The 260,428-nt window shown below is 40.5% G+C and overlaps 2 protein-coding genes across 3 annotated transcripts; both read left to right on the forward strand.

Moving 5' to 3' along the window:
* The first annotated feature begins 101,883 nt into the window (after window positions 1-101,883).
* On the forward strand, window positions 101,884-227,002 carry FREM1 (FRAS1 related extracellular matrix 1). 2 transcript variants are annotated; one of them, XM_054727281.1, is made up of 36 exons: window positions 101,884-102,114; window positions 106,354-106,448; window positions 107,450-107,751; window positions 109,408-109,604; window positions 116,213-116,536; window positions 119,073-119,181; window positions 121,358-121,489; window positions 123,535-123,879; window positions 124,460-124,602; window positions 131,539-131,735; window positions 132,398-132,488; window positions 133,792-133,959; window positions 137,111-137,319; window positions 140,528-140,621; window positions 143,522-143,774; window positions 148,208-148,402; window positions 149,499-149,684; window positions 151,333-151,529; window positions 155,587-155,809; window positions 161,427-161,571; window positions 165,723-165,864; window positions 168,477-168,672; window positions 172,082-172,346; window positions 181,057-181,471; window positions 190,339-190,540; window positions 191,307-191,451; window positions 201,782-201,911; window positions 204,539-204,611; window positions 210,867-211,016; window positions 212,517-212,755; window positions 213,478-213,525; window positions 213,749-213,913; window positions 214,098-214,226; window positions 214,983-215,098; window positions 224,225-224,310; window positions 226,803-227,002. In XM_054727281.1, exons 1-36 carry the CDS (start codon window positions 101,884-101,886, stop codon window positions 227,000-227,002), a joined length of 6,537 nt encoding a protein of 2,178 aa, XP_054583256.1. The 2 variants fall into 2 exon arrangements, with proteins under 2 accessions (XP_054583256.1, XP_054583257.1); XM_054727282.1 differs by lacking the exons at window positions 101,884-102,114; window positions 106,354-106,448; window positions 107,450-107,751; ... (20 more) ...; window positions 210,867-211,016; window positions 214,983-215,098 and having other exon boundaries at window positions 181,007-181,471; window positions 226,803-226,812.
* Window positions 227,003-243,378: 16,376 nt separating this feature from the next.
* On the forward strand, window positions 243,379-246,181 carry CER1 (cerberus 1, DAN family BMP antagonist). The gene is made up of 2 exons (XM_008145064.3): window positions 243,379-243,888; window positions 245,864-246,181. The coding sequence occupies exons 1-2, from the start codon at window positions 243,379-243,381 to the stop codon at window positions 246,179-246,181; spliced, it is 828 nt and encodes a 275-aa protein (XP_008143286.3).
* Window positions 246,182-260,428: the final 14,247 nt, after the last annotated feature.

Consider the following 260,428-nt stretch of genomic DNA (forward strand, 5'->3'; position numbering starts at 1 on the left):
AAGAAATATTAAAAATAGGAAACCACTCAGCCGGCTTGGCTCAGTGGTTGACCGCCAACCTATGAACCAGCAGGTCACGATTCAATTTCTGGTCAGGGCACACGCCTGAGTTGCGGGCTCAATCCCCAGTGAGCGGAGTGCAGGAGGCAGCCAATCAATGATTCTCTCTCATCATTGATGTTTCTATCTCTCTCTCCCTCTCCCTTCCTCTCTGAAATCAATAAAAATATAAAAATATATTTTAAAAAAGGAAACTAACCAGTTTTTATACATTTCCTCCGACCTTTTCTTTAGATGCATAGTTTTTCTCTCATGCGTTTGTAAGCCATTCTGAGCAGAGTTGAAACATTTTAATATCCCAGACTTCAGTTTAGATAGAACATTCACTTAAGTTTATTTTAAAAAATCAAGCTAGATATCTGCCTGAATTACCTAAATATTCAAACTGGCAGGGTCACCTGAAGCTCTCCCAATTGCTTGTTTTTTTGTAATAGCATAGGCTGGTCCTGTGGACATATCAAAAGGCATAGAGGAGAAAAAGGTCCCACTAAGTTGGGGGAGGCACTTTAATGGGATGTAGGAAAGGAAACTAATTAAAAGGCTTTTGCCCCCAGTGTTTTTACACATCACTGGGTGAGTCATGTGATTTCCACAGCTGTTTCCAGATGTGATGAGGGTGTGCACCCTTCCCAGGTAGAGGAGCTAACAGCTATTGAGAGGCATTACCCATGTTTCAGCTGCTTTCCATTATATTAAAAGCATTGCTCTTGCTCATAGAGTACTTCCATGTGAAAGAATTGATAGTTACCAATTTATAGAGGCATTGTGTTTACAAGGATTTTTTAGTTAATTCGATTTGGATTAGAATACATTCTCCTAGATAAATATTAAACACTAGAGGCCCGGTGCATGAAATTTGTGCACCATTAGGGTCCCTGGGCCTGGCCAGCGATCAGGGCTGATAGGGGTCTTCTGGCTGCCAGCCGGGGCCTCCCTTCCCAGGCTGCTGGCTGGGGCTTTCCTTCATTCCATGCTGCCCCCTGGTGTTCAGCGCTTGTCATAGTGAACAATAGAACTCCTGGTCTCCTGGTTGAACTCCTGTAGGGGCAATTTGCATGTTAGCCTTTTATATATATATAGATAATGGTTCAATTTCCAGCTAGATAGCTAAGAGAGAGTTTTAATAGTATTATTAGTTTATATTTGCTTCTATATCATAATGAATCCTATAATCTCTCTGGAAACTAAGTTAATACCATGTTACATATATGTGCAGACAGCAATTCCAGTCTTGAAATGCAAATCTTCTCTTTTCCTCTCCTTCCTTACTGTTCATACCCCAGCATAAAAGCGAGAGGATTTGTAATATCAAAAATATCTGCTAACAGTTACTGTAGGTATACTATGTTCTAGTCATTGTGCTAAGCCCATCCTATGGAGTTTATCATTTAATTCCCACAATTTTCCCCATTTTATACCTGAGCAAACTGAGACTAAGAATTAAAGTGACTTGTCCAGAAAAATAGAGCTGTTAAAAGGTGGAATGTGGTCTGAGGTCTACAAACCCTGTGCTCCTGTCTGCCCCCTTGAAGCCACAAATCAGTCTATATTGGTCAAATATGGTTTCCTCAGTAAGAGTCTCTTTATATATTCCCTCCACCTTCAGACTAACTCTTGTCCCTATTTAGGTTCTCACAGCCTTGAATTTAGAGTACTCGTCACTGTATACTAGCATTGTGTAGTTATTCTAGCTTCGCTAGACTGTAAGTACCATGAGAGAAGGGACCATATCTTTCTACCTTTGTTACCCTAATGCTAATGCCAGGAACATGGCTGGGGCTCAGTTAATGTATTTAGAACAAATGAGTAAAGTAGAAAGTAAAGTAAAGTGGGTGAATTGCTCTTATGGGGGCACAGGTGTATGCTTGGAGAATGTGGGCTTCAGTGTGTTGGGGGCAGGTTTTGGCTTTGATATTGACAGATATCAGGGGAGGGGGTAGCCACAGGTGCTGTGGCTCTTCGTGCTTGGTGGAGGAAGGTGGTCCAGGATGGCGTTGGGATCATTATTTTACCTGTCATATCATTATGTCCATGCTTAATCTGAATAGTTTCCTTTGAGGCAATTTCCAAAAAGTGATTTCTAATGGAACTATTTCCACAATCCATTGGTTCTTTAAAAAAAGTTTTATATAATCGAGGTATAATTGACAAATAAGATTTTGTAAATTTAAGTTGTACAACATGATGATTCATATTATGAAGTGATTACCACAGTGTTTTTAATTGAGGGTCATTTGCTGAGGTATTGATAAATCTTTAAGGGTTTCTTTTTGATTTTGGGGAAAAATCCTACCCCACCAACTCAAGGCCCTCAGGATCTATTCTTATTTCCTACGAGTTACCAGGGCAAACACTCTTCTACATCCAGTCTCATCTCCTCATGGGGCTCTCTTCTTATTCATGGTTTTTCTTTCTGTGTCTGTCTGCAAACTACTCCTTCACTTCACATACTCCCCTCACCCCCTTGCCTACCCTGAATGAGGCCTTAAGGCCCAGTAATTACCTTCTCCACAGAGCTTTCCAGCCTGACCCCTGCTGTACCCACGGCAGCATCCTGCCAAGTCAGTGCAGGACCCCTCTGCCTTCTCTTTGGGCACAGAAATCCCACCCCGTCCCAGGAGTATGAACTGCTTTTTCCTTACTCCCCCATCATTTCCCCTGCTTGAAGCCGGCTGCAGTACTGCGTGTTCTTCGGTAGGTGGCGACCGTCACAAACAGAATTCAGGCAATTTGGTTGCTTTGCTCAATGGGACAGTAACCCTAATGCGAGGCACAGATGCCTCAAGCAGCTACCTCAGCTCATCTTGCCATTAATTAGAAACATTTGCTTCCTTGGAGTAAAAAAATGTTCCCACTATTATTCTGTTTCGTGAAACGATCTGAGTCGTTATTTAGTGATTCCATTTTGCCGCCCTCACATGCTTAGGGGATCAGAAGATATCAAAACAAAGCTCTTTATTATTATTATTACTATTGTTTGTTTTTCAGAGAATGAGGGGGATGAGGGAGAAATCATGGTTCTGCTTTCAATGTTGTGTGGAAGTTTTCTCATTGTAAGATGATGGTGTTAAAATGTTGAAGAGTGATCTTTATCATGAAAAACATTGAGAAGGAGAATGTTTTAAAAAACAGGATAGATTGCTAATTGAAAAAACAAAGACATAAAAAAACAGCATATTGTTCAGAATTCATTCTCTTTGACAAGAATATGAGAGTTGATTGCTTTATGAAATGGAGACGTTGGTCCATAACACTGGTACATTTGGTGCCTGCACTTCTCTGGAATAATGGCACAGGTGTACTTACCGAAAGGGTATGACCTCTTTCTCATACCTTGACTAACTGTTGTCACTTACCAAGGCCCTTTGCTTAGAAAATAAATGCACTCCCTTTTCTTGTTGAGTCCTTTCAGAACTTTGGCCCACCAGTGTGATTGTTACTTCCCATGGGAAGTTTTCTTTGGATCATCCAACCCCTAATGTCACCTTTCCCTTAAACTCTCTTTCCTTGTGTGTACAAAACAAACATAGTATAAGGAAATGAGATTGAATTTCAGCACCAAATCCAAATGCATGCTTCTAAACATCACTGTGCTCTTCAGAGAAGCCACTGTGGAGAGCCATGCATTTAATGGTGATTTGGTGACTTCAAACATTTAAAAACTCCTTTTTTGGTCTTATTTCAGAGCCTGTTACAATGGGATAGGAACAGTCTGAGGTCCTTCCCATGACCTTCAGTTCTTAGTCCTTACTTCTGCCACGCCTTTTGCATTCTTTGGCTGTTCAGAAGGCATTTATCTCATGAGCTCTGTATTGCCCCAGGAGTAACAAAATCACTATTAGCCCCTTCCCTCATCTCTCAGGACAGGTCTCTAGTATTCTCTCATTTGTATCTTCCATACAGAAGACTGTACTCCTTAGAGTTTTGGTGTCTGACCTGAAAAAATGACTAATTCCCATAGTCTCTACCCCATTAGTGTGTGGAGTGGATGGTTCTTCAATTTCTGTTGGACTTACTCATCTCTGAGGTCAGACATCTTCAGGACGGGAAACACATTTACTAATTTACATAAGAATATATTGCATCCTTGTAATCTCTGCCATTTTTAATTTTATCATTTATATTGGCCTGTCACATTTTATTAGAGAGTATTTTGACTCTAGTATCATTTATCATATAGTTTTAAGGTTAATCCCAATATTTTCATAACTTACCATATCCTGAAACTATTGTAGTTATTTTAGTCATATATATATATATATATACATATATATATATATTTTTAAATATATATATTTTTTATTGATTTCAGAGAGGAAGGGAGAGAGAGAGATAGAAACATCAATGATGAGAGAGAATCATTGATTGGCTGCCTCCTGCACGGCCCCCACTGGAGATCGAGCCTGCAACCCGGGCATGTGCCCCTGACTAGAATTGAACCTGGGACCTTTCGGTCTTCAGGTGGACACTCTAACCACTGAGACAAACTAACTAGGGCTCACTCTTATATTAATTCAACTTCATCTATACCTATAGCTTAAAGCAGATGAATTCAATCAACTGTTTGAATATTGGTTTGTAAGAAACGGTGTAACCTCTCAGAAATATATCATTTACAAATACATCTACTCTCTTATTAATTAATACTCGGTTGACAGATTCATTCATTCATTCATACAACCACTGTTGATGGGCACATACTTAGTGCAGTCATTTGTTTACTGTTCTGGTGAAAACAACAGGAAACAAGGGACGCAGTCTGATTTAGTCCCAGTGGAGCTGATTGTCCAGGGGGTTTCCACTTTCTAAGGGAATCAAAAGTAAAATACTGTCCAAGGAACACCTGCTATTGTCAGCTACTTTCACTGATGGAAGTTTATTTAATCCTCACAACAATTTTTCACAAGGTTGATGTAACTTAGAGTAATTTCTATTCTATTCCAAGCGCAAAGATGGGGGAGTTGGGACTTGAATTAGGTGTGCAGCCTACCCGGTCACCCCAATGTTCATGTGACTGTCTTGGCCTCAGAGTTTGGCCACCAGATTCAGTTCCCTTGCATTGATAATCCTGCTGATAACAAATCCTTTACCATAACAAATTCTGTGCACTGAGAACAGTAGCAGTAACCACCCTTTACGTAGCACTTCTTCTTTGTCTGGCACTGTTCTAAGGGCTATCTAGTTATTTATTCAGTAGAGGCCCGGTGCATGAAATCGTGAACAGGTGGGGTCCTTAGGCCTGGCCAGTGATCAAGGCTGATCAGGTTCCCGCCTCCCCATCTCCTCCTTCCCTCATAGCCTGCATCTGCCGCCACCCATCCCTGCTTCCCTGTCCCAGCTCAGGGCCCAGCCCCGATAGGGACCTGCTGGCCAGGGGAAGGGGCCAATCGCCACTGCAGCAGATGGGCGGTGGGCTGATTGGGGCCTGCCAGCTAGTGGGAGGAGGGACTGGGAGGTTGGCTGGCAGGGCCTGATCAGCAATTGGGGCCTGTAGGCCGGGGGCAGCTCCTACATTGAGCATCTGCCCCCTGGTGGTCAGTGCACGTCATAACAGTTGCTTAGGCTTTTATATATATAGATTTGATCTTCACAAAATCCCACAAAGGAGGTATCATTCCATTCTTATTTTGTAGACGAGGAAACAGAAGCACAGAGTGGTCACGTAGGTAGCTGAACTGGGATATAAACCCATGTAGACTGAGGGCCAGGGCGTGGATCAGTGTCACACTGACACTAAGGAATGGGACTCATACAGTGTATCCCACCACATAATAGCGACCTCACTCCACAACTCTTAACCAGACACAGGCTAAGGAAGTCACATCAGTGTGCCCATATACATGTGTGTACCTGTGAAGAGCTGCACACAAGCTACAGGCTTCCTCAGGGTTGCTCTGGAGTTATTTGCCAGGACCTCTGTGAAAAGCTACGGACCAGAAGTCACTGATTGGCTTAGCCGGGCCACAGCCGTATCGACGTCTTGGGCTCTGCTTCACGGTGCCTTGTTAAAGCCTCTTGCCAAATGCTCTTTCTTTGTAACTATGGGAGGAAGGCCTTTAGAGCCTCCTTGGTTTTAGAATAACAAATGTTTAGAAGTCCCTGATTTTACTTAGAAATACCTCTGTCTGTGTCTAAAAGCTTATCACGTATTTTCTTTCTCTCTAGGGTTTGCTGGAGACTTAGTGTGAGCTCACATGCTGGGTTTGCCATTTAATTCTTTAATTCCCACTCCCTCTGGGTTACACAAGCAATATCTTTGAACATAATTTGATTTTTTTTTAAAAAGTACCTGTGCGTTATTTTGAAACAAAGTGTTATTTTTAAAGTCAAAGTTTATTTTATGGCCTGCTAGGATGGCAGACCCTTAAACCCTGTGGGGCTGTTTCAACAGTGAATATGTGACTATGAAGCGGTAGCTTTGTAGCAATAACATATGCAGCCTTAGCATTAAGAAGTCTCTCCAAATGCAGCAAGATCATGTTAAATTAGAGCAATTTTGGGGTGTGGTTAATTGCTTTTGTAGTCAGCTTCGGCAGCATCATATTTTGTTGCTACAAGTCATGCTATGGGCTAGAATATTCTGTGCCTTTTGCTCAGCTCACACAATTTAATTTACACTTCATTATTCTAGTTGAGGTGAAAGTGGACATTCAATTAGACAGGGAGGGAGAGAGGAACAGTAAATGCTGAGTAAATGAAGCCAGAAGACAATTGTTAAAAAGAAAACCCCTCCCAAGAACACACTGTGGGGTGTGTGTGTATAGAAGGTGGTGTGGTTGTAGTGATGGTGTTTGAATGATTAAAACGAAGAGTCAATTTATATTAGCATTCTGTGATAGAAAAAACTCTTTCCTTGGACTTACCTCTTGGTCCTGGCCAGCGCAGATTTCTATCTAATGACAGTCCTGAAGGCCTCTTAACTGTAGGGTGATGAGCACAGTTATTGAGAATGAGTGTACTCATACCATGGAAGATAACTGTACACACATTTCTATATGGTAAAACATTGATATGCAAAAAGCTAAAATCAATATATAATTTTACTAGAGACCTGGTGCATGAAATTTGTGTGCAGGTATGATCCTTACGTCTGGCCTGCGATCAGGGCCATCTTCCCCAGCTGTCTGCAGCTGGCCCTGCTCCCCCATCACCACCCACCCCCGTTTGCCATTGGGTGATAGGTGCCTGATGGCTGGGGGAAGGGACCAAAAGGTCGGCTATTCCCCCCACTTGCCCTCCCACCCTCTCCATGGGTGGCCATGAGGCAATCAGAGCCTGCTGGCCAGGAAAACGAACCAAGAGGTGGTCAGTGCGCCTCATAGTGACTGGTCCAGCAGTTGATCTGGTCGTTCTGCCATTAGGGTCAATTTGCATATTACCCTTTTATTATATAGGACTAGAAGCCCAATGCACGAAGATTTGTGCTAGAATGGGCTTTCCTTTCCCTGGCTGCTGGCAACGCCTTTCCACTCCTGCCCAGCCCCTTTCCACTCAGGCCCCAGAGCTGCCTCTTTCTGCTCCGGGAGCTGCCTCTTTCTGCTCAAGCCTCGCCTTCCCACACTGCCCAGAGGCCCTGAGAGACCGGGGTGGGGCAGAATGCCTGCATTGTCACCATGGCGATGATGCAAGTGTCCTGCCCACCCTTGTCACTCAGCACTTGTGTATGCAAATTAACCACCATCTTTGTTGGGTTAATTTGCATATCACTCCTGATTGGCTGGTGGTATAGCGGAGGTATGGTCAATTTACATGTTTGTCTATTATTAGGTAAGATAGAGGCCTGGTGCACGGGTGGGGGCTGGCTGGCCTGCCCTAAAGGGAGCCCTGGATTGGGGTAGAGGTCCCTGCTGGGGGTCAGGGCCAGCCTGGGTGAGAGGCATTAGGCAGTTTGCAGGCTGGCCACGCCCCCAGCTTTGTCAGGAAGGACGTCTGGAATGACATCTGGAAGATGTCCAGTCTATCCAGTCTAATTAGCATATTACCTTTTATTAGTATACATTACTTTCCAATTTCCTTCTCATAAAGGGACTGATAAACACTCAGAGCCGGGTGTGTCTAGAAAGTGGTCTCTCTTCTGTCATGTCTGTGTTCTCTTGCTCTCCTTATTCTCCTGGTTCTGCTCCAGGTGACTGAGGGAGGTAAGAAGGGAGGGAGAGAGAGAGGAACATTGATGTAAGAGTGAGACATCAATCGGCTGCCTCCTGTATGTTCCCTACTGGGGATAGAGCTAGCAACCTGGGCATGTAACCCTTCTGGGAATCATACAAGCAACCTTTCTGTGCATGGGATGACTGATATTCAACCAACTGAGCCACACTGGCCATGGCTCTTTTTCTTTTTCAATTAGAGTTGACATTTAAAATTATACTAGGGGCCCAGTGCATGAATTCTTGCACCTTGAAAGGAACTGTGGGCTGCGAGGCTGTGGTGAGCACAGGGGCGGGTTTTGGCCCATCCTCCGTGCCCCTGCCTGGTCCCCCGTCTGCTGGCAGCCCTGCTCCTGCTGCTGCCGCTCCCATGTGCTGATGGTGTCGGCCCCACTCACACTCGCTGATGGTGCAGAGCGATTGGGGCTGGCACCAGCAGCGGGTACGAGCAGCAGCTGCTGCCCCGATCGCCCCTCAGGATCAGGGGGAGGTGGAGAAGCCCTGAGGGGCGATCAGGGCCAGTAGCCACTGATCGCACCCACTGACAGTGCCAAGCATTGAGGCTGGTGCCAGGTGCCATCAGTGGGTGCAAGTGGTGGCTCCAGCACCAGCAGCAGGTGCAAGCACCCAGCGGGACTGCAGCGCGTGGGAGCAAAGAATTTTCAGTAACCACTAGAGGCTTGCCCTGATGACAGCAACCGGCACCCTGCCTTGGTCTGGTGCCCCCACTTACCTGCTCCACCATCCTGCTGTGGCCAATGCCTGCCATGTTCTGCGCTCTGCTGCTTGCTGCCAATGCCTGCCCCTTGGTGGTCAGCGCACGTTATAGTGACTGGTTGTTCAGTTGTTCTGCTGTTTGGACTATTTGCATATTAGGGTTTTATATATATAGATTAGTTCTAGGTGTACAGCATAGTGGTTAGACAATGATATACTTTACAAAGTGTTCCCCCTGTATTTCCAGTACCCAACTGCACTATATATAATTATTACAAAATTTGTACTGAATTTGTCACCTTTTCCACCCAGAACTCCAACTGCACTCCCATCTGGTAACCTTCAGTTTGTTCTCTGTATCTATGAATCTGTTTCTTTTCTTTTTTTTTTAATTTGCACATATAAGTGAAACCAGATGGCATTGTCTTTCTGTCTGACTTAGTTCACTTGGCATACCCTATAGGACCACCCATGTTGTTGCAAAAGGTAAGATTTTCTTTTTTATGGCCTAGTAATATTCCATTGTATATTATACATACCACATCTTTACCCAATTGTCTACTGATGGACACTTAGGTAGCTTGCATATCTTGGATATTGTAAATAATGTTGCAGTGAAGATAGGGGTGCATATATCTTTTTGAATTAGTGTTTTGGATTTCTTGGATAAATACCCAGAATGCTGGGTCATATGATAGTTCTATTTTTAACTTTTTGAGGAGCCTCCATACTGTTTTCCACAGTGGCTGCACCAATTGACATTCCCACAACAGTGCATGAGAGTTCCCTTTTCTTCACATCCTCGCCAACACTTGTCTGTTGATTTATTGATGCTAGCCATTCTGACAGGTGTGAGGTCATATCTCATTGTGGTTTTAATTTGCATCTCTCTCATGATTAGTGACACTGAGCATCTCTTCATGTGTCTATTGGCCATCTGTATATCTTCTTTGGAGAAGTGTCTATTCAGTTCCACTGCCTAATTTTTCCTTGGGTTCTTTGCTTTTTGGTGTTAAGTTGTATGAGTTCTTTATAAAATATGGATATTAATTGTCTGTGGAAAGTATTATTGGCAAATATATTCTCCCATTCAGTAGGTTGCCTTGTCATTTTGTTGATGGCTTCTTTGCTGTGCATAACCTTTTTAGTTTGATGTAGTCCCTTTTGTTTAATTTTGTTTGTTTTTTCTTGCCTAAGGAGACATATTAAAAATATGACTAAGAGCAATATCAAAGAATTTACTGCCTGCTTTCTTCTAGGACAGTGGTCGGCAAACTCATTAGTCAACAGAGGCAAATATCAACAGTACAACAATTGAAATTTCTTTTGAGAGCCAAATTTTTTAAACTTCTTCTAACACCACTTCTTCAAAATAGACTCGCCCAGGCCGTGGTATTTTGTGGAAGAGCCACACTCAAGGGGCCAAAGAGCCGCATGTGGCTCGCGAGCCGCAGTTTGCCGACCACGGTTCTAGGAGTTTTATGGTTGCAGGCCTTACATTTAAGTCTTGAATCCATTTTGAGTTTATTCTTGGTGTAAGAGGTGGTCATGTCATTTTTTTTTTGCATGTATCTGTCCAGTTTTCCTAACACCATTTATTGAAGAGACTGTGTTTACTCTATTGTATGTTCTTGCCTCCTTTGTTATAGATAAATTGGCCATATAGGGGTGTGTGGAGATTCTCTTTCTTTATATCTATAATTGCTTGAGCCTCTCATTTAATCTTATTAGTTTTTACTTTAGCAATAATTATTGTATCAAAGTAATACATGTACATATATTAACATAATGAAGTAGGACTAAAAACCTATAAAGAAAATAGCAGTCCTCTGCCCCATTCCTCCCACCCGCTGTCCCAGTCCTCCCTGAAAATGATTACATTAAACTCTTTTTAGCTGTTTCTTTTAGTATTTATTATACTCTCTAATATGCTTATACTGATATTATATATTCCCCTCCCACCCAATTTTAGACATTTTTCTTTTTCTGCCAATAAGGTTTCAGCTATCTTTTTTCTTGTCCCCACTGCTTTCTCTGCTCCTGGCCCCTTTCTCTTAATCTAGTTATATCACATTTTTAAAAAATATATATTTTATTGATTTTTTTACAGAGAGGAAGGGAGAAGGAGAGGGAGAGGAATAGAGAGTTAAAAACATTGATGAGAGAGAAACATCGATTAGCTGCCTCCTGCATACCCCCTACTAGGGATGTGCCCGCAACCAAGGTACATGCCCTTGACTGGAATTGAACCTGGGACCCTTCAGTCCGCAGGCCGATGCTCTATCCACTAGCCAACCTGGTGAGGGCTATATCAAATTTTTTATTAAATCAATACCCAGCATCCTATATAATAAAAGGTTAATATGCAAATTGTCCCCTCGGGAGTTCGACTGACTGGGAGTTCGACTACTTGCTATGATGTGTGCTGACCACCAGGGGGTAGCATGGAATGAAGGAAGGCCCCAACCAGCAGCTGGGGGGAGGAAGGCCCCAGCTGGCAGCCAGAAGGCCCCCATTGGCCCTGATCGCCTGCCAGGCCAAGGAACCCTACCTGTGCATGAATTTTGTGTACTGGGCCTCTAGTTTACATTATAATAACCATATAAGTTGCTCACTGTAGAATCAAGTCATGTTTGACAATTGCATTTTCTTTCTTATTTTACCTTTTTAATCTTGATGTTAAAATTACCTTATTTTTTTTACATTTGTTTAGTTTTCTATGTATACATTAATAATTTGTTTTTTAATTGTCCCAACAGATTTGTCAAACATCTGTCAATATTTTTTTAAACACTCAAACCAGTTTAAACACTCAAAATGGCTGTGGCTTCCATTTTCCCCCTCTGACTCCTACTCCATCTCAGAGCACTTGCTCCATGGCCTGCAGCACGGGGATCATTGTGGGACGTCTCTGGTCTTGTCCTGTTTCTTAGATCCCTGCCCTTTCCATCCCTTGATTTTTCTGAAGCACAGCCTTGTTTGAGAACCATGTGTTTTGAGTTTTGGGGCAGTCTGAAAATGTCTTCATTCTAATCACACCTTGATTAGTTAATAGTGTTACCTACTATAGAGTTCTGTTCCCATCCACCAGGATTCTGAAGGCCTTGTTCACTGTCTTTGATAATCTAGGTTTTTCTTTTTCCCCCAGCTTTATGGATGTATAATTGACCCAATTGTGAGATATTTTAAATGTACAATGTAGCAATTTAATATTTGTATACATTGTGAATAAATTCTCTTCATTGAGTTAATACACTTTCACTTGACATATTTACCTTTTCTTTTTTATGAGAAAAATCCTACTCTTTTATCAAGCTAATCTAGTTTTGTTGTTAAGAAAATGAGAATGATTCCAATTCCCACTTTCTTTGTAAGTAGATTATTATTGTTGTTGTTAAATTTGTACAACCCTTTAGAATTTTCTGTTTATTCTAAAATTTCATGGTAACGTTCCTTTAGAATCCACTTTTATGTGCAAATGAAGACCCATGTCCTTCTGTTTTGGAAAATTCGTAGGCAGTTTTTTCTCCTCTCTTTTCTCTGTTCTCTCTGTCTAGAACTTCTGTTAATTGGACCACGGGTCTCAATATTAATTTTGGATTAGAATTAGGCATCTATCCTAATTTTCTTATTTTCTACCATCTTCTGCTTTTTCCTTCTTTTCTTCCAACCTTTATATTGAATTTTAAAAATATTTCAGCCAAAACATTTTTTATTTCAAAGCCTTTTTGTGTGATTATAAAATTTCAATTTTTTATTTTTGATATTTAATACTATATTTATTCATTAATTTTCATGGGTGTAATATCTAACTTTAACTTTAGGATATTAAGAATAGTTTTATATTGATATTACTAGAGGCCTGGTGCACGAATTCGAGCATGGGTGGGGTCCCTCTGGGTGGCTCGTGGGGATTGGGCTGAAACCCACAGTCCAACACCACCTACAGCTCCTACCTGTCACTCCCACTAATCCCGGCCCCACTGCGCCTGCTGGGGGCTTGTGCCCAATCAGTCCCTATTAGGAGAGGCTTGCGCCACCAGAGCAGCGCTCACCAGCCGTGAGCCCTGCGTCTGGCACCCTCCCGAGGGGAGTGGTCTGTAGGATCAGGCCGAAACCAGCTCTCCGACATCCCTGAGGGGTCCCAGATTGTGAGAGGGTGCAGGCCAGGCCGAGGGGACCCCACTGGTGCATGATCAGGGCTGGGGAGGGACTGTGGGAGGGCTCCAGGGTGTGTCTGGCCCATCTTGCTCAGTCCCAATCAGCCGGACCCCAGCAGCAAACTAACCTATCAGTCGGAGCATCTATCCCCTGGTGGTCAGTGCACATCATAGCGACTGGTCAACTGGCTGACTGTTTGCCCCCTGGTGGTCAGTGCACATCATAGTGAGCAGTTGAGCAACCTTAGCATATCATTAGCATATTACGCTTTGACTGGTTGAACAGTCGACCCGTCACCAGACGACCGGACACTTAGGCTTTTACTATATAGAATAATCTATATTTATTCAATTATTTATTCAACAGGTGGTTTTCATTTTTTTTGAAAGGTAGTTTTTAAATACCTACATTATTTTATACTTAGAGATACACTAGTGCATAACATTGTCCCTGCTCTCGAATATATATTCAAGGTTTATTAGGTCTGAGCCATTTCCTGAGAATGAGAATGATGTGAGGGTTTGGAGGAGAGAGTCTGGAAGTTCGCTTTAGGACATTGTATTAGTTCCTTATTGCTGCTAGAACACATTACCACACGCTTTATGACTTAAAACAACAGGAATCTATTCTCTTACGGTTCTGGAGGTCAGATGTCTGAAACCACTTTTATTGGGCTGAAATCGAGGTGGGTACGGAGGGGCATGTGCCCCTTCCAGAGGCTCTCAGGGAGAACTTGTTCCCACGACTTTACCAGTCTCTAGAACTGCATCCCTTACAATCTGTGGCTTGTGGCCTTGCCCTCCATCTTCAAAGTCAGCAGCCTTGCTTCTTCGTTTGGTCGTCGTTAGTCTGTATGTCATTGCCTTCTTTTGTAACCGAGTCTCCTTATAGTTTCCTCTTAAAAGGACCTTTGTGATTACATTTAGGGCCAATTTGGGAAATCCATGTTACTCTCCCCATCTGAAGATCCTTAACATCTCTGCCAAATTCCTTTTGTCATACAAACATTTACTGGTGCCAGGAATTAGAACCTGGGTTATCCTTGCCGGCCATTATTCAGCCTACTACAGGTGTTGTGAGTTGGAGATACCTCTAAGACATCCAGGTAGAGTGTCAATGGCAGTTGGCATGTGAGTCTGGGCTCAGGAAGAGGTCTGGGATAAAGATACAGCTTTGGAATCGTTAGTTAATACGTAATATTTAAAGCAAGGGGCTGAATGAGATCACCTAGCAAAGGAGTGCAGAGAGAAAACAGAGGTTTACTAAGCATGGGAAAATTCCAAGTAGAGGTTGGAAAGATGCGAACAAACCAGTAGAGAAGACTGAGAAATAGCTAGTGAGGTGGGAGAACCAAAAAAGAAAAAAGGTTGTCTCCAAGTATATCAAGAAGACGGAAATGAGAAATTTTAGGAAATTGATACTCAAGTTAGGAATTTGAGGTCATTGGTGATCTAACAACAACAGCTTTGGTGCTGTGGTGTGGTCATAAGCCTGCTCAAAAAACGGAGGAGAGGAAATAGTTAACAATTATAGACAACCCTCTCTGAGAGGGGCTGTAAGGGAGCAGAGAATAGAATAGTACGTGGTGTCAAAGAGATCTAAAAAATCAACTTCATTAAGGTGTAATTTCCATACAATTAAATGTACCTATTGTGAAATGTACAGTTTGATGAGTTTTGACAAATATATACACCTCAGTAACCACTGCTACAGCCCCGGTTTATAAAATTTCCTCAGCTCCAAATTCGTTCTTATTCTTTTGCAGTCAGTCTGCCCCTCCCATGTCAGGCAACCACTGGTTTTCTTTGTCACTATGGATTAGCTTTGCCTTTTCTAAAATTTCCTATAAATGGAATCATTAGCATAAGGTTTTTGAGATTCATCCATGTTGTACTTATCCCTATTCCTTCTGATTGCTGAGTAGTATATAAATATACCACCTGTGCTTATCCATTTATTGACGGACATTTGAGTAATTAGGACAGTCTAGCTTGGAGCTATTAGGCCACAGAGCTATAACAGAATTCACATACAAGGTTTTGTATGGATGTATGTTTTTTATCTTGAAAAAACACTTAGGGAGCAATTGCTGGGTTCTATGGTAAGTGTATGGATTACCTTTGAGAAGTGCATGGCTAACTGACATGTGGTTGTGTCATTTTACAAACCCTGCAGCAATGTAGGAAAGTTCCAGTTTCTCGACAGCCTTGTCAGCCCTTGGTATTGTTACTTTTTAAAATTCCAGCCACTCTCAAGGGTATGTAGCAGTATAAAAATTGAAATTTTAATTGGAAATGTCCTGATAACCTATGATATTCAAAGTATTTTCATGGCCTTATTTGTCATTTGTATATCTTCCTTTTAGAATTCCCTATTATAATATTTTGCTACTTCAAAAAAATTGGACCCTTTTATATGGCTTAACTGAGGCATTAGTTTTTCTGTTACCTGCCTATTACATGGCATTTTATACCTCTTGGCACTGACATACTTACACATCTGTGGTTTATCAGTTACCATCTAGCTCACCCTTTTGCCAATTAACCACACTCTCTGGCATGTCTCTTGAACAATGGAATTTTTAAGTATGTGTCTTTTTCCTTCAGTGAGACTACAGGCTCTTTTCTTTGTTCCCCAACTCAGAGTCACATCAAGGGTGGGTAGGTTGTTTTGTTTTGTTTTATTTTATTTTATTTTATTTTATTTTATTTTATTTTATTTTATTTTAGTACTTCTAACCATTTTGTCAAATTTTGTCTAGTAACAGTGGTACAAAGGAATTTGATTTTTTATTGTTATTATTTTAAAATATATTTTTATTGATTTCAGAGAGGAAGGGAGAGGGAGAGAGAGATAGAAACATCAATGATAAGAGAGGATCATTGATCGGCTGCCTCCTGCATGCCCCCAACTGGGGATCAAGCCTGCAACCCAGGCATGTGCCCTGACCAGGAATCAAACCGTGACCTCCTGGTTCATAGGTGGATGCTCAACCACTGAGCCACACCAGCCTGGCAAGAAATATGATTTTTTTAAAGGCACAGGAGAAAAACTTTGCACATCCTCCAAGGCAGCCGTATGGTATACATCAAGTGTCCAGCTTACCAACTCTAATATAGAACACGTTTGAAAAAACTCCCCACTAACCCATTCTGGGAATATCTAGGTGCTTTTGGGGGGTCTGGCATGGGTGTTTCTTTTCCGGAACAGGTGGTGAAGCTACATTTGTTTGGTGAGCTTGACAGAGCTGGAGCCTGATATTGAAAGACCTCAGTGGCTGTAATAAACAGTTCTTCCCTCTGTTTACAGGGAATTGAGACTTTCCCTGGGCTGTTGGATTTCTGTTTTGCCCGCGGGCAGGCTGGAAACCATCCTCGCTCTCCCTTCGTCCGCAGGGACAAACAGCTGGGCCGATTTAGTTTAGAAGCCTTGTTGCTTGGCTGTGACATGTGGCCCTACGCTCTGACATTTGGGTCACAACTGATTTTAGTGATTCCTTCAGGTCCACAGAATAAAAGGAACCCATACAGTTTCTTCCAACTCCTCATATTGAGGTGCTTCCTCAGTAGACACTCACGGGGTGGTGGGTTGGAGGGTGAATGAGGGCTTGGGGAGGAGGGGGAAGGTGTGGGCAGGGCAGAGATATATGAACATGGGAAGAGGATCTAGTGGCTGGATCTGAAAATCTTTCGGGTCTAAAGCAGATTGTCCCATTTGTTTGTTTGTTGGTTTTGGCTAAACCAGCCTGTCATGGAAAGTGAGGCTTTCCTGCCCAGGAGGGGTGTTGCTGGCTTAGGTCCTGGAAGTGGGCCAGCCCCGATCTTTCCCCGTGTAGATTCTGGACTGACTATGCTCCAATGTCAGGCCCCGGGTGCTACTGGGAAAGGGGCTGGAGGAATGTCTTTGGTGAGCAGGGTGGAAGGCGGCCACAACCAAAGGACCGTGGTGCTGCCACACGAGACTTGAGCTGGGAAATGTCACTGACATGGTGTTATCTCCATAGGCCGCTGACAGGGGTTGCTTCTCACAGCAGCCTGGATCCGGCCCTCATCTGCAACGGTCAGGCTGTGCTCGCCCGCTCGAGGTTTGTGGAATGCCCCTTGTTCCTTCCAGCTGTTTATCGGTATTTTCATTCAAGATCGGGAGGCCTGTGCTTCCAGTGCATGTGGCGCAGGCTTGTTTCGGGCATTGAAGAGCTAAAGGTAGTTTTCATTAGTACCTTCTCTGGATGCCAGCCTGCCCTCCTTCTGGTATACCTTCTCCTTTTGGATTTTGCAGGCAGCACTCTATGGTCAGTAAGAAACTGGGCTTTAGAGTCACACAGACTTGGGCTTAAGTATTTATCGGTGATGTGACCCGGGTAATGAATTAGTTACGATACAGATTCAGCTGTTGTAGCACAGGACAAAGTGAAGTGGCCTCAGTAGGACAGAAAGAAGCACGTACCCCTCACACCTAACGGAGTTCACGCTTTAGAGTTGAAGTGACAATTCCTGGTCTCTAATTTCTGGTTGCTCTACCATCTTCAACATATAGCTTCTGTTTTGTGGTCTGAGATGGTTGTTCCAGCTCCCGCTGCCAAATATACATCCCAGCAGGTGGAAAGGGAAGAAGAGAACTGGGGATATGTCCCCCTAAGGGAACAACCTAGAAGTCACACATGTCACTTTAACTCAGAGTCCATCGCCCACGACTTAATTGCATGGCTGATATGGACTGAATGCTTGTATCTCCTGCCTCCCTCAATTCATATGTTGAGGCCCAGCTCCCAATGTGATGGTATTAGGAGGTGGGCCTTTGGGAGTTAATTAGGTTTAGATGAGGTTATGAGGGTGAGACCCTCATGATTGAATTAGTGCCTTTTTAAGAAGAGGCAGAGAGCTTACTCTCTCTCTGCACTCTGTGAGGATATAATAAAAAGACAACCATCTATAAACCAGAAGGAGAGTTTTTACCAGGAACTGAGTTGGTGATCAACTTGATCTTGGACTTCCCAGTCTCTAAAACTGTGAGAAATAAATTTCTGTTGTTTAAGCCACTCAGTCCATGGTATGTTGTTATAGCAGCCTGAGCTAAGACAGTGGCCAAACAAAGAAACTGGAAAGTGTGTTTTTAAAGTCAAGTGGCTATGTGCCCAGCTAAACTCAGATGTTTATTACTGAAAGAAGAGGATAATGGGTACAAGGGCACAGTTGCTCTCTTCCACAGACGAATTATTTATAACTAGAGGCCCAGTGAACGAAATTTCAGCACTTGGGGGTGGGGGTGGGGGTCCTTCAGCCCAGCCTGCACCCTCTCGCAGTCCAGGAGCCCTGGGGGGATGTCTGACTGATGGCTTAGGCCCGCTCCCCCTGGGCCTAAGCCAGCAGTGGGACATCCTTAGCGCTGCCTCTGAGGTGGGAGAGGCTCCTGCCACCACTGCTGCACTCACCAGTCGTGAGCCGGGCTTCTGGCTGAGCTGCGCTCCTCCTGTGGGAGTGTACTGACCACCAGGGGGCAACTCCTGCGTTAAGCGTCTGCCCCCTGGTGGTCAGTGCTCTTCATAGTGACCAGTCGTTCTGCCATTCAGTTGATTTGCATATTAGCCTTTTTATTATATAGGATTATTTTGTCTCATTTCTTTCATCTGGAAAATGAGATGGATCTCATAAAATTATGAGACTTAAATGAGATAATGCTTATAAAGCTTTTTTAAAAAGTATATTTTTATTGATTTCAGAGAGAGGACGGGAGAGAGAAAGAGAGAGAGAGAGACATCGATGAGAGACAAACATTGATTAGCTGCCTCCTGCACACCTCTTACTGGGAGCAAGCCTGCAACCCAGGATGTGCCCTGACAAGGAATAAAACCATTGACCTCTTGGTGCCTGGGTCGATGCTCAACCACTGAGCAATACCAGCTGGGCCCTTATAAAGCTTTTGATATGGCATCTGGGATATAACTATTCAACTAGCTGTGAATAACAGAAAACATGTAGGTTTACTTGGATCCTTGCCTTTTGCTGGGTAGTTTTTACTAAAAAGCTTGTATATTTATTTTAAAGCTCTATCCCCAGGAGATTTACTGTTTCACAATGGCCAAGTGATGTCTTCATCTTTTGTGTCCATTTGGAGCTTTACCTGGTGGCACGAAGAGTTAGACTTGAGGTGTTTGTGAAGGATGTTGAATGTCTTGCATCCTTATGCATCTTTGCCATTTTCCCCTTCATCCCATTGAGAATTGCCTCCTTTGTAGTCTTTATCAGAAATGTCATGATTTGGAACTCTGGTTTCTGAAAATGAAAGTGGGGTTAACCTGACTGCTTATGAATCTCAGAATCGGAAAATGGTTGCTAGAGCTTCTACGAAGTTCTGGAACCTGTGAGGAGTAGTGTGGCCTTCAACAATCTGCAATGGAAGCTGGCATTGGGATCTGACAGAGCTGGAGTCTCAGACTTCTGAGGAGCTCTGATTTCTACAGAAAACTGATTAGTTGAATCTGAGGGCTTGATGGGAAATCTATGCCTCTTTCCTAAGGGTTTTCAACTTTTCCATTCATTGTAAGTTGTCATCCATTCTCATTATACAAGTTTTACATTTAATTATTAAATAACTAGAGGCCTGATGCATGAAGATTCGTGCAAGAATGGGCCTTTCTTCCCCTGGCTGCCAGCACCGCCTTTGCTCTGGCTGGAGCCACCTTTTCGCTCTGGCCCAGAGCCGCCTTTCCACCTTCCCACACTGCCCAGAGGCCTCGAGCTGCTGGGGCGGTGCGGAACACCTGCATTGTTGCCATGGCAGAAGCAAGTGTCCTGCCCCACCCCCGGCCGCTCAGCAACTGTGTATGCAAATTAACCCCCAGCTTTGTTGGGTTAATTTGCATACTCCATCCTGATTGGCTGGTGGGCGTCGTGAAGGTACAGTCAATTTGTATCTTACTCTTTTATTATTGTAGATTGTCCTCTTGACTGTTTTGAATTAGCTGCCAGACTGCTGAGGTAGTATAGGTTACCTACTGTAGCCTGGATCTGTGGTCCAGAGAAACAGGGCACACCAGGAGACCACCTCAGGTGGAGGTGGTCTGCAGACTTGCTCCTGGGTGAAGGGGGAGTAGGGAGTCCAGGAAGGTCTCCCCAACCCCAGAGAAGTATGGAGCTGATGACGGCCTCTGAGGCTGCCATGCAAATGGTAGCTAATTCTGATCTTACTCTACCGAATTGTTTTCTGAACCATATATTGTGAAATAATTTGCTGAGTTGTGATGAACATTCTGTAAAAATTGAAATGAAATCGAAAACGGCAGAGTGCATCACAGGTAATAAAAGAGTAATGAAATGTTTATTTTAATCATCTCTCTCTCTATGTCTGTGCTCAGTCATGGTGTAAATGTTTTTCTTACTGTGGGCCATGGTAAAAAAAATTTAAAAGCTATTGTTCCAGCATAAAATGTGCCAGTGTTGTTGCTGTACAGCTGTTTTTAAAAAATATTAAAACTTTTTTTTCTATCATCATTTATACCCTCCATGTCCTCTCCCCCCTTCACCACCACCACTGAACTGTTTTTCTGTGGTTTGCTTTTTATTTTCCTCTGATCCAAATAAGATTATGGCGATGGGCAGGTAGGCATTTCTGGGTTTTGTAATCTATGTCTCCCTCTTTCCCAGTATGGGCTGAAATCCTCATAAAGGCTTGATAGCACAATCAGTTCCATTCCACAAATAATTGTTCAGCATGGAGTGCACACAGACACTGTTAGATGGTGTGGGAGGTACATAAACCCCTTTGTTGCCCTCGGAAGTTCATAAACTGGTGGCTGTGGCAACAGGTAAAGGAATACACAAATAACTCAACCTCAAGACTGATCATGAGAGAGAATATAATTAAGTTTGATCCAACTGTCATGAATTAACTTTCTAATTTTAATTTAGATAACTAAAATTTTATTTTAGATAATTAAAATATTCTTATTGCCAAGATATCAATTATTTTGTATCAAGTACTCTTTGAATTTTAGAAGTTTTGACATTGGGTGTGGGCAAAGTGTTGGTAAGGTGGGCACTTACATTTTCATTGCTGATGGAAATGTAAGTTGGTATCTTTTTGGAAAGCAATTGATGGGCAATAATTGGCTTAAAGTACAATCTTTGCAGTAATTTCTAGGTATCCTTTAAAAAAACAGAGATTTGGACAAAGATTAATGTGCAAAGATGCTTATTGCAACTTCATTTTTAGAGTAAAATGTTAGAAACAACTAATGACTCATAGGATGAATCTATGTAAACGGATAGTCCATGTTGTTAAAAAATCACATTTTCAAAAAATAGGTAAAGACACGGGAAAGTGTTTATAGGAATTATTAAATGAAAAAAGCAGGGTCAAATACTAAGTAGACAGTATGATGACCATTCTGGAAAAAAAAAAAAAAAAACAACACCCCACAAAAAACAATGCTACTTTTGCATAGAAAAAACTAGAGGAAAACCCATCCATATATTAAGTGTTCAAATTGTAGGATTTGGGTAATTTTTGTTATTGTCTTCAAAAGTTTAATGTATTTTCTGCAATAGGCAACTTTTGTGTTATAATCATAAACAACAAATACAATATTATAAAAACGATGACAATTTAATGCTAGCATGCCAAGTTGAGTATTATTTTTAGAAGAGTCTTTCAAAGGCTCTGACAACATCTTTTTAGATTTAGTGGGGAGTCCTAAGTATTTGCCTCATTCCTTCACTTTGCCAGTGGGGGAGACACTATGGCAACAGAAATGATTAGAACAGTCACGTATTTCCTTTTATAAATTTAGCTTTTAAGAAGACAAGAGTGTGAAATGTCTCCCGAGCAGTTGGCCCCATCTGTATTCCATTTACATTTCCTGGAGAACCCTGCACTTACCCTGATAGATCAGGGCTAACCAGAGACCTTCACACTCCGTCTTGGGACAAAAACGAGCACATGGATGGACTATGGATGTATTTCATTCATTCACGTTATCCTCGGTTACCCTCTATCAAGGGCAGCTTTGACCCAAGAGGGGCTACATTGAAAGAAGAATTTTTATTTTTGTAAACACTCAAAAGATAAGAGATAATAATTACTAATGATCATTGAGTGCTTCTTTAGTGTTGTGCCCTAATAATTCAATGTACTTTACTTGCATTATCTCATTTAATTCTCACAATAACCCCATTATGTCATTCCCATTATCATCCTTATTTTATATACAAGCACCTGATATCTAAAGAGGTTAACTAACTTGCCCAGAGTCATAACTCTAGTAAGTACCAGAGGTAGACTCAGGCCCACGGGAGGCCAGAGTACAATTTCTTACACGCTGTACTATTCAGCATTCCTGTGTTCCCTCTTATGTCCATGGAGACCTACTGTGAGATTTGTGTATAGACGAGGTAATTTAAGTATTCCAATGTTAGAAGAGACTTTCTGTCCCGAGACTATTGCTATAATGACTAAATGATTCTGAATTGATTAGGAACGCCAGATGCCTTCAGGTTCATTCTATTAAAATTAGCTTTGCATATTTTTGCCTATACTTGGTGAAGCTCATTTTTTAATCTCCTTGCAAATCCAGAAAGAAAGAAAAAAAAAAGCAAAATCATTTTATTGCCAGTAAAAGTCTTCTAGGTTTAGTCAAAGCAAGTTATAATTTCTCGTGCTCCTTGGCTCATTAGTTCTTCCAGATGGTGCATGTAAACATGGCAAGAGCTGCCAATTGTGTGAAGGCCGAAATGTAAATCAAGAAATAAGTATTCATTATGATTTGTATGACAAATGCAAAGGCTATAAAGCGAAACAGTGTACTGCTCGATCAATTTCATCCCATTACCTTTGGGATGCCCCAGAGACTATTTCCAGAAATGGACTTCCCTGATTTTGTCAAGGTCAATTGTCTTGACAATGTTTGGAGGAGTCCTCGGGCTAGCTCGGGTATGTTTGGGGCATTGTAGCTGCATTTTTCTGCTCTTGAGAATCTGTGGGCAGATTTCAGTTCTTGAAGAGAAGAAAATGTTACCTTAGAATTTTGAAGGTTATTTGAAAAGAAATAGGAGGCTGGTTACAAGAGCTCCTATAACCACTGTGGTGGACACTACGGTGCCCTGCCCGGATTCCCCTCTCTGTGGGACAGAGGCCTCACTCCACTCTACTGCTGGGGTACTGCTGACGGTGACTCTCAGCTGGAAGAGATCTTCCTGGCCCGAGGTCATGTGTCTTCTGAGCAGCCCACATCTATTGACTGGTTGATGTGGGAATGTGTGGGCCCCGGCTTTTCCTGTCACCCTCCACCCCTCCTCAACTCAGGACAGCCTCACTCCAGAATTCCTCATAGGGTTGGCTGAAGCCTTTGTTGCAACTGAATTGCAGTTCCGAATTCTGCCCAATTAAAAAAATAACTTAGCCTCCAACATACGAAGCAGCAACGTGAGATGGTAGAATGGGCACCAAACCAGGAAGCAGGAGACCCAGCAGGCTTTGCCACTACGAAGCTCTAAGATCTTAGACACGTGCTTTGTCTCCTCTGTTGCTTACTTTTCTTATATTTTAAGTGTAAAGCTTGGCCTGGACCAGCAGTTTTTACCTGTGGTTTTGCCCCAGTGACTCTCCTTTGACTGTCTAAAATTACATGCAAGGTCTATACATGATTTTTAAACTTTAAAAAAATTGATTTCAGAGAAAGGAAGGAAGAGGGAGGGAGAGGAGAGAGAGAGAGAGAGAGAGGAGAGAGAGAGAGAGAGAACGAACATCAATGATGAGAAAGAATCATTGATCAGCTGCCTCCTGCACACTCCCTACTGGGGATTGAGCCTGCAACCCAGGCATGTGCCCTGACTGGGAATGGAACCACAACCTCCTGGTTCATGGGTTGACACTCAATCACTGAACTACAGAGGCCGGGAAGGTCTATGCATTTTTCTGGCAAGAAGGGCCATAACTTTCACCAGGTTCTCAAAGGCTCCACAGAAGTTGAAGAACCAAAGCCTCAGGTGATTATCAAGTCATCCCCGACTCCAGCTAAAACCCCTCCCTCATGAATACCAGGAGAATGAAGGTGAGAAGGACTGAGTGTCAGTGTTTCTGTGTAGAATTTATAGTGAAGAGGCACCTCAACTGACTCTGGGTCCTAGACTGTGGGGCTAAGCAGGTAGGAAGTAAATTTCAGTCTAGGGAGAGCGGGGGAAGCTACAGAAATGGGCAGTTTTTCCTAGCAGTTCAGGGGGAATTTCTAGAGAAAACTGCAAGGAACAGTGGTTCCTTTGGTAAGTGGGGACTCTGAGGGGTCTGCTTTAGCAGTTTGAGAGTATCTGGCTACATATTTCAAATTATACCTGTGACAGGAGCAAGCCGGCCTCTGTGCGGGGGGCGGGGGGGCGGGGGGGATTTGAAGAGCACCCCTTTACTTGGCAGCCTACTGGGGAGGATGAATGTTTTCTACAAAGTATCTAAGGGGACAGAGTTTGTTCCACAAAAGGCAAAATGTCAACGTAAGCATCAGAACATAGTGTAAGTAGGAAAGTGTCCCCTCTTTGGACATGTTTAAGCTGAGGTGGAGAAATCGCTTGATAGACCCGTGGGTGGGATTCTTACCCTAGGAGAAAGGGCTGTCTTATAATTGTCTGGGTTGGGGTTTCTATGAACCTGGTAAAGGATTCTGATTCATGATCATTGCATGTGGAAACTAAAAATTAATTGAAGGACTGCAACATTTAGAATGCCATGCAATGATAAAAAAGAGATTTTCTTTTTTAATAAAAGCAATAAAAAAATTATTCAACTTCCCCAGCTGGAATTACCTGTTGCATAACACAAACCTGATGGGATGGATCAGGTTAGCTAAAACTCAGAGGGTGTTTTGTTTGCTTGTTTTGTAATACATTAATACATTGTGAAAAAAATTTTCATTTTATGAGACCATTGTTCATATTCAGAAAGTGGCTGAATTACAATATGTTACTGAATTACAGAGGAAGCATGGAACAAAATAGATGAGAAGAGTAGCTTCTCTTGGATTTTCCCCCAACCATCACATTGAGTGCTCTACACTGATGATCAAGAACCATGGTGGAGATGCTTGGCTTATGTCGAAGAAACATTTCCTGCCAATATGAACCATTTTGCAGTGTTTTATCATTCCTGTCAGCCTTCTTCCTTCTTGAACAAGACAGTGAGCCCATGAGGTCATAGGAAGTTACTGACAATTGGAGAGTTGGTTGTCAGGGCTCCAATACTGGTGTTATCTCCTTGGTGCACGGTCTTAGATCTCTCAGGACCTCTCTGAGTCATTGTGTTAGGCTTTCTACACTGAGTGGCCAGATTATTATGATCTCTGAACACATAATAATCTGGCCACTCAGTGTATATCCTATATAATAAAAGACTAATATGCAAATTGTCCCCTTGACCAGGAGTTCAACCATCAGGCAGGCCAGCCAAACGCCCATGTCTCCTCCCCCTGGCCAGGCTGGCTGGACCCCACCCATGCACAAATTCATGCACCGGGCCTCTAATATATACATACACACACACACACACACACACACACACACACACACACACACACACACACACTGAGTGGCCAGATTATTATGCGTTCATAGATCATAATAATCTGGCCACTCAGTGTAATTGTGTCAAGCAAGGTTGCTGTGTTTCACTGAAATAGACTTCCCTGAACACCTCAAAAATTTAAATAGCCTATTCCTATATCAAGCTGGCATTTTTATAAATTTCCAATACTGCTGTCATTTAGTTTTCTGTTAGTAAATATATCTAAGGACAGGCATGAATAGTCTTTCCCTTTATATTTTTGAAATGAGATCTACAGGCATCTTGATTCTGTTATTTTTGGGCATTACTGTTAAAGTAGCTTAAGTTAATAAAACTCCCCTCTCCCCCCATCCTCCCTCCTTCTCTCTTTCTACCTCCTCACCATCCCCGCCTAGGTCAGCTCCTCATTATGTCTCACCTGAGTTGCTATAGTAACCTCTGTAATGTTATGGAATTCTCCATTTTGTAGCTAGCTTGGTTTTTCTAAAATACAATAGTGCTCCTGTATTAGTTAGGTTCTTTTGTTTGCAAGTGAGTGAAACCTGACTCAAACTATATTAAGCAAATCTGGGAATTTATTGGCCCACATCACTTGGAAACCCAAGAGATGGGTCTGATTAAAGGCCCAGCTTGACAAAGAGTTTCAAATATACCCACCGATGGGTATGCTGGTCACTGGCAGCACAGGATTCTGACTCTAGCAGGTGTACAAGCAAGCAAAATAAGAACATCTTCCCACATGGTTTTGGCAGAATGGTCCCAAGGAGGGCCCTAGATCTATTCAATCACTGATGCTTGAGTCACAGAGCCTCTGTTTGGGCAGACCTGGGTTATCCATCCATCCCCTATGACCTGGAGGACAGTCAACCCCACCTAAACCCCATGCATGGGGCAAAGGGAGCCTTGGCAGGCAAACACAACAGATGCACGTGGCATTCCATGTTTAAAGTCTTGCAATCATTCCCAAATGTGTTTGGATAATTGCCAGGTTCCTTAGCAAGCTATATGTGTCTTGCCTACCTGTACAGTTGTATTTCTGCCTCTTTTCTTTGACTGACAACTTATCTAAGGTTCAATTTAAGCAGCATGTCATGAACTCCTTCTGGCCTGTCAAATTGGGTTAGAGATTTCTTGTTTGTGATTCCATAGCAACCTAAACCTCTGGTATCCTAGCTCTGAACACACTTTGTGTGTGTGTGTGTGTGTGTAATAAGTGTTTATCAGCCCTGACACAACTAGAGCATCCTCTGCTGGAGAACTGAAAATATATCCATGTCCTCCTAGCTCTGCCTGAGCTCAAGTCTCAAGTTCCTCAGAGACTTGGGGAATGAGTTCTGTCTATCTATCTATCTATCTATCTATCTATCTATCTATCTATCTGTCTGTCTGTCTGTCTATCTATCTATCTATCTATCTATCTATCTATCTGTCATCTATCTATCTATATCTGTCATCTATCTATCTGTCATCTATCTATCTATCTGTCATCTATCTGTCATCTATCTATCTATCTATCATCTATCTATCTATCTATCTATCTATCTATCTATCTATCTATCTATCTATCATCTATCTGTCATCTATCTATCATCTATCTATCTATCTATCTATCTATCTATCTATCTATCTAATCACTCATCTTTTCTTAAGCTCCCCAGGTGATTCTGAGGTGTAACTGGGCTTAAGAACCACTGGGTTACAACATTTATGTTCCATCCAGAACTAAAATTCTGTGATTCTAACCCAGTTAGAATCTTCTTGACTGCTCTCCTCCTCTTTCCTCTATTCCCCTTTCTCCCTTTTATTTTCAGCTATTGCATTGGAGATGTCAAAGCCATAGTTCTACTAAAAATACATATAAAGTAGTATATTCTCTCCATTTTAATTTTATTTGCTCTTAGGCACTTTGAAACTATCGCAGTGACATTGAGATGATCTTGGCTCTTTATACCAGCTCAGCCCAGGCTCTCCTGCTAGGGGGCCCGGCGCTGGAGCTGTGCCTGTGGGTCCTTTATGATTACATGCATCTCAACAGCACGGCCAGTTAGGCCTACAGTGAACAGAGTCATTTGAGGAACTTCCTGTAATGTTTCAAACTGTTGTGCAGTTGACATTCCGTGCATGTGTTTGTCATTGACTCACAGGCTTCCATTCCAGCTGGAAAGGCTTGCCTTTCATGTAGAAGCTGTTTAAAGGAAACACTCCTACTTATCTTAAAGCCAGACAAAGTGGATGGGAGGGAGGAGTTTGTTTGCCCTTGTCTTCAGACGCACCCACAGCATTCTGGGGACGCCAAGGGGACTGTTTTACTCTGCTCCACGCAGAGACAGACTTCTGCTGCTTTTCCTGAGATCCTGGCAGAAGAGTGTTTGTCTTTAATGTCAGGAGATGAGATAGTGCAGCTGTGTTTATGGTGGGAGTTACCTGTAATTTATGTTTTCACTTAAACATTTAGGAAGATTAGCTGTTTCCTCTCATTTAAAGACCCGAATTCATTCTCCTCTCCTCTCCTCTCCTCTCCTCTCCTCTCCTCTCCTCTCCTCTCCTCTCCTCTCCTCTCCTCTCCTCTCCTCTCCTCTCCTCTCCTCTCCTCTCCTCTCCTCTCCTCTCCTCTCCTCTCCTCTCCTCTCCTCTCCCCTCCCCTCCCCTCCCCTCCCCTCTCCCCCCTCCCCTCCCCTCCCCTCCTCTCTTCTTTTCTTTCTTTCCTCCCTCCTTTCTCTCACATCCATCCTCCTTCCATCTCTCCCTCTCCCTCCATCCCTCCTTCCCTTTCACCTCAACTCCTATAAAATTTTTATTTTATTTTTTAAAGCAGTGTTATTTTTATAGTTATCATTTTAATTAATTAATTTTTTGTTAATCCTCACCCAAGGATATTTTTCCATTGATTTTTTAGGGAGAGTGGAAGAGAGAGGGACAGATAGAGAGAGACATTGATGTAAGAGAAACACATCAATTGCTTGCCTCCTGCTCGCCCCCAACCAGGGCCTGGATCTGGGCCAGGGAGGAGCCTGTAAAAAAGGTACATACCCTTGACCAGAATCGAACCCAGAACCCTTGAGTCCATAGGCTGATGCTCTATCTACTGAGCCAAACTGGCTAGGGCTCCTATAAAATTTTTAAACAGCAGGAAGGCAGTTGGAAAACCAGGATTCCTGTGTTCTGGTACAGAGTTGAAATTACTGAAATGAAAGCATTTCAGAAGGTGAACATATACTTAATTTAATTCCAGAAAAGAATAAGCAAATGAGGAAAAACTAACTAAGCTGTTATTCACACGAGAACAAGACATTTCTTCAGGTTTGTAAAATCCAAGCTGATCATATCATGTGCCTTCCTTCTCACTGTTCAGCTCTCTTACTATTGGTTACAATTCAGATCATGCTAGATTTTATTATCCTGAAATGTTGACTTCCAAGGATATTAGGGAAAGTGAGCTGAGTCAGCACCACTCAGCTTTTAGGATTTGGGACAGGGGTACGGGGCATAGGAATTGTGGACTGATTGAATGTAACAGAACCACAAGTGTTTGTTTTATAAGCACCAACAGATGGGTTCAGCTCACCTGACCCAGTGAAATATGGTTTATTCTCATCTAGGAATTTGAGAAGGAAAATTTATTTGCCCTTTTTCTGCTAAAGGAAATTAAGCCTTTGTTTACATTTACCTTTAGAACCTTTTCTCTAAAACCTAACTTTCCATGGGAAAGTTTACTGGGATCTGCAAAGAAAATGTAGCATCATTTATTCATCAATTCAGCAAACACTTATTTAGTGCCTGCAATATGCAGGCATTGTGGAAGTGATAAAAAGATGAGAGTGGATGCTGTATCCACACAAACATTTAATAAACTGTGATTTAAAAAAAAAAAAAGCCAAAGGACAAAATTGTGACTGGTCACAGATATCAAAAAGGACAAAATATTTTATGAGATCTAGATTTAGTCTATCTAGGATATTTTCCTGTTCTATGACTCCTGGGACCTGACTCATTTGTGTGAGCCTATATTGTGCCATAGTGATGCTACTTTCTTCACTAACTTTTCTCCCAAATTCTGAGTAGCAGTCAATTCTAGAATTTTCCTGGGTATTGCTTATTAATTCCATTGGGTTATACTTTCAAAAATCTCTATCTGAACATTGGTTGATCACTTTCCTCTATAGGCGGCACCATTCACAGGGGGTGGAGAATCAGTACTGCTTTTTTTTTTTTAATTACTTTATTGATTAAGGTATCACATATTTGTCATCAACCCCCGCCCCCCGTTCCCTTCCCAATCCCCCCCACACGCAAGCTCCCCTCCCCCTGTTGTCTGTGATCACTGGTTAGGCTCATATGCAAGCACACAAGTCCTTTGGTTGATCTATCTCCCTTGTCCCCACCCTCCCCTACTTTCCCTCTGAGGTCTGACAGTCTGATCAATGCTGTTCTTGTTCTTCAGTCTATGTTGTTCATCTTTTCCTCTAGATGAGTGAGCTCGTGTGATACTAGGAATACACTTATAGGAACCGAAAATGAGACAAGCAATAATGGTTATGCTGAGAGGCAAATGAATCAGTCTATAGTGAGTTTCTTTCTGGGCCAACAGTTCTTTTGAGTCCCGATTTCTATGTCCAAGAGTTGTTAATGTGTTCATAATAGCAATGATATTTCAGTTCTGGATGGTGGACAAATGGTGGTATTGCAGGTCCAACCCTCTCTGGTTTGGTCCTGGGCAATCTGCAGTGACGCATATCTGTTGACTGCTAGTATGGCAAGGCATTGTCAGCGTCTTCCATCTCTGGACTGTTTCTCTTCTGACTTCATGGCTGGAGCACTCCTGTCAATTCCTCTCTGATGCAGGACTCCACATGTCTCGGAGTTGTTTTCTGAAAATATACAAACATATTCTCGACCAAAAGTTAATAAAGGAATATTTTCTATAAATTTGACTTGCGATCCTTTTTCATTTTTTTTTTGCCCAAATGATTTTCCTTTGGCTTGTTTTGACACCATGTATGTTTTACATGGGTGACTTGCTGTTAGCATTACAAATGAAAGTTAATTTTCTAAAGTAAAAATTTTCTAGATGTAATTTATTTGCAGGATATTTTTCCTTACATGATATTCTTCTACTATCCCCCCTTTTTTGGTTTAAATATTGGGAGGCTTTGGGAAATTTTATGCTGTAATCTTGATAGCTTTTAAATTTTACTTTTTTGCACTAAAATGTGACTGCTTTAGGTTCATTATATGTTATGCAATTTTACCATGAGATGAACTACCAATAAAAATTTTAGTTAACACTTTAGTAACAGGTTTTTTGTCCAATACAATTGATTTTTCTAGAGTATTTGCTTATTTTGATTGGCCAATTTAAATTAGTCTGAAAACTTGACTACTATTTTACTGTCAAATTTAATACTCTAACAACCATCTTGTTTTATGCTTTTTTATAACTAAGCCATAACAGAATGGGGGCTCACAGCCCGACGTTAGCCTCGTGAAAGTCAATATGACTGTTGGGTTTCTGAGCTTGCACCATACATCCACACCCTTCTTTTTTTTTTTTTTAATATATTTTATTGATTTTTTACAGAGAGGAAGGGAGAGGGACAGAAAGCTAGAAACATCGATGAGAGAGAAACATCGACCAGCCGCCTCCTGCACACCCCCCACTGGGGACGTGCCCGCAACCAATGCACATGTCCTTGACCGGAATCGAACCTGGGACCCCTCAGTCTGCAGACCAACGCTCTATCCACTGAGCCAAACCGGTCTCAGCTCCACACCCTTCTTAAAAAAAAAAAAAAAAGCCCAGCCTGGCTGGTGTGGCTCAATGGTTGAGCATCGACCCATGAGCCAGGAGGTCATGGTTCGATTCCCTGTCAGGGCACATTTTCATTTATCTTAGTGATTTGTATCAGATCTTTAATGTAGTTCCAATTCTTGTTCTTATGATAGATTCTCTCTCAGCTGACAACTTAGGAAATTTTTGTGCCTAATTTGTTAAGAGAGTAAGAAAATTGTATTTGTTTTCTTAAAAATAAACATCTGCTCTCCAAGAATTGGAAGAATAACAATATATGAGCAGCAGCATCCAAGTATCATCTAAAACTGACTTTCTCCACTGACAATCAGACTTCATCCTTAGATTTAAGCTGAAGCACTCCAGCTCTTTCGTATCAGAAGAATGTTCCTATTCACTGTTAGGACTTAAGCTAAAGGGTCACCTATAAGCATGATGAGAAGTGATTTGATCGCCAGGGGAACGCACAGATAAGATCCTGGTAAGTTTTAAGTCTCTTATAAACGGAAGTGTGGCTTATAGCTCACAATGTATGCAGATGATTTCATTGCTTCTGACATTTCTATCATGTTGTGGTAAGTACTTAATTAGCATTGTTGATAGGTTCTGCAACCTTAAGTGCAACGACTTGTAACGAAACCAATTTTACCACAGGCTAATTGATATAAACAAGAGTTAAGTTCCTACAACATCTCATCAGTGTTCTAATGAAACAACGTAGTTATAATTGACTTCCTCCTCTGAGAAGTTGGAAGACAGTTTCTCATCCCCTTCAGTGTGAAGTCTTCTCTTGCTTCCCAGTCTCTACTGGGCTATATAATATGGTGCATGTGTCTTTAAGAATATTCCCTTATCTCTACAGGTCTCCCTTCACACTTTTTTTTGTGCCTATTATACTGTAAGCTCTGTCAGAGCTTGCTCCATGTCTTATTCATTTTCATGTTTTCTTCACCCACAATGGTGTCTGATATATAGAATGTGCTTGATAAAAGTTTAGCATTTTTAGTCACCTCTCTAGAGAAATTATAATATTTGTAGCATGCAACAATTGAGAAATGTAAATTTTATATCTAATTGTTTGTTAATCACACAATACATATATATTATAGAAAAAGTGGGAAATACTGTTAAATAAGAACAATAAAAGTCTTCTGTAGTGATATTAACTCTAAACTCTGACCCGAGCTGTAATGAGGATAAAATGAAATAACTTATATGAAGTACTTAAAACAGTGCCAACCTATAGTAAAATCTGAATAATTATTAGCTCTTACCTTACTATATATATTACATAAAAATTTTCACACTGTAATCCTCTTTGTTACTTGTTTTCTTTATTTACTATAGTGTGAACATCATTTTAGTTAATGAATATGTTTGTACAACATCATTTTTAGGACCAAACAGTATTCCTCTCTTTAAATACACCGTAATTTGCACAACACAATTTCTGGTTCTCAAGGATCTGAACATCATGAGGTGGGGATGTTCCATGTACTGTGGTTTTCTTGTGCCTAGAACAAGGCTAGCACAGGGTGGGTGCTCAATAAATCCTTATTGACTGAATAAGTGAATGAATATTATTAAAGTTATTCCCAATTTTTCACTATTAATCATATTTTTAAAAAATTCCTTTACAACTAAGAGGTTTGAAGTTTTAAAATTTCCCTGTGTGGTAATAGTAAACCTTCTAGTCATTGCTTAAGAAACAAGATGAATTCCTACAGTGATGTAAAAACATGTTGTGTCTAAGGATACTCATTTAGTTCAAGAGAAGACATACCACAGCTAAAGTAAAGATGCATGGTTATGCTTAAAATAATAACCTTAAACCTCCCTTTCATGAAATTCTTTTCAAAGAGTGTTCTACCATGTGGGTAAATTTTAACAAAAATTGCTCAAATTAACTCCAAGTACAATGCTTTGATTACACATATGAAATTCATTTAGTCAAAGGAGACTTTGAGCAGGAAAAATGCAACTTTGTAAGGGAAAAAAAATCCCTATTACTATAATGATAGAGTAGTTCCCCCAGATTTAATCACTTGCACGTTTAGAAGAAAGCATTTTATATTCTCTGTAACAGCCACATCTGGTGACCGACTATTCCCTAGCAGCTTCATTCTGCTTTCGAAGTTCCATTTTGTGTTATACAAATCTGTAAGTTGCCTGCAGAGACTTAGGGAACTGGAACATTTTCAACTTCACTTGAAAAATGTGCTACTATTCCTCACTCCCTGGAGCTAGGGTGGAAGAGCGTAATGATGGAAAGCCAAGACGAGTGAGGCTAGGAGAGCCCCTTCACCTATTGTGATGATGCAGTGAACACCTCAGAGAATTTCTTTAAGGGTGTGAGGAGCCCGGCCAGCAGAACTTATTGACTAGAAGGAAGATAAATAGACTATGACGAGCTGGAGAAACAGATGTAGCAAAGGATTGCCCGAGAGGGAGGAAATCTAGAGTCCAGCCAAGGACATACTTTTTCACTTGAGAATGCTTCTAGTGAGATATTATTTAATTTAATTTAACTTTTTTTGGGCATGGAACTGAAGTATAAATTGTACAATCCAGTCTGCTGCCTCAGGTGATATTAAAATTGCTTTGGACTTGAGGGTCAATTTGTCTTTTATTTCGATGTTGTTCAGTGTGGAAGCAGTAAGTCTCTGGATACCTGCAGAGTGGCCTGAACAATAATTTTGCCAGATAGGTACTGCAGTTAACATCAGTTGGAGCCAAGACTCAGAAAACTTAATATTGGCGATCTGTGAACAGTGGTTAAACAGTTAACTAGACATTGCAAAAGAAAATAATTCATTGATATCTTGGCCTAAATGCACTCAGAATCTAACTGAATAGCAGTGTGATATAAGAGTAATCTTACTAGGGTTTCGTTTCCTTTATCTTCTCTTTTTATTTGCTTCTCAGTTTTTTCTTCTATTCTTTCCTTCTGATTCTTTCTCTTATTTTCTCCTCTTCCCCCACACTTAAATATTTATCTTTTCCCCTATATTCTCTTTACTCCCTCCTCCCCACTGCTGCCCCCTTTGCCTCTCTTGCTTACTATTTCCCCCATTTTCTCCACCTACTCCACCAATTTTTAAACTGTCGGTTGAGCTGAAGTATTATTTTGATGGTTATTGTGAAATAGAGTTTTATTATTTGTAATTTTAAAGATAGTTTGAGGAGAATGTCTATTTTTCCAAGGGAAAAAAAAGTGTTTTCTTATCTATAATATTAAAAGTGTAATATGCTAATTAGACTGGACGTCCTTCCGGACGACTTTCCGGATGAAGCCAGGGCTGCGAGGGAAGCCTGGGTCCCAGGTGCTGGAGGGAAGCCGGAGCTGGCAGCTGGGGGAAGGAAGGCCTACTCTTGCACGAATTTCATGCATTGGGCCTCTAGTCAAATATGAAGCATTTGAAAAAGGTCTGGCACAGAAAAGACACTGCATTAAACCTTAGCAATTAGTATTCCCCAATTCAGTTTTCCCCTTTACATAGGCTGACCATGAAAGAAGAAAGACTTCTTAGGTTTTCCCTAAACAACCCAAGATGGGATTGCCGTGGCTCTTTTAGGCGCGCTTGAGGATGGAGCGTCTACGCTTCTCCTAGCCTCCTGTTTCAGTGGGTTATTATCCACGTGTCTACCAAACTTTCTGTGTAATTTAAGCTCATATTTTGTTTGTTTGTTTGAGCTTTAGCAGAAAGAACAGATGGAAAATTACCTCCTTGAGGTTCAAGCTCTGGAAAATAGCTCTTAGGACACCACTGACCCTTTTATAGCATAGCCATGGCCAGAGCATGGGCTCTGGAGGTTGACACTCAGGTCCGTGGGCAAGCACTCAGAGGACTGCTGTTAAAGGAGCAGTAAAGGAATCCGAGCTGACAGACACTGGGCAGAGTGTCCATGTGTGGTGAGATCCTGATAAACGGCAGCATAAACTCCTGGAGCCCTCACGGTAGAGATTCTTCTCATGCGTGGGAATGCTAGTGAGTCTGCCTCTTCTTCCTACATGGCCCATAAGGAATGAGTGTGATGTGGGAATATTAAAATCAGAGATCAAAGAACATTAGATATGAGAGAGGGAGAAACGGAGACAGTCAGCTGGTTGTATAGCTTGTGCTCCTGGGCACAGAGACCGCCTTTTTGGTGGCTGAGTGACTAAGCTTAGGAGCTTCCCAATATACAGCAAGGAGAAATAGTGGTCCTATTATTTGCTGAATTAACTTATTTCAAAAACATTGTGTAAGAGGGCCAGCCTCTCTTCTGCCTCCCACAGGCATTGCACAAGCATCTGCTTGTTAGCGAAGCCGAGCAAATGTGATAAACTCTTTCAGTTGTAAGGGTTACATAAGACAATATTGTGTGTGTGTGTGTGTGTGTGTGTGTGTGTGTGTGTGTGTGTGTGTGTGTGTAATAAGCTAATAGAATCAAACCCTTCTCTTAGAAAGGATCCCAAAACTTAAAAAAAATATCAGTTAGTTCCTAGGTACTTTCTCCAAATTAACTTAAAAATGCACTGTTGGAGGGCAAGTGGAACAGATGCAAGCATGCTAAAGATCAGACTGCTTGCTGTGCCGTGAGTAAAGTCCTTTGTCTCTAACCCAGAGGTCTTATTGCTTCTGCCAGCATCCAAGAAACAGCAATAGGCTAATCAATGAGTTTGTAGATAAGTTTAAATCAGATCTCAGGAAAGGAATACCAAAGTTTAAGAAATGTTTGGAAAGAAGTTGAGCCTTCACCAAAGCGCTTTCTTTTCCTTTCCTCTGTCCTCTATCCTTAAACACTATTAATAAAGTCCAAGGTTCTTGGCAATGCTGTAGAATTCTTAGACTTGTTAACTTTGACCTCTGAAATTATTGAACTTCCTGAATTCTTCCTGGGCACGTGAAAGACCCTGTAAAATACCAGACTGCTGGGGTTTTGCAGAAGCCATGAAAACCAACGGTTGGTTTGCATCCAGCCATTTCTGCCTTCAGGCTATACTTAAATCAGTCCAGTTTTTAAACATCTCCAGAATGATGGAGTTTAGCCACATTCCCTCTGTAGCCTGTTTCACCTTTTCCCTTTTAGGACAGTTCTCTGCTTTATAATTTAAATAGAACAACAACAGCAAAGAATGAAATGGCTTTTGTTAGTTAAAATTTTTCCTTTTGTGGTCTTCCCGGAGGATTTAGAAAACCGATCCCACCCTGAAGTGGGTTGGGGGAAATCTTGAAGTTCACTGTGACTGTCTTTTTTCAAGGCTGAATGCTGTCCCATTTTTCTTTAAAAATCTTTCACTGAGAATCTCATTTCTCTATTCTCTGCTGGTTTCCTCAGAGCTCTACTTTCTCTATCTTGAGATCGTTTCATACATACCTTTTCTTCCTGCCACAGACTTCTAGGAGTATCATTTTCTACGGGTTGTAATAAGTGGAGTCCTCAGCTGAGCCATTGGGACGATTAAGTTCTAAGACTACTTCTAACATAAGGTTTATGTGTGTAAGTTACTTGGGGATCATGGATGCCCGATTTGTGTACACCTGTGTTGAGTATCATCCCCCTCTATCCACTCTACCCTGAATGAATTTCTAGAGCATGAACAGTTTGTTAGGATTCATTCAACAGAATATGTGTTTTCTCAGTGAAGACACCACTATTTCCATAAGCCTCCCTTACAGATACGCCTTGTCTTGTGCTTCAATTTTTAGTAGACTCATTACTATTGATAGTAATAGTTTATCTTGCAATTAACAAGAATCAACCTTCATTTTGAAGGTCAAAACAGAGTCCATACATATAGTCTCCCATGTACTAACTTTCTACCATACTCAGAGAAATACTGAAACTGTATTCTTTAGTCTCCTTTTCCCTTGATTATTTCAAGCTGTGCAGCCACAGCAGGTCATGGTTCTCTTTCTTGACTTCCTTAGCTATTCGCTTATCAGTCACCAAATGTTTATTTAGGGATTTAGCTTGTACAAGCAGCTGAGACTTAATGATCTGATTGAGTATAGAACTTAGCATGTTGTAATTTGCTATAAATTCTTTTAAAAAGTTTAATTCTTTAGTGATACTTCTCTGGTATAGGAGTTCCTGGGTTAGGATGGAATAAATGTAAATAAGGGAAATTGTGCAAAGAGGGCCTTTGAGAAGGCCCCGAGAGCTCACTAAAACTGCTTAATTAGGTCCTTAGCAGTAAAGGTTTTTTAAAATTTATTTTTATTGTTGAGAGTATTACAGATGTCCCCCATTTTCCATTCCTTTGCCCCACTCTGCTTGGCTCCCGCCCCACCCCAGGCCTTCACTATACTATTACCTGTGTCCATGGGCTATGCATATATGCATATAAAGTATTGGTTAATAGCTTCCTGCCTACACCCGCCCCCACCCTTCCTTCTGAGATCTGTCAGTCTGTTCCATGCTTCCACGTCTCTGGACCTATTTATTTGTCAGTTTATTTTGTTCATTAGATTCCACATGTAAGTGAGAGCATGTGATATTTGTCTCTCTCTGCCTGACTTATTTCACTTAGCATAATAATCTCCAGGTCCCTCCATGCTATCTCAAAGGGTAAGAGATCCTTCTTTTTTACAGCTGCATAGTCTTCCATGGTGTAAATGTACCACAGCTTTTTTATCCACTCATCTACTGGAAGGCACTTGAGCTGTTTCCAGGTCTTAGCTATTGTCAGTTGTGCTGCAATGAACAGAGGGGTGCATACATTCTTTCTGATTGGTGTTTCAGGATTCTTAGGATATACTCCCAGAAGTGGGATTGCTGGCTGAAATGGCAATTCCATTTTTTATTTTTTGAGGGATCTCCATACTGTTTTCCACAGTGGCTTCATCAGTCTGCATTCCCACCGGCAGTGTACTAGGGTTCCCTTTTCTCCACATCCTCACCAAAACTTGTTCGTTGATTTATTGATGGTAGCCATTCTGACAGGTGTGAGATGGTACCTCATTGTGTTTTTAATTTGCATATCTCTGATGATTAGTGACTTTGGAGCATTTTTTCATATGTCTCTTGGCCATCTGTATGTCCTCTTTGGAGAAATGTCTATTCAGGTCTTTTGCCCATTTTTAAATTGAATTGTTTGCCTTCCTTTGGTTGATTTGTATGTGTTCTTTATATACTTTTGGAAATTAACCCTTACCAGATGTATCAGTAGTGAATATGCTCTCCCATACAGTTGGTTCCCTTTTCATTTGTGGATGGTTTCTTTTGCTGTGCAGAAGCTTTTTAGTTTGACGTAGTCCCATTTATTTATTTTTCCCTTTGTTTCTCTTGCCCTAGGAGATGTATCAGCCAGTAAAGTTTTTTTTTCCCCCTATAAATTTTATTTCTGCATTTAGAAGCATTACTTTGGCTGTTACTGTAATCAACAAATTGAAATATTGTAGCTATCAATTTACTGACTACTATAACATTATATTCTGCCTGTGAATCATATTTAGCCAAACTTTAATAACTTAAATGGAGATAGAAAAAACTGTGTTTTAGAATGACTTTTATTGATATTAAAAGATATCCCAGTGATAATTTTCATTTTCTTTCTTTTGTTCATGCCCATTTTCTAATTTTTCTATTATTAGAGTATATGAAAAAACTTACCATTTAGAATTTGAGGAGTAATAAATTCATGACTTTTTGTTATTGTATGGCTATACTTATACTTTGAAAACCCATTTAAATATTTTTACATGATCTCTGAAACAATCCCCAGTACTTCTGCTCAATGGCATAGAGACTGTTTGGTCATCATAATCTCAGGCCTGTCCCCTAATTTGAACATTCTATATTATAAAAGGCTAATATGCAAATCAACCCAACGGTGGAAGAACCAGTTGCTATGACACGCACTGACCACCAGGGAGCAGACGCTCAATGCAGGAGCTGCCCCCTGGTGGTCAGTGCACTCCCACAGGGGGAGCACCACTCAGCCAGAAGCTGGGCTCATGGCTGGTGAGCACAGTGGCAGTGGCGGAAGCCTCTCCCACCTCTGTGGCAGCGCTAAGGAGGGCTCCTGGACTGTGAGAGGGCACAGGCTGGGTTGAGGGACCCCCATGAGTGCATGGTTTTTGTGCACTAGGCCTCTAGTCTTATACAATCATGAGGTAGTTATAGAAACTAGGAAATTAACTTTGGAATAATGCTACTAGCCAAATTACGGACTTTATTTGGATGCCCCCAGTCATTCCACAAATAATATTCTTTTGCTCTTCCAGGATACTACATTGCATTTAGTGGTCCTGTCTTCTTAGTTTCCTCCAAGCTATAAGAGTTTCTTAGGTTTTTTTTTTTTTTTTTTTTTTTAATTTATGATCTTGACCATTTTGAATAGTACTGATCAGGTATTTTATAGAATGTCCCTCAATTTGGGCTTGTTTGGTGATTAGACTGGAGTTATGGATTTTTTGAAAAGATGCCTCATTGCATTATGTCAGAGTCCATGCTATCAACATGGCTTGTTTCCTGTTGATGTTAACGTTGGTCACTTGGTTAAGGTGGTGACTGCCAGGTTTCTCCGCTGTCAGATTGTTATATTACCCTCTCCATTCTCCATTCTTTAGAAGTCACTAAGTGCAGCTTCTTCGCAAACAGCACTTACCCATCTTCCCTGGAGGGCAGATTCTCAGAGAACTTCTGGGCATATGTTAGAATCACCACAGAAATTAACAAATATTTGGGCAAGATACTTTGAGGCTATGTAAATATCCCATTCCCCTATAAGGTTGTTCTGAGAATTTTCTCATTCATCAGTGAATCTTATTGTAACAATTATTCCTGTGGTGTTCTAAGATGGTTTACTTTGCCCTTCATCCCTATACTTACTACTTGGCATTCTGTGTAAGGAAGAGCTGTCCCTTCTCCCTCATTTATTTATTTATGCAATCATTTATTTGCATCGTCATGGGCTCAGAGATATTTATTTCATCCTTTGGGTTTCTAGCTAAAACGTCTTGCTGACATATATGTCTTCCAGTGACATCTTCTCCCAGCAAGCAAATCCTGGAGTCCTATTTCTCCCACCTGGCGCCTTTCACTCCCACATTTCACATTACCTGTTTGCTCTGTGATCTCAGTGGTCCAATGAGGTCAAGAAAAGTCAATAATTTGCAATTCTGCTTTTTTCTTGTTCTAAGGGTGTGGGTGATGCCTTTTCCGGCTCTCTACATCTCTAAGCTAGATCCAGAAGTTTATATAATGTATTTTAATATAAGATGTAATATATTTCAATGTAGTATAATACAATATAGTAAACCATAGTGAAAAGGTATTTGGGACATCGGTAAAGGAAAATTTAAGATGAACTAGGTATTAGATGATATTAAGAAATTATTGCCAGGCCACCGTGGCTCAATGGTTGAGCATTGGCCTATGAACCAGGAGGTTACACAGTTCAATTCCCAGTTGCAGGCTCGATCCCCAGTAGGGGGTATGCAGGAAACAGCTGATCAATGATTCTCTGTCATCATGATGTTTCTATCTCTATCCCTCTCACTTTCTCTCTCTCTCAAATAAAACCAATAAAAAAAACGTATTAAAAATTTTATTGTTAATTTTTTTAGATGTGATAATGAATGGTATTGTAAGACAATGTCCTTTGTTTTTAGAATGACTCAAGGATAAAAATATCATGATCTTTTTTCTTATTTTGTTTGGTTTTCACAGGGGTGAAAACCAAACGGGTTTTTTAATGTGGCTATTTGATCACAGAGTCCTAAACATTTCAATTTAAAGTTAGTCCACGAAGATCTGCTTGCTATAATTGAAAAAATTTGGGCCCAGTTTACTCCAGAACTTTGCCTGACTTGAGCCAGTGATACAGTAGACCATGACTGTCCCTTTAATTTTTAGAATGAGTCACTTCATAGTCTCAGAGCTCTTTGAAAAGGAGGTTGGGACACTTGAGGAAGAAACTTGCAATAATGTCCCAAATACAGGGTGTGGCAGAAGTAGGCCTACAGTTGTGAGTAAGTTATGAAACAGTTATTCTTGTATTGTTATTTATTAATTGTATTATTTTCCAAATGAACAACTGTGAACCTACTTTTGCCCCACATTGTGTATATGGGGGCTACTGTTCTTACCCTTCCCCAGAGGGACCTGCAGCATTTCCCATAGGCTCTGCACACTGAGAAGAGGCAAATACCTCAAACTGTAAAAATGATTGAACACTGACTTTGAAACAGTACTGGTGCCTGGGACACAGAATGCCAGTGGGGGTTTGTGAAACCCAGACTCAGGAGATGAATGCATTTTAAACCAAGATATTCCCACTGGACTCAGTGGAACCCGCATATATCTCTGCGTTAATTTTCTAGTTTCCCTGTGGTAGTTTAAGTGGTAAATAGCAGACTCCTTAGCAAATAGCGGAATCCTCACTTTGGCTCCCAGATTCTTATGATAAAGGCTATTATGGTCTAAAAGACCAAAAGGAGGAAGCATGTGATATTTCACTTCCCTAAAAAAACAAATGAAAAGCAATACTACAGCCCTTGGGGAACCACAGGTATCAGAACCACCACCAAGGATGTGAAAGAGGTGGGGTGGTCTTACCATATCCCCAATTTGAATCTCCTGGTTAGACATTGCAGAAGACAGAAGGATGTGAGAGACTAAGAATGGATTTTCATATATATATTATTTGATTTCAGAGAGGAAGAAAGTGGGAGGGAGAGAGAGATAAAAACATCAATGATGAGGAAGAGTCATTGATTGGCCACTTCCTGCACACACTACACTGAGGATCAAGCCTGCAACCCTGGCATGAGCTCTGATTGGGATTCAAATGATGACTTCCTGGATCATAGGTCAATGCTTAACCACTGAGCCACATGGGCCAGGCAAGAATGGATTTTCTTAATCTTGATTAGGAGGTGACTTCAACTGTATCTGAAGTTCCAAATATAGTATCCTTACCTGGAACAAATTTATTCCACCTTGGCCCCTGGATTTAACAATTGATCCGGCATTTCTCCCCAATATTCCATTAGCAGAAAATATTAGGAAACACTTGCTTTCACCTGGAAGGAATAGCAATAAAATTTGCTAAGTTGCCTCAGGTGATACCAACATCATGACTTTATGCCACTTTGTAGTGAATGGCATTGGGACCTTGGCCATTTTCACTCTTTTTTTTTAAAGTTCTTTATTGATTAAGGTGTTACATATGTGTCCTTGTTCCTCCATTACCTCCCCATCCCCCCCCCACTCATGCCCTCACCCCCTGTTGTCTGTGTCCATTGGTTAGGCTTATATGCATGCATACAAGTTCTTTGGTTGATCTCTCCCCCTTACCCCCACCCCCATTTTCACTCTTCAGTGGCACATTATATTGGTCCATTACATTGATGACATCATACTGGTAAGACCCAAGGAGGCGGGTAGTGGGTGCCCTAGATGTTCTGCTAAGACACTTATGTGCCAGTAGTGAGACACGTGTGTCAAAAGGGAATCAAAATCCTAAAGAAATACAGGGTCTTTGTGCTCACACTTTAGATCCTCTTGGCCTCATGGGCCGTTGTTAGAATAACATGTGTGAACTTTGACCAGCTTCATGCAGGTACAACCTGTGTCACATGCCTCTTGCTCCCCACCCCTAAGACTCTCTGACAAGGCAACCTGGGACCCCTGCAGGGACACCCCTAGTCATTCATGCATATGTAACCTGTCAGAGTGAGGAGTTACTGCTTTATAGAAATGTGACCACGGATTGATCCAGTTGGGCACTCCTGCCTGGGACTTTGACTCTTGAAGGCATGGCTCAGAGATGCAGGAAAAGCCAGTGACTCTTCATGTGGTAGTGGAGGTCAGGGTCGGGGTGTAATGATGAGTGTCCAGTGTTGGGGCCCCAGTGGTAAAATCCAAAACAGTTCCTGTGGAATGATGTTGGCGGTGTCTCAATTTGGCTACCTCCCTTGGTTCCTGCCTTTTTTTTTTTCATCTCTGCTGTTCAATCTTCACAGTGATTCTAGGGGCTAGCCAATCGCTTCCCTACAAATACCTTTTCTACTTAAGTAGCTTTTACTGTTTGCTACCATGAACTCTGACTTTGTAAAATGAGAACATTAGGCTAAAGGACCACTCCATGATTACTTCATCTTTTCTTCATTCTATTACTAAGCTGCTTCTGTTTCATCAATGTGTGTGTTTTGTGAATTTTTTCCCCTTTAAAAAATAAGAGCAATGATTTAATAGGCTTATGGTTGTTGTTTTTCTAGGGGTTGTCTTTTGAGAAAATGAGTGTGAAGAACAGGAAATTGAGTAAATATCAATATGCTGTTTAACAGCTGTGAGGCTTTTAAAAAATTAATATTTGTATTGATTGTTTTTTTTGAGAAAGGGAGAGAGAGAGAGAGAGAGAGAGAGAGAGAGAGAGAGAGAGAGAGAACTTTGTTGTTCCACTTATTTATGCATTCATTGGTTGCTTCTTGTATATGTCCTGACCGGAGATTGAACCTACAACCTTGGTGTATCAGGGATTGTTCTAACCAACTGTGCCACCCAGCCAGGGCCCTGTGAGGCTATTTTAATTTGATGTTTTGAAAGTAATTTTATTAAGTAAAACCCAACTGGTTGATTTGTTATAAAATTGATGGTGTGACTTTTTTATGTCCCTTTCTGTTGGGTAGATTAGTTCTGGGTGTCAGAATATAAACAATTTCACATGTGGACAAGAAAAAAAATAGGTATTATTTTTATTGTTTTACACTATTAACTCAATTGGACACATGGTGATGGAAGGATCTGATGTTTGCTGGTCTTTTTCATCCTTGAAGCTAGTATGAAGGATCTGGCATGGACCTAAATTGCTCTGGTTAAAACAGGAGAGAGACAGAGGCCCAGAGGGAGGTCCATGCACCAGTGCTGCAGCTTAAGAGATTTGATGTCTCCATACGGAAGGATAGAAAGAGGTGACTCTTTGGATGGTGGCTGGGAGAACTTTTGGAGCAATGGAGATGTATTATGGCGATGTTTGGAGAGAAATACTTCGTGTGTGATATAAATTATCTCCATCTCCACTGAAAAATCATAAGTGGAAGTCTCTTCATTGTAGAAGGGGTGAAGTGTCGGGTGAAGACAGAGACAACATGTAAAGTCAGTCAACACTTGGATTACAGAAAGCAGTTTTGTAACATCCCATAAATGTCACTGTCTCAACTGGGGCTCAATTGAACTCCAGTAGGATCCATGCTCAAAGACTCTTTTCTTACATTAGAACTATTTTTCACACAGATTTGCCCCCATTTTCACCTAAAACAAAACTAGCATTTCCTGAGGACCTACTGTGCACCAGTCACTAAGCCAACTGCATACCAAGGTATAGCGGAAATTGCCTGCTCCGGTGGGAAAAGTATCTAATTACTAAGTTTGCTTAAAAATTTTCATGTATTGTAATAGTAAAAAGCGGGTTAACTTTTACCCAGTTTTATTATTGTTTTAAAATTCTCTGCAGACAGTGCACCCTCATTTTACCTGCACATAGGTGTGAGTCTCATCTCAGTACCTGCCTTGGTAGGTACTATTCTAATCTTTACATATATTATCTGTTGTATAATTTAGAATAACTTTATAAGGTGTTGTTGTCCTCATAGATGAACCTTAAATAGATTAAGAATTTCCCTCAAGGCCACCAGCAGACAGGAGTAGTGCAAACCTATGCTGTCTCCACTACTTCGCCCTGCCTCTCCATGGCAGCCTGGAAAATATAACAGGATGCAGCGTTTCCTCCTCTTCTAGGACTCAGCAGATTAGTGCTGCTCTCTCTTTAGCTTCTAAAATGTCATGGACAGTAGAGTGCCACTTGGGCCAGTGGGCCAGTACCCATTCTCTCCCTAGTGATAAAAATACTTCGGTTGTCTTTGGACTGTTAAGCTCTTATGATATCATCTTTGTCTGTGAAAATAACTATATAAAAGCAATGACTAAATTCAGACCTACAGGAAAGTACAGCTGGTCTAGTTTCCTAATGTATTTGGCTTATTCTCAAGAAATAAACATAAATAGCCTCGTGGCTTGTTTGTGGTTAGAGGCAAGTCTCTTGCATAAAAAAAAGTTTATTTTAAAAAATAGTTGAAAGCAATACAACTATTATGATGACATATCAAAACTAATTCACTCTTGGTTAAATGTGCCCTTTTTATATATCTGTAGTGGAAGTATGGATGTGAGAGAGCAGTAAATTAAGAGTTCAAAGCAATGGAGAATGTTTGCTTTGAACTGAATTAAACATTAAGTAGCAATAGAAAAGTCCTTCTTACTTGCTTTTGAATTGCGGCTGCTTCTTTCTTCTTTCTCCCAGTTTTAATCCCCATTCTTCAATTATGAGTATTTATTGTCAAAATATGCTTACCAAAGGTAGATTAATTCTTCTTTGTTGTTTTCATGGAAAAGGGTTTCTCTTGTTTATAAATTGAAACTAAAAACATTTTGGACACTAAGGAAGAAAACAACAAAAAATATTTTGGACTCAAGTCTAAACAAGACAAACATATGGATTAGATTTATTTTGAAATAAACATGGCTTTAAGACTGGTGTGTGGTAGTGGTTGCACAGGGAGAGGGAGAGAAAATGCATTTGGAGCTTTTTAAACATCAAAACACATAGAAATGATTTTAGGTCAGTCATAGCCCCAGCAGCACAGATGTCTTTATTCTTGGAGCAATCTTAACATTTGACTAGATGGGGGGCTGATGCAAACTTTCCTGCTTGCTTTCCATTTACCTCTCCTACGCTGCCCTCCTTATTTTAGGGTGGAAGTTGACTTGGAGCTACCAACCTCTAATCTAATTTTTTGCAGATTAAATTATGCTGCTGTCCTTAGTTCCATAGATCACCTGCATCAAAATGGCGAAAGTACATGTTAGAAATGCAGAATCTCAGGTTCCATGCCAGTCCTATGAATTTGCATCTTCATGGTGAGCTCAGAGATCTGCATTGAAGAATATGCTCAAGCACACTGAAGTTTGAGATCTTTTGTCAGTATTTTTTATTGTTTAAAGTATTACAAATAGTAGTACATATGTCTCCTATTTCCCCCATTGACCTCCCCCCAGTCTCCCCTATCCCTGGGCACATGCCCTCACCACCCCCCCCCCCCCCCAGTGTCTGTGTCCATTGGTTATCCTTATATGTATGCCTACAACTCCTTTGGTTGATCTCTTATCCCCCACCCCCAATCCTCCCCAGCCTTCCCGCTGTAGTTTGACAGTCTGTTCAATGCTTCTTTGTCTCTGTATCTATTTTTGTTCATCAGTTTATGATGTTAATTATATTCCAAAAATGAGTGATATCATGTGATATTTATATTTCTCTTACTGGCTTATTTCGCTTAGCATAATGCTCTCCAGTTCCATCCATGCTGTTGCAAATGGTAAGAATTGCTTCTTTTTTACAGCAGCGTAGTAGTATTCCATTGTGTGGATGTACCACAGTTTTCTAATCTACTCATCTGCTGATGGGCATTTAGGGTGTTTCCAAATCTTAGCTATTGTAAATTGTGCTACTATGAACATAGGGGTGCATATATCCTTTCTGATTGGTGTTTCTGTTTTCTAGGGATATAGTCCTAGAAGTGGGATTACTGGGTCAAATGGCAGTTCCATTTTTAATTTTTTGATGAAATACCATACTGTTCTCCACAGTGGCTGCACCAGTCTGCATTCCTACCAGCAGTGCAAGAGGATTCCTTTTTCTCCGCATCCTTTCCAGCACTTGTTGTTTGTTAATTTGTTGATGATAGCCATTCTGACAGGTGTGAGATGGTATTTTTATTTTTTAGAGAGAGTGGAAGGGAGGGGAGACACAGAGAGAGAACCATTGATGTGAGAGAGACACATGGATTGGTTGCCTCCCGCATGCGCCCAGGGTCAGGGATCAAGCCTGCAACTGAGGTACGTGCCCTTGACTAGAATTGAACCCAGGATCCTTCAGTGCACAAGTGGATACTCTATCCATTGAACCAAACTGGCCAGGGCTTGTCAGTTAGTATTAACTAGCCTTTTAGTCATGGTAAAATTTTCACCCACACCCTGGGGCTATATTTAAGTAATAGTAATTTTGGCACTGCTTAAGGTTTAGTTCCACTAGTGTTTATTGATCTCCTACAGGCATTTTCTATACATTATTTCACATAACAATAAATAACCCAGTGAAGTATTTTCTCCCACAGTCAAGATGAAGAAACAGAGGCTCCCAGATATTACTTGCTCATCCAAGTTTACACAACTAGTTCCTAGTGGCATTAGGATTTGGATCAGGTTTCTGACTGCATAGCCCAACCTCATATACCCTATGTCTGCCACAGCTGTTCTTTAGCTGAATTGCAGGTGCTTACTAAGCTTTTACAGCCCTGACCGGTTTGGCTCAGTGGAGAGAGTGTCAGCCTGCAGACTGAAGGGTTCCGGGTTCATTTCCAGTCAAGGGCATGTACCTTGGTTGCGGGCACATCCCCAGTAGAGGGTGTGCAGGAGGCAGCTGATCAAGGTTTCTCTCTCATCTATGTTTCTAGCTCTCTATCCCTCTCCCTTCCTCTCTGTATAAAGTCAATAAAATATATTTTTTTAAAAAGCTTTTACTACGGTCCAGGCACTGTTCTAAGTGCAGAGAGAGAGTGACAGGAGACAAGACTCCTCCTCTCCTAGACCGCATTCCATTGCGAGAAGATAGACAATAAACAGTTCAAATGCATGTTAAGTACCCATGATAAAGAAAAGGCAATAAATGAAGATTCTAATTCTGAATAAACAATATCCTTATGATCTTTATTGTCACACGAAACTAAGACATTATTGGTGCTAAGGGCTAATACATTTCTTAGTTATTGTATCTAGCAGATGATGTCAGAATTGTCCATAAATATTCATTAATGAGGATTGTATGTAACCAAGGAAATTTATAGTTGTAAAAATTATGTCTATCTCTTAAATAATCTTAGCTATGATCAACTAGGCAGATTGGAAAGAATTTTTTTAAGCACTCAACCGTGTGACACATTAGGCAAACATTCTTCACCGATCACCCTGAGCATCTCAGCCCCAGATTAATGGAAATGGTTTTGAAAAAGAACAGAAGAAACTCTCTCTGCTCTTGCCTTAGGTCATGGGGCCACATGAGCCTAATGATCTCTATATTTTGAAACAAACTGGAACAAATGCCTTTCTGGCACTCACCAGAGAGCACTTTTATTTATTTATTTTCACTTGACAGTGGTTCTTCTTCTGAAAGGAAAATTACTAGTAAGATGAGTGATTAAAGGGAAAGAGAGAGTGGCTAGGGCTTTGAGCTTCCCCATGTCGTTTCTTGCGTTGGGTGAGGTTACCTGAAACCAATGCACTTAAATTGCCTTCCCCTTCTGCTCTGCTGTGGTCCTTTCTTTGAGTGTCATTTTTCTAGGCTTTTGAGTGAGTGAGTGGATAAAAGATATCCGGCCAGTGTGGCCCAGTGGTGGAGCATTGTCCGTGCACCAGGAAGGAGGTCGCCTGTTTGATTCCCGGTCAGGGTACATGCCCAGGTTGCAGGCCTGATCCTTAGTGGGGGACGTGCAGGGGTCGGTCAATTGATATTTCTCTCTCATTGCTGTTTCTCTTCCCTTGCTCTCTCTGAATCAATAAGAAAAATAACACATGAGGACTATTCCTGTATTCTCTGGAAATGGCTTCTGACACATTGCTCCTATCCCTCTGAGCTGTTCTGAGGCTCCATGTGAAGAGTTATTTGGACTTAATGCTCAGAGTGGTTTTGTTCTCCAGACCCACTCTGCCTGGAATGTCTTTCTCTGTGCGAATGCCTGGCTGACCTCTGCACACTCAGCACAGATGTTACGGCTTCCAGAGCTGGTCCTCTGACCCCTTTTGCCCTTTTAAGAAGCCACATATAAACATTTTAAAATTACATCCAAACTGGTGTAAGTTTGAGACTAGGAACTGGAGTAAAGTGAATAGGATTAAGCCTTAAAGACTGAAAAGATATTCTTATAAGTGAAGGTGATTAAGAAGGTAGAGAATCTGTCCTAGATTTCACTAAAGGATCCACAACTCAGTGGGGAAGGGGGCTCAACACAATCAGAGGGCATCTACTGAAAGAAATTAATCTCTTTCCTGTTAACACTGCCAACAAATTGCGTACAGTTGGGTTGAGTGTAAGGACCATCTTTGCAACTGTAATCCTGCATCCATTTCCCCTTCTCTGGTAGTGGGTTCCTGATTTTGCTTTGGAAAATTATCTCTCTATTCATATACCTCTTGTGGGACTGTCAGTTAATGCACTGACTCTCTATTAGCCAAGATGGGTCATGTGATGTGAGTAAGGCCAATATTTTGATCTCTCATGGGAAACTGAATCTTGAGAAGAGGGAACAAAACCTGAAAGAGACCGTTCTTAGTTTCTGTTCCAGATCCTGAGCAGTGTTTGTTTCTTTCTCCTCTGAAGCCTGATTCATTCATTCATTCATTCATTCATTCAATAGTTACTGGATATTATTTGCTGTCCCAAGGATTTCCTATTAAACAAGACAGGTCAGTTCCTGCTGTCTTGGAGCTGACATTCTGTGGTGGTTCTTTGGCTCTTTCTCAACCTTGGAGCTACCACATATCCATATCCTTCTAACAAATTCCTTTTTTGCTTATGTTAGCCACGCTGGTTTCTGTTGCTTGCAACCACACCCTGGCTGATCACCGATCATGCTCACCTTCTTTACCATGGCACACAGCCAGTTCCTGATCTCATCCAGTCCATGCTCACCTCTCCATACTGACAGGTGCATTCTACAGCCCACGTATACCAAACTGCAGTAGAACCTTGGCATCTGCTAATTGTTTTCAGATTTGACATTATGACAAGGACACATAGGACGCCAAGTCACAGGTATTTGCCCAGAGAACACCTCAGGGTACTTTCTTTTCTGTTTGTTTCTTCATATTAGAATGCTCTTCCCTTTCTACCATTGTATACCCAGTGAAATTCCTCCCTGTAAGATTTAGTTCAGATATCACTTTCTCCACCTCTGCCCTGGAAGCATGTTTGGAAACAGAGGCAAGAGCATGGGCTTTAGAACCAGTCAGATTCATTCACACATTCTTGGGCAAGCTACTTAAACTCATTGAGCCTCAGTTTTCTCATATATAAAATGGGGATAATAACACCTGCCTCACTGGTTTGTTAGGAAGATGGAATGAAATGATACATGTATAACACCTAGCTTAATGCTTGATACAGAGGTACGACTTAAAATAGTTTTGTTCCCTTTTGTAGTAATTGATGTCCCAGCAAGAAACAGATGATCTGCTGAAATTTGGATAATTTACAAAGTTGGGCAGAGTATAAGAGAACGACAAGGGGCTGTACAGGGGCTAATAAAAGTAGAGGAAGAACTTATGCCAAGCCTGAAGGGATAAGAGGAGAAAGTCTTGTAGGAAATGTGGCCTTGAGAAGACCAGTGACCTATAGTGAAGGGATAGAGCTAAGTGACCTTGCAGAAAGGGAAATGGGAATAAATACTGTTACCTCATTCTTCCATTTCCTGTCAGTGTTTCCAACAGGAAGCTGGAGGACAGGAGCCCGGGGACATAGCCCATACAGGTGAGTTTTCCAGGCTATGGAACAGATAAAGGGGAATGAAAGTGGATTGGGAGAAGTGGACCTTCCTTTCATATAGTAATTTTAATCATTTAATCTCACTATACACACATGCAAAGAAATGAAATGTAGTTTAACTAACCTCATCTTTATTGTGAACCCCCACTCTGTTTTTTTCCAGTAGAACCATGCAAGATTGCTTTAGGTCAAAAGTGATGATTATTGATACTTTCTTATGGCCAACCCAACAGTAAATCCAGCCTGCTATAATAATTTAAAGAGGCTTTTTATGCCTGGGTCTATAAGTTCCTACTGATACATCAACCAAGCCTCCCCCTTTTCCTACACTGTTAAATATTATGCTTCGCTCTCAAGGCTATGTTTCATTTCCGGGCCCATGCTCTCCCCAACACAATGCTTGAGTAGGATGGGCCACCACCCCCAGTGTTCTGGATGTTTCTCAAGTTAGCTCATCGTTGGGGTAGCTGGCAGAAGAGGAGAAGGCACCTGGAGCCTAACTTTCTCACTTTACCTTAGTTTTCCTCCATAGTCCCACCAGGCCTTGGTGTAGAAAGGACAGATTTTTTGTGCCTCTCCTCTCTGGCTAGCTGGGACTTTACTTCCCTGCCTCGTGGCTTATTAGGCTTCATGGTGAAAGGGGACCAGGAAGAAAAACTAGCTTCTCCATAAAGGAACAAAATTAGGAGGCAATTAAAAATATATAACTACTGTATTTGTCTCTGGTTGTGAGGCAGAAACCCCTAGAATAGGTAGCATATAGAGCCATAACATTAATTTTTACTTAATGGAAATGAATCAACAGCTATTCTTTTTTTTTTTTTTTTGAGAGTTCGTTTTGATAGAAGAAGGCGAAAAGAAATCTTGAAGTTCAAAGTAACTATGACCAGAAAAACTGCAAATGAGAGGTTAGGGAGATAAACTTTGCCCCCTTCCTATCGAAGATATCAAATGAGCCTGACTCTGCCGGTAAATTCTTGTCTTTCTCCTTAGATCTAGACAGAGCATGGGGCCAGCCTTTTGCAAGTATTTATTTATGACAGTGCTCCATCCTGAACTGTTTCAGGAATCTTTGTTGTTGTTGTTAAATATATTTTTATTGGTTTCAGAGAGGAAGCGAGAGAGAGAAAAAGAGAGAGAAACATCAATGATCAGAGAGAATCATTGATTGGCTGCCTTCTGCACACCCCCTACTGGGGATCGAGTCCACAAGCCAGGCATGTGCCCTTGATCGGAATCGAACCCGGGACCCTTTAGTCTGCAGGCCAATGCTTTATCCACTGAGCTAAACCAGCTAGGTTTTAGGATTCTATTGTGTTTTGTTTTCTGGTATTTTGAGCTAAGTCAGATTTTTTAAAGCCCTTAACACTTCAGTGATAAGAACACTTTATCTTTCTGACACAGGTTTTTACAGACATTTCCATTCTGTGTACTGCCTGGTCTGGCTTTTGTCTGGAAAATACAGCCCCTCCAGCCCTTGCCAAATGTGAGATTACCATGGCTGCCGTTCTTTATGCCCCTCGGGAGTAGCACTCTGAGAACTCATAGGGGAGGCATGATATACATGTGTGTATGCGAGGCCTTTGATTTCTCCATACTTGAAATCTCAGTTGAATATTTTAGTTGGGGACTTAAGATGGGAATGTCCTGCTTCATCCATAAGAAGGATAAGAAGCTGGGAAAGTAAAGAGTCTTCATGTGTTCAGGAATAAATAAAGTCCCAGCAGCTCTTCATGGAATTATGATGGGTTGTTTTTGTGTGTGACAGAGAACAGACAATTCCATTATTGGTGCAAATAAGACTGTAGCTAGAAGTCTGGCCTCCAGTGGGAATTCCTGCTACTCTAGTGAGTAAACGTAAAGGGAATAATAAATTGCTTTGAGAAATGTGTGGTCATGGCCATTACTTGGTGGGTAAGAAAGGCATGGTTTTTGGGTTCAGACCTACGTCTCCATCCAGGCTCTATTACACATTTGCTGAATGATGTTGGGCAAATTATTTACCTCCTCTGAACTTCACTTTCTTCATGAGTGCAAAGGCAAAAATAGTACCTACTTCCTAGGATTGTAAAAAAATAAATAAATAAATAAAGCTCATTACAGAGCCTGATCTATAGAGAGGGTCATCAAACCCCCTTTATACTGTGAATATTGATTTTCTTTTCAAAGGAAATTAGGCAAGACAAACTCACAAGAGCTGATTTGCTCTTAGCAGTCATTCGTGGTAAATGGCAGGCACCCATTTTCTTAAAGCACGGAGCTTAGTTATCTCTTCTGTTGCTAACTAGCTGTGTGACCTCAGAAGGATTGCCTAACTTCTCTGAGTCTCTGTTTTTCATCTGTGAAATGGAGATAATTATAGTACCTACTTCACCTGGCGATGATAAAGATCCAAGAGGTAATTTCTCCAAAATCTAGCACTGTGCTTGGCAAAGGGTAAGTGTTAAATAAATACTGGCTATATTATTTCAAGACATATTAGCTGTTTTTCCAGCATAGCAGCTGTTATTTTTATGATTAAGACATGATGTACTGAAGCAATACTGCAGAGATTGATCTAGTAATAAACTTGGATTCTTGTCACTTACAGTTTGGCCCCAAATTCACTACTTTTAGTGCCTTCACCATATCTGAGCAACCTTCCTACTGTAAGAAAGATCTTTTCACTTTTCAGTGTGAAAACACAGTGGCCAGGGGCCTCCGTGAAAGGGTCAGTCAAGACAGGAGACTTGCTGCTGTGGGGGCAGCTGGAGCTCTGAATCCCAGCCTTTGTGTTCGGCTGAGCTGCAAACAGGAAATGATGTGGCCACTCTCATAGGATTAAAACCAGGGACCCTTATTCATAGAGATAAGGATGTTGAAGTCATAGCCTGAGGAAGAAACCGGGAACCCTTACAACCCCTTTGAAAAGGATTGGTTCTATGCAGTTTACCGGTGGTTATAGCAGATAGCATCTAGGGGATGCCGAAAACATAAACCTCAGGTCTCACCCCTGTCACCCCGCCTCCTAATTATTACCATCTGTCCTCCTCACTTCACCGAGTTCCCTGTGACAGGGTCGTACCTGCTCTGTGAGGGCCTAACCAGGTCGGCCTGAACAACAGCAAGAACCATGACTGTTGTTCGTGGCACCCTGCCTAACAGTCCACTCATCAGAGAGTTGATTTCTTTCCAGAAACGGGACACAGGTCTGTTTGGTTTTTCTGGCCTAAGGTTTAAAAAGTTCTGAGTATGGAGCCAGGAGCTTTTGGCTCTGATTTGAATCATCTGTCTCGCAGAGTTTTTTCTGAAATACGTCAGTTTCTTGAAGCCCTTTGGACTTCCTGTCCATGGCTTTTTATTTTGGGGGGTATTACTAATCCATTGGTAAATAACCAAAACCTGTGTCCAAAGAACTCTAGAAAAAGGAGGCTCTAGTCTCTTCAAAGAGACACAGTCTGGTTGCACCCAATTAACTCCTATTCATCCTTACTTTCTGCCCCATTTAATTATGCCTCCGCTCTTGGTTTTATCTCATAATGGCATTTTTCCTTCTTAAAGGGCTAATAAAAAACTGCAACTATATGTGTATGTTTCCATGTTTGTGTATTTAATTCTGATCTGCCCCCATGGATGTATGAACTCCATGAAGGCCGACGTGGTGACTACATACACCCCATCATGCAGCCAGCACCCAGCAGTCTGCTTGACACACGGACGAGCTCTGTAAACGTATCCCAAACGAGGGACCCAATCATCTCAGGGCAAATGCAACAAAAATGGTTGAACATGTGAAGCACTGTGTCACCAACGAGTTCTCATATATGGAACCCAGGCCTGCTTTGGCATAAAACAGCCCAAAAATGAGTTTGGAAATTGATTTGTAAGCTTTCTTTATAATATTAAGTTATATGTTGATAGCATTCTACCACTTTCTGAGCCCCTTTACATCTGTTAATTTTTTTGTCCTTACAATAATTCAATAATCTTTTTAGCCCATTTTACAGAGAAAGGAGATCTGTCTCCAAGGTGTCTGCAACAGGCCCAATATCACACAGGTGGGAAGCAGGACATTTCATGAGTCACTGATTGGAAAGCCTGAATCCCATCCCTGGTTTTGCCACTTTCTTGCTCTGTGTCCCGGGTAAATTATTCAATCGCTCTGAGATGGTTTCCTCATCTGTGAGAAGGAAATAGTGCAATAGTGTTGGGAAGATGATATGTGTATCTGAAATGTACCCTGGGTAAATAGCAGGTCATTCTAATGTTATGGCTATCATCATCGTCTTCAGCATTATTAAATCACTCAGTTTTATTCAGCCAAGGGAGAATGGGGCTTTGATTTTAGACCACTGACACCTGAAAGTGCCTGTTAATCAAAGCTGCAGCATGAATTCCATCCTCCACTTTATTAAGAGTGAGATGTAATGTCCTATGTATTAGGCGCAGACACACAAGTCTAGCTTTCCTGTGAGCTTGCTCCATCTCTGCAACTAGACTGTGTCTCTTTGAAGAGACTAGAGCAGTGGTCGGCAAACTGCGGCTCACGAGCCACATGCGGCTCTTTGGCCTCTTGAGTGTGGCTCTTCCACAAAATACCACGTGCGGGCGCACACTTACAGTGCGATTGAAACTTCGTGGCCCATGCGCAGAAGTCGGTTTTCGGCTCTCAAAAGAAATTTCAATCGTTGTACTGTTGATATTTGGCTCTGTTGACTAATGAGTTTGCCGACCACTGGACTAGAGCCTCCTTTTTTCTAGGGTTCTTTGGAATAGGTTTTGATTATTTATCAATGGATTAGTGAAACCCCCCGCCCCAAATAAAAAGCTATGGACAGGAAGTCCAAAGAGCTTCAAGAAACCAACCTATTTAAAAAAAAAAAAAAAACTTCTGCAAGGCAGAGGATTGTCTGATTTATTAGTCAGTCTTATAAACTGCTTCTGCTATTTTGTTAGCAGTTGGCTTGTAACAGTAATTTAGCAATTATGGTAGGAAGACATCTCATCTAATGCTACCTTCTCTGGATAGTTGCATGGTTTTTTCCTCTCTCCGCTCCCTCACAACATTTGGCATCAACTGCTCTGCCCCTTTTCAGAAGATTTGTCATTGTTTTCTATGTGGATTAAAAAAAATTACTATATTTTCATTAGTGTTTTCTTCCTTCAGTCTTTTTCTCTAATTGTTGTCAGAAAATGGCATGGCTCACAGATCAACACTAACAGAACAAGGAGGCTTGGCCCAGAGATACCTGAGGTGGGAAGATGGCTGATGAGCAATGCTGAGGACCTGTTCACCGATGTCCTGAATTCTCCTAATAAGCCAATCTCTGGTCCCCAAATCATGGTATTTGGGATGATTCTAGAACCCCTACGACACTCAAGTAGATGGTCTGTGAGCTTTGGAAAGAAGCTCTGATTCCTATTCTCTCCCTTGCCCTGTCCTAATCTTTCCCTGAGATTTCATTCCTGATGTCTCTCTGTTTAGTTGATTTTTTTTTTTTTAATGTGAAGAAAGAAAAAAAAAATCAAAAGTCAGTCTTTTCTGTGAGCTGGACCTAGAGATGCCCTACCTGATGGGCAGCACAGTATTTTTTAAATGTTGAATTCTACTGAATGCAATCACAGGACAAAAAGAAGACACCAACCCCCCACAAAAAATAAAGATGGAACCAAATTCCCAAGACTTGCTGAAAAACGGAAGAAACCTGCCAACATTCTCCATCACCTGATGCACTGCTGTCTCAGAAGACGGGGCAAAGAGGATGATGCTCCAGTCTAAGGTTCCAGGCCCACACCCAGGATTAAGGGGCAGTCACGAAAGGCTCGAGAGAAGATGAGGGGACAAAAAAAGGACTGTGATCCCACGGCCCCTCTCCCACCATCCAGCGGGCAGATCCCACCACCAGCTCATGGCCATAGATCTCTCCACCCTGCCTTGGTCCTTCCTGTTTTCCTCAGTAGATCATACATATACTCCTTAGTGTATGTAATTTTCTCTAATTCCATTATAACCTGGATATTTGCTAGTTGTCCTTTACTCTTTAAAGATATAGGCTTGGAGATCACCACTTCCATAGTCTTTGGGGCTGAAGATCTCCGGGGAATTTTTACTAATTATTAGGGATTATTTTCTTTAAATCACCTCCTCCCGCCCTTCTTTTAGGAAGCATATGTAGACTCTACAATGTATTTTATTTGGAAATAGATTCTACATATTAAATTTGCAAGGGTCCTATATCCATTTGATAATGGCTCTTATTAATTTCCCAATTTCTTCAAAGATTTTTCTTCTCACCGTGGTAGCCAACATCTCCAACACTCCCCACCTCTTCAAAGTTTTCCATTCTTTGGCTGTCTTCATTTAGAAAGACAAAACATTTTCTCCCAAGAGAGTAAACTTCCAGAAGATTTGGATACTGCCACATTTCCCTTGGTTGGGGATAGAAGTAAATATTTGCAGTTTGTGGAAAGAACTTAGAATGAATTGTTTTGTACAGATGGAGAAATGTCAAGGATACTTTAAATTCTTTCTGGAAGAAGGTGGACATGCATATGTACATACATAAATACATTTTGAGTGAAGAAGTGGGGATTTCTGGCAAGTCTGCATTTTATTTTGCATATGTTTTCTAACTCAGTTTGTTCACAGACTGTTTTGTAATGAAAAGTACCCACCATATTCCATCCATGCTAGCAGTTCTGAGTGCCCCGAAACTCCAGTTATTATATGAAATTCTGCAGGATGGGAAAGAGTCTGGCTGTCCTTCATTCAGGTGTTCAGTTGATCTACCTTCATTAAGTTTTTTTTTTTTTTAATAATAGATTGTACCATTTTTCACTGAATGACAAAACAATTAGGAGAATACCAGCACCTACAAGCAAGGAAACCCTGTATGTCACCAAAAAGACTGTGAGCCAAGGTTATATCCATCATCATGTTTAAAAGGTCTTTGATACTGTCTATGTAACTACACACATGATGCAAGTTTATGATATGTAGAAATCAAATTATAATCCTTGGCTAGATGCTTAAGGGTTTTTGTTGTTTCCATCTGAAAGAGATTTTAAAGTCTGACTCAAGGACTACATATTTCACAAATTCTACTAGTGATCCTTTCAATTTGTGTTCAGAACCAACTCTGACTGAGCAGGTTATATTTGCTCTTTTTTTCTTTGTATTTGTTGAAATAGGCAGTTGTTACTAACTTAACTACAACAAAGGTAATTTTACATGTATAGCAGGAGAAATATTTACTGGTACTTAGTTTTATTGAAGTATGTTTTCCCATAAAAATAATTAAATCAGGTACATAAAACGTGCCAGAGCTACTAGTAATTCAGTAAGTAGAAAATGATTGTTATGCTTATCAGTTAGCTAGGCATCTCTTAGTTTAGTCAGCATATTTGGAGGCTGACATGCCCTCTATACCACCTCTATTATTCATATATTTTTATGGCTGAGTAATATTTTGTAGTATGGGTATGCCACATTTTGTTTATCCATCAGTTCTTAGACTCATCTTTTGTTATCTTACTACAGGTATTCTGTTTGGCTGAGCAGTCTTGTGTCTTTTTATTCTTTTTGTTTGCTTGTTTTGTTAATCCTCACCTGACGATATATTTCCATTGATTTTTTAGAGAGAATGAAAGGGAGGGGGAGAGACAGAGAGAGAGACACACATTGACTGGTTGCCTCCCGCACATGCCCCAACCAGGGTTGGGTGGAGCCTGCAACCAAAGTATGTGCCCTTGACTGAAATTGAACTTGGGACCCTTCAGTCCTCAGGCCGACTCTCTATCCACTGAGCTAAACTGGCTCTTTTTATTCTTTTGTTGACATTTTTGTATGATTTGGGAAAGAAGCAGAGCAAAATGTGTTCAATCTGCCATGTTTAAACAAGGATACACCATTGTTTTAAATCAATAATACAGAAATACTATGCTTCTCTTGACTAAAGCATAAACTCAAAAAAATTGAACTTGTATTAAACAAATTAGAATTGACCTTGTCCTCTAACTGTCCACAAATACAAGCAAAAAATAATAACTCATACTGCTTATTAAAAATATATATTCATATATAACATACTGGAACTGGCTCTTTGAATGGAACCTTTAAAATATTTGATTCTTCTTTCTTTTTACTTTTTAATTTCATATAATTGCATATTCTGTCATCATTAACTTTTACATTAGAGGTAATTGTCTCTAAAATTGGTACCATCTAAGAAACTTCAGGTACTGGAAGTATCAGGTATATTTCACAGCCCACTCATCCTCCAGCATAATTCTGGATAGTATAGTAGGGTGGTATCTTTTTTAGACAGGAGCTGTTGTTTCATTTCATTGGAAATATGACATAATAATTTTATAGAGTCCTTTATAATTCATTGTCAAGACAGTCTTGTTCCATGGAAATGGAACTTTAAAAAAAATCATCCACAATCCCTCAGTTATAACAAATTAGGAGTTTTTATAGTTTTTAAAAAAATTGATTTCAGAGAGAAGAAGAAGGAGGGAGAGATAGAAACATCATAATTGATAGAGAGAATCATTGATTGGCTGCCTTCTGCATGCACCCCACTGGGGATTGAACCTGCAACCCATGCATGTACCTTGACTGGCAATTGAACTGTGACCTCCTGGTTCACGGGTCAAAGTTAAACCACTGAACCACACTGGCTGGGCCAAATGTGGCTGAATTATATTTTACTAGAGGCCTGGTGCACGAATTCATGCACCAGTGGAGTCCCTTGGCCTGGGCTGCGGGATTGGCCTAAAACCAGCTCTCCAACATCCCCCGAGGGGTTCTGGATTGTGAGAGGGTGCAGGCCAGGCCGAGGGACCCCACCAGTGCACAATAGGGCTGGGGAGGGGTGCGGGAGGTTGGCCAGCCAGGGAGAGACCATGGGAGGGCTCCAGGGCATGTCCAGCCTGTCTCACTCAGTCCAGATCCGCAGACCCCAGTAGCAAGCTAACCTACCGGTTGCAGCATCTGCCCCCTGGTGGTCAGTGCATGTTATAGCAAGCAGTTGAGCAACCTTAGCATATCATTAGCATATTATGCTTTGATTGGTTGAACAGCCTACTGGTCAACTGGACACTTAACATATTAAGCTTTTATTATATAGGATTATGTGGGCATACCATACTGTTCATTTTCCTGTTTAAGCATTTGGGTTATTTTAGTTCTGTTGAGTAACTGTGTTACTTGAATAGGAACAACTAATACGTATTTAGGGGAATAATATGCCCAATTAATAGATCATAGGCTTTGTCTCAGACAAGCTTAAGTTCTGAATTTTGGCTCAGCCACTAGCTTTGTGGCCTTGGGTAAGCTTTTAAAAAATTAAAAAAATTACTGTGCTTGATGGAGTTCTCCTTTACATATAGTAAAATGCACAAATCTGAAATGTGTAACTCATTAATTTTTATATATGTATATACCTATGTGACCATATACCTGCCCCTCCCTGCCAGGTGTAATCACTATTCTAATTTAGCACTATGGATTAATTTTGTCTTTCAAAATGTATATAAATGGAATCATACAGTATGTGCTCTTTCATGTCTGTCTTCTTTGTTGAATGAAATGTTTTTTAAAATATATATATATTTTATTGATTTTTTACAGAGAGGAAGGGAGAAGGGATAGAGAGTTAGAAACATCCATCAGAGAGAAACATCGATCAGCTGCCTCCTGCACACCCCTTACTTGGGATCCATGTACTCAGGCTTACAAACAGAGTTGATGAGCTAAGTAAAATGGGAATGTGGAAAAATAGTGATTTTCCCCGTAGATGGAGAGAGTGACTTGCAGGTTGTTGCACAGCCACAATACTTGTACCTGTAACTGTTTTGAACTTTGCTGAAAAATTTTGCCTTAGGCTCAAGTCATTAAAATATGTTTAAACAATGATACATAAGTGGCTTTGTTGTTTCTGTCTTCCCATATTCCTTTCCGCTTCCTTAAGTAATAGCACCCCAATTTTCTCTTAAGAAACCACCCACCTTCTTTTCAGTTCATGTGGTTTGAATATTGTTGACCCTTTTTTTGCCAAGGTACATGCCCTTGACCAGAATCGAACCTGGGACCCTTCAGTCCGCAGGCCGACACTCTATCCACTGAGCAAAACTGGCTAGGGCCAATGAAATGTTTTTGAAATCCATTCATGTTGTTGTGTGTATTAGTTTGGAAGTTTGTTCTTTTTAATAGCTAAGTAGTATTGCTTGGTGTCGATATCCCACGATTTGTTTATTTTTTCTTTTGCTAATGAACATTTGTGTTGTTTCTACTTTGGGGCTATTATAAATGGAGGTGCCATTGTTACTAGGAATATTCTTGTAGAAATCTGTTTTTTAAATACAGGTGCTCAGTTCTCTTGGGTCTAGATCTAGAAATGGAATCACTGTATTATAGAATAAGTGTAGTTGGTGATATTGATAAATGTGAACAATGTGGTACAATCACAAAACTAACTGGGATGGGAAGTGTGCCAAGAGTAAACTTAGGTATATCTTTTAATGTTTCTGCACTTTAGTTTTATCAACTCTAAAATAAAAACAGTAATATCTATCCTGAAGAGCTGCTGTGAAGATGAGGGTATGTAAAGAGGATAAAGTACCTGGCATAGGACCTGGGACATAGTACAGTATTCCCTAGTTGGGATCCATGATGATGGTGGTGATGATGATGGTAATACAGTCTTTTTATATGTACTGATGGGTAGACCTCTTGAGTTAAATTATAGATCTGATCCCTTTCTCTTATCCTCTGAAGAAAATCTAAAAACTTCCAAAAAGGTACTTCTTGTACAGTGGCCACACCTGTGGTTCTTAACAAGCTTCCAGCCTCCTGCCTCTGAGATTCTGATTTCATTTCCAAAGTCGGGCCCAGGCATCCACTTGCTTTAAAAGTTCCTCTGGTGATATTAGTCTTTCTGCACTTCTGTCAGGGCTGAGAACCACTGCTTAGCAGAAAAGCCAATTTACAACTCACCTCTCCACAGACTTTGCCATTCTTCAGGTCTCCGAGGTACCAGATTGGTTGCATTACTTCTACATTCTTCTCGTGCTGAAAACCTCACCCTCGTAGTCACTTCTGAGGGCCTGAAACAGTCTCTGAGATTTGTCTTATGGGTGAGCTTCCTCTTCTCCTCCCATTTCTCTTACGAAGCTCAAATCACTGATTGATTTTAGGTGTTCCTATGGGTTCCCATTTGCTCCTTGGTTTCAGTGTGCAGTCTGAGTCTTCTGAAATGTCACCTTATCAATATTTTCTTCTTATTTCTCATTGTTTTCCCTTTTTCATTTAAAGTGAAAACAAATACGGTGAATTCCTACAGCCTCTGGCAGCTGGCAGCCTGGCCACTTGACTGCGCCCACCTCAAGGTACAGATTATGCTGGCAGACCTGAAAGTTGTGACTTAAGGAGCTGCTGGTTTTTCTTCTACTTGTTTCCATTCTTATTTTTTTAAAACTTACTTCATTTTCTCTCTTAATTATAAAAGTAATATATGTTTATTGTGACAGAAAATTTGGAGAGTTAAGTCCAAAGATCCAAAACAACAACAAAAATATACTTGAGTTATCTTAAATATTTTTTTAAATATCTGTAAACATTTATTCTCTTGAACTGAAAAAGGCTTGCATCAGCACACATTGTACAGCCTTTCAAATTACACAGAATTGAAAAAAAGGTTCCTGGTAATTAGTTCAGTGAATCTTTGGTGTCCAATGATCTGCTGCAAACAATGAAAATAAACTTTAAATTGCGTAAGAAGTTTCCAGCCCTCATCAAATGCATTTCCTTAGGTGACAAAAATCCCTGAGGAGGGGAATGCAAATAAGTGGCATTTAGTTATTGGAAGGATATTTTTAAAAAAAGTGTAAGTATTTTCCACCTTAGAATGCTTCCTATTCCCCCTTGAGTCTAAGTGGTTTGATTGAGAGGCCTTAAGAACATAATTTACATCACACTTAATGGTCCTACTACCTAAAAGAACAAGGAAACAACCCACTGAGGGAATTCTGTGTTTTCTGGAAATTGTTTCTGTGTTTAGAGGTACAGGGGACGAGTAATCTATTTGTGGGCTCTCCTTAGTCATCCTTCAGCCCCTCAGAGAGACAGCAAATGGCTCTGACTTGGTTATTCCACTCCTCTATTCTTTCCCCCAACTTCTATGGTGGACCACACTGCGCTGGCTTCGAAAAAGAAATACAGGTTGCAACTAATTGCATAATTTTGAAGAATAATTTGCTGTATAATAGAGCTTTGGATCAGAAATTCAGAAATAGAAAACAAAATAACTCTAAAAGTCAGGAGACATTTGAACAGCATTTCCTCAGAAAAAGCTGCTAACTGTATGACTCCGATGTGGATTCCGAGTCAGTGGGGTGCAGTGTGGCTTTCCCCGCTTTGCTGCAACACTGGCTTGTCTTCATAAAGCTGTTTTGCCATGGCCACCATCCTGGGAGAGTTATCGAAAAGTGTGTGTGTGTGTGTAGCTTTCTCCCTTATAGTCAATATCCAATTTCAGCTCCAGCAGTTCCTGCATATATGATGCTGGGTTAGTTCTCTTCCCTGAGTCTGTTATCTCATATGTTAAAGAGAAATGATAACAAAAACTTGATAGAAAAATGAGTGAAAGATCAAAAAATATAAAAGTGGCCATTAAACACATGGAAAAATATTCATTAGGCAGGAAGAATTCTCCTTACTTGGGGGGAGGGTCAGCATTTTTGTTCTATTTAAGCCTTCATGTGATTGGATGGGGCCTAACCACATTGTGGAGGGCAATCTGCTTTTATTGATGTAAATGCTAATCTCATTCAAAACACCCTTAGAGAAACTCCCAGAATAATGCTTGCCCAAATATGTGGGCAGCGCCTGGCCCAGTCAACTTACGGTTAATAAGGTGGATTTTTTTCAATAGATGGGGTTACACATATGTTGATATATATGCGATTTGATATGTATGCTATTTTGTTGTATTGACAACAAGCTTCAAAACTTCACATGTCAAGTTTGCTGAAGGTGTTAACATCATAGATATTTTTACACTTAGAAATGTCAAATTTCGTGCCAAAAAAAAGAGCATTTGCGGGAAGTTATAACTCATTACTTTATTTTGAAGAAAAGTGCTGCTGAATACTTCGGGAAGCTTCTGGTGAACATGCTCCATCTCAAGATACTTGTGAACGTTGGTTTAATTACTTTAAAAGTGATGATTTCGATGTGAAAGACAAAGAATGTCCAGGTCAACTGAAAAAGTTTGAAGATCAACAATTACAAGCATTATTGGATGAAGATGCGTGTCAATATAAGCAATGGGAAAGATTTTAAAGGAAGGAAAATGGGTGCCATATCAACTGAACGAAAGACAAATGGAAAACCGAAAAGTCATCAGTAAAATGTTGCTTCAATGGCACGAAAGAAAGTCTTTTTTGCATCGAATTGTGACTGATGATGAAAAGTGGATTTATTTTGAGAATCCCAAATGCACAAAATCATGGGTTGATCCAGGTCAGCCATCAACATCGACTGCAAGGCCAAATTGCTTCGGAAAGAAGACAATGCTCTGCGTTTGGTGGGATCAGGAAGGTGTGGTGTATTATGAGCTTCTAAAACCAGGTGAAACCATTAATACTGATCGCTACTGACAACAAATAATCAATTTGAACCATGCTTTGATTGTGAAACTGCCAGAATGTTCCAGAAGACACGGCAAAGTAATTTTGATTCTTGATGACACACCATCACACACTTCAAAACCTGCTAAAGACATGTTAAAAGATCTTGCCTGGGAAGTATTAATACACCCACTGTATTCACCAGACCTTGCTCCTTCAGATTACCACTTGTTCAGATCGATGGCACACGCACTTTCTGAGCAGCACTTCAAAACATATGAAGAAGTGGAAAATTGGGTCTCTGAATGGTTTGCCTCAAAACAAGACAAGTTCTATTGGGACGGTATCCACAAATTACCTGAAAATGGGGAAATGTGTAGCTAGTGATAGACATTACTTTGAATAAAGCACTTTTGATGTTTCTCTTGAAATTATCATGTTTTCTTTGATTACAAAATCCGCATTATTAACCAGTATACCTACTAATACCAAATTATCACAGGACCTCTGAAAAAAAGAAAATAATGATTTATATAGCTCATTGAATAAAGCATAAATTGTGAGTTCATAATAATAATAAGCAGAGAAACAACTAAGTAAATTTAAAAAAATGTTTCCTTAAAGGAGAAAGTCAGGAATGATAGCGGTAGATCACCATTTTGTGACCATTATAATAGTAACTATTTCATAATGCCCTTTAGGTCTATCCATGCTGAAGCAAATAGTATGATTTCTTTTTTTTTTTTATGGATGAGTAATATTTCATTGTATATATGTTTCACCACTTTTTTTATCCACTAATCCATTGGTGGGCACTTGTGTTGCTTTCATATCTATTGTAAATAACACTGTAATGAGCATGGGAGTGCATTAATTCTTTCAAATTACTGCTTTGATTTTCTCTGGATAAATCCCCACATGTGGAATTGCTGGGTCATAAGGCAGTTCTATTTTTAATTTTTTGTGTGCAAACTCCATACTGTTTCTTATACTGACTGCAGCAGTCGACATTCCCACCAGCAGTGAACTAGGGTTCCCTTTTCTCCACATACTTTCTAGCCCTTGTCATTTGTACATGTGTTGATGGTAGCCATTCTGACAGGTGTGAGGTGATAGCTCATTGTGGTTTTAATTTGTGTTTCTTGTGCTCCGTGAAATAAGTCAGTCAGAGAAAGATAAATACCATGTGCTTTTACTTATATGTAGAGTCTAAAGAACAAAATAAATGAATCAACAAAATTGAAATAGACTCAGACACAGAGAGTGAACTGGTGGTTGCCAGAGAGTAGGTAGGTTGGAGACTGGAGAAAGAGCTGAAGGGATTAAGAAGTACAAATTGACAGTTAAAAAATAGTCATGGTGTCCTGGGCTGGTGTGGCTCAGTTGGTTGGAGCATCATCGAGTACACCAAAAGGTCATGGGTTTGAATTTTGGTCAGGGCATATACCCAGGTTGTGGGTTCAATCCTTGTCAGGGTACATGCGGGAGGCAACCGATCAATGTTTCTTTCTCACATTGATGTTTCTCTCACTCTCTCTTCCTCTCCCTTCCTCTCTCTATAAAATCAATTTAAAAAAATAGCCACAGGAATGTAAAGTATAGCATAGTAAATACAGTTAGTAATATTGCAATAAGTATGTATGGTGCCAGTTGAATACTGGAAATATCAGGGGAATACCTTATAAAGCATATGATTGTCTAACCAATATTCTGTACACCTAAACTAAAACAAAATAATATTGAAAGTAAACTGCAATTGAAAAAAAATAATTCAGAGAAATTTTTATAAATATTATAACAGGTTTGATGAGGTGATGCATATACTCTCAAGAATAAAAAAAGAGAGATATCTTTGCAGTAGAAAAACTTGGCTGACACTACCTAATGTCTTCATATATATTTAACATCACCACTAATGTGATAAATGGACATCCGGTGCCTCCTGATGCAATGCACTGAGAAGGACACAATATCACATATATAGTGCTTTTGCCAAAAATAACGATAAACACAAAATGAGGGGAAGTCTAAAAAATGCATAGTCCACACACTTAAAAAATGTCGGTGTTATGAAAAGCAAGAGTTGACGAACTGTTTCAGATTAAAGGAGACTAAAGAGACATAACATCTGAATAGAATGAGTGGTCTTGGATTGGGTCTTGGATCTGAAAAAAACATTGTTATGAAGAATACTATTGGGGCAATGTAGTATATCAAATATTGTATAAGCATGAAAGTTTCTGATTTGATTTTACTGTGCTTATAAAACAAAATGCTCTTCTTATAAGAAAATGTAAATGAAGTACTTAGGAGTAAAGGGACACGATGTATGCGATTTACCCAAGCTGTTCAGAAAATGTATGTGTGTGTTTGGAGAGACAGAGACAGAGAGAAGATAAAGCAATGTGACAAAGTGTTATTTGGTAAATCCAAGTGAAGGGTATAAAAGAGTGCTTGTAGTATTCTTGAAAATTCTTTGGAAAAAGTTATTTTGAAATAGTTTTTAAAGTTAAAAAAAAGAAATAATAAGAGTACTTATTGTTATAAAGACTAAATGGAATAAATTACAAAAAGGTTTTAGCACATGGCCTGTCATAGAGGGAAAAACTCAATTTGTTAGATATTATAAAACCAATATAAATATATCAACATGTTAATATTTGATCAATATAGTAATAGCAACAGAAATATAATAACATATGCCTATAACATTTAATATACGTATTAATTGTTCAATATATTTACTATGTTGATAATATAATTGCTGTGGTAATATTTATTACTAATATTAATAGCAATAGCAATATACTAATATTCATTGTTATAGTAAGTAACTTTATTAAAAATAACACTATTGCATAATAATTATATTGTGGCTTGTTTTATTCCCTTAAATTATATTACAGGTAATTTGATTTTTAATGAAGTGTGAGTTTTATTGTTATATCTCATAATTTAAATTTTTGTCTAGTTTTGGGCATTTGTTGTTTTAACTTGTATTCTTTGTAAGTAATATTTATAAATTTATAAAAGAATTTATGAACATTATAAATTTTTGTCCCTTTCCCTGATTGTGTAGGACAGGGCCCTTGAAGAGCTATTGCTAAGTCAAAGGACGGACATTTAAAAACTCTTTAGTTCGCTGCTACATGGCTTTCCAGGAAGAGTCCCCATTTGTTCTTGCACTAGCATGATGTGAATGAACTGTCTGGCCTCTCCCTTACCAACATTGCATGGTATCAGATATTTTACTTTTTAGAAGGAGCTGATTTTTAAGAATTAAATTGTTTCTGGGTATTAGAACTTTGTTAGTTTCTAAAACTTTGCACTTTGTATTTTTCTCTAGTAGCTTGACATTTTCCTAAGGAGGCTTACAAAGGAAAACAATGAAATAGCTTGTTTTGTTTTTTTTTTTTAAAAAGATGAGCTTAGTAGTGGTCAAATTAATAAGGGAACCAATGTAGATTGTATGGTTTCCTTATTCACAAGGAAAATCATGCTGTTGACCAGAAAATTAGAGTCTCCTTGGGTACCTAGGCCTAAGACAGAATTCCCAGGAGGGTTTCATGTACTGGACAGCTGGCTTTTGGCATCAGGTAGACCTGGGTTCAAGTCTTGATTCTTTTATTTCCTAGCTCCTGAACTTGAGCAAGTCTTTGGGTCTTTCTAAGCCTTTGTTTTCTACAGGCAAAATGAGACTAAGTGTGTTTTCCTCACGGCATCGCCGGAATGTTTAAATGAGGGCATGTGGGAAAAGTGCTTGGTATCATACTGTTTGCTTTCTAAATATTAGTTTAAGGAGTTCATCATGCAATTAACGATGTTTTCAGCTACAATCTCAAATAAATAAAATAGTGAGTGTTGTATGCCTATACATAGTGTCCCTTACTGTACTCAGGAGAGTAATGTTGCCCAAGGGCAACCCACAAAAATAAATTAATCTTGGGAGGTTAAAAGTTACCCTAGGATTAGAATCCATGATTCCAGTGACTGTAGCTTAGTAATGAACTGAACCACAGGTCTACATACCAGATGACCGAGTCCTAAATGCTTGATTATATTCCTGTGCTTGCCCAGGAGACCACCAAAGAACAGCTTCCTGCTAATTAGATGCCGAGCTAAGACCATTTTAGGTAGGAGAATCTTGATTTGCTTTAATTCTGGAAGTAATAAAACCAACAGTTTCTTATAGTCCATAATAATGTGTAAAACAGTATTTAGATTTAGACTGAGGCATCAGATGTGTTAGAAAAGAGGTGGCCATTTCAAGTTTCCTTAAATAAATTTTACCTTGGGAGTAGACTGAAAAGCTGACCCACCACCAAAGATATTGGACCAGGCTAATTGTTTACTTTTAAGTGGTTGAGAAGAAAAAACATTTTCCCCAGTTCTAAGTTATCATTGTAAAACCGGACCATTAGTTGTAAATGTGCTGCTAATATAAGATTTAAAGGAATGGATGCTGAAAAATTAAGTTTTTTCCCCTATGTATCCCCCCAGGAAACAGTCATTGGAAAATGCTTTCCCTAGCCTCTTGATAGTAAGCAGATGCTACACTCCCACAAAACAGAGCTCAAGAAGATTTCGCCTATGCGGCAGAATCTGCCATAAATGTCTGAAGATATCTACTTGACCAAGATTTATGTTACACTGAAATTAAGTCTAATCTTAAAAGCAGTTGCCTATTTAATTAAAATGTATGCACACTAGTGAACAATTTGTAGACAGATGCTAAAAATCTCGAATGTAGAGTGCTGAGACAAGGTGCCCCAAATATGCACACGCATAGAAATAGAACTCGGTTTGAGGAAAGAAGGAATTCCACCCCTCTTAGGGTGGTGTCTCTTTTCTAAATTCCTGTTTCAATCTGTGGAATGGGGCACCCCTACTTCATCAATGATAACTTTGTCATAATGTAGAGGTAAACTCAGTGCTGCTGAAAAATACCAAGTTGAAGGGTTTTCTTTGGAAATAGATGGGGAATTCCATCAGTTACTTTGGTGAGTTGCATCCCTCCTCTAACTGTCTGATTTGTCATGGCAGTGGTTTGGGGAGTGCTGAAACATGGTTCATATTTTCAGAGCTCGCTTTACCTTCGAATTCTCTGGATCCTGCGGCCTAATGTGACTGCACTGTTGGCCTTTTTTTTTGGAAAGGACATTTCTTTTTGCTAAAGCTATCTTGCTGCTGAAATGTCACGCCTTGCTTACTGGAAAGCAAGCAAGCAAGCCTGGCTGTTGATTTGCCATCTCTGGCACTCTAACGGCACTTCATTTAGAGATTGACAGATTTCTCATTCCCTGTGCTCTTGTTTTATTTTTGGCAAGTAGAGTAGTCTATCATTATGTTATAAAAACAGCTCTAAAGCACCAACTATGGGAAATCTGTGATCTTCCATTTAAATTATGATGGGGATGGCTTAGAATTTTTTAGTCAAATTTAGGAAGATGTCTCCAAAGGAAAATTCTTACCTCACTCTCTATTCCAATCCTCAAACTGCTCCGTTTCTCTAATTCCACATAGTTTTCATTATAATGACAAAATGACTAAGACCATCTGATTTTTTTTTTCAAATAAAAAAGTTGGAAGTTCACACTTCAAATGCTTGACACTTATTTGGAGAAGTTGAAAAGTTCCTTGTTAGTCTGTCATTGACATTTTTAAAGAGATTGATTATTCATTAATAAATATTAAAGTGCTCTCATATTTAGGAATAGTTAAAACCTTACTAACAACCATGCTGTTTATCTATGTTAAAGAATCTCCTGGCTTTAATTACCTGGTTCAATCACTTCAAATGATTGGTATTCCTATGAATATAGTGATAACTCTCAAGCAGAAATGGATATCACTTAATCATCCATTTAAGAAATAAGTCAAAGTGTGGGGGGAACCCATCAAATTGTGCATCGATTTAGAGACAAAAATAAAATTATCAATAAATCACAAAATGATTCAACAACTGTTCTTAGGAAATAATTGCAAAACCTTTCTTTTTTTAATTTAAATACTCGGTTCTCATAAGGTATTTAACTGCTGTGTTAAGTACTGCTTCTGTTCTTTTTATGGACTGTGTAAGTTTAACTCTTAGATCTGTCTCAGGAGATATATTTGCTTCCAAGCCAAATGAGACCATGTACTTGCTTTTAGTGAATGCAAAGACAAAATGGATGTCTGACTGTTTCCTCTTGGAGGATAAAGACACTTCCTCAAATTAGCTTCTCTTAAGATACTTTCAGGTTTGGTGAAAGTAGGTTTTAGAGAAATGATGATGTTGCCTTTTTTGGAGGAAATATGTCGGGAAGATAATACTGATTAAGAACCATGGAGTTATAAAGTATTCAAAGTTTACTTAGAGAATATTTAGATACATGTCCTTCATTCTGCTCCATGGAAAGCACACCTAGATAGGGAATCACAGACACATACATTCCAAGCCCAGCCCAGGCAGATGGACTTGTAGCCATGGATCATTCATGTAGCTTCTCTATGTCAGTTTCCTCGTCCAGAAAATCACAAGGATAATGCTTTCCCTCTTTACCTCTGAGTTATGAGGATTAAATAAAATCATGAATGTAAATGTGGACTCATGAACTATTGCACTATCTGTGGAGAGGGAAAAAATATACATCTGATATTATTTGAGGAGAAAGGATAAGCCCTACATTCTTTAATTAATCATTGATTTCCATAAGCCCTATTTTCTTTTATTTCATTTTAGCTAATGTGACCATGGCTAAAGCTAGATTTTTGATCCAGGAGCTTGTTACATAAGGAGACTGAGAAATGTTTGCAAGACATTTGCTTAGATCAACAGCGCTCAAACTTTTTGTTCTCAGGGTTGCTTTATACTCTAAAAAAATTACTGAAGACCCTGAAGAGCTTTTGTTTAATTGATGTTTACTGTATTAGAAATTAAAATGGAAAAATGTTTAATTTATTTCAAAGGAACAATAAATTTATTACATGTTAACATAAATATTTTCACGAAAAATAGCTATAATTTAAAAAACAAAAATTACTGAAAAAGTGGTGTTGTTTTACTTTTTTTTTTCAAATCTCTTTAATGTTGACTTAATGGAAAACAGCTGGATTTTCACATCTGCTTCTGCATTCAATCTCTTGCAAATATCACATGTCACATAGCCTCCAGAAAACTACATTCTGAACTCATGAGAGAATGTGAATGAACAAGGAAAAGAATATCTTATTATTATAAAAATAATTGTGACTTCATGGAGCCCCTGAAATGGTCTTGGGGATTTCTAAGTGTTCCTGACTACTTTGAGGACTGCTGACTTACAAGATACTAAAGGCATACATTGCATCTTGTGATTAGGGTACATCCTGTCAGAGGGTACATCCTATGCAGATACCTAAATCTGATTTAGTCATCATAAAAATCTTCCTAGGCTGTTGTTTAAAGAACTTATGAATTAATGATAATCTCTGAACTTAACAATTGTCCTTTTTTTAAAAAAAAATATATTTTATTGATTTTTTTACAGAGAGGAAGGGAGAGGGATAGAGAGTTAGAAACATTGATGAGAGAGAAACATTGATCAGCTGCCTCCTGCACACTCCCCACTGGGCATGTGCCCGCAACCAAGGCACATGCCCTTGACCGGAATTGAACCTGGGACCCCTGAGTCCGCAGGCCGACACTTTATCCTCTGAGCCAAACCGGTCAGGGAACAATTGTCCTTTTTTTTTTTTATTGAGCTATAATTGAACTAAGATAGCTAACATTATTTTTATAGCTACACAGACTAATTGTTTCCAGAGGAACTGACTTTTTACTTCATTTCTACATAAAGGCATTATAGATATCTTTTTGTGGTCAGAAAAGCAGCAGGACTCTGACATTTCTCTCCTGGCTTGTTTATGTAATCGGTGATGGTTACAAACTCGTTTCTTCAAGTAACTTAAGGGGAACAATTTACTTTGATAAAAACATAAGACGGTATGATTACTGCAGGGGAGGCCCAGAAAGGTAAGAGATTTGCCTTAAGTCACACAGCTGCCTGACTGGAAAACTGCAAATGGAACCCAGTCTTCTGATTCTTTACTCAGAGCTTTTTATCCTGATTCATCCTTAACTCTATTGGAACAATTATGCTCTCATAGTGACCTGCACTTCCCCTTCGTGGCGAATTCATCACATTCACATTTATAGTTCAGTGTCTGTCTGCCGCATTTATTGCTATATTCCTAGTATATAGCAGATCCTAAAAAATATTTATTGAGTAAAAGATATTGTGATAAATGCACAGAATTAGAGTCAGGCTAGGTTTGACTGGACTTAGAAGTTAATATTATTTAAAATCATGCTTCTTTAAAACACTGTAGTTGAAACATATTCCTACTCTGAGATATAGCAATTTCTGAAATATACCCAAGAGAAACTAGTACATAGGTCCACCTAAAGACATATAGGAATGTTCACAGCAACTTTATTCATAATGGCCCTAGCCTGGAAACAACCCAAATGTCTATTAACAAAGAAATAGATAAATTGTTGAAAATTCATTTAATAGTATATTATATAGTAATAATAAAAATAAAAGTAAACTACTGGTATTCAAATAACATGGGAAAACCTCACAGAACTCACGTTGAGTGAAATAAACCAGATACAATATACACTGAATGATACCATGTATACAATGTTCAGTAATAGGCAAAACTCCTCTGTTGTGATTTCAGCTAGAATAGTGGTCACCTCTCAGTAGAGAAGGAGGTTATTGACTGGGCAGGGAAATGAGGGAACGTTTTGGGCTACTGAAAATATTCTATATCTTTATCTGGGTGGTAGTTATATGCGTGCGTAAGTTCATCAAACTCTATACTTAAGACTAATGTACTTTATGCACTTCATCTCAAATCATATGTTTTTATACCTCAAGTATGTGTTTATTTTGTTAATCCTCACCTGAAGATATTTTTCCATTGGTTTTTAGAGAGAGTGGAAGAGAGAGAGAGAGAGAGAGATAGAGAGAGAGAAAGATACATCAATGTGAGAGAGACACATCGATTGGTTGCCTCCCCCACGTGCCCCAACCAGGGCTGGGGTTTGAGCCTGCAACCGAGGTACGTGCTCTTGACTAGAATCAAACCCGGGACCCTTCAGCCCACAGGCCAGTGCTCTAACCACTGAGCCAAACTGACTAAAACTCAAAATATGTTTCTAAAAAACCCTAAAGCTAGAACTTTCTTTGGAAAAAATTTTAAATCTTCAATGTGGAGGATCAATTTTTCAAAAATGTCCTAATTTCTACATAAATGATATAATCCACACTAATTAAAGAGAAACATGCAAATTGACTGTCCCTCTGCTACACCCACCAGCCAATCAGAGCGAGTATGCAAATTAACCCAACAAAGATGGAAGTTCATTTGCATACGCAGGCACGGAGTGAAGACTGAAGACAGTGTAGAAGGAAACCAAGCACTGCAGAAGGGAGCGAAGCTGCAGAGAAGGGAGCGAGGCAGCGGAGAAGGGAGGGAGTCGAGATGGCGGCGGAGACAGGAGGGAAATCCGTCTTGGCAGGCTTCACTCCCTTCTCTGCTTCACTCTGGCCGCAGGAAGCCCTATTCTTTCAGGAATCTTCCTGCAACGGACCTCTAGTTAACTAATAGTAATAGTCAACATTTATGGCATGTTTCTTATGCTGCAGTAACCATGTGAGGGCTTTGTATACATCAGCTAATCTAATGACATTTGATCTTTACTTTGGAGGTGCCAGAAGACTTCTCAAGCATATTACTCCATTCAAAATTCATGCCAACTCCTGGAGATGTCTAAAGGAATAACACCCATTCTATACATCAGGTAATTGAGGTTCTGAAAGATGAGGGCACTTCTTCAAGGTCACATGACTTGTAAATGCCAAAGCTTTCCTGCCATCCATGACTCTCCCTATGGCTAAGCCACTCTGTTGTTCTTTTATAGATCTGGTGCACCATGAATCCGTGCACCAGGAGGTCGCTGCCACCCTCCTGTAGCTCTCCACCCACTGCCCTGCCCTCCTGTAGCTCCCCCCGCCCTTTCCCTCCTCCCTCCCCCTTATAGCTTGCTGCCCTGCCTCCTCCTGTAGCTCTCGGCCACCCGCTTGTAGTTCGATGCCCCTCCCTCCTACAGATCCATGATCTGGTTGTTACATGGTTGGTCGTTACACCTCAGGGTGTAATGGATAATTAGCATATTCCTCTCTTATTATATAGGATTACAAAGCATTAATCTGGTAAGTTCAAAATATCAACCTTCTTACAGGTTCTTCCACCGTGAACAAGTGACATTTGATGAAGATAGCCTTAAATGTGAGTGTCAGTACCAGGAGTGTTGCTAGACCAGGGCTGGGCAGTGCATAGCCCATTTTCCACCATGTTGGAACAGCAGTGACCTCTGGGCACACTAAAGACTCTTTGAAATCACTCCAGATAGAAATGCTGAGGTTGGCAGGCTGGTCCTGCTTGTCATACCGTAGGGGAATTAGAAACATGGGATATATTGCAAAGGCACAATGTGAACCCCTGGCTTGGAATCCAAGGACCCAAACTCATGTTCCCATTCCACCATTAGTTCTGGGAACTTGGACACATCTTTGGATTTTGAATTTCTCTTCTATAAAATGAAGACCCAGAGGCAGGTCATCTCTATTATTCCATGAATTCACTCTGTGAATACATTTAGTGGATACAAGACTGAGAGGCAGCCTCTTGCTATAAAAGTACAGCTAAAAGTCATTGATTCTTCTGAGACCAACAGAATAATGTAAAAGTCGTAGTGTTTTGTAATGATTAAATGAGTTAATGCCAATGAAATAGCTTTGGAAATTGAAAAAGACTCTATCCTACCTAATAAAAGGGTAATATGTAAATTACCATCACTCTGCTACACCCACAATTGGGCCAGCGGGAGGCACAGGGGGTGGGACTCGGGGTGGCCGGGGTGGCCGATTGGGCGAGCTCAGCGTCTGCGCCATGGCTGTGCTGCGGCACAGAAGGGGCCTCTGGGGCAGCAAGCCCACGTCCTGCTGCGGACCATCAAAAGCGGGGGAGCTGGGTGCCTGTCTGCTCTGGCACCAGGCCTTTCGAAAGCCTCTGCTGCGCTGGAGGCTTTCGAAAGGCCTGGTGTACCAGTGGACAGACAGCCAGCTCCCCCGCGATCGAAAGCAGGGAGCTGTGTGTTTGCCCCAGCACCAGCGGACCCCCTGCCATCAAAAGCAGGGAGCAGGCTGCTAGCAGTGTCCGCGGAGCATGCTAGGCTTTGCGGGGCAGTGGATATGGCCTGGATGGCAGGCTAGGCCTAGGGGACCCTACACAAGCATGATTTAATCATGCACTGGGCCTCTAGTAATATTATATTAGGAAGATTATTTGCAATATTCAATTAGAGTAATTAATATTTAACTGAAGTTGCCCATATTGGAGTAGGTTAGACCATTCACTTCTTTCTTCTCTTCATGCTCTAAGGGAAAAATGATGCCTATTGGATACTGCAATTTATGCATTTAAAAATCTTAGGAAGGGCTACTATTAGAACCCAAAGCTACAGTATACTTGATATTTCTATTAAAGTTGGTGAAGAAGAGTCAGTTTTAGAGAGTTTAAGAAGACAAAAACACAACACATATTCCTAATGCGCCTTTGCAGAAATTGAACAAGATAACCGATCAGTGAAAAAGCATGGACCAGACAGGTAAAACATTCCCACTCCACTTCCTATGGCAATGAGAGTTTGTTTTGCTGAAATGTAGCTGGTCAGAGGTTTCATGAGAAAAAGTTCCTTGCAGAATAAATTTTGGCTTTGAAATTTTTCTGGGATGGAGTTTCTGGGATCCATTCAGTCTTTTTGATCCCTGGTAATCATAGTTGTGACAGATCTAGGTGCTATCCTATCTAATAAAGAGGAAATATGCTAATTGACCCTCACACCACCACAAAGATGGCGGCACCCACAGCCAATAAGGAGGGAATATGCTAATTGACTGCCCCGCCCTCAAAGATGGCGGTGCCCACAGCCAATAAGGAGGGAATAGGCTAATTGATTGCCCCGCCCTCAAAGATGGTGGCACCCACAGCCAATAAGAAGGGAATATCCTAATTGACTGCCCTGCCCTCCACCACAAGATGGCAGCACCCAGTCCCCTCAGCCCTGCTGGGGCGGCAGGCACGTGGCAAGGCCAGGCTCACCCCTGCCGCACGCCTGCATCTGGAGTCCCCCAGTCCCCTCAGCCTCCCAGCTGCCCAGGGCCAGCCTGAGGTGCAGGCAAGCCTTGGATGTTGGCTGCCCAGCTGCCCAGGGCTGCCCAAGGTGCAGGTAACCAGGGCCGGCCGAGGCTTGTGCTGCTGGCAGTGGCAGCAGCAAAGGTGTGATGGGGCATCGCCTTCCCCTGATCACCGGGTTGCCTCCCACCCCTGAGGGCTCCCGGACCATGAGAGGGGGCAGGCTGGGCTGAGGGACACCCCTCCAGTGCATGAATTTTCATGCACCAGGCCTCTAGTTTATAATATTTATAGATGATAAAGTATCTACAGTTTATTTTAGGTCCAAACCACTACTGGTGATACGTAATTAATCTTTCCACTGGATTTAAGTCCAAGAATTTTAAAAGACTTACATTCCTATTCCTCAGAATAAATAATTAAAAAGGCCTCTCTTTTTTTCCCATCCACAACTGGAAACTGTAGAGTCAGCACCCTTCCCAGGCATCCAGTGCTCCCCCATTCAGAACACTTAAGTGGAAATGCTCAGGAGAGGCCACAATTAAGGGGAACAGGAGTCAGGAAATTCTCCATACTTTCTCAATGATAGCATTTGTCAGAAGAGGAAATTAGATGATAGGAAAATACTGAATTGGATACCATTATAATTGACTGTTAAAACCCAAGGAAATAGGCTAAAACTACTCTGAAGACAGTGGGGTTGATAAGTATGCTGCTGCAAGAAACTCAGGAGATTAAGGCTGAATGTGAGAATGAGAGCACATTTGTCAGGAGAGAGAAGAGCAAGCATTCCTGCAGGATTATCAAAGAAGCATACACAACAGTGGTTCATCACTTGTCCTAAAAGTACCACCTGGAGTTTATTGTCTGTTAAGGTTCACTCTTCATGTTTACGTTCTATGGATTTGAACACATTTATGAAGACTTATCCACCATTAAAATATTACACAGAGAGGCTTGGCCGGGTGGCTCAGTTGGTTGGAGCATAGTCTTGTACACCAAAAGGTTGCAGGTTCAATTCCTGTTCAGGGCACATACCTAGATTGCAGGATCGATCCCCAGGAAGCAACTGATCGATGTTTTTCTCTCACATTGATGTTTCTCTCTCTCTCCCTTCCTTTCTCTAAAAATCAATAAATATATCCTTGGGTGAGGATTAAAAGAACATTTTCATTCAGAGTTTTATTACCCTAAAAATTCTCTGTGCTCCATCTATTCATACCTCTTTCTCCCTCGATCTTTTTACTGTCTCCATAGTTTTGCCCTTTTCAAAATGTCAGGTAGTTGGAATCATAAAGTATGTAGAGTTTTCAGAATGGCTTCTTTCACTTAGTACCATGCATTTAATATATCGTTTCATGGCTAGATAGCTCTTTTTTTTTTTTTTTTACTCCTCACCCGAGGATATTTTTCCATTGATTTTAGAGAGAGTGGAAGAGAGAGGGAAAGACAGAGAGAAACATCGATGTGAGAGAAACACATTGATTGGTTGCCTCCTGCACATTCCCCGACCAGGGCCTGGGATGGGGAGGAGCCTGCAACCAAGGTACATGCTCTTGACCAGAAGAGAACCTAGGACCCTTCAGTCCACAGGCTGACGCGCTATCCACTGAGCAATCGGCTAGGGCATATAATTAACTTTATGAAAGTTATGTTTCCTGCAGACATTTCAGAATACATTGCAATCTAAGTTTGTTATTTTTTTGCTTAGAATGCTGAAAGCATTCCCACCCCCAAAGAAGTGGTATAGAAATGGTATTTCCATTTCTAGACTAATTAATAAACTTTATTTAGTCCAGATGTTAGAAGAAGCACATGATGCAACCACTTATTAGATTCCTTTATCAAATGGATTTTATTTCAACTATTAGCATCTAGAATCATCTGCATTTATTTTTTGCATTTGAGATATTCACAAAGTGGGTGATTTTTAAATTCAATGAGAACAAAATTGTCTCATTTTGTGTCTCAAGGCTTTATTTCTTGTCCTTTCAAGATTAGTATATGAATCATACATGGTAACTATATTTTGTTTACTAATAACTGTGCTTAATAAGCAGTGTTTGTTTACTTATAAAGAGCTTGGAAGTTTCAGACAGCAAATGGAATGACTCAAGAGACTCTTTTAAAAAAATATATATTTTATTGATTTTAGAGAGGAAGGGAGAGGGAGAGAGAGATAGAAACATCCATGAGAGGGAATCATTGATTGGCTGCCTCCTGTACGCCCTCTACTGGGGATCGAGCCCGCAACCTAGGCATGTGCCCTTGGCCGGAATCGAACCTGGGACCCTTCAGTCCGAAGGCTGATGGCTCCATCCACTGAGCCAAACCAGCTAGGGCTCAAGAGATTCTTGAAGACTTAAAACTTATGACTTCGAGTAAGATATGTAGCAGTCATTGCTGAAGTATCTATACAGCAAGTTTTTAAATAAAATATTTTTCTTTCTTCTTTTGCATTCTTATTCATTTTTCCCTTTCTTGTTTATATAATTTTCTCTCCTTTTTCATTCCCCTCTCTTTCCCTTATTTGTCTAAGGAAAAGGGTATGGTGTGATGACCTTGTTAGGGAAGCCACAGTCTAGATTGAATTGGATTTATAGTGCACTGTACTTTAAGGTTTAGAATAACCAGACATGTCTCAATGTAAGCATTTTCCCCAAAATAAGATAATACTCCTACTTTTCTATAAATGGTCAATCTAAAAGTTTGGCCAGATGGTATGCCATTATTTTTTATTTTTTGCCTGGTGGAGATGAAATACAAGAAAGTATTTTAGTATGCAGTTGTTAAGGAACAAAACCCTCACCCACTGAATCCTGATAAGTTGAAGCTCCATGAAGATATATTGAATCAGTGGGGTCAGAAACTATATGCAAATGAGATGAGATTAATGAAACTTTTGTGGGTTTATAAACTGAAGAACTAAGGACTTAAAAACAGAACCCTAGACTCTCCTAACTCTTCCTTTGACTGATGTGACAAAAGTTAGAGAGATCAGTTCCCCTTCCTCCTCCCTGCTGAATGAATGCTGGGCATCTTGTCTTAATTAAATAGCCTTTCTGAATGGGAATTTGTTTGAAGTAAAGAGGTTCAGGGAGGAAAGTGTGTTTGAAGAGTTTGAAGGGTCAGGAAACAACTATGTGGGTATGTATGTGGGTGGGCGGGAGCGTGTGTGTGTGTGTGTGTGTGTGTGTGTGTGTGTGTGTGTGTCTGTACCTGTGTGTGTGTTATATGTGTGAGTATGCACACACATGGGTGTGAAGGTGTGTGAATATGTGAGTGCATGCTTATAAATGTATTTGGGTGTGGGTGTGCCACCCGTGGGTGTCTATGTGTGTGCCCCATGTATGCACCTGTGTGTGGTGCATTTGAGAGACTGTGTATGTTGCATGTGTGTGTGGGTGTGAGATGCAACTGTGTGCTGAGAGCTGCCGGCGGGAGAGGCAGCTTCAGCTCAGCCAGTGGCAGAGCAGTGAGCACACAACTAATAGTGAGAAAAGAAGCTGGGGAGAGACAAGGAGAAGCCACCGGCCTCATTAACAAAAGCTCAGTTTTGTCCCTGCGGACCCAACCAGCAGAAGGGACTGAGGAGCTGTGGCTCTCCGCCAGGGAGGTTGGGGCTCCCTGCGAACAGTTGCAGGCATCCTCTATCATGCCCCACGCAGAGGGAGTCCTGGGGCTTGGCAGCCGGGAAGTTTTCAGAGCCGCGGCAGCCGCCTTGGAGAAGACCCGTGGAGAGAGTGAAGTGTGTATGTGACCTTCAGTTCTATCTTTTCTTGTTGGGAGGGTTAATGGACATTTAGTACAAAGAAAGCTCAAACTCAGCTGACCTGAAAGACTGGAATTTCAGCTCTCTTTCCTTCCCGGGGTTGTTTTTCCTCCCCCTTCCTCTCAAAGCTCTTTAAACCAGAGATTAACCGGTCAGTGACTCTGATTCCGCCAAAGGTTTCTAACTCTGGGGCTTGGAAAGGAAAAGCACTACCTGTAAGTATCTGCTTTCTGTCCTTCCTCTCATCCGAACTGTGCATGTTCTGTTTAGCAGAATGCCCCAGAGGTGGTGTGCGGTGGTAGCATTAACTCCAAGTAATGATGCAAGAAGTCTATGGAGTCTGCTTGCAAAAGTTTAATTCGCATGTAAACTCAGAAGGTGGTAACTTGCAGTGTTAAAAAACCATGTGCCCCAAATGGGATTCTCTCTATTATGTAACAAAAATGTATAACTCCCTTCTGAACCCATTTCCAATGGCATTACCAATGAAATCATCATTTCTTAATTTTGTGATTCCAGCCTCACCAAAATCAGAATGTTTGTTCTCAGCTAAAAGAAATGGCAAAGGAAAAGAGGCAAAAATTAACAAAACAGAAAATATCCTCATGGTACAAAGATTTGGACATTTGGAAATGATTTTTGGATACCTTTAGTTTAATTGCATGTGGATATATATTTTTAGAAGCATGATTTCTTTTTTATGGGGATGATAGTTGAAGAGGCAAAGGAATATTGTTCTGAAGTTTCGGACTGGTTTTTAAGCTCTTCCTGCTTATTACCCAGACTTGGTCTAGAGATTTCAATGCTGCAGTAAATGTTTTTGTTTGTTTGCTTGTTTATCTGATGCACAGAAATAGTTTTTAAGGCATTTAATTTTGATTTTCTGACTTTTTACTATTGCTCTCTGTCCTATTGCATGGCATGAATTACAAAGCTTAAAGGAGCATTTCCGGAGGCCAGTTGGAGTTTATGGCCTGAGACTCTTGCTGGAGAGATTAACCTCTTCAGGGCTGGTCCGCAGACCAGACCTAGTGATGCAAATGCTCTTCGGGCTTCTGTTCTGGAGAACTGATACTGCCAGTTACAGCTTGAAAAGTTACTTCTTCGTGCCCTGCCTTTCACTTGATCAAAGTGCTTTCAGCGGAACTCTAGGCAAATGTTAACTACCTTTGCTCTTTTACTCCATCAGGGACTCTTAAAATTCAGCATGCATGAGAACCTCCAGGATGCTTGGTGGTAGGCCACACCCCCAAAGAATCTGAGACCTGGGGTGGGGCCCTGAATCGATCCAGATGAATCTGATGCAGGTGAGCTTACTGCATCTATCTTGTTCTTGGCAGTTAAATTCTTTTCATGTACTTGGTTAATATTAAACTTCATATCTAATTAATGCACTTGAGTTTGAGCTGATGTTGAGCATAAATTGTGTGCAACATGGTTTTGCATACTTGGCCGACAAACCAGGGCTTTTTAACCAGCTTTCCTATCAACACCCTCTTTTTTTTTTCTTGCTCCCCTTTCCATTCCTATGTGTGAGAAAGGGAGTTGGGCAAAGGAACCTGGACACCAGATTCCCCTGCCTCCATCTTTTGGGCTGTAGGGTCTGACCTGCCTCCACGTGGCTAAGCAATGTTTGTCTTGTAAACCTTAAGCCCAGGGCTGTTCTTAATTCTTTATCAGCCTGTGGGGATGCTCTGCTCCCGGGACAGGCGAGGCTGTTTGGCTGAACTCTGCTAGATTTCTTGGGACTGTTCAGGAGCAGCCCAATTCTTAGAAACTGAGTTTAGATGGGGCCAGCCCACAGGGGCTGGGAGAAGTAGGAAGTGATTTCTCCATCATGTCAAGGTCCTCATTTGACAACATATGAAAGTAATGTTAACATAAGAAACATTCAAATCTGTCAAGAGTATTTTTGTGAGTTTATTTGAGCCAAACTGTCAATAACTGCCAGGAAGCAGACTCTCAAAGGATTGGGATAATGCTCTGAAGAATGGCAGTGTTGCCTCTTGTTTTATACATTACAATCAAAAGAGGGTTACATGAAATTCATTGGTGATAGATTAGGGGGGTGGGAGAAAGCAAACTGGGAAACCTCTGGGATTGGATAAAAGGTGAAATGATAGACACATACTCCTTTTACTTAGGTGGGTGCAGGATGGTTAACAGTCAACAATGAGCTCAGTAACAATGGGGGGATTTGTGGTCTCCACAGAGTGCTCTGAGGGGTCCGGGAAAAGGAAAATTACTTTGACATTCCAACGATCTTAGATGCAAAAAGACAAATAGGCTCAGTTAAGGTAAAGACTGACCTTTGTCAGGGAAGATCCAGGCCTAGAACATGAGTACCCACCGTAAACTGCTTTTTATTCTAAGAAGTTGTCATTGCAGACCCTCCTCTGTGGTTACTTTAGGTCTCTGAGTTTGCAGGGCTGCCATGCAGGCCTTCCCTAATCTAGACAGGTGGGCATGGGGCCCCTTTGGGTCCACAGTAAGAATTCAGCCCCCACCCCCATCCCCGACGGCATTTGATGGCACTGAGTATTTATGGCATTGGATATTTAGAATAAAACGAAAATAGGATGTGGCCATCAGTACTTCTTTCCTTTTCCTCTCTCCTCATTCCACTTAGTTGGGGTGCCTGTACATGCCAGGCTCAGTGCTAGTTTCCAAGGACTCCAATGTCAACAGCATGGGCAGGGTTTTTGTGCTCATGATGTTTCAAATCTTAGCTGCTGCTAACCAGTCTTGGGCGAGCCACCTAATCTCTCTAAGTGTCACTTCCACCACCGATAAAACAAACGGGTTGAATTAACTGAGTTTTGGTGTCTTTCCAGCTCTGATATTCTGACACTGATGGATATGGCTCAGTCTTCTAAACTCAGTTATTGGTGAATGGGAACCTTTTTATTTTTATTTTTAATTTTTTACTAAAGTATAGTTGGTATATAGTAGAATGGGAACTTTTTAGCGTTTGCTTTGAGATCAGACCCAAAGAATAGACTTACTGTTTTTTTCCCAAAAACTTTCAAAAAGATCTTTACATTTTTTTCTCTCTCACAAAGAACCAAGACCACCGGTCCAGTGAGTTAGACAAATGCCACCTTTACGGAGCACACTGCCCTTCGGCACAATGGGATCCTGCACCTCTCTAGAAAGGCTGTTTCCCTGGGCCAGGTTACATAGGACGGCAGCCTCTTATCTTGTCTGCATCTGGTGTTGCTACCCCTTTGGAGAGCTGGGTGGTCTGAGCAGGGCTTGCTGGCTCCCATACCTGCACGACTTGCAACCTGACCCTTTCATTCAAGTGATTTAATAGCGTTTGTGCTATCAGGTGAGCTCCAACAGAGACCTTTGAAGGGCTGGGGGGGAAAACACCCCCTAAGGAAATCTCACATTCTGTCTGTGCTGTAGCTTCTCTCACTGCGTGACTGGGGCAACATTTCAAAGTGTTCTGAAACTTGGCCATCAAGATAAGAAAATATAGCTGTGATCTCTGTGCTTTTCGGACAAATGTAGCCTCCAGCTGCCTGAAGGTATCATGTTTAGGTGGGAAACTACTCACGGGAGGAGAGAGTACAGGGATCTTGCAGAGTTGGGATATTTTTGACAGCATGTTTTGGCCTCTCTTTGTTAAGTTTAAAGGAAATGACACAGTAGTCTTTGGTTTCTCTCTTATCCCTCTCTATTTATGGGGTTGCTTCTATGATACCAGAATACTCCTGTTGTGCATCATGCAAAGACTGCCTATCACTCTTCACTCTCAACCTTATCCTTGAGATATCTGGCTTCCTTAGAAACAGGGGCAGATAAACACTCCAGGACTCACTAAGCCCCAAGTTCTTCCATAGGGATCCCATCTCTGCATTCCGTCATGTGTCATCAACTGCTCAGCACTCACAGGGGCTCTCTGCATTCTTCTCTTAAAATAAATGAGCCAGGACTTAGTCTCATGGGGTCACACTCAATGCCATGGTATTTTCACCCCAAGGTCTACATTTCTTGTTAGCATAAAAATTCTTTCTCCTGTAAATTATAAGCCAAAACCATTGTGAAGTTAGGAGAATGTCATAAAGGGTCGAAATTCCCACATGAAAACTCATCCACATGTTTGAAAGTTGTTGGCTGTTTCCTATCAAATCGCTCCCATGGCTCAGATTTGCTTCTCCTGTAAAAGGGATTCTCCTCTTTGGAGAGACAACACAGCATCAACACCACAGTGATAATTTTTGTTTTATGTAAATCTTTCCCTTTATTAGAACACGAGAGGCTTGGTGCACGAAAATCGTGCACTCAGGGGGGGAGAGGGGATCAGCCCGGATTGCAAGAGGGCACAGGCCAGGCCGAGGGACCCCACGGGTGCACGATCGGGGGGGTTGGGGCCAGGGAGGGATGTGGGAGGTTGGCCAGGCGGGGAGGGACTGTGGGAGGACCCCAGGGTGTGTCTGGCCCATCTTGCTCAGTCCCGATCTGCCAGACCACAGCAGCAAGCTAACCTACTGGTTGGAGCATCTGCCCCCTGGTGGTCAGTGCATGTCATAGCAAGCAGTTGAGAGGCCTTAGCATATCATTAGCATATTATGCTTTGATTGGTTGAATGGCCAACTGAATGACCGGACACTTAGCATATTAGGCTTTTATTATATAAGATGGTAGGATGATTTTATTTCATCCAGTAAGCATTAGTGATCATTTTAAAACCAAGAAGTTAGCATTGCTAGATCACGAAAATGAAATCAGAGTAGTATAGTAGCAAAAAGGAGTGGCCTTGGAATAAATTTCAACTGGGTTCCAATCCTGGGCTGCAATATGTTTTGGTTCTGTGATGTTTGGCAAGTTACGTAGCCAGTTTCCTGGGACGTAAACAAGGGTATCAATACTTACCAGGTATTGTAAGGACTACAGGGCATTTGGAAAGTGCCATGCATGGTGCATGACATATGGTAAGTGTTCAATAAATAATTCTTCTTTGGGAAAGGGTTAACACAGCTGTGAAGGTTGGAAAGAAGTAAACATGTGACAAACCATTCAATTTATAGGTAAAAATAAAAGAGAATGGGAAATAGAGCTTTCCTTTCCAGATCTCATTTACTGGGCAGGATAGATCTTAACCCTTTACTCCCTGGCCTTTAACTCTGATCAGCAGTCTAGTTCTCACTTGATTCTTTCTAACAGATTGAATAGAGCATGAAACAGATGCTGGAGCTCACAGGCCCAAGTGATTAGCATGGAGAGAGCCAGGGTGATGTGAAAATCTTTCTGTCCTTATTTCTTCCTGATCCTCCAGAACTGGAGCCTTTTACAGGCATTGCAGATAAATATGTAAGGAGATTAATTATTGTTTTTGTCAGGTTTTTGCTTCATTGTAGCAAAGAACCCAACCTTGTAGGGAATGTTTGAGAACTTGACACGCTGGGATTTGCCTGTGAACTATCACCAAATGGAAAGAAATAGTCACTCAAACATGTAGCTTTCTCTCTCTTTTTCTCTCCTCTCACTCACTCTGGCTCTTTCTCTTCCTTCCACCAGTTTTCTTATAGGTCCAATATTTGCATTGGGGTAAGTCAGCTGATATATATTGAGCTTCTCTGGGCCAGGCCCAATGACCAGGACTGTAGGTACTTGAATGAGCAGTACAATCATGGTCGTTATCTTCAAGGAGCTTACAGATACTGTAAAAGGCAGACTTTTAAATAAATGACTTCAAGTAAATAATTAAATGTCTGTAGGTGTGCAACGTGAGGTTAGGGGTATTACAGGATTCTATCCTATCAGGTAACACTGATCTGGGAGGTGGACACCTCAAAGATAGGTAGAGGTTACCCAGACAGTGGGGAAAGGGCATTCACGGTAGATGGACAGCACAAACAAACCATGTGATGGAGTGGTGAGCTTAAGGAAGACCTATGTGACACTAGCCAGTGGCAAAGAGGAAAGAAAGTGTGTGAGAAGAGTCTGCGGGACTAGGCAAAGGAAAACTAGACTCATAAAAGGGACCCTGGAACCCATACTCCTTCCCTAAAACAGGGGCCCATTCCTGTGTCTATACCTCAGCCCTGGCCACTATTGGACAACTCTGAAAACGTTTTTTCTAAAAGTAAGTTGAGATGCTACCCATTTACCAGGGAACCATAAAGTGAAGTCTCTCCTCCTTCAAATATTTGAAGACAAGCTATTCACAAATTGCTATCAAAGTAGGTTTGCTTTTTCCCATACATAGGCAGTTGATTTTTTGGAAATGTAGTTTTACATTTGTGCTCATTGAAAGCCAACTTACTGGCTTTAGTCCATCATTCCAACCTCCGCTTACTGAGGCTGTGGATCTTGACTATGTCCTCAGTGGTACTGTTAACCTTACTGGATTTGCACTGTCTGTGAATTAGATAAGCTTGTCATATATATATATATATATAATTTTTTTTTTTAATTTGGAAAGTTGTTTTACCAAAGGGGGCCAAAATGGGCACAACTCAAATATTTATTTTAAGAGAAATGGTGTCTCTAATATCTTTTTATTCTTTTTAACATTTTTTTGTTATTAATTTTTAGAGAGAAAGGGAGAGGGAGAGGGAGAGAGAGGGATAGAGAGAGAAACATTGATTGGCTGCCTCTTGCATGCCCCCTAACCACATTGAGCCTGCAACCTAGGCATGTGCCCTGGCTAGAAATGAACCCAGCAACTTTTTGGTACACAGGATGATGCCCAACCAACTGAGCCTCTCCAGCCAGGGCTCTTTTTAGTCTTCTTTAAAGAAGAAACTAGATACATTTTTTAAAGACTTTTTAAATGTTTTTTAAAATATATTTTTAATATTTTATTGATTTTTTTTTATAGAGAGGAAGGGAGAGGGATAGAGTTAGAAACATCGATGAGAGAATCGATCAGCTGCTTCCTGCACACCCCCTACTGGGGATGTGCCTGCAACCAAGGTACATGCCCTTGACCAGAATCGAACCTGGGACCTTTCCGTCCGCAGGCCGTCGCTCTATCCACTGAGCCAAACCAGTCAGGGCTATGTTTTGTTTGTTTGTTTTTTAATTTATTTATTTTTAATCTTCACCCAAGGATATTTTTCCCATTGATTTTTAGAGAGAGTGGAAGGGAGAGAAAGAGACAGAGAGAAACATCCTTGTGAGAGAGACACATCGATTGATTGCCTCCCGCATGCCCCCAACCAGGGCCACGAGGCTGCAACTGAGGCATGTGCCCTTGACCAGAACCGAACCTGGGACCCTTCAGTCTGCAGGCGGACACTCTGTCCACTGAGCCAAACTAGACACAACATTTCTATTATCCGGACTCACAGAATGTCTAAGTTTAAATAGGAAGAGCTCAAAGATGTCAATGTGTGTTGGTATTCTTTTTTAAAAAATATAATTTTATTGATTTTAGAGAGAGAGGAAGGGAGAGGGCTAGAAAGAGAGAAACCTTGATATGAGAGAGAAACATTGGCTGCAACCCAGGCATGTGCCCTGACTAGGAATTGAACCTACAACCTTTTAATACATGACCAAGGTCTCTGCCTGGTGTTAGTTAGCTAACCTTCCAAATTCTTAAGACATTACAGCATGTCTTCAAATAATTTTGTCTTGTTCAATGTTGATGAGATGCTGCATGAACTTAACTCTTGTTTCTATCAATTAGTCTACAGTAAAATTGCTTTTGTTATACCTCTCATTTCACTTAAGGTCACAGAACCTATTAACAGCATTAAGTGAGGACTTATGGTACTATAGCCAAAGGAAATAGAACAAAACTCAGAGACACACAAACCCATGTTAAAAAAAATCAGTTATAATACACTGTGGATTTGGAGTTTGGCTTCAGGATGGAGTGGTAGGGAAAATTCCTCAGAAAGGACTAGCTTTTTCACTTTCAGAAAAATCCCAGATGGAACTGATTTTTTCTTTCTCATTTGGCCATAAAGCCTGGGTGGTGCTGTTTTGACTTCTCCAGTTAGGAGGGAGCCGTGTGGCCTGTGCATCGTTTAGCAACACAGATGCTAGGTGGCCTCGCTCATGGTTGCTGAATTGCTTTACTGGGAACTATTGGCCTTCGTTTACTCCCCGATAAAGATACACTTCCTGTTCTATGGCTTTGCAACTTGCTTGGGTGCTAGGTCCCTTGTGCATGGACATCACAGGAGGACTCCCACATGTCTCTTCCCCCACGGTAGCGTTTGCCTACATTAAGCATGGCAAATGGTGATGACCCTGTGAGCTAATCGGGAAATGGTCAGAGATCACACAGTGCTGCACAGCAGGCTCGCAGTCACGGGCCTCATGACTGAATTGTTAGCTTTGTGGCCAGATAATTCTGAGATTGGGACTTTAAAACCCAAGACTTAAGACTTCAGACCTTTAAGACCTAGACTATTCAGACTTTTTAAGATGAAGGCTTAAGGCTTTAAGACAATGACATGCTAAGGAGCTAATATGCCCATGATATAAGGGAAGTTGATTTTTTTTCTGTTAATTAAAAACAACAATAAAAGCTATCTTTACAGTAACGTTCTGAAATCATTGTTATGAATCCCCACTGTACAGAGGATGAAAGCAAGGCTGAAAATGTTTAAGTAACATATGTATGCTGAATGTTGAGGTTCCTTTCTAAACACTAAAGTGTTCAAAAGTGAACAGTTTAGTCAAAGTGCTGTCGTTAGTTTAAAGGCTTAATTGGGGTCTGTCTACAAAGAGATGTGTGAGCTAAAGGGTCTATTATCTGGCTTTTTCTTTTCCTTTACAAAAGGAATTGACTTGTTTTTCCTTCAAAAGGTTGATCTTTATTCATTGTTATTGAGTAGAAAAAGCTAAATTGTTTATCCCAAGCAGAAGGTTGGAGATAGTGAGTTGGGTTCCGATGGACAAGACTGAGGTTCATGACCAGGTTAAGGAGTGTTGTAAGAGGTCTGAGATAATGGCCATGGTTTCATTGAAGAATCAACAAGAAGCAATTGGGGGTACATTAAGAATACAATGGGGAGCCCTGACCGGTTTGGCTCAGTGGATAGAGCATCAGCCTGCGGACTCAAGGGTCCCAGATTCGATTCCGGTCAAAGGCATGTACCTTGGTTGCAGGCACATCCTCAGTAGGGGGTGTGCAGGAAGCAGCTGATTGATGTTTCTCTCTCATCGATGTTTCTAACTCTCTATTCCTCTCTCTTCCTCTCTGTAAAAAAATCAATATTTTTTTTAAAAAGAATATAATAGGGAATTAGACTTTGGAGTAATCTGAGAGATTTTTAATTTTCAGATCAGAACATTTGAATGTTTCTGCTTTGCAGCAGGAGATTAAGCAGATAGCCTAAAATTTCCTTCTAATCTGAGCAATAATGATTTTGCAAGTAATGATTTTATAAAGAGAGCGATTACTTCTGCCTCAACCCAAATGACCCTTTCTGTCACCCCTTGAAATATACTATGAAAAAAAGGCACGGAAAAGTATTACCCTTTTGAGTAATACAATCTATTACTATATGTATTTAATTTTGTCTTTAAAGACTCACAGCAAGGGAAAAATTCGAATACAATGGAAACCAGTGGTCGCACAAAATTTTCCAGTTAAACTTCATGTTATTTTCTTTTATTTTTTAGACATTGTTTCCTTTCTAACAATTTTTCTGATTAGGTAGCCATTGCCTTGTATCTACAATTCACGTATGTGACAGGCTTCTGAGGAATGACCCTCCCAACTGGGCTGTCAGGAAAGGTTCCTTCTTTTCCTCTCTGTCTGGGGCCATCCTCTCTCCTTCGCCTCTTCCCCACCCCTCCCCTAGTCACCTTCAGGTTGGGTCTTTCTTTCAGCCTCTTCCTGGTACTAGTCTTACAGGCCAGCCCTACTACCTTTTTCCTCCTTGATGGTTTTTAGACACGCTGAAGAACCTAGCTCCAGCCTTTGGCCACTAAAGCTCCTCTGGCCTTTTCTTACACTTACAGGATGAGAAAACAAAGTGCGGCTGTTTGCAGCAGTGATTCCATCCTGATTGCTTATTAGAATCAATTCAGATGCCTGTCCCCCGCTCCCCCCACGCCCCCGCCAGACAAATAAAACCTGAAACACTGGAGTGGTGCTTGAGCGATCGTGATGTGAAGTCAGAGACGGGACCTGCTAGTTTAGGGGTGAACTAGAGGCATCTCCTTCACCATGGTGTGTTTTACTGTCATCAACAACACAGAGCATCATTAACTTGTAAGGGCTGTTTGCTTCTTTCTGGGGCGATGGAGTAGGGCTGAGGCCATGAGGATGAAGCCTCTTGCAGCCAGTACTCCTCAGGCCATGGGAAACCTTGGGTCAGCCCCCACAATGCATAACCCCAGGGCACCATTCTCTGTGCTCTGAGAAAACAGCATCCCTGGCACCCATGGAGCATGGTGAGGACACCAATGGTGCCCTGGGATTTGGTGTGCCGAACTGAGTGAAACCAAGTGAAGGAGCTTCAGCCAGTCCTATAGAAGACAGATATGTTAGTGTGGTTTTCCACAGCGAGACCCTCCACTAGGGTGCGTTTATGCAGCCAGTGCCCAGGGACGTCACAGTCTGAACTGCTTTTGTTAGCGGGGCTGGACGCTGTGCCTACGGTAAATATGTTCTAGACAAATGATTTGCAAACCAACTTTAAAAAAATAGCTTATTCATGTCTTGGAGACTAGGAAAAGTGTTTCACCAAGACTGCTTGTATGCTGTGTTTTTCTCTCTTTTAAAACATGTATCTCACTTACTGATGTTTGCAGTTGTAAGGTGCCATTCTTATACATTGCTGCATTCTCCCCCAGGGATTTATTCAACAGGTGAGCCATTTAGTGAGATATTCGGATAGGTTATCCTCAGCCTGTGATGTTTATGGAGATTTTGTTTTGGAGCCAGTGCTTGAAGCATTTTTAACTCCAACTGATAGAGCGCACCCTCCCATCTCCCACTCTCCACAGCCCTCCCCAAATTCTGCCAAAGTAAGCAGATCAAGTTTCTCTCTTCTTAATGCAATTAAGTTCAGCGGTCCACAAAGGCTCCAGGGCCTCCTGTGTGTGCAGAACCAACCCTGGTGCTGGGAGCACATTCACACAGGGGGACCTCAACACGGAAGAGTGTCCTGGGAGCCAGCAAGACCTGCAGATCCCCAGGAAGGACAGAGCCCCACAGCCTGGCTGAAATCACGCCCGGTCCCCAAACGCCGGGAGGTGTGATGAGCAAGAACTCACTGAGGTTTGCCTTGGTTCTTTCTGTCGCTGATGGTCCCGCACTGCTCTATAGAAAATGCTCTAGCTCCATCTGGATGTTGCTGCAGGGTCAATTCAACCTAACTCACTGGACGTGTCAAAGGATGGTTCAGCTAATAACAGTCTTCAAATGAATAAAAGTTAGTATTTGAGCAGACTTAGGTTTATAGAACAATTGAACAGAGAGTTCTCACAACCCCCTCTCCCTCCAGTTACCCAAGTTATTAACATCTTGTACTGATATGGTATATCTGTTACAATTGATGAGCCAATTATGATAATCTAAACCTACTTTTTACATTAAGGTTCACTCCTGGTGTTGTACAAATGTTTAATGACATGCATCTACCATTACAGGGGTAACTTTTTCAGTGAGTTACAGACAAAACTTTCTTTGATTGGCCTGGGGTTGAAAAGGGGAGGAAGGGGACTGACTTGGTTTGAGCCTTGTGTGCGTATGAGAGCTGGGGACTTTGGTTGAGCCATAGAATACACATTTAACAACCCTGAAAGGTGTAAGTTATTGTATAGATGCAGAAACAGAGCTCAAGAAAGGCTGAGGACCTTGTTCAAGGAAATGGTAGAACTAGGAGAGGTGCCCGGGTCTGATGGATCTGATTCCCACTCTGGCCTCTGGTTTGTCACTATTGCATTTAGCATTACGCTTTTCGTCATGTACCCCCATGTTTCTAAAGGTATCAAAAGCATTTTTATTACAGCATATCTTTTACAAGAATATTTGTGATGGTTGGTCTCTTTTCTACCCTAGACCTCTGTGAGTGTGAATTTTATCATTAGCTATGGCATGCAAGTAAGATGGTCAAGGTTATCATCGCTCATGGAGCAATGCTGGGTAGTTTTCTGAGGTTACACTGAGCGATCCTTTTCACAGGGAGATATCTCATCCTTAACAGAAGTTCTTTAAGTATGTACTGCTGAGTTTGATGAATTCATTAAAGCATTTTGCTCATATGTTATCGCAACAATACCATTTTGTATTGTAAAGTACTTGATTATAAATCTCCCTCAAGACCTCAATCTTTCAAAGATAGGGGTTATATTTTAGTTAATTTTTATGCATCCAGTGCCTCTACTCTTTCACACAAAACTCTGCCTCTGATATAACATCTTTGCGTTGATTCTTTGACTATGCTATATTCTTTCCATCTTCAAACATGCTCCCTTTAACCTTTCTAAATCCTATTTATTCTTTAATGTTAACTCTCTCCCCTTCTAGGAGGCCTTCCCCAGGTCCAGTCTGAGTCAAATGGCTGCCCTCTACTTATTCCTGTAGCACACAATACATTCCACCATTATAGCACTTAAACCCTTTTTGAATTGTTAGTTTATATGTCTGTCTTTCTGTATCCCACTATAAACTCTCTAAGAGCAAGAATTATTTTTGTCTTTGTAATCCTAGCACAGAGTATAGCCCTTATCACAAAGTGGGTACTCAACATTTGTTTGTACACTGAGTGAAAAAATGAATTTGTCATATGCAAACAGAGAACCAGGCTGTCTTCTAAAAATGGAATTGTTCTCAGAGGATGAAGCCCTGAACCTGATTTAACATGAATTTAAACAGAATTTCACTTTAGGACAATTTGGTATTTCATTGTGAATTAGAAGATGCAAAATTCAGTCAAGGAAAGGAAACCCAATTTTAATCAGGGTGGCTGTGGTTGGGAAGTTTCTAGGTATGAGTTTGGGTACAGACACGTGGTTAGTCCCAGGTGAAGAGCAGGTGTAGTCAACTATGAATGTATGCTTTTCATTCTGTTGAAGTTAGTCCATTAAAGCAAGATGTTATGAAAATTTGTATAATTCAACTCTCAGGCCTAAAGCAAAATGAATGTAAGTTATGGCCACTTCCTAATCTTCAAGGAAATGCCTTTGATGGTTTAAGGAACTCTACTAGTCATTAAAAACAGAACTGTAAGTTGAGGGCACTAAGCCTTTTCCCCCTGCAATCTGTTTTTTCTACCTTTGAAGGTAGTTTTAGTAGAAGGTCTCAGTAGAGAAAGGCCAGATGTCTGGTTTTCAAAGAATGGCCTGGAATTTAGCTTTCTGATGTAAAATCATTAAGTATATCTTTTATCAGGTATGACCAGAAATTGTATAGACACCATGTGGCCATCCTATATTTTCATAATTTTAATTCTCTAACCTTGTGTCTCTTGAATGATTTCTCAAAGAAAAAAAAAATTTTTTTATGGAAAAACTCGAGGCCCGATGCACAAAATTTGTGCAAGCGTAGGCCCCCCTTTCCCCGGCTGCCAACACCGGCTTCCCTCTGGCACCCGGGACCCAGGCTTCCCTCCGGCCGCCAGCAGGCACCCAGGACCCGGGCTTCCCTTGCAGCCCCGGCTTCGTCCGGAAGGTTGTCTGGAAGGATGTCTGGTCTAATTAGCATATTATGCTTTTATTATTATACGAGGTTTTCTATAAGTTTGCAAACTTTGGGCATAAGGTTTTTTTCTTAGAGCCTTTAATATTCTCATATTCCTTGTGAATCTTTAAAAGGAGATTTTAGCATTCTGTGCTTCAAATGTATTTGGATATAGAAGACTTTTTTTGTGTAGAAAACTTAGAACACCTATAAAATGTCCATTTAAAAACACACAATTTGTAATAGGTAGCCTGTATCAGCAAGGTAGATGTTCAACTGTTGAAAAAAATCTAAGAAAGGAAACCTTGTAATGAGCTTGTGCGGTATCAGAAGTCCACCTTTGCCACCCGGTTTCCATGGCAGAGCCGGGAGGAGGGCTTTCTCTCCACAGTTCAGTTCTCCTATCAGCGCTTCCCGAGACCTGGGAAGGAAGCCCTGGAAGCAATATTTCTGGACTGAGCATCTGTGATTTAAGTGAACTGCATGGGATAGTAGAGGTTGCACCGTCTGGATGTCAGAACTAAATTTCCAATCCAGGCTTGGTTTCCAGATAGTTACATAATCTTGGTGCTAGAAATGATTAAATAAGACAATTTAGGTGACACAAACAGACTTTATTTAACACTTCAGCCCAGTGGCATGGCTCAGTAGTGGAACATCAACCTATGAACTAGGAGGTTAGGGTTCGATTCCCAGTCAGGGTCCATTCCCAGGTTGCAGGGTCAATCCCCAGTATGGACGTGCAGGAGGCAGCCGATTAATGATTCTCTCTCATCATTGATGTTTTTTTCTCTCTCCTTCCCTTTCCCTTCCTCTATGAAATCAATAAAAAGAAAAAATATTTTAAAAAAACCCCACAAAATGTCATGAAATGGACAGTCTACTTTTGGAGAACTGCAAAATAGGGTAGAAGGAAAGAACCTTTTTTATAGGATAAAAAAAAAAAAAGAACAAAGAAAAAACAAATACAAATAAATGGGGTTGGAAGGCCCAGAATTGGCTTGGCATTTGGGGATTGGCTAACTAAATATGTTTGGCTTCAGGAGGAGCATTTAAAGGGACAGGAAAGTTATCTAAGTTTTGGTTTGCTGACATGCCATGCTGGGCTTCTGCTTAGACCTAGAAAATTATTTAAACACTAGAGGCTCTTAGGCCTAGCCTGCACCCTCTCGCAATCCAGGACCCCTCAGGGGATATCAGACTGCTGGTTTTGGCCTTATCCCTGAAGGCCAGGCCAAGGGACCCCACTGTGCCAAGGGACCCCACTGGTGTATGAATCCGTGCACCAGGCCTCTAGTATGCATATAAGATCTTTGGTTAATCTCTTCCTGCCCTCCCCCCACCCCCTTCCCTATGAGATTCATCAGTCTGTTCCATGTTTCCATGCCTGTGTGTTGAGCGTCTGCCCCTTGGTGGTCAGTGTGTGTCATACCAACCAGTCGAATGGTTGAACAGTTGCTTAGGCTTTAATATATAGAGATAAAAGAATGCTATGCAACTTTTTAAAATATGGTTCTAATTAAGTTCAAAATCCATATATACATATATGCACATACATAAGAAAACCTAAGAGTGTTCACTTTGAGTGTTTGGAAAGTGCTTTATGTTTCTATATTTTTATTCTTTAGTTAATGAGTATTCATTTCTTTTATACACATAAGTGGAAGTTATTTTTAGAAAATGTAAATAAATCGATAAATAAAATGAAAGGTAGTTGAATTCTAAAGTTTCTCCTAAACCATACATTCTGTGATTTAGGTTACATTTTAGAAAAGAATTGCAAAGTGGAGGTTACAGAATGTTATAAACAGAAGACTGGAATTTTTTTTTTAATTTAATCTTTATTGTTCAGATTATTACAATTGTTTCTCCTTTCCTCCCCCACCCATATCTCCCCTCTACCCAGTTCCCACCCTCCCTTCTGCCCTTACCTCCCCCCCCTGTCCTTATCCATAGGTGTAAGATTTTTGTCCAGTCTCTTCCTGTACCCCCCACACAGACACCCCTTTCCTCCTGAGAATTATCAGTCCACTCCGATTCTATGCCCCTGATTCTATTATGTTCACCAGTTTATTCTGTTCCTCAGATTTTTAATTCACTTGACTTGTAGATTCACTTGTTGATAGATATGTATTTGTTGTGCATAATTTTTATCTTTACTTTTTTTTCCTTTTTCCTCTTTTTAAAGAATACCTTTCAGCATTTCATATAATACTGGTTTGGTGGTGATGAACTCCTTTAGCTTTTTCTTATCTGTGAAGCTCTTTATCTGCCCTTCAATTCTGAATGATAACTTTGCTGGATAGAGTAATCTTGGTTGTAGGTTCTTGCTTTTCATCACTTTGAATATTTCTTGCCACTCCTGTCTGGCCTGCATAGTTTCTGTTGAGAAATCAGCTGATAATCATATGGGTGCTCCCTTGTAGGTAACTAACTGTTTTTCTCTTGCTGCTTATAAGATTCTCTCTTTGTCTTTTGCCCTTGGCATTTTAATTATGATGTGTCTTGGTGTGGTCCTCTTTGGTATCCTTTTATTTGGGGTTCTGTGCGCTTCCTGGACTTGTAAGTCTATTTCTTTCACCAGGTGGGGGAAGTTTTTGGTCATTATTTCTTCAAATAGGTTTTCAGCGTCTTGCTCTCTCTCTTCTTCTGGCACCCCCATAATTCTGATGTTAGTACGCTTGAAGTTGTCCCAGAGGCTTCTTACACTATCTTCAACTTTCTGAATTCTATTCTCTTCTTGCTTCTCTGGAGGAGTGTCCTTTGCCTCTTTGTATTCCAAATCTTTGAGTTGATTCTTGCGTTCCTCTAGTCTGCTGTTGGGTCTCTGTATAATATTTTTTATTTCATTCAGTGTATGTTTAATTTCTAGTTGGTCCTTTTTTATATCCTCGAGGGTCTCATTAAATTTATTGGCCTTTTCCACGAAATTCTTGAAAAACCTTATAACCGTGGTTTTGAACTCTATGTCCATTCGTTTGTTTTCCTCCATTTCTTTCATTTGTGATCTGTTTCCTTGCCTCCTCATTTTCGCTGCTTCCCTGAGTTGGTAGGGTAGCTTTGTGTACTAGGTGTCCTATTGGTTCAACGGGTCAGCCTCCCAGTTACCTGAGGTGGACACTCTTGGTGCACCCCTTTGTGGACTGTGTGTACAGCCTTGTTGTAGTTAAGTCTTGATTGTTGTTGGTGTCACTGGGAGGAATTGATCTCCAGGCCAATTGGCTGTGAGGACCTGCTGTGTCTATAACAGAAGAGTTGCTGTGCTGGAGACATGTTTATGGGGCAGGACTTGTTCCAGTGGGGCTTTGGTGCTCACTGAGTCTGCCTCTTGAATGTGTCCCTTATGAGAGTGGTTGAAGTCTGGTGTCGTCTCACACCGACCACTAGGTGCACTAGTTTCTGGATCTCCATTGGGGTGCAGTTCAGCTACTGTCTGAGGCCACCCAGCAGGAGCTATAGCAAGAACTACAGTTTTCTCCTCTTTGCTTGGGCTTTGGCGGTTTTGGAGCAGTCTGACTGGAGTTGCAGTTTATTTGGTTAAGCTTCCACAGAACAGACCATTTATATGCAAAAGCTGCTATGTGGAGCCTGGGTGGGTTTGTAGAATGTGCGGGGCGGGGTCTCAGGGCAGAGCGGGGTCTCAGGGCTGGGCGGGGTCTCAGGGCATCACTAGGCTAGGGCGTGGCAAACAGCCGTCAGCAAACATCCTGTAAACAGCAAAGCAAGTAAACAAAGAGCTACGACTGTAATGTCTGTGCTGGGCATAGGAGGAGGAAGGTGCGTCCCTGTGTTGTGTAGCTACCATTGCAAATTGCAAAGAGGAACAGTAGTAAATATGAATCTCATCAGGGCCCATCATTAACACTGACCATTAAGCATTTCCATTGCAGAGACAGCCTGGAAATACAGATGTGATCCATTTTTTTCTTGTGCATAGATTATCTCGGGTAAGTGACAGGACATCATGATCATGTCAACATGGAGAATGCATGCTCCCATGGTTAAGCTAAATGTGTCATTATGGAATAAATACTAGTTCACATTTCCCTTCCACCAGATGAAATGTCACTAAATTATTTTCTTCCATTCAAGAAATTTACCAAGAAAAAAAAGTTTGATTAAATAAACCATTTTGAATTTTTATAAGAACTAACTCGATGCAGGGTGGTTTTCTACTTTTTAGGACATGTTTTCACACACTTGTATTGGCTTGAACAGGTATACTTAGAATATATGATTTCCCCATGAAGAAAGGCAAGGGTGGGAAAATGGCCTGAAAGAGCAAAACCAATTTGTAGCCATGACATGAGGAGCAGCTGACCGCACAAGAAAGCAAGGACAGGATTTGTTTCTATTGCAGAAATAGATTTTCTTCTCTTTCTTTCTTGTCTCTTGCCAATAGATGGACATTAAAATCGTGGTATTTGCCCTTGTTTCCTAATTAAGGACTTACTATGAAATAGAGAATGAGCTATTGCCCCATATGCTGTTAGGTACAAAATTACAGTAGTTAGCTAAATAGTGACTAAACTAAATTAGTAGGAAAACTTGAAGAGTAAGGTGATTATTAAAAGCATAGCTAGAGTTCAGTGATGAATAACAAAGTAAACCTAAAATAACAGTGGGTTAAATATGGAGCAGGTTTACCGTACACTCTGTGATGTAACTTCTGGAAGAATGGGCTGTGATGGTGACTCTGCTTCGCAAATATCCCAGAAACCCAGGTTCCTTTTAGCTCACAGCTCTGCCTGCTGATGGTGTGCCCCGTTTTTGCACAAGGCAGCATCCTCAAACTGGGTAATGGGATTGATTTAGGGAATCCTAAAGATAAATCCCTGAATACAAAGGTAGAAATCCTCACCTTCATGAAGTAGATGGCCATGAACAATATAAATAAGCAACTGTATTATGTTAGATGGTTCTAAGGCCTAAGGTTTAAAACAAAGCAGAAAAGAATGCTGGGGATGAAAATGCCATAATTTTCATGGGCTGGTTAGGCGTGGCTACCTGCAAAGGTTGCATTTGATGGAAAACTTGAAAGTGGTGAGGTGCAAAGGAAGATATCTGGGGGAAGAATGTTTATGCCACCAGAAACAGCAAGTCAGAAGGTTTGGGAGGGAGGTGGGAAGAGGAAAGTTGATCTTGATTTGTTTGAGGAAAAGAATAGATGCTGGTGTGGCTGGAGCAGAGTGAGCAGAGGGAAGACACACAGGAGATGTGATAAGAGAGGTAAGTGGGGAGAAAGAATACATGGTGCGTTAAGGCTCGCTATAAAAGCTTCAGCTTTTACTCTAAGATGAGAAGCCATTGGAGGTTAGGGAAGAGAAGTGATTATATAATTAACATTGAATGGGAACCTCAGCTACCAAGCTGAGAAATGCCTATAGGGGCGGCAAGAGGACAAGCAGGGAGATCAAGTATGATGCTATGACAGTCCTCAGAGTTGGTTGGTGGTGGTTTGGACCAGGGTGATAACAGAAGTAGTAAGGAGTAGTTTTGATGGGTATGTTTTGAAGAAAGAGTGTGTTCAATTTACATTTCTGTGTAAACAATCTTCATGACTACAAATGCAGTGGCTTAAGATAACGCAAGTTTATTATCTCAGTGTTTTCACTGGTTAGGAGTCCAGTCATAGCTTACCTGGGTATCTACTTCAGGTCAACATCAGGCTGCAATCACGTTGTTGACTGGGCTTCATTCTTATCTGGAGACTTGATTTAGGAAGCATCTTCTCCCAAGCTCATTCGGGTTGTTGGCAGAATTCATTTCCTTGTGACAGTAGAACTTATGGAGGCTTGCTTCTTCAAGTTCAGTAGGAGAGCTCCTAGCTGCTGTCTGCCAGGAGAGTCATATGTGATGTAATGTAACCATGGGAATGACACCCCATCACCTTTGCCTTATTCTGTTGGTTGGAAAGGTCATTTGTTCTGCTGCCACTCAAGGGGAGAGAAATTCTGGATACTAGGAGGCTGGAATTATTGGAGGTTACCCTAAGGTTTGTCCATCACAGTGAACAAACAGAATTTTTTTTTTTGGTCTATTTGGATTAAAGTGTGAGATAAAGAGAGAACAACTGAAAAGATGGAGTTGCCATTAACTGAGAAAGGGAAGAATGAGGGAGGGAAGACCCAGAGCACAAATTTGGCTACATAAAATGTGAGTTGCCTGTTGCATACCCACACAAAAATGTCAAATAAGCAGTTTCATGTACAAATCTAGATTTCAGAGAGGAGGTTAGAGAGATAAATTTGGGGTTCATTAGCATATAAGTGGTACTTAAAGCCAAGGAATGAGATCACTAAGGAGTGAGGATAGACAAAAAACAGGTCCAAGGACTGGGCTATAGGTTCCTCAATATTAAAAAGTTGGGGAGTCTATGAAGAAGCAGTAAAGAAGTGAGAGAAGAATGAGATAAGAGGAATGCACAAGAGTCCAGAGCCCTTGAATCCTTTACATGTTGACTTAATTTGTTTAAGTCTCATTATGCAATTTTCACGCTTATCTTTCAGTTTTGGGAGACACCTACTTACCCTGCTGCCTCTCTTCTCTCTGAGATGCCAAGTGTGAATGAAAACAAGATTTGATTTTGTTGTGAGAGTTCAACACCCAAATTTACATTCTTGCCTGAATAAGCCAATGTAATTCATTCAGCCTGCGTGTGGGCAGTGTGGTCATGGGAGTGTGTGAACTGTTTTATTTGGGGATTGACACCGTCAAAACCAAGCTGCTTTAAAGCGCACACCCCTCAGGTGTCAGGTGACACATGCCATGCAGTACCTCAAAAGTGAAAGGGTTCAGACAGTGACAAGAGAATGAGCCTTCCTTTAATGTATTAGATGTAAATAATAGAGGCATTTTCTTTTTGTCAAAATTTATTTTAGTATCCATTGATTATGCACAGACATTTATTGTGATCATTTAAATGTAAAGCTTGTCTATGGGTATAATAAACTACCCTCAGTTCACCTAATCATACCTCAAATTTAAGGATATAGTTTATTGTTGAGATTTAATCATGTTTTCAAACAGTGTACAAATAATGCTATCAGCTCTCTTCCACACGTTAATTTATAATTTGTTAAACGAGGAAGCAGAAGCAAAGAGTTCAACAACTCTCTCTGAACCCAGGGGACCACACGCTGCACTTGGGCAGCTGGCTGGCTGGCTCCTGTTGGACCACACAGCTGACATCTCAACGGGGGCAGGTTGAGTCCGGAAGCAGGAGTTACAAGCAGTGTAATGAAATGACTGCATTGCCTTTCAGATGGACCTGGAGGTCAAGCCAGTTTATTTGTTTTTAATTTAACTAAAAAGATAGGCTGGTTGAAAGATTGCTTTGTTGGTAGGGACCTGTTGAATAGCCATACAAACCTTTTGGTCTCTCTTACTTTCCTCCAACCCCTATTCCCATTTGCAGGATTAGAAAAGCACATTAATCTTGCCAGCGTTGTCAGGAGTGATCAGCGAGTTTTATTAAAAGCGTTGGGATTGCCTGAAAGGCCTCCTTGTCTGAGTTTGCAATGAAAGAAGCATGTTAGGAACTTGGGGCACATTGTCGGGACCCCTTGCCCTGCCCCTTGGACTATGAGCTGACATCCCCGGAAGAAGCACAGAAGCCCTCCTTGTTGAAGGGATTTCACCGGTGGACGGAAGCGAGCTGGCCCTGTCGGCATGAGCTCCGTGAGCTGGGGTGGGCTGACAGCCCTGCTGCTGCTGCTCCTGGGCTGGGCCAGCCCCACCTTCATCAGCGTGAACCGTGGGGTCAGGGTGATGAAGGGCAGCTCTGCCTTCCTGTCGGGAGATGACCTGAAGTTTGCCATCCCCAAAGAGAAAGATGCTTGCAAAGTGGAAGTTGTGATGAATGAGCCAATAACCCAGAGGGTTGGGAAACTCATTCCACAGGTAGGTCACGCCTGAGATTTTCTCCTCTGTAGTGTGTATGAATGTGAGTGTGCGAGAGTGTGTGTGGGGGAGAGCACAAAACAGAGACAGTTTTCCAAGAGCTGGAGTAGGCAGTCTCCCGTGTGGTGAGAGATGGTCAGTCTTTATGGGTTATCCCTGCCCAAAATGATCTCACCCATTGCTCGTCAGGGCACCTTTGGATGAGATAGCAGGATTTCGAGGCATTTTTAGGACACACCTGTGGCCACAGAATAGCAAAGTAAAACAGGAAGACATTTTCCTTTGTTAACATCACTTGAATATTCCCTTGAGTAATGGAAGAGATGTGGGAAAGAGGTGAAGATAAATATTCACTGTTCTTCAAAAATGTCTGCATAAAGTTTTTTCCTTTATTCGAAACCTAGGAGATCTTGTCATTTAAGGGAATTCTGTGCCCAATCCTTTTCTAGGGTGAATAATTGCCTTCTACTTGCATACAAAATAGAAATATTGCTTCCGGTTTTATGACTTGTTTCTACTGTGGTTTAATTATCCTCCCAATGTAAACAATTTTGAGAATATTCAACATTGGCTGCTGCTTCTGGAAAAATATATCATTTCCACTTACTGAACTGTGAACATTAATTTTCTTCTTCATTTGAGTAAAGAACATATTCCTTCCATAAAGTTGTTCAAAAGTGGTAATGGAAGTTGTAGAGGTGGATTATAGAGGCTTAGATAGATGGTAGCTCAAATTGATATCTCTAGATATTCTATTTATGACACAAAGTTATGATCCAGTTCTGAAGCACATCAGAATTCTGTGGAGGGCTTTTATGTTGGGAGAATTCCTGATGTGCTAGTAAACAAATATTTCCCTCCAGTTTCCCACGAGCTTTGCTTTTGTCAGTCAAAGAGCTTCAGGTGGGCATCTAAAAAATGCTAGTATGCAGTAATGGCCCCAGGTCCCTAAGTGTTTGATCATTTCAGTATCTCCTCACTTTTTCTCAGTACACCTGCACTCTGAAAATGTGTTTGATTGACACCTATCACTCAAGGAGAAAGGAGAGTCCCAGATGGGCAGGTGACATAAATAAGCTCAGCTGCAAGCAATGGAGACCCAACTACAGGGACAGGGGTCATAAAAAAAAACCCCTTGGTGTTTTGGGAGCAGTAAGATAGGATCCTAATCCTTGGGGACTGGGGTCCCCGGATGGATATGTGTAGGTGCTTTATAAAGACGGATGAACTAATAATTTGGTACCCCTTCCAATCAATATATTTTAAAAATGTCCAACATTTATTTCGAAGTGAGGATGAATATTTTGTGGGGGAAGAAGAGAAGAAAAATTCCTCCTAGTAGCATGCTGGGGCCATCTTTGGTCTAGCTCCTTCCCAAGCATGCATCCCCCACTGAGCAAAACAAAAGCCCTGTTCTTCACCAGATTCTCTCTCCTTAGAAAGCACTTTGGGGAGGAGGTACTGTTACTTAAGTCAGCCTATGAGGGGTATCTTCTTCCCATCCCAAAGAGCCTATCACTTCTAAATATATATAGCACTTTTTTCTGAGAGTAATGGAATTGTCTCTATTGTATATTTTCAATGCTGTTTCAGTGGTCCTCACTATTTGGCTGGCTGTGAGGCCCTGGAGAGCAAAAAGGGATCTAAAATTAGGTTAAAAAAAAAAAGCTATTTGGTCACAAGGATGAAGGGTTGTAATAGATCTCCAAGTTATCTTCATCGCAAACTTTCCCTGGTTTTAAGGCAAAATTCCATATAGAAACACAATTTGGATCAGAAACAACAACATGCCTGGCTGACTTAGGAAAGCCCTGACTGCTAGGAAAGGGAGTGAGCCAAGACTGTCCCCATATGATCCCTTAGGATGCTGTTGCTCATTAAAAAAAAACACCACACAACAACAACAAAACAAAACAACAAACAAGTCCTGAATGTTCAGCGTATTTCCAGAGGTAAATTTGACATCTCGAATAGATTTATATCATTTAAAGTAGATGTGTGATTTGCACCTTCTAAAATGTATCCTATGGGAAGGGAATTCATTAAAATGTGAAGTTTCATCACATTTTTGGGGTCAAATATTAGAACTTTGTACCATAAAGAAATCTAGATATCCAGAAAGCTTTATTTCTCAAACTGCCAGGTCATCTTCCTATTTTTATTACAATAATTTTAACAAAAAACAAGATTGCCAAGTAAAGTCTACCTTTTTGAAAAGTGTGCTTGTTTTTAATCCAGGTTGATTTAGCTCGCTCCAGGGATTTATTTCTTATGGAGTTTTTGAAATGAAGCACAGCCAAGAACATACACACACACACACACACACACACACACACACACACACACACAGCCTACACATTATTCTTTAATAGATCTTAGTAGGATGTTGAAAGCAAGGCTTATGTGAACCCATTTCTAGCAAGATGACTGTATTAACAACACCCTGCTGGGTAATGAACAGTTTTATTTGATTTGCACAGGAAATGTTTTGTTTAACATCTGTTCAATTAGTGTTTTCATTTCATTACTGAAGTTTGTCCTAGGACCAACAGGTTCATTTTCCTATTGGCTATTTGGAAAGGGATTTCAATTGGTAAACATCAGTATCTTCTGTTTAGACAACCCTCCTGATATAGTCAATTAGATAAGGTCGATGGCTGTGTGGGTTTTTTTGTTTTGTTTTGTTTTATGTTTTAGGGCAAGACTTCCTCACACACAGCACTTCTCACACCTGTCCCAGAGCAAAAAATTTCCTGGGTAGGAAAACACCCAGGTTTGGTGCTGAGCTTGCTCTTTTGTGTAAGAAATACAGCAGTAAGAAAACATTTCTAGTTTGAACCAGTTTACTGTCATTAAAGTGAGTAATGAGTTAGGAATGTGTGACAATTTAATTATAAATTGTAATTGAAAAGCAGTTGAAGTGGAAAAAAACAAAGCTAGACAGTAATTAGAAAAGGATTTAGCTCTTTTTTGTTTTAGTTAGTAAATTTATGGACAATTATGGTTGTCGCCTTTTATAAAAGGAAAACATATTACGAAACATAAAACAGATGTTTCTTTTAACAAAACAGATTGTCTCTTTATTACCCTGACTATTTGTCAATGATATGGGGAAGGTCTTTCCTTTATTCCTTCTTTGTTGTAAATTAGAAAGAGGAACCAATGATGTCTGTGGGAAAAGATCATTGGTATTTGTGGTAAAGTCTTCTCAGAGAGGAGTATGTTGTCTGTAAATGTTCGAAGCTATAACGAGGTACAGGCTAAACATCATGAACTCAACAGTGATGATGTGTGAATACCTCAAGGGAGCAGTGAGTCCTCACTTAACATCATCAATAAGTTCTGCGACTTTACGCTAAACGACGTGTAACAAAACCAATTTTACCATAGGCTAATGGATACAAACAAGAGTTAAGGTCCTACTGCATCTCATCAGTGTTATAACAGAATGACGTTGAAAGAAACAACATTATCCGAGGACCTGCTGTGTTTCTTAGAACTCTGCCAAGTCAGAGTGGGCAGAATGAGGGTCATGGTATAGGTGGAAGAGAAAAGACATCTTTTAAAAACTAGAGTTCTCAGTTCTGAATGAGGTGATCCAGTTAATTATAATTTTATTTGAATAGAAGTAATTGCCTTTAGGTTGCTATTTGTCTTACCAACCATTTCTGTTATCACATAAAGAACAAAAGCGGTCTCTCTAAAGTAGATGAGAAACAACTGTGGGTCAGGTTTGGCTCTGATGAATTACATTAGTGTCCATAGTTAGTGCCTTTGTTTTTTTAATATAAAAATGCTATTTGGAAAAGGAATAAATAAAAGGAGAAGAAAAAATATATATACAGAACTCATCCAGTGTTTTCATGGGCTGGGTAATGCATGCTTTTTCATGCATACACATAGTAGACCTTCCTTACCCAACTGCTATGAACTATGAACTCCTGAGGAGTGTGGGTAAATAACATTTTGATTTATGGAACCATATTTCAAATGCACTGTAGACTGTAAAAAGATAATTATTTAAAGAATGATGAGTGGGCATGGGCGTGGGTATAGGTGGTGGTGATTAAAACACACACACACACACACACACACACACACACACACACGAAACAAAAAAACAAAACAAGATGTTAACAAACCGTAATTTCTCCAAGCAGTACTCCACTCACTGCTGGAAAAATTAACTCTTGTACCAATTTTCTCATAGATATTTATCCATTTCTTCATGTGAACTAGGTCTTTGACTGCCATTTCCTTCCCAATGAAGTAAAGTATATTCACAACGGGTGCCCAATTCTTGATGAAGACACAGTGAAGCTTAGACTTTACAGGTAAGCATCACAGGATCCTTGTGCATTCTTTGCTAGATGATTATTCTGGGCACTTCTTTTTCTGTGGATAGGTATTACCATGGAGGAGTTACTAGATTCCAAACAAGAAAGCAATCAGTAGAAACTGGAGACCTGAATGGGTGAGGTGAGAATTGTAGCCAGTGTTCAGTGTTCTTTATTTGTATCATCTTTCTTGGGGCTTTTCTGTGGCAAATGATTAGCCCTGTCCTGTTTCCCGTTAGGGTTCTTGTACAGGTATCTCTGGATCCAACTATCCCCTTATAATAGGAAATGGAAATTATACTAGTAAACTATAAATTCTTAATGAGAATTTGGAGGAATATATGTCCCAAAATTCAGTAAAAGTATTCTTTTTGATGAGCAGCTGCTTAGTTATAAGAAGTTTATCATCTGTTTTTTTAAAATGTATTAGATAATATCACTCAGCCATAAAAAAGAACAAAATCTTGCCATCTGCAACAACATGGAAAAGCCTAGAGAGTATTGTGCTGAGTGAAATAAGTCAGACAGAGGAAGACAAATACCATATGATTTAACTTATATGTGGAATCTAAAAAAAAAACCCCAAAATAAATGAATAAGCAGAACAGAAACAGACTCATAGATACAGAGAACATTTTGATGGTTGCCAGATGGCAGGGGGTTGGGAAGATGGGTGAAATAGGTGAAGAGATTAAGAAGTACAAACTGGTAGTTACAGAATAGTCACAGGGGTGTAAAGTACAGCATAGGGAATATAGTCAATAATATTGTAATAACTATGTATGGTGTCAGGTGGGCAACAGATTTATCGAGGTGATCACTTCATAACTTATATGAATGTCTAATCACTCTGTTGTATACCTGAAACTAATATAATGTATGGCAACTGTAATTGAAACATAAAAATTATTTAAAAAAATAAAAGGGGATATTGGGGATGAAAAAAAAAAGGTACCCGAGCACCAATAAATTTTGCCTTTGCTTTGTTCTCCCCACAGATTTACTGAGACAGACACTTTCACAGAAACCTTTACCCTGCGTGTCTATCTCCTGGAACCAGACTGTAACATCATCCGTATGAGTAACAATGTACTGGAGGTGTCTGAATTCTACGGCCTGTCCCGAGCCATTGATAAGAACCTGCTTAGATTTGATTATGATAGGACGCCTAGCCTGGAGTGTACAGTCAGGCTGGACCCTGCGGGCACTCGGCTGCCAGCCCATGGCCAGGTGGTTATGGTGGAGCCTGGGCCAGAAGAACCTCGTGGAGATCAGCCACACAGTTTTTTCCCGAAGTCTCGTACGAAATGTTTTAATAATTATCTGAGGGTTACTAAAACTGACAAAAGTATCTGTAAATGGTCATCTTCCACTATGAGAGAGTTTTGCTTAGTCTGATTTGTAGCTGGTTGAAAAAAAATGTAGGGTAGTGGTTAAGACTTTGGAGTCAAAGAGATCTGAGTTTCAAAACCGCCTCTGCTATTTATTTCCCGTGTGATTTTACTTAACCGGTGCAAGCCTCTATGAAATGGGCGAGGATCATAGCTGCTCCGTAGGATTGTATAAGGATGGAGTAAGTGAGCACACAGTACTTCACACAGTATGGGTCATAGTAAGTGCTCAAGAAACGTCAGCTGTTATTCACAGCCGCAAAGGTGGTGGTAGTAAGAGTAGTTGGTGTATTCATTAATTATTATTAGATTACTAGCTTTCCCGTTGCAGGAAAAATCCTGCAATAGGATTTCCTGCTGCACTCTACCCCGCCTCCGCTCCACCCTTGTCGCCCGCCCCGCCTTCTCCTCCAGCCCGCCTGCTTTTCCCTTCGCCCCCTGCCCTGACTTCGCTCCTCCCTTCTCCTCCCTCCCGGCTTGCTTGCTTCTTCGAAGCTTTACTCCCTTCTGCAGTTCTTGGCTTCTTTCGACGCTGTCTTGATATGCAAATTAGCCACCATCTTTGTTGGGGTAATTTGCATACTCATCCTGATTGGTTGGTGGGCGTGGCTTGGCTGGTGGGCGTGGCTTAGGTATAGCGAAGGTGCGGTCAATTTGCATATTTGTCTATTATTAGATTAGATGAGCAGGTTTGAGGTAGAGCTGGTGGGCATCAGCCATGGTTTAAATCAGGAAGAGTTAGTAGATCATTTTCTTCTGTTATTCATTTAATCAAGATATTTTGGACAACTCCTCTATGGCTAATAGTGTTCTAGGCATTACGGGAAGACCAAGAAATAGAAGGGGTAATCATAGTCATCGTAACACCTTGAATCTGGACAGCAGTTTACAGCTAAAGACATGTTTACACGTGTCATTGCATTCAATCTTCTGGTTAAGAAGCAGAATATCCATTTTGTACTCTTGAGAAATATATAGAAGGCCACTCAAAAAATGACAGGAAGACTGTTATAGAGGTGATTATGGTTTTCAGTGGAAGAGAGCAGGTTGGTTCAGTTGGTCCAAGAATGTTTAAGGGGAAATTCACTAAAAGACTAAGCGGACCTGGAAAGGTATGCAGGGACTCCAGTGTGTGACAAGCGCGATGGGGAGCGAATGTCAGTGTGTAGATCAGCCTAATAGAGAGAGATTGCATGATGGATCCATGGAAGTGGGTGCTATAAAGGGAGACTGTGGCTGGACTTGGGAAGGCTTACAGTGAGCCGCCAGCTTGTTTTTGTCAGAGATGTTCAAGTACCAGAAAATGCATTTTATTGTTTTTTCTCTCAGTGTAACTTCTGGTGGGCAAGGATCTCATGAGACAACTGGTCAACTATTCTTTTTAGTAAAGGAAATTACAGGCTTTAAGAATAATAACAACCCACTCAGCGAATGATTGGAGGGTACACATGAGTATTCTTGGGGGCAGTGAGAGGGAATAAATACCCCAGGAAGGAGGATTGGCTTTTAAATTTTACAATCGCATTTTTCAAATGACTATCTTAATTCAGTGCTATACATTCCAGAGCTGGGAACAGAACTCAAGTGTCCAGGGGGAAGCTGTGCCCTGGGACTGAAGAAAATAGGAAGTCTCACGGTGAGCTGTGAGGAGTTCCTGCTGATGGGGCTTCGATATCAACATAAGGATCCTCCTTCTCCCAACATTGATTATATCTCCATCCGACTGGACCTCACAGATAGCAGGAGTAAGATCGTATACAAGGTAGAGTTTGGGTTATGTGTCTGTGTCCCCAGCTGATCGACAAAAAGAGGGCCAGTTCCATGGAGGTGTTCATGTTGGTTCCCATGTCAGGGAGAGTTCCTGGGCATTGTGGATGGAACTGTTAAGTGACTCATTAGAACTGTAGGCTTGTTTATTCTGCCAGTAAAGTGCTTGAAACAGAGGCTTTTGGATATAATCCTATATAATAAAAGGCTAATATACAAATAGACCGAACGGTGGAATGACCGGTTGCTATGACGCGCACTGACCACCAGGGGAAGACGCTCAATGCAGGAGCTGCCCCCTCATGGTCAGTGCGCTCCCACAGCGGGAATGCTGCTCAGCCAGAAGCTGGGCTCACTGCTGGCAAGTGCAGTGGCAGTGGCGGGAGCCTCTCCCACCTTCGCGGCATTGCTAAGGATGTCCAACTGCCGGCTTAGGCCCGCTCCCCGCCATTAGTCAATCCCCCAAGGGCTCCTGGACTGTGAGAGGTCACAGGCCAGGCTGAGGGTGACCCCCCCACCCCACCCCCCGCCTCCCAGTGCACAAATCTCATGCATCAAGCCTCTAGTGTCAGTATAAACAGCTGGGGTAACGGTGTACCAGCTAAGCAGCTTAGCTGTTTTCTATCTCTGGACTGGGGCCAGTTTCATGCTTCCCTTCTTCCCCTCGCCCCCCTTCCATATTCTTCAGCTTGTCATTTGACCTTTTGTAACACCTCTTTGATGCCTCACTTCCCCCTTCTTTATTAGAACCACTTTTCAGCTGTTAGGGAAAATCAGGGTCTACATACCCACTCTGTGAGGCCACAGGAACTGGGAGGGAGGGGACCTCAGCCCCTCTGTTATGGGTGTAGCAGGTTGCGTCCTTTAACGCTTTTGGATTTTGAGGTGGAGGACTGGATCATCAAGGAGACAGGCCTCCAACAGCCTCCTCCATCTTCCAATTTCTTTTAAGCTCTCATGCCCTCCTCTCGTTCTCTTCACATTGAAATGATGACATAAAGTGGAATCAACTTATCTGAAATATTTAACATGCTACTCTACCGATTCATCTATTCTATAATTTATTTATTTGGTAGTTGAGGAGACTGTGTACCATCTGAAACAGTTTGGATTTTTTTGCTGATATCCAATGATCCAAGATAACATTTGTGAAAGACTTTCATTGCTCACAGTATGATTTCTCACTAGGGATTCTCCTGTGATCCAAACATTGAACATTATTATCCCTCAGGAATTGATAAGACATGATATAATAAGGAAATGGTAAAATAGGATCAGAAAATTTTAGAATTGAGATTTGGAAAAAACTTTGAGGTAGATTGAGTCTAACATTTAATAGTCAAGGTCACGATGCTGGGCACAGATGGTCTGGGTTCAAATGTCTACTTAACTAACTGTGTGACTTTGAACTTTATGCTTTATTTCTTTAATCTTAAAATGGGGGTAATAATACCTACTTTTTAGACTAATCGAGAGAATTAAATGATGTAATACTTATAAAGCACTTGGCACAAAGCCTGGCACATAGTAAGCACCACACAAAAGCCAGTTAAAAAGCCACCCAATAAAAAAACCTGGTCATCAGCCAGGTTTGAAGTAACTGGTTTAGCCCATCTTACTGTATAGTTGTGGCCAGAGGAATTGTATACCTTGCCCAAACATACACGGCTCTTTTATGGCTGAGCCAAGACTAAACTCTAGGTCTCCTAACTACTAGTAGATGTCTTCTGCTTGTTTTGATGTGAAACTCCTTTACTTTTAATGCTTTCTTAGCTCCATAAAAAAAAAAAAGTAGATCCTTTTTTTTACTTGATTGATTTTTCTTCTTTTTTTCTTTCTATACTGAGTTAGAGCTTTATTTATATTTTCAGATCAGTTTTATTGGGACTTGACCCCTTTAAAGCACCTTCTTAATTTATTTAGAATTAACCTATTTCATAGACAATTTGGCATGTCATACAACAGATTCTCTTATGAATATAAAATTAATATGCTCACTGCAAAGAGCATTTTTAAAAAACACAGAAAGCAAAATAGAAAGAAATAAAACTACCTATATTTCTACAACTTTTAGATACACACATACACACACACACACACACATATATATACACACAGAGGGTAGACATGCACACCAAAGTTTTATTTTATGAAGTTAAACTTATGCTCTATTTAAAATGTTATATTTTTATGCTTGTATAAGTCTATCCTTATCAATTTTTTTTTTACCAATAATTTTTTTCTAAAAATTTAAAGGTTTTCTTGTTTATGTTTGCCTCTTTAATCCACCTGCAACAAACTTTATTATATTTTGAAACACAGGAAGAGTTTTTTCCAAGTAGCCAAAACTTTCGACACTATTGTTGAATAATTAACCTATTAACATTGATTTTCAGTGATTCTTTTATTGTACAGAAAGATACTATTTCAAAGCTAGCTCTTTTGTTCTTAGATTTGCCTATTTATTGCTTTGTCAATTCTGAGTTATTCTAAATATAATGGGTTTATAATACACTTTAATATTTTACAGGCAGGTTCTTCCTCCTCACTCGTTTACAAAATTTTCTTATTCATTCTCAACTATTCTTAGTTCCAGATAAATGATGAAATCATTTATGTTGGTTTAAAATTAAGCCCCTATGTATTATTATCAGGATTCAATTAAAACTACAAGTTATTTAGGGAAGAATTGGGACATTAGAACATTTACTATATTTAGTCTTCTCACCCAGAACTGAGGTGTCTTACTTCACCTAGGCAAATGCTCTTTGATATGTCTCCTTAAAGTTTTCAGTTTTCTTCATGCAAGTTGACCACACTTAGTAAATCTAGTCCTAGGCAGTTTTTTTGGTTTTTTTTGTAAACTTATTGGGAATGGGCTTTCCCCCCTCTATTATATCTTCTAATTGGTTACTGATGAAAAATAGGAAAGCGATTTTTTTTTTTTAGTATAATTTTCTTCTCTCTGGCTTTTTTTCTTGGATTCAATTATTCTAAGAACGTTTCAATTCTTTGGGCTTTTACAAACCATAATTATATCTTTTACTAATCATGATAATTTTATCTTTCCTTTTTCAGTAATTATTCCTGTTATTTCTGGTCTCTTCTTCACTGAGTTGGCCAGAATAATATTAAATATAATGATGCTTAGCAGAAGCCTTGTCTTGTATAAATTATCGTATCAAAGCCCACTCTAGTTTTTTTTTTTTTTTTTTTTTTTAGTGCTTCTTGCCTTGGATTTATCTTTCTTTGAAATTGATATGGTCACTTTTGCTTTTTTATTTTCTTACATGATAACTTTGGATCATCCTTTTACTTCTAACCTTTGTATATAATTTTATTTTAAATGCTTCTTGTGCAAGACACACATAATTGGATATTTAATTTCAAAATATTTGTCTAGAAGAAAGGAATATAAGCTATATTTTTGTAATAATAGACATATAAGGGTGTTTTTTTCCTTTTGTTTTTTGCTTTTCATATTAAAAAGCTGTCTTACACGACAGGCTAAATTTTCTCTGGCTTTATCTGTACTTATTTGGAAATCCTTTATCCCACCTTGTGTTTTACCAGGATTAAATTATAAATTTAAAAAAATTATTTAACCTATGTTTTTAATAGTTAAAGTAAAAAAATAACAAGCTCACTGGCTCCTTCCTATAGATGATAAGGATTGATCCTATTTATCCTTTTTCCTGGCAGTTACCCACCTCTCAGGCTTTGTTTATATAATCTGCAATTTTAGTTCTAGCATATGATGGTTATCTTTTATTGTTTCTTACTAGTGTTATTTCTTACATCTTCTATTTCAAGTAAGGTCTTTTGATATTTTTATTCATTTTCTTAAAATGTTTAAAATAACATTTAGTCTTAACTCTAGGTTTAATTGGTCATATTGTTCAACACCAGTCCTTTTATATGGTGATTTCTCCATTTTTTGAATTTTCAAATTATGAATGTTCAGGTAGATCTTTAAATGGCATGTGAATACATTCTTTTGTCTTCATAAACCATGCTTGGGGGTGGGGGGGTGCTGATTGTCTTCCCTGTTTCTCTCTTGCAGGGCTCTCTTAGAGCGTTGCTAGCTAGTTTCTGAACTTCCAGGCTGTGGGGCAGGTGGTTTGGTGGGAGTGTGGGAGAGAGAAGTCTTATTTGATCAGCCACTATGCAGTATGACTTCATGCTCTCTGAGTCTGCCAGATGTTTCAAGCTGCTCCTTTGTCTCTGGGACAGTTTCATGGTTCATCTGGAGACACCCCTTAATGAAGGCCTCTTCCCCTTAGATCTCTCATCTCAGGAGGATGCATTTCTGGCCTGAGTGGTCACTTGCAATTCCTCCTGCAGCTCCTAGGATATGATTGCCACCTCCAGCTTCTTGCTGCTGGGATTCTTTGGCCTTTCAAGGATGCACCCTAATGGTCAGGGCCCAGGGTGACCCCAGACCAACTCTCTGTCCTACTTGGCTTATAACTGGGAGCATTCTTTTTTTTTTTTTAATTTCTTTATTGATTAAGGTGCTACATATGTATCCTTATTCCCCCATTACCCGCCCTATCCCCCCACTCATGCCCTCACCCCCCTATTGTCTGTGTCCATTGGTTAGGCTTATATGCATGCATACAAGTCCTTTGGTTGATCTCTCCCCCTCCCCACACCCTCCCCTACCTTCCCTTTGAGGTTTGATGGTCTGATTGATGTTTCTCTGTCTCTGAATCTGTTTTTGTTCATCAGTTTATGTTGTTCATTATTGGGAGCATTCTTATATTATTTCCTGCCACACACAAGGACTGTAGGCTGAGCCCTGCACAGCCACCATTATTCTCCTGCCTCTGGCCACGTAGCTTCCTCAGGTCTGTGCCCAGCATCAGCTCTCTGTGTGTTCCACCTGTAAAAGACACATTTTAAGGCTGGGCTCAAGGAAATTTCTCTTCTGACACCTGAGACAAGGGATGTAGGGTTGCCCCACCCTTCCTCTTTGTGTGGCTTTGGGTGTCAGGGGAGTGACTCAGCACAACCAGTCACTCCTCTCTCTAACAAGCTCTCTTTCTCTTACCTCTCTCAACCCTTTCATATTCTTATAGTGGGTAAGAGGGTTTGTTAAACTCTGCCCATAGTATCGGTCTCACATTCACATTAAAATCTGATATTTTTCTTATTGGAAGTTCAATTGAGACAGAGCTCCCCCAATATTCCATTTGTAACTTTCTGTTATGTGCAGAATAACACTCGTTGTTCAATAGCCAGTGTTCAGCAGTATTAAATCAACTTGACTCTGATCATTGAGCCTGGTTCTCTCAACAGTAGGAAACATCAAATCCTATGATAACCAGCATCTCCTGCTAGGAGGATGCTTCCCGCCTATAGCACTTGCTGCGACCTCAGGTCCCATGATGCACATTCACGGTTCCTCTGGAGACCCCGGCTTGAGGCCTCTTCCTCACAGCGCTCTCATTTGAGGAGGGCGTGTTGCTAGCCTGACTGGTCACTTGCAATTCCTGTTATCTGCTTCTCACTTGGAGACCCAGGGATTTAACAAACTAGAAAACTGGTAACCATTTTTCAGTTGCACGAGTATCAAGTGATAAGCTCATTTTCTCTCATTCTGCCCCTGCCTGATTTAAAGCTGCATGACAGGAAGTGAGGGGGCACTTCCTGTCATATACTTGGGAGTCTAGTATTCCCATTTTACAGCTGGGGGAAGAGAGATTTGGGAGTTAAATAACTTGTCTAAGGTCCTGTAGATCATAAGTGGTGGAGATAGAATAAAAGCCCAGTTCTTTCTGATGCGAAAGTGGGTGCCATTTGTCAACACTGGTTATACACTGAGTGGCCGGATTATTATGATCTCTGAACGCATAATAATCTGGCCACTCAGTGTGTGTGTGTGTGTGTGTATTAGAGGCCTGGTGCATGAATTTGTGCATGGGTGGTGTTCGGCCAGCATGGCCAGGGGGAGGGGACATGGGCAGTTGGCCAGCCTGCCTGCTGGTCGCACTCCTGGTGGAGGGGACAATTTGCATATTAGCCTTTTATTATATAGGATATACACTGAGTGGCCAGATTATTATGCGTTCAGAGATCATCATAATCTGGCCACTCAGTGTATATTGGAGTCACCAGACAGCTTTAATAATGACAGTTTTTCACCCACCTAGCATGGCTCAGTATTTGAGCATCACCTTGAAGCAGGAGGTCACAATGCAACTCCTGGTCAGGGCATATACACGGGTGGCAGGCTCAATCCCCGGGGGCGGGGGGGTGGGGACGTGCAGGAGGCAGTTGATCAATGATTCTCTCATCATTGATGTTTCTATCTCTCTCTTCCTCTCCCTTTCGCTCTGAAATCAATAAAAGCATTTTTTTTTTTTAAATGCCAGTTTTCTGGTCCCCTCCTCAGAACAATTAAATTAGAGGGAGAGGGAACTTGGGCATCAGAATGTGTTGAAAGCTCCCCCGATGATTTCCTGTACAGCCAAGTGTCAGATCACTGCTAGATACACCCTCCAGGTTGTGGTTGTGCATTAAATGTCACACTACTCACCCTGTGTGTTCCGGCTTTATTCACATCATTTTCCCCTTCATATTTTCTTTCTCCTTCAAAAGTCAGAGAGTGCGTGGTTGCCTGTCTACATCAGAGCTGGCATTCCTAACCAGGCTCCGAGGGCAGCGTTCATGGCCATGTTTGTTCTGGAAGTGGATCAGTTCATCCTGACCTCTTTGACTACGTCAGTTCTGGACTGTGAAGAGGATGAGACCCCCAAACCCTTGCTGGTGTTCAACATTACTAAAGCCCCGCTGCAGGGCTTTGTGACTCACCTGTGGGATCACACCAGACCAATCTCCTCATTCACCTGGAAAGATCTCAGTGACATGCAGATTGCCTATCAGCCACCAAACAGCAGCCATTCTGAAAGGAGACATTACGAGGTAAGAAGGAAGGGAGACAAAACTTCTAGCCTGTTTGGTAGTCAGAGTTACTTAAAAAGCCATGTCCCTTAGCTTTCAGGTGAGTTTGTATATTCATTGCCCCAGAAGAGAAGCAATCACTGTCCATCTGGGTGCAAACTTGAATGCCCACAGGAGCCAGGCTAGTGATGCAGATAGGCAAACCCTCCTGGAGGGCCACTGTGGGGAACTGAGGAGCGAGCTGGTGCCTTTTGAAGCAGCTGCAGCTCAGCTCCAGCTGATCCAGAGGTGCCTGGAGTTGCTCTAGCTCTTGTTTGTCAAGAAAACTTGGAAGTCTATAATTTCTTTGTAAAAAGGTTTCAGTTTTTAAAGATAGAAAACATATTTAAACATTTTAAAAAATATATTTTTATTGATTTCAGAGAGGAAGGAAGAGGGAGAGAGAGAGAGAAACATCCATAATGAGAGAGAATCATGGGTTGGCTGCCTCCTGCAAGTCCCCCACTGGGGATCGAATCCACAACCTGGGCATGTGCCCTTGACCGGAATCGAACCTGGGACCTTTCAGTTCGCAGGCTGACGCTCTATCCACTGAGCCAAACCAGCTAGGGCCATATTTAAACATTCTAAATATATTGTGCCGTCTACGAAATATTTCTAAGGGCCACATTTGGTCCAGGAACTCTGCTGCCCTCAGCAGCCTTCCTGCATTACACAGACCATTGAAGTTAGAGATGAGTTTTGTTTATGATTTTTAAATTCTTTTTTGTTTGCAAAAGTGTCTTACTGGGGTCCTTAATTTTGATTAATAACACTGACTTGGGGTAGGCGATTCCACAGCCTCCTATGATGACTAATTTCACTATCCAACACTTTCCATCAGGAAAGTCTTCTTTCCATTTAATCTAAATCTTTCCTGCTCCCACTTCAGCCTCTTTCCTCTTACTTTGTATTCAAAAGGGGGTAGAGAACAGCTGGTTACAGACTTGCACGTAATAACCCTTCACATACTTAAAAACCTACCAGCAAGCTGAAATTTAAATGAGCAGATTGATACAGACTTGAGTTCAGGTTTATTAAGGAAAATGAGCGTCCCTGGGGTTACCACATTGTCCTCCACCTAATGTTGGCATTTGCAGCGTTTAGTCCCAAGGGCAGACAAAAGACTTCAGACTGTAAGGGCTGCGTTTTGCCCTTTGCTTTGATTTCCTTCATTTCATAAAAGTAAGTGGCAGCTTTTGTTTCTTTCCTGTCCCTGCCTCTCATTCCTTCCATATTACGAAGTGATTTCTCATTAGCCATCGGGTTTACCTGCAGCTCGTAAAGAAAGCGCTGCCCCTCAGCTGCTTCCCATGTGCATTTTCTGGCATTGTGTCATGGAATCTCAGTGCAGCCTTTGTTCAAATCTGTGATATTTTTGTGAGACGGTAGCTCAATTATATCAGTGGGGACTATGCCCCGTTCCAATATTGTGGGCGGGAAGCCCTGCATCTCTGCAGAACTTCGCTCACTCAGCCGCCTGGGGTGGGACTGCTGAGGGCGGAGCCTTGGTCAGAGCCCCTGAGCCAGCTGACCTTCTCTGGGTGAAGGTCAGTCTACCTTCCAGTCACGTTCGCCTCTTTGGGAAGCGCAAACTCATTTTATTGGGTATTACATATATTTGAGAAGAGTTTCTTAGTGAGTACATAACATACAATTTCATGTGGTTCAACCTAATATCTACATTACACCTGCAAACTTACTTCTCCCTCCTCAGTATAGTTTCATTTTCAGCCCGTTCCCTTGAAGCTGTTTCTTCTGTTATGTTGTAGTTGCTGACATGCTGCTGTCTGATCATTGCTCTTATCCTCTCAGAGGGACCACACGTGCTTCCAAAGTAGGCAGGGTGTCTTCCATTCCTGCCTCATACCTCATCCTTCTCTGTCAACACCTGGTGAGACACACACATATCACCTAATAAGGCTCAAACTTACATAGCCCCACTTAGCTATGGATTTCACGGGAGCAAGTGAAATCTGGATATTTAGAAATACGGCTAGTGGTGTAGATGCCTCTAGATCCGGGTCTCAAGAGCAGCAGCAGTGAAATTTGGACTAGGTAATTCTATGTCATGGGCGCTGTCCTATGCATGGAAGGATGTTAGCAGCACACCTCATCGCTCTATCCACTAGATGCCAGGAGCACCCCCTCCACACACACACCCAAGTGTGAGACCAGAAATGTCTCCAGACATGCCCAAATGTCCCCTGGGGGGACAAAATCACCCCTAGTTGAGAACTGCTCTAGACCCTATACCTTTGAGAGAGGCTCCATTGGTCTGATGCTGAGCAAAGCCAGGGACACTTTTTCAGCATATTTGCTTATTTCAGGTTAAGAATTCTTTTATTGAGAAGAAAATTTAAAAATTATAAACTAAACAGCAAGATCTGGAGCCTGAAAAAGTGAGGTCAGGTTGTCATGAAGGAGATCAGGCAGCAGCAGCCCCCGTCCGGGCTGTGAAGGTATTTTATGCTCTAACATCTCAATGCGTGGCTCATATGCAACTGTTTGTTTACAGGTGGAGTTGGAGGTATACGACTTCTTCTTTGAAAGGAGCATGCCCATGACCATCCACATCTCCGTCAGAACATCAGACACAAACGCCCCGCGCGTGTCCTGGAACACAGGTGCAGCTCAGTGTAGGGTGTCAAGCAACCTAGCCCTGAAGGGAAGAAAGAAAGTATACGGGTCAGGAAAGAAAGGCAGTTTTATTCCCATTTCACACACGAGGCAACTGAAACTCGGTCCAGTCCGGGCATCAGATAGTTGGTTTCATTTTGTTTTTCCTACTGGAAGGGTGAGAAACTTGAATCCAGGATTCCTGAGTCCTGGAGATGAGTTCTTTCCTCGGCAGGAGATAAGCCAGGACAACTTTCACCTGAAAGAGGCACAAAGTGACTGTGTGTGATACTGAGCTCTGGTTGGACTGAGAGAGAAAAGGTCTCCAACTCAAATTGTTCAGAGGGATAGAAGGGAGACATACATTTGTCTTACTCTTAAGTTGGGTTGCTTGGAAACCACAATACATAAAGAAGAGCTTATACTGCTTAATTTGTTTTAAAAGAAGGCTTTACTCCGCCTCTCATTTCTAATTGAACTTACAGTGCAATGTATATATTTAGGTCAAATGTAAATGTAGAATATAAATGAAGATTTTATTCTTTCCCATTAATCCCATCAATAGTATTCAAAACATACTTATAAACAGTGATGCTAGGTTCTGTTAAGGGGATAATATCTGTGTCTGATTTAAATCCTCTGGTGGCAGCTTAAATAAATCTCGTGTGTGTGTGTGTGTGTGTGTGTGTGTGTGTGTGTGTGTGTGTGTGTATGTATGCTTGCATGTAGGTAGTATCTGCATGCACACATGTGTTTGTCTACATGTGAGTTTCAGTAGAGATGGATAACATTGGTTGAGTAGCCTTGATTGATAATTTTGACTCTGTGTCTCATCTACCTCTGTTAGAGGGATAATGAAAAGAAAAGAAGGAATTGGTGTCCTGTAGTTTAGTAGTTATAATCACATATTAAGTAGATTATTACATGAGTATAGAGACTTAACATTCTGTATATTTATGTGTGATCTGTGAAGCCCAGGCTTGTTAAGAGAGCTCCAAATCTGATTTTGGCTACTCTGGACATTAGACTCCATTTTAAAAATAAAATTGTACTTATTATGAACTTACGTGTTCATTGTTAAAAACTGGGTAAGTACAATGAATAAATAGTAAAAAAAGAATGAATAGTAATGAATGATCAAGAAAAAATGAATGATATAGTACTAAATGAATAAAATCATTTATTCAAAATCATTTATTACTTCACCGTGCAGACATTGCTGCTGTTAATGTTTTGCTATATATACTTCTAGTCTTCTTGCTTACTCTTTTGCTGTGTCCTTGTGATGCCTTGTCCTGAGCCATACTGTAAATTCTTGACTTCAAAATAGTTATTACCCGTCAGAGATTCTTTATATGTACCCCTCCCTCCCTTCTTTTCTTCTTTCCGTTAAATAATGCTGTATTTCTTAGCTCAGGTTCCCTAGCAACAGCTACGGAGGCAGGTTGCATGCACTAATCCTACACTGAAAACAGGAGAAAGGGGAAAAGGGAAAATCATGAGGAGGATGAAATACATTTACAGTGTTTATTGAAAAGGCCTGTATAAATGGACCTGTGCAGTTCAAACTCCTGTTGCTCAAGACTCAGCTTTACTCGTAAAAGTACTTCTGCCACTTGTGCCCACAAAATATCTGGATGTGGACTTGAGAAAAGTCCTTGTGGACATTTTGAGTTAGAGGCCACTGTGAGCATAACATCTGTTCTTTCCTTGGTGTTTATTTTCTGGCACTGTCATGTCTCTCAAGGATATGTCCCAAGGAGCCAATTGTCAGATTGGAGGTGATGGTATTAAAAGTGAAAATATTACTAGAAATAAAAGCTAACTTCCAGTTTCTTTTTAAAAAAAATAAAAATATTTCTTTATTGATTTCAGAGAGGAAGGGAGAGAGATAGAAACATCCATGATGAGAGAGAATCATTGATTGACTGCCTCCTGCACGCCCCCTACTGGGGATCGAGCTCACAACCTGGGCAAGTGCCCTTGGCGGGAATCCAACCTGTGACCCTTCAGTTCGCAAGCCGACACTCTATCCACTGAGCCAAACCGGCTAGGGCTAACTTCAAGTTTCTTAAAAAGCATTTGGGAATGCAATTTCAGCTAGTTTTGTGAGTTAAAATGCCTTAGTTTTGTCTTAACCTATGCGTGTTGGCATGCCATAGAACATTTTGTTTTGCCTTGCAGGTCTGAATCTCCTGGAAGGGCAGTCTCGGGCCATCACCTGGGAACAGTTTCAGGTTGTTGACAACGATGACATTCGTGCTGTACAGCTGGTCACCGTGGACGGCCTGCAGCATGGGCGGCTCACAGTAAGAGGTGAAGGATCGACCTTGGTAACGGAGCGAAGAGCTGGAGAAGAAACTCCAAAAGCAAATCAGATTTAACAGGATATACATAGCATCTCTCGGGACCCATTTCTAACTGGATTGTCATATCCCCCAAATCTAGAGATCTTGAAACATTTGTGTTAGGGTGCCTTAGGCTCAGCTCATTATTTAAAGTTCAGATGCCTTATTGGGCTCCTTCTAAATATACTCCTTAATTGATTATCTCATCCCAGTAGGAAGACAAAATATTTTCCTCTCACTTCTCTGTCTCAGAGAAATGTATTAAAAAACAGAAAAACATGCTTTTAAAAATACTTTGGTAATCATTATGTTATTATGATATTAGGAGCAGTTACCATAGTTTAAAAGAAATGAATTTATAATTATAAGGATGGTAGTTAAGGTTAATGAGCCTAATAAAAATAATAGCCATACTTTATGATGATATAGTCCATTCCTGATAATAAGCTCAGAGGATTTAATTCAATTATCCTCTTAGTTTGCCTAATTATAAAGCAGAAAGAGAGCTCTTATTTATCATCATTTATGATAAGGGAATTCTGAAATCAAAAATAAAATGATAAATTCTCCTGTCTAATCCCAGGACCGTGCCAGGTCAGCTTATGCCTGAGCCTGCCAGTTAGGGTGGATGTTCGGCTGCATGTAGGGAAACTCAATTATAGTGGCTTAAAAATTCATATTTTCCTCATGTGACAAGTTGTCCATATGTAGGCATTCCATATCCATGATGCCAGATGCTCTCTTTTCTGCTCTGTCGGTGCTCACAAGATGGCACCTACACTTCTAGCTTTGGGTCTGCATTTGAGGAAGGAAGAAAGAAAGAAAAAAGTTTTGCCATTTTAGTTTGCTTTCTTTACCTGCTTGTCCCAGGAGTCTGATACAATGACTTTCACTTATATCTCCTATCAACTCACATGCTATCCCAACATGCAGTAGAGTCTGGGGACATGATTTTTTAAACATAGTCCCATGGCATTCCAAGTAGAACTAGGATCCTGGTGCTGAGCAAGAAGCAGTCAGTGGCTATTGGGCAAGTAGCTTGCAGTGTCCATTATACTAGTGTTTAATCATGATTCCAGTGAGGTCTTTAACACAAACACATGGTGTGGGGAGAGTAATGGGGCTCCTGCCATCAAGAATGGTAAATGTTTATACAAAGTGAAGCAATGTTTATTAATACTGTGAAATGAAGTAGAGAGAGAGAGAGAGAGAGAGCAGTAGCCCATAAGACAATCATGTTCTGGGCTCAGAGGATATAGGAAGTAGTACTAATATTTATTAAGTATTTACTTTGTGCCAGATATGGTGCAAAATATTCTATATGCCTTATCTCATACTACTTTATTTTAGTGAGGTACTATTATTATTCTACTTCACATATGGGGAACTGAGACTCAGAGAAGTCAACTTGTCTAAGGTCATGTATCTAGAAAGTGGCAGAACTGGGATTTGAACCTTGGCCATTTGATACCAGAGCTTTAACTTTTGGTCAATAAGCCAATGCTTCTCAAATTTTAGCATGTAGTAGACTCTTGGAGGGTTTGATAAAGCACATAATGCTGGGCCCACCTCCAGGATTTCTATTTCAGTAGGTCTAGGATAGGGCCTAAAAACGTGCACTTCTAACAGATGGTGCTGATGCTGCTGGATTGAGACCACACCTGTAAGAAGTTCTGCTGTGTAGGTTGATAACAGTGAGTGAAACAATAATTAACATTTATTGTCGGCTTACTTTTGTTTAGGTTCTCCCATCCATACTAGGGACTAAGTATGGATTATTATTTCTGCTTTATAGATGAGTCTCAAATAAATTAAATACCTTGCCCAATCTACACAGCTAATAGTTGTTACAACCAGTGTTCAAAACCTGATTTGTGGAGGTGTTTTCTCCCAAAGAGGAGAGTATCAGCTGCACCCCTTTCCTCGATGCCCTTTTGCCTAGTGCAGCGTTCCCTGTAAGGGCTGCCTTTGCGCCCCTCCCTCAGTCGGTGCCATCTCTGCTCTCTCCTTCAGGGGGGAAAGGCTTTCTCTTCACCGTGGCTGACCTGCAGGCTGGAGTTGTTCGCTATCATCACGATGACAGCGACTCCACCAAAGACTTTGTGGTATTCAGGATATTCGATGGTCATCACAGCATCCGCTATAAGTTTCCCATCAACATTCTGCCCAAAGATGACAGTCCCCCGTTCCTCATCAATAATGTTATTATTGAACTGGAGGAGGGCCAGACCATACTGATCCAGGGTTCCATGCTGAGAGCTTCAGACATGGACTCCAGTGATGACTACATCTTCTTTAATGTCACGAGACCTCCTCAGGCTGGAGAGATCATGAAGAAGCCAGGGCCAGGACTGATAGGTAAGTTCTGGGCAGTTAAGATAGTTGTGTGAAGGTGGACATCAGTTTATGAGGTGAGCTACTATTATTATTCCCATTTTATAGATGGGAAGCCTGAGACTTAGAGACTTGAAGTTGATTCATTCAAGGGTGGGCATCCAGAAAGTTCCAGAGCTGTGCCTGAAAGTAATCATTTCACTTGGAAAAATTAAGTCTGCCAAGTACAGTGATAGAACAAATAAATTTGAAGAGAGATGTTTGACTTAATTGTAGATTATTGATAAAGTAATTTTATGAATAACATTTCTTTATATTTTGTTAGAATAATTTCATAACTATTTCTTAAAATAGTCAGGAGCATCAAAATAGGAATCAAGTAGTTTTTCTTACGACAATGTTTCTTAAAAATATTTTTCTAATGCTAATTTATCTACATATTTTAAGACAAAGGTAACAACTTTATTATTTATAAGCTTTTATGAAGAGTCCTTGGGTACATACAACATGATATGCAGAGAAGACTTGAGATAAGTCCAATATCTTTATACCCAAACACTTGCAGTTGGTTACAAAAATACTTGGTGTTTTGTGGACCCAATAGGCTATCCTGTCCCTGGCTTCCTTCAGAGGGACCTGTTTAATGGCATCATTTACTATCGTCACTTCGGTGGAGAAATCTTTGAAGATTCTTTTGAATTTGTCCTTTGGGACAGCCATGAACCTCCAAATCTCTCAGTGCCACAGGTAAGAGGCCATTCTGAGCACTTCTCAAAGCCTTGTCCGCAGATATCAGTTCTGAGGAGATGTTACTAGGGACTACATGAAAGTAGGTTTCAAGGTTCAAAGACTGAGAAGCAATGGAGTAAGCCAAAGAAGTCACTTTCTTTGTAACATCACTTCTCTACCATTTACTTTTCGAATGAGTTCTGCAAATTTTTTGCGTGATATTTCCAGCACCTTTATACAGGACATCTCACAAAGTTTGCTGTCCTCACATCACTCAGGAAAACACTGGCATTTTATGTGTAGTAGTTCAAGTATAGGCTGTGGAGTTCAGCTGCCTATGTTTCTCTCCTGCACTTGACACAATTATCTGATTGATCTGTGGTTCACTTTCCCCATCTGTAAAACAGGGACTAATACAACTTCCTTATAGAATGATTGTGAGAGTAAGTAATATATATAAAGTACTGCGAACTTTCTGGCACATGGTAAGCACTCAATAGATAAATTAGCTATTATCTATTGTTGCTTTTGAAGAACTAAAAGTTTTACTACAACTCAAGGATATCACTTAAATACATAGAATGCAGAAATAATTGTAAGGAGGGATTCTCACATAAAAATTACAGAGATGGAGTTAGTATAGTATCTGGACAACTGTAAGAAGATAAACTCTCTGCAAGGAGAGGGTGGTTAGTGGTTGGAGTGAAAAAAGTAGAGCTCAATATAAGTGATCACCTACTACATATCGTTTATTTTTCTAGGCATTTTATCCCTATTATCTTGGAAGGTAGTATATACAGGGCTCTAAGCAAATCTTGACTCAGTTCTGGAATGGCTATTTACAGCATGTGTCCCTATTGGTTATATAATGTCTTCTAATGTCACAGTCACTCACATTAGCCAATGCATAGATGATTGAGCTGTTCATCTGTTTGCTCAGATAAAGGTAACCAAAGCATATGATCAGGAAGAATGATGTCTGAGAGCCCAGAAACTGAAGGAAGTATGTGGTCCCTATTAAGAAAAATTGGAGAATGAGAAAATTCTCAATTTAACTGCTTTTTAAGTAACAAATCAACTCCTTTACAAATAACAGTCCCTTCTTTCCTTGTGTTATTATATTCTATTTCTAGATTACATTTTGCTTGAGACCTTAGTTGATTTGCTAATCCTAAATTACAACTATCGATAGGATTTATTTCTAAATCATTTGTTGCATCTATTCAAACTGAGCTTTGTTTTCAACTAGAATATCATATCACTTTTAGCAGACTATATGCCTTTTTAAAAATAGAAAGTTAGGGACTGCTTTTTTCTTTTCTTCTATTATATATTTTATAGATTATATTTTTCTTTCTATCATATTTAATGTCAAGTGTAAATGTTAGATCCCTTTATAATGAGGACCAGAGTAATAAAAACTTTATTCATATAAAATTATTTCTAAATCTTGGAAAATAAGTCAGACTAATTACTGTAAGATCCAGTTATGAGATTATTTCTTTGGATGGATGGATGGGTTTCTAAAGAAGGAGTCATAATCACATTTTTATCTGCTTTCAGCTTATTAATCTACTAGAGACCTGGCACACAAATTCGTGTATGGGTGGAGTCCCTCAGCCTGGCTGACGATTGGGGCTGATTGGGGCCAATGGGGGCTGGCTGGGAAGGAACAATGGGAGGTTGGCTGGCCAGTCGGGGAGGGACCGTGGGAGGGCTCCAGGGTGTGTACGGCCTGTCTCGCCCAGTCCCAATCAGCTGGACCCCAGCAGCAAGCTAACCTACTGGTCAGAGCATCTTCTCCCTGGTGGTCAGTGTGCATCATAGCGACTAGTCAAGCGGTCAACCAAACGTTTGACTGATCAGTCAGACACTTAGCATATTAGGCTTTTATATAGATAGATGTTGAGGGAAAGGGAGAGAAAGAGAACCTATAAATTACTCTATATTCATGCACCATTTATTGTTTGGCTCCTAAATATTCTTCACCTCAGCCCTCTACTTGTCATCTCTACATGTATATCTCACCAGCATTTTAAAAACACCATGTCCACAGGCATTTAGTATATTTTCCCCCAAGCTTGCACAAAACCACTGTAACTAGAATCTCTGAAGTCATCCCTAATCCCTTCTCTCTCTAATATCTGAATAACTAATTAGTCAGCAAATCTAACTAAATCTACCAGATAAATTTCTCTCATCTGCCTATACTTCCCCACCTATTGCCATTGCTTTAGTTCCAACATTCATCTTTTAGGGACTAGATTAACCTCAGAATCCCTCACAGGGTCTCTTGAAGAATAGATTAGCACCATCCTTATAACTGAGGACAGTTAAAATCCACTGATATAGTAACTTTGTATTCAGTATAATTCATCTAATATCCATTCCCCCAATTCTCCCTCTTCTAATATGTGGCAGTACCAGCTCACTTCCTCTCCAGACACGGATCTTCTCTCAGGGATAACATCGCCTGTTCCAGAAAGCCTTCTCTGGTGCCCTCATTCCACAGTCCCCCCACGCTGGGTCAGGTGATCCTTTTATGTAGCTGACCCAACCTCAAATCACTATAATGTGAGGCCATTATTTGTCCTATTGGATCAACTGTGAGCTCATTGATGACAGGAATCCTAAATTATTCATCTGTGTCTTCAGGCCTTGGTACCTGACTCAGAGTAGAACCTCAAAAACTGTTCTGGTTCTTTCAACTTTTATTAAAACTAGGAAGAAATAAGAAAACGGAAATGTTTTGTAAGAACTGGGGAGGTAGTGAGATGAAGAGGTAGTAAGTGCAAAGTTTAATTCTCCAGAGTTTCCAGGAATTAGTGTGTGCACAACAACAGAACAAGTATTTTATGTGTGTGTGCTGGTGAGAACTTTTGTGTAGTAAAACCCTGATACCTTCATCGAAAAGTCCAAATTTTAAAGGACTTAAATGATGATCTAGTCTATTTGATGATTGCATCTTCAATTTGGACATGTCATGCCCTGCATATAAAATTGTATTTAAAGTATTTTTAAAAATTGTAACTTTCAGCTGTTCAACTAAAGGTCCAGATAAGATGGTTACTTAATGGGAGCTTTTGTGATCAGTAGGTCCCAAGGTCACTGAAGGTTAAGTTAAACTCAGGTGATTGTTTAGGCCACATGTTAAAACTCTTCCTTTGATAGAGGCAGAAACTGAGCATCTCCTCAGGTGAGAAACAATTTGATAAAAGCAGGAAGGAAGTTGCACAACCATGGATGCTCCTTACCTCCTTTCATGCTTCGTACCTGGATACTCCTGCTGAGAGATCTACCTGTACATCAATAAGGTGCTCACATATCAGCAAGAAACCCCTCCCTCTTTCTATCTTGGTTGTCATGACTGTCATCAAATAAAGCCTCATGCTCTCAATTTGCTTTTTAAAAATATTCCCTTCTTTATCCTTCTCAGAAGAGAGCTTTTTAGGGTTTAAGCCTCAGGAGATCTTAAACCAGGAGAGAGTAACGTTGGAAGTAAGATGGAAAATGCAAAATAAGGATAGAAGAGAGAAGCAGAAAGATGACTAAGAAATGACAGCAGATGCCCCAAAGGCCTGAGGGTGAAGTGGAAGGGAGCAACGAACTGAGGCCAGATGAGAGAACAGGCACCCAGGCTGTGAGCATTCAGAAGAAGTCAAACCTGAAAGTGGGGTGGGAAAAACGCATTGGAAGTAGTTCCTGGGGGCAAGAAGTAGCACAGGATAAACTCAAAGGAAGCTGTAAGATAAAGAATCAGGCAGGAATCAAAGGTCAGGGCAAAGAAAGGATCAAGAATCCATGTCAACAAGGAAGAGATATCAGCCCACAAAATACCTTATTATGAACACTGAAGGTCAAGGTTAGGCTTTGTCACTCTGTGTACTGATTTGTCACTTTGTATTCTGATTCCCTGTAAGTCTGTCTTTGGGTGCTTGTGACCATAAGTAGACTGGAGGCATACAGGGGACCCCAACAAGTGAAAGCCCGGCAATTGGGCTGGGCATTGCTTTCTCACCGTTGGGGAATGGCTATTTAATAACGTCTTTGTTACAACCAAATTTCAGTAAAATGTAAATGGTTCATTTCTCTATGGAGTTTGTTAAAATAGGATTTTTCTCATCCACAGACACACACACAAAGTAATTGTTTAAACATGCATCAATATGTAAAGACACATCAACCTAGGCAATCATAAAGCATGTTGAAAAATGTGCCCACCAAGAATTACTAAAGGAGTATAAAAAAGCATGCCTTGTACATTCTTTTTACACAAAGAACACATTGGAGACTAAATTAGCATGGAAAATGGTCTCTTTGAAGGCACAATAACTATTGTTTCCTTATTAAATCCAGTTTTTCAATTAAGTGCAGCCTCACTGATCCACACTGTGGCTGGGAAGCTCCACAGAGAATTTCTGAACTTTGTAGATTAGCAAAAAACTCTAATTGGGGAAAAAAAAAAAAGTGACATCGACTCCAGGAGACTGGAGAAATGACTGTCATCGTGTTTATTTATTTTGATAACTGCCTTTAGTTTTTAATTATTGAAGTGCTTCATAATGGAGTAGCACATATGCTGTAGGCTTTTGTAAGAGCAATGAAGAATGGAGACAAGGAATTAACTTATTGAACACCTACTACCACGTACTCACTGTGTTACTAGCTATCTCATTTGATCCTGACAACACTTCACTACAATAGCCATTGTTATTATTCCCAATGTGCAGAGAGAAAAACTGATCCCAAAGGGGCTGATTTGCCTCAGGGGCACAGCTTGCACAGCTAATGTCCCAGTATTTTCTATATTATAGTTTTGTTTTTTTGCTTTGTATGTCAATGTAAAAAGGAAGTCACTTTATTTTCAAATTGGGTGTTGTGAATACTATTATTATTGCTGCAGGCTGGTGTTGCTCAGTGGTTGAGCGTCCACCCATGAACCAAGAGGTCACCAGTTTGATCCCCAGCAGGGGGCGTGCAGGAGACAGTCGATTGATATTTCTGTCTCTCTATCCCTCCCCTTTCCTCTCTCTAAAATCAATAAAAAAGATATTTTGAAAAATTGGCATTGCAGATCTGTGCTTCAATGACAATATTACATTTATTAAAATAAAGTTATTAAATTAAAATATTAAGTTCATTAAAAGAAATAAAAACCAGGATAAGAATACCCATGACACCAAGCAAATGTACCATTGCAAGAGAGAATAAGTAATTGCTTTCTCACAACCAGTCGTGGATTATTGTAAGAAAATGTGATGATAAAAGCTGTTCGGCTGCCCAGCTAGCATGGCTCAGTAGTTGAGGGTCAACATATGCCCGGGTTGCGGGCTCGGTCCCTGGTGTGGGGCATGGAAGGGGCAGCCAATCAGTGATTCTCTCTCATCATTGATGTTTCTATCTTTCTCTCTCTTCCTTCTCTCTGAAATCAGTAAAAATATATATTTTTTAAAAAGCTGTTCAGCAAACTCTCCATGCCCCCTAGCAGGATCCAGACCTGTGAATGTGCTTTAAGAATTCTTAAAATCACAAACAGGACATATTGACTCATTCAGTTAGCAAACACTGATGAAGTGCTTTCTACCTACAAAATACTGTGCCAGATGTAGAGCTACAGCGATGAACAGAATATTTATTGAGCACCTTCTATCTGTGAGACATTTTTATCTACATAGTGGTCTTTGATCCTCATAACAACTCTGTGAGGCTGTTGTCATTATACTTAACTTACATATAAGAAAATCGACATTTAAAGAAGTTTAGTGACTTGTTCAAGATCAATAGCTACTAAGTGGCATACGTAGACCTTTAACGGCCTGTTCACTGCCAAATTCCATGTGGTTTGTACTATTTTATGTTCCTCCTCTTAGGGAACTTTCAGTCTAGGAGAGACTGACAGGTGAACTACTAATTAATAATATAAGAACATAAAATAATAATGTTTCTCAAGGGACAAACAAATTTAGGAACAATTAATTCCAACTGAGAAATTGGGGAAAGTTTCAAGAAGAGCCTTTAAGTGTAAGAAAAACTCAGGTTGCTGGAGAAAGCAGGAGAAAAGAAGTCCAGGTTGAAGAAACAGCATAACTCAAAGTCTAGGACCCAGACCTTTCTGTGCAGCTGGAATGCTTGGCTTAATGTTGAAAGGAGTAGCAGATAAAGTGGAAAAATAGGGTGGGCAAACTGGGGGGGGGGGGGTTATATATCCTTTTCACAACAAATGTTAAAAGTAATTTTAAAAAATCAACACATAATATTGGGGAAAAAAATCACTGCAAAATCAAAACCAAACTGTAGAGGCTCTTAGATGCCATGCTAAGGAGTTTGAATAAGGCTGTCCCTCCTGGGTGGTTGTTAAGACTGAGGAAGGGAATAACCTGATTTGATTTGTATTTTTTAAAAGATAACACTAGAGGTATGTAAGTCTAGATTAGCTACTGAAGTTAGGGCCAGCAGAAAGCTGTTGCAATAATGTGGGGAAGAAATTATGAGAGCTAGAGCTAGACCAGTAACTGTAGGAATGACAGCTGGGGTGGGAGTGGAGTGTGGTCACTATATAGGAATTTTATAAGTAGAGACTCTGGGAGGTGTTTTAGACATATGTGGAGAGAGAATGAGGAGCCAAATTTTCTGTCACAGTTTCTAGAATCTGAGTAGAGGGAGGTAAAAAATGCACAGGTGGTTGTTGGAAGGGAGATGCAGAAATACCCATTCTATATAGCACTCATGAACAATTACCTATAATTGTGATAATTACATTCTTAAAATGTAATATCGAATGGGTGGAGAATGTTCCATTTTTGGTTCACATTCTTAATACCTCCTAAATCATTTCAATGAAAGTATATTATAATTGTAAGTGTTCAAAAATCACCATGATAGGTGATTGTGGGGGTGTTTTCTTTGGTGTCTTTTTGGTACCTTAAATTAACGGTACAGATCATTTCTTTTCAGGTGGTGACAATTCATATCACTCCAGTGAATGACCAGCTTCCAAAAGAGGCTCCTGGAATTTCTCGGCATCTGGTTGTCAAGGAAACAGAGGTGGCCTACCTAACTAAGAAGCATCTGCATTTCATAGATACGGAATCGTATGACAGGGAGCTGCTTTATACAATAACTACTCCTCCATTTTTCTCTTTTAGTCACAGGTATTTATGAAAGGTTATTAGTGGAGGGTTGTGTTCTAGGACTGGAGAGTCCAAAGGGTCAATATATGGTGCTGTGGTTCAATTGCTTTCTTGTCAGACATGAACATACATTCAATTCAGCATTTATTCTAATCTCAAACTTATACCTCCCTTCCAAAGCTATAGTAATGGGTAAGTGACCTGTATCTTGTGTCTTTAGCTTAGATGGCCTAAAAACAGTCTTTAATCCCCTTTTCTAAAGAGAATGCTACTTTTTTCTTTTTAGTAAAATGTACTGAGTCTCTATAGCATTATTTTTAGGTATTGCAGGCCACAAAATGGTCATATGCTATGATCCCAATCCAAGGAAGTGACATGAATATACCTTAGCTGGTGTCATGTACATGATAGCAAGGAAACGTTTTTAGGATGATAATAATGACTCTTTCATGATGTCAAAGCAGAAAATATTGTACATATTTTTTTTTGCAGCAGTCATGAAAATAGCATTGATGAGATTACACTGAAGGCTAGCATCCCTAACATAAAGAGAATATAAAGATGGAATATTTTATTTCTTCCCACGATGAGCTCTTTTAGTTTTAAAAAACTTGGTTGTAGGCTATTTGACTTAATTTTCATTACTTGAAAAATGAGCTGATGTGTTTAATATTTCTCTTTAGACACTTGGACGCTGGGAAATTATTCATGGTGGACAGCCTACCAAAGCTAACCAAGAATCCTGCAGCTCAGGGCTTGAAGTCATTCACTCAGGTGGGATGCTGTGCTACAGTGTTGAAAAACATGATGGAAGGAAGTGTCCTCAGGGAAGTCATGGTGCTCCGAGTATTGCCCTTGAGAATGATGGCCTTTGACGTCTGTTACCAGTGCTTGATGTCTTTATTCTTTCTGCTTGTGCATTTACATTAAGCATGCAACATCTATTTGACAGTGCTTGATCAAGCTGGATATGATTTCACAATCTTGTAACTCAGTACAGACTTTTGCATTGTTTTGCCAGCAGGGACCAGGCACATATGTTTTTATTCCACTAAATTCAGTTTATTTAATATCCTGCCATATTAGTGTACTAGAGCTGCCGTATCAAAGTAACACAACCAGGATGGCTTAAAATAACTGTGAGTTATTGTTTCACAGTCCGAGGCTGAAAGCCTGAAATCAGGGTGTTGGCAGGGCCAACCTCTCTCTGAAACCCCGTAAGGGAATCCTTCATTTCCTCTTCCTCGCTTCTGGTGGTTTGCGGGCTTTCTGTGATATTACTTGCCTTGTAGATATATTGCTCCAACCTCTGCCTGTCATCCCATGGCTATCTTCTTCCTGATTGTCTCTCTTCTCTTCTTGTAAGCTTACCAGTTATGTTAGATTAAAGGCACACTGTACTCCACTATGACCTCACCTTAACTAATTACAACTGCAACAACCTATTCCCAAATAGAGCCATATTCTGAGGTTCCCAGGGATTAGGTCTTCAACATAGCTTTTGGGGGACACAATTCAACCAGAACATCTACTACTTTCCAAAATTTGTATCAGTCTTCTCCCTACTTCTGAAGACCTACAAGGGTGATAAGTGTGCAGACAGCAGCTATAGCTGTAGTTTGGGTCCAATTATGCCTATTTCCTTGTAGTTAGATGCTGTAAGTGAGTATGTTAACCCTATCTGGTAAGTACTGTTATTTTATCATTTCATTTATTTTACAGATAAGGAAAAAGAGGCCTTGCAAGTTTCAGCAGCTTGACCAATATCATGCAGCTACTTGAACTGGTAGAGCTCTACTTGTGGCAAAGCTGTTAAAATTCAAGTGTCCTGTCTTTTACAGAGCTGATTGGCTTCAAGCACTTGATATACTTACCTACTTTCTTTGTCCTTTTCCCTCCTGATTTTTAGAAAATGTGATTTATAAACTGGACTTTTATGGAATGCTCAAATTGATGATGGTGGCATTTATACAATATTCCATGTCCTTATCAGGATGGTTCTCTGAGACCTAGGTCTCTAAAAGTCTCTAATCCTTGCAAATTGGCATCCATGTATCCATCTTGGTTTACTTTGTAGGATGCTGTGAACTACAGGAAAGTGGCCTACATGCCACCCATGAGTGACATAGGCCCCCATCTAAGACATGTCCAGTTCACATTTTCCATCAGTAACCAGCATGGCGGGGCTTTGCATGGGATCTGCTTTAACATCACTCTTCTCCCAGTGGACAACCAAGTTCCTGAGGTATGTGCACTGTGTGCTGTGAAGGACGAAGGTGAGGGAGGGCCTAAGGAAAGCCTTTAAGAGTTATGGGAAGTGCTAACTCCCCTTCAGGCATTTTTAAAATAACTATTTTATGTTTCAATCACAATGTAGGAAAAAGCATGGGGAGGGGAGCCCTTCACCTCCCACGGGACTTTTTGTCTAAAAGGTGCGATTTTTCCAGTTGCTGAATTTGGCATTATTTCCAAAGCTTTATCAAAATCTCTTTCATTTGCTTCTCTTTCTGCTGAGTTTCACGTGTTGATCAGGGGAAGGGGATTAAATTATGGGTCTCTTAGCAACCAGAAGGGCTTATTTGCTCTCACCGCAGGCCAGCTATGCTACTCTGTAATCTACAGAAGCTTTTAATTTTCCAAAATGAATTAAGATGGGCCCTTCCATTCTTTTCAGTCCTATTCCCCAATCTGTACGCAGCCCTAAAGCACTGGGGTCTCTCATGAGAACTGACTGTAAAGGCAATGCCACTTCGTGTGTCTTATCTGAGAAGCTGGGGTTCATACTGAGCTTGTTCCACAACCTGCCTCCTCCCCATCAGAGTGCTAGGCTTAATTAGTGTGGCTACTCCTGGGCTCATTTTCCCCCTAAGAAGCTGAAAGACAAAGTAGGATTGCCCATCCATTAGGAACTTGAGGGGACTAGAACCTACACACGCCTCATCCCCGAAGGTCACCTTCACAGGTAGCTACCTGGAAGGTAGCCAGGAAAGCACTGATGTTCCCTTTCTTGCTCCCTCCTCACCATCTCTACACCAGCCCACAGTTGTGGTGCAGATGGTTCACCCCAAGGGACTAAGGGGCTTACCTAACCCACAGAACTTGGGTAAAAAACAATATTTTTGAATAATGAGTTGCCAACATTTAATCATCAGGAGGTTTCTTATCAAGTCTTGATTTCTGGATTCCATTGAAAATTTGGAAGCTCTGGCAACACTGAGCCCACATATCTCATAGCAACAGTGGGGAAAGGCGTGTACCCCGGTCCCCAAAGTCCCCACTCAGCTCAGCACAGCCATTGAAATTGCCAGCGTGAGCTTGTAATTTTTCGTAGAAGATGCACCAAGGAACCCAGACAAAGTAATCTAAACTCTATTCTGTGACTCTTTCTTTGTCAGAAACCAGATCACATTTCTGTGGAGAAAAATCGTTTAGAAAAACAGTTAATTTGATTAGGTTTTATTCACACCATCCTCTTCTTTATGAGATAGAGGCCTGAAATAGTCTGGCTTCTAAAGAAGGTAAAACTGTTCTTGAACAATTGAGGGGGAATACTCTTTTATGCAAAGCAGTCCAAGTCATTTCCCGGAGAAAGATGACTTGTGCGGAAAGCCGAGAAGAATGCAGAGAGCAGGTACCTACTTCATTTGAAGGCTGATTGAATAGTTATGAGGACTTGGAGCTAACAAGGCATAGTGGCTTCTTTTTTCTACAGTCTATGGGACAAATGAAATAGTATCTTAGAGCCCTGAGGATAGTAGGAATAAAATTAAAGAGTTATTTCAGTGAAACCAGTCACAGGAGTGGTTTCCTGATTTCAAATGCCCACATGGCACTGCGCTGAATGATAACCACTAGGGATCTTGACATCATGCTAACCTGAAGACCCAGAGCCTAAGCAATGATAAAGAGTGGGGGCAAATTAACCTTGTGCTTTTATGTTTTGAAAGTCGTTCTGTATATGTATTATACTAAAAAATCATCTACTCTAACAAAGTGTATTCCTTGGGATATTAATCAATGCAATGCAGGAAATAATGTTTAAAAGATAATACTCCTTTCTCAGCAAGAGCTCCCTTTATTTCTTTCTCCTACAAACAGTGGAAATGTACGCTTGGCAAAATGAGAGTAAGGCCTCTGAGGAGGGATGAGAATGAGGGTGGTTGTAGGGAGAGAAAGCTCTTGCTTTTACGTTTTCCTTTTCTGATGGAAATAGTTTATTAAAGAACAGAAGGCAGCTGTCTCATGGTTTATGTGGCCCAGAGGGTTGTCCTTGGGACATCCATGGATGCCCCTGGCGGCTGTGCCTGGTGGGCAGGAGGGTGGAGCAGGGCCCTGAGTGGAGCTGCGCCTTCTCCTCGCCGACTTCCCTGTCCTCACCCGTTCCTTGCCTCATCCCCTTTAACAATCTTCCCCTGGGATCGGTCTTCTTTCTGGCAGCAGCCGTTCTCCGAGGAGAGTGGCTGCTCCCATGGAGAACGCTGTGTCCTCAGAGGGCAGGGCATCCACCCAGGTCATCTGTGAGGGCGCTCAGAGCCCAACTGGATCCGCTCGCTTTGCTTCCGGGTAGTAATACAAACTTGAGAAAATTCCAGGTTAAACACACTTAACCTTTTCTTACTGTAGGATCTCAGAGCATTGACTGTATTCTATGCCTTATAAATCTCCAAGGTGAAGACATTGTAGGTAACATTTTTCTAAACTTTCTTGACCATGGAACATTCCCTTGCTATACCCTCTAACTTTTTTTTATTTACAAATGAATTATTAGTCAGTTGAGCAGTGAATTTTTTTTATTATAAAAATATCCTTATGGCTTCAATATTTAAGTCAAATGTTTGGATAAATCTATTTCCTATGGAATCTTAAAATTCTGACCCTTTCCATCTTTAAGATACTCATTATAACTGATGTTTAAAAACTCCAATTTCCCAAGTCTTTAAGTTTTTTTTTTTTAGGTTGAAAAAAAGAGATGAATTATTTCTAGGTGAATTTGATAAAGCTTTTGATCATTTTGTAGATTAAGGTATATATGTCGAGCAGTGGTAGGTATGGACATGATGATAAATATTATTTTCTCACTTTAGCTCCACTGATAGTAATCAATGTGCTGCTTTTACTCTATAGGGTCTGGGATAAATGAAATGTAGATTATTTCAGGTTCACAGACCTGCCTTGATTCTTCAAATCCATCCATGCTTAGAATCAGAAACATTTAGTAAATAATATTTTTCAGCTGAGGTGTTCAGCTATGAGCTTGACCCCTTTACCACATTTTTAGAAAATTACTTAACAGGTGAATGAATATAGTACTGGAACTTTTTTATTGATTTAACGAGCTCTCTCTTCAGGGATACTGCATGGAACAAAGCTTTCAATGTTGCTTTCCTTATTTCTAGGTACTCACCAACCCCCTGAGAGTGGCTGAGGGCGGTCACTGCGTTATCAGCACGGAGCACGTCCTGGTTTCGGATGTGGACACCACACTGGACAGTATCTACCTCTCCCCGCAGAGACTGCCTCAGCATGGAAGGGTGGAGCTGAGTGGATTTCCTCTGAGCACAGGGTGCACATTTTCTTGGGGAGACCTCCATGCCTTAAAAGTTAGGTTAGAACATTTCCTGCCTTTTTTCTTTTGCGCGCTTTGGCTCCCATCTGGGCCAGTGGCGAGGCAGAGGAAAAGAAAGAAGTTTGTCCAGTTCATTCAGAAGTGCTTTCATGCCACTTAATACTTTCAAGGGACAGTTGAAAATTAGAAATGACAAAATTTTAACTTTTCTTCAGACATTTTCTTTCCCTCTGGCTTGCTGTACCAATGGGAATGATTTTATGGATATTTAAACAGCAAAAATTCATTACCATGAATATTAAATTTGCTGAAACTGCACATATTGCAAGAGGTAACAGTCAAACTAGATGAATATAGAGTGAAATCATCGGTAAGGCGAATCTACGTGATTGAACTCGGCTTTAAGAAGAGCCAATTTCATAACCCTGGAAACTCTGGGATAGAATTCTGTTGATCAATGTCTTCAGTGTAAATTTTATTATATTCTACTGGGAAAGGGATTTGTAGGCAAACAAATAGGGTAGGCTGGGTAGGTATGGCATGGAGTAGGACTTGGCTCTCTGACAGTCACAGATAGGGCAATTCCTGCCTTGTGGTCCTATAGTAATTCCTCTTACCTTGAACTTAGTCTTTCATGGTTCTGTAAGAAACTTTTTACAAAATCTAGTAAAAAAAACCCACCTTCTTTGTAAAACAATGCAAGATATTCAAAAGCAACATACTAGTTAATTTCTCACAAGTTCAAGTTATAGATAGGAATTTTGGCCTTTTTGGTAGAGTATAGTAGAAAGTGTTAAGCATCAAATGCTTAGTTCCACATTTGAACATTGACTAGGAACTAGGATTTGTATACAAGAAGATTAATTTAATATGACAATTTAATTTATTTATGTTGTTTAGTCTCCAATATCTGTATCTCTTTTCACTACTCTTATTCTCATTAAGATTTTGTTTTCTTTTGATATCTCAGCTCTTAGCTTCATGTTAGAGAGCTGTTTAAGTAATTCTTATTAGGGTGTGAATGATGGATAGAAAAATAAAAGTACCAATATTTGCCAGCATATGTAGTTCAAGTGTTCTTCTAGAGACTTGCAATTATGTTTTTTAATTTAATCTTTACATCAGTCAAACCTGACAAGGTAGATGATTCTATTCTCATATTATAGTTGAACCTAAGGTACAAAGAGTTTGAGGTCACTTAGCTAGTATATGGAAGAGTCCAGTTTTCCCCCCATTTATTGTTGAAAGTATAAAGGAGTCTTGTTTTAAAAGAAGTTCTGTTTGACTTCATAGACATGCCTTTGGATGTGTACTCCTAGACCTACTTGGCCCTTTTAGAAGTTTTAGCATGGTAAGATAGCTTTAGCACATTATCTCATATCAAACTATTTTTTATGAAAACATCAGGGAGCATGACAAAATAAAGGAGGCAGCTTGTGGGAGTGATACTGGGGCTGGGAGGGGGACCTTCTCCACCACTGGACTAGAATCCCAAACCTGAGTCCCTAGCCAGAGTATGGGGGAGACTAGTCCTGAGTAAAATACCTTTTAGCTTTAGAATTTTTCATACGTGATATAATATATATATATATATATATATATATATATATATATACACAATATCACGTATGAAAAATTCTAAAGCTAAAAGGTATTTTACTCAGGACTGTGTATATACACACACACACACACACACACACACACATATATATATATATATATACATACATATATATATACATATATATATACACACATACATATATATATAGTATGTAAATTATATCTCAATAAAGTTGGTTAAAAATTATATAATTTACATGCTATACGTACACAATTCAGTCATTTAAAGTATACAATTCAGTGGTTTTTTGTATAATCATAGATTTGGGCAACTCTCACCATTATCAATTTTGAAATGTTTTCATTACCCCAAAAAGAAATGCTATACCCTTTATCTGCCACCACCACCCCCTTCCTTTTTCTCCTCCCAGCCCTAGACAACCACTAATCTATTTTCTATATCTGTAGATTTACCCATTCTGGGCATTTCATATAAATGGTGTCATACAATGTATAGTACCTTGTGACCAGCTTGTAATAGGACTTCTAATTTAATTTCCTAAGTCTTATTTTCTTTCCTACATAACTTAAACAGATCATTGATAAGCTAGAAATTTGGCTCAATGCAACAGCTATTTAGAACTTACTGTATATCACTACAGTGGTCTGCAGAGTAAATGGAAAGTCTACGATTAGACAATATCTTTAAGACATTTGACTAAGAATTAAAGGAAAATGAGACCAAGACTAGACCAAGGAAAAATATTTTTAAGTCTGAATTTTTTATAGATTGAGAGGCAGAGAGCTAACAAATAGAAAAGGGAAAATGGCAGGAGAGAAGCAATAACTAATTAATAGATCAAAATTTTAGAGAAGAGCTGAAAAGATCCAGAGCACAGGCATAAGGATTAGCCTTAAAAGTGGGGGAGGAGGGAAAATCATGAAAATCCACACCGTGTCCCACTTTTACCTGCCTACTGCTCAGTCTCAGCACCCCCACCAACCAGTATTTTCTGTAAGTAGCCAGAGCTGCACCAATTGGTTTCCATTGACACTGTGGCAAGCTGAAGGACTGCTTTTTGATTTGGGAAGAAATTATGTATGCATATAGCACATTTTTTTCCAGGGTGGAGCAATTTTACATTCATGGACCCTTGAATGATTAAATCTGTGACTTCATGATTATGTCGCCATCTTCCAAGTTCTCCCGCTGCATTTTTGATACTTATTTATTAAGCACTAGTAGCCCTGCACATGAATCCGTGCACCAGTAGCTCTCTGCAGGACCTGGCCACTCCGCGCCCGCTGCCCAGAAGCTCTCTGCAGCCCAGAGGTCCATCCGCAGCTGGGGCGATGACACAAGCGTTGCGCGCCCCGGCCTGGCCAGAGGCCCATCGTGGCTGGGGGCAGAACGCTTGCCTCATCACCACAATGACAAAGCAAGCATTCTACCAGGCTGCTCACGCTGCCCGCTTTCAGTGGCCACCCCCCTGGGACTGGGGGACTTGGGCAGGGCTGAGAGGACTGGGCACCGCCATAATTGTGATGGAGTGATGGTTAATTTGCATATTACCCTTTTATTAGATAGGATATGGCCAAAGCCATGGAAGAACTCTTGTGTCAGGCATCTCAGTGTGCTCTCCTAGTGGCCCTGAGAGGTCAGTGACCACTGTCATCCCCACAGGTATCAGCACGATGGATCTGAGACACTTCAGGATGACATACACTTGGAGGTCACAGACGGCACCAATTCAGTAGAATTTGTTCTGCACATCGAGGTGGGTAGAATGTTTCCTTCCTGGTTCATATAGAAATACAGCGTCTAGTTTGGAAGCCTGCTTAGAGTCCCTGGTAGAATTTAAAACAGAGACTCCAAAGAAGAGGATGCCTGCTTTCATCTGTGAATGTCTCAGGACAGGCAACAGAGGGCAAAGTTGTACTGGTGAAATGGGCACACTGTTTCTCTCTCCAATCCATTTAAACATAGAACTGCTCTGACCTCAAATCCATTTACTTAACTTTAAAAGCAATTGCTTTTATATATAAATTATTTGTAATATTGTTGAGCTGTAACCCGCAAGCTGCGGCTGGGCAGGTTAGACGAGTATTACTAGGATTTTGTTGTAGTGGGGAAGAAGCTGGGTCTGTTTACTAGTATGTGTGGTGCCCCTTTGTGAATTTGCCCGCAGTCTGTTGGAAAGGCTTCTTTTCCCCCTTTTGACAAATGAAGAAAAATCTGCACATAAAGGTTGAGTACATGCCCAAAGGCCTGATGGGAACCCCCAAGTTTCACTGTTGAGTGACCACCCAAGTCCATAAGCATAATTCATAGGATTTGCAGGTATTTACAGTTAGTGACAAAGGAAGGTTTTGAAAAAGACTCATCGTGCTCCTGGAAGAGTCACTGATTTTCCTAACTATGCTATATCCTACTTCTATTTGAATTTTGTCAGATCTTTGTGATATGAAATTATTTGTGATAATAATTGTTTGTACAATGTTTTACAGTTAATAATTAAGAATGATCACATCTATCTAGTATTTTAAGAAGTAGTCAGGGAAGGCATTATCCCCATTTTATGGTGAAGGAATGTAGGTCCAAGAAGGTTCAGTGACTTGCCCAAAGTCATTATCTTGACTGTGTAAACCTGGGCTGACATTGTCTGGTACTTGGGCCAGTGTTCCTTCCTCCTCACCACTGCCTCAATTGTAACTTACCAGGTGATTATAATTTTCATGTTGCTAACCTTTCCTGAGTACTTCTCCGTGCCAGTTACCATGCAGAGCCCCTCCTGGCATTTTCCCGCTTACTCCCCCTTAAGGGCCCTGGGGTCTAGATGAAGAGCAGCATGTTATTTCAGCTTCAGTAAGAAAAGTTAGTTTTTATTGACGGACTTTTATATATAGAAAACTTTTCTGAGTTACCTTTTTTCCCTGAAAAGCAAATTTTAGGGGAAAATAATCCAGTCTAACCTATTTTCTATTGATGACCGTCTTCTTATTGATGACAGTAAGCAGTACATTTGGGGAAAGACAATGTGTTCCTTTTTAGACAAAAGGGCATGACCTTTGAAAGCCAGTCAAAGGCACAAGCAATTTTTGGAATATGATTGTTTTTTTATCTAGGAGGAATGTTTTGATTTTGTTGCCTTTGGACTTTATTATTCATTTGAAGCAGAGGCTATTTTGTGAACTGCAAGATGGCCATCAAGAATATATTAGTGAGATTCATTGATTGAGTCAAGAAAAACAATAAAGAGGGTCTTTAATGAATCCACGCAGAGGATTTGAACAAAGATATTGTTTCCTAATAAGCCAATAGAAAATAGAATATTGTATACATGTTTTTTACCTGTGATTAAATAAATAAGGCTAGGTTTCTATCATCCCATCCCTCTAGCCATTAAAGGAGAGTGTCAACACAGTTTCATGTATACTTCTTGTAGAGTTGAACAGTTGTTTAAATAGCAGGATAACTGGTGCATATATACCTGGTTACATTAATTTATTCCATAAATATTTAATTAGTGTCTTCTGTTTGCCAGGTCCTATGCTAGATGCTTGGGATATGATGATGAACAAGAAATTCACATGTAATCTGGGGGAGGAGGTAGCCAAGCAGAGAGCTGGGGCAGAGCATAGCAAGCCAAGGGGCAGAGAGCAGATGCAGAGATGGTGCAAAGACCTGAGATGTGAGGAACGCAGTGTTTTGGGGTGAAATGGAGTGGGGTGGCAGAGGCACCCCATAGCATGAGATGAGGTCAAAGACATCCTAGGAGCAGCACTGGGAAGCCATTGAAGGTTCTCACAGGGCAGGGACTTGATGGGAACCAGACTGTAAAAGAGCCCATTGGCCGAAGCACGGGGGAAGGAAATGCGGGGTTGAGAGTATTCACGGGGCCGGACTTGACAAATAAACATGCAGCGTACACCAAGTTGCCCTTGTGAACTCAGAGGAGGAATGCCCTCCATTCCCATTTAGAAGACATGCTTTTTCAAATTTCCCCATCATCTTTTTAAAATCCGAGAGCCAGCATGAGCTCACGTGGCTTTTCTTTCCCTTGTGCGTGGAGTTTCATTTTCATGACTGTGAGAGAAAAATGTTTTGTCAAGCTGAAACCTGGCATTGATTTGATGGTTATGGAGTTTCAGATTTAACTGAAAATGTTTGACATGCAGCTGCTGCTTATTGTAACTCCAGAGAAACTTCCTGGGTGGCAGGAAGTCGAGGGTAGAAGAAAGGTTTGTAATCACCAAGTAATTTGAAGTATAAATAACTTTGATGTGGGAAATGTAAATGCATCAGACCGCAAGGACCAGACTTCCTCTAGAATACGTGTGAATTTAATGAAGGAGGACAGGGGCTTTGGCGAAGGATGCTTTCTATCACATTTATATTTTGTCTTCCTGGAAACAAATGGGATATTTGAGTCCCAAACCATAACCGTACTCTCCCATTCTTACCTAAAATGTCTCTCAGGTGGGTCGTTTCTTGCAAGATGGTTCATACGGGGAAAGTTAAAAGATACAAACTGCTTGGCCTAATTCCATGGCTATTGTTTCATGTGCCTGGAAGATTGAAAATGCCTGTCATTCCAACTATGAGCTATGGGTTACCAGTTGGGCCATTTGTCATTGCTTTCTTTTTCTTGAAAACATGCATTTTTTTCCTACTTAGGTGCTCCCCGTCAATGATGAGCCACCGATCCTGAAGCCTGACCTCAACCCTCAGATGCATTGCTCAGAGGGCGATGAGGTGGTCATCACCTCTGAATACATTTTTGCTACTGACGCGGACAGTGATGACTTGAAACTGATGTTTGTGATTTCTCGAGAACCTCAGCATGGGGTGGTGAGGAAAGGCGGAGTCACAGTGGATCAGTTCTCTCAGGGAGATGTTATCTCAGGGGCCGTGACCTACAAACATACAGGTAAGTGACAGTGTTGTGACTAGTTTGAGAGAAGGAATGTCAGTAACGTGACAGTCTTAACCGCACTCCTCACTATGGGCTCCAGTGATCTAACAGTCTGACTGCATCCATGACAAGGAAGCAGCAGCAGCCTGTATCCCGTTCAGTAGGCTCAGCATCCTCAGAAATGTTTCTGATCTCAGCAATAGAATGCATTTCAGAGTAGAACAAGAGCAAGTGTTATTGTTGCTCTGTTCATGATGCTCACACATAGACCGTCCGTTCACTCTGGGCTTGTCCTCATCCCCTTTTGGACAATGTCTTTCTTGGACCATCACAGTTTCTGCATTCATAAATCATAACATCATAACAGAAATGTTATTAATTTTCCAAGTTTTACTGACCACCGTCTAGCTGCTAAGAAGTAACTGGCCTGCCTTTTGAGTTTCTGGGAAGCGAAGATGAAGTCTTAGGCTTTGTGTAACTTGTCCACAGTCACAACAGTGATGGACACAGATGAGAGATGCAGCAAACACTTACTGATCAGCATCATGCTTATGTTTCTGGCATCGCATTACATCATTACTCAGGTGGCATGTGCTCCCAGGTAAAATATTCAAATAAGTGTAATAGTAAATCACCACCTGATATCTGCAAGGCACAGTACTGGGCACTGTGGGCTACAAAGGAGTATAATCCAGACCCTCTTGTGAAGAACTTTTCCTTTAAATGAGTAGACAAACCCACTCCCATGCAAAAGTGACAGTGTGATGCATCTGTACTTCATCACCCCTTGCGCATCTTCAGAATTCCGGATTGCGGGCACTTCCTCAGCAATGACACCATATGCTTCCTCTGACGTCCTTCCATTGCCTCTATTACCATTTCATGTTTATCACCCGTATGCCTTTCACGCCTGTACATTCCATGGAGGGAGTACAATTGGCTATGTAGGCCAAGTGACTGGTAGTGGAAATAAGAGGCATCGGAATTCAAATCATTTTCTTATTTGAAGAGCTATATAGAGAGAATGCAAGCAGTGAAGGGGTAGGGAACTCAAGGAGGGAGGATTGAGATAGCTAAGAATTAATTTGGAAATGGGAGAAAACATTTGGAAATAATATTTGTATGTGTATTTTGGAAAGCAGTGATTTATTAGGATACCAATAGTCTCATGCTAATTAGTTAGTATGGCACATTTTATTTACTCCCAGACAATTTTTTTCTTTAAATGATATCTCCTTATATTTTCACCTGTGTTTAGTCTTAGATAAGGTTTATTTAGTTGTTTCCTTTCCTCAGGGAGCATCATCCAGGTGTTTGATGTCTTTCAGTGTCTCTCCAAAGTTCATAACTAGGTACTTCTTTTTGATTTCCCCAGTCAATCTCAAATAGACTGGCAGAGAGGGACCCAAAGACCAAGATTGTCATTTACAACATAATTTTAACATCTTTGGCAGGCTCATGCAGCATGGATGAATTAGGATGAGATAAATGTGTCTTCTCTTCCAGTGCCCTGTTCCAGGTGCTGAACAACAGGGATACATGCCTATAAATCTCTTCTAGTGTGATAGCCACGTAAGGGCGTGTAACTAATTTTTTTTCATAAAACCTAGTAGGACAATGGGGCAAATTATTTCAAATGGATTTTTTTGCTATGTTATTAAGTTAGCAGAAATACTATATTCAAGAGGTATTTTCTTTTTTGAGTGTTATGTTTTCTTATAATGAAATGTTCACTCTATTGCTCAATTGGTAATTATTTAGCACCGTGCTAAGATCTGTATAAAAAAACTACAGTATTGTAAGATCTAGTTTCAGTGGCCTAAGTCTTGTCTACATACAGTGATTATAAAGGCCATCTGAGAATGATTTTGTCACCATTATTTTATTTGCTTTCTATGACTATGAAAATAATATATTCTTACTGCAGAAAACCTGGAAAGAGTGGAAAAGTATCATGAAGTTTTGGAAAAACTGATCTATCAGCTTATTTATCTATCAAAGTTGAACATTTCAGGATTACAGTATTTTATTTTCTAATCATAATTTTTAACATAGTTGCAATTGTATTGTATGTCCAGTTTTGTAGATTACCTTTTTCATTTAAATCATCTCTAACATGTTTAAAATATGTATTAAATGTTATAAAGTTACTATAAACATAAGCTTAATGAATAATATTTTATGATATAAAATACATTATTAATTTGCTATTCTCCCATTATTAAACATGAAGACATTCAAAACTGTTCTCTTAAATACCACTGTGATTAAGAGTTTTAAGTATAAATCATGTCCTTAGACTATATTTTACTTCAAGGTAAAGAATTCCTCCACTTGTGTTGTAGTTCTGGCTAATGCTCAGGCTGCTTTTCCAGCTCTTTCTGCCAATGTTTCCCATGCTTCCCTTAGATTGAAATTACAGTTACTGGATGTACTATCCCTGACTTCCTCTGGCATGAGCACCCTTCCCCCAGCCAGTTCTCTCATCTTCTTCACCCTTGGTGCTTTGTACAGAATCAGACTGAGATATATGTATTTTCCACATAATAGGTAAAAATTGGCTCAATGGTGGCAATTTCATATCATTCCATTTCATAGATACACACAGATGTGATATTTCAAGTAATTTTGCATATCTTTTCTATAGATCGTGTCAGTGCCTGACACATAGTAGGTCGTCTGACATTTGAGATACTTTTGAAATGCCTTCTGACATTTTCAAAATGTCTTCGTTTCTCTGCTGAAGCACTCAGGACAGTAATTGTCACACAGTAGGCATTAAATATTCAATATGTACTTATTGAGTGAATGATGAATAAATATGTTTTAAGCCAATTTGTCTTTTAAGTATATTAAAGGATGATAGGCCTCTTGTTTTTTTACCTTTCCTAAGGTTGAAGGCTGGTTGTTTGATTCTATTTTGTTGTGTTTTTTTTTTTTTCCAAATCTATTGATATGTTTTTAGAGAGAAAGGAAAAGAAAAGGAGGGAGGGAGAGAGACAGAGAAGAAACATCAATCTGTTATTCCACGTATTTATGTATTCATTGGTTGATTCTTTTTTTTTTAATATATATTTTATTGATTTTTTACAGAGAGGGATAGAGAGTTAGAAACATCGATGAGAGAGAAACATCCATCAGCTGCCTCTTGCACACCCTCTACCGGGGATGCGCCTGCAACCAAGGCACATGCCCTTGACCGGAATCGAACCTGGGACCCTTGAGTCCGCAGGCCGACGCTCCATCCACTGAGCCAAACCGGTTTCGGCCATTGGTTGATTCTTGTACGTGCCCTGACTGGGGATCAAACCGACAACCTTGGCACACTGGGATGGCGCTCTAACTAACGGACCTTCCCAGCCATAGCCGGTTGTTTAATTTTAATTTCCTCAACTTCAACTCTGTTTTTCCTTAAAACCGGTTTCTTGTCCTTTGATCATTTAGTTGCTCAATAATATAATTTCTTCATTTTTCTAGTGTGTGTGTTTTTTTTTTAAATAGCGAGAATAATGCCAAGCATAATATTCTATAGATGTGACCAATGTGTCTTGTGAAACAGCGATGCCAACCCTGATCTTTTGTGCTCTAGTCTCATTAAAACTTCAAACGTAACTGCTTCCCTTTTGGCACTTTCAAAGCGATGCATGAGAATTACCAAAAGCACATCTGGCGAACGTTTCTGTCCCCTGGATGCTAAACACTACTACCTCAGTGCTGTTAGTTAGTAGCCCAAGAGTGGATTGTCCTGTTCGCTGATAAATTATCTAATCTTCCCTCTTCCCCTCACTGCCTAAGTTGGAGGCATTTTGAAACTCATAGGTGCAAGCCCCAAAGAGTAAAAAAATAAAAAAAAATAAATGAAAACAAATCTCACTTCTTTTCCCGGTGTTGTTCTTATTTTGTTAACATCGTGGCTTTTTTATAATGAGGAAAATACCAAAACAAATGACAAGAATGTGGATCATCTTTGTGTTTCACCTATCCGTGTTCTTCTATTTCTTGGAACTACTATGTGGTTGATGGTTGTTCATTTAAGGTGGTTAATGCAAAAGGGCAGACAATTACCACAGGGACAAGGGTGCCTTCTGCTCTTCCTGATGTGGTCTAAACAATTATGAGGGAAGAATGAAACCATCACTAGTCTAGTTTTGTGTCTGTTCCTTGATCATTTGTGAACTGTCAGGCCCTCGTTAGCCCCTTTTGCCCCTCCATATGGTGATAGATGTCTGGCAGGGATCTCACCAAAGGCAACAGATGGGCAAGCATTTTTGCATTATTTTCACGACTCTATTTAATTTCATAGTGATCTAATGGAATTTTGCATTTTAGCCACATACTACTTTTTTTTTCTTCTTGACATTCTGTGCCCGTGGAAGGGGTTTGAGGAGAACACCTTGGTATTTTATATGCTTGAAAAGTCAGGTTTCAGCTACAGTTGTGTCTTCCAGGTGGTGAGGTTGGCCTGGTGCCGTGCTATGACACCATTACATTCGTGGTTTCGGATGAAGAAGCAGGCCCTTTTGTGAATGGCTGTTGCTACAATGGACCTCACCCATCTGTTCCTCTTCATGCGTCCTTTCCAGTGTATGATCTCAGCATCACAGTGCATCCAGTGGACAACCAACCACCTTCACTTGCAATAGGTGACAGTGATGTTTCTGTTAAAGTCCTATTATCTCGCCGAGTCACATGCCCATGGGTCAATGAAATAATGCACTTACAGTCAAAATAGAAAACCACCATACAGAATTGCCTCCAGTAATTGCCTTAATACAAATTTGTGGAAAATCCCAAATCTGTAAAAGATTACGGGGCAAAGATAATTTACTTATTTAAAAATTTAGGTAATTCTGTATGGAGAGAGCATGCAAGTGTGTGTGTGTGTGTGTGTGTGTGTGTGTGTGTGTGTGTGTGTGTGGTGTGTTGGGATGAGGACAACATTGAAATCCTCAATTATTCTGGTTTTATTTCACATGGGAAAATACTATTTGCCTTCTGGAGAGAGAGTAATTTATTGTACCCATAATAATTTCTATCAGAACAGAATGAGCACACCAGAGAGACCATTTATATACATTTAACCTTATTTGTTTTTTAGAAAGTCATCTCTTCATAAGTATTATGTATATGTTCTGTCTCTCAGAAAAAAAAATACAAACATATGTATGAATGTTATTGTAATTTGCAAACTATCTCCCAAGCAATGTTCTGGAAAGAAAGCATTGTCCCTGCAGAATAATTAAGCACCAGGCATGAAAAAAACGTTGGTTATGAGCAATTCATAATAGCTTGCAGGCAATTAACGCTCTGACAAACAGAGGTAACAACTGATCTTGAAGAGTACATAAACCACATTTAGTGCCTTATCATTAAAACAGTTTGGCAATTCTTATTTTCATTTGTCACTTCTATAGAGACACAAGGGAAATCAGAGTTCCTTGAGAATGACTGAAGGGCTGAACTGGAGCATTTAGCATTTCTGCTGTCTTTCCATTATTGTCTGGCTTGCTTGTGCAAGAAAAAAATATAATTCCATAAGTCAAATTAAATTCCACCCATTACCCCTGAATATTTTCACTGTAAGGAGAATTATGCTGAAGGAAATGAACATCTCCCATGGAAGTATATGTGCATGTGGGAGGCTTCTCTGAAATGGAATTTCAATCACCTCCTTTGTCCTCACTATTCTGATGGGAGGATTGAACACTAGGTCATAATTGTGCTATTATTTGCATGCAGGTACCATGTTCGTGGTAGATGAGGGTTTCTCAGCAGCCCTCACCATTAACCATTTGTCGGCCACTGACCCTGACACTGCAGCAGATGACTTGGAATTTGTTTTGACTTCTCTTCCCCAGTTTGGATACCTTGAAAACACCCTCCCTTCGGTGGGTTTTGAAAAAAGCAATATGGGCATAAGTATAGGTAAGTCAGTTTCATGACCAACCATAACTCACCTATGTTTATGGGTCTTACTGGCCATCCTATGCTCAAGAACTGGGTAAGGACTTCAAAAATGTTCAAAGCACCATATGCATTTAAGGAATTGTTACAGTTGATACTTGTGAGTATTAGTATTTTTTCATTTTAACTTTGAGATTTCCCATGCATGCAAGTTTACTTCAAAATAAATGGAAATGTCACTTATGAAAATGAATCATTTCTGGGGACCTAAGGTACAGCATGGGCACTGTGGTTAACAATAGTGTGTTGTATATTTGAAAATCACTTTGAGAGTCTGCTTTACTGTTCTCACTGCCACGACCACAAAATGTTAATTATGTGAGATGAATGATGTGTTAACTAACCTCATTGTGGCAAACATTTTGCGATATATATATGTATCAGAATCCTCACCTTAAACTTACACAATGTTATTTGTCAATTTTATCTCAGGAAAGCTCGGGGGGGGGGGGGGGTAGATTAATTGCATTAAAGTTTATACAATTTTCCTTTGACTTAATGCACAACATAGAGCATTTTTCTCTGATTTAAGACAGTGTCAAAGTACCCAAACAGCAGGTCAGCTAATTCTACTCAATCCAACCAGTTGCTTGATACGGATGTCAAGTTTGCAGATGATTGGTTGTGTTTTGTTTTGCTTTTATTTGGAAGAGATGGTTCCTTTCTTTTTTTCCGAATACTTTCTTTTATTTGATATTTTTAAAAATTGCATTTGATTAAACCCTCTATCAGGAGAAAATCTACCTAATATAAGAGTAGCATGCTAATTGACCGTACCTTCGTGACGCCCACCAGCCAATCAGAAGTGAGTATGCAAATTAACCCAACAAAGATGGTGGGGGTAATTTGCATGCACAGGTGCCGAGTGGCTGCAGGGCAGGACACTTGCGTAGTCACCATGGTGACGACGCAGGCATTCCACCCCACCCCAGCTGCTCCGGGCCTCTGGGCAGCGTGGGAAGGCAGAAAGGCGGCTCCAGCCTGGAGCGGAAAGCAGTGCCAGCAGCCAGGGGAGGGAAGGCCCATTCTTGCATGAATCTTCATGCATCGGGCCTCTAGTGAATATATAAATGAGAAATTGAGGCCCCAGGAGAGGAAAGGTAAGTCTATAAAGGGTAGATTGTCTCCAAGCCCACACTTTTAACTCAGCACATGGCTTAGAAAACATTTGACTTCGTGTCTTTTTCATCTGACAGCGATGGTACAGGGACTTCCTTAGTTTCTGGTAAAGGCAGAGAAATGGCCTCTTTTAAATGAAGCATGACAAGAACTGCTCATACAAAAGTGGTTTTAATCAAGAGAAGATTTCACTGACCTAAGTATATGAAGAATGGTCATGAAGTCCCTACCTATCCTGGCTAGCAGTTATCAGTTATGGCTCTTCTGTTTTCCATGCAAATTTTACCCCTTCTGTAGGATTTATGGATATCCAGTTTTATGTTTACAGCTGATAGTCTTTGTAGCAGACTCTGAGAGCTGATTCTTAGGTCAACTGCCATGATGTCTTGTTTGATTTGCTGAGAAATAGTCTATTGGTTAAAGGATTAAGGACTAGTAGCTTGGAAAAAAGGCTTTCCTTATTTACCAGCTTACTCTTGGTGTGCTCCAGCTTCGTTTCAGTGGAAAGACATGAAGGCTTTGCATGTTAACTATGTGCAGTCCAGGCACCTGAGGGTGGAACCAACAGCTGACCAGTTCACGGTGTATGTCACAGATGGGAAGCGCCGTTCCCTGGAAATACCATTTTCTGTTATCATCCACCCCACCAATGATGAAGTTCCTGACTTTGTGGTGCAAAATATTACTGTAAGACCAGAATTTTCTATTTCTCTTTTATCATTTTTAAAATATATATATATTTTATTGATTTTTTTACAGAGAGGAAGGGAGAGGGATAGAGAGTTAGAAACATCGATGAGAGAGAAACATCAATGAGCTGCCTCCTGCACACCCACTATTGGGGATATGCCCGCAACCAAGGTACATGCCCTTGACCGGAATCAAACCTGGGACCCTCAGTCCCCAGGCTGACACTCTATCCACTGAGCCAAACCAGTTAGGGCTCTTTTTTCATTTTCTGATTTTATTTTCACCTTGTCTGTTTACTCAGGTTCAGGTGTACTTAATACATCAAGTTGATGAGGAGTGGGGAGGGAAGTAACAAATGTCATGCAATGCAATCACTTAAAATATTCTAATAATCATGATGCTAATGATAATAATTGCTAACATGTAGCCAATGCACAGATGCAATTATAATTGCATGTATATAGGATACTTTCTAGGTTGTAGGTGCTATTCCAAAATCCTTACATGTATTCATATTTAATCCTCACAATAGGCTTTTAGGGTGATGGTATTATTATTGCAATTTAGTAACTGAAAAAAATGAGGCATAAAGAGGTTAACTAAGTGGTCCGAGATTACAGAGCTTGGAAGTAAGGGGTACATAGGGAATTTGCACCCAGTAGTCTGTCCACAACACACCCTCTTGAACAACGTTCATTGCAAGGACTCTTGACTCACAGATTACAGGCATCTTATTTCATATAGTTCGATATATGAAATAAAAAATAAAATTTGTCCCTAACCGGTTTGGCTCAGTGGATAGAGCGTCGGCCTGCAGACTCAATGTTCAATTCCGGTCAAGGGCATGTACCTTGGTTGCGGACACATACCCAGTAGGGAGTGTGCAGGAGGCAGCTGATCGATGTTTCTCTCTCATCGATGTTTCTAACTTTCTATCCCTCTCCCTTCCTCTCTAAAAAAATCAATAAAATATATTTTAAAATATTTAAAAAATAAAATTTGAACCATTCTTGTTACGCAGATATTTTTCTTTTTGTTTTGTTGTTAATCAATATTTTTACATTGATTTTTAGAGCTAGTAGAAGGGAGGGAGAGAGATAGAGAGAGAGAAACATCAATGTGAGATAGACATATCGATTGGTTGCCCCCTGCACGCACCCCGACCAGGGCCCGGATCGAGCTTGCAACGAGGTACATGCCCTTGACCAGAATCGAACCCAGGACCCTTTAGTCTGCAGGCTGATGCTCTATCCACTGAGCCAAACCAGCCAGGGCTCTATTTCTGTAGTTTTAAAACTGTTTTTATATAATAACATTTGTTGGTTGTATTTACAAATATATATATATATATATATATATATATATATATATATAGAGAGAGAGAGAGAGTGAGAGAGAGAGAGAGAGAGAGACACACACACACACACACACATATATATATTTAAAATGACCCATAATATTACCCTCAGATAATATCTGTTATCTTTTAAATAATAATAAAAAATGTATGCTATGAAAGAAGTTAGAATGTTGATAAACATACACAGTGAAATATGAAATTCTCCCTTTTCAAGAGCTCTTACCCATAGTCACTCCCCATCAGTTGAAATTTTAGTAATTAATACCACCAAAAAATGTCTGTGCACATGCCAGTATGTTTATGTGAGATTTTTCTACATGTTTTTACTGACAAATCAGGGACCTTATTATACCTACTACTCTCTACTTAAAAAATAACTAATTACGTATGTTGAAAAATTTTTTATATCAGCATAGAATTTTTTTGAACACTTTAATTTTTTACATATGATGATTTAAGCAAATATGTAGCCAAATCTGATTAAATGGATGAGCCCAGACTTTGATCTATGTGAGGGAGAAACATCCATGGGCTGCCTTCAGTACACACCTAAACCCACAACCTAGGTACATGCCCTGACTGGGACTCAAATCCTTTTGGTGTACAGGATGACACTCAAACCAGGTGAGCCAACTGGCCAGGGCTCTACTGAATCTTAATGGTGTGTGAGAGCCACTCCGCAGGGAGCTTTAAGTGCCAGCTCCTGCCTTTCTCCTCCCGTTGGAACATGGATTTCTCTGAAGCTCACTTATGTAATTATGAGACAGAAAAAAACCTACAAATCATTTCCTCTACACCTACCTCTATTGTCTTATATGTATGTAGGGTTTAGGGTTGGGGTTTCTGAAACAATTAGGCCACTGGACACTGTTCTGTGCTCTTCTCTGAAGGTAACCATGCCTTTTCCCCAAGCGAGCATTCCTTAGAGAAACCATTGAAGACTAACAGATGTGGAGCCCTATGTGTTATTAGCAGAGCTGGCTTTAAGTGCCAGGTGATTTTTTTAAAAAGTTATTTATTTTGCTTTCTTGTCAAAAAGTTTATTTTGTAGATAGCTGGGCTTCCATCAAGTTGTGTGCAACGTGAAAAAAAGTGAGATTTTAGTTTAAGTTATTATAATCCATTTCAAATCTATTAGTGAGTATCTATATTTTGTGTATATTGATCTAAACCTTTTATTTATAATCTCAATAAACAATTAAATGGGCACACACACACAAAAAAGAATTCTGTATTTTTTCAATAAAATGTTCCAGTCATCTTGTGAACTGATTTACCATTTTTGCCACATAGTGAGTCTGGGAATCCAAAGCTCTCTGAAGAAGGATCATTAGAACATATGTTTACATTGCTTTATTAAATTTCTTGGAGGAAAGAACAAGTTAGATCAAAGATGATTTCATAATTATATCAGTGTGCATTAAATTTTGATGCCATCTTCAATCTTAATAAGTAGGGCCAGATTTTTTTTAAATGCATGATTTTAGCTCAAGTATCAGGTATGGCAAGTAATTCTTCTTTATGCAAATTCGGTGAAAAGTGGTTGCAGGAAGACTGTCTTTGAAGTCAATAAGAGAGGCTGAAAAAAAGGGCATTTTCGCAAATCTAAACCATGTACGTCCTGAGGCTAAAATGCCCACTCAGCCATAATGACATTCCTAGTCTCCTCTTCCCTTTTGCAATTGTCTATCCATATTTAATAGCACTAGACATTTTCTTCCTTGCATTATAATTATTGATGGACAGGCCTTCACAGTTCCTTCTAACATTGATTCTTTAGGCTATTTATAGTCCCCACAAAATATAGCACAGTGACATGGCAGATTTCTGATAAGCCATGTTAAATTGATACACCCTTTTTAATTAGATCTTGCTGCATTTCAAAATAGAAAAATATTTCTTTGTTTACTATATTTTTACTGTAAGAGAAGATCAAGACAGCTAAGTACAGCTAGTCAAGTTCTAAATGACTATCTCCTACATGAAATAAAAAACATTCAGTTTGTGCATAAAGGAGTAGGAAGCGTGATGTGGGGTATGAGAGTGGAGGAAGGCAATTCAGGAAAAGTAGAGGTGTGAGGGTTGGAAATGAAGGGTCTGGATTAAAATTGACACCACGATGCATCCAGAAGGACCCTTCTCAATTGTTGTTGGTTTTAATAGAAATAAAGAAGTTTTTACTGTAATGATAAAAACTTAAAAACACCAAAGAAGATACCCACAGTGTGTCTAGCAGCTATTTGTGCCATGTCTAAAACAGACACCTAAAAATTGTAAAAGGAACGAGGTCCAGCAGGTTAAAATGACAGCTTAGGATCTGAAGGTCTGTCTACACTCAGATTTACAAGTGAACTTCTCTGTAACTGTCAGAAAGCAAGCATCTTTTGGTTGCTTTTTTCCCCCTAACTTTTGAATTATGAAATTTTATGTGTACACACACAGAGACACACACAGAGAGAATCTTTTGTCCATCAGAGAAATGAATAAACTGCTTTGAAATCTTCAGCAAAAACAAACAAACACAAAAAGTGAGATTAATAGATTTGTTGTCATCTTCTTAGGTTATGTTAAACCAGAGATATTTAGGATTCATGACACACAAATCTCATGGACAACTTGCAACAAGATATCTTAAAATTAAAGAAAGGCCAGTTTTAATGTGCACATAGCTGACTTTTCCGACTTGCCGTTTAGGTGTGTGAAGGTCAGAGGAAAGAGCTGGATTCTTCCGTCATCAATGCAGCCGACCTGGATGTTCCCGAGGACCCCTTGCTATTCAGCATCACTAATAGGCCTCGCCACGGCCTCCTCACCCACGGGGTGTCCAACACAGACTTTCCTCAGCATGAGCAGCCAGCCAACCCCGGCCAGATGCATGAACTTGTTTACAACTTTTCCATGGAGCTCCTCAAGAATGGTATATCACATTCCACTTGGATTTGCTTGTTACTGACTTAATAATTGAACCCAGAAAAGAAAAAAAATTAATCAGAGGAGTAGGAAGTAAAAGAATGGCATTTACCTACCTTATTCATTTATCTTCCAAGGGTTTCCTCTGGGCTGATCCAGCTAAAGAGAGTGGGTAATTGAAAAGGAAATAATATGTTTTCATTCACTTTTAGGGCATCAGTAAAAATGATATATGTGATTTTGGGTATTTCAGTGCAAGCTTTTAACGTCATAATAAAAATTCCTTTTTAAAACTTGAGATCATGGCACTAAACTTGAACAGATTTATCTGCCAAAATCTCCACATTTGAACCATATATATAATAATTTATTATTCTCTGAGGAGACAATTTCCTCTTTAAAGAAATGACGCATTGGAATAGTAGCCTGAATTATATTTTTAATTACACATTTAAAAACATCGATCTGACCCCATTTCCTATATATAAAAATGCTTTAAATCTCTGAGAAAAGTATGTGATTCTAAAATCACTGCCTACTCTCTCTTTCCTGTCTTCACTATTCTGTCCCCCAGCCTGAGGGTCCTCCCCCTCCTTCGCCTGGCTGCCAACACTGCCTTCAGAGCCAGCTTCCTACTGGCCTACTCCTTGGATCCACCCAGGCCCTCCGAACTATTCCTTTTCTATGCTCATGTTAGCACTTGAACAACATTTCCTACTGTCTTTTCCTTTTTCCTCTCCCCAACTAGAGTGTAGGCTCTCTGCCCAAAGGCTAATTTTGCAATAGTTGTACAATGTCATCTCATGTTTGAATTTGAAAAGCCAATTCATATATTTCTCAGTTTTTATCAATTGCAAAGATAAATTCTGGAGCTTAAATGATGTTACCAAATAAAAGCATGTGTAACAAGTAATACAATATATTGTTACAATATTTTTTTCTAAATTTACAACACAGGAAAAAGGAATAATAATTCAAATTTTACTCTTAAAAAAGTTTTTAAAAAATAACACTCATTGATTACTGTTAGGTTAAATAATTATATATGTACTGTTTAAAGTTTGCACTATATAATCATTTTAAATAAAAAATAAAAGTTGTTCATATAAATTAATATTCTGGTGCTATTCTCAGGGATTAGATTTTCATCTCTTTTTTATTTTTGGTTCATTTATGACTACTTTTTTTTTTTTTAACTTTAGTGCAGTCTCACACACATTTCCTGACCCTAAGCATATAGAACTTATAAAACTGCTCGCATAGCCCCAGCCAGGGTGACTCAGTTGGTTGTCAACCTATGCACCCAGAGGTCACCCGTTCGATTCCGGGTCAGGACACATGCCCAGTGGGCTTGATCCCTGATAGGGGACGTGAAGGAGGCAGTCAGTTGATGGTTCTCTCTTTCATTGATGTTTCTCTCCCTCTCTGTCTCCCTTCCCCTCTCTCTCTCTTTCTCTCTAAAAAAAAAAAAAATCAATTAAAAACATATTTTAAAAAACTGCTAGCAGCCCTAACCAGTTTGGCTCAGTGGATAGAGTGTCAGGCTGCAGACTGAAGGGTCCCAGGTTCGATTCTGGTCAAGGGCATGTACCTTGGTTGCAGGCACATCCCCAGTAGGGAGTGTGCAGGAGGCAGCTGAATTGATGTTTCTCTCTCATCAATGTTTCTAACTCTCTATCCCTCTCCCTTACTCTCTGTAAAAAATCAATAAAATATATTTAAAAAAAAAAAAAAACAGCTAGCAGATTATGCAATCTGTTTATGATTATTTTAAGCATCTTTTTTACTATTAAAATATTAATTGAAAACATGGTTTGTGTTAACTACAGTTTTTCATTCTCTGGACATACTGCACTGTGATTTTATACAAACTGTCCTTTATTTTAAAATATGCAAAGACCTTAATTTCTTGATATTACAAGTTACATATCAATAAGCATATTTTACATATATTTATATAACATAAATCTTGGTGTACATTTCAGTATTTCTTTTTCATACATTTTTATAATAAGATTACTTGGTAACAAAAGGTGAGCATTTATAATATTTGTATGGGAAAATGGCCATTACCACCATATACATAAGCATGCCTATTTCCTAGTCAATAATGAATATTATTTTAAAAAATCTTTGCATATTTATTAGTCAATAATAATTTCTCATTGTTATCTTGACTTGAAATATTCTTAGATAAGTAAAATTGAACCTATTTTTATTTTTCTTGACCATATGTTTCACCTTTTGTGAATTACCTGATAATGTCATTTGCCCACTTTTTCATAGATTCAGATTGATGTATAAGAGATAATTCAATATTAATGTTTTTTTTGTCACATATTATGAATAAGATTTTTCATATTTCATTTGCCTTATAACTTACGTTTTTGTTTTTTTTCAAATTTTTATAAATCTTTATTGTTCAGATGATTATTACAGGTGTTCCTCTTCCCCGCCCCTGCCATAGCTCCCCTCCACCTGATTCCCCACCCCACCCCATACCCTTACCCCCCACCCGCCACTGTCTTCATCCATAGGTGTAAGATTTTTGTCCAATCTCTTTCTGCACCCCTCAGACCCCCTTCCCCCTGAGAATTGTCTGTCGCCTCCCTTTCTATGTCCCTGATCCTATCTAATAATAGAGTAACATGTAAATTACCATCACTCCGCTACACCCACGATTGGGCGGCGGGAGGCTGGGGGGCGGGACTCGGGGTGGCCTATCCGGCCATTGAGAGGCACGGATCCGCTGCCACTGAGGGGGGCTACCCTGCTGTTGAGAGGCGCAGGGCGCGGGACTCCCGCCCCCTGTGCCTCTCAATGGCCAGATCCGCGGCTGCTGAGGGGGCCTGCCGCGGACACCCAGCTGCGCCTCTCAACGGCAGGGTTCCGTGGCAGCCTCCCTCAGCGGCCACGGACCATCAAAAGTGGGGGAGCTGGGTGCCTGTCTGCTCCGGCACCAGGCCTTTCAGAAGCCTCTGCTGAGCCGGAGGCTTCTGAAAGGCCTGGTGCACCAGCAGACAGGCAGCCAGCTCCACCGCGAAAAGCGAAAGCGTGTAGGGGACCCTACACGTGCATGATTCAATCATGCACTGGGCCTCTAGTTCTATTATATTCACCAGTCCATTCTGTTCTTCATATTTTTTTATTCACTTGATTTTTAGATTCACTTGTTGGTAGGTATGTATTTGATGTCTTTTTGTTGTTCATACTTTTTACCTTTACCTTTTTTTTCTTCTTCCTCTTCTTAAAAAATACCCTTCAGCATTTCATGTAATCCTGGTTTGGTGGTGATGAACTCCTTTAGCTTTTTCTTGTCTGTGAAGCTCTTCGTCTGACCTTCAATTCTGAATGATAGCTTTGCTGGGTAGAGTAATCTTGGTTGTAGGTTCTTGCTGTTCATCACTTTGAATATTTCTTGCCACTCCCGTCTGGCTTGCATAGTTTCTGTTGATAAATCAGCTGACAGTCGTATGGGTACTCCCTTGTAGGTAACTAACTGTTTTTCTCTTGCTGCTTTCAAGATTCTCTCTTTGTCTTTTGTCCTTGGCATTTTAATTATGATGTGTCTTGGTGTGGTCCTCTTTGGATTCCTCTTGTTTGGGGTTCTCTGCGCTTCCTGGACTTGTAAGTCTATTTCTTTCATCAGGTGGGGGAAGTTTTCTGTCATTATTTCTTCAAATAGGTTTTCAGTATCTTGCTCTCTCTCTTCTTCTGGCACCCCAAAAATTCCGATGTTGGTACGCTTAAAGCCATCCCAGAGGCTCCTTACGCTATCCTCACACTTTTGGATTCTTCTTACTTTCCGCCTCTCTTGGGTGTTTTTTGCTTCCTCATGTTCCAGATCTTTAGTTTGACTTTTGGGGTATGGTGTTCTACAGTTGAGTTTCTGTATATTCTTTATTTCAGACAGTGTATGCATAATTTCTGACTGGTCCTTTTCCATTTTTTTGGTATTCTTATTAAGGTCCTTGAAGGTCTCTTCAAGTTTATCAGCGGTTTTTAGAAGATTCTTGAGTAACCTTATAAATGTGGTTCTGAACACTGTGTCATCCATTAGTTTACTTTCCTCCATCTCTTCTATTCGTGACCTGCTTTGGTGTCTCCACATTTTGGCTGCCTCCCTGTGTTGATGGAGTGGCTTTGTGTGGTCAGTGACCTATAGGGGCCGGTAGCTCAGCTTCCCCAATCTCCCTAGGTGGTCGCTCTTGGTACCCCCCTTTGTGGGCTGAGTGCAAAGTCTTGGTGTTGTTAAGCCTTGATTGCTGTTGGTACACTGGGAGGAATTGACCTCCAGTCCAATTGGCTGTGAGGATCAGCTGTGTCTACGCCGGGAGACAGCCTTATTCAACTAGACTTGCAAAATTGTAAAAGCCTCTGTGCTCAGCTTGGATGGAGCAGAGTTTCAGGGTGGAGCCTACAGCCTTGGCTTCCCATCAGCCCCACCCTATGAGGTTCCTGGGTCTCAGTGTCCCTCAGTGTCCCTCTGTACTCCCTGCAAGCACCTCTGAGAGAAAGGCGCCCTGGAGTTTTGCCCGCTGCCAAACAGTCTAGTCTCTCCCCCAATGAATCTGGGTTCCCAGATTCTTGCCCGGAACTGGGTTTCAGTGCAGTCGGAACTGGGGCTCAGTGCAGTCCGGAGCTTTTGTCTCCTTCCCGCTAGGGCAATTCAGAGGCACAGTCAACAGTCTGTCCTCTGCGCACATTCCCGTGCACGCCGCCGGAGCTCTGCCTTTCGCCGCTCCCCTGCGTTTCCGCCTTTCAGCCCAGATTCCCCCAGTATGAGCCTGGGTCCTCAGGGTCTCGCCCGGAACTGGGGTTCAGTGCAGTCGGAGCTGGGGTTCAGCGCAATCTGGAGCTTTTATCTCCTTCCCGCTAGAGAACGCCGGCCAGGCACTCAGCCACTCCATCCACTCTGGCTCCGTCCTCCCCGCACGCACGCGCGCGCGTGCGCACGCCCGTGTCTCGGCCCGTGTCTCCGTACCTCAGGCTTTTACGGCTCCTCTGATTTTCCTGTGGTTTTCTCTTTTCTTCTAGTTGTGGGCATTTCAGTCAGCCAGCTTTCCTGTGGTTCTGGATGATGTCCGTTTTGACTTTTAGTTGTATTTTTGAAATTGTTGTGCGAGGCTGCAGGTTAGGTGTTTACCTATGCCGCCATCTTGGTTTCTCCATAACTTACGTTTTTAAGTGCAGAAATAAAAAATTGTGAGTCCTCCAAAATTGTTCTTTCTCAAGACTGTTTTGGCTTTCTGGGTTTCTTTGCATTTCCATATGAATTATTTTATTTTTTTTACTTGAGGTGGGGATCTAAGTATAATTTTCCCCAAGTAATGAACTAATTTTCTATTTCATTTGAGCATTTTGACACCTTTGTTCTTAGGTAGCTTATCAAATAATATGTCATTTTCTCACTGATTTTAAATAGACCTTTATCAAATACTAAAGTATTTACATAGGAATTTTTAGATGAACTAAGAGGATATTCTTACTGCATGAAACAGTTTAATTTCACCCTGTTGCACTGATTAATGATGGCTTGGAAATTAAAACAATTATCTGTGCTATGTTTCGGAATTGTCCAATCACAAGAAAGATTTACTTTCTCCCTTTTTCCCTTTTTCCAGGAATGAGGTTGATGTATGTGCACGATGATTCAGAGAACCTTGCCGATGACTTTACAATCCAGTTGTCAGATGGAAAACATAAGATACTTAAGACCATTTCAGTAGAGGTCACCCCAGTCAATGATGAGAAACCCACACTGAACAAGTAAGCTACCTGAAGAGAGTCCCTTTCAGATTCTCTATAAAATTCTGATCTGGAAGACTAGGTGTAAATGCAGTGTGTGTCCTCTGAGAGAAATAAGTCTTTTGTTGCTGCTGTCTGTCACAGTTTGTCCCACCTACCAGGTACCTAGAACTTATATGCAAATATTAGTTAATGTAACCACTTCTTAACAATTCTCAAACGAGCCCTTTAATTATTTGTTTTTTTTCTCTAAAACTTCTACTTAATTTTAAACAATTAAGAGCGACTGAACATACAATATAGAATGAACAGTATATTAAATATTTAAACACATGCACCAAAGTGTAGTTAATATGTGGATTCAACTAAAGTGTGATACTATTAACTGCAGAAAGCCCTCACTGTGGATTAGGTCAAACCTTAAACTAAGAGTGGCTGAGGGAGATATACCAATGTCACTTCTATCATTTGGTATTTCCTTATCCACCAGTCCTCTACCATGCTCCATATGAATTAATATCCCTTGCCACCTGATGTCAAAATAATAGTTCTTTAAAAATTCTGGGCTGATATTATTAATTGCAGACTTTCTCAGTATCTCCCTCTGTAGTTGATCAGAGTGTGATCATAGGATATAATCTTTATCAGTTATATTTCTACTAGAGGCCCGGTGCACGAGAATTAATGCACTGGGTGGTCGTGGGGGGGGGGTGTGGTCCCTCAGCCCAGCCTGTGCTCTCTTGCAGTCTGGGAGTCGGGGATGTCCAACTGACAGCTTAGGCCCACTCCCTGGGGGGTGTGGGCCTAAGCAGGCAGTCAGACATCCTTAGTGCTGTCATGGAGGCAGGAGAGGCTCCCAACACCACCGCTGCACTTGCCAGCCGTGAGCCTGGCTTCTGGGCTTCTAGCTAAGCGGTGCTCCCCCTGTGGGAGTGCACTGACCACCAGGGGGCAGCTCCTGCATCTTCCCCCTGGTGATCAGTGTGTGTCATAGTGACTGGTTGTTCCACTGTTCGGTTGATTTGCATATTACTCTTTTATTATATAGGATAGCTCCAGCCATTTCTCTTATTATTGGCAACTGTACAGAAGTGGACAAGTTTAGACGTTTGTTTCCAGTGCTGGGTATAGAGAAGTGTCTGCCCTTTGACCAACTTCATCTCTATAGTCGATGGTGCTCTGAGATGCATTGAGTAGACAGTCCAAATTTTTATCAGGAAGTGAACAACTTTGTGAAAGTGTGTAAACTCCCAACGTCTCCTCCACTTTGCAGAAAAGAGGGCCTCAGAGAAGTCCCTGCAAACTTTCCTGCTATTCTCATAGGGGCCACCAGCAAGGCCCTTGAAAGGCATTATGGGAAATACTGATGACAGTATTTTGGAGGGTTGCATCTCAGACATCAGTTTGACTAAGAGTACCCAACAGAAACTTCTTCTCTAGCTAGAGTGTTGGATTGGTATCACTTGATATGATTTACAAAAAAGAAAATATGAAAGATATTGCAGTATAAAACCTCCTTTCTGAAAGAGGTGAAAACTGGCGTTTCTTAAGTGCTTACTGTGTGATAGTGTGTTTGATTCTTTCACATATATTATTTCCTTAAAAACACCAAAATGGGGGGGGAGTAGATATTATCCGTACTAAGAAAATTGAGACCAGACAGGTAAAATTAATAAGACACTCACTTAATTCTGTCTCACTATTTCTTGCTACAGTCTTGCTATTAAACTTCCTGGGATAGCTTCACCTACAGAATCACCAGATCTCTTCTGACCCTGCTTCAAAATCCCTCCTTTCTCTTTCCTTTCTTCTTCCCTCCTGTCCTGTGGTGGGGAAGTTATATTCCCACTTTTCTTCCTTCCATCTGTGTCCTTGGGCATATCACCTCTTGCCTCCTCCCAGAATGTGCTCCATAATATTTTTTCTCCTGTATATCCAATCTCTCCCTTTTTATTCCTTCTTCTAACAAAACATAGGGATAGAGTTAGTGGTTGAGAGAGCAAATTCTGGAGCCAGATTGCCTTGGTTCAGCCACTTACTAGTACTGGTGGTGTGACCTTGAACACAACCTTGAACATGTTACTTAACCTCTCTCTACCGCTTTGTCAACCTCTTTGTAAATGGGGATAATAACATATCCTCTTCATAGGGTTGTTGCAAGGATTAAATCAGGGGTGGGGAACCTGTGGCCTGTGGGCCATATAAGGATCGCAAGATCATTGGGTCTGTTCCTGCCAAGGCATTAGGGGTGAGTTAACTAAATGTTTGACCAAATACAGCAGGCTAATTTTTAAGTTGATAATTTTGTATGGCCCTCGGATGATGTTATAAATATCCAAATGGTCCTTGGCAGAAAAAGTTTCCCCACCCTTGGATTAAGTGAATTAAAATATGTAAAACTGCTTGAAAAAATGAGCTAGTGCATAGTGAGAGCTCATAAGTGTTAGTTATTATTATTACAAGCAGGTATCCTCATTCTAAAACTACAAAGATGACCCAGTTTCTCATTTATTTCAAACTGGGGAGCAGGAAGATATTAACCAAAAAACTTGTATGTATATATGCATAACTCATGGACACAGACAATAGTGTGAAGGCCTGGGGCAGGGGACGGGTAAAGGCTAGAAGAGATCAATGGGAAAAAAGGGGACATATGTAATACTTTTAACAATAAAGATAAAAATAAAAGAAAGAATAGATTGTGTTCACTTCCTCCATTTCTGCCCACTGTCTCCATCCTCAACCGCTTTATTAAAGCTGTTCCCTTTAAATAAATAAATAAATAAAATATATATATATATATATATATATATATTTATTATTATTGATTTTTTTACAGAGAGGAAGGGAGAGGGACAGAGAGTTAGAAACATCGATGAGAGAGAAACATCGATCAGCTGCCTCCTGCACACCCCCTACTTGGGGATGTGCCTGCAACCAAGGTACATGCCCTTGACCAGAATCAAACCTGGGACCTTTCAGTCCGCAGGCCGACGCTCTATCCACTGAGCCAAACTGGTTAGGTAAAGCTGTTCCCTTGATTCCTACCAAATCTATTGGCTCGTCTCATCTTACTGGACCTGTTAGGGCATTTGACACGGTTTCTTTGACATTCCTTGTGGATGCTATAGCAGACGCTGTTGGTTGCCTGGGCCACGTCCCCACAGCCCACCTCTGACTGCGGCTGTGGTGGTGGTGGAACGTGCTGTGCACACTGTCAGCGCCCACCCCTCGTGCCCACACTGTCTGCTCCCTTCTCTGCCTCAGGGCTTTCTCTGAAGCAGCAGTGGCCCATCCAGCTGGTGTTCAGGCACAGCGGAGACACTCGGGTCAGCCTTTGCCCTGTGGGAGACAGTGGATAGATAAATATCCCAGCCTCCTCGCCTGCAAAGCACAATTTGAGGCATATTCCACATGTTTCTTCAAAGGATCCCGGCAGCACTGAGCCCCACAGCAGTAAAAACACCCTTTGTTGCTGCTTCCTCCTTCCTTGTCTCACTCCTTGCTCTATCTCCTGTTCCTGAAAGCACTTCCCAAAGAAATTACCTGCAAAGTTCTTGTCCTGGGGTCTCTTTCAGAGTAATTCAGACTAAGGTAAACTTTCCTCTCTACTTCTCTGTGAAGAGAACACTAGCTATGTGACAGACACCGTAGTAAATCCTTTCACATATATTACCATGGAGACAGAGAGGAATGTAGAGGTCCACCGATTACCCAAATATCACCAAACTCCTAATGGCATATCGTAAACCATTATCAAAGGACCCCTGTGAGTGTCTAATCTCTGTAAGTTTCTGTCTGGAAAATTAGAGTAATAATACCTGAACCACTTACTTCATGGAGCTGATGTTGTATGAAAAACAGTATTAGAAACAAAATAATTTTATAAAATAAGTTACAGCATAAACTTGTAAAGTTCTATATATGTAAACAATGAGATGTATATAATTGCCTCATAGCATATTCGTTGTTGCTGACTAATTGTCTGTTAGGATTTCTATGTGTAAAGTGAAATGAGAGCCTGTTGTATGAGACTGACTCGTCATTTTCAATAATTTGGATATTGAATATTATTTCCTAGTTGTTGGAAACTGTAATAGTCATTATGAGTGTCCCCTGCTAAAGCAATACCTTCTATTTTCATATCAAGCCAGACACATTTCTTTTTACAGGAAGGCTGAAATTACAATGAATATGGGTGAAACTCGTGTTATTTCTAGTGCTGTTCTTTCAGCCACAGATGGAGACACTCCCAGGGAGAAGATTTACTATCTATTTGACAGGCTTCCCCAAAATGGGCAACTTCAGCTTAAGGTTAGTGGCCCTTTTACCTTTATTTTTCAAAATAAGTATAGCTGATATAAATTTTCTCAATACACAGATTTCTATAACTGAATTTATTCTCTAATAGCCATATTTTATCCAGAAGTAGAACATTTAATTTTCCTAGTTTGGGGATAACTCACACTATTCTAAATTTTCTTACTGAATTAGGGGTAAATTCAACCAATATTAAGGTTCTTCATTGCTCCCTCTTTACTGAGATTGTACCTAAATTTGGGGGGAGGCAGAGCGAGTTGCTGGGGTAAAGCTAGTTATCGAGTTTCTGATGAGAATCTTTAAAGTATCTTCATTCCCACCAGATTTTTTTAAAAGTTTTTAAAATAAATTTTGTTTCTTAGAGCAATTGTTGTGACTATCAATAAACTGATTTTAGAGTTTATATGGAGAGGCAAAATGCACAAGGAAAACAACATCGAAAGAGAACAAAATTGAAGGACTGATACTATCTGACCTTCAGACTTGCTATAAAGCTGCTGTAATCCAGACAGTGTGGGTTTGGTGAAAGAACAGACAAATAGATCAATGAAACAGGATAGAGATCTTTCACACACACACACACACACACACACACACACACACACACACACACGTAGCCAACTGATCTTTGACAAAGGAGCAGAGTCAATACAATGGAGAAAAGATAGTTTTTAACAAATGATTCAAACAATGTGCCTGATGCCCAACACAAATTACAGATCAGACACTTGCAAAGGTCACTTGGGTAATCCATCAGCTGCTTATTTGAATGGTGGATTACGGCGAGCAATAACAACCACCATCCATCCCCAGTGTGATTATCTGACTGAATGCTTAACTTTTAATGCCATGTAGACACTCCTCCAGAGGCAGCAAGGATTCATTCTGTGTGGAACAGCTTGATCGTCTTCGATTGTAGGTACTATAGAGAATCAAAGTGAAGAGCAATCGCTGATTTAAATTGAGGTACAGCTGTGTCCTTAATTCATTTCAGAGAGTAATGAAGCAGAAATGCAGTGAGAGCTCACACATTTGGGTGGCTTGGGAACTGAAGTGTTTTTGGATACGTGGAAATCCAGATGGGTCCGGGTTCCCAGCATGGCGCCACATAATTCTCTCCCAGCTCTTTAGGGGTTCTCCAAGTCTCTCCAGAACCAGGGACCCGGACTCTAGGCCTCCTGGAATTTCTCCAGGTTTTGTTTTCTTGTTGCCCTCCCTTAGTTTACCCACCTTGAGTCTTCTTCCTCTTTGGTGGTTTGCAAATGACTTTGTCAAGTCAAAGCTCACATTCCGGAGTGCCAGTGAGGAACTAGATGGAGATGAGAGAGCAAAAGGTATCATTTTCTGTACTTACTTCCTGAGAAAAGATTACAAAGGAAAAGGTTAAATACAATTGTAGGCTGTCCAGTTTAAACCCTGAAAGAGATTCTGTTTTTAATCATTAAATTTGCAAATAGATCTTATGATAGAAACAGTGAGCTTAATTATCAAATGTAATTAATTTTTACCCTGTGAGCACTGGAACAGAACATAGCTGTGTACAAATATCAGTTGGGCAAACATATTAAAAAGAGGACACTTTACCAAAAGAATGACAAAAAGAGAAGTGGTAAAACAATGAGAGGAGAGGAGGACAAAGCGGTTTTGCAGGAACTGGGAATCTGAGGAATAATGTGTCAAGAAAAAAGTGATCTAAATTTCTGTTTAAGTCTCTTAAACCAGGCAGAAAAAGCACAAGATAATATCATAAAGTAAATTTTTAAGATAGTATTTTTCTTGAATTATGTCAAATGACTTTTATGGCTTATTCTTGGGGAAAGCTATGTGTTTTGAGGGAATTATTAATCACATACAGATTTATTATAATATTTTCTAATACTCTCAGTTGTCAACTCCCCCAAACATAAGAGCCTCTTTTAATTGAAAATACCACAATTTCAGAACTGAATTCTGTACATAATATATGCATAACTAATAATGACTTGTTTTAAAACAATTCTGATATTTTGCAGTTACATGTTTTTGCTGACTCCTCAGGGTATAAGTGCAGATAGTAATAGAGAGCTTGATATTTTTCCTTTGGCTTTAGCAAGGCTGTAAAATGTATAACAAATAAGTACATCCATTCTCTTTTTGTTTTATCTTCTTCACCCATATAACAAACCAGTTTGATAATATCGTTTTTATTAGTTGTACAATGATATGAACTAAAGAAACAGAAAACCCCAGGTGAAACACATTTAATATTTAAAGAATCAATTCCAGTAGCTCAATTACCCACCTGCTCTCATTAATTGGAATATTTAATCAGCTATGATTGCTTATGATAAATACCTCGCAAGTAGCATTGCTGTTGAATTGCCACAAAAAAAAACCCACAACTGTGTAAAAAACCCTTTGGCTGACACTGTTTTCCCCCCAAAGTCTTAAATTGCTTTAGTATATCTCTTTGAAAGGAAAAACTAAGGTAAGTGGTAAAAAATTGAACTGGAGTTTCTCTGAACTATCATTTATATTGGAGGTTTTCAGGGAATATAAAAAATGTTCACTAACACAGCTTGGAAAAAGAAAGCAATGGGCAGCTGACTAATTCTGGCACCTTTCAGATAGGGAGGGACTGGGTCCCTCTCCACCCTGGCATGAAATGCACTCAGGAGGAGGTGGACCTGAACTTGCTGAGATACACACACACTGGGGCGATGGATTCCCAAAACCAAGACAGCTTCATCTTCTACCTCTGGGATGGCGACAACAGGTCACCTGCATTTGACTGTCAGATCACCATCAGTGATATGGGAAAAGGTAAAAGCATTTCTACCCAGATTTACTGGGATCAAGTTTTATAACCAAAAGTGAGTTGTTATAAGCACTCCAAGTTTTCCCTCCCTCCTTTCCTTCCCTTCTTTCTTTTCTTTTCCTTTCATTCTTTACATCTGAAATTCCATCATTTATGATTCAATCCTTTGGCCCCTCACCTACTTTGCCTGAGATTTCGGAGGTTCATGACAGTAGCCAATATATTTGTTATTTTTTAGTATTTACAAAAAGCCTTTTGGATATCTAGACTCATCCACAACATGGCTGCATACCCTACTTTAATGATCAGGGTGTTTTGCTTTAAGGAAAAAATTGCTAAATCAATGTATTTTATCTTCAGAAAGTGAATTATTACTTGAACATGAATTTCAAAGGAAGGGAGAGAATGAGCAAGAGAGAGTGTAAGCCCTTGAAACCCAATGTCACTACCCCATACTTCTGCTTAGAGATTAGGTGAGGAGGGTAAGGATCATATTTCATTCATATGTATATAGTCTAGGATCTATATATTCCCAGGACCAAGCATAGTCTTAGAACCTCAATACATGCTTGATTGACTGAATATTTCCTTTTTTATTTATTTTTTACTAGTGGCCCAGGGCATGGATTCTATTGCACACTGAAAGGGAATCTGGTGCAGGTGAACCAGATTCAGGGCTGACAGGGCCCCAGCAGCAAGCTAACCCACGGCCGATTCCACGAGGAATTGGGCTCCCTCCTCCCTCCTCTCTGGGTCCAGGGTGCAGGTGAACCAGATTTGGGGCTGACAGGGCCCCAGCAGCAACCTAACCTACTGGTTGGAGCATCTGCCCCCTAGTGGTCATTGTGTGCCATAGCTACCAGTCGAATGGTCACTTAGGCTTTTATATATATAGATAGATTTTTTATTTTATCTTATTTTTTTGCCTTGGCTGCCAGGAACCTCAGAGCTAAATCAGATGCTTAAGTGTAGTAAAATCTTACTTCATGTGCATGGTAAAATTACAGTTCTCCTGAATCTTTTAAAAAAAAATTCAAGTTAGTTTGATTGATTGTGAGATGTTTATTTTGAGCTGTATAATAATATATTTTATTTATTTGTTTCTCAATGTATATTCCTTCAAGATGTCTAATAAGTGACTCTCAGATAAGCTAGATGTTTCTCTCTGCAAAAGTAAGACTTGTTCATCATAAATATATATAACACAAGTAATATATCAGGGCAGACAACTAATGTGTTAGGACAGAAGTCTTCTCATTGCCTTCACACCATACATTTCTGCGGAGCGGGGTGGGGTGGAGTAGGGCTATGTTCCACACAGCCATCTGGGGATTTTTTCCTAGCTAGGATTCTTCATCTCTGAAGGCCTTGGAGTCACTCCAAAAGTGAGATAAGGAGGAAAATGAGAACATTTCATGGGTGAAGCTTGGAGGCAGGTACCTGTCTTCTTGTATCCCAGTGGCTGAACTGCAATTACTTTCTATGCTAAGGGAGGCTGAGCAATGGAAACCAGTTGCCCAAAAAGAAAAGGAAACCAGTCTGCCTCAGCTGACATGTGATTATTTTCTAAAAGGACTTGTGAATACATTAACCTGTTTACATTGTCAGAATTTATTCTCTTTGTTTCTTTAAAAAAATATATGTTTTCATGGATTTCAGAGAGGAAGGGAGAGGGAGAGAGAAATAGAAATATCAATGATGAGGGAGAATCATTGATATGTTGCCTCCTGCACGCCCCCTACTGGGCAATGCCCACAACCCAGGCATGTGCCCCAACCGGAAATTGAACCATGACCTTCTGGCTCATAGGTTGATATTCATAGGTTCATCTCTATTTGAAACTACACTGAATTGTTAGACTAAATCATAACCATAATATTGAGCACTTGGGTTATTTTCATTTGGGAGCTATTATATAAATAACATGAGGCCCTCCAGGTGTGCTTTGTCTTCTGATTTTCACAGTGGCCAAAATTATGACCAAAAATGTCTCCAGACATTGCCAGATGTCCCCCGGGGGACAGAATCACCCCTCATGAGAAGCACTGGGCAAAAGTTATATCTGCTTGCTGTTTTATTTTTACTTTTTAGTTCATCATGGGACAGAATATATTTTAAAAGTTTTATTGACATTTATATATTTAAAATTAGAATTGGTTTGGCATTTACTTCACTCACATTTCCTTTTGGCTATTCACCCATTTAGTGTTGAAGTATAAGAAATCCCTATATATTGAAGAGAGGAAACAAAATAATAAAGAGTTTTAATTTGTCCTCTTGAGTCAGATGGCTCGAGTACAGACTTTAGCTCCACCTTTTATTAATTGTGTAATAATTAATGAGTTAGCATTTCTATGCCTTAGTATCCTCCTCATTTATAACCTGGGAAATACGGCAGGTTATAAATGAGGTGTGAAGATGTCAGAGCCCCGAGGCCTGTGCCTGGCACAGAGTGGAAGCTCTGTATTTTAGGTATGATCATATTTTTTAATGAACAAAACTGGATTATAATCCTTAATTTGTGAAACTCTGTATCAGTGTCCATGTGTGACCCACTCTGCTTCACTCATTCATTCATATGTTCTTCTAAAAATATATAATAAACCCCTATGCAACCACCATTCAACTCAGGGAATGAAGTATGAACACTAACCAACATCTACCACTTCCCATCCTCCATCCTGACTTTTGTGTTAATTTTTCTCTCACTATTGTATATGGTTTTCTGGGACTTGCTCACGAAACTAATCAATGTTAGTAAGCTACATCTATCTGTGTGATTGCAGGGAGCTGTAGTTCATCCATTTTGCCGTTGTGTAAGATTCGGTTGTGTGAATAGACCACAGTTTGTTTATATGATATTCACTTTTTAAAAAGGCATTTGGGTTGTTGCCAGCGTTTTCAATTAGTGCCGCGGTGACCTTTCCGGTACGTGCCTCCTGGGTGCTTCTCGCCAGTACACAGCTGGGGTGGAATCTCTGGGTCAAGGCGTACGTGATATTCAACTCTTTACAGAATAATGCCAAATTGTGTACCAATGTATTCTACCAGAATCATCGGAAAGATTATCTTGATCGACATCCTTTTCAACACTTCACATCATCAGACTTCTACGTTTTTCTAACCAGTTGATTATGAGTTGGCAATTTATTGTGATCTTGATTTGTATTTCGATTATTGAGATTGAGCATCTATTTGTATTTTTATTGGCCATATGTGTTTCCTCTTCTGTGTAATATCTACTCATAGCTTTTGCCTAATTCTTTCATTAATCATAGTTACAGAAACCTTTCTACCTCATGTTAGTTTTGATTTCTGCACAGTTTGGCCTTTGTTGTTGTTGTTTTTTTGACCTTGGACGTTTTATTTGATTTTTAAATCGGGTTCTTGACCACAACCTCTTCTGCCCTGTAGGTGATATTGTCATCCTTGCAAAGCCACTTGTGGTGCCTCAAGGGGACAGAGGTTTCCTGACGACCAGCACTCTCCTGGCTGTGGATGGAACAGACAAGCCTGAGGAACTGCTCTACGTCATCACCTCCCCACCGCGATATGGCCGGGTGGAGTATGTCCACTACCCTGGAGTCCCCATTACGACTTTCAGCCAAATGGACATAGTAGGACAGGCAGTCTGCTACGTGCATCGGAGGAAGGCACCTGTCCACAGTGACACATTCAGGTGAGCCCCTAAATGTTTCAGAACTCCTTCCCTGGCCCAGCTGGCCTGGCTCAGTGGTTGAGCGTTAACCTATGAACCAGGAAGTCAAGGTTCAATTCCCAGTCAGGGCACATGCTCGGGTTGCAGGCTCGATCCCTAGTGTGGGTTGTGCAGGAGGCAGCTGATCAATGATTCTCTCATTATTGATGTTTCTATCTCTCTCTCCCCCTCTCCCTTCCTCTCTGAAATCAATAAAAAATATATATTTTTAAAAAGAACCCCTCCCCTGAATTAATGCTTAGAAAGATTAAAGGAAGGGAAAATGAATCCTTCTCCAGCGCTGGTATATCTGTGTTCTTCTACTACCTAGTTGTATAAAGGTGAAGGTGCACAATTAAAATGACAGCAGAAGGCAAGAAATGAGGGCTTGTTTAAAAATAAACACATAAGCAGATTTCAATGCAAGCTGTTCTATGAGGGGGGATGTAGAGACATGAGGATGCCATCTAAAGGGAGACATAGAAAAGGAACTTACCACTTTTTTGAGGCTGTTTTTCTATATGAGGGAAAGGTATTTACTAGTAAACATTTGGCATAAGCAGATACTGCCTGTGACACAATGTGTTTGGGTAACCATATCATAAATCATATTGTCATGTAGTGGATCATATTTCCCCATAGAAACAATGTTATGATGGGGGGCTGTGCACCTGTCCAAGGATTGTGCATCAATTAAATCATTGAAATGAATAACAATCTGGTGGAAAGGTAAGGAAACTACATTAGTTGAAAGTCTACATTCATTTAAAATACTGAAATCTGCTTCCAGTCACATAGAGCAGGAGAAACTCTAGAGGGCCCATCATCTGGCTGCTCTCAGAGCTGGCAAAGTCAATGTCCTTGAGAGAAATGCAGGTCTTCAGGGCTAGGATAAGAACCAAGAAATCCTGGACTAGCCTTTGGGGGAATCATGGTATATATCCAACCCCGAGTTTTACCAATTAAGAAGGAGGCCCCGAGAGCATTGGTTCATCTGTCATACCTGCAGGGATTCTGAATAACTTTCACCATGTCAGACAGAATACAGCGTTCAAAGGAGTGCCATCAAATAACATAAATGCAGCATACTCCTATATTACTCAATAGTTCCCCATAAGTTGTAAAGTGTACCAATACACCCAGGTTCAAATACCACACTCTATCATACATTTTTTATCCATCTAAATTCAATAGGTTTGCTATGATAACCATGGTTTAAATGACTGTCAAGATGATTTTTGCTTGCTTTTTTAGAATTAAGAATCAAGATTTGGATAGTTTAATAGTTAAACAGAAAAATTCAAGGAAGTTTAAACGAATAACTTTTTTTTTCTTCTCTTGACAAATGTCCTTAACAAGCAGATAATCATTTGATAATCATTTGATTAATCAATATCTTCATAACCAATTCAGTGCTTGAATGTTGCTAGTCATCAACTAAATAAAACATGAGATGTAGGGATTCTTTTTCACGCTGGTTCTTTTGCTCAAGAAGTGATGCAGTGTAATTGTTGAGGCACAGGCTTAAGGTCAATTGCTGCCTCCATTACTCGGTCCGTTTACTTGTACTTACTGCCTCCACTGGCCCTCATCAAGCCACACTTCCCCCTGTGCTCCTGTTTCTTCTTTTGTGCAAAAGAGTGATGCTCATAGTACCTGCCTCCGTGGTTGTTGGAAGGTTTAAATGAGCTGATACATACAAAGTACTTACAATAGTATGTGTCGCTCGGCTGGTGTGGGTCAGTGGTTGAACATTGACCAATAAACCTGGAGGTCATGGTTCGATTTCAGGTCAGGGCATATGCTCCAGTTATGGGTTCAATCCCCAGTATGGGAAGTGCAGGAGGCAGCCAATCAATGATTCTCTCTCATCATTGATGTTCCTATCTCTCTCTCTTTCTCCCTTCCTCTCTGAAATCAATAAAAATATATATATTTTTAAAAATCAAAACAGTATGTGGCACATAAGAAGAACAAAATAAGTACAAGCTGCTATTATTACTACTGTTGTTTTATTACCATTTTTTATTATATTCTTTCCTTGCACCTTTTCCCCGCCTATCTTTACAACACCAAACACAATATTAAGGGAGGAAAGAAGTTACATTGTTCTTTTTTCCCCATTAACTACTGGACAGTGGTTGCTTCTTGGCTTAATCCATGCATATCAGATTCAGGGCTTTTAATTTTTTGCTTTTGCTCTCATCTATTCCCATTCCTCCCAGTCAGTACCCACCAGAGAGTCTACGGAAGACATCACTCACTTTGTTGGAGAAGCCAGTGATCCTGCTGAAGAAGCCAGTGAATAAATGAACATTAGGTATTAATCAGATGGTGGTGATGAACTAAGAATGGAAAACAAAATCTCCACATTTGGTGATACTTAAAAACTTACCTGGTTCACATCCATAGAAAGCCTTACTAGAGGGCACTTTAGAAATCATTTATCCCAAGAATCTCTAAATTTCTAGATCCTCAAGATCCTCTAGATCTTGAGGATCTAGAAATTACCCGGGAGATTTATAAAAATACCAATTCTTGGGCCTCCGAGCAGAGGCGGCTTTGGTAAGTCCTGTGTAAGGAATCTGTGTGAGACGGATGCAGTCAGGACCAGCCATCCCTGGCCTGGCCCAGGCCCTTGTTCTAAGTGCGTTCTGAAGAGTTCTGGGGATATACAGAAGACACCTCAGGGTTCCCAGAGACAGAAAATCAAGGGGCTGAATTGGTGGGCCCAGGGCCCTCACCCCAACCTACTAATAGAGCTTTGTTTTGTTTTGTTAGAGCTTTGAGGGCCACACTGGACTTCTTCTGAGCAAGGTTTTCTTTTAGCAAAAAGACGGTGGCCCTGTTGCCCAAAGTGAGTGATATAAAGATGCAACATGAGTCAGGACGGCCCAGGAGGCAGGGACTCAAGAGTGAGAAGCCACTGCCTTACTGTTCCCTTCAGTGTTCTCCGTGCTTCCGATGGTTGCCCGAAGGACGTCTCAGGCCTGTGCTCATGTCCCGAACAGCTTTTCAATATTGACTGTTCTCCCTTTTTCACAGAGAGTACAAGCCTCAGGCTCCAAGCCATTGGGCAACAATAGCTAGCTAGAATTAAAAGCAGTATTTTTCTTATATGTATTTTGTAGTATTTATGATGGTTTTTGTAGTATTTATGGTGGTTTTAAGTACATTTATTGAAGTAAAAACGTGAGTTGATATGAAGCAAAGTATTAAGTAATGAGAGTACAGGTAATACAGGAAAATGGCCAAAATTATGAAGGTGATGTTTAAATGACTCAAGAGTAGGCAACAGGTCTATAGGGGGAAAATAAACAACAGAGGTTGAACGCATTGGTTGAGTCCAATCCTTTCAGTGACTCCTGGGAAAGAGAGTATTGCTTTACACCTGCAATGCATCAGGCAGTGTGCTAGATCCTTTTCTGTATATCATTTCCCTCCACCTCCACCTCGAGAGAGACGGTTTATACCCATTTTATGCCTGAGAAAACTGAGGGTCCAACAGGCAAAGAAGCCACCTAAACTGAAATACCAGAATCAGAGCTGCATTTGGGCCGAGATCTCATTTTGGAGAGTTCTTTCCATGAGACCTCACGGTACCCATAACTTGTGGAGAATCTTCACTCGTGGAAAGGAACCTCCTCAACGTGTCGTTTTTGAGGTTCGGCCAGCACTTTTGCATATTTATAATGGAAGAGCCTAGCATCTGCCCCAGACCCTCGTTTTAATCTTGTCATTCCCTAACCCAATCACGGGCGGCTGTGTTGTTTGTCAAGTGGCGCTGAACCAAAGCCGAAAGCCTGTTTTAATGAAAGTGTGATCGTGGTGCTTTTTAAAAATTAAATATATGCAACCAATCTAATCACCTAAATTTATGTTGCTTGCTGTTAAATCTGGCAAGAAATTTGGCTTGGGTAGGAGAGATAAATTCTGTGGTAGAGGATCCCCCCCCCCCCCCCCCCGCCTTCTCTTTTTAATGTAAGGTATGGCAGCATTAATTAAGCAGGGAAAGGGGGCGTTTAATGATCAGATTTTACCTTCTGCAGAAATATTTTGCGAATCATAAATTTCCCCAGCATTGTTTGGTGCTGCTGGCCTGGAAGAAAGATTTGGCAGCACATTCTAGGACAGATGACACCAAGTGATTAGCAAGCTGACTTCAGCTGCTGGCAGCCGAGCACGAAAAGAACATGCTAATGTCCTCCATTTTGACATGCCGGCTGGACTCCCCCCCCCCCCCCCCCCCCCCCCCCCAAGGAACTGGCTCTATTTATGATTCCATTTTTATCCTTTAAATGCCATGACAGATGGCAGATTCTTCAGCCAACTCTATTGCCAGGAAATGCAGAAAGCTTGAAAGCACCATGGTGATGGTGAAATCAGACCAGGCAGGCGCCCAGACAAATCTGAGAGTCATCCCCCAGATTTCAGGAGAACAATGGTCATCTTGGCTGCGCCTCTTCCCGGGGAAGTGCGATAAAAGAAATGAAACCAAATAGACCCACGGAAGGAGCTGCTACCTGCTACCACCGGCTTCCGAGTCTGGGAATGGGTGCCATCACAGCCATGGCATCGCTGTCTGGCAACTTGAGGCTGGATCTGGAGGGTTTCTTTGGGGGCGGGGGGGCAGGCGGGGGACGTTTGGAAGATCATCTGGTTAACCTTTGCAGACGTGAACAGCGCTGCCCTCCTTGCACTCGAAGGTCCTGCTAGGCTGGCTTTGGCGCTTCACCCGGCCTCTCCCCTCGAAGGGTTTCCCTGCCTGTGCCCAGTCTGCATTGTCACTTGTGAGAGTGAAGGATGGGTTGGAGCCAGTCAGGTTTAGAAACTGCATCCTTTTCACCACTGGCTTATTAGCTTTAGGTCAGTGCAGACAGCTGCCTGGGTGTCCCCGCTGGGAACACTGGCCTCAGTAAACATATTTCTTTCTCTTCTGCGGTCCCTGCTCTGCTTGCCCTCACTCCCATCTGTCTGATGTCAGGCAGCCGAGTTCCAAGGTGGTCAGACCCCTGTGATCAGGCAGGGAGGCGTTTGAGACGGACGGCTTGGATCCTAGGACAACAGCAGCATCCTCACACAGGTCACACGCTCGTAGGTAAACGCAGCCACCCTGAGACTGAGCTCTGTGGACCCGGTTGGTCAGGCATGGTCGGAGTTCAGTCTCCAGAGAGAAAAGACAAGAGTCAGAAACTCACATTGGCGGCCTCTGGTCGAGCCCCTGGCAGTGCCCGGAGCTCCCATCCAACCTCCTGGCTCCTGAACCTGCCTTCCACCTGCCTTCCCCTCCCTTCTCCTGGGATAGTTGACATGCTTTAATGGGCCACCAAGTCTTTAATTCCACAATTAATGCGAATACCAAAAATATGTGCTGAAAAAAATTCCTGGGCTGAAATTTGTGCTAAACTGTAAATGGCTGGTTGAAAATTCTCCCCAAAAGCACATTTTGATACACGGATCTGGTAGGGAAGAGAGGGCCACTTTATTTGTGGAAGAGGGTCAGGGGGGAGGCATGAAGAGGGTCACGGGGAAGTTTCTGGGTGGGGTAAGTGGGAAATGGGGAAATTGGAAGTGTTGAAGGAATGCCTAGCCTCCTCCCCGTTTTGCCTCTGGTCAGATGACAGGCTCCAGGGAGGACATGAGAAAAAGTAACAGGAAAACAACAGAATAAAGGCATCACCCCATGAAAAGCTGTCCCTGAGAAATAGACCATGATTTTTATATCTAAAAATGCACATCACTTGATCTTTGACACTGTCAAGGTGACTAATAAGTAAAAAGTTGGACACATATTTTTGTGGGTGCACTTCGATTTTCTTTTAAAAAACCCCACTAATTTTGTTAACACTTAACGATTCAGCTGTGAATTTACCCTATTTGCTTAGAATATATTGATTAAAAGTTCAGTTTTAGTAAAGGAAAGCCGATGGTTTTGTTTTAAGGCAACAAGGAGATTTTTGTTCAATCTATAATTCTAAAGTTAATTTAATACCCTTATTCAAACTGTAAAATAATGCTGTGGAGGAAGAAAACACACAGCAGACTATATTCTTTACAAGTCTAGGCATGCAAAATGTTGAGATTTGCTGTATTTGTTATATTTCTCTTACATTTCAAACTTTTTGGACATAGATTCCTTTTTCTACCACTCTATTTTCCTTGTAGGCAGACTTATCAACTAGATAATTAAAAAGCTCAAAATTTTAGCTCAGCCTTCAAAGCAAAATCTGGGTCAGCCAAACTCATCTCCTCTACTTTGCGTCCAGCTGCTCTTCTCCCTCAGTCCTTTGCCTCGGGCCAGCTGGTCTACTCCTTGTGCTCACACAACCTGGTTCCAGGTTCCTTCATGTTCAAAAGCAAGGCAACAACCCTCAAACCTTGAAGGACAAAACACATTTTTTGCAAAGAATAAAGAACTGGTTAGTCAAATTTGTTAGATTAGTAAAAAAATATATAAACCCCATTTCTTCTCTGGTTAAAAAAAAGAACCTCCAAATGTGGGGGTAAGTAGAAGAGAATAAAGGGGGATACATAATGATGGAAGAAAACTTGACTTTGGGTGGTGAACACACAGTACAATATACAGAGGATGTGTTATAGAATTATACACTTGAAACCTATATAATTTTATTAGCCACTGTCACCCCAATAAATTCAATAAAAATTAAGAAATAAAATAAACTTGACCAAAATAAGTAAATATGAGCCTCCATAAAGTTCTTATATAATTTAAACTAATTTTGCTATATTCAGCTGAAATTATATTTAGAGATTTTTACATTTATGTAAAAATTTAAGAGTGTGTCCACCATGAATATTTCTAGCAACTATAGTACATGGAGAAAAACTAATAGACACAACTCTATGATCATTTTGAAAAGTACATTTTTGGGGTATGGTGAATTTGTCAATTTCATTTTGAGAGTAGTGATTTCCTAACTTTGGAGTTTTAATAGTGCATTTTGTTTGCTTAATTGAATGATATTCTAAATTTTCCTTAAAATAAAAATTACACATTGAAATTTTCTAAAGATCATTTAAATTAGTTTTATTTTGAGATTGGCAGTGGTGGGTATAATGCGATTTAGTCATCAGTATAATCAGAAGCACATTGTGGTATCACAAACTCAAGATTGAGAGATTTTGCTTACCTTGAATTTATATCATTTCAGCTTTCTCTTTATAATTCTGCAGTGGTGCTCAGATACACCACTCTTTCTCAGTGGCTTGCTAAACTAGTATCTATATATATAAAAAGCCTAAGCGACCATCGCAACTGAACGGGCGACTGAACAGACTGCATGGGGCGACTAGGCCGGCAGGGGGATTAGTGAGGGATGACCAAATGACTGAGCAGCAGGCTGTGTGGGGCGACCAGGCCGGCAGGGGGGTTAGTGAGGGATGACCAAATGACTGAATAAGCAGGCTGCGGGGGGTGACCAGGCAGGCAGGGGGGTTAGTGAGGGGCGACCAAACGACTGAGCAGCAGGCTGGCAGGGGGGGCAGTTGGGAGCGATGAGGCCAGCAAGGTGGGGGAAGTGAGGGGCAACCAGGCCAGCAGGTGGGGGCAGTAAGGGGCGACCAGGCTAGCAGTGGGGGGGCAGTAAGGGGCAACCAGGCCAGCAGGGGGCGGGGGGCAGTAAGGGGTGACCAGGCGAGCAGGGGGGGCAGTTAGGGGCGACCAGGTCGGTGGGGGGGGGGGGGGGCGTTAGGGGCGATCAAGCAGGCAGGCAGGTGAACAGTTAGAAGCCAGTGGTCCCAGATTGTGAGAGGGATGTCCCAGATTAGAGAGGGTGCAGGCTGGGCTGAGGGACCACCTGTCCCCCCCGCCCCCCCCGTGCACGAATTTCATGCACTGGGCCTCTAGTTTATTAATAACTATGTAAGAGCAGAAGGTATGGGATCCAAAGACCTGGGTTCTAGTCCCAGCTCTGTCTCCTACCTGCCTTATCATCTTTCTGCTATGATTTTCATTTCTTTAAAGCAGGGAAATAATCCTTGTCTACCATAACTTCCCACATACCGTGTAAGGGGCAAATGTAGATGCACAAGAAAAAGTAAGGGATTAGAGCATCACATGATATTTTAGAATTGGATGGTACTTAGCGATCATTTGGTCAATCTTTCATTTTGCAGAAGAGAGGAAATGAGGCCTAGAAAGAGAGATGAGTTAGGCATGATTACATGGCTCATTTAGGTGACCTGTCCTATACAAATACAGTGAATTAGCCAAACTCAGCCTACTCAGCACTTGATTGGCCTCCAATTGTTAGTCTTAAAAGTTTAGCTTATTAAATTCCCACAAAGAAAACACAATTGAAAAAGTATAAATATATAAAATGAGTTCTCTGCAAGCTCATGCAATGGGTCTAATTGGATGTGACATTCCTATTTGGGGCAAAGAATCACACTAAGCCTGAGAAATATCACTGGCAGCATTTGCCTGCTTCACCACAAGAGTCTACCATTGATGTTAGTGAGGAAACACTTTTGGATGTGGAATGGGCAATTTGTGTGTTAACCTAGTGACTTATTTAATAGAACGGTGTCCTCTGAAAGACCTGCCCTTGATTTTTCATTTGAGTCCCAACACGACATATCCTTTAGTAAAGGTGTGTGTTGTTATCATTTCATTCCAGTAGATGGTGACACAAGAATCCATGCTGAAGGCTGCCTTGCCTCTCTTTGCCAGATTCATTGTCAGCAATGGACTGCAGACCAGGCATGGGGTGTTTGAGATCATACTGGAAGCCGTGGACAGAGCCTTGCCCGTGGTGACCAAGAACAGGGGGCTGAGACTGGCCGAAGGGGCCACAGGCCTGCTTTCCGCTGACCTCCTCCAGCTGACCGACCCTGACACTCCAGTGGAGAACCTTACCTTCCTTTTGGCCCGGCTCCCACAGCATGGCCAGCTCTACCTGCGGGGGACCGTGCTGCTTCAACACAATTTCACTCAGCAGGATGTAGACAGCAGGAAGGTGGCCTACAGGCACTCGGGAAGGGACGCCTGGACTGACTGCTTTACTTTTGTGGCCACAGATGGGACCAACCAAGGCTTTGTTGTGGATGGAAGAGTGTGGCATGAACCTGTTTCATTCATCATCAAGGCAAGTATGAAAAACACACAGGTCCTGGTCAGAGAGGTGTAGAAAACAACTTCAAGGAAAACTATTTCCTCTTTCCTTCCTCCTTTCATTTAAATATGTACTGTGTGTCTACAGATGCCCGGCACCAAGCAAGGCACCAGGCTTATTAATATGAACAAAACGAATGTGGTCCCTGCGTACGGGTAATGACTGACCTCTAGTCAGTGGCAGTAATACAGAAAGGAACCAAAAAAATACAGGCTTTGAAGTCAGACACACCTGGGTTGAGATTTCTGCTTTGCCATTTATTAGCTGTGTGACCTTGAGAGCGTTCTTGAACTCTTCCGATTCTACTTTGAAAAAAAATATGCCTTACAGGATTATGGTGAGAATTAAATAAGATTAGGTATTCAAGGCACTAGCATGTTGCCTGAGACATATTTGTTTCTCAGTATCTTGTAACTACTGTTACAATGTTTAACTACACTGTTATGATCATGCTTACTGATCCATGTAACCTACTGTAACTTTAAGGGTTTTCAACTAAACATATGAAAACTTACAAGGCCACATCATAATTACACGAGTAATAACGGTGAGGATAATATTTGCAGCAGCTGCAATTTTTGAACATTTACATATCTGATTTAATTCTCATAAAAATCATCTGAGATGATTTGTTCTCTCTATTGTATAGATGTTGAGAGGTTTAGAAGTTAAGTAATTTGTTGAAACACATAAAAAGCTCAATTCTTCCTGATCCAACAGCAGTATCCTTTCTGGGCCCGGTCCTGCCACATTTGTGTTGACTGTGATGATGATTCTGGAGGGCATAATGTGTTTTTCTTTTTTTAGCCAAAACACATCAAGTATGTCTGGCTCTCAAAGTCTTGGATCTGCTCTTCTTAGATGTAGTTCACCCTGCTCCACACACTTCCAGCCACAGCAAAAAATATATATCTGTCTCTTACTTCAGGATACCTTCTGATTATGCAAAATAGTCATAATTTCCCCTTGCTCTTTAGTCTCTGTACTAATCAGGATTCTCCAAAGAAACAGAACCAATAGGATATATCTATATCTATATATCAATATCTATATATCTATATCTATATCTATGTGTATATATATATATATATATATATATATATATATATATAGAGAGAGAGAGAGAGAGAGAGAGAGAGAGAGAGAGATTTATTTTCAGGAATTGGCTCCACAATTGCAGGGTCTGACACATCCAAAATCTGCCGGGCAGGCCAGCAGGATAGACATTCCTTGAGTGCAAAGGCAAACCTGGAGGCAAACTTTCTTCCGCTTTAAGAGACATCAGTCTTTTCTCTTAAGGCCTTCAACTGATTGGATGAGGCCCACCCACATTCTAGGGGGTAATTCGCCTTATTCACAGTCTACTGATAGAAATGTAATCACATCTAAACAATTATCTCCACAGCAACATCTTGACAGGTGTGTGAACAAACAACTGGGCAGCATTGCTCAGCTATGTTGACACATAAAATTAATGGTCACTGTCTCTATCTAAGAGGGGATCTGAGTAAAAAGGTGAAGAGTCATGATGACATACAGTGTGTGCTCTTCTCCTCCTCCTCTTCTTCTTCCTCCTCCTCTAAAATGAATCATTGTGGTGTGAAGTCATTATGTTTTGGAGTAATTTCTTACACAGCCATAAATAACTGGTACATCTCTGCCCCATGAAAGCCCTACCTTTCCTTTATCCTTCCTAAATCCCAGCTACTTTCAGGGATTATTATTTTCTTCACAAAACCTCCTCTGAATATTCCAGATCAAGCATGTTCTCCTATTTTTGTGCAGAACCTTTCAATACATGACTTCTTAAAACAGAAATTATATGACTTGTTTTATATTTTTAAATTTCTTTATATGTATTAACCATATCTTGCTATGTAACCTTTTATGAAGTTATCATTCTCTTTAAAAACAACAACAATAATGTCCTATACTCCAATATTTTAAAATGCTTCAATTTATTCAGAGGCAGAAGACTTGCTTTTGAAGAATCTAGAATTTTAATAAAACTAGGATACGTTTTAGCACATGTGTGACCAAAGACACAACAGGTGACAATATGACCAGAGTTCAGATACTAACATTTTTAAGAAACAAATGATCCCAACAGATAGTCATTCCTCTTGTAACATTTTTGTTTTCAAGGAAAACATAACATTTTATAAACCCACCTACACTCAGATATTTATCAGCTTTAAGAAATTCTTACTTGGCATGAAGCATTTTGATTTTCTCTCTCCTGACATTGACCATCCATCCTAGCGGCCACCAGAGCTTCTCCATTCAAAAGGCCCTGAAAACTAAGACTCCCCACCTCCCACCCAACTGCACAGTAGAGTTCGCCACCCATACTTTTCAGAAGAGGAGAATGACTGTAACTTTTAAAAATGTGTGTTGGGGAGGAACCAAGAAGGCGGCATAGGTAAACACCTAAATTGCTGCCTCACACAACAATTTCAAAACTACAACTAAAAGACAAAACGTCTACCACCCAGAATCAAGGGAAAGCTGGCTGAGTGGAAGTCCTACAACTAGAAGGAAAGAGAAAAGAGCATTGAGATGTGCACAAGCACTGAAAAGCTGAGGTACGGAGGCACGCAAACTGGGCTGGCGGCGGGTGTTGCTTTTTTCAATCCGAAGGGAGACAAGCTCCTGATTACTCTGAAATCCAGTTTATGGGGAGACGCGGGGGACCCAAACTCCTACGGGGAGAAGCCGGACTGTCTGCCATCGGGTCGGAAAGTTAGGGTGGCTTGCTTGCAGAGCTGCGCGCAGGAATAATTGTTTACTGCGCTGGGGCACGGGATGCGGGGATGCAGTCGGAGACACAGAGACGGCTGACTGGCAGCCATCGCTGTTTGCCATGCCCTAGCCTAGTGACTCCCTGAGACCCCACCCCACATGACCTACAAACCCACCCAAGCTCCAAGCAGCGGCTTTTGCATATGAATGGCCTGCCCTATTGCAGCTTAACCTAGCAAACTGCAGCTCTGGTCAGACAGCTCCAAAACCTCCAAACCCCAAGCAAAGAGGAGAAAACTGTAGTTCTTGCTGTAGCTCCTGCTGGGTGGCCTCAGACAGTAGCTGACCTGTACCCCATTGGAGATCCAGAAGCCAGTGTACCTAGTGGTCAGTGTGAGACACCAGATTTCAACTCCTCACATCCATAAGTGACACATTCAAGAGGCAGACTCAGTGAGCACCAAAGCCCCACTGAAACAAGTCCTGCACCATAAACATGTCTCCAGCGCAGCAGTTCTTCCATTATAGACACAGCGGGTTCTCACAGCCAATTGGCCTGGAGGTCAATTCCTCCCAGTGTACCAACAGCAATCAAGGCTTAACTACACCAAGACTTTGAACCTGGGATCCCTCAGGCCGCAGGCTGACGCTCTATTCACTGAGCAAACTGGCCAGGGCTATTCTATGTATTATTATGTATATTGTCTGTTTCCACTCTTCATTATGTTAGGGGTGTACCAAGAGCGTCCACCTCAGGTGATTGAGGAGGCTGAGCTACTGGCCCCTATAGGTCACCTGCCACACAAAGCCACTCCATCAACATAGGGAAGCAGCCAAAATGCGGAGACAAAGAAACATGTCACAAATGAAAGAAATGGAGGAAAGCAAACTACTGGACATAGAGTTCAAAACCACATTTATAAGGTTACTCAAAAATCTTCTAAAAACCGCTGAGAAACTTGATGAGACCTCCGAGGAGCTTAGTGAGACCTTCAAGGGCCTTAGTGAGAATGCCAAAAAAATGGAAAAGGACCAGTCAGAAATTAAGCATACACTGTCTGAAATAAAGAATATACAGAAACTCAACTGTAGATCAATGTACCCCAAGAATCAAACCAAAGATCTGAAATATGAGGAAACAAAAAACACCCAACCAGAAAAACAAAAAGAAAAAAGAATCCAAAAATATGAAGATAGTGTAAGGAGTCTCTGGGACAACTTTAAGCATACCAACACCTGAATTATTGGGGTGCCAGAAAAGAGAGAGAGCAAAATATTGAAACCTATTAGAAGAAATAATGACAGAAAACTTTCCCTACCTGGTGAAAGAAATAGACTTACAAGTCCAGGAAGCGCAGAGAACCCCAAACAAGAGGAATCCAAAGAGGACCACACCAAGACACATTATAATTAAAATGCCAAGGGCAAAAGACAAAGAGAGAATCTTGAAAGCAGCAAGAGAAAAACAGTTAGTTACCTACAAGGGAGTACCCATACAACTGTCAGCTGATTTATCAACAGAAACTATGCAAGCGAGAAGGCAAGAAATATTCAAAGTGATGAACAGCAAGAACCTACAACCAAGATTACTCTATCCAGCAAAACTATCATTCAGAATTGAAGGTCAGATAAAGAGCTTCACAGACAAGAAAAAGCTAAAGGAGTTCATCACCACCAAACCAGGATTACATGAAATGCTGAAGGGTATTCTTTAAGAAGGGGAAGAAGAATAAAAAGGTAAAGATAAAAATTATGAACAACAAAATGACATCAAATACATACCTATCAACAAGTGAATCTAAAAATCAAGTGAATAAAAAATCTGAAGAACAGAATGGACTGATGAATATAATAGAATCAGGGACATAGAAAGGGAGTGGACTGACAATTCTCAGGGGGAAAGGGGTGTGGGGGGTGCAGGAAGAGATTGGACAAAAATCTTACACCTATGGATGAAGACAGTGGCGGGGGGGTAAGAGCATGGGGTGGGGTGGGGAATCAGGTGGAGGGGAGCTATGGGGGGGAAAAAAGAGGAACACCTGTAATAATCTGAACAATAAAGATTTATTTTTAAAAAATAAATAAAATACCCCCCCCCCAAAAAAAATGTGTGTTGCTTTTCAATTTACAAAATAATTTTTTATTGTAAAGAATTCATAAACTGCCCAGCCGGCACTACTCAGTGGTTGAGCCTTGAGCTATGAACCAGGAGGTCACAGTTTGATTCCGGGTCAGGGCACATGCCCAGGTTGCGGGCTTGATCCCCAGTGGGGGGTGTGCAGGAGGCAGCCAAACAATGATTCTCTCTTATCATTGATGTTTCTATCTCTCTCTCCCTCTCCTTTCCTCTCTGAAATCAATAAAAATATATTTTTTAAAAAGAATTCATAAACTATAGAAAAGGACAAGAAAAAAATAACCTTCACAAACATACCATTCAAAGGTAACTATTGTTGGTGACTTCCATTCTTTTCTTCTGTGCAATAAAAATGGCATGATATTCTATGTAATTTTTTTAAAGATTTTAAAATATATATATTTTTATTGATTTTAGAGAGGAAGGGAGAGGGATAGAGAGATAGAAACATCAACGATGAGAGAGAATCATTGATTGGCTGCCTCCTGCACACCCCCCACCAGGGATTGAGCCCACAACCCAGGAAGCGCAGAGAAGGGGAAGATTCGGCTGGAACCGAACCTGGGATCACTCAGGCCACAGGCTGACGCTCTATTCACTGAGCAAACTGGCCAGGGCTATTCTATGTATTATTATGTATATTGTCTGTTTCCACTCTTCATTATGTTATGAAAATATTTTCATGTCATTAAATCTCCCTTGAAAACATAATTTTTAAAGGCTGCATAGCATTCAGTCTCAGGTAGAGATGGTTTAGAAATCCTATTTTAGACTTCTATCTTTTCTGGAATTTTAGTAAACATCCATATATATATGCATTTTGTGTACATGTCTATTTCTGCAGGATATACTTAAAAAAGTGAAATTTTTAGATCAAAGTATGTGCACATTTCAGTGTACATACCTGCCAAATTTCTATTCAGAAAATTTTCACTCCTATCAGCAAAATATAGAATGCCTGTTCCTACAAACATTAGTCAACATGATTTATTTCCAAAAATTTTAAAAGTATAGTTGACATACAATATTATATTAGTTTTATGTTTACAACATAGCGATTTGACATTTATATACTTTACTAAGTGATCACCATGCAAAGTCTAGTAACCATTTGTCACTGTACCAAGTTATTATAATATTATTGGCTATATTCCCTTTGCTATGCATTTCATTCCTATGAGTTATTTAGTTCATAACTAGAGGTTTATACCTCTCTATTCCCTTCATCTTTTTTGCCCATCCTCCACTGCCCTTCCCTCTGGCAACCATAAGTTTGTTCTCTGCATTTATGAGTTTATTTCTCTTTTGTTTTGTTTATTCATTTATCTTATTTTTTAGGTTCCACATAAGAGTGAAGTCTTTTTGTCTTTTGCCATCTATATTATTTTACTTATCATAATACCTTCTGGATTCATCTCTGTTGTCACAAATGGCAAGATTTTATTTTAATATGTTTTTATTGACTTCAGAGAGAGGAAGGGAGAAGGAGAGAGGGACAGAAACATCAATGATGAGAGAGAATGATTGATTAGCTGCCTCCTGCATGCCCCCTACTGGGGATGGTGCCCACAACCCAGGCATGTGTCCTGACCAAGAATCGAACCGTGACCTCCTGGTTCATAAGTTGATGCTCAGCTACCGAGCCTCACTGGCCTGACAAGATTCTATTTTATTTTTTAATGACTGAGTTATGTTTGATATATACCAATCTTCTTTATTTATTGATCTATCAGTGGACAACTAGGTGGCTTCCATATCTTGATTATTGTAAATAGTGCTGTATTGAACATGAGGATGTATATATCTTTTCAAATTAGTGTTTCTCTTTTCTTCTGCCAAATATCCAGAAGTGAAATTGCTGCGTCATATGGTATTTCTGTTTTCAGTTTTTTTGAGGAATCTCTATACTGTTTTCCGTAGTGGCTGTGTCAATTTACAATCACACCACCAGTGAGGTTGTGTTCTCTTTTCTCAACATTCTCCCCAATACTTTTTGTTTGCTGTCTTTTTCATAATAGCTATTCTGACAGGTGTGAGGTGATAAATAGCTCATTGTAGTTTTGATTTGCATTTCCCTGGTGCTTGCTGATGTTGAGCATCTTTTCATGAGTCTGTTGGCCATTTGTATGTCCTTTTTGGACAAATATATATCTAGGATCTAGATTCTAGATCCTCTGCCACTTTTTTAATCAGCTTTGGCATGTGTGTGTTTTTTATGTTGTGCTGTATAAGTATTTTATATATTTTAGATATTAACCCCTTATTGGATATATCATTTGTAAATATCTTCTCCCATTCAAGGATTATCTTTTTGTTTTGGTTTCTTTTGCTGTGAAAAAACTTTTCAGTTTGATGTAGTCGCATTTGTTTATTTTTACTTTTGTTGCACTTGCCTGAGGAGACATATCTAAAAGAAATTTTCCAAGACTGATGTTAAAATTTTTGTTGCCTATGTTTTCTTCTAGTTTGATGGTTTGAAGTCTTACATTTAAGTTTTTTAATCTTTTTTTAGTCTATTTTTATATAGTGAAAGAAAGTGACCTAGTTTCTTTCTTTATTTTTTTTTTTTTTTTTGCATATAGCTATCCAGTTTTCCCAACAGCATTTATTAAAGAGACTGTGTATTCCCCAGTGTATATTCTTGCCTTCTTGGTTGTAAATTATTTGACAATATCAACATGGGTTTATTTCTGGGCTCTCTCAATTCTGTTCCACGGATCTGTGTGTCTGTTTCTGTGCCAGTACCATAGTATTTTGATTACTATAGCTTTGTAGTATAATTTGAATTGAGGGAGCATGAAACCTCTAACTTTGTTGTTCTTTCTCAAAATTGCTTCAGCTACTCAGGGTCTTTTATTATTTCATAGAAAATTTAGGATTTTTTGTTCTAGTTCTGTGAAAAAATGTCATTTTTGCTAGGAATTGTATTGAATCTGTATATTGCTTTGTGTAGTATGGATTTTTTAATGATATTACTTCTTTCAATTCATGAGCACAGTATTCCATTTATTTGTGTTATATTCAGCTTCTTATGATTATTTTTGTTAATCAACAAGGACCTTGCCAACCTGAGAGGAAAAAATATTTGATTGTTACAAAATTTCATATGGAAATACACAAAGGAGGAGTGGTGCATTTTCGCCACACCAAGACAAATGTACAGATTTGTGCAAATGCTCCCACAGTTTTGCCTATGTGTGTATGAACATATATGTGTGTTTGATTTGAACAAAAATGGTGTTATAGTTGTCTTCTATTCTGCAAAAAAATAATAACTGGGTTTTTAAATCAGTTAACACTAAGTTGTAGAAATTATTATTAGTTCTTCCTACCTCTTTTTCTTTTCAATATCATATATGTGTGTGTGTGTGTATACACACACACATATATATGTACACACACATATATGAACAGATGCACAAATGCCTATACATAATTACTTCTTAATATTTTCTTAGTGAGGTATTTCTACTTTTATTGAACATTTTTGCCCTTTGAACAAAGGCATGACAAAAATATTCAGCATTTGTAAACCCTTATAACTTTGTTTCTGTAAATAACCAAACACTGGGAAAATTGGGGGAATCTTTCTGTGGAGCTAACATTAAGTTTGCGGTACAATTCACTCTTAATATATCCATTTAACAAATATTCCTTGAGCTCCTGTTATGGTCAGGCACTGTGCCAAGTGCAAGGAATAGATGGGGGAGCTTACGTCCTAATGGGGGAGTGTGACAGATAAGTAAAGCTGGGTCCAAGTTTACAATGGAAAGTCCACCTCTGTCCCAGGCTCTATGATATCTGCTGAGGGTATTGTGAACAAGACAGTCTTTAGCAGAAATTAACAAAAGAAGAGGAAAGGGGATCTGAATGAGATTCAGGAACGTTTGTCATTGTTAACCATTAAGACCCCATGGGGATGAGAAGCCTTTGTATAAACTTATAATGATTGACAATTTAGGTGGACCAGTTGGACAAAACAGCCCCCCACATCACACACTTGCATTCCGCCTCTCAAGTGGGACTCCTGAAAAATGGCTGTTATGGGATTTACATCACTTCCCGTGTGTTGAAGGCATCGGACCCCGACACCGAGGACGATCAGATTATCTTTAAGATTTTACGAGGCCCCCAACATGGACATCTGGAGAACACAACAACAGGTACTGTCTTCCTTCATCCTTGTTCTTGCTCATTTAAGAATACCCAGTGCCTGGCAATGTTAGGAAGTAATTTAATTAGGTGCAGGCCCATTTGGTAAACACTCCCCAGGCCTTACTGCTAGATGCAGTTTATAAATCAATATTGATGCAAAAGAGAGTTTGAAGCTGAGCCTTTCCAAGTGCATCTTGAGTGGGAGAACCAAATGCTGACATGTTATTTCCTTATATACTGTTGTTGTTTACTTTAAACAAAAACAAAAACAACAACAGCTAGATTGTAATATAGTCAGAGGAACACTCAGTGTCAGAGCCAAATTCATATTTGTGACTTTTTTCTAAAATAAATTCTAAATGATGTCAGTTTATGTTTTTAAATTCTGGGTTTTTTGGTATAGTGGTTTATCTGGATTGCATATTACTTCTGCTTGATGAAGATAGTGATCAAAATAAATCACTAAAGAGGATGGCAAGAATTACGTATTTTACCATTTTACTGTCTCTTCCTAGTCTTCCTCTATTTTTATATTTTCTTTAAGGCACGGTATTTCTGAGACAGAGTAAACTTTGGAGACTCATTTAAGTTCATTGCATATGAGTTTTAAGATAGTTGAAATAATGTCAATTTCTTTAAAGAATATACTTCAGAGATTTTGAAAGCCAGTGTTTAAAATAAAATAGCCATACAATTTTATCAGCTCTTATTTACTATTTTGTTTGCTCACCCACTAAAGTCATTTGTCTCTCTCTCTTTTTTTTTTTTTTGTAGGTGAATTTATCCGTGAGGAATTTAGCCAAAAGGACTTAAACAGTAAGACCATTCTTTACGTCATAAACCCGTCTTTGGAATTTAATTCAGATACCATGGAATTTCAAATCATGGACCCCACAGGGAACTCTGCCACTCCGCGCATGTAAATTCTTTTGCTTATTCAGTAGTCCTGCATATAGTATCCAGCACGTATCTGATTAGGAAAGTGAAATGTTGTTTTGAAACAGAATCTAAGAGGATAAATTCATAGACCATTTCACAAGCTCATGGAGTGTATTTTGGAGGGAGATTATTCTTTCTATTACTGCTCAATAATGGGGAAACCAGTAGTTTACAGAAACATTAGAAAGTTAAGGTGGATAGCGCTGGGTCATTCCATTTATGCAGGTAAATGCATTCACTTTCACATGCAGACAGGTTTCTGTCTTGACAATTCACGGGCATCCAGGACCGAGCTTGCAGGCTCATGTACACATCGTGCAGCAAGAGGTCACTCTAGGACCATGTTAGCACCGAGAGTCTGAAACATCTAGAGCGGGAGGCGTGAGGCAGCCAGGAGGGGTTAGCAAAAACAGCTCTTTGCTTCCAGAAAGCCAAACAAAAAAAAAGTGATGGCTTGAGACTGCCTTTACCAGTGAACAGACCTATCCTGGGTAAGATGAAGACAGTGTAAAGAGGAAAATAGACATGCAGGTATTAAGTGACACTTGGAAGTTATATAACATGTACAACCCTCAGAATAACAAGAGTAAGAAATCCTCAAAATTAACAAGATTAACAGGCCGCAGTAATTTCACTCACAGGGTCCCTCTTCTAGACTCTTCTTGGAGGTAGACCGTGAATAATTTACCAGTTTGTCGGATGGCTGTAGGAGATGTATTACAGTCCAGTACTTGTGGTGCTGTATTTTCTTGCTTTATAAATTTGATACCCTTCTCCCGTCATCTCAAAGAAAAGTGGCTATTAACCAGATCCTAGAAAAATGACACATTGTGAGTATAGACTCTTTATAGGGGTTTTTATGGTAGTATATGGACCAAGGAAGAAAAAATGGAGAAATTCGTCTCTGTTCTCTTCATTCTTGCTTTTTCTTTCTGACCCTGATTGTAGTTCCAACAGGAACCAGCAGAGGTCTCTGTAATCATGGTTAGAAAAATTGGAATCTTTCTCTTAACAGAACACATTCCCAGGGTTCACCTCCATTGCCCTGATAAAGTGTAGTATCTGGGTGCACAGTATTAGAAACTGGTAAGTGGATATGAACAAGGAAGGCCTCACCACCACCCATTAAACTGCTCTTGCCTAAGAGAAACGATTCCTCAGGATTTCCTTTATAGAAAATGTATTAACTACTTGCAATTTTAATCAAACATCTTATAACTCAAGCCTAACTGGTTTGGCTCAGTGGATAGAGCATCAGCCTGCGGGCTGAAAGGTCCCAGGTTCGATTCCGGTCAGGGGCATGTCCCTTGGTTGCGGGCACATCCCCAGTAGGAGGTGTGGAGGCAGCTGATCGATGTTTCTCTCTCATCGATGTTCCTAACTCTCTATCCCTCTCCCTTCCTCTCTTTTAATATAACATATTAAAAAAAAAATCTTGTAACTCAAGAAAATGTTTTTAAAAATCCCGTTCCCAAAACATTAATAAATTGACTTCACTTGTGTTTAGTAGATCAAATAAGAAATATTAGAATACTGGTCAGACTTGCTACTGGCCTCATGCAGACTTCTGGGCTTCCGTGTCTGAACACAGCAGAGCTGATAGGAGATCCCCTCCCCACACCCAGCAATAGCGCTAGATTGATGTTGCTTCACTTACATGCCCTTTTATTCTTCATTGTTACAAAGAAATTGCTTTTGAAGATGATTTACGTTTTTAAATAATCCTCAGATTTATAGGAGAATCCTGGAAGAAATTATAACCTTAATTGAGGCTATTTCAGATAGGCTCCTGCTTGTGTTGGATATTAATGTTCAGATAGCTATGCTGACGATGTTTCTAATAAAGCTTGAAATGAGTAGAACCAATGGAACAAAATGATGCCTACCAAGGGCTAATCCAAAAATGATTTAAATTTGATTCTGATGTATATTATTTTCTTTAGACTGAGCAGAGGGAGGTAGAAATTGCTCAGCATTTATGTCCATAACTTTTGAGTGGCGTAGTTGTCTCCAGCCTCATTTATTAGATCTTTTTGGAACAGGAAACATATTTTTTCCAGTAAGAAACAATCTTATCAGTAGTGGGTTGTCTTTCCAAGACAGCCAGCAAGAACCTAGTTACACGTACAATATAAACCACAGGCATTAGCAATATAGTTGTTTTTTGCTCTGTTTCGTCACTCTTCATTTAATCATCGCAACCACCTATGTGTTAGGTACCATTGTAATACAGAATTTACACGTGAGGAAACTGAAGCACAAAAACAGGATGTGATTTTTTCCAAGCTTGTGCAGCTAATTAGTGAAGGAGCTGGGATTCAGGCCCAGAAAGTATGGCTCTAGAGTCCATGGTTTTTCTCACTGCATGAAAGAACTTGCCCATTCTTATCAAGGTGTGCTAAGTGGCCTAAGGGGAGGGAGCTGCAGACTTAATCTCCCTTCTTTCTCTCCAGTCATTGGCCTACCTAGGCAGCAAGAAAGGGGAATACTTACTCTTCAAGGACCTTAAGTTTTTTGTTTTTGTTTGTCTGTTTGTTTTTAATGTAAGGTCTGGCAGTTGTGGCTCAGTGGTTGAGCATTGACCCAGGAACCAAGAGGTCACCAGTTCGATTCCCAGTCAGGCCACATGCCCAGGGTTGTGGGCTCGATCCCCAGTAGTGGGTTGTGTAGTCGATCGATGATCAATGGCCAGCTAAAGTCCCACCTCTCTCTCTCCCTTCCTCTCTCTCTAAAAACTCAGCAAAAAAAAAAACCCACACATTTAAAAAATGTAAGTTATAGCTATTAATATTAGCGTGCACTCCATGTCTAACACACCAGGAATTAGTATAGATAATAAATAATAAACCACTGAACTTAGAACCAAAGAATAGGGTTTGGGCTTTGACTCTGCCATTGACTTAGATGGTTGTTCAAGCCTCAGTTATCTCATCTGTCAAATGGGGGCAATACCAAAATGTGTTTAAAGAAGCAAATGAGGTAAAACATATGAAAGCATCTTGTATGTTTAACATCCTTAGCAAGTTTAACTTGTGCTAATGATTACTATTGTTGTTCATTCATGTGGGTGTAAGGATTGACCATTTGAAGAAGTATTCCAGAGACATTGGGTGGCCAGCTAAAGCCCACCTCTAATTAGAAATTAATGCTGGGATGATTCACAAAGCAAACGATCAATATGCTCCTTAATCAATAAGCTTTGTGTTCTTCTCTGGCTTAGACAGTGTGAGTACATTAGTATTCTGCCTGTTTGAAGGAGTGAAGACCTTCTGTACTAAAGCTAAAGGGACTGGTGGGTGCACTCTTGAGCAGAAGGGGAGCTCTTTTAAAAAATGAGAAGGACCTATGTTCAGAGGGAAGGTCCCAGAATCGTGATTGCTAGTAAGTTTTTGCTCTTGCAGCATTTCTATGGAATACCAGCCCTGAAGAGTCAATGGATGCTCCATTAACGAAGGTATTAGGAAAGCTGATTCGAATCAGCTAAACCCGTGGTCGGCAAACTGCGGCTCGCGAGCCACATGTGGCTCTTTGGCCCCTTGAGTGTGGCTCTTCCACAAAATACCACGGCCTTGGGCGAGTCTATTTTGAAGAAGTGGCGTTAGAAGAAGTTTAAGTTTAAAAACTTTGGCTCTCAAAAGAAATTTTCAATCGTTGTACTGTTGATATTTGGCTCTGTTGACTAATGAGTTTGCCCACCACTGAGCTAAACAAATCAAGTTATTGCTAGGTAGCTAGATTGTGTGCTTCACATCCCAGAATCATAGAGGAGCGTGCATGGATTGGGGAGCTCTGAGAGAGGGATATAGTATGTAGCACATCTGACCTTGATTTGACTACAGAACTACTTCTCCCTCCCTTTATCTCTCTTGTCCCCCTCAATAGCTCATGGAACAAGTTGTTCGTGGAATACATGTGGGAGGCATTTTATCATGAATAGAAACTATTTTATAACTCTGAAATTCATGGAGATTTGCATGAAGATTTAGACTTGGCTAAATGCCTGAATTTCAGGTACTGTGCTAGGTACTTTCACATATATTGCCTAATGTAATCTACAAAGCACAATCCTCTGAGGGTGAGAGGGAAATCAGGCTCAAAGCATTTAAGTAATTGGCCTGAAGTCACTTCAGTGGATGAGTAGCAGAGCCGAAAGAGGACCCTGACCTCCTGACCTCAAAGTGCATGCTCCTCTTATTCACCTTGGTGGTCAAGCTCAAGTCTGTTCTCCTGTCCAACTTGAACCTCAATGTGATCTTCAGAATTCTCCAACTAAACTACACGGGACCCACATCATTCATGCAAAACTCCTCTGCAGACCACAGAATGTAGCCAATTTTTGACCAGTTTCTTCACACGTCTTCTATGTTGACCTCTTCCTTGAGTGCACCGACAGAGTAAGCTTCGCACGAAGCGCTGACCCACACGGAGCTTCTTCTTCTTTTTTTTTTTTTTTTTTAATATATTTTATTGATTTTTCACAGAGAGGAAGGGAGAGAGATAGAGAGCCAGAAACATCGATGAGAAACACCGATCAGCTGCCTCCCGCACACCCCCAACCCCCCCTGGGGATGTGCCTGCAACCAAGGTACGTGCCCTTGACCGGAATCGAACCTGGGATCCTTCAGTCCACAAACCGATGCTCTATACACTGAGCCAAACCGGTTTTGGCCACACGGAGCTTCTTACTTACTCAGCGGCTGCTTCCCCAACTGCTCCGTGATCCCAAGCACCCGATTCCTCTCCTTCCTCTGGCTACCCTCACTCTAGCCGGTCTATTATTCACTCTTGGTCTTAAAAGAGAAGGCACAAAAGAAATGAAACAGAAAAGGAATGTCTAATAGGTGAACTCCGCAGTGGTTTGGCGGCTTTTATGAAACACCTCATAGGGGAAGAGGTTGAAACAATTGGCCAGGTAAAGCTTTCACATGACCTGCACGCCAGAAGTTAACGTATATATTTCCAGATTCGATCTCGGAAAGCACAGAGGATGGAAAGGGAAATCGCACTTATTAAGCACCCACTGTGTACAGGTGCTTTCCACATATTAACACATTTACATTTTCATCATTTGACGTGAGTATCATTCTCCTCATTGTGAAGATAATGAAAGCTGAGACCCAGGGAGACTGCGTAACTGACCGTAATCACACACTAAGTGGTTGCAAGATGTGTCTGACTCCGAAGCACTTGTCTGGGTCTCACTGTGCCGCCTCCTGGCTAAACACTGTTTCCCCATTATCATGAGAGAGAGACGAAAAGGAAAACACAGGTGTTCGGAGCATTACATTACGGATCTTAATAGCATCCTCTTCGAATTGATAAATCTTAGATTGTCTACTTGGAAAAAATTTTTTTTTATCATCTCAATTTTCTTAAGCCATATGCTACTTGATTATAGATGAAGATTTAGTTATGAGGATAATTTAATCACAACTTTAGCTTCTGTAAAACCTTTCACTGAGAGGCTCAGCGTACTTAGTGGGTACTCATTAAGGCTCATTTGACTCCTTTGAAGCACAGACTCATGATTATGACACTTAGGGAGGTGAGGAAACTGAGGCATAGAGCGGCTGAGGACCTTTTTTACACACTTGTTAACCTAGATTGATGTCCCAAATCCCAACCTGGAGTTTGAATCACAAGTGTTTCTTTAAAGTTTATTGTTCCTACATATTAATGAATCAGGTAGCCACAGAATAAAATGTCAGAAAGTATATATTTTTTACTTTAACCTCAACACTGTTGACATTGGGGCCAGGCACTTCTTTGTTAGGGGACGGGGGTGGGGTGGGTGTCCTGTGCGTTGCAGGATGTTGAGCTGCATCCCAGGCCTCCACCCACTAAATGCAGCATTACCCTCCGTGTGGCAATCCGAGCTCGCTCTCAACATTGCCGAATGCCGAGAGCCATGCAGGCACTTGGACAAGAACATACATGTGTGTTAAGAAATCAGGATGCTGGGAGAATGCTCTTTTATCAATGCCATCTTTCTCTCTAATAAAGTCCAATAATAGCCAAAGAACCCAGAATAAGTCAGGGCTAGTAAGAACATAGAAGGATCATCTGAGCCTCGTATTGTTTTTTTCAAATTGTGTGTAATCTGATGTTAATAGGGATGTGTGTGTGTGGGTGGGGGGGTGGGGAAGGTTTGGTGGTCAACTGAGCTTAGGAAACTGGGCTAAAGGAGATTCATTTAACAAATACTTATTGAGCACTTACTATATCCTATGCACTCTACAAGGGACTTGGAAATACATCAGCGAGCAAGGCCCCTTTTTACTTGGAGCATACATACTACTAGTATCTAAGTAAGTTAAATAGTATGTTTAAAATGTATGTGACACATACTTTGGAAAAGGAAAGAGTTGGTTGGGATATGGGGAATCACAGATGCTGGACTTTGGGGATGCATTGTGATTTTAAATTGAAGATTTGAATAGCTTTTCATGTACCTGACTTAGTGTCAGTGAGTGACAGAGGGACGAGAAGCCTCATGACTTATATTCCAGTTTAATTCCTCCTACTTCATCCTGTGTCTTCCATTCACAATAGTGGTTTGGGGAACCAACATTGAGTTTTCACATCAAATCAAAGTTTCTACTTTGATGAGTGCACCTGAATCACTTAGCTAAGTGTCCCTCCACTGGGGATGACTCCCCCTAAGGGACATTTGGAAATGTCTGGAAAGAGTTTTGGTTGTCGTGACTGAAGGGGCGTGGGTGCCACTGCATTTGGTGGGCCGAGGCAGGGATGCTGCTAAATATGTTAGTACCCAGGACAGTCCCCCACAGCAAAGAATTATCACATTCCAAATGCCGATGGTGTGGACTGAGAAACCTGACCCAGGGGCTAAAGGAGTTCTCACCCCCTGCTACATGCCTTGAAACAATTTCCATATGGGATTTGCAAACCTGCATCCAGAAATTTCATTTCTTACCTTAGAATGAGCTTTACTCAATGGTCATAGGGGAAGGAGGGATCGTTAAAGGGGCAGGTGTGAAACAACGCTGGTCTCCATGACGGCCACACGTCCAGAGGTTTCCCAGTCTCTCTCCTGGGCTCCTGCATCTGGTTATCTACACGATATCAAGCACACATCTGGGGGGCGTCCAGCAGGGGGGGGGTTCCCACGTGGTTGACGACACCTCTTACTTTTCTTCCAGGTGTTCGTGTAGAGTTTAAGCAACCACAGTCTCAGCATAGAAAGATCTTCTCAGATAAAGTACTGCAAAAACCAAAAAGCATTTGAAACATGTGTTGCAAACCCCCCCCCCCATAGGTATACGAGTGCTTCACAATTTAAATATTTTTTTTTTCTGGAAAATGGATAGCCTGGCTTAACCTGTATGGCTTTTCAATAGATCTTTATTATTTGTAGCGACTCCTTTCCAGGAGATAAAATGGAACATGGTGTAACGACAACCTGAACCTCTAAGCGTTCTCTGGTGCATCAGGGAAATGCAGGCACGCCCCAAATCAATGCCAAGACCCTTTACGCTTTGAAGCTGAGCAGCACGCTGCGTAGTCCCTTTATTGATGTAGTCCAGCAACCAGACTGCATTTAGCATTAGGCCTGGAGGTCCTCTGGATCTGCACAGCAACACTGATGAATTTCTGCTTGTCATGGTGAGCGTCAGCAATGGCTACCTCCTCGGGAGCCTGGACAGGAACACTCATCTGAACCCTGCTGAGTCTCAGCTGAAATGCATCCCTGTTTATCTATTGCACACGTTCCCGTTGCTTTTCTGTCTTTCCTGTTTCAGGTTTTTGTCCTTTCCCCCAACCTCTTCGCTGGTTCCTTCAGGAATTCTTTGCAACATGTTATTTAGAACAGTAACAGAATGAATTAGAAGATGAAGAATAGAATGTTATTTCTATTGGCATTTGTAATGTCCTTGTTGCTTGTTATCTTGTACATTTTTTAAAAAAAATGCATCGTCCTTTATTTCTTTATTTCTTGATCTGTTTCATGCCAGATTTGAATTCAGGTGCATTAAAGACCCATGAGGTTTCCAATATTATTTAAAGTAAGGATCCTATTTTTATGTTAAAATTGTATGAAGTCCAGCATGCCAGTAACAATGCATTTCTACCGATAAATGAACATCAGTGCTCATAGAAATTCACGAACCTCTGCAATAATTCCAGGCTCCCACATCTGTCCTACTGGCCCACAGTCACTGAAGTAGGAGGCAATGCCAGTGAGTTTATTTTGCGAGTGAACTTACTATAGAGGATATGACTGTGACACAGGCTTGGTGCAAGGACATAAAGTGGTAATCAGAGGATAAACTTACTCTCTCATCGGAATTGTCCCGGGAAAGCCCGGAGAGCCCTGTGAGATTTGAGAACTCCACACTCCATCCACATGGTGGCACCCGGAATTTCTACTTCTGCAAGAAAAAAAAAAAAAAAGATTAAAAAAATCTAAATCTAGAGCAGTGGTTCTCAACCTTTCTAATGCCGCGACCCTTTAATACAGTTCCTCATGTTGTGGGGACCCCCAACCGTAAAATTATTTTCGTTGCTTCCTCATAACTGTAATTTTGCTACTGTTAATGAATCGTAATGTAAATATCTGTGTTTTCCGATGGTCTTAGGCGACCCTGCTAGACCCTGTCATGGCCCACAGGTTGAGAACTGCTGCTGGAGAGCCTAAGACCATCGGAAAACACAGATATTTACATTACGATTATAACAGTAGCAAAATTACAGTTATAAGTAGCAACGAAAATAATTTTATGGCTGGGGGTCCCCACAACATGAGGAACTGTATTAAAGGGTCGCGGCATTAGAAAGGTTGAGAACCACTGATCTAGAGGAAAGAGCCTGAATCCAATGGGAAGTTTGAAGATACAGTAAGGCAACCGCTGTGGGTTCTGTGAATGTAGCACGAAAGGGAAATGAACGAAACAGACGCGGTGGGAGCGTGTTAAATGATCATGATGAAGATTGCCGGTGTCTTGTAGGTGGTGAAAGGTTACCGGGGGTGAAAAGTAACACGTTTGGAGAGAAATGTGTGGGCGGAACCTTTTAAGTTTTCTAACCTCACACGGGCAAATATTTTAGGATAACGATAACATTGTATTTTTCTGTGTGAGTTTAAACACAAGAGTCATGACCTTCAGTTGAGAGAAATGGTAGAGGAGGAGGAGAACATTTGGCTTCAGATTTATGCTGGGAATTTCGTCTCTGCTATCTATTAGCTTTGACATAGCTTTCTGTCTTTGAGCTAGTTATTTATATCTCTTGCGCTCAGTTTTCTTTTCTGAAACAAAAAAGAAAAAAAGGTTCTCTCCACCTGAGGATTAAAGAAGACAGTTTATATCAAATGTTGGGCTCGCTACAGACACTGCAGGGAAAAGGCAGCCCTCTGTTAGGTTTACTCCGATGCTTAGCTGCGTCTGAGCTACACATTAGGACGGCCCCTTTAAATGCATAGACGTGGAAACAGATGCTGCTTATAAAACACCTGCACATGCTGATTCTTAGGCACATCCTCAAAGATGACTTGTTATTTAACTGAACCCAAGTTCAGAAAAGGTCTGTGCCGGGAACAGTTCTTGGCGTAGCGATGAGGAAGGCCGAAGATAAGAGAAAAGGTTTCATATCAGTGTCCTTTGCAAAAGTGAGTGTCTCCTTGAACTCCACAACTGCTGGCTCCTTTCCCTTCAGAACACTCAAATTTGAGTGCCCCTCCCCCCCTTTTTTTGTCATTAATAACTGTGGGAACTCTGGCAGTCTTATCTTTTCTTTTCTTTATTTTTAAACAATGACACTTCCCCGACTACAGGGAGATGCCATTTTTTAAAAATATATTTTATTGATTTTTTTACAGAGAGGAAGGGAGAGAGTTAGAGGGTGAGAAATATCGAGAGAGAAACATCGATCAGCTGCCTCCTGTACACCTCCTACTGGGGATGTGCCCGCAACCAAGGTACATGCCCTTGACCAGCATCGAACCTAGGACCCTTCAGTCTGCAGGCCGACGCTCTATCCACTGAGCCACACCGGTTAGGGCCTGACAGTCTTTTAACCTTAGTTTCTGCATTTGTAAAATAGAATTCCAATCATTTCTCTGTCTACCTCATAGGGTTGGCAAGAGAGTGTTAAATGAGATGATGTTAGTAGAAGTTTTTTGTGAGCTAAAGTGCAGCAGACAAGGGTAAGGATTTCTTAGCATTGATTTAGGCTGATGAACCACTTCCATCACCAGGATGTGCACCCAGCGTTCCATCTCCTCCCCAGCAGAGGACCCCGACAGCCATGTGTATGCACTTCTAATGATTTCCCCTTTTTCTTCCGCGCAGTCTGGAGCTGAAGTGGTCTCATATTGAGTGGTCACAGACTGCATATGAGGTCTGTGAGAACGTGGGCATGTTGCCCTTGGAAATTACCAGGAGCGGCTATTCCATGGACTCGGCCTTTGTGAGTGTAAAGGTAACAACTCTAAAATGTAAACTGTCCAGCTGAAACGCGGGTTGCTGAGTGGTGCCTTTGATTGTTTTCTTAGGAGAAAAAAAAAAAATCAGAGTAACCAAGGAAATGTTAAACTGTGGAAGTGTCAGCAATGACCTGCTGGTTTTAGGTACAGAATCTCCTCGTCCCTCCCTTCTTTATCTGGCTTCATTAGCTCCTAGATAGGCTATGTTCAACCCACTTTTAGTTTTTAAATCTGGTTATTAAGTCTTGAAGTTTGTTTCGCAGAGAGATATAACCAACCTCGTGAACTTGGGTCACACCCTGCCTTGGTAAGAAATGTTGTAGGCAAGACATTCTGTGAGGTGCCCCGAGCCAGTTTCAGTCCCCAAATGGCTTTCTCTTAGAATGTACCAGGATCACTTGCTCCAGTCTCAGTGGGGAAGAAAAATCAGGGGACAAACATATCTTAAGAGTCCCCAAGTCTTAAATGCAAAATTAAGAGAGCACATTTCAATATAGACACCCTGGAATTTTCAGTAATCCCTTTGGAATTAGTCCACTTGCTATTTCTTTCCATTGACATGGACCTGAAAACACAGCCTATGGCTTCTGAAATTGAAGGTTTTGTTTGTTTGTTTGTTTGTTTGTTTTTTAGGAGTTGCTATCCCAATAGCACTTTAAGAGAATGAAAGTGTGAAAAGCTTTTACATACTAATGACAGCAACCACCTTAACACCGCCCTCCTCAGTCTAATGAAAGGGACACTGGGCTTAGCTTCTGGGGAAAACAGCATCTCAGTTAGGTCTCAATTACAATCATAAATTCAAATCAGAACCCTGTGCACCTAAATTCTACCATCTGCAGACTCGGTCTTTATTGTTCCAGTGGGCCTCGGTTCTTTGCCCCGGGTCTGTGGATGCTTTGTTATTGGTAAAACATCAGACAGTGTGGAAGGCCCTGTAATTTTCCAGCAGATTGTTGATGGAAAAAGGAAGAGTCTGCCTGGATGGTTTTCTAATCATCCTCTGGTCCTCCAGAGAGAGCACCATATGCCCGAGTCTGGAGATTTGGGCCCCACTCCCTCTCCCTTGCCAGGTAGAAAGAACATACGTGGTGTAACATGGAACCTTGTGTCTACTTAAGTGAACGCACACCGGGAGCCTGCCAGCTGAGCGCGCAGGCCTCCGTCAGACAGCCCCGAGTCCTTCAGGGATGACTCTACCCACAGCCCACAGCCTGTGCCTCCCACCAGAGCTTATTGGCTCCGTGACCAGGAGCAGGGAAAAGAGGAAGCGCTTGACCTGGTTGTTTGCCCTGGTTTACATCATGCACCTTCACTGGACTGATTTCTCCAACCACCTTGCCTCAGACCATTCCTCTTACCCCGTAGGATGCTGTAAACTCAGTGGTGGTAAATACTAGGTAATTGCACGTGCGAGAAGCATGCGGGGATATGCAACTCCCGGCATATGGTGGGGACAGGTGCGCCATGGGCTGCCTTTCCGCGGTGAAAGGCTTCAGGAGGAGCCCTGGCGTTGCAGGCACAGAGCACATGGGATTCGGGGAGGTAATACCCTTCTTGAGCAAAATGTTTCCACTGCAGACCCATTGGCAGATGGTAGGGCCTTTGAGTAGAGATGGAGATGATGTCGGAGGCCATAGAAATAAGAATGTTTGAGTTTTTAACCATGCCTTTCATTCCTTGGTAACAAAGTGAAGAGACATATCAGCCCACTTTCCTGACCATCTGAAAAATGCAAACGCAGCAGCTGCCTGTGCTTTCCACAGGGTTCTCACCGATGGCCTCTCTTTCAGCCAACGGCTCTGTTCTTACCATACATATTTAGGCTCCCTCTGAGGGAGGTGAAGGCCATGGCTTTAGTGCCCTTAAATCACCCTGGTTTTCAGCTGTAGGTAGGGGGAACAGGAGATCAATCAACAGTCTCTTTAAATTAGAGCAGTTTTTTTGTGTTGTGTGTGTGTGTGTTTTGTTTTCGGTTTTTTGTTTTGTTTTGTTTTTGCCACTTACTTGATAGAACCTCTCGATTCAGGGTGTAGATTGCCTTTCTGGGGTTGCTCACCAGGTCTCTCATCCCCACAAAGCCCTCATTCATGTCTGTGAAGAGGGATGTGTCGTTCAGACAGGAAAACGGAGCAGACTTGCTTTAATGCATGCAGTCTACAGGCTTTCAGGGCCCTGGAGCTTGCAGGAGGCCTCAGAGCTGGCTGCACCATCAGCACCAGGGTGTCAGGGGCACCTGGATGTCTTCTTCTCTTCACTCCCTCTCCCTTCCCCCCGAGGCATTATTTTAGAGCAAGGCTGGGATAAAGGGAAAGTAATGAAATAAAATCCCACTTGTAACAAAGAGAAAAATATTGTTTAAAATCCATGGTACTTTTTCCAATAACGGAATTATTTTTAAAGAAGCAAAAAAAAAAAGTTTTACTTCCATTGATATTAGTTTATAAAAACGTTAACTTTAGGGAAGATCCATGTAGCTTGGATCAAAAAATGGTTTCTTATAATAAAAACACACATATTATGTTAAAAATATTTTAAGAGTGAGTTTAGTCTAGACTAGAGGTTTCTCTATTACAGAATATTTATTTTTATCTTAAAAAAAGGACATATTTTTCCTTTTTAGGTCAACCAAGTGTCAGCTACAGTTGGAAAAGATTTTACGATGACTCGATCTAAACTGATTCAGTTTGACCCAGGTACGTTTTGTGTCTACAGTTTATTTCATGTTTTTGTAAGAAAGTCTAGAGATTTGGGAGAAGACAGAACATTATGCAACTTCAGCCAACTAGAAACTCCTCAGGGAACCGTATCACCCACTCCAAGAGAGATCAATTTGGACTTGAGGTTTTGCCCCTCATATTTTATTTTATTACAAGTGAATATGTATTTAAAATAAGATTATAACAGCCCTGGCCAGTGTGGCTCAGTTGGTTGGGCATCATCCCATACACTGAAAGGTCACTCGTTCAATTCCCAGTCAGGGCAGATGCCTGGGGTTGTAGGCTCCATCCATGATAGGGGGCATGTAGGAGCCAGCAGCTCTATGTTATAGTCTCACATTGATGTTCTCTCTCTCCCTTCCTCTCTCTCTAAAAATCTAAAAAGCCTTTTTAAAATGAGATGGTAACAAATAGAGAATATAACATATCAAAGAAAACATCTTAATATCCAGAAAAAAAAGAGTGATGTCACTTTTAAAATTATTTAAAGCTGGGATAATTTAATTGTCTCATCTTTTTCTTTTTCCTTTTTAAAAAATTGCTTCTTATTTTGATGGAAAATTTCAAAATGTTATATTCCCGTGGATTCCTAAAGGTCATTTCTACATGATTTCTATTGGAATAGGTTGATAGGAGGACATTCCAAAGGAAATTATTATTTAATTAGATAGCACATATTTAGCATTCAATCTGTGAAAAATTTTGCTAGGTGCAAAAGGGGATACAAAAAATATGCTGCCTGCTCTCCAGGATGTTCTGTCATGTGGGAAATACAGACATGAAAACACCTCACCCACAGTACGTTGGGACACAAAGGATGAGTCATTGTTCTGGCTAAAGAAAATCCTGGAATATTTCCCAGAATTCTGAGCAGGTGGAATAAGAAGAAGGGGACTTTCAGTTGAAAGACAGACACCCTTTGGGGGAACTGTGTCTTAAGCACTGAAGCTGGAGCCATGCCTTCCCTCTCTGGCATCTGTAGGTGGGGCAGGCAGCGTGCACTCACTGCTCTGCGTGGTTCTGTCTCCTCCCCTTTGCTCTGGATCACCTGTGCAGGGGCAAATGGCAAAGGCCTGGAGAAGCAGCCAGGACTTAGGGCTTTGTGGGCTCCTGCCGAGGAGGTGTTCTGTGCTCAGAGAACACACAGCAAGTCCAAACTCTTGCTGTTGTCTGCCACTGACACATGATGTCTATGGCAAAGGCAAAATGAAATGGCTGAAAAAATACCATCAGCACTCTGAAATCAATGACTGTAATGTTAAGCATAGACAAGAAACGCTTTTCTGCAGCTTATTACAGGAAGCATGATGTTTGACCACTCTATTCGTTTGCTGGGATTGCCCTAACAAAGAATCACAAACCGGGTAGCTTAAAAATGGAAATTGATTTTCTCCCCGTTCTGAAGGCCAGAAGTTCAAGGTCAAGGTTTTGGCAGGTTGATTCCTTCTGAGGGCTGTGAGAGAACACCTGCTTCATGACTCTCTTCCATGTTCTAGTGGTTTGTAGAATCGTTGTCATTCCCCGGTTTCAGCTGTCTTCATGTCCATATTGGCATCCTCCTCGTATGTGTGTCTCTGCTCAAATCCCCCCTCTCCTTTTTTTTTTTAAATAAGACCTTTTTATTTTCAAATCAGGTCACACTCAGAGGTACTGGGGATTAGGACTTCAATATATGGATTTTGGAGTGACAAAATTGAACCTATCACCATGAGCCTTAAGTTTACATGGCAGCAACCCAGATATTGTGGTTGGCCTCCCTCCTGTGATATCTAAGTTTCTGACTTGCGAAAGTTTGTCCCGTGGGCTGACCACGCTTTGTGAGAAGAGCTGTTCCCATCGTGTATTGGACGTTTACCTTCAGACTGCTGCAGGCTCTTGTGTTCTGGTCAACCCTGAGGCGAAAGGGTGTGATGTGTTCGCAGTATGCCCTTTTTGTACTTCTTGTTAAGGCAGTCCCAACCTTTCCACCTTTTGAGAGCCGAGAGTCTTTGTCATATGTCGTCTTTATTACTTGAGCTCAGTTTGTCATGAGATTATAAGTGACTTTGGCGCACAGTAGATTTGAGCAGCCACCAGGGGCTCTGTTTGGAACTAGAATGTATCACACTAGAGGACTCTCTGAAAGCTTCTTGGAGATTCCACAGGATAAGATAAATGCCCATTTGCCTAGAAGAGTTTATGTGCTGTTTTGAGTAGATACTAATGGTTTCTAGGGGCCCTAAATAGTCATGATTTTAGAGCTTATTTAGAGTGGTTAAGAAATAAATAAATATATATTATAAATTAAAAAGAAACCATACTTGGTTGTTCATTGTTTAGGAACTTACTAGTCATAAACAGTTTCTTTTCTTTTTTTTAATTTTTATTATATTTTATTGATTTTTTACAGAGAGGAAGGGAGAGGGATAGAGAGTTAGAAACATCGATGAGAGAGAAACATCGATCAGCTGCCTCCTGCACGCCCCCTACCGGGGATGCGCCCGCAACCAAGGCACATGCCCTTGACCGGAATCGAACCCGGGACCCTTGAGTCCGCAGGCTGACGCTCTATCCACTGAGCCAAACCGGTTTCGGCAGTCATAAACAGTTTCATAACTTAAAGCCTTACTTTAGAGAATTTCAAAACTGTGGTACATTTATACCATGGAATACTATGTAGCAGTAAAAAAAGAAGGATAAGCAAAATAAGCCAATCAGAGAAAGACAAGTATCATTTGATCTCACTTATATGTGGAATCTAATGAACAAAATAGATCCAGAGACAGAGAAGCATGGAATAGACTATCAACTCTCAGAGGGAAGGTAGGGATGGGAGGCTGGATGGGAAGAGATCAACCAAAGAACTTGGAGGCATATAGCATAACCCATGGACACAGACAATAGTGTGGTGAAGGCCTGAGGTGGGTGGTGGGGGCAGGCTAGAAAGGGTCAATGGGGAAAAAAGGGGGACATATGTAATACCTTCAATAATCAAGATTTTTTTTTAAAAAAAAAGGACAAAGAAAATAAAGTTTCCCATGTCCACGGGTCCTGTAAATATTTATTTACTCCCACTTGTTAATTCTGGCCTCTTTTTGGTCTGATGTCTCTCTCCATCCTTACACCCAGCCCTTTGGCCCAAGCAATCTGTTCATGTCTTTAAAAACAGCAGTCTCCATGATTGGAGAAGAAACTGAGAGTGCAAAATCAAAGACAGTGGGGTATTATAAGGTTACAGAGTTCTTGGGAGGCAGCTGGAGAGAAACTGAGGGATTTTTCAGGCTAGGGAGCTATACTCAAGTAGGCTTGCCTTGCAGCCATTGGACCAAACCAAAAAACAAATCCTGATTCCTTTGCATCCAGCTTTTGTGATTAATCTTGAGTCAAAATATACATATTCATAATAAAGGGGTTGTTTTCCTCTAAAATCCATTCTTAATGGAGACTTCATTATTCCTAAGAGTCAAAATGTTTTCCAAAGGAACAGAGCTCTCATGTGGCATTCCCTGAAAAACGTGGAGAAAATGTCTTCGGATGGTGAAATCTACTTTGCAGGAAACTAGCCAGGAGCGGGCCTGCTCTGTAACGTGGAGTAGTCTGCATAAAATGACACCTTCCCCTCCTCTTCCACACCTTCTGTTTTATGGGGACAGAGGGCCAGTTCAAGCCTTCTGAAATGGCTTATGATCTCCGCAATTTAACAAATACTTTTCACCTTGCAAGTGGGAAAGGAAGGAAAACGCAAAAACAAGAAAGTTCTTACTTCCAATCCCATTAACCTAAAAAAGTCAGTCCTACGTGCACACCTGCTCGGCATAGAAACCAAGTGGAAATGCAGGCAAACAAATCAGAAGCACTCAAATGAAACTGGGAATAGTTTTTCTCTAACCATCTGGTTCTACTCCATAAAAAATATTCTTAAAATAAGAGGACCTTCCATTAGGCTTGGAAATGTGTTTTTTTTTTTTCTATTGGATTTTTATTTGAATAATGCTTAACTCTATGGGCTTTGAGAGTCAAAACGGTTCTCTGAATAGTAAAAATCTTGTATTCATATTTTTCCTTCATTGTCCAGCCTCTCATTTCTTCACGCCAGTTTCATTACAGTTGTTGCCCACGTGGTCTCCCACCTTTTAGCCCCTCTGCCTGGGCCCCTAAATCTTCCCATGTCAGACTTTCAAGAGATCCATTGTTGCTTTTTTTCAAGACATCCATTTTCAAGAGCCTTCCCTGTTGCCTGTGGTTTAAAGTCTGAATTTAGCCACTGAGTTAGTGTCCAGGGCTCTCTGCAGTCTGACTAGAAACTGCCACTGCAGCCTGGCTGGTGTGGCTCAGTGGTTGGGCTCTGTCCCATGAACCAGGAGGTCAGGGTTTGATTCCCGGTCAGGGCACATGCCCCGGTTGCAGCTCCATCTCCAGTAGGAGGCATGCAGGAGGCAGCTGATCAATGTTTCTCTCTCACTGATGTTTCTGTCTCTCTCCCTCTCCCTTCCTCTCTACGAAATCAATAAAAACATATTTTTTTAAAAAACTCCCACTGCAGCCTTATCACCCCCTGTTCACCTTGGTGACATCTCTATTCTTGCAGCTCATCTGCTCAGTGTTCCCTGAGCAAGTCTCTCTTCACTATCTTCCTGCCTCTGCGTTTGTTGTTTTCCCGGGTCTTCCCTCCTAATCCTTCCTTTCCCCCCTTCAACTTGAGCCTTTCCAAAGAGGTTTTAAATTCCTTTATGTCAGGCTTGCTTAGATGACACCTCTGGTGTTTCCCATAGCATCGAATGCGAAGGCAAGTACATAATAGATACAAAATAAAATATTTTGATGGACTGATTTATCCATCCATGTGGTGAGACTTTACATAATATTTTCTATTAGAGACCTCAACGTCTATTTTTGCAGACTGTGAAAGTAACTGATTGAAGAACTCAGCTGATATTGAAGACCTAACAAATTAGCTGTCAGCCTGCTTTTTAAAAAATAAAATTGTTTCAAATACACTTAATTTTTTCCCTTTGAGTGCAGCCAGGAGTAGTATAAGTCAACAGTTTCATCTTTCCACTGAACTCAGTTGGGGAGTAATGAGCCTCCCATTAGCTCAGGAGATCTATATTGAATGCCTTCAAGAAGGATGCCGAGGTGCAGATAGCACACTTGAGAGGCACAATCTGAAAACAGTCTGCAAGGAGCCAAGTACTCAGAGTCCCAGAAGGCGAGGAATAGAATGCGCAACTGGAGATGTAGGTGAAATGCGTGGGGATACAGGCACTCCAATAGCCAATGAGTCAAGTTTTCAAAACTTAGTCCTAGAGGGTTAACACCGTAAGTTTATTATCTTTTTCCCCCTTCAATTTGAGCCTTTTTCCCTCACTAAACAGTACTGTTTTTTCTTGCTGCCACCACTTTTCTTCTAAACAAACTCAAGAGTCTGTCATGTGATCCACATCATAGAAACTGGTCAAGATTCGCCCGTCTCCGCGGTTTCTTCTAGCTCTCATGGTTTGTGTTTCTGGGTTGCTATGTGTCCCGGACGGCTGGGGATGTGTTTGAAACATCAAAACTGTTTAGTATTAAGTTCACAAAGTTACTGTAAACCAAACTTGATTGTCACTCCATCAACAGAGGCAGACAGAAAGAAAAGAAAAACAAATTGGCTTGGTCTATTTCTAGAACTCCCAGCCCATACACTCTCTCTAGGAGGATATCAAACTACTGAGTCTGACATCATCAGAAAAAGCATTTGCAGGCTAGAAAGATCCCAGGAAGTTGGGTGGCCGATGGAGGCAGCTGTCTTGAGAAATCAATCATTTTTCAAGGGCTCTATGAATAGCACCAAGTACCATCCAATAATCACTTATAACTGTACCGACCTCTTTAGAGTTTTGAAACTGGTGAGCTTTTAAGATTGCAGTACTTGTTTATTCTTAAGTAGAGAAGGGGCAGGTTGGGGGGCGGTGGTGGAATTAAATCTTGGCTCTCATCTACTAACCATTTTTTTGTTCATCCCTTGCAAAATGCAGCTTACTTTTTTTGTTACAGTGTTTGCATTTAAATGAAATCATCATTGTCCGGGAACAAATGTGGTCTTTTAATATGATTTGGGAGAACAGCAGGACTTCAGGGAGTTGGGAGCCGTACAATGGCTCACTCAGGCCACTGCCGCGGAGCTGGAGACATGTTAATTAATATATTTCTCTGACACCTAGGTGATTGAAATAGCAATTAAAGAGTAATTAAAATGTTTACTTCTTGTAGGAATGTCAACTAAGATGTGGAATATAGCAATTACCTATGACGGATTAGAGGAAGATGATGAGGCCTTTGAAGTCATTCTGAACTCCCCCGTGAATGCGGTTCTTGGCACAAAGACAAAAGCTGCAGTGAAAATTTTGGACTCAAAAGGAGGTATTCTTTTTGATCCTCATCTTGAAATCAGAAGCGGTCCTCGCGCTGTGGCTGCTCGCTTTCAACAGCCAGTGTGCATGATAACGCCTTCCCGTCAAAATGCTTAATTTCTTGTCAAGAAAGCCACCTCGGTGGTGGTGCGGGCCCTTTATTCTGCCCTCTGCTTCATGCGGTGTTCCTCCCGCTAAGAACTGTGGTTTCCGAAAAGCAACAAGTCAGTGCCGTAGTTCGTGTTTTTTTTTGTGTTTTTTTTTTTTTCCTACCCGTTTGTTGTTCTCACCGAGGGGGAAACAATGTTGGTGAGAATCTACCGACAATTATTTTCCCTCAGGGTCTGGAGGGCTGTAATTATCTTCCCCTGTTAAAGAGAGCTCTTAAAGCCGAAGAAAAATCGGAGTCCCCACTGGAGTGTGACCAGGAAAGGCCTAAAAGAGGGAGGAATGGGAAAAAAAATAGACGGGAAAGGTGCAGCTGGCTTGGGGATTCAGGAGCAGCTGGAGAACATGAATGAATAACCTTGGATTGCAGAGCCAAATGGGCCCTGGGTAGTAGATGCTAAAAAACAACCTGTGAACTAAATAAAACAAAGACCCGCCAAAGTTTCTGGGGCTTTGATTTTTTTCCCCTGCCAAATACCTTCTTATTTGTCTGTTTTGCCTTTGATAACTGTCCAGTTACCATGCTAGCTCGTAGTCCTATGTTTTTAGACCTGTTATGCCCTATGGTTCATATGTTTTCCTTGCTTTAAATCTATTATCTCCTCTTATCTTTGTCACCCTATAATAAAAATATGCATTATCATCTTTCTCTTATAATACTCATATTTCCACAACATCTCTCCCCACCATCTTTTCTCACCAGATTCGTGTCCTTTTCAGTAGAATTTTCTGATCACATTAAGTCTACAAAATACACGAAGCGCACACTTTTCACATGAAGTATCACATATCCAGATGCCAGTTCTGGGTTTAGATTCTTTTCATACTACTTGGCGACGTTTCCAATAGAAGTAGCTCCATTAAGACTTACTGGACCTTTGCTCTGTAGCAGATGAATGCTCATTTTTGTAACTGTTCCTTGATTTCACTGCTATCTTCACACAATTCCAGTTTCTTTCTCTAGGAGATTGGGGAAAGGGTGGTCACTTCATGGAATTATGCTTGATCAGTGGCTAAACCTGAGGTATTGAGGAGAGCTATAATAGGAACAGCAGTGAGGCCGTTAGTGTACAAGTAGGATTCCAAAACCACAACAATGATTTTCATTTGTGGTTTGTGAAATCAATTTCATGGCTTTACAATCTCCTTGTAGCTGGGCAGAAGGGCATCGGGAAACTGATGAGGAGTAAAGGATTTTCTGGCAAATGGCAAAAAGGCAACATCTGGTGGGAAAGCCATCCGTCTGAGTGTCATGACAAGCTGCCGCAGGGGCTGGGTCGATGTGATCACTTACCTGTTTGTGTAAATGAATGAACTGACCTGCCATCTTGCCCGCCTCCAGGACGGTGCCATCCTTCATATTCCTTCAACGCAAACAAGCACCACGCGTGGAAAAAGGGCTCTTGGCAGCCGCCGTCCCCAGGGTCTTCCTTCCCCACCATGTCTGGTTCCTTTCATCTGGAAAGAAGACCTCTTCCATCTTCCAAGCGGCCAGCAGTCACCAGGGGAGACACCCCACGGGGCTTTGATTCTACAGATGTTTATGGAATGAGGCTGAGAAGCCGAGGGAATGGCAAAACAGTAAGGGTGGGGACCTCCTGGGATTTGATGTGTGGGGTACATATTAAAAAATCAAAAGATATTCACGAGTATTGCTAAGCACGGAAGAAACTGTTTTGGTCCTTATAGTGAGTGGGGACCATGGTTCCTTGCACAATCATGCAGTGCCTTTTGTATACAAATGGCATAATGCTGTCCCACTTCATTAATTATGCTAATGGAGGTGACAGACATACGGGCTCATCCATATAATTTCTGCTTGTGGTTTCTTTTGTAATCAAGAAATGACCAGTGACCCTGGAGCAGAATGAGATTAAGCAATCTGCTTGAGTGTGGGTGGAAACCATGGCTTTGACCTTATTCGCACAGCAGTCTGTCTAACCAGACACACATTCATTAGTGTGTGTGAGTGTGTGTGTGTGTGTGTGTGTGTGTGTGTGTGTGTATTTGAGAGAGAGAGAGTGTGTGTGCATGTTTTCTTGGATGGTGTGCACTATAGATATACCAACAAAATAAGTTTGTTTTTTTCTCCCTAACTGGGGCTATGAATATATGAATCAACATTGATAAGCTGCGATTAGGTTCAGTGATTTTTAAAATTCCAATGATTGGGACATGGAAAATCTTGAGAAACATGTTTTAAAATTTTTCAGACATTAACAAGATCTGACTGGAATAATTAACCGATTGCTAATTATTATTCAAGCCAATGTTGTTTATATTTTGTTCTCTGTTGGTCTTAGGTCCGTCCATCCTCTGTTTACAGAAATGGAACAGACATTATCTATAATGTAAGCATAGTCTGAGAGAATCGCTAAATTTCTTGAGTTTGTGGATGCAAAATAGTAAATCTATTTTTTATATCTTACATTAATTTCTCTTAAACACCTGGTTTGAAATTTGTCCTGGAGGCTTGGGTGGTGAGGAAAAGAAACACCTTTTAGATTTTATCCAATTTTTGTTTGCTACCATGGTGTTTATTTTTTCTGAGTTGTTGTGTATTGATTTCCTCAGTATCATGGAATAGTTTCCCTGCAACTGGAGGATGACAGTTCCCCAGTTCACAGAAGGAAGACCAAAGTGCCCATGATTAGTCGGCCACAAAAGACAATCAAAGCAGTAGAAGGACCTCAAGCAGATAAGATGGAATCCACAACCCACTCACACTTCCCCAGACAGGTATGAGAATCTTTTTACTCCCTATTCACCTTACAAGGAGCTGTTTCCTGGGCCATAAAATAGCCTTCAAGTTCAGGGATAGTTTACTTAACACAAATGCTACTCAACAAATGAGGACCTAGAGGGGCTGGGTATGTGATCAGCATACATTAAGTCAAATCTCAATGGCCTTTCTTTCCCACAGAGCCATTTGCCCTCATTCCCAAAGAACTGCACGCTGGAACTGAACGGACTCTTCCATTTTGAAGAAAGCCTCCAAAAGCTGTATAAGTGCGATGGGATCGTCTGGAAAGCTTGGAGCCCCCAAACCAAGGTGGGACACAGGCTGAGCAGCCCAATACCTCTACTTGCAGTGTGCCCTCTGATAAGTAACAAAGAGGGAATCATCTGTCAACTCATGCTACATGCTACGTCTGCCTGCTCTCATTGCACTTTGAAGGAGAAGAGGGGAAAATTAGCTAAGTAGCATTTTAAAAATCACAAAATATACCAGTTATATCGATGCAATTTAAAAAGACTAATTTAAATCACAAAATACATTAGTTATATTAATACAATTTTAGAATTTGAGAAAAGGAAAATACATTAGATATATCATTATAATTTAAGAAGCACGTGTTATCTGCCTGGCGTAGCTCAGTGTTTGAGAGTCAACCTATGAACCAGGAGGTCATGGTTTGATTCTTGGTCATGGCACATGCCTGGGTTGCGGGCTCGATCCCCAGTGGGGGGTGCGCAGGAAGGAGCCAATCAATGATTCTCTCCCATCATTGATGTTTCTAACTTCCTCTCCCTTCCTCTCTAAAATCAATAAAAATACATTTAAAAAAAAGAAGCACTTATTTAACTATCAGAATATCAGAGGTATAAAATTGAAACATTGCTAACTTTAGTCATGTTTTCTGTAGGAAGCCCTTGCATTTCTGAAGGTGGAGAATTGGGATGAGGGCTGACCTTCTTTCTGGTGACAAAACTAATCTATCCAAGGGACTCCTAGGATGCTTTATGCTGAGCACAGACTCTAGATTGTGAAGACCATTGTGGTGTGAACACAGACACTGTTTTCCAGGCGGTGGGAGACCAATCCTGTCCAGCCGGGTGGCACCCTCACTCAGGATACTGCCACTCCCTGATCACAGCACCCAGAGGCTCATGGAACACAGCTGCCCGAGCTTGCAGGGAACAGTAAGAAACCTTGTACATTTGACTGATGTTTTTGTTCCTACTGTCTTTTTATTTTCTCGTGGAATTGCAGGGTTGCTTCATTCACTCGAGTGTTGTCTAATCCCTACCTGGCTTTGTTTTAGGAGCCAAGAGAGAGTTCTGTAGTTCAGGATGGATTTGGGACTGACCTTTGATGTAGTTTTTTCCTCGTAAAACAGTACCATTGCCACATATCTATTGTCTAGCCTCTCTGTCTCAATCTCTTGGAGAAACTCAGAAGAAGCTCTTCCAAGTCAGCAGCATTGCAGGCTCTATCATTTTTTAATTAAATAAGAATTCCTGCTTATTGATTTGAAACTATGTAGCAATGAAAGGTCTGATCGCTTCAGACCCAGGACTCTGTAAGAGACACTGATGATTATGAAACCAGACATGTTGGACAAAGGGTCACTCAATGAAGGATGACTTGTGGTCAAATAATGACAACAAAATTTCCCTGATCCAGGAAGACTTTAAAAATCATAAATATCCATGACCCTCCTTTTTAGCCTACCTGGATATTATCCAAAACAATGCAGTTAGACTAATATGCCGTATGGCTGGAAATTGAGACTAGAGAAGTCCCTGGTCGATATCAGTCAGATCTTGCACGTTGTCAGATTTAAAAAGTTATGCTCTCTAAAAACACTAGTAAAAAAATGAAAGGGCAAACCACCTTTGGGAAAAGCCAATCTCAACTCATATATATGATGAAGATCTTGAATCTTGAAAATACAAACAACTCCTACAAATCAATTACAAAAAGACAGCCTGCTAAAAAAATAATGAATGACTTGGAGACTTTACAAAAGAAGGTATACAATTGATCATTAGGTACATGAAAAAGTGCTCACCACCATTAGACATGGGGAAATGCACATTAAAATCATAATAAAATACCACTTTTTTACACCCACTAGAATAGTTAAAATCACAAAGACTGACCATACCACATGTTGTAGACCAAATGGAATTCTAATGATTGTTGGTGGATGTATAAAATAGCACAACCACTTTGTAGAACTGTGTGGCAGGTTTTTTACAACTTACATTCATCTACCTTCTGACCTAGCAATTCTACTCCTTAAGATTTACCTAAGAGGAATAAAAATATATGTTAAAATAAAAAAGTTCACAACAATTTCATATCTATTTCTTTCATAATAATAGTCTGGGTCATTTGTCTTTTTTGTTATTGATTTATAGGAGTTCTTTATATTTTCTCCTTCAAAAGGCAATACTGTAGTTTCTTTTGGATAAATCTGTATACATAAAGGCCTAAGCAACCGTTTCGATAGAACAATTGGAACGACTGGTCGCTATGATGCACACTGACCACCACGGGGTAGACGCTCAATGCAGGAGCTGCCCCCAGGCCACAGGCCCCAATTGCCGATGGGGCCTGTCAGCCAACCTCCTGGTCCCTCCCCGCAGCCGGCAAGCACCAGGTCTGGGATGGGGAACCATAGGTGGGTGGTGGCGGATGCGGCCCCTTTCCCAGGGGGCCCGAGGGCTAGCTCCCTCCTTGGGGCCGGTGGCCAACCTCCCGGGTTCCTCCCCCTGTTCCTCCCCCTGGCCGGCAGGCCCTGATCACCCAATCAGAGCCGGGTCTCAGGCTGGGATGGGGAACCGGGGGCGGGCGGGGAGGCGGGGAACCTGATTGGCCCTGATTGCTGGCCAGGCCTAGGGACCCCACCTGTGCATGAATTTCGTGCACTGGGCCTCTAGTTATTTTATAAACAATAAAATGGAATGAACTTCTGAAACCTCCAATGATGTGGATAAATCTCAAAAACATCATGTAGAGAGGAAGCAACCCAACAGAAAAGAATACATATTGTGTGCTTACATTTAAATAAGAGAAAAACAACTAATCTATTAGTTGGTGTTGGAAATTAAAAAAAAAATAGTTATCTCTGGCAGGAATTGTGGGGTGACAGGAAAATAGATGAGCTCTAACTATTCTATGTTTTGGTCTGGGTAGTTGTTACATGGATATATACCATTGTCAAAAATTATCAAATTAAATAATTTAAAATGTATGCATTTTATTGTGTGGACATTATACTTAGATTTTTAAAAAGTTAATAGGATATTTTAACAGTATATTTAAAAACTGGTCAAAGTAACCATCCCTTTTTTCATGGATATATTTCATGTCCTAAGTATAAGTAAAGGCAAAATCGAGTTTAGTCAGTGGCCTCCATGTCTTTGTTGATGTTGGTGGTATATAATAGGTTAAATTAAAAAACAACAACAACTCTATGAATATTCTTTAAGTACATATATTCCCATAATATTATATGTTAAAGAATAATTAATAACCAAATGTCCTTGTTGCTATGTGTCGTTGAGTTAGCTGTGGCCTATGAGTGATATCTACAATACCCTGCCCTCAGCAGCCCTGCTCAGCTCCTGTGGACTCATGCCTACGGCTTCTTTCATGGAGTCAACCCATCTCATATTTGGTCTTTCTCTTTTCCTGCTGCCTTCTTTTTTCCCAAGCATTATTATCTTTTCCAAAGAAACCTGCCCTCTTATGATATGCCTGAAGTGAGACAGCTTCAGTTTTGTCATGTTTGCCTACACTGATGTTTCAGGCTTAATTTCTATAGGAAATAGAAATTTGTTCATCTTTCTGGTAGTCAAGGGTCTAGATGTCCTACTTTTATTTAATGTTTGTCTTAGAAATAGTGGAATAAGTCTGGTTTACTCCTTAAGGACAGAGCTTTGATGTGTAATCAAAGCTTTCTGAATTAGCAAGGATGAGATTACAATGCTATAGAGGGGAAGAGAATAGTTTCTTTACTGACAAAAATGAGGGCAAATGCAGAAGTGCAGGTTCTGCTGGGATTTATTGGTAAAATATGATGAGCAAAGCAACAGAACCCCCAAACTTCAAGTTTGCAAATAGCCTTGTTGTTCATCTTTCAGTGGTTTTCAAATGACAGTGCCCTGACCAGGAATCAAACTGTGGCCTCTTCCTAGGTCAGTGCTCAACCACTGAGCAACACTGGCTGGGCTGGAATTCTGGTGATCTTAATGAGGCTTTACTTGATTCTTAATGTTATGAGAAAAATAAAGACATCTATTGAGTGTTACCTTTCCATGCATTCATCAATATTGGTGTAAGGTCACCAACGGTCTCTTCTTTGAAGGACTAGTCTTTATTCTGAGATTATGATCTTCTAGCTTTTTGGTGTCAAAATTATTTCTATGGCAACTTATAGTAATACTAGAGGCCCAGTGCATGATTGAATCATGCACGTGTAGGGTCCCCTACATGCTTTCGCTTTTCGCGGTGGAGCTGGGTGCCTGCACCCAGCTCCCCCGCTTTTGATGGTCCTTGGCCGCTGAGGGGGGCTACCCTGCTGTTGAGAGGCACAGGGGGCGGGACACCTGGCTACCCTGCCATTGAGAGGCGCAGCTGGGTGTCTGCAGCAGGCCCCCTCAGCGGCCGCGGATCTGGCTGTTGAGAGGCACAGGGGGGCTGGAGTCCCTTCAGTGGCAGCAGATCCGTGCCTCTCAATGGCCGGATAGGCCACCCCGAGTCCCGCCCCCTAGCCTCCCGCCGCCCAATCGTGGGCGTAGCGGAGTGATGGTAATTTACATGTTACTCTATTATTAGATAGGATTGCTGATAGTTTCATGTTGACAACCCTACATTTGTCCTCCAATACTTCCGTTTATTTTATTTTATTGATCCATCTAATTATAGTTGGATTTTAATGATGAGTAAGACTAGTTATAAAGGGGCTCCTCATATACCTATTACTATTACACAATTCACTTAACCCAGTAATAAAATAAAAGCCCAGATTAATGTAAAAGCCTTTCTACTTCCTCATGCATTTGCTCTATGATTTCAGCTATAACTTGGTTTGAAGCACCTTAACACCACGACCCTTTTACACTGACCTTGTTCTACATGCTTCTTTGCCAATAACACCTTACTTTTAGATTACATTTTATAGTTAAAATAATTCTTTCACATATAGGAGTTTATTTGACCCTCCCATCACTTCAGTCAGAAAAGCAGGTATTATGGTTTACATGTTACAGATAAAACAAAGAGATTCAGGGAATAAAAATAACTTGCTTGTGGTTATACAAGCAAATAAATGAGAGAGAGAGAGAGAGAATAAATTTGTTATTATACTCTCAAAAATAGTTTCATAAGTATAGGGGATATCTCATCTCGGGTGTATTGACAAGGACACTTACTTTAACTTTGTATTGGGCTAATTTAAAGCAGGTTTTCAAAATTATATGTTAATAATTTTGTATCACAGCAAAGACATATTCGGGTTTTTTATTAAATTATGAATACTAAGTATTCTTTGGGTTAAAATCAAAATAACCTCTTGGAGCAAACCTAAGAAAGATACAATCAAGTTCTGAGTTTATAGGTTCATTCATTCAGTAATTATTTATTTAGACACTTACTGTAGACCAGATCACACTTTTAAATATTATTCCCCAGTATTGACCCCACAACCCAATAATTAAATTATTCCTCATTAACCTATGAGCTTCAGAGATATAGACACCATAACTCTTCATGTGGCAAGGCCTTACACCCTGCATTTTACATCAGTAAAGTTGTCATACAATCCTGATAATTTCCTCCCACATAATCCTTCCCAGAAAGCTCCTTTAAGAATGTAAAAGTCACTGAATTTAAATGACAAAATTCATCTTTCATTGAATTGATGTCTTACTATAGGTTGAATTAAAAAGTTCTCTGGACCTAAATGTAACCATAGGGCTTACAAGCAATATTTGTTTATTGCATATATAAAAATATAAGTGGTATTTAAAAACAATATAAATAGGCAGATATTTTGTTCTGCAATAAACTATTATAAAATCTATTACAATGATGTAAAATTCCTATCTCTCCTATTAATTCAAGGAGATTAGTGATCATATCCTGCAAATCAAACACAAAATAAGCAGGGTCAGAACTAATTTGTTCATGTTTTGAGGTTATTTTAATAAACTCTGGTCTCAGAATTATTTTCAGCTGTAGGACTGTAATTTATTTTTAGGTGTAAAATTCAGAAGCTTTCAGAACAAGAGAAAGTTTTTAGGGGCAAGTAGAGTTTTTTATAATCTATAATAATAAAAGGGTAATATGCTAATTAGACCGGATGTCATTCCGGATGTCCTTCTGGATGAAGCTGGGGCCAGAGCGAAGCCCAGGTCCCGGGTGCCAGAGGGAAGCCGGTGCTGGCAGCCTGGGGAAGGAAGGCCTACTCTTGTACAAATTTTGTGCATCAGGCCTCTAGTATTTTTATAAAGTGATGATATATCTATCAGTGATATTAAATTTGTTTTCGAATTACACATTATCTAATTCACCATATTGGTCTAGAAATTAAAACACCTATCAAATACCATTTCTTATAGTTTTCCAGAATATATAAGAGAGGCAAAGAAAAATATATATGGTATACGATTTTTAAAATATCATTAAAAATTTCTGATTTGAAAATTTTAATTGAAAGAATGGGTATGAATGTTTGATCTGATTTTATTGGTATGGTACTTTAATATGCATTTTATTTCACAAGGACAAGAATGATTACCCCAAGAATAGTTAATACTAGTTACAAGCATTTCAGAAAGTGTCTAGCTGCAGATAAAAAGCAAACTAAAAAAAAATGATCTCCATATCCCTTTGGATTAGTCATTCCAAGAGGAACATTTTTGAGAAGCAAGGGCACCTCCTCAGTACGATTTTTCTCTGCACCCCAATTTCTCCCTTACCATTCAACATGTTTTCATTCTCTGTGGGCCTCCCTGCTTTCCTTCCCCCGTTCCCTTTCAGGTTCCTTTTGTTCACTTTTTCTCCTACCCATATGGCTTGAAAAATGGTATTCCTCTGGGAATTATCAATTCTTTCTGCGATGTAAAATTATAATTTCAACATTTTATGACCTCATGTTTTCTTTCTTATAAAACATGTTTATGAGATGGTTTTAATTTCTATAATTAGAATTAATAAGCACCCAGTATGTCTTTGAGTTGGTCTCGGGGACCATGATTCAATTTGGGGCTGTGTTTCCCTGAGCTGCCCTGCTACTTGGAGGTCCTTTACAGCGGGTCATTTACAGCACCCGTGTTTCAAGAACAGCACATTTTACTTTATCCCTTGTCCCTAATCAGATCACTAGCTCAAGTCAAGCTTTATCTCCAATCTCCTCTCCTCCCCATTGGTGTTTTATTATTTTTCTAACCCAGAGGAGCCAGACTGCTAGATTGGGTATTTCTTGAATTTACATGTTGTAATCTCATCTGCTCACTTCCTTAGGTAGTCATTGTACATTTGATAATTCTATTATTATAGATCATTATCTTTCGGCCCATTTTGTTTTTCCACAGGAGTGTCTGGAACCCCTGCTGGCATAGCCTTAAAGAGTTACTCTGAAATACGTCTATGCTTAATCAAAAAGTATCAAAAAAGTAGATGTGTGTTTCTGTAACTAGAAAAATTAAGGTTTCTGTTTTAAATACTACACTTTGAATGATTTAAAATTTCAAAGCTGTCGAAAGATTTATTTGCATGTAGATCTCTGTATTTTATTTTTATTTCTCTCTGTATGCATAGTTATCTATCTAGTATCCACCATAGTTTATGTATATAAGCATCAAAGGAATGACATTTTTATAAAATAATCAACATACAAATGCCTATTTTTTTATGACTAACTATGATCTCACATTTTACCTATACTAAACACAGCTATTTTCTCATCTTGATCCTTTAAGACTTATTGCTTCTTAGAGTCAAAAAGGGAATCAAACTTGCACTTGACCAGCTAAGATGGATTTTAAAGGCTCTTTTAAAGATAATTTCAAGAATCTTAAAGCAGGAGGAGGTGCTAAATAAAACTTGTTGCTTCCTGATGATGAAGATGAGGCTGAAGTTACATCTATAAGGGAGTTAGGGGCAGAGCAGAAAGTAGAAGCCAGGTCTCCCATACTCTGTCCAATAGACCGTGTAGACTAAGGAAGTCCTTGAAGCCTTCCTTCAGCCTATATGTAACACACATTTAATTTTCTGTGTCCCAACTCTCATCACATTAGAATTGCCATATTGGATGTGAGGGGTCTGGGAAAAGGTGTGCTCTCATATCAGCTGAACTGTCAGACAGGAGCTGACAGTAAATAATGAAAAGAGAGGCAAGTCACAAAACCCAAATCCAGCGGCCTGAGGCCATTCAGAAAAGGAGTAAAGAGCCTTACCTATCTCAGAAGGCCTAGAAGTACCACTGCATTATAGAACAGTAAAGGACGGGAATTGGTGGGGGGGAAAGCATTAAGAAATGGCTTAATTGTGTTCACTATATGTGATCTGGAAAAGCAAAGAAATGGATCTGCAGTTAGGAAAGATACAGGCAAATTGAATAAAATTCAATTCAACTATTTTCTATTGCCACACTTGTTTTTTACTTTTTAATATATCAGTTGATATTAACCAGGCAAGAAGATCATGGCTACTTTGTTTCTTGTTGGAAACTTTCTGTTCTAAAAAAATAATAATAATTATCTATTAGCTTTTTACTTGAAGCATTTAAAAAGAGCTCTTAATGAGCACTGCTGGGGAATTAGACACAATCAAATATTGCTTATAGGAATAATTCAGCTAGCTGCAAAAATAATTCACAAAGAATTATCATGCCAGTTAGAATGTCTATCATCAAAAAGATGAGATAAGTTCTGGCGAGGATATGGAGAAAAGGAAACCCTTGTGCACTTTTGGTAGAATTGTAAGTTAGTGCAGCCACTGTGGAAAACAGTATGGAGGTTCCTCAAAAAATTAAAAATAGAACTACCATATGATCAAGCAATTCCATTTCTGGGAATATATCTGAAGGAGATGAAAACACTATATTGAAGAGATATCTGCACCCGCATGCCCTCATGCTCATAGCAGCAATGTTTGTAATAGCAAGACATGAAAACAGTCTAAGTGTTCATGACCAGATGCATGGATAAAGAAGTTGTTACACACACACACACACACACACACACACACACATATTGAAATAGTGTTAGCCATCTTGCCATTTGTTTCACATGGATGAATCTTGAAGGCATTAAGTGAGACAGAGAAAGACAAGTATTGTATGATCTCACTTATATGTGGACTCTAAACAACAAAAACAAAAATCATAGAAAAAGAGATCAGATTTGGGGGATGTAAGGTGGGGGAATTGGATAAAGATAGTAAAAATGTACAAACTTATATTTATAAGATAAAAAGTACTTGGGAATGTAATGTACAACATAATGGCTGTAGTTAACACCGCTGTATGGTATAATCAAAAGTTATTAAGAGTTCTCATCTCAAGGAAAAAAACTTTTCTCTTCTGGTATCTATAGGAAATGATGATGTTAACATGTTGTGGTAATCATTTCATAATATATGTAATTCAAGTCATTATGCCATACACCTTAAACTTATAAAAAAGAATTACATTTTGGAGGAAAGTATGTGTGTGTATATATATATTTGTATGTATATGTATGTATATATGTGTATATATATTTATTTATATTTAAGAACAGGTGCTTTAACTTCTACACAACATAAAAAGGTTTGACAGTGAGATCTACTCATTTCACTGGGTATGATGAAAGGACCACAATTATTGGGATATTTAACTATAACACCAAGCTCAAAATGTAGGTCTCAAAGTCATTTTATTTGAATTGTCTGGGTTACCTTACTAATCACATTAACTGGATAATTGCTAAATTTGTGCCATTTAGAGATCAATTTCCTATGAAAGGAGTAATGTTTTGGCATTGAGTAATTAATCTTTATAAGTAGGCTGACTTTCTAAAAAGATATAGAAAGACCTATTGAAATTGTGGTTTAAAGCCCAGATATGTCACTTTCTTGCTGGCCATTTATCACACCTGGAGACGCTCATTAAATTATAAAAAAGGTACAGTATTAAAATCTTGGGAAGTTTTTTTCTGCATATGTATATGTTTGTATTTAACCTGGGTTTGATTTCTGCTATGCAGATCATATCAACAGAAATGTTGAACTCCTTGTCACTGACACTCTCATTTTCATTCATTTGCTTGCAGTCACCTGGGCAGCCTTGTAACTGTCCTGTCCAGGCAGCATATGCGATGGCTCTGGGACTTCAGTGGAAGAAAGCCCTTCTGGATAGGCAAGTATTTGCGCTGCACTGAGCAGGGAGACAACACGAGGAGAATGTCTCTCTTCCATGGGCCAAATGGTTGTGATTTATAATCTTTAAAAACTCATCTTCTTTTATTAATTCTTTATTGTTTAAGGTATTACATATGACTCCTTCCCGCCCCCCCATTGACCTCTCCCTGGCCACCCCCAACCCCAGCACATGCCCTCACCGCCCCCCTAGTGTCTATGTCCATTGGTTATGCTCCTATGCATGCATACAAGTCCTTTGGTTGATCTCTTACACCCCCCCCCCCACCTCCTTCCCTCTGAAGTTTGACCGTCTGTTTGATGCTTCTCTGTCTCTGGATCTATTTTTGTTCATCATTTTAGTAAAAACTCATCTTAATTACACAAAACTTTCATTTTTAGACACATCTCAAAGAAATAATAAGGGATGTGGGTCTATTTATAGATAAGTGAATTCAACAAGTGGTATTTCTAAAAGTAAAAAAAAAAATAGAGCTATAAATAGGGGATGATTAAATAAATTATAGTATAGTCATGTGAAGGAATATTTAATATTTAGTGCTTTACAGAAGCATTAAATATTAAAGACATGATAAAATGTCTCATGCTTATTAATAGTCAATAAATACATATTGGATGAACATTATACATAAAATATTTGTGGCAGGGTACTTAGTAAAAAGGCAGAGTGTATAAACATATGAAGCATGAAATAATTTAAAATAAAAAAGAAATTTATATACATGATATATATATATATTTATATACATGTAATATATACATATATTAAAAGAAACATGTCAGAAAATTAGAAATGTTTAACCTGCAGTTGAGAATTATAGGTGATTTTAATGCTATCCCTTGTTTTCTGAATTTTTAATATTTCCTACATTTTAAACAATAATACAAATCCTTTCAAACCCCTTTAGAACTAGAATTCTCAGGGCCCCTCAAAGTCAGTATTCTCACTATCTCTCTTGAAAGGTGGTGTGTTTCAGGAGGACACTAATAAACCATTCTTGGCTTCTCAGGATCTCTTTACCCCTCAGTGAGTCTCTAAATTCTGAAATTATCTGAGAGTATTAAGTTAAGGCTGAAGGATGAGTTTTCATTACATCCACAGCTAATTTCAAGGCTCTATCCCCACAAAGTACTAGGCATAGTGTGACCTGACCAATAATTCAAGGAAACAATCTAGAACAAGATAGGTTATTCCTAACTACAAGTACTTCATTTTATTCTACCCCAAAATATTGACTGAGAATCAGGTGAGAGAAGATTGTATGCTATGTAACTAAGATTGTTTTTACAGTCACGTGTGGTTTTGAGATTCAGATCATGCTATTGAAGGGGAATCCTTTTCTCATTTTCTTCTTTTTTATTTCTCTTATAAAAGAAAGTGAGGGGGAGGAATACTTCTTTAAAAGAAATTCCAAGAGCTTTGCAACATTAAAGTGTAATTTCCAAAAATTGCCAGTGGGAATAAAGAGGCAAGTTGAGAAAAGCTGCTTTTTGTTGGGATTGTCACAGATGGAAAAAGTCTTAAGCTCCAGACTAAAAATAATACCAAGTAAGCTACTTTCACATAGGAAAACTGAGACATTTAAATAATAAAGAACAAGAGCAATAGACAAGAGTGTATCTGTGTCCCTGTGATAGAAGTTCTGCCTATAGGATAAGATAAATAATAATTGCCATTTAGTAAACACATATATGTCATGTGCTTAACATGCATTATCTTATTTCACTCTCAAAACAGCCCTAGATATACTATTTTAAAAAAATATGTTTTTATTGATTTTTAGAGAGAGAGAGAGAGAGAGAGAGAGAGAAACATCATCAATCAGTACCCCTCAGTTGCCTACCAGGAATTGAACCCACAATCTGGGCATGTTCCATGACTGGGAATTGAACCAGAAACCTTTCGATGCACAGGACAATGCTCAACCAACTGAGCCATATGGACAAGGGCGATATACTATTTTTATTCCAATTTGTAAATGGGAAAACGAAAACTTAGAGTGGTTAAGTAACCTTCCCGAAGATGCTCAATGTACACATGCTGGAGCTATGTTTACATATTTTTATTGATTTCAGCGAGGAAGGGAGAGGGAGAGAGAGATAGAAACATCAATGATGAGAGCGAATCATTGATCAGCTGCCTCCTGCAGGTCCCACACTGGGGACTGAGCCCACAACCCAGGCATGTGCCCTGTTGGGAAATTGAACTGTGACCTCCTGGTTCATAGGTCAATGATCCATCACTGAGCCACACTGGCCGTGCTGGAGCGAGGATTTAAATTTAGATCTGCCAAACCCCAAAGCCTTATGTGCTTAGTTGTGCCTTGTGGGAGGATCCCCAGTTCCAATCCCGAGTTTTAGAACATAGGCCCATGTTTGCACGTGGCTACTGAGCTTAGAACAATAGACTGATATGATATCCAAGTGTAAATGTAATAAAATCGTTTGGCACATTGTTTTGGTTCACATCAGGTTTGAATAACAAAGTGCATGCTGGCCGCTGGGAGTGGATTGGCGGTGAGCCTGTCACCTTCACCAACTGGAGCAGGGGGCCCCCTCGGCGTTCAAAGCCTGGCAAGAACTGTGTTTTGGTTCAAAGACAAGGAAAATGGCAAACCAAGGACTGTAGGAAGAGCAAAGCTCACAATTATGTGTGCTCCAGGAAACTCTGAATGCAACTGGCCTTCCAGGTACCCAGTGGGATTTCTCGCCTATTTATTGACAAGATCCATGCATATTGCTCAATAGAAAACAAGGTGTCATGACTAACTTGGTACATTTTTTTTTTATCATAGTGTATGATTGATTTTATTTAGTAAAAAAAAAAAAAGAGGACATAAATGAATACCTTCAGGAAGACTGATAAATGAATATTTCTTACAGGAAGAGATACAATTCTTGCATCTCAGTACTTTTCCAAAATAAATGCCTGATGTATTATTTGGAACAAGATTGGCTTATTCTAGGAGACCACCACCCCAACCCCATTCAGTATCTCAGTCGGCACCAATGTCATGGCCTTTGGGTGTTTGGGTTCCAACGCTTCAAATGAGTCCGTTGTGAAATCCATACTGCAGGGGCTTCTGCCCCTGGGGGCTGAGGGAGGCTAACCCTAGTTCATTCCATCGGGGTGGGACTGCCGAGGGCTGCTTTGTCCCTTTGGAGCCCTTTCAAGTGTGAAACCGGAGCTAAGAGGCTGCGGACCAGCAGGAGCATTCTCTGTGGTGAAAAGGGAAAGCTCTAGATGGAAGAATCTTGCCGATGGGAGCTCATCTGCAAAGCTCTAGTTCAGGTGAGAATTCAGAGGCTACCTGTCCTCTAGGAGGTCTACCCATCAGTGCTCAGGAGCCAGATCTCCTTTCGGGATAAGAATGTTGGCCTTGTGCCATTCCAAGGCTAATGATTGCATTTCCCCAGCCTTACAGAGTCATGAGAAATTTGAAGGAACATGAGCCTCTCTATTCATTTATGTTTATAATACTGATCAGGATTTGTCAAGGACATTTTGGAATAAAGAGTATATATAAATGATGCTTAATATATGGAAGAAAAATACGGCTTCCTCAGAAGTGTCCCAGTGAACTCTGCTGATGAACAATAACAACAACAAGAACAACAAAAATACTGAAAACAAAGCCCTTGAAAGCCTATACTCTCAGAAAGGAGTTTGATGCAAATTTGAGCCCTTAAACCTGTAATATCTGTAGAAATGCCATGATGACGCGATTCTCTGATGTAAAGGTACCTTGTTAATTTATAATGTCATCTGAGTGAAACGTTGTAGTGGTGAAACATGTTGCAGACTTATAAGAACTCCCTTCTGAAATCAAGGTTTAATTACAGGAAATTGGAAGTTTATTTCTGAAACATTTACTCAACATTTTCCTCTTTTCATAATCACTAAAAAATATGGTTGTGCCAAATGTAACTTGCTACATGAGCACCAGAGTAACTTCAGAATCAAAATGAGGTTGCCCAGAAGACCAGTGCTTCAGTGCAGGGTTTATTATAATAATTCTTTGGGCAGAACTTAAAAAGACTGAAGAAATTCAGTCAAATTTCTAGATGCAAAACAGCACAAGCTTGTTTTATTTCTGCTCATTTATCAAGATTTTGGTTAATAGAAATATTTATAAAGAGAGGCTGAGATAAGATTTAGACATCCTAGGAGAGAAAGAAAAAGTTCAAGGAATGAGGAATTCAAGGGCCACACCTTCCTACTGGAACTCTAGAACTACATCAACTATTTAAAACTGAAAATTCAGAACCATGGCAACCACGTAGAACCTGTTTGGCATGGTAGATTTTATTATACAATGAATATAACTGCAGTGACAGTGCTATTTAAATATAATTGCAACGTTAGCACAAAGAGAGACTGTTTTGAATTTTTATAGCAACTAGAAATACCACAAGAATGCTAACAATATTCCTGATCATGAAAGCACTAATCAAGTTGTAAAAATCCAAGAAATTGAAAGAAGTGACATATAAAAATTCAGGCAAGTGTGGGCGCTGGGCAGTATTCATCATGATCTTCACTTCTTTCTCAAGATTGGGCTTGACTCCCGGTCGGGGGAAGAATTAAATGATTGTCATGGTTCTCTCCACCTTGATTGGTCACTGTCGCCATTCGGGTTCTGGGTGGAGCAGGAAGGAAGGAAGTGGAGTAATGGTAGAATGGGAATGGGAGATTGTAGAAGAGCAAAGGGAAGAGAGGAGAGGAGGGTTGAGTAAGAAGAGGAGGGGACTGATGGTAGCTAAGAAGAAAAGCACCAGAAAGAAGGACCTGGAGCCACCACGCTCTTCTCCCCACACTGATGACTAACTCAGGAAGAGACCCACTTTGTCCAAGGGCGTCAACCCAACACAATAGTGTGTAGCTTTTCAGAATATTGTGATATTTGGTTTTTAACAAAACAGACATGTATACAGCATATAGTTGCTCAGCATAAACTTGTAAAACATTATTTTATCTCCTTGCAAGGAGTGATAAAAATGAACCGGGTGACATTTATTTACGTTTCTGCTTTTGTTAATTTTCAATACAGCCCCAAGTAACATGCACCTATTTTCATTAACAGTACAGTTCTGTATAATTTAAACCATGAACTGGTGCTGATGAATTTCTGCAAAAAAGCAGCATATTAAATGTACTGTATCTATTATTGTATCAAAATCAATAAAATAAACATTTCTGAACCACTGTTCCTTTAGTTTTCAACATTTTATATTTATTCTATCCATTGTAAGAAGGGATGGAGAAGAAAACTCAGCACGTCTTTTTTGTTGTTGTTAATCCTCACCAGAGGATAATTTTTCCATTGATTTTTTTTTTTTTTTTTTTTTTAGATTAAGTGGAAGGGAGAGGGAGAGACAGAGAGAGAAACATTGATGTGAGAGAGACACAATGATTAGTTGCCATCCGCATGCACCCCAACCAGGACTGGGGATTGAGCCTTCAACTGAGGTACGTGCCCTTGACTGAAATCAAACCTGGGACCCTTCAGTACAGAGGCCGACGCCCTATCCACTGAGCCAAACTGGCTAGGGCATCTTTTTTATTCTTACTTTTAGCTCAGCCTTTAGTTATATGGCTTTCACCCAGCCACCCAGCCACTCATCCACTGTTCATTCAACAAATACTGAATTCATGAGTTCCAACCCTGAATAGCTCATATATGCAAATTTCTAATTGATGTGTGTGTGTGTGTGTGTGTGTGTGTGTGTGTGTGTGTGTGTGTGTAGCTTTTTATCAGGGAAGATGTCACAGAGGAAATCACTGATTACATCATCTCTTTTCAGAAATGGAGGAAAACACACACTGATAAAAACCACTCAGCCTGTCTTTTGTTGTATTTCACTCCTGATTATGACACTGCTGTTAACTCAGTGAGTTTATAATCAGCTCAAAGTGTTATTGACAGCAGCTATCTGAAATGTCCTGTCTCCAGATTGAGTTAGAAACTAAAGTTTTCAAATCTAGCTAATTGTTTTTATAGCTATTATTCTTTTCCCCCAAAAGACAGGAGTACTAGTATGTCTCTCTGTGTCTTTGAGATGTCTGGAGTAACAGGAATTTAAAAAAAGAGAACTTTGATATCATCTCACCTGATATCCATATTGTACAACAGAGGAGACTAAAGTCCTTGAAAGTTAAAGTGGGAAGAAATCACCACCAGAACTTGGGTCTTCTAATTATTCCACATATCTATTACCACTTTGAGCAAGTGGTTTTATTGTTGTCAACTAACATATATTTGAATAATGAGTATGATATGATAAAGTTCACCATACATTTGAAGATACTGTAAGTGAAAGAATGTGGACACAAAAGCCCACATACTAGTATTGCATGTGGCCAGAACAGGCAAATCTGTAAAGACAGAAAGTAGATGAGTGGTTAACAGGGGATGAGGAGAAGGGGAAATTGGGACTAATTGCTAATAGGTAAGGGGTTTCTTTTTTGAGAGGGTGGAAATGTTCTGGAATTAGATAGTGGTGATGGTGGTACAACATAGTGAATAAACTGCAAACCTTTAAAGTATGCACTTTAAAATGGTGAATGTTATGTTATAGGAAGTGCACTTCCATAAAAGTGTTATTTAAAATCACCATAAAATATTTATTTTAGAAAGCTATAAATGGCTTGATGTATTTGACTCATCCAAGATACTTTTCCCAGTCCTTGTCCCATAGCTCACCCAGGTTTCTGTTTATCTTGTTTTATATGGTTGGTTAAGGGGGAGAGAATGCTTATTTAACATATTTTTAAATTTACAGTACTGTGTTAGTGATTTTCCTTCCCTTTCTCTCCATTAATCAAGGGGAGAACTGTTAGTGATTCAGAGTGTGTCTGGATGTCTGTAATGGCCTGAATGCCATGATTTTCTTTAAATTAATTTTACAAGTCTTTAGAACAGGATCATGCAGGAAATGAATATACTGTCCTCATAACTTACACACATAACTGTTTATTTTTGAACATTTTTATAGGTCTTATGTTCTAGTAGGCAATAAAGTTTAGTTTCTCTTAAGACAGAAAGGAACAAAAATAAACCAACATTTTAATTAAAGGCCTTACGGTAACCTGCAGTGCTTTTTCCAAGCAATGAAGTATGAGTTTACCTTTTGCTCTATCCTTCTCTATATTTTTGCTTCCCAAAGGCAATCAATCCTAATTTACCCTACAGAAGAAAAATGAAAAAGAAAAAAGATATACTGTCCTAAAACTAGTCAAAATAAAGCTGGAGTGACTATATTAATATCAGAGTATATTTTAAAGCCAAGATTATTACCAAGGATAAAGAAGGTTATTTTATCATTTAAAGGGACCAATACATCAAGAGGACACGATAATCCTAAACATTTATGCATCTAGTAACAAAGTTTAGAAATACATGAAGCAAAAACTGATACAACTGCAAGGAGAAATAGACAAATCCGTAATTATAGTCAGAAATGTTAATACCCCTCTCCTAGTAACGAAGAGAGCAAGAAGGCAGAAAATCAGTAAGGATGTAGAAGTGAGGGCAATATTGATTAAATTAACTTGATTGACATTTATAGAACTCTCCACCCAACAAGAGCAGAAGATGCATTCTGTTCAAGTGCACACAGAACATTTACCAGGGCAGACTGTTTTCTGGGACATAAAATGAGCCTCGATAAATTTAAGATGATTCAAATCACACAAAATATGTTCTTCGACCACAATGGAATTGAATTATAAATCAACAGGAACACCTTTAGAAAATCCTCAAATGTTTGGAAGCTAAATTATAGATTTGTTTAACTCATGGGTTAAAGTAGAAGTGAAGGGGGAAATTAAAAAGTATGGTGAACTGAATAAAAATGAAAACACAACATATCCAAGTTTGTGGCATGCTATTAAAGCCTTACTTAGGGGAATTGTATAGCACTAAGTGCCTAAATAGAAAAGAAGGAAGGTCTTAACCTCTAGTTTCAACCTTAAGAAACTAGAAAAAGAAGAAAACAGAAGTAAAGAAATAACAAATTATTACAGTAGAAATCAATAAAATAGAAAACAGAGCAACAATAAAGAAAATTAATGAAACCAAAGCTGGATCTTTGAGAATATCAATAAAACTGGTAAATCTCCAACCAAACCAATCAGGAAAAAATGAGTGAGGAATGAAAATGAGAAGTTATATCAGGAATGAGAAGTTATATCAAGTGACATCACTAGAGATTTTACACTACTAAACAAACAATAAGGGACTATCATAAACAGCTTGTGCCAATATACAAGTTAAATAAAATGGACAAATTCCTTGAAAAACAAACTATCAACGCTCAATCAAAAAATTTAAAACCATGTAACCTATAATTATTACAAAAACTAAATTTACAGTTTAAAACTTTCTCACAGTGAAAATTCCAGGCTCAGATAACTTCACTATTGAATTCTACAACTATTTAAGGAAGAAATAGAACCAATTTTACAAAACTCATCTAGAAAATGGCAGAGAAATGACTACTTTCTAACTCGTTCTATTAGGCCAGTTATTACTCTGAAAACCATACAAAAATATTATAACAAAAGAAAACAACAGATCGATTCCCCTCTTGTATATAGATGAAAAATTCTAAACAGAATTTTATCAATTCAAATCCAATAATATATACAAAAGGTAGTACATCTTCACTGAGACACTGTTAAGAGAATGACAAGCCATAGAATGGGAGAAAATATTTTCTATGCATCCTATCTAATAAAGAGGGAATACGCTAATTGACCCTCACACTGTCACAAAGATGGAGGTGCCCATAGCCAATAAGAAGGGGATATGCTAATTGACTGCCCTGCCCTCCAAGATGGTGGTGCCCACAGCCACAAGATGGCGGCGCCCAGTCCCCTCAGCCCCGTCGGGGTGGCAGGTGCGCAGCAAGGCCAGGCCCACCCCCAGATGGGCCTGGCCACTCCGTGCACCTGCCTCCAGAATCCCCCAGCCCCCTCAGCCCCCCAGCTGCCCAGGGACAGCCTGAGGCACAGGCAAGCCTCGGATGGCGGCTGCCCAGCCGCCCAGGGCTGCCCGAGGCTCAGGTAACCAGGGCCGGCCAAGGCTTGCACTGCTGGCAGAGGCAGCAGCAGAGGTGTGATGGAGCATCGCCTTCCCCTGATCGCCAGGTCGCCTCCCGCCCCTGAGGGCTCCCAGACTGTGAGAGGGGGCAGGCTGGGCTGAGGGACACCCCCCCCCGCTCCAGTGCATGAATTTTCATGCACCTGGCTTCTAGTATATTGATAAAGGACTTGTATCCAGACTTTATATACATGGCAGAAGATTTGAACCAATACTTCATCAAAGAAAACATGTAAATGGCAAATAAATATATGAAAATATGTCAACATACTTTCATTAGGGAATTGTAAATTGAAACTAAAATGAGATAGTGTTTCACATCTATTAAAATGGCTAAAATTACAAAGAGTGGCCATATCAAGTATTGGTAAGGCTTTAAAGAACTGGGAGTCTCACACGCTCCTGGTGGAAATATAAAATCGTCTAACCACTTTGGGAAATAGTGGTTTCTTTAAAAAATGGTAAACATATACCAGCCATTCCACTCCTAGGTATTTACCCAAGAGGAGAGAATGCATATTTCCATTCAAAGACTTATGCATGAATGTTCATAGCAGCTTTGTAACAACCAAAACCATTAACGACCAAATGCCCATTATCATGTGAGTGGATTAAACAATTATTTCAAATACTATTCAGGAATAAAAACAAATGAGATATTGCTACAACACCTGGATGATTCTCTAAATAACCATGCTGAGTGAAAAGCCCGACAAAAAAGAATGCATAGCGTGTATGTACCCCATTTATAGGAAATTCTAGAAAGTGAAAACTGATTTATAGTGACAGAAAGGAAATCAGGTGTTAACCTGTGAATGGGAGAGGAGGATAGGAACGGGCTGAGGAAGAGATTGTAAGGGGACACAAGGAAACTTGGGAGCGATGGATTTGTTCACTATCTTGACTATAGTAACAGTTTCACAGATATACATACATGCATATACATGTTTATTTTATGTCAGTTTTATACTTCAATAAAGAAAGAAAACCAAAATCATTTCTACAAAGTGGCAGAAATATTTTAAAAGAAAATGAAAGCTACTTGCTACTTTATTTCAGGGCACTAAAAATTGGAGCAAAATTATATGATTTAAATGTCCAATTAAAGAAGAATGCTTAATGGAATATTATATTACCACCATTGAAATAATAATTCTATCACATAATGTTAATTTTAAATAGCAGAATACAAAATAATACATTCACCATTTTAATAGCTATGTTGCAACAGGCAGACTGATAGGGAAGAACAAGAGGTAGATTTATATCTCAATTCTACTACCTAAACTTGGGTTTCTCGTCTATAAAATGGGGGTACCTATAACTCCCTAGAAAAATTGCTGTAAAAGTTAAATGTGAAACTATAAAGAATATACCTGGGACATAGGAGTCACTCCATAAAAAGATCTTTTTAAAAGCTGGAGAGAGAGAGGGGTGCAAACTACTTGGAGGAAGGTGAAACTTCAAACACTGCTTGTTCTCACCCATAAGCAGGGAAGGAGGAGCTGGGGGAAGGAGAATTGGGATTTTAAGTTCCATCTTACAGGTGAGAACTTCCCACATGTTAGCACATTTGTGTTGAACCATAGTTCCAGTTTCGGAAGAAATCTGGGTGACTGAGGAAGCTCTCTTTAGAACTCCAATATGCCCTACTTTCAGACGTGATCTATGATACGTCTACAAACTGTGACAGGTATGACAAAGTTCATATCGATGATCTGATTATAAAGTGAGTCAAGGTAGGGATCATTTTTTTTCACGTGACAGAAAGGATTGGTTGCTTTGCTAAAGGATTGTTTGTTGCTAAGGACTTAGGGATGTTTTCTAAGAATGGTTTTTCCATGGAGCCTGATTTTCAGAATGTCCCTTTGCATTCAGTATGTGAGGAACACACTTGTTGCATATGTTGAGCATTCATCAGGCCCCCAAAGAAGACTAAAATGATGCTAAGTGAAGGGAAAGGTGGTTCAGGGTATATGGGAGTCAGGAAGGATTCAGGCTAGAAGCTAAAGAACAGGAAAGACCAGCAGACACTGGTTCCCAGTGAATCACTGTCTTGCCTACAGATTTCCTACCCATTTCAATCCTTGGGCCACTTCAGTGCCTGGCCACAAAGAATAGGCTACTTGGAGTTTCAGATTTGAATCAAGAGTTGAAGTTTTGCAAATGTGACTACGGCCAGCTGAGCTTTATGAAACTCGCGGGCTCAGGGTCAGTACACAGCGGAAGGCAAGGCTTCCTGGAAAGTTCTGCTTTGCTTTTGCGTTTTATTGTCATGATTTTTCACACTTTGTCTCATGCCACCGTGTTACTTAATCCCCACACCTCGGAGGGAAAAATGTGTAATATTTTAATATTTATGTTACAGATACTTAACATTATGTTTCTGCATAGGTGTTGCCAAGAGAGTCAAGCCAACCTTTATTTATAGAGGGTAGAAAATGGAAATCCGTCCAAAACGTTTCCTGAAATGGTCTTACTACTTCCAGAGTTGATTTTGGTGCCTTCGCTCGGAGAGAGCCTCAGAAGGCTTGTCAATACAAGGTGTCATTGTTTTAGGTTTCCGATCCACGGCTCGCGTTCCTCCCCAACTTCTCTCTCTTTTTGGCAACTTTTCCTCGCATTCTGTCCTACATTTGGCCCTGAGTCAGTTGAAAGCTTTGCAAGTTGATTTTCCATTCCCATCTGAATTTTAGCTTAGCGGTGGAACTGTTTTCCATGTGTTTTTAATCATTTGTTCATGTGTTATGAACTTATAGGGACAATATGGTTCTTCCAAGCTGCCTGCATCGTATAAGCAGAAACTGGCAAGGTGGCCAGTGGGGGCACGGTTCTCAGACAGATGCCCCTCCACTCCTTCCTGTTGGTGATACACCACCCCCATCTTCCAACTGGAGGAAAACAATTTACAACCTGCGTCAAGTTAACTGACACAGACTGTGAGTCCTCGGGTCTGAGTGGCCTTTGCTGGGAGTGTAATTCTCCTTCCGCAGAGACTTGCCTGGGAACAGTGGTGGGTAAGACGAAGTTCAAAGACCTACTCTGACCCTGTGGCCAGGTGGGGAAATAAAGGTGTATTCTGAGTCTTCCCACATTCTATGGAAATTTGATTTAAAAATAGGGCCTAGACACAGAGAATTAAGGATATGTTCTCCAGGACAAAGAGATCCCTTTTCAAAAGTAAAGCACACTGAAGACGTGGGTCAGAAGTTTCTGTCCACATTTCCATCGGATCGGGTACGTTAAAGCAGACGTTCACTCACCTCCTAAGTGTAGAGTGAGGGGCCAGGAATGGGAAAGAGACAGGCAGATGTGTTCAGCACAACCTCTGTTCTCAACGCGGCTGACAGTGTCTGTCCAACAGAGACCTTGCCTCTAAGGAGCCTGCTTTCCTGGTTAGGAGGACACACGTGCACCCCTATTAAGCCAAGTCTGGGAAATCGCTAAACGGTAGAGTCAATAAGGCACTTTACTGCTGACCCTGGTGTAATGAGTGAAATCTTCTATTACCCAGGGAGCTGGCTGGATAGCAGGTCTGCTTTTGTAGCTTAAGACTTCAGGATTCTCATCGTTCTTTTGCCTGTTCTGACCTTTTTTCCTTTCTCCGTTTTATTTAGGACCAAATTCATGATAAATGAGTTAAATGTTTCAGAGAGTTCCAACAGCTACAAGAAGGTGTGGGTGATCCTGGGAAGAAAGATGTGAAGGTTTCCTGGAGCAAAAAGCAAGACCTCAGTGGGTTGATATGTCCGTGGGTGAGAGAAAGTGGAGTCGGGGTTTGGATAATTCTTTCCAAAATTTGCCTCAGAAGGTAAAAGACAACACTGAAGTGCAAAACCTGAAACCTTTTATGAAATCAAGAGGCATTTTTAAAATAATCAAAATAAACGTTATATTAATGCTGATGGGAGGCAGCCAGTGGAGTGAATGAGGTTTGACAATAAGCGGGGAGACTATTCGATAAAGTAGGCTGGGCAGGATGGAATGCCAAGAGCAGAGTGGAAAGGAGAAATCAGTTGGTATGGTTGATGGTCAAATGGGAGGAAACTGTCCCATCTGATGGCTCCTATCTTTCCCTGAGCAAGAAGGGGCGAGATCATTTGCTTAAAATTAGTAAAGAGGCAGAGCAGTCAATGGTTTGCAATAATAGAGAAACTTTAAAATTATCTATATGGAAAATAGGAGAGTTGACTAGAGCAATGAGAAAGATTGCTGGGCAGAATTGAAGGTTCAGTGAAGACTGAAGATAGTTAATTTATGTAGAATCAATTTTTGCCATTTTGTTATCCTTTCTGCCAGCATTCTACCGCCCAGGTGTGACCCCAGGAAGGTGGACAGCTGGGTGTCTCTGGGCTGGAATTTTACTGGACACATACCAGAGAAGGAAAAGGGGCAATAGAGTTAGGAATATTGCAAAAGTTTGAAGAAATGGCCATGAATACAACCTGGATAGCGAAGGAAGTGAAGCAGAGAACTTACAGATTTCATTCATGCATTATTTTTAAACCAATGTTTTGAGGCATCTGCTACATGGAAGGAACTGTTCTATGGCCTGAAATGGTGACTAAGAAAGATATAGCTCCTACCTTCATGGACTTTACATCCAAAGTGGAGACAGATGTTAGACAAACGTTCACACCAATAATGATTTAACTACAAATGCAGTAGTACTATTGTAAGGAAGAAGCAGAACACAGATGCTGTGGGAATAGCGTGGGAGAGCACTGAAACAACAGAATATGGTACGAGAGACTGGAACGTGGAAGCCACAGTTTAGAGGTGGAGTAATTCCCGGCAATAACCGGGGTCAAAATGTAACAGGGCCCTAACCGGTTTGGCTCAGTGGATAGAGCATCGACCTGCGGACTCAAGGGTCCCAGGTTCGATTCCAGGCAAGGGCATGTACCTTGGTTGCAGGCACATCCCCTATTGGCAGCTGATCAGTGTTTCTCTTTCATGGATGTTTCTAACTCTCTATTCCTCTCCCTTCCTCTCTGTAAAAAATCAATAATTATATATATATATTTATTTTATTTTATTTTTTAATGTAACGGGATGGGGAGACCAGTTGGAGTAGGAGTCATCACCTTTTGGCCAGGTATTGGATGTGACATCATGTGATACCGATGGTAAGTCATGGATCAGACCCATCCAGGTGGTCACTGAAGTCGTGCAGAGTGGTAGTTGGACCAGGGGTGAAAAGAAAGGCAAGGAGCCAGATGAGGAAGGCAGAGCAGGTGTTATTGTAACGGGCAATGTTTAGGGACACGAAGTCAGTTTTGGACAGAGATCAATAAGATGACTGAATCTGCAAACAGAATAATCAGATGTTAAAAGGTCACTCAGTGCCTAAAGGAGGAAATGGGGGATTTTTGTGACATGCGACACCATTTGGTATTAGTTCTTTTCCATTGGCTATACCGTTTGTTCTCTTAGTGTGATATAATTAGTTTGCTGGGGCTGCCATACCAAAGTACCACAGACTGGGTGGCTAAAACAGCAGAAATTCACTTTCACACAGTTCTGGAGCTGGAAGTCCCAAGATCAAGGAGGTGGTAAGGCAATTTCTCTCTGAGGGCTCTCTCCTTGGCTTGGAGACAGCCACCTTCTCTCTGTATCTTCACATGGTCTTCCCTCTGTGTGTGTCTCTGTCTTAATCTCCTTTTAAGACACCATTTACGTCTTATGAGGACACCATTTTTATTGGAATAGTGTCCACCCTACTGACCTCATTTTAACCTAATTACCTCTTTAAAGGCCCTGTCTTCAAGGACGGTCATATTCTGAGGCACTAGGGGTTAAGATTTCAACATATGAAGACATAATTCAGCCTAGGACAGGTGAAAACTTCAAAATATTCCATATAAAGAAGTTGATAACAGTGATTGGCTCCATGGCAGGATGGGAAGCCTGGGAGGTCAGAGGAAGGGTTCCCTTTCATTGTATACTTGGTATCATTTGAATTTTGTTACTACATATATTTAATACCTAATCAAACGTAAAAGGAAATGATTGCATATCTACTGCCCATCCTTGAACTTAACGAATATCTTGTGAATAAAATGAGCAGAAACACAGTGTAGCAGTTCACTGTGTCTTTGGGACATGGATCTGGACGTCCCTGCTTAGTACAGGAATGGTGTCTGCCTCGCTGTTCCTTGTGTAACTTATTTTGAAAAAAACTAGTCTCTCCACAGTTCATTGCAAATCCACCAGGCCTGGACAAGGATCGCCTCACCATTTTATCCCCGGGACTGGGCACAGAGTTGGCACTCAGATACCTGCTGTATGAATGAATGAACCCATCGACGAGTCCTATGAGTGGAGCAGCTTTGGGAATGAGCTCTTTCTGATGTGTTCTTTCCATCGCAAGTGGCAGGGAGGGCAGTGCATGGGGGAGTGGTCTATGTTTTTAATAATTTAGTAAACTAAATCGTGACAAAAGGTTCAAGAAGAAACCACTTACTCTAATCTGCCCTCATTTTTTTTTTTTTTAGTTTTATTTTATATTTTTTTGTCTTTTGTAGAGGAAAAGAATCTGCCTTCTTTTGGGCTCTTTTTAAATAATCTAAAGCAGTGGTCGGCAAACCAGGGCTCGGCTCGCGAGCCACATGCGGCTCTTTGGCCCCTTGAGTGTGGCTCTTCCACAAAATACCAAGGCCTGGGCAAGTCTATTTTGAAGAAGTGGCGTTAGAAGAAGTTTAAGTTTAAAAAATTTGGCTCTCAAAAGAAATTTCAATCGTTGTACTGTTGATATTTGGCTCTGTTGACTAATGAGTTTGCCGATTACTGATCTAAAGTCTCTCAACACTATTGCTGTTCTATATTTTGAAAAGAGAGGTAGTTATGAGGCAATGGCATGCACCCTAAGCAGACTTCCTTCGCAAATCCAACAACCCAACTTCCCTTTTCTGTCTCTCAGTTTAACTCCGATGCCCACCTTCTTCCCTAACACTGCCTCTCACCTTTTGTTGATTTAGGTCTGGGGTTTTCAGGAAAGAACGTGGCCTCTCTGATTTTCCTCAGAGAGTGCTAGACCACTTTTTAGCTCCCTTCTGAGAGTCTAAGAGGGACAGAAGACGTGGCTTGTTACTGTCCCCTCAGGGGCACGTTGGGAGCTCAACCGGGTCCTGAAGACATTTCAGTGCTTGGGAAAACCAGGTCAAGTTGAAATCAGAGAGTTCAATCATGCTGAGCATGAGCTGTTAATTGGAATGAATGAATGAATGAATGGATTATGAGATTGGCCCCACTGACTCTCACACAGCAGGCAGTTCTCCCAAGAAGTGGACGGAGCAGGCTTGGGCACGTGGGAGTTCAGGCCTGCCTTTCTGTGGCGTTTGGTACTAAGCCCACCACCAATTTGTGGTGCTCTCTCCACACAGCAGCTTCCTGCTGGGTCTGGAGGCCCCCTCCAGACCTACCTCCTTTTGGCTTCGTCCAAATTGGGAGGCGACCAGATAACCTGTGTCACTGAGGACCCACAGAAGCAGCATGTTTTTGCCGAAAGCTGCAACACGTTTCTGCTCTTAAGAGTAAGCTGCAATGTATCGCATGCTTAGCGTTCGGATTAATGAAAGGTGGCGAAAGGTGGATGCCATCTGCCCTTACCTGTGAAAGACGGGATGAAGCCAGACTTATGCACCATAGTTCTCATCACAGCGGCTTTCCTTGGCTAGATTAACCCGCTGGAATATTTGCACATTTTCCCAACAGGAATGACAGATCAGCAAAAGGGAATTCTCCATGAGTCCTTTTAAAATGGCATTTGTAAACGACCAAAATTAAGATCAGAAGAAGGGAGTTTAGGACAAAAGGAAATTAAAAGTGAATAACTGACATTCTTACAGCTAATGTAATAAAGTTACTTAAAATGTATGGCAAAACTCTACAACTTGCTTGAGGGCAAGAACCAAGTGTTTATCATTTGCTATCATCTTCTAGTATCTAACAAACTGAGTCTTCTACAAATTTTAATTCAACAGAATTACTTCCATTGTATCCTATGTTCCGAGCCAAGTCACCTGAGGCCCCAAGTGGAATCTCTGGGACAGTCTTCATTGTGGGGAAATGTTAGATGCTGTGTCTGATGGCAATGAAACTCTAGGCACTACGGTAAAGTTTAGAAAGAATCAAGAAACCTATCATAATTGGCTTCCATGCTTATTTATAATCAGGGAAGAGTGGCCAGCTCTGGGAAGTCTATTGCATTGGCTACTCAGGGGAATTCAGAATCAAGTGAGAAAAATACTTGAAAAGAAATGGCAAACGCTAATGCTCATTTAGTATGAATCAACTGTACCACTCGCACAGGTCTTGTGGTATTTGGTACAAGTAAAATACAGGGTGGGGCAAAAGTAGGCTTACAGTTGTGAGTACTCAAAACAGTTTATTCTTGTATTAATATTTATTAGTTATATTTTTTCTATATGAACAACTGTAAACCTACTTTTGCCTATCCTGTATATCTCATCTGATAGAATTCTGGAAAAATGATGCTCCATTTAAAAATAGCTTATCATTGTAGGCTTTATCTCACAGAATCGGGCATGACTATTAAAAAGAACACGTGTCTGAAAAAGAGTCCAATGGGATTAAGTCTTTTTATTGTTTTATTTTAAATATGTTTTTATGGATTTTTAGAGAGAGGAAGGAAGAGGAATAGAGAAATAGAAACATCATTCAGCTGCCTCCTATATGCCCTTTACTGGGGATCAAGCCTGCAACCCGGGCATGTGCCCTGACCAGGAATTGAACTGGTGACCTCTTGGTTCATGGGTTAATGCTCTACCACTGAGCAACACTGGCTGGGCTGATTAAGTCTTCAAAAAGAAAACAATCAGTAGTAAAAAATGTGGTAGGGAGCATGACCCAGCATGTGTTACTGAAAGTAAGGAATATGGTGATTAAACTAAAAGGGCAGAAATATAAGCAAGTATTGGATTGATTCCCCATGGAAATACTGTTCAAATGGTGTGGAAGGTCAATTGGACTCAATTCTGGGGTTTCAGTTTTGTGGACAGGTTTATCATATCCTGGCCTGATTTACGATGTTTTTGAATGATAGTCACCTGGAAAATTTTTTTTATCTATCCTAGTCATAGAATAAGGAAGATAATGTGGATTCTATAATGTAAGGAATTGACCAGCCAGCATCATGCCCAAAGCTATCAAACCTGGTTCTTAGAATCCACGTTTGCAAGTCTGGCTCTTTGTTTAGGAAAAGAAAAAAAAATCAATAGGGAGACACTTCCCCAACCCCAGTGAAGACTGATGGGCATCAGTCTACTACTTAGTATCTTGTTGAGAAATTTGTGAACAATTGAAAGAGTTTATCTGACCAGCTGTGAATTTAGCACCCCGGGTTTGATTCTTGAAGTGAGGGGAATAGCTTGGAAATTGTGAGTTTCCCTTTACTCTGCCACCACACAAAATCAACAGTCGCAACCACGTCTGAGTATGAGGGAGAGCCCTCTGCTCAACAAAGTTAACATCTTTCTATTTCTGCCTTTCCCTTCCCATAAACACACATCTGGTCTATTTTATCCCAGCACAAAGCAGATGCACTGCAAATGTTAGCTGAGTCTGGTCCTTCTAATAACCGTGGTGGGAAGTCCAGGCAGAGAATGTGTTGTTTTCACTAATACTGCTCTTCCACTCTCAGACGTTAAAGTGTCAGCTAATGACCCCCTGGGTCCCGGCCTTTCCCGGGAGCCTTCTTAAATACACAAAACCCAAGTGAAGGCAGGACACCATTAGCACTACATAATTCAAGCAAACAAATGTGTTTACACTGCCTGGCTACTGACCACCTGCCTTCCCTTCCCACAAGGCAGCTATCTATATATGGGATCTCATCTCCTTGTTCACAGTCCCAGGGGAGGGAGCCTCTCCTTTGGGCCTCGCCATCTGTGAATCTGAAAGGAACTGGGGCCCCCGACACCATGCATCTCCCCTTACTTGAGCTGCTGGTGCTCCTGCCACTGGGGAAGGCTGCGTGGCCCCAGGATGGCGGCCAGAGTCAGAGTTCTGTTCCCCCGGTGCTCCTACTAGAGAGGAGTCCCAGAGAGCTTCCCCTGGGCAACCACGGGGAGGCTGAGGAGAAGCCAGATCTGTTCGTAGCCCTGCCACACCTGGTAGGTGCCAGCATTTCGGGGGGAGGCCAGTGGCAGAGAGAGAAGATGCTATCCAGGTTTGGCAGGTTCTGGAAGAAGCCTGAGAGAGAACTCCACCCAACCCAGGACCCCATCAGTGAGCACAGCCCACCTGGGACCCAGGCCCTTCCTCACTCCAAGGATGGAATGCAGATAAAGAAGTCTCCTCTTCAGGAAGAAGCCAAGAAATTCTGGCACCGCTTCATGTTCAGAATGAGTCCGGCTTCTCAGGGGGTCATCTTGCCCATCAAGAGCCATGAAGTGCACCAGGAGACCTGCAGGACCCTGCCTTTCAGCCAGGTATCTGCTCTGGGGAGAGAGGGATCAGGCTGTGCAGGAAGCGGGTGGACCGTTGGGGCAGATGGGGAGGAGGGAAAGAGGAGTTAGTCTTACCTAACTCCCAGACTTGGTCCTTGGGCATACATCCTAGGATTTGGCAAACGATGGTCATATTCCCTAAATTTCCTTCGAAACTTTCCATTGTTTCTTGGTATTCTGCAGATGCTGCAGGAATGGTTCGATTGTCCTGCCAATATTAGGAATCATTCATACTGATGGCATAGAATGTTGTTTCATATGGTTTTATTGCTTTATTTTTACAAGAGGGATGGCCTTCCCAGAGAGATAAGACTGCACCCTCAGGAAACTGGGAATATAGAGCTACCACCACAACTCTCTCTAGTTATATCTCTACATTCTATTAGAATATGGGTGACCAGGTCAACTCCATCTGTAGATAAGGTGGAATACATTGGACTTGTCCCCAAACACTCTCATGCCCATTTGATGGTCTTTTTTAAAAATATATTTTATTGATTTTTGCAGAGAGGAAGGGAGAGGGATAGAGAGTTAGAAACATCAATGAGAGAGAATCATTGATCGGATGCCTCCTGCACACCCCCTATTGGGGATGTGCCCGAAACCAAGGTACATGCCCTTGACCGGAATTGAACCTGGGACCCTTCAGTCTGCAGGCCGATGCTCTTATCCACTGAGCCAAACCGGTTAGGGCCCATTTGATGGTCTTAATCCCTGTATTTCACATGTAACTACTTCTTAGGTCTGTGAGATATGTTGAGGTTGTTAGGCATAAGTTCCCATATCATTTCTAGTATTACCATAACAAAAATGATTTAACTTCACTTATTTTCTCATAAGCTTTTAAAAAATAATCTCAATGTGAAATCACATTTTCTCTCCTTAGTAACACCCATCTCCTCATTGATGTTGTGTCGTTTGATGTTGTGTCAGTAGTTATCATGATTGATTGATTCCACACTATAAGACAAAGGGGCATTCTACTCTCTACTTCCTCCAGTCAGTCCTGACAAACCCTCATACTCCAAATGTTAAATTTAAGTTGAGAAATTGCATCAGGTCCTTTATGTTTAAAAAGATACTGAACCAAAAGCTATGCAGGGTAAAGTTTTACAGCCCAATAATGCTGCCTAATTAAGCAGGCAGTACTATAAGGTAATTGGGTGTGCAAGGCAGTTAAGTATTCTGCCTTAAAAGGCAAGGGTATGTAGCAATAGCAAGTAAACTCTCAAATAAGAATGACTGCTTTGTTGGTCATGTGCAATTAGAAAACTGCTCCTAAGAATCGTGTAATCAAATTTCCTGTGAAACTTTTATTTTAAATTATATTGCTGATTAAATTCAAATTAAGGTGTTTGACTCTTGCATACTTTGAAGGCCACATAAAGCTAAGGGACTGGGGTTCCGGGGGAGGCAAAGGTGATGTCATGCATGATGATTTGCGAGCATATGTGTTGCAACTTCATAGACTTGAATGTACTATAGGCGCTACAGAATGGGATAGAATTAAATTCATGATATTCTGATCTATTCTATGAGCAATTGGACAACATGTACTGAGAATCTATTATGCACAATGCTCGGTGAGGAATAGAAAGGTAAGGTACATCACTAACATAAGAAGCCAGCTGCTAGAATATTTTTTATACTGGTAACATCCAATTAGACAGAATTTCTTAAAGTTTGGCTTTTAAAAAATAGAGTAACATATTTTCATATCAACTTGGGGATTTCTTACAGGCTAATTTATTATATTACTCAGTAGAATAGATATTTAGTTGAGGTGGCTTTTTGCCCTTATAGATACCATTACTTGGATATTGGCAAACATCCAAATTTAGAAAGATTTTGAAATTTTAGTCTAGCTTATCCTCAGACTGACAGTCTATAGTACCTGCATCATGTGTGTTCATGAAATGACACAAGATGATTTAATAGAGATGTGTTTGCCTTTTAGACTATCACCCATGAAGACTGTGAGGAAGTGGTTGTACAGAACAACCTTTGCTTTGGGAAATGCGGGTCTGCTCGTTTTCCTGGAGCTGCACAGCACCCCCATACCTTCTGCTTCCACTGCTCGCCCGCCAGGTTCACCACAATGCACTTGCAGCTGAACTGCTCAGGCCTCGCCCCGGTGGTCAAGGTGGTGATGCTGGTGGAGGAGTGCCAATGCAAGGTGAAGGAGGAGCACCGCGAGCATGGACACCTCCTACAGGCAGGCTCCCAGGCAGAATCCCATGCCCAGGAGCCCTTTATCCCAGGGTTTTCAACTTAAAAAGCTATCCCACTATTACCTGGAAAAGCAAAACCACCATAGCGAAGTTGCTGATTGTTCAGTCTGGAAATATTCAGTGGGTACATAATCTTTTAACTGAAAGGTGGTTTAAGAACAGTTTGGAGGAAATGGTATTCATCTAGTTATCAGTGCACGAGCGGTATCTAGTTTTGACTCTGCTGCTTTACTAGCCATTGAATGTTAAGTTGCGGAAGCTTTCTCCACCTGGAGCTGTTCATCTGTAAATGAGGGACTTGAACTAGATGATTCTAAAGTCCTTTTCACTACTAATGTTTCAATAATGATCTACTGTCTCCAAGTTTTGGTAAAATCGCTCCCTCTGAAGGAGGAAAAGAAATAAACTAGACCATAAAACTAGGCTTCTTTAATAGCTCGTGAAAGCACCAGCAAATGTATATAAGACCTAACATTCGCAGAAGGATTCCTCATATTTATAGCTGCCTTTGCATTTCAGGCAGTAGTTTATTTGACTTCTATCGGATGATTAAGTAGTTCCACAGATGTAAGGAGTAACTTGCTTGGTTGCCTCCTAACTTTTGATACTCCCCATATAAAATTCTCTGGTTTTGAAGAGGAACGTTGATGTTACTTTTAGTGCTTTCCACGGAGATGAGGAACAATCATGGGTAGCCAAACAAGTACCTATTTTATGGGGAAGGAAAAATAGGTAAATCCAGAATTAAAGGTCAATCCAGAGATGCCAATGAATGTAACCAAGAAATTCCAGTAGATGGAGAATTAAATAAACGGCAAATGATTTAGAATGGAAACAATCTGTAGGTGAAATCCTTTATCCACATGCATTTTGGATTAGATAGTAAGGGCTCAGTGTTTGGATGACTGTTTTTTGCTACTGTATAAAACTTTGTATTAGAAATCTTATTCTCCAAATGCCACAATTGCAAGTTCTGAAAATATTCAGAATATTTTAGTGTATTAAATTTTAGTGTATGAAGCATTCTGGGAGATGTCATGACATTTGACTGCCTTATATTATGTCTTTATTTGTTTTGTCTGTTCCTAACTTGAAGGCACTATCTGGAGATTATCTAGCTAGAAACAATTTGGAAATGGCTTTCAAGACTAATGACAATGGCTTTTTCTGACACTTCAAACAGCTTTCTGTGAAGGTCCTTCAACCACTGTCTTCTGTGGTTATATTTGTTCTTCTGCATTTGTTTCTTTATATATATATGCAGTATGCAGAACTGGCTTTCTCTAGCCATATTTCCTTTTCTATAAACATTCTTTAAAAATTCACCTTAGACATTATTTTAATTATTTGGACCCCTTTGTTTTCAGTAAGCACATAAAAAACTGTTTCCCAGAATAATGATTGTTTTCTTTTTTAAAAAAGAAATCAATGCATATTTTAGTTTTATTCCTCTTTGCTCACACTGTCCTGGTGTTCTGAAGAAGTGAATGCATTTATATTTAGTGTATATTCTACAACACATCAATATAATAGAATATGTGCTACACAGATACACATGTGGCATTTACATCGGAATATATTATACCCTTTGGTAGCCAAAGACAACCCAATTGACCAAGATATGGTCATGCGAATAGAACTGTTAAGCGTTAATGATATCCCAGCTGGTCAATATATTTTGGTGCCAAAAGCTATTGAGCAGCTGTCTGGTTTGCAGTTGCCTAACCCTGATTGTGTAAACCTATCTCTGCCAATTGGGCTATCCTTCTCCTCCTCACACATTTGCAAATCCCTTTTATCTATCCTTGCAAATCGACTCTCTAGTCCAGGCCCCAAACAGTTATCAGCTTTATTTAAACTCTGGTCTGCGTTTCCCTCACATGTGAATTCAAAATGAGATAGCTGATAGGGGTGTCAGAGCTTACATTCATAGAGTAACAGCATGAAACTCATGAAATTGCCCATATTCAATCATTTCCCTTACAAAAAAGGCAATTTCCAATGGTTCCACATAATATATGGGAACATAGGAAAACAAGAGGAAACACACCAATATCGAACATCTAATTAAGTGCCAGATACCGTGCTGGGTCATAAACAGATAAATTATACATTCCTCACAAAATCTATCTATTTGATAGGTGAGGAAAATAAGCCTTAAAATTTTTAAGTGTATTTTCTACTTGTATTCAAATATTTGCTCATTCATCGTCCATCAATTTACATTTAACTCTAGGTCTCATGACTATAGGTCTCAAAGCTAATTTCTTTTTACCTCTTTCCTAGCTCTCATGATTGAAGGACATTGATATTACCTCTTGAAAGGGAAATCATGCTTAGGTCTGGTCCTCAAACAAGCATTGTTCTGACTTGAGCAGTAGTCATGGCCAGCCCCCTCATCAATTTTTGTCTCTTTTTTCTCCTGATTAAAATAAGGCTGATAATGATTTCTTCAAAATTGTTGTGATGACCAAGTGTAACTCATAGCACAATGGAGAACTTTAGATCCTGTATAACTACAAGGGATTAATTCATTCTTCTCCATCCAGACGTTTAAACTGATTTTTGTTTTGAGAATTTAAAAAAACAAACAAACAAGTTATTTATTTATCTTTAATTGTGTTTTCTTGAGAGAGAGAGGGAAACATTGATTTGTTGTTCCACTTATTTATGCATTCATTGGCTGATTCTTGGATGTGCCCTGACCAGGGATGGGATCCACAACCTTGGCATATCAGGATGATGCTCTAACCAACTGAGCTACCCGCCAGGACTTGTTTTGAGAAATTTAAAAGACAGAAAAATGCAAAGAATAACATAACACCTAAATTTTTTCACCACTAGAATATTTAATATTTTTTCATCTTGTGCTTCTTATCTATTTTTAAAAGAAATAAACTCTTTCACATATAAGTCAAGTCCCCTCTAACTACCATGCTGAGTCCCATCCCCCAAACCCTGACCCTTCAACACCCCCAACCCAAATATTCCTGTTTATAATTCTAATATCCTTTTATATTTCTGCAAAGGTGAATACACCTCCACAAATAATATAGTATGATTTTTGTGTATATGTTCTTCCTTCCGTAGGTATTTATTTGTTCACCAGCTATGTGCAAGATGCAACTATGAATATAGCAAAGAACCTGCTCTGAGTGTGGAAAGACAAGTAATTTGAAAATCAATTAATTCAGTGACCAATCAACTGAAAAGGCCAAATATTGGATAGCTATAAGTGCAATGAGTTTTTAATTACATGCATGATATTCTATATGAATTGTTCTACAATTATTTTTCCACACAGGATTCAGGCTTGTATTTATGTTTTTAGTTTTTTTTAGATATATTTTCATCTCTATTCTAGAAACTTGGCATTAAGTATTTCCTACAGAGAGTGATTAAATTAGCTTTGATGATTTATTTTTTTAACATTCATAGTCTCTTTAATCTGTCAATTTAATTCCTAATTAAGAATGTCCTGTATCATATAAATGTTTAGATTATTTATTCTATACAATACACTGTGCTGAGAACTCTGGGATAATCAAAGGTAAAGGGACTTACATTATAGTAGCAGAGGTAATATATGGAAATTATACATCAATAATGATAGTAATAATACTAACATCTACTAATTACTGAGTCTTTACTCCAAGTTCAAGTGCTTTATATTCCTCATCTCATAGAAATAGACATTTTATACCCTTTTTTTTTTTGACAAGGAGAGTAAGAGTCAGTGAGCTTCGTTTATTTAGTTCCAAAATATTTATGATTGTGTTGAGCCTGGTTACTGCGCTGGATATAAATAAATAAATATATGATTATCTGAATATAATTTTTGATTTTAAGAAGTTTACAGTACAAGAACAAGTAACAATGCATTTGTTTCTATAAAGCTAGAGTGATGTTTCCCCCTACCACACCCCAACACCAACTCAAGCGCCACTTGCCCAGTGAAGCCTCCTTAATTCCCAGACAAGGTCAGATTCACTTATTCTATGATTTCATGATGCTATATACCTTCACTTCACAGCACTCATCTCAGTTTATAATTATACCTTTATATGCATCATTATTAGTCAAATTGTAACCTCCATAAAAGCAGGAATTATATGGGGTTTCTTTTACCATTGTAATCAATGCGATGTAATCAGCGCATTATAGGTACTCCAGAAATATTTTTGTCTGCATAAAAGAAACAATATCAACAGATATAATATGTTGGAGGTATACATGTTTTAGGTACTGTGCAAGAACTTTATACACATCATTTCATTTAACCCTCATGAAATCCTATGAGGTAGGGATTACCATATTATTTTATAGAGGAAGATGAAGATCATATAAATGAAATTACCTACCTAATTACTTCTGCTACATAGTAGCAGAAGTTGAATGACTTCAAGGTCCCATATCTTTCCTACTATGCTGCAGTGCCTCAAGATAGCAAAAATAAAAGAATATATAAAAATAAATATCTATATATATAAAAGCCAAGCGACTGGAACTGTGGAATAACCAGAGCAACCGGTCGCTATGACGTGCACTGCAGTGGCCAACCAGCCCGATGAGGGCCCTAATCGGCTCCCCCGCCCCCCGCCCCCGCCAACCTGGCACCGATCGGCCCCCATCGGGGCGAGCCAGCTGGACCCCACCCACCTGTGCAAGAATTTGTGCACCAGGCCTCTAGTGTTTATATATAAACATATATACACATATAATACATATACATGCATGTATGAACACACACACACATAATATAAAATCAGGGTTAAATACCTGATTCATCCACTAGTCTGTTCCTTCTCTGATTCCCACAGCCCATAATCCAAGGCTGTCTTAAGGCACTTATGCCAGTGAGGATGCTTTCAACTCAAGTACCAGAAAACACAACTCAGAATATATCTATACTAATAAAAGAATAATATGCTAATTAGGCTGGACATCTTCTGGAGGTCCTTCCAGACAAAGCCATGGTGACAGGGGCCAAGGCAGAGGTGGTTAGGGGCGATCAGGCCAGCAGGGGAGGGCAGTTAGGGGCAATCAGGCAAGCAGGGGAGCGCAGTTAGGGGGCAATCAGGCTGGCAAGGGAGCAGTTAGGGGACGATCAGGCCAGTAGGGGAGCAGTTAGGGGGTGATCAGGCCAGCAGGCAGAGGTGGTTAGGGGTGATCAGGCAGGCAGGCAGACACAGGAGCCAGCGGTCCCGGATTGTGAGAGGGATGTCCGAGATTAGAGAGGGTGCAGGCCGGGCTGAGGGATACCCCCACCCACTCTGTGCACAAATTTTGTGCATTGGGCCTCTGGTAAAGTTATAAATAGATTTCTTATTTCACTAATAAGAAGTCAGGAAGGCAGCCAGTTCACTGGTTGGTCAAGTTGGAAATTCCACCATTCCATCAATGACTTGGGTTCCTTCCATCTTTCTGCTCTGCCATTCTCAGTGTGTTCTCCACCAGCTACAACTCCCCTCAGTCAAAGTATGGCTGCTGTGGTTCCAGACATCATGTTTCACCATGCACACATCAATGTCCATAGCAGTGTCCCTTTTAAAGAGCTGAGTAAAGTCAGCTACATTGAGGAAAATTATACAATGGAACAAAATCTTTGCCAGCAAGGTATAAAGAGAACACAGCTATTAAATAGGAAAGCCTTTTTCTGCCACAGCCTTAGCCACATTTCAACTTATGTTATCATTATTTATTTACTTATTTTATTTTTTCTTTCTAGGTTGTAAACTCCTTAATAGCATCCTGTATATTAAACATTTTTATTATCCTTTTGCTTCTAATGTAATGTTTTCTGTTTAATATTTTGATATTATTAAATACATTAAATATATTATTTTATATATTATAATATATGTGTATTTGCATATATGCATATTAACATTTTGTATCTATACATTAGAATATAAATATGTATTTATATTTTAATATTTATGCATTTGCATTTATACATGCATAAAATGTATAATTTTGTATTTTATAAGGGATAAATACTCAACATATGTAAGCTAAATCAGTGAATTTTGGGAGCGGCTCTTGGAAAAAAAGGTAGTGTACATAGTGTGGGGAGTTTTGAATGGCAGCCAACAGTTTTTAAAATGCATTTGGTAGGCAGTGGGGAGTATCTGAAGGTTTTTGAGCAGATTAGGATGGTATCAGTTCATAACAGTTGCTTCAGAGGGGCTCATGAACCCCTGAAATGTGCACAAACGTGGTGTGCATGGGCATACTTCAGGGGAGAAGGCCCAGAATTTCATGAGCTTCAAGATTTCCATGAGTCGAAAACCCTAGCAGTGGTGTGATAAATCAGAATGGAGAGGAAGCAGGGATGCCAGAGGAGCTGGAAGAAACCTAGGAAATTATATGCACAACCGGCTTCTGACTGGAACTCAGGAAAGTCAGGTTTCTATTCTAGGAACAAAGGATGGATTTTAAGTACTCACCAGAGGGTCCGCTTCACCTTCTTTCATCTAATGTTCACATCCAGGAGCCTGCAGTGGTGAAATGGGTGAGTAATAATACCCTGCACAAAGGAATGGGCTTTCCTGTCATACTAGTTTTTCCAAAGCCAGGTCCTACTTATCCACCCACATTTCCGGGAGGGAGCTCCCATTTTCATTTTATTGCCTGCCTCCCTCTTAATTCTGTTTTGTTCCTCCCCCTTCCCCCCCAAAACACACACACACACACACACACACACACACACACACACACACAATAACAACACACTAACAAACAAACAAAAACCAACAACAACAAACACCAGTGAGGTACCTGTGGGTGGGGACTTGGGTTAATACTAGTATTTCTCAAAGAAATTATCACAACTTCCTCTTGTCTACCAGCTAAGGGAAGCTCACCTATTTCTGTCCAATATCCAAAGAACAAGAATTTCCAGTCAGCACTTTGTCAGTCATAATTCTATTACTAAAAGGAAACCTGCATCCTGCCTAAACCTCGGGCAAGAAATAGGTGAAAACATAAATGGATAGACAGATTTCACATCTTACATCAGCTCAACGAAGACACTAAAAAGATGCCCCTTTCATGGGATTTTGCAGTGTCTTTGACCATCAGAAAAAGAAGTATCTTTCCCGGACCAGGAGAACTCGGTGTGAACCTGTCATTGAAGGCTCTCCCAAAGGTGCAGCTATCACAGAAAGAGACTATGCCCCCGTCCTCCTGCTTGCATGTAAAGGAGATTATGAGTCAAGGCAGAGCTCGATAATAGCAGGGAAGGTGGAATTTCCTTTGGCGTCTACTGTCCCTCTTTCTGCCTATGATCTTTCCCTTGAGCTCCCTTCCCCTCTCTCACTGTCATTTCAGGATATTCAGTGATCTACAATTGCCCAGTGCTTCTAATTCCTGTCCACTTACCTATCTGGCCCGTCGATATGTTAAATGTACCCAATTAACATATATTTAGAACGTATTGAATGCCAGGCAATGTGCTGACCCATTGGGCTACCAAGATGGCTATGACAGGTTCCTGCCCTTGAGGAGACGTAATTTACCTGGCTGGAGAGTTTCATTCTACAGGTGATTGCTTCTTAACCTAGAATTACCTATGAGCCTTTAAAATATAGAAATTCTGTTTCAATGGGTAGAGGAAAGGATAGGGAGTAGTAGGCAACAGTCAATATATTTTTAAAGCTTTGCAGGTGATTTTGCCACCGGGGCCAGATAATGAGAAGGTGGGCATCGCGGAAGTATTCTGGTCACAGGAATTCTGAACATTTGCTCAGATTTTCTCTATAATGAAAACATCGTGCTGTTCTCCCAACCCTTCTTGAGCTTCCTGTTGTTCCAAAACTCTCTTCTGTTCTTCAAATTTTATTTCTGTGTGATTTGTAAGTAATACTACTCTTGCCCAGTTAATGAAATTGCAGGTCTCTCTCCTCTCCCCAGAGGAAATAGAGGTGTTAAATTGAGTTGATTTTTCTCCCCCAAATAAGTTGCTCTTTTTTTAAAAAAATAAAAATCACATACCTATTGCACTTATTCCTCCATTAGTATTTAGAACTGTAATTCAATAACTTTCAAATACTAGTGGGCCTAAAACTTACTTTGGGTTCTTATAGCAATGCTTTCTTGGTTCCACACCCAGGACCACTGATTTATTGGTATGCTCAGGGACCTGCATTTTTCTAATTTTTTTAATTGTGAAGATTTTAAAATATATAAAAATGTTGAAAAAAATTGTATCAAGAATATCTTTAGCTGCGACCTTAATTCAACAATTGTTGAATTGTTTGCCATATTTTTTATTTCTGTTTTTATGAATGTGGGTATATGTATTCACTATGTGTTTTTAGATTGTTGAACCATTTGAAAGCAAATACAGGTATCATGACACTTCCTCCCCTGATACTCCAGCATGCATCTGCTAAGGATGAGGATACTTTCCTACATAATTAGGATAATGATATCCTTATTACCCTTAAGAAAATTAACACTATTTCCAAAGTATCCTCTAGCCATTTGCATTTTCACAGACACCTTCTGAATCTAGTTCTCCTTCTCGAGTTTGGGGGTGGAAGTTTCAGACATTATGGTGGACTAATGACCGAGATCACTGGGGAGCAAGCAGAACCAAATAAGTCTTGAACTAACTCTGGGTAGATTTTACAAATCAGAGCAGACAACTCGTGCAGAATGTCCATTCCTTCCACTTGACACAGAGTCTAAGAGAAGCCAGGCAGGTCAGGCAGGTCCTGGGATGCACTCCCACACACTGGTTTTAACTATCGGAAAGGTGCGATGTTCTTTCCTGCCCTGAGACACTTCAAAGGAAATCCTCCTGCCCTCATTTTTACAATAGGAAGTTGACTGCTGAGCCAACTTTCTGCAGAGTTAACCTCCTACGTGGTTTAAGGGATACGATGTGCTTCAGTGGAAACAATCAGTTGAATGATTCTGGGCTGTGATTAAAGAGTTAATCAGTGTGGCTCAGAGTCACGCTTCAGGGGAACTGTACGAAATGGGGATCGTGGGAGTTGTAGTGCGACACTTCTGTGCACGCTCTAATATTGTCTCCATAAAACAGCATCAGCTGCTGCCGCACATGTGCCACGTTAACAGGCTCCTTTCATGTTGACAGTGTGCCCGTAAAAGACTTCATGATGGTATTGGGTGGTTCCTGTGGCACTTGGCGCATGGCAGTGCAACTGTGGTCAGATTGCTTCAGAAAAGAGTGTCTGAGAATGCAGGTTTTCACAGACCCAGGCCTGGGGGGTGATTCCTGGGTGTGGGAGTTTCTGAACCTAAGGTAATCCCCATTTCACTGCCTACATAGTTCCATAAGGTCATATGTCCACATCCTTCCCACACAGCAAGAGTTGACTAGGAAAAGGGAGTGAATAAGAAGATTGCTTGCTAGAACCGACACGAACTTGGGAGTGACTTTCTTTCTGTGTTTGTAATGCAGATCCAGTGAAAGTTACTCCTTGACGGAGAGAGCAAAGGACAAATATATCAGCAGAAATGGTGTGTGTGTGTGTGTGTGTGTGTGTGTGTGTGTGTGTGTGTGTGTGTGTGATGCATATCTATGATTTGGCTGCTATCCAAAGCAGCACAGGTATTTATTAAACCCAAGATGCAGTCAGTGCATTTTAAGTAGTTGGCCAATCTTTCCCCATCGCTTCCCCTGAAGTCCTCAATTATGTGCTTGCTTGCCCCGTGCTGTTCTCCATTATGACACTCTGAGCCTGCACCACCTATGAAATGTTCTCAGATATCTCTCTTTATTCAATGTCGACCACATTTTTACCAGCTAAGGCTAAGGCTTCCTGCTGTGGTACTGCAGGGTGTCAAAAGTTGGAATATCAGGTGGCCTAAATTTTTCATGTTAGATGTAGATTCCATGAACCCAAAGCAGGCTCCTTGAGTTAGTATATTTGGAAAGCAACAAAAGTTAATTCTCCAAAGTGTTTTGGAGGCATATGTTGTAGCAGGAAATATTGTTTTTATTACCTTTGAAACCTGGGTTTTCCTTGAAGCACTCAGATTATTTTATTCCCCACATGAGCCTTGTGAGCCCTCGGCCTCTTCATCTCCTTCCTGGTGCTGAACACTCACTCCCCTCTTTCTTTCTCTCTCTGGAAGCTGGGTACCTCCTGTTCTTTTGTCTACATGGAGGTGGAAACCATTGAATTTTAAATCTCAGCTTCCCTCCTCTCCACTCAAAATCTCCCCCTTGGCCACCCTCTGGCTCTTATTGTATTCTGACTTTGAGAATTAACTTGTTTCTTTTTCTACTGAAGATAACCTTCCTGTTTGGACTCTTGAGTCTGCTGGTTCTTTGCCCATACTTTAAGTTCCTAGTTTCAGCTGGTCTTCCTTTTCTCTATTTTCTCTTGTCTTGGCAACAAACCCAGGTTTCCCACATTTCTTTTGCTATCTTCATTATAATGAAATCTCTCAATGAAAATCTCACTCATCAAAGAGTTTGGCACCATCAAATAGGAAGGTGTTCTCATTTTTAAGGTGTTCTTTACATTGAACCAGGGCAGTACTTTTCCTCATTCCTCTGGACCCATTTTCTTTATTTGAATCTCTGTTAATTCCACTTAAATTCATTGTTCTCTAAAAAAGACTACTCACAAAAATAGTTTTTTAAAGGCTAGACAAGTATTTATTTTAAAAATAAAAATATTTTTATTGTTAAAAATCGTATGTACTTTTCACAAATGAATTATTAGTCATTCAGAAATACACATTTGAGTTCTGATAGTTGTATTGATCTGGTAATGGACTGCTTTTACAAGTTATTTTGACATCATACCTGGAAATATCTGTTTCATAGAAAAATGTTACTTGACATTTAGTCCTACCATTTGGCTGTCATGGCATTTAACTGGTGAGAAATCGTTATGATAAATATATATATACATGTATTATTTTTGAGCTTTAATAGGCCACTGAGTTTTGAACAGAACACAAAGAAATTATAGTGGGGTTTTTTCCTCAAAGGGTCAAGTTTTGTTTTTTAACTTAGTTACCTGTCTTTAGTTATATAGTTTGTTTGTTTTTTGTTTGTTTTTTGTCTGAAAGATATTTATGCTGTAAAGTTGCTACAAAAATAGCTTTTAAAAGCACTTTTCCCTTCTGCCTTATAACATCCCACACATTTCTCCAAAGGGTGAGGAATCAGGGTGACCTGCCCATAGCATCACTTCCTCCCATTTTGGAAGAGTGAAACGGCTGAGTCTCATTGCTGAGAATGGCAGCTACTTTATTGTGCCATTGTCACAGCAAGGGAGACCTCTTTCCTGAAGAACCTTGACTTTGAACCCTGACTATGGGCGGCTCTCATTATCAAATGTGTAGTTAAAACTTAATCAGCCAAAGACTACCAGGAGCAAGCCTGCCGCCTGATAAAATAAAACCTATTGCCTTGCACGGCGGGAGGGCACTTCGGAGGAGTGCCATTAGCAAAGCATGAGGAGCAAGGCATCTTTTGTGACTTGGGCTCCCACTGAAAGATTTTGAAGGTAATCTACAGGAAGGAGAGATCAGTTTTGGATTAGTGGTTGTTTTTTTTTTGAATTGGGATTCGAAATAGAAGGAATGAACTAGGAACTGGGTGCTGTCATGAGGTGAAGGTGGCTGAGAAATTGGGAATCCCTAGTAATAAATGAAAATAGCAAGCAGCCTGTGGCATCATTGGTCAGTAATCACCCCAAGAGAGGGTCATTGTGGTAACGTAGAACTGCTGCATGACCTTGGCAGAAAGAGTGTTTTCTATTAACTTTGCAGCTGGCTTTATCTGTGTGTATTCTCCCAGCCCAAGATTAGTGGCAAGGCTTTATTTTTTCTTCTCTTTTCCGTACAAGCCATTGCCATTCTTTCCGTTCCAAACAGATTTTAACTCTTTAGGGTCCTGGACTCTACACTCACCTGGTCATTCACCTGGATACAGCGAGGGCAGTAGCATCATCGGACAGAGTGGAAGGCGTTTGGAAAGGTTATTAGTACCCTAAGTTGGAACCTGTTGGTGAAGCCACGTGGCTTGGCCTCAGCTTTTTAGGGTTGCTAACTGCCTTCACTGTCTTTCTACATTAGATTACCCCACTCCGAAAGCTTCATGGCTCCTCATTGAAAATAGCATTGTATTTGAAGCTCATCTGATTGGATTCTGTTCTACCTTTCCACGCCCTTCTCTATCTTTCCGTGTAATGTGCATTTGAGCCACACTAGATGGACCATTGCACTTTCCTGTCTCCATGCTTTTGCTTACACTATCCCTCATCGTAGAGGGATCCTTTGTCCTTTCAAACTATTGTCACTTGTCTGATGCAAGAACTTTTCCTCGTGAAGGCACTCTTTTTTTTAAAAAAAAAAAAGTATTTTATTGATTTTTTACAGAGAAGAAGGGAGAGGGATAAAGAGTCAGAAACATCGATGAGAGAGAAACATCGATCAGCTGCCTCCTGCACACCTCCTACTGGGGATGTGCCAGCAACCAAGGTACATGCCCTTGACCGGAATCGAACCTGGGACCCTTGAGTCCGCAGGCCGATGCTCTATCCACTGAGCCAAACCGGATAGGGCATGAAGGCACTCTTGAATCACCTGCTGATCCCACTAGCTGCTTCTTTAGCACCCCCAGAGCACTTTGCTTGTCACTCTGTGTAGCATTGCTTTTGCTCTGTCTCCTAAGGGCACAGTGGGTTTTTAGAGTTATCCTTGACATTTAGGGGGAAAAAAGTAGTTTATTTTACCTGCTCTCCTCATCCGAGGGCAAGTTCTTAGCCTGCTGTTCATGACTTCTTTGTGGTCTCTGCAGATGTGGGGAGGTGGAACATTTTGTGAAGCTCTACATATAAATATATATGTGCAAATTTCTATCATTGTGTGTGTGTTCATGTGTTTGTTTTGTTAAGAAAAGGGTCCACAACCTTCATCAGATGCCAAAAGAGATGTGTAACCCACAGGAGGCGGAGGACCACTATTATAATATTAGACTGTGGAGGGATGGGCACTCTGCCACTCAAACAGATGGAGGGGATGACTATAAGCAACCAAGAAATCATGAATGTGCATCAAACGTGGGTGCGTAGGGCATGGTACCCAGATGGGCAGGTGGAGAACGCCATCCACCCAAAGCTGCCAAGGGCTGTTAGCCGGTACTGATTAAACTCTGGACTGTACTTACACTCACTTTTGGAAATGGTGGTAAAATCCAGTCCTCCTCAGTCACGGCACAGAGCACAGTAGTTGGCTGAGTTTATCCACATAAATGCCCTTTGTTGAGAAGCTAAGTTGGCAGTGGTAGCAATGCTACTTGTCCTTGTCTATTGTTTCAATTCCCAGATAAATATTAGTTTGATTAATAATTATGTTTCCATCAGTCACAGGCACCATGGAGTAGACTAGAATTCTGGTGAGAAAAAAATAGTGCATGACTTATCTCTTCTCTCCTCTCACAGTAAATAGAAGAGCTCCCCAAAAGATTACATGATGCTATATCTCCCTTCTTCTCTCAATATGATCAGGTGTCTTCCTCTATGAGTGGCAATACAATATAGTCATGTTTATCATAAATGATAGAACTAGAGGACTTGACCTTCAGTATAAGGAATTGATAGAGACAGAGCCTTGATTATACTTCTTAACTCCCCATGCTAATAAAGCTCATGATTTTCAGGGTGTTTTTTCTTGCTACTTCTCTCTTTCCATGCCTTTTGAAGAAAATTCTCTGTGGCATTGATTTGACTGAAAAGAGACAAATTAACTCATGGGGAAAAAAAGGCATGAAAAATATGTACACTTTCAACTATCCTGTGCATTCACATGCCTGTCCACTAATTCTCCTTTTGGCACCTGTTGAGATCATTGGCCACAAATTACTGTTTGTCACAAGGGTTGGCTAAGGGAGCAACATTATGCAACTCAGTTACCTGACCATAGGAGATAAAACTCCATATATTTCCTTTTCCCCTAAAGTGACTAGTTATCTGTAGTGTTTCTTTATTTTCAAAGAAACATCCTACTACAGTGAAAATCAGAGATAATTCTTCCAAAAGCAATTGCCACAGCTTTCCAACTAATTATGCATGAACTGAGCAGGTTATTTCTTAATCTGAAAGGCAATAAAACTTGCCTGTAGCAAAATCAAACCCTGCCACTGAATTCCTGTGGGGGTAGAGACAATATTCTAGGTTAGTAATTCTAAAACTTGAGTGAACATTAGAATCACTTGGAAGCCTTATTAAAACACCGACAGCTGGGCTTACCCCCAAGTTTCTAATGCAGTAGATGTAGGATGGAGCTGGAGAATATGA

This window comes from Eptesicus fuscus, chromosome 15 (genome assembly GCF_027574615.1).
Source record: "Eptesicus fuscus isolate TK198812 chromosome 15, DD_ASM_mEF_20220401, whole genome shotgun sequence".
NCBI classification, from domain to species: domain Eukaryota; kingdom Metazoa; phylum Chordata; class Mammalia; order Chiroptera; family Vespertilionidae; genus Eptesicus; species Eptesicus fuscus.

Excerpts from the sequence above, each read along its gene's own strand:
- FREM1 (XM_054727281.1), top strand. The coding sequence starts at position 101,884 with ATGAGCTCCGTGAGCTGGGGTGGGCTGACAGCCCTGCTGCTGCTGCTC. Across the intron at positions 121,490-123,534 it reads TGGGCGGCTCACAGTAAGAG|GGGGGAAAGGCTTTCTCTTC; the intron begins GTGAAGGATCGA and ends TCTCTCCTTCAG. Across the intron at positions 181,472-190,338 it reads CTGTTTCATTCATCATCAAG|GTGGACCAGTTGGACAAAAC; the intron begins GCAAGTATGAAA and ends TTGACAATTTAG.
- CER1 (XM_008145064.3), top strand. The coding sequence starts at position 243,379 with ATGCATCTCCCCTTACTTGAGCTGCTGGTGCTCCTGCCACTGGGGAAG. Across the intron at positions 243,889-245,863 it reads GGACCCTGCCTTTCAGCCAG|ACTATCACCCATGAAGACTG; the intron begins GTATCTGCTCTG and ends TTTGCCTTTTAG.